Here is a 288,358-nt window from a genome sequence, read left to right as displayed (position 1 = left end):
TGTTCCTGGTCTGCACCGTGACCTTAACAAATCACAGACCTCTCCATGCCTCAGTTGCTTTAACTATAAAATCAAAACCTTTTCCTCACATGAACACTGCAAACCTCAAACTGATCAGTGTCAGAAAGTTCCTGGAGACCTCCATGCATGATGCTATACAAATTAAAAGACTGAATTTATTTCTAATGATTCTGAGTTTAAGATTCTTAAGTACATATGCTGTGTACACATCAACAATCAGCAGCATGCTGACTGGTGACAACATTTAAGAAAGATGAGAAGATTAAAAAAATGCATAACATGAAATTATTATTATACACAAGAAAAGTCACACAGAAAACATTCCATTTGCATCCTGAAAGAAATGATCCCTCATACATTCTTTGATCCAGAACATCCCTTGACTTACCTGTTCTCCGAGTCCAATGAAGGTTTACAAGCTTGGCTCTCTTTAAAGAACCAAAGGCATGAAATGATCTCTGAAATGTTCATTATCACTCTTAACTCAATATCTTCAAACACATCGACTTCCACATTTTTAGTTGGTGCATAGATGTTCTCTGTTCCTTGAGAATTCAAATAGCACCCGAGATCTTCCAAAATATTAGAAATCTGCAATGTGAGAGAACAGATTGTTATGTATTTGGTAGCAATTAGCTTTATTTGCTTTTTCATATTCAAATATTTTAAAAGGGTGTTCTTCTGGAAAAAGCTTTCATAAATTAATAATGCCTCCTAATTGCCAAATATGAATAGAAATTACACAAAAGTAACACCTTCAACATACTTTCATTTTCTTTTCTAGTGTCAAACATCCATAAATATGTTAAATTCTACTGCACAAGGGAACATGATAGGATCCCTGTTGCTTTAGTTAATTCTGCTCTCTAGACAGACATCACAGAACAACTTCAGCCAGAAACATGATAATTTCCCTTAGTGGTTATTCTTTACTCTCATTTTTGCTTCCTTTCATGTAGAACCATAGGAAGACAGAGAAGAACTATAATAACATCTTTCTGTTTGAGACCTCAGTGCAAAGGCAGGACTAGATAAATATATATTTTTTTTCTTTAGCATTCCACTGCTTGTCATCACAGCATCTGACTAGACTGCTCCTCAGCTCCTTGTGGGCTTTAGTGGGCAGAGAAGGTTTGGGCTGGGTACCTTCACACCTTCCATTTCCTCACCATTGTCTACATCCAAAGGAGAGCTGCAGCCAGAAGGAAAATGTTCTACAGGCATGCAGCAAACTGATGGTGGATTAATGAGTCCCTAAGCTTAGCTGCAGCAAAAGGTGGCAATTAAATAGCTCCACATGAACAGTAGCCCTAAAATGTCTCCATTACTGTGTCAGGTGAAGTTTATCCAATGAAGACAGGGTTTGCTGCCTCCTCTGCCACATGCTGTGCTTGGCCAGGCACCCTGGGCAGTGAGTGGGAGGTGGAAATGATGTGGTTATGCTCATTCCTTGCTCCTTCTTTTTCCCTTTTCTTGATCTGAGAGGTATCTAGAGATAACAGCCATATTCTGCCTCCTCAGATACAAGGACAGCACAGCTTTGGCTGGTGTACTAAATAGAAATGACACATTAGGAATTTCATGGTGGGAAAGTGGGAAAGTACTTTATATGATCAAGATCATGAAAGCTGATGAAATACTGCATGAAGCACCATACCTGTAATAGAAGGGATTTCATCTAAAATGACTGAAATATTATTGAGACCAGAGAAAGCCAGAAGATGTTCACTTATCTGTCTGTGATAAGAGAGACTACATCAGACTCTTACATTTAAAAGACAACCACTACAGTTTGGGGGACAGATGTTGGCACCTTTCACTTGTTAGTCTGCTTCTCACCTATCTGAATTATTGATTTATTTTTCCAGGAATAAAAAAGATTTCACAAACCTGTCTTGAAACAAGAATCCTCAGGAAATACTTTAATCGTAGCTCTCAGCTTCTTTATAACTTAGTAGCACACCATCTCTTACTGACCTCCTGCCATTTAGAAACTTGGAGGCAGAAAACTTGGAGGCAGGAAAGAAGGAAAAGATTCCATATTTGATTCCCTACCTAGCTTTGGGCTCTCAGGCAAGGATTAGACCAGATAAGGATTTATGGGCTTTGGTGGTGGGAGAGGGTTCAGCTTCCACACCAGTCCTAGCAGCTGAGGCACACGTGTTGGTGTTCAGCTATGGCTGTGTGTGATCATTGCTTCACATCATGGCCTTGCCAATCCCCACAGACCATTTATCCCATGAGGGCATGTAGCTTTTTAAATTGATTTCCAGCAGTATTCAGGCAAGCTGATGAGAGATAGCTTCAAGGCAGCAGTTAACGACTTGGTTTTAGAGAAAAATTATACTTACCTATTTACAGTTTCAAAGAATGAATTGTGATATGTATTTCCCTTTAACTTTCTGTAGCATTTTTTTTCCTAACTCTCTTTATTTTGACTGTGACATCCCCACAGGCTAAAGGGTTAGGGTGTTGTAAGCTTCTGGGAAGGTATTTCTGGAATGGACAGGAATATTTTATAAGCAACTTGTTCTCTGTTAGATTACCTTAGAAGATACTGATGACTTTGGTGTTCTTGAACCTTCATCCTTCTGGCTGATAAATACACATGTAATCTCAGATATATTTTGATTCATTGCAGAAGTGAAAGTTATTGCTGTCATAACAAGAACTGTAAAACAAAAATAGGAAACAAATGTAATCCTGTCTATCTTTCTGCCAGGGATAACCATTTTAATAAAAATAAAATGCAGCAAAACTGTAGAAAGATTGCATCTTTTTATTAAAAGGCAGAAGAAATACACAGATACATCATGTATTTGCAAACTCTGCCTTTGTGCATCAAAACTGAGTGAAAAAGTGATTCAGAAAACCTTTCAAAAGTACTGATACATCGCACTTTAGAAGTATGTCTCCAAATATTGTAGAATATTTTCTCCCTCCTGCCCATTGGGAAGGTCAGGTCAGAGACATTCTCCAAACACTCCTTGTGCCTGCCCAGGGCAATGGCAAAATGAAGCTCTCTATCTGCTTTTAGAGCCTGCCCTCAGCTCACCCAAGGACCCAAGTTCTGGTCTTTCCTTTTTCCTTCTCTTCAGGACTGTATTTCATCTGTCAAACTCGCTGGAGACCCTCCTGAGCCTTCCTGGTTTAGTTCTGCATCCCAGAAACTTGTGAGGGAGGGACAGGGTCGATGCATCTTCCCTTGAGTCACACTTGCCTCTCCAGGAAGCAAACAAGCCTAGAATTCACACTTTTGAGGAAAGAAGATGCAGAAATTGAAGGCAGGGGGAGAAGGAAGGACCACGGTTTTTTCCTGCCTTATCCCAATGGCTCTGTATCAACTCAGGAGCCTGCAGACCCTGGGCAGCTCCCAGCTGGGGCAGCATGGAAAAGTTTCTAGTGCCTCAACAGCATGATGTGTCTGGAATGCTTCATATGAGCCTTTCTCCTGGGTCTGCAGCTTGAAATCTCACTATTTGGCCTTAAAGGAGTGATAGAGTAATGACAGCCCCATTGCTGCACAAAACAAAAGAAAAGATAAACAGAAGTAGGACTGCTGGGTGAAATGTGTCTGATTCCCACCAGTCCCTAAAGCCAGCCCTTAACAGTACAAATAAGCAGTGAATCACAAAATAACATCTCTCTGCTGATGACTTGGGAGATTTATGTCCTCGGGTCTTGGTTTTGTTTTGTTTTTTTTCTCATTTTATTTTATTTTGTTTGTTTCCTCAGCTCCTGAGATGGTTGGGCTTAGAGCAAGGTGCAGGGCTGAAAGGAAGATAAAAATAAACAAATCACAAAGCTCTTGAACATATCTACACCAAGCATACTGATTCCCCACCATACACACACCTCTGCAAGCCAGGTTTCCAGCCCTCCCACTGGAGGATGATGGAAAGCAGCCTATGCCCGGCAGAAAACTGCACTCCCTGTCCTGTTAACTGCTAGAGCTTGTTGCTTCTATCCTCTACCTTTATCCTGTGTGAATCCAGGAAAGTTTTTAGGCTGAGAAAGGATATTTTGGACTGAGATGATTCCAACTGCTGTATAGTAAGAAGAAAAAAAAAAAAAAAAAAAAAAAGGGTGATATGCTAGAAGTATTTATATGAGATAAGAAAGGGTGGCTTAAACTTGTGCAGGTCTTAGAGAAATATATTACTTTGACATAACAGAAAATAAAAGCATGAATGAGCCTTCCAGCAGAAGCAGAATCAAGAAAATAAATACTGGGAAAATGGCAACACTCCCATTTTCCATCTTGGTTTGCCAGCTGCTAGCTGGCCTGTGCAGAGATCGGTGCCATGGACTGCAAGGCAGTCACCCTCCCCAAAGTCCAAAGCAAGAGCTGCAGAGACTGAGAGCACTGGGTAAGGAGTATCAAATATGCAGTATGCACAATCATGCCTTGCATTGCCAAACTGTACTGAAACTGGAATGGAAAAAAAATTGCTGCTCTGAACAATGTTTGTTTATGCCTGCTTTCCATCTTCATTTTCTTTTTATGGGTTATACGAAAATAAATGCAGTAGAAGAAATCTTGCTCTCACTGAGTCAGACAAACCTCTAGTTGTCATAAACTGAGTCAGGATTTCATCAAGTTATGTAGGCACATACACGGGGAAATGCCAGTACAAGTGATTGTCCCCTTGTACGTGGCACTGGTGAGACCACACTTGAATGTTGTGTTCAGTTCTGGGTCTCTCACTTCAAGAAGGACATCGAGATGCTTGAGTGCGTGCAGAGAAGAGCAATGAAGCTGGTGAAGGGACCAGAAAGCAAGACATAAGAGGAGATAATGAGGGAATTGGGGTTGTTTAGTCTGGAGAAGAGGTTTAGGTTGGGCATCAAGAAGAATTTCTTCACAGAGGTGGCCAAGCCGTGGAACGGGCTGCCCAGGAGGTGGTGGTGTCCCCACCCCTGGAGGTGTTTAAGAGATGTGTGGACGTGGCACCAAGGGACATGGTTTAGTGGTGGGACTTTGTGGGTCAGGTTAATGATTGGATTTGTTAATCCTGAAGGTCTTTTCCCACCTAGATGACTATGATTTTACAATTCTAAGCCAAAAAGCAGGCTCCCATGGAAAGTTTCTGAGAATAAAGGTTTGACTCTACTGGCCAGATATCAACCAAAGACGCAGTGTCCAGATGGTTGACCTAACAGAACTACTTCGGAGATTTATGCTTGGATGGGGGATGACTAAAGCTGCCTGCCAAAAACTGGGGAAGCCAGCCACACTCTGGCTCAACCTTCCCAAATGTTCTTCCTGACCAGGGAAGGCATCAAGCTGAAGCCTTTCGTCTTAAACAGCTACCAGGTGCAGCAGAGATGTGTTCAGCTTGGGGCCCCTCACTACGAGGAGGACATCGAGGTCCTCGAGTGTGTGCAGAGAAGAGCAAAGAAGTTGGTTTAAAGGGGCTAAAACGCCAGACAGAAGAGGAGCAGCTGAGGGAATTGGGGGCTGCATGACCGCGAGGGGGAGCCCTCGAAGCAGCGCTCCGAGAACCAAAAAAAAAACCTCTCGACATCCGAAGAAGAAAAAAGAAATTTGCTCAGGCTGCCTCAGGAGCATCGCCGCCAAGCCAAGCTGACTCCACTGGTGTTTGCCGAGTGCAGCAAGTGAGATTTTGTCCAAAAATTAATTTTCCACCTTAACTTTTCTCAGCCCCCCATTTTCAGGTCCCAGATGAAAACAGCTGCAATGAAGACAAAATTACTCTTCCCCATTCTTTTATACCTAATCACTTCTCTCTCTGCCCCATAATTTCCAAGAATTTGTTCTCTGCCTTGTTATGACTTAACACATTTTTGGTACTGATTTGAGCAAACTTCCCCTTTGGGATAAAACTCTGCCTTTTAATGCTGCCACCTTTCTCCTTAGAGGAGGACAGGTAGCAGCTCTGTATATGGCTTATTGCAGCCATCTTATAAATTATGCAGAAATTTTAATAAAGAATAATTCAGATAGCTGAAGATTTCGAGTCAGATATCACACCAGTGATGTATTTTACACCTCTTTGTCAGGAAAACAGAAAAAAACTTTTCTAACAGACCAGGCAGCTGGAGTCAGCAGAGCCAATCCCACTTTTTTACTGATTACTTACAAATCTGTTTGCTTTGGTGCCTTATGTAGTAAAAATAAGCAAATGATGACATGAAGCAGGGTTATATTTTTCACAACATGATTACACATCCAACTTTATTGACTACTTCTGCCATTAACTTTATTGCAGACAAATCATGCTCGGTGATTTGTCTTTTCATCATTCATTTATGCCAGAATGAATCACAATCCAGTTTGATATATATTTCTATCAGGTTTCAGATTTTCTAATCATATACTTGCCCTCCTGAGTATGTGAAACCTTCTGTTCCTCTGGGAATAAGTTGCTTTCATTGTGGGATTGTGCACATTTATGAACAGCCCAACCCCTATAGCTGTTGCAGTGATCTTTCATGATTACTAGCTGGTACTAGCATCATCTACCTCCTTAATTTACAGATTTGCTTTGAAATCACTTTTTTGAGTCCTTGGTCTATGTCAGTAAATTGTGGTTTGTGTCTGAAAATAGTTATCTCCTTAGCATGAAACAAATGCTGGAGACTGAATCTAGCACGACATCTGCCTCCCTTTTACCTCTCTGTCCTGCCTCTTCTGTTTTGTGGTTACCTCAGCTTGGGCAAGGAAGAAGAACTGCAGGGTTGTATTCAAACCCTTATTTGCCTTCCATTTCACTAAGATAACTTTCCGTCTACCTTCCCTGAGAGTTGGAGATAAACTCCCTGCTCCAACAGCTGGGCTGTTATTTTGCTTGCTGTTATTCATTTTGCCTGCTTTGCATGGGACTAGCTGAGTGAATGACAGCCCCTCCACCCTGAAGGACAGTAACAGGTCCCCGGGACCCATTGAAATCTCCGCTGTCCTACCCACAGTTTGTGCCATTCTGCCACTTCTGGTCCAGTTTACAAAGAATAACTGGGACTGCTGAGGATACCCCTTTGGGGAAGTGGCTGGAAAGTGGCCGAAAAGGCAGCAAACCTCAGCTACCATGGCAACCTCACTCTCTGAGGAAAAGCCCATATTGCGGCTGGTTCTTTTCTGCTTCTCACACACATCCCTCATCCCCTCAAGGGAGCTTCTTCTTGGCTCCCACGTCACCCAGAACTTTCTGCCCCACTAGGCACAGTGAACAATGATATTCAGGACTGTATAAGGGGTGTTGCCAGCAGGCCAAGGTCCTTCTCCTCTGCCCAGCCCTGGAGCAGAGGCCTCATCTGGAGTGCTGCATCCAGTTCTGGGACCCCAGTACAAGAGACACCTGCACATCCTGCAGCTGGGAGAGCTGGGGCTGCTCAGCCTGGAGAAGAGGAGGCTCAGGAGGATCTCATCCATGTCCCTAAACCCCTGAAGGCAGGGTGCAGAGAGGCCGGAGCCAGGCTCTGCTCAGTGGTGCCCAGTGCCAGGACAGGAGGCCATGGGCACAGCCGGGCACCCAGGAGGCTCCCTCTGAGCACCAGGCAGCACTGCTGTGCTGGGCGGGTGACGGAGCCCTGGCACAGGCTGCCCAGAGAGGCTGTGGGGTCTCCTCCTTGAGGAGCTCCAAAAGCCGCCTGGACGTGGGCCTGGGCAGCCTGCTCTGGGTGTCCCTGCTTGGGCAGGGGGGCACCAGGGGCCTCCAGGGGCCCTGCCAGCCTCAGCCTTTCTGTGGTTCTGTGAATAAAGGGAAAATTCTGCAGGTAAAGATGAACCAGATTAATGCCACCACAGAAGCCCTCCATTAATCAGAAAGTAGCATTGGGCTGTCCTTGCTCTTGAATATCCTCTACAGGATGTTTGTTCATGGGGATGGCACATATTTATGCCATTAAAAAGCTGGATAGACAGCCCTGAAGCAAAGCAAACAGACATATCTCATCTAATGGCATAAGTAAGCTTGCTTTGTTTAACTCTTTTTAACCTACTCTGTTTAAGCACTCCAGACTCATTACCTGACACACTACAGCACTTCAACTGACATTAATGGAATTATTAACCTCCTGCAAGCAAGAGCTGCTTTAGTTAAGTACCCAAAGGTAGAGGCATGAGATTCCCGGCACCTCATCAACAAGGAGAAAAGGATCTGCCCAAAAGAGAAGTGAAAACAAGACTGTAAATAGTGAAATTACACTACTTGTCATCCTAGTATTGTAAAACTTCCCTTTTTGAATGAAAACAACAGCTTCTACAACTGACTATAGTATGTCATCCTCTTTCTGGATGGGGGTGAGGGAGGGAACAGAGCTTAGACTGAGGATGGGAGAAGGAAGGACAGCAAGAGAAAGAGCTGGAGAGAAGGGCTCTGCTACAAAACCTGAAAAGATAAAAATGAAGCAAAGGAATTTGGTTTAAGTGGTCATTCATATTCGGTAGCAAATTTGGCAAAAATGAACAAAACAGATACCAGTTGGTGTTATTTATATCACCAACCGGTGATACGTTACTTATGATGTTAGGGTTAAAAGACAATTGCAGTTCCCCAGTGGTTGTACAGATGTAAAATCAAACATACTGCTGGTAACAATAATGGGCTTTTCAAACCAGCTTTTGCACCTCACCCACTGGAAATCTTACCTACACAATCAAGCCTAGACTATAGAAAAGGGAATACCACTTGCTTTTACAACAGTAATGGAGCTAAATATCCATGCCACAAGCTAGCCTTTCTGTACGTTTAAACTGCTCAGTTTTTCAGCAGTTTTTAAGGAAATATCCTAGAAAAATGAGGGAGCTGTTTCATCCTGAGTGGGAAATGCACACAACATTTATCCAGATGTCAGTCTAGCTTTTTATCTTACTTCTCATAGAAGACAGAGAAAAAAAGAAGAGTCTACTCTTCAGTCACACCAGCAAATTTTAGGGTATTGTCTGCGTTTCAACGTTTACAGATTCCTTAAGGAAGCATTTGGCATCATACTTCTGTTCAGATTCCTAAAGCATCTTCTTAAATGTATTTCTCTCAACAAGAATAGGGTTAATCCATATGGGAAATATGGTATTTCCCCTCTCCTCCCCTCCATTTGAGAAATGCTGTTCTTTGTTGGTTATGAACTGATTTTCTGGTCCCTACTTTCCTTTTAAAAGTCTACGATCATTGGGTTTAAACAATCTTTGTGCTTTTTGAGTGCTGCTATATAAAACTGAAATTGCTTTCTGTCTTCATCGGTCATCTGTTCCTGTTCTTCTTCTTTTTTTGCTCTGTAAATGTTTTACTCTCCAGTCTCATTTCCACTGATGTTTGCTGTAGTTCTTCACCCATGCCTTTTGCAATGAATGTCTCTATGAAAAATTTCAGGAAAGCTAACTCAGCTCGATGACCCCAAATAGCTTCTCAGTTTAACAGCACAGAAACCTACATGTGAAGGAGTTTATGCCATGAAGCTTTTGAAAGCTGCATTTTCAGAAGCTTGAGAACAAGAGGACGAGGGGGAGTTTGGATTCAGCTCTGTGCTGTACTATGTTGGGGCCCTGATGGGAAGGAGTGCAGAAGGGGATGCTGCAGAAGGACATGATGCCTGCAGCTCTGCTCCATTGAGCACAATCACACAGCACCCACCAATGCACTGATGGGTAGAAACTGACTGCTGGATAGCTGGAAAGTTGGGTAAGCTGAGAAATTTTCCGGGGAAGAGAGGGAAAAAGCAAATGGGGCCAAACCTCAAAAGAAATAAAACACCAATAGTTTTGAGTTGCATTTTCTGGAAAATAACCCTCCCCCCGAGCAATCCCTTCACCTTCAGGAATCATCTCTTTGAAGAGATGCCTCCTCTGATCCATGAAATCCATGGTGAGAGATGACAATGAAAATACGTTCTGCTGGGCATGACTGTGTTTTCCTGAGTAAGAAGACCACGCACTGGCCTTATCCAGCATTCACAGCTGGCTTGCACCAAGGTTTCTGCAAGCTTCGTGAAAGAGATTGCAGTCAGGATTAAACTTGATTCCCCCTGGGGTACTCATTGATTTCACCTTTCTGCTGGTGGCGGGGCTCGGTGCCTGGACATGCTTTGCAGTGCTCATCAGCTGGGGTGCTGGAAAGCAATGGGTGTATTGCTGGGAGGTGGACACATCCTGACAGCTGCTGGGTCCCAGCCTCTTCTGGCCCATCTTGTGTTTTTCTGGTTCTCTGCCATAGGGATGTAACAGACACCTGTGTGTCCTGCGAGGGGTTTTTCAACATATAAAACTCCCAGAGTTTTTGTGCAATTGGACCCAGCATAAAGTAATCCAGAGCTTGTTAGGGCCTGAGTTTGCAGCCCTTGCTCGTATAAAATTTCCCCTCATTTGTCAGCCACGCTGAGATCTTAGTCAGCAGCTCTGAGCTTCGTTTCTCTCAGGTGCCCTGGAACTGCAAAAGCAATCCCATGAACAGCTCTCAGCAGGAGCGGGCACAACATGAATAAAAGGAACGAGAGCAGTTAAAGGAAAGCTTGCTCCAATGAGAAAGGTCACCCAAAGTCTCTGTTTGTCACACAATTCTCCAACTCGTGAAACATGAAACTGTATTACTGCCTCAGTTGCCAGTCCTCATCCACCTTCCCACCTCATTCGCTAATGCCAGGCTAATTGCATGCTAGATCATGCTATCATTAACCACAAGCTCTTGCTTAGGATGACCAGAAAACGTTAAGAAGGTGAGAAACTGAAGTAATGATTTTAATGCGCGTAACTGTATTTACATACATATTGTGTTGTATATATTGTTTTCTAAAATTATCGGGATTACATTCCTTGCTGCTGGGTATCATTTATTCCAGCAAATAACACTGACAAGATGCTTTTTCTTTCCTGCAGCTTTTGCAGTTCTGAGCCTGTAATTTAAAGACAGACCTGGTGCCTTAATTCTGCACGTACCGGTGAGATTTTCCTCTAGCAGTTACTACAGACTGGCTTTCCTTTCTCTGCCTAAGTGTCACAATTTCTGATGATTCTGGTTCATCATACAGATACAGGCTGTGAGTCTGCCCAATTTATTACTGGGTCTTACCTTGAGACAATACGTGGAGTTTTATGGGGAACACACCCGTCTTTAAGAAATGACATATTAAACACTTAACAGTTTTCCATCAACATTGCTTTTAAAGAGTCATCTGCTAGAGAGAGAGTCATGGAGCTGGCAATTCTCAGGATTTCTGCTGTCAGCTACATCTCAGAACTTTCAGCTCCTACTCAGCTTGTATGTCCCAAAGCATTTGCTTTTTTTTTTTCCCCTGTATCTGCTGGCCTTACAAGATGTATTACTGCCTCCCTACATACCTTGCCTTGACTAAGTAGTATCTCAACCCAACGAGCAGCAGTCCTCATGGACGATAATCGCACCTCATGCTCCTCTGGATCTTGCTCCCTCCTCAGAGCCATCTCTCAGCCGTGCTGAGGTCTGTTCTTCACAGCCGCCTTCGGGCACTATCACATCCCAGATGCTAATCGCTTTTGTTTACCCTGTTATGCAGCCTGCAAGACTAGCAGAGCTCAGTCGAGAAGAAAACACAGAAATCCGTCTTCAACAGGGTTTGCTTAGTAGTAGTATCTTCAATCATGCAAAGCAGGAGATCATGAAATACTCATTTTCATTTTTACTCCACCTTGCCTTCTATCTCGGGTAGACTTTCAAACATGAATGAATAATACCTAAACAATTGCTCTTTGAAGTAAATATTATTGTTCCCATATATGGAGCTGAAAACGAACCCCAGGTTGTAAAATGACTTTCCCAGGCACGCATCAGAACTGAGTTGATCAGAAAAACAACAACAACAACAACAACAAAAAAAGCCCACTCTCTTGTTGTTTGGGTCCTGGATTTTGAATCAGCAAGATCATCTCTGATAGGAGCAAGCCACAGAGCCAGAGAAAAATAGTTGCAGGCATCTGAGATGGAAGAAAACATTTTTTTTTTCTTTTAACAGTTAAAATGTTGGCATGACTTCACTCTGACAAAACAGATAAACTTTCTAGATATTATTATTGTGCTTTCTTCTGTTTAGGTTGTTCAACAACAACAAAACCTGGTAAGATACAGATGCACTGCTAAATTTCGTTCTATCAACACAGCTCATTTGCAGATTATTTACTTAGGAAAATACAGATGTATTGTTTAAGGTGATCAGGTGAATCTGGTATTAATGCATTTATGTCAGGAAAAATAAGAAAAAATAAGTATTTTTAGGTACTTTTTGCCTTGTGCATGAAACGTGTCAGGTGCGCTAGAGCAACAGCCTGGCTGGGACACCAGGGTGATGGGACAGAAAAAGGGACACCCAGAAAAGAGAAGAAAAACAGGATGGAAAATAAAAGATGCAGGAGAAAACGAACAGATAAGAAGCCAGAGGTGAAAGAAAGTAAAGATGTGAAGGGATGCGGAGAGATAATGGGAAACAGGGAGCAAAGTGTCCGAGGAGCAGGTGGAGGAGGCCTTACCTGGTAGCCAAAGCGGGGTCCCCGAGGGGTGGGCAGCGGGTGGGCACAGTGCCATGGCTGGCGATGCCCTGCTGTCCTCAGCCCAAGTGCGTGAAACCCGGCTGTGCAGGTGGCTGTCTTCAGGGCGCACGTCACTGCCCGCAATGAAACCACTTCTTCAAAAGCCCGGGCCCCAGACCTGAGCCTGAAGGAAACGGCTGAGTGCGGGCGAGCAGAGGGGCCTCTCTTGGGCTGAGGGATATTTCCAGCGGCGGGTGAGAAGCCAGAACCTGGTGGCAGTGGAGCTGTTGTGTGCCTCTGCCAGGCAGGGGAAGCAGCTGCCCAGCGCGGGGACCATGCCCGGTGGGGCAGCGCGGCTGCGGCGTGGGTCTGTGTTTAGCCCCAGAAGGAATAGGGAACTAGCGCTGCCCGCAGGAGGGTGCAGACAGAGCTACAGCTGCTCTGAGGCCATTTCACAGATGACTTGTCAAAGGGATAAAAATAAAGGCCTCTGGGGTCACCCACAGAGGCAACCCTCTGGGGACACTGCGGCCTTGCCCAGTGTGCAGCACTCCAGCATCTGCCTTCTTGCTTCTTGCTTATGGGGTACAGAGGGTCCAAGTAGCCCAACTAGCCCAGATTTACTCGCCCCTGCTTTATAGCAGGACCAGGTGCTTCAGAAGGGCAAGCAGAAGTTCCTGGCTGCTGCAGCCATGCATTGTGTCCCCCTGACAGAAAGCGGCTCCATTTCTGTGGGCTAAGCTTGTGCATCACCCCCAGCTTCATCCCTGCTATTCCCTCAATTGTTATACATATTTTTTTATTGTTAGAGACTAAGAACCCATTCTGCAACAGAGCTAAACAATCTCTGTCCAAAGAGCTCGCATGTAAGCAAATAAACTCAGTGTCAGTAAGATGTTCTTAGCAATGTGCCAGAGATTATATCTTGAATGGATTTGTTTTTTGGTACTGATACATAGTAAATAATTTCTTTGGCATTAGGGGAGATTAAATAAAAATGTAGATGGAGCAGAGCTAGACAGGTATATTGCACATAAAAGCCATAGAAGATGTCCCAAAGATAACTATAGGAGAAACGGAGAAACAGCATTGAGGCCAGCATTGTTAGAGGAGGTGAGCACTTGGTCTCTCACAAGACTGCCTCAGAAATACAGACTGAAGCAATAACACTGTACTCAGGTGCTGAAGACAAGTTTGAGTTTGATGCAGTGCATAGGAAGGAGCTGAAGTGATTTGCAAACTAGGGAGGGACATATTTGCATGAACTCAAAAGCTGGGAAAGGAAGCACAGGATTCCATAGGCCTTAAAGAAATCATTGCAAACTGGAAAATACCATGCTGGGAACAAGCTTTCAGAGGTCTTACTATGTCTTTGGCTTGCAGGTGGCCTTTTCTTTGTACACAGACACAGCACAGATGAGGTTGGAAGACACCTCTAGAGATCATCTAGCCCAATCCCTGCCCAAAACAGGGTCAGCTAGAACAGGCTGCCCCAGGCCACATCCAGCTGAGTTTTAAACATCTCCAAGGAGGAAGTCTTCACAACTCCAGGCAATCTATTCCAGTGTTCAGCCACCCGCATAGCACAGAAGCACTTCCTTATATTCAGAGGGAGCCTCCTGTCTTCCAGTTTGTGCCCATTGCCTCTTGTCCTGGCACTGGGCTCCACAGAATTTGGCTCCATCCTCATTATTCTTCCCCATCAGGTATTTATACATGTTGATAAAATCCCCCCTGAGCCCTCTCTTCTCCAGGCTGTGATTCCGGCCCTTTCACCCCTTTCTCATCTGTCAGATGCCCCAAACCTTTAATCATCTTCATGGTTCTTCATTGGTCCCGCTCCAGGAAGCCCACAACTTTCTTGTATGTTCTTGCACATCCCCTTCAATGGCACACCTACCCAGAGGTTTTGCCCTCAGAAACCAGGGTGCAGACAGTTTGTGCTTCTGCTCTGAAACTACCAGACATCTGCCCCAGTCACTGACTTCTTGTGGGGTGAGGTGACACAGCAGTGACCTGTCTGAACACCTACACGTGTACCAAAACAGTGTTTGCCTGCCCTTTGTTTTAAAATTTGCAAGTGTGCAAAGTGCTTTGTTTTCTCTTCCACCTGATGCATCGCTGGAAACTATGGGGATTTTATTAAAGACATTGTGAGAAAAATCTGACAAAAAAAATTGCCTTTTCATTATTTCAACGGGTATAACATGACATTAACTTTCTTAATCAGAACTTATTAGAACCCGCATTTAAGTAACAGAACCTGTCACTGGTGATGCAGCTGTTCTGGTATCAGAAGTCTCGATATACGTCTTGTTTTCACTTGAAAAGCTTCTGCAAAAGATGTCAGTAGCTAAAAGAGTTGATATCTACTGAATGTAGACAAAATAAATATATAATATCCAGTATATTTAGTCCTGAAGATACTGGCAGAGGAGGTTCAAAAATGCCATACATGTGTAAATGACCATTAAGTACTCTTTTGAGTTTGCAAGTTTCTGTTTTTCCCCTCATGGGACAGTGGCTTCTGTTACCAAGGATTTTATCCAAGATATGTCACATTATGGCATGGCCTTCACTGCAACGGTTAGATAAAGCCAGCTCTGGTGGGAGTAGCCACATGGTAAAAAAACTCCCTAGCTAAACCATGTGAATGGGTTACCAGCAGCGTGAAACTAGGCTAACGTTTTATTGCTTGTACTAATATGAACTCTAGCCCAAGGCTAGACCTCCCCCCATACATTATTAACTTAGGTGTTGGCATACATTATTAACGTAGGTGTTAGCAGGAGCACTTCAGGGTCAGCTCCTGACTTGTTGCTTGATTTGAATTCAAAACTTCACTGAGTTGGCATGAATTTGGTTTTGCATGTGAATGGGAATCTGGCTAGCAGCAACATTTGGTTTCTTCCTTCTACTGCTAGCAAAGGCAACTCCCTTGTCAAGGACCCGTAGGAACTGTCACAGCAGGTTGGCCCACTCATTACTCAGTCTAACATCCTGGCTGCCCTATTATTTAGTCTCAAACACTTTAAAGGGAGATTTTAAAAAAATATAATTTTGTGGAATAATTGCAAGAGTGGCAGTTTCCCCTAGAATTCAGACACCAGTTGGTTTATATCCTGAGCTATCAGGCTTCATTGCTCTTCCTTCAAAAAATAAATCAACAAATGCTAAATTCTTGTCTAATATTACTGTGGACTCTGATCATGCTTGTATGTTTGTAAATCTTGCTAACAATTTTTTCCTATTTATATACTATGTTAGACTATAAAGGTTAAAGTTGGATTATGTAAAAACATTAAAAAAAATATTTCTCTTGATCTGTTTCAATAACATTAAGGAAAGACAGTTTTTTAAGTAGAGATAATATCTCCTAATATACCAACTGGTACTGCTGAAAAGAAAACAGTGCTTTTCTCAACTACTTGGTGGTTTAACAAGCTTCCTACCTACAAAACTTGTCTTGCCTATGCTGTAAAAAAAAAAAAAAAAAAAAAAAAAAGAAAGAACTACTATAACACCATCACTCAAAAAGTATTGTTATTCATTTGTATTATTTGATGCTAGCATGAACTTCAGGATCTGTTTCCACATGATTTACTGAACATGTCAATTTTTGGTCAACACAAAGAGAAACTGTCACTCTCAATAGCAGACGCAGCATTCTCAACACTGAATCTAATGTTAGGGGAGAGCTATTTGGCACTTGCAACCTGATTTGGCTGGGGAAAAGATCTCTTGGCAAGGCTTTCCTTCTCAAGGATTCCCTCCCCCCCTTTTTTGTTAATCTCATGTTTTGTTCTCTCACAATAGCTCTGTCACTTGGCTATGCCTATACGCATGCATACAGGAGTATTTCCCCCTTTCTGGGTCAAAAAGCACACCTCTTTATGACTTGACTACAAACTGGGACAAGACCCAGGGGCATCTATCTGTTCATCCTTTTCTTTCTCCCTGGATCTTGCGCAAGGTAAATCTGGGTATGTGCCCAAGAGAGGGGCTGCAGTGTTCCCTGGAGAGGTGCCGGCTTCAATAAACAAGGGACTTCTTTTGCAAAAAAAAAAATAAAAGTTAACATCATCAGTCACTGGTCTGCAGGAATGCCCAGTAAATCTCTGTGGACTGCACATGGCAGTGGAGCAGGTTCAAAGACACCGAATGGCTGATGGGACACCGTTGGCATTCTGGCTGGCCAGCATGAACAGGCAATGGAAATAAAACTCTGGAGGGGGACACGAAGTTACAATTAATGAGAAAGTGTCAGGGTCCCACGTGGACACTCAATAGTTGCAGGTCAGCCTTCAGGTCAAGGCCTTACCAGAATGAAGGGACAGAAGAGGTGAGAGCTTGCCAGGGCCAGAAAAAGAGGTTCATGCCATCTTCAGCCTCTTCCTGTCATTGGCACTGCTCTGCTGGCCAAGAAAAGACAAAGGACGCTTCCAAGCTGATTTAATGTTTGGTAGGGATTTGATGCTCACTTCCACCGATGGGGGGGGGGGGGGGGGGGGGGGGAGGGAAGAAGAACTCAGACACTCATTGCTCCGTACCACATATCTCATTGCTACCTGTGCACCCTTGCTGGCAGAATCACGTGCCACTGCCCAGTCCACTGCTTCAACTCTTTTTGCATCCAGGGTGAACGTTTCCAGCCTGAACCACAGCATGCAGACAGAAAAATGTGGGTCTTGTATACAGTAACCTCACTGTGTATGTGCAGTATTAGACATATGCATGGATCAGCAAAAGAGCTGTGGGAAAAGCAGATTCACAAGGTTGAAAACACAGGTTAGAATACACTTCAGTGGTGGGAGCGGCTACACAATTGAAGTCTTTGCTTGGAAGTATTTATTTCATGCTCAACCAGTTTACCCAGAAAAGGCATTTCCCTATGTGTATCATGAAATCTCTTGTAAGATAACTTGATACCATTAAATCCACAGTACTAAAGCCCTGGATAAAAGATCCACAGGTCTTGGAAAAGCTCTGGGTGAAAGCTGAAATTTTTCTTCTCCCTTTATTAACATCTTTCTGGTACCCCTTCCAGACTCCTCACTCACATCTATAACTTGGCCTCTCAGTCTGATCTTTCTGGAGGGAAGGAGCTTTTTTCAGGGGATGTCATTCTTGGAATGAGGTGTGATAAAGAAACTGCTGACAATAGGACTTCAGCTGCAGGTGATATTGGGTTCCTCTTGCTCCCCACACCTGGCGCTACCTCAGCACAGCACCTTCTGCTTCCCATTCCCCTCTGCAAAACCCCAAACTTGCAAAAGCCTCAACTGCCTGAGAATTCTGCCATTCTCTAGTACCTTCCCAGGGCATGGATGATCAGGATAAAGGAAGAGAAAGCAATGCGCTAAAGCACTTCCAGCCCTCCCTTTAGCCACAGCAAGAGCTGAGGGACGTGTCACCCATACCTGTGCCTCCTCGTGCAACCAAGTCCTTAGCTTCACCCCTCAGAGGCATAATGCTAATGACAGCGGTCTGAGTGATACGCAGCTAAGCACTGCTGTGAGCACTCAGCAAAGCTGCTGGGACTGCCTCCGATTTGTGTACTAAAGCAAACTGCTTTTGGTTATCTAAGAAGGAACAAGTTCTGACTGAAACATTTCTCATAGTTGAGGCCTTTACGAGGGCTCTCTTCGCTTTGGAACCTGCTGTGGTTTGTATCTGAGCTCCTTCTGAGACATTTTAATGGAGAAACTAACAGGACCTTCCCTCCCTTTTGCCTACTTTTCTAAACTTGTAGGAACATAGTACCTGTGGCACCATTGCCATATACAGTTGAAGGAAGCAAAAGGCTGAAAATTGTTAGGGAACAAAAGAGAGATGACGCCTTTCATATTATTTTCTTGGGATGCCAGGCTAGCATCGGAGGTTAACTCTGATCACCTTGCTCTGCTCCAGTTTTCTGTCAAATCTTCTTTCTGCAAAGAAACAGCTTTTTTCCTCAGTTGGTTTGTAAGGTTGGAGAAGCCAGTTTGTAAGCAGGAGAAGCCATCCTCCTGACTGCAAAAAATTTATGGTTTTGAGATTTCAGCTTAAGGCACCACTACTTCTCGAAGACTTTGAGGAAGAAAGCTTCCAGCGCGACATTTCAGAGCTCACTTATTACTTTTATTCTCACGCAGACTTTGGAGGCAGATTGATTTTTTTATTTCGAGAGAGGACGCAACGAAAGGGCAACAAGGCGCTCTCAACCCCCACACCGAACAACTTTATTTCCCAAACTTGACAGCTACTCCCCCCCAGTGTGCACACAACACTCGGACGACGGCACTTTGAAGGAAAAAACAAACAGAAGTTGGAGCCGCTGAGGGCAACCCCTGCGTGCTCCCCGCGTCCCTCCCCGCTTCTCCCCTCACGCCCCCAGCCCCGGCCCGGCCGGGCGCTACCCGGCATGCCCCGCTCCGGCGCAGGCGCGCCCGGGCGGCCGCTGAAGGAAGAGGAAAATGGCATAAACAACCCGCGGCCGCCCAGGAGCCGCCGCCGCCCCCGGCCGCGCTGAGAGGAGCGGAGCGGAGCGCGGAGGCTCCCCCCGCCCCCCCCTTCTCCTCCTCCTCCTCCTCCTCCTCCTCCTCCTCCCCCCTTTTCCTCCTCCTTCTCCTCCTCCGAGCCGCAGCCCGGGGTGCCGGCGGTTCCCCGCGCCCCTTTTTTTTTTTTTTTTTTTTTTTTTTTTCCTCTCCCCGCCCCTCTCCCCTCGCCCCTTTCCCCTCCCTCCTTCCCCATGGTGCCGACCCCGGCGGCGGGGCGGGTGCCATGAACAGCAGCGGCCTGCCCTGCTCCTCGCCCTCGCCGGTGGTGGGGCCGGTGGCGGCGGGGACCGGCGGCGGTGGCGGTGTGAACAGCAGCAGCAGCAGCAGCGGCGGGGCCGTGAAGCTCAAGTTCTGCCGCTACTACGCCAAGGACAAGACCTGCTTCTACGGCGAGGAGTGCCAGTTCCTGCATGAGGAGCCCGGCGCCGCCGCCGCTGCTCCTCCTCCTCCTCCTCCCCTCAGCGGGCTCCCCCTCGGCATCCCCCCGGCGGCCAGCGCCGGGCCCGGGTACTCGCCTCACGGGGCCAGCCCGGGCCCGGCGGCGGCGGCGGTGGTGGCGGTGGTGGGGCCTAAGAAAGCCGAGCTGGGGGCGGGAGGAGGAGGAGGAGGAGGTGGAGGAAGCAGCAACGGTGGAGGAGGAGGAGGAGGAGGAGGCGGCGGGGGGCTGGACGGCCCGCGGCTGGCGAGTGAGTGGGGCCGGGGTTGCGTGGGGAGTGGAGGTTTGGGGGTGGGGGGGGAGCCCCGGTCCCGCCTTGGGAAGCGGCTCCCGAGCGTGCTGTGGTGCTACCGGAAACAAATAACAGCCATGGTGGCGGCGGGGCCGCTCCCTGCCCTCCCCCGGGCCTCCCCGCCCGCCTGGCGGCATCCCCAAGGGTGGTTTTTTGGGGTTCCCCCCCCCCCCCTTTTCCTGGGTGAGGTGCCTCCATCTTAGCCCCGTCCGCCAGGGGCAGGCGAAAGGGAGAGGGGACGGGTGTGGGGAAGAAGGGAAGGAGACCCCCCTGGAAAGGGGATGCTGGAGGGGGGTGCCCTCCTGTCCCCCTTCTGGAGGGCTCCTGGGCAGTGGTTGCCCCGGTGCTGGGTTTGGGGTGTCTTTTGGGGGCCCCCCCCCCCCCCCCCCCCCAGCTGGGGAACAGCTCTTGCAAGGGTGCAGCTGCTGCCTGGTGTGCTCCTCCTGGCAGCCCCAGTTGGGTCTCAGCTGTTGGAAGTTTTGAGCCTTCAGCCTTGAAATATTACTACATTGCAGGCGCGTGTCACTTTGTAAATCCTGAAGCTGTAACAGTTTAGATGTATGCAAACTATCCGCTGCTACAAGGAGAAATGGCTTCTGATTTTTTTTTTTTCTGACTTTCTACAACCTTTATTCCCTCCCCGGTAGGAGTTTGGGGTGCTTGCGTGCCTTGCAGGACAGTTGCTGGTCGGTTTTGTGGTGGCTGAATAGATGCTGATTGTAGCAAGCTGGTTTCAAGAACAGTTCGGTTTGTAGCAAAAGCAGCAGCAGCACTTGGAACAACAAAGTCCAGCAAGCTTATAAAGCTTCTTCAGAAACGTCATGCTCTAAATGAATACATTAAGCTTGGTTGCATTATTGATTTCTGTCATAAACCTGGTATTTGTTTACATGAAGTGACTCAACTGCTAAATGGTCACAGCCATGCTTTTGCTGAAATTAAGGTGCAACCACGTCGAACATCCTGTGTATAGCTCTCAGCACTCGATATGTTTCAGGAACCTGTAACTGCTTTTTCACCAGGTGTAATGAGCTTGTGCCATTGAGCGATATTGTCTGTGGAGCTGGTAGCTGGACAGTGCCTTGTATTAGTACAGCACTGTCATGTCTGCTCTTCCAGGACGACCCTAAAACATAGAATTGCTTAATGCTTTCTATTAAAAGACAGAATTTTTGATTGTTTTATCAAACTTCAGTTGTTCAAAGTGAAGTCTATGCTGCCTTTTTTTTTTTTTTTTTTTTTTTTTTTTTTTTTTACAGGTAGATGGGAAAGATCTAGCAGTGATCATTTGATCTCTGCTTGTTTTCCTTTTGAACAGAATTAGCTGTGAGATGTATAGGTGAATAAAAATGTAAAAATAAATAGTTAAAATCTGCTAAGCTAGTGTATCCAGGCTTGTGGAGAGGGTTAATAAGCTGATTTGGGGATAAAAGCTTTTATATGAAGGATTTTCTTTCTTTCTTCTCCTAAGAATGAAGTCTAAAAGTTGCTCAAGTCCTAAACCTAAGAAAAAAAATTAAGAATTTGTGTGCTCAGTGGTTGATATTGCTGAGCAGTTAAACTATTTGGAAACCATGTGTCTGAGTATGTATCAGCCTGTCAGAGGTTTAAAACTGCATGGGGCTCCCAGCGGTTGCCCCTGTTGTGAGGGCACCGAGAATGGGCAAACTCCCTGCAGAGTTATCAGTGATTGCCTGCAGGGAAAGACACCCTGCTTGAAGTTACAGGAGGCAAAGGCCTGGACTAGTAGAGGAGGGTCCTTATATCAAGGAGTCTAGCTGGGAAAGAAGAGTAAGGAAAGGAAGGAGAGACAAATTAAGTGAAGAGCCTTAGAGTGAGCCCAGTTTTGCTTCCTGGCTTCAGTATGCAGTTGTGAAAGAAATAAGGAAGATATTTGTTCAAAATCTGGAGGTGATCAGTATAGCTACTGACAAGTTCATCTCTATAATTCTCATTTTGCTGATGGCTCACGGTGTTACCAGGACGATTTCCAAGTGGATGGAATGAAAGCTTTATTTTTTATGGATGTAGGAAGCTATACGCCAACTTTTATTGAACAGTGAAGTTCAGAAGTAAAGAATGTGGAATTAGGAAGTGCCAAAAGGTAGCCTGCCTGTGCAGTCTCACTGCCAGTCTTCCCTAATGCAGAAGTATCGGGGTGGTCTCCAGTTAGGCACCTGCGTGTGCTGCCTTCTCTCCCTTCTTCCTCACTGGACCCCAGCATCATTCAGTGCACGGAGCAGATAATGCTCATTGAGTAATTAACTGTGCAGCCCTATTTATTGTTAAAAGTGGGTCAGCGCCTCATTCTAACATGCGTGTTACTCTAATCCTGCTCTGAGTACAGGATTATTAATTTACTTATAGGTTTTTCTGTAGTAATCACAAAGACTCCCCAAATACTGACTTCTTTTCAGAGCACAGATGATGGGAACATTGAATGATAAGGAGAAGGACAGTGAAAATGCAAGAAATATTCCAGGGAAGAAGTATTCCAGTACAAGGGTATTAAGTGAAACAAGCAGGTGACATGTCCAGAGCTAACCAACAGAGATTTCTTCACGTGACGTGTGGTTAAACTGTTCTGTGACAGAGATGGTTTAGATACTAACATCTGACAGGGGTTCAAAAAGTCATCCGATATTATTGGGAAAAAACTCTGCCTTAGACAATGAAATGTGAAAAAAAATCATTTCTGAGTCAAACTCATTTTCTACTATGCATAGCTGAGAGCCTCCAGGGAACCCCTGCCTCATCCTCACCTTGAGCTTATGTTTTTGTCTACATGCCCACTGTGGTCCAGCCTCGGAGGTGATGCAGAAGGCTAAATTTGTCTTTGGCTTGACTGCTGTGGCTTTTTATGTTCTTGGGGAACGAGACTGACTATGCTGATGAACTTCATTCACTTTCAGAAGGTAGCACCCCTGCCCCTAAAGCACTTGACGTTTGAAGCATGCATTTTCAAAGCACTGTTCCTGCTCTTTTGGTGCTGCGAGTGCTCAGCCTTCTGGGCGCAAAGTGTCCAGCTGCCCGTCTGCAAAATAAGAAGCGCAGCTGCGAACTGCCTCACCAACATTTGATTTTAGAAAGAAGTCCTTTTCACATAACAAAAAAGGAAGGAGAAAATATCAGAAAAAGTTTCCTTGAGTTTTGTTAGTGGCCAAAATCTGTGCACGGTGGTCTTCTGCTAGCCACAAGTCCTGACTGTCAGCTCAGGTACTGGGCAGAGTAGCAGAGGTACCTAGCCTGAGAGGAGTGGAGATGGGGAAAATTACCATTCCTTGGCATTTAGGGGGGAGGATATGACCGGCAGGGTTTTAAGGAGCAGCTCAGGAAAGGATAGGTGAGAGGCATGAGCAATTTCTCCTCGTGTGTCTGCCCTCTGTTCCGTTTGAACCTTTACAACTTGAGTAACAAGCAGATTGGCAGCCTGTGCTACTGCCTGCTGATGGCTCATTCCCGGAGCACTTGGTGCCATGCGAGGGAGGGTCTGAAGAAAATTGTCACTGTTACTGAAATCTGTCACATCTGTGTGTAAGCTGGACAAGTTAAAGCTGTACAGACAACTGCAGCTGTTAAATTACTCGAAAGTTAATGAATACAAATGTGATACTCCTCAGCACATGGGCCTCACAAACACTGTATTACACCAATAGAAGTGTTTACTGCTTGCTACAGTGCTTTTTTCTTTTCTTTTTTTTTTGCTGTGAAGCACACGATACACAGCAGTTACTGTCAGTGCTCGCTCTTTAGCCTGGTGCCTGACTTGTCTGAGCGCAGCCCCGGAGGAGGGCCGATGGGCTGAGCGCTGCACTCAGCTCTGCCGCAGCGGGCTCCGGTGCTGCTGTCCACCGAGGAGCACGCAGGAGCTGGCCACGGGCACGGTGCTGCTGCTGCCTCTCCTTTCCAGCTTTCCGAGTCTTGTTCTCTCCCCAAAAAGCCTTCCTCTAGGAAAACTGTGCTTAAACCAGGCCCCTATTTCCACAGCGTGCCCGCAGTGCTGCTCTGTTTCTCCACAGCTGCTGAGGAAACCTGCCTAGGTAGGCTTTGTCCGTGAGGGGGTGGAAAGGAGGACGACGAAGGCTTGGTTTGCGTTGGGTTAGCCTCATAAAAGCGTGATTGCTGTTTTCACAGCCCACAAGCTGTGTGTTAGAAGGCCAGTCATAGCTGCAGTGGGTATTGACGGCCGCTGTAGCAGCTCTGTGTGCAATCACTTGGCACTTAGCTTAGCGAGAATTAGGGCTTAGGTTTTGGTAAATCCATAAACAGGCTGGGCTTGGGGTGGGAAGACCCATACATTTGTATGCTTTTTTTTTTTTTTTTAAGGTGTTTAAGTCTCTTCCAGCCCATTCTTCTTCAAACTAAATGAAATAGCGGATATAGAGAAAATGGGAAGATAAGCCATTCAGCAAAATAGATATTAAAGGTAATCTGTTGGATTACGCTTCTTAACACAATGAAACAATGGTCAGGATTATTCTAAGTATGGATTTTTTTTTTTTTTTATCATCTCTGGTAGTATTTGAGTATTTACAGCTCAAAATATTTAGAAACAGGTATCAAACTTTTAATGTAAATATATTTGTGGTGTGCCATATGCTAGTTGCTTTTTCCCTGGGTTTGTTTCTTCTTTGCCTTGATGCAGAAAACAGGTATTGTAGTCAGGAGAAAGGGTTGAGAATTCCTTCTCCAGACCTGTTTGTGCTTTTTGCAAGTGATGCTGTATTAGTTGTCATATACCTGTGCTCTCTTATTAGAGAGGTGCCTCAAGTTTTAATATTTCTGATGCCTTTTCCAGGAGCTGATAGAGGATACAATTTTTATCTTTTCCTCTATTTTTTTAAAGACATTGGAGACAAGTCTGAGAATTGACGAGACATTTGGGACAGCTGGAGACTGTTAAACAATTGAGAATCGAAGACTAAAAACAATAACTTAGGAGATGCATGGGAGTAATCGAAAATGACTGAATTCACTTAATCGCCTCTTGTTTCGTACATCAACAGCAGAAATTGGGAAATGATAGGCATGGATTTTTCTCTCACTTTTGTGTTTCATGTGGAAATGGGGAAGAAACAGAAAACTTATTGGAGGGGTTAATGAGGAGAAGAGGAAAAACTTTTACATCTGCAAAGTTATTTGGGATATATAAGGGGCAGTTCTAGCATGTAAAACTTCCAGGAAAAAATACAACATGCCATGGTGCTTGAAACTGATTTTCCTGTATTTATGTACTTTGAGGGGGTTTCTTTATTGGGTGAGAAAACATTCAAGCCCAAATATTGCACAGAAATCACAGATCCCTTGGGAGTATGGGTACTTATTTGTTTCTGGTAGTACCTACCACGTGTTGGGTATCAAAATACATGACAATGGCATTATTACTGTTCTGATGGTTTTATCTTTGTCTTTGAAAGAGGAAAACAGTGTGTTTGGGGTGGGGGGATAGTTATAGACATCTTATGAGCAAACTCAAAGGTGATATTTGCTATAATAATTTGAAGTTTTGATGATGTTTTTTTAAGATACTGAGCATCCCCATTTAGTTTCTGTCTAGCAGTTATTAGATAACTGATTTTTTGTAGGTATCACTGTAGGAGTGGGCCTGCAGGAAGGATTTGAATGCACAGAAAATAGTGACCTTGGGGACCAGCTCAGAAAGAGTTCCCTGTGTAAGGAACCACCTAGAAGCAAATTTAGACTGCTGCGGGAAAAATGGACGAATGGTAAGTGAGGGTGGGGTGAGAAACGCAGGGAGGAGCAGTTCTGTAGGACCTTGGAAGCTGAAAAAACTCTTGGTCTCGAGGCAGCTGATGGAAAGGGGGTCAGTGGAGGGATTTAGATAGCAAGCTGATGGGGCTGATGTTTTCCTTATCTGTTGTTTTCTGGTAATGATGTAATACATTACACTGCCTTCACAAATGGTACAGTGAATCGCTGTGTGTTGAAGATGAGTCGGTGCCGATCACGCTCCGTGCATGTCCGTGTTCCATCCGTCTCTTGGGAGTTAAGTTGTGGTGGTGTGATTGTTTTGTCTGGTCTTCAAAGACATTTTGTGTTTAGATCTTATTTGTATTATTTTATTTGCTTCCTTATGGCCTTTTATTCCTTTTTTTTTTTTTTTTTTCCCTTCTGAGAATTGAGATTCAGAAACAAAATCCTTGAATTCTAAAGTGGTGGTAGAAACATGCGTTGTAGATGTTGCAGTGAGGTGGAATAAGAGATAAGAAATCCCCGTAGCCCATGGGTAGACTCCCTCTGTGTCAATTGTTCTAATGCTGGTGAAACTAATGGGAAGATCTTCCCTTTATTTTGTTTTCTCCCTCCCACTCCCGTAAGAAATAACCTGGATAGGTCATTGGGACATCTTCATCCTTTTCGTACAACTATTCTTATTTAAGAAGTTGAGGTTTATGTACAGGGAGGAGGCTGTTAAGAAACAAATGTGTGTTTTGAAAAAAATGAATGTGGTATATTGAAAAACTTGATGCGATACATCAGGAATTGTGAAGTGTTTTGGAGAAGGATTATTCTGAAAGCTTTGTTATTAAGTGATTTCCATAGTTGGAATTGCTGTCTCTGATAAGGAGTACTTCTGATGGCTCTTTTGAAAAAGTATCATTTTTAATTCGTTTTATCACTGTGCTTTTGGACTCAGTCCATGAAGAGGAGTCCTGCTGCTCTGGATGCCATACAAAGATTTTTACAGAGCAAAAGGACGGCAGCTGTACTTTTTGGGGGGGCTTTATCGGATGCTTGTATAATATGAGAGATAAAATTAAAAAAAAAAAAGAAAAAAAAGCAGCCCAGGCACTTAATATTATGGTAAGGATTGCTGTTTTCCTTTGCTTGCCCATGAATATCTCATCACTTAGTGGGAGTGTTTGTAAATAAGGCAGCGTTTCCCAAACTGTTTTGCTTCCTGTCTGCCTTTCAGCCAACTTGGTTCGTTTGTGCTGTCTGCCCTCCAACTGCACTTCCATTCTCAGCATCCTAGCGCAGCGGTGTGCTCCTGCTCCTCGTGCCTGGGGGATTAGCTCAGGTTCTCTGTCAGCTGCCCCTGTTTCAGTGATTCCTAGGCTGGTTTTGGGAAATGCTGCATTAAATGAGAGAGGTAAAATAAGACCAGAGAATTTACTTTCCCTAGCAAACTGTAAAAATAGTAGTGATGCAGTAGGGAAAGCAACACCAAAATGCACCTGGTAGTATGTGTAGTGCTCATGAGGTACACAGCAGGGCTAACACCTCAAGCACCTGTTTCCTGACACAAACCTATCAGTACAAAGCGAAATAGGACAAGCATAAGTTCCTCTGACACCGCAGTGCTTCTAGAGCACTAAAGCCATTTTTCTAAGTCTTAAGTGACTTGCCAAACGTGGGCTTTGTATAAAAGTTTTATTGTTTTAGTCTCAGTGTTAGGGTGGCTATCTCAGTGTAAAATTCCACTGGAGATATAAAGCAGTAAAAACTCCAGTGCCATATCTAGTTGAGATAACACCTTGTTCTTTGTGTGCACGTGTACAGCGAACATATGATTAAGTTTACCAAGCTGTGTCGAGGTGAAAAGTGCCTGTATTTGTGGCTGCTCTGGGAGCTGAAATCAAGATTACCTCTATAAATATAAGCTTTTTTTTCCCCCCAGCATAAAATAATTATAGTACAGCTTGGTAGGCAGTGATAGTAGCAAAATGGATTATTTCAATCTGTTTGATTATATTGCCAGAAATCTTTAAATAGCTGTTTTGAAGACTGTCAACAAAAATCTATTGTGATCTTACTTCAGCCCACTCGTTTTTGGGCCAGTATATTCTGTTACTGTAAAAGATCCTTTTTTAATATTAAGAATGGTTTCCTAGATGACCAGTGCTAATGCCAAGTTCATAAAGAAGCCATTTAAGAGAGTGCAGTATTAGTTTGCTGTCCAGAGTGAAAATACTAGAAATGCCACCTTTTCAGATACTGTTAGTATTTAGTGCTACTATGACAAGACGAGCATTAAACCGAAACCAACCGAAAACCCACTGAAACATCTGTTGCAACATTTGTGTCGAGTTCATCACAGCAGTACTCAAGCACCTAAGCTGTGATGAGATCCTTTGTACCTGAAAAAATTCTTTGAAAAAAAGTAAGGCAAAAATAACCATCTGTTTCTTTTCCCCTCCTCTTTGGTGCCTGCATCTGAAGGGAAGCCTACTTTCTGCTAAATTTCTGTGGGTGATGAATTATATAAGACGATATTTATTTTTAATTGCAGTTGTCACATTAAGCTGCAGTGTTACTCATCAAGCAAAAAATTATTAGATAATGTGGAGGTAAAATGTAGAAAGCACCTTCTGAATTTCTCAAGATGTTTGAATTTCTTTCCAGAATTGCAGGGATGTAACTTCTGGCTTTAATATCGATGTTGTTTAGAAGTTTCTTGTTCTGATGTGTGTGCTTACCTAATGTGTCAGCATGTATTTTACCACTGGATTCTCAGTTTGCATAATCATTTGCATAATGTGATGCCTCCTGAAAAAGGAGACAACGCTTTCTGTTCCTTCATACATCCTTTTTTTTTTTTTTTTTTCTCACATCTGCCTAGTCAAGCCTTCTATTTTTATAAGAAAGCTGTTACTTCTCTCCTGAGAGGAGTCCATTGAAAATTTATCGGACTTTGACAGGTGGATAGTAGTGTTACAAAACAAAGGCATGTTCCTTTGGCAAGAACTGCCAATTCCAGATTTTCTTTAAATCATTGTCTGAACTTACTTTCCCGCAGTTATAGTGGATTTTTAAAGACGAAAAAAAAAATACGAGCCTTGGTGTTGCATTTGTCATTCTAACAGCATTATGTGAAACATGTTTGGAAAGGTGTTCTTATGGTAAGAGAAATATGGACAGAGAAATCAAATGCAGGTTCTAATATAAAAGAATCAAATGAATAAATGCATGAGAACAAAAACTTCTCAAGGACTAAAATCTTTCCAGTTTGGACTTTTTCTCTGTTTTGTTCTTAATACCACACCGTGTGTGTGGTGAAGTTTACGCTTCCTTGAAGATCTCCTGTAGGTTACTAACGATAAATTGCTTTTTGCCTATGCTCTCAACTGCCTTGGTCTTCCAGAAGCAAGTGAGAATTTATGATTTGCCAAATCATAAGATAAGTGCTTTCTATTTCTCCCAGAGAAGGCCAGGTGCCAAGTACAGTACAGCTGCCTGTGCTGTTTAGGTATTTGCTGAACTTTCATCACTGTAACTGCTGAACGGCCCTCCTTTGAGCAGAGGTGGAGTACGTGGTCTTGTTTGTTCTTACAGGCAATGCAGGGATTGCTTATTCCTTTCTACCTATATAAGTTTTATCTTTTCTGTTAGCCTTAATTTTCTTTCTTTTTGCTATAGGGAAATTAAATTTAAGGAAGCTAGAGCTGAGTTTTCCTTCGAAGACAATCGTTACACGCATCACTTCTGGAGAACTCTGTTCTAAATACAAGTTATTGCTAAGAAAACTGGCCTCTGCTCTAGTGAGCTTTACTTTTTGATGTTTTTCTGGTGGAATGTATTCTTGAAGTCTTGGTCCTTTAGCTAGAGGTGTTCCAGATTATTGGGAAGTTTATTCACTTCATTAGGTTAGTACAGCAGGTGGACCATCAGCAGAGTTCGGCGGTACAAAGATGGATCAGCGCTCAAGCACAGTGATTTGTGGTAACCCTGCAAGGAGGCCATCAGCACAGCCAAAGCACCGGACTTGAGAGTTTTCACCCAGCTGGATAACAGAAAATGCTCTGGAGTAGCTTTTCCCGTCTGAAGAGCCCAGTTATAAATCAGTGCATCAACAAGAAGCCTAAAGCATAGTTCAGAGCAGCTTTGAGTGGCGTGAATTGGCTCATGAAGAAAATGCTGCTGCTTTCCTACTGCTGGCACTTGAGCAGTGTTGAGGATCGCTGTTGTGCTGCATGGCAGCATCCTCTGCAGTGCTCAGCCCTGGGAGTGCTGCGGGAAGCCTGCTGGTCCTCTCAGCCTGAGCTGCGTGGCACTGCGGGTGCCTCCTCTTGACAAGAAGAGCATCTGGTCCTGCTGGCCTGTTTTTGCCCTAGTGAAGCTACCTGCGCTGGCTCCAGTGATTTATTTGGATGCAATAGGGTAATTGCAGATGTACCAGCTGTCCTGGCTTACTGGAGCTGAGCTGGGGGGTTTATTTCATGCAACTGAGCTCTCGCTTTGCTGCACGTGGCGAAATAACCACTTGAAAGTTTTCTACTTTCCTTTTTCCAATTTTGATGATTTTGCATATTAGTTGTATTTGTCCAAGGGAAATCAAGCTAAATGGATTCTTGCATTGACTCCAGTGTAGTGAGGAGCAGTGGGAGAAGTTGAAACAATTGGCTGTTGTTAATTGTTCATCAGACTGAAGCATTTGAGGACTGGTCGTGTAATCTGTAAGTCCCTATAGTTTGTGTAAAGATTGGATGTAATCTGAGGTTTGACAGAATGATGAAATGGCAGATAATACTGCGGAACTGATACAGTGTACCTTGAAATGATGTTTTTTCCTGAAAATTAAAGCTTTTCATAGTCTTTTACAGTCAAGAATGTAGTATCAAAACTGTAGCAGCTCCTGATAATGGCTGAAATGCAGTCAGGGAAAGCTAGATAGGAAACACATTTAAAAAAAAAAAAAAAAGTATTAAAAAAAATGCAGTGTGGACTCTAAATTTCTGGGCAGACTAGGCTGCAGCTACTCATTACACATGGATCTGCTATTTTTCAGTTTTCTCCGGAGAGAAATCTTAGCACTTTTTCATGATGCTAGAAAATGATTGTGTTGAAATGCCAACCTTCACATGATGAGTTAGGGCCTGAAAGCAGCAGATAGAAGACAGTAACTGGTGTTACTACAGGCATTATTAATTTTCCTGATACAACAGTTCAATCACAGACTACTTTTTTTTTTTCTAGTCTTCAGCTTCATTTCAGGAATTTAAGTTCAACAAGTGATGCCTTAACCTGAAGAACAGCTTTGTCTTTTTTAGGGCTAAAGTGAGAGGACTTCTGGAATTTCTATATGGCTGCTGCTTTGAAATTCTGAAGGAGTATCCAGTGCATGGATGGTGGAGACAGTTTTATTGTCTGATTCTCTCAGCTGTTTTAAAACTTTTTTGAAAATCTTCATGTTGTACTTCATTAGTAATGAAGCATCTTTAAAGTCCCTTAGGTGTCTCTCTCAAACCTGCAGAGTACACAAACAACGTTCTGGATTTGGCAGTGCTACTTCAAGAATTTTTTCAACCTCAAAGCCGATCTGCCTGCAGTACGGATGCTGCTAGTGATCCTGGCTTCCAGTCCTTCCTATGACTGCATGTGGCTGTAGTTCTTTTGCTGTCTTCTGCATATACAGCATAGAAACAGCTTCCCAGGTTACATAGTCTCTTTTTTGGAGTGGAAGTTCCCATTCTGGTGAGACCTTCGGGGTTACAATTTGCATGCCATTAGCTCTGCTACAGAGTTCCACTTTATTTCCCTTGAGGATTTGGGACAGGAAGCTGTTTCAGTGTGTCACCAGCTGGCTGGAAGTCCATGCAGAAGTTCAAGTTGGATAGTTTGGTACAGGATGTTCTTCTGAGTTGGATGTGTGCCTTCCTACCTTAGAGCTACCAATTACTCATGTCTGTTGGCTTGCAGTGGCCTGGCCATACCGATTAGTGTCTTTATAATTTGCTGTGGGTGTTTTTGCGGAAGCTTAATTTGAATTGCAACGTGTGTACAGCTGTAAAGTCTTTTTTGTTATCTAAGTAATACCTGCTTGAATGTTTCGTGTTAATTATGACTGCTGCTGGTTGTTCTCTGTAGTCTCATAGAAGTGAATTCATTTATTTGTGCTTGTATGTTGAGGCCATTACTCCCAGGCACGCAATTTCGTGGGATTAATTTCTTCAGTTACATCCTTCACACTTGCTTTCATTCCAAAGGAGGTTTTGGCCACTCTTCATAAAACTGTTGCCACTTCGTGTAGTACAAGATAATGAAAATAGCAGTAGGCTCTTAAGGAAGCTTTTAAAGTATTTCTGCATTGTATGGGAGGACTTGAGATATTTTTAAATGTATGTTTTGTGTGTTACCCTTTAAAATAACAAGCATATCCCCATAGAAACTTTACTTGACACATATATTTCTAAGATATAGGCTTTCTATGTTTGCCTTTTATTTTTTTTTTAGTTGGTTGGTTATTTGTTTCGATATCATTACCTGTCTTGTTACCCTTTGTAAAGTTCAAACTCATCATCATTTCCCTCAAAACCTTTCACTTTTCTGCCACTTTGTGCATTTGTGTTGTAAATCCATGCTCCATATGCTGTCATTAAGCAACCTCGTTCATGATATTTATGCATTTATGGTTTTAGCTGCTTTGATGAGAAGTTAGTCTTGAAGAGTAGGACTACCAAACTTCTTCTATTTCACACTGTCCCCACCCCCCAGCCAAAAAATTATAGATGTCAGCAAATGAATCCATGGTGAACTACATTTGTCTGAAATGTTTTTCTTTTTTTTTTCCTTTTAGTTCCCGGAATAGATGGCGGTGGTTTAGCTGATGCTAGTCTCACAGATTCCTACTTTAGCACCAGCTTCATTGGCGTTAATGGATTTGGAAGTCCCGCTGAAACCAAGTATCCCATGATGCAGGTAATGGCAGTGAATTGTGTGGTGTTCCATTAATTTTTGGCTGGCGTTACACCAAGAAGGGAAAAACTGTCCAAGGGTCAGGGAAAATGCAGCTCTCTGGTATGTGGCATCTCGCAGGGTATCCTGAGCCTACACGCTTTAATCTTACTAATGGAAATGAAACAATATCATTACTTTACAATTAGCCTGGTTTTGCTGGCACTTATTTCAGCTGCTGGATTAGGCATTGCTGCGTCCATTAACTCTGTGCTTCTAGATATCTTTTTATGTTCATATCTAGTTTTGATAGCCTTCTACTAAGTATATAAATATTAGATTTTGAAATGTTTTGCAGACCAAAAGTCACTAAAGCAAAAAGTGAACTGTTAAACCAGTAAATTAACAGGGGAAAAAAATAATCAGAATTTATAAGCTCAGTCTCTGGTAGCATTCAGTGATGTAGGTTACATATTTAAGTCCTATTTTTTTCTATTTATACTGCTCTGTGGATGTAGGCATCAGTTTCCATGAGGTGGAATTATGGTGTAGGTAGTAGTATGCAAAGATTTACAGCAAAAGGCTGTTATTTAAAACCTAAATGAGTTTCTGTTGAAGCAGCGCACGCGATACTATAATAATTCCCTCAAAATTACGCTGCTTAAAAGCAGAGATGGTCTCTCCCTGTACTCAAAGGTTTAACAAACCAGTGTCTGGTAAATGAAAGAGAGTGCAAGTCAAATAGCTCCCACTGAGTCCTGACAACAGCTCTCTTTTATATCAAGGAAACTCTCCTTATGAGCTTACTTTGATCTCAATTGTGGCTGTATTATGGATTGAAAAATAACTCTGCAAAAGGTGGGAAATAATTAAGGGTGTTCTGTTTTTGTTTCTTAATGCATGTTTTCAATAAGGCTGCATTTTTTTTTCTCATTCAGCAGAATCGTAAAACTATGGAAATGTTTACTACTGATAGTGATGCATGTTTTAAAAGGAACTTTTTAACCTCTGATCCCACAGAGGGTACTGTTGAAGCTGGAAGTTAGGTTATGATATTGTTTGTACAGTTACAGATTTTGATATCACAGAGATCATGTTGTATCCTTTTAGTGCAAAGTTGTTATGTTTTGTATCTTTAAAGCGTGTTCTGCAGCAGCACTGGTGTCTTTCTAAACACAACATTTTAATTATAACTTTATTTTTTTTGTAGTAATGTTATAAGGAATGCATCTAGCATGAATGTTCAAGGGATTTAAAAATACTGATGCCTGTGAATCACAGTCAAAGCACTGTTTCTTTTTGAGAAAACAGAAGGAATTGATGTGCTGCTTACCCACTGGAGGCTAAAGAAAAGAACTTGTGGTGATGGGTTTCATTATTTTTGGAAAGCGCTTAGGGGCATTGAACTGCAGTTTAAAAACCATTCTTTTTTTTTTTTTTTCTTTATTTGAATCATGTAATTCAGGTTCTTATTTACATAGGTAAAGCTGGTAACAGTGTTTTGAGTGTCAGTCAGTTTCTTAATTCACACCCTAGTGATACATTTTATCCACTTGTAGCATGGCTTTCCATGTCATGTAGCTCTTTGGAGAACAAGGTGAGGGAAGAATCTTGGTGACTTTTGTTTAAATAATAGCAAAGCTTTCTAGTTTGGAACAAAAGCTTGAAGTGTGATAGATGGGTGGTTGTGTCACGGATATACATCCTGCTGTCTTCTGACAAATTTGCCGAGATTTGGTCACTTAACTTTGCAGAACTGGTTTATATAGACCCACTGGAGACTTACTCGGTGCTAGATTATTTCCCAAAGATGTAACCTGCACTGGCATGTTCCAGCTTGAGCACATTCCTGCTGCTACAGTGTTGCCCTAATCTAGGCCTGGCCTGAACACTGAGCAGGAATGCTGATCTGATTTCTTTATTTTTTTCCCTTACACTTAAGACTGAAGCAGTATGGAAGTGGATCTGTATTTAGTGGAGGGGAAAAAAGACCTGCATCTCTATTAACTATAGCAGAGGGATGTGTAAGGGCACAAAGACTTATGCTGTGGGCTTAGAGAAACTGAGCTGAAGATGAATGAATGAAGAGCTGGGAGGACAACTGGAAAGGAAAGAGCAGGAGGACCGGAGACACTTACAGAATGGAGCCTAGAATTGCATGAGCTAAATGTATACTATTTGGGACAAAGAAACAAGCTGGCATAATGCAAACTTGGGCCAAAGCAGAGTGAACAGAACACATCTGTGCACATACTTCTTTCCATGTGCTTGAGTCTTAAGATACTGCAAGTTTAGCTTTCTGCTATTAATGAAATATCAGAAATCTGCTGCAAAATGTCTGATAAGCCTCTGCTTTGCTTGTGCAGATGAAAACATCTATTCCATCTATGAGTTACTTAGTCATCTCTGCTAGATCTGTGCAGTTCACAAATAGATGCATCAGCAGTGTAATATGAGGAAACTTTTTCAGCTTTTTTTTTTTTAAGGCTGGGGAAGTTGCATAGACAGCAAAATAAACACACAGCTAGAAGAAACGCTAGTTAAGATACAGTTAGATTTTAAGAAACGTTAAGTTTAGGCTACTGATGCAGCCTTGGGGTGGTTACATTGAGGTGTATTCTCCATAACATTGTGTCTTTTCAGTAGAAGAATTATAATTGGGACTTACTCGGGACACAGACTGCATGGTGCATACGTAATGAGCATCCATTTGATAGTTGATTAAGTGTTTATTTCATTGTCCCCTGCATGCTGCTCAAATCCTTCTTTTAAAGACAGTTGGCAGCATGCATGTTGCTGTTATGGTATCTGATATTTACATTTCCTTTCAAAAGTGAAGGAATGCTTTCCTTATTAAAGAAGAAAGCTGCCTACATTTTATAGAGGAATGGGAACAGAAAGGTTACAATAAAAACAAACAAAAACCGGTGCTGCTGTCCAAACCAGACTGCAGAGTTTCTGAATTTAACCTATACAGCTTGAAAATAAGGAATGGAAATAGTGACCCCATGTAGAAAGCTTAGTTCAAGTGACGTAGCTGCCTTAGTCTGGTGAGGATAGAAACAGCCTATTGTGAGTAATGTTCATTTTCTTCCACTATGCAGTATTGTACAGTCCAAGCCTTGTTCACTAGGTGCCTTCCAACATTATCAGCAGGGATTCAGTACACGAGTCTTCCTGACTAGTCCTAATTAAACTTCAGAATGCATTTGTCATGTGTAGGAAACAAGCCAGGTTTGTTGAAAAAGACTGGCTGTGTGTATTTGGGTTATCATAGCACATATGTAAAGGAGGCAAATTGCCTCAAGCAAGGTTACTATCCAAATTTTTGCAGTCACCATGCTCTTGTGTGCAATACATTGTCTGTGTTAGTTGTAAGTATGCAGCATAAGGAAGGAAAATAAAAGCAAATTGTATCATGATGAATTAAGGAGGAAATATGCATCTTTGAACATATGTAATGTGAGGTAGGTAGTGATCAGCATCTCTGCAGAATTATCTTTCTGACTGAGATCTCATTTGTATGTGCTGAAGAGTATTTTAAGAGGTCTAGAACTTCTCGTTGGGTTTAGACTAGTGGTGAAGGTGCAGCTAGTTGTAATGTTCAATTTGCATTGGAAAAAAGATGGGAGTGAAAATCCTCAGTGCTGTTCAGAAGAGGCAGGGTTTTCAGAGTGGCCGTTTTAATTCTTCTTTTTAGTTCCTTTCTAAAAATAGTAACTCTTTGCCTCATCCTACCACTCCTCCTACCTCAAAATTCTTCGCTGTTAGCCAACCTTTTGTTGCCTCCCGTTGGTCTCTTCTGTTGTTACTGGCTAGCTTCCTCTTGATTAATCGTCTCCTGTTGTCATCAGTTTGCATTTCCCTGTAATATGGTTTTGTTTCATACGTCTTTTCTTCCCTGAATCTGCACGTTCCTTCATATGCTACATTTGCAGCGTTGGCTTCCCGCTTATCAAAGCGTCTGTTTCCCCTTTTCTCCATAACTAATAACAGAGCAGGCCTGCACAACACACGGCTCCCAGGCTGCATGCTGTCCCTGAAGCTGTTCTTTTTCTTTTTCTTTTTTTTTTTTTTTTTGGCTTCGCAGCAGCCAAGAGACAGGCTGAGGTGTGGTTCAAGGAGCAGCTCGTTTCACTTGGCTTTCCCAGCAGTGAGGAGGCAGGAGCTGGCTGGCCGGGATGCCTCTAATGCTTGGCTGTTTGCTCAGGCACTCTGCGTGTACCACTCGGCGAGCTGGTATGCGTGTTCCTCTGGACCAGTCACGTTAGCACTGCCTCTTTACTAGCTCGTGGGCTGATCAAAGCTACAGGCGGTGTGGGAAGGAGTTTCAGTAGTATTACGCTGGGATCATAAGAGGGCATGTGAATAATCTGGGAGAATGCAGAGCAGGATGAGGCAGAGGAGCACCTTGATGTCAAAACTGCTAATGTAACAGGGTTGAGCAACCTGCTTGTAAGAGCATAAAACAGTAGAAAGTACCTTTGTGTATATTGCTTTACAGATATGTTTCTATATATTTAGACACGATGAGTTTTGTAACTACACACCTTCCATTGGTCTGCGGGTTATGTAGAAAGTAAAAGCACTTTTTTTTTTTAAATTGCTGTAAACAAAATAAAAATAGAGAGAAGTCATCAGCATTAAAGTTGGCAAGGCCAAGCAACGGAGAAGAATGACTCTTGCTTTTGCCATGCTAGTATTGGCATACTAAGAGTTCTTGAAAAGCCTGAGAAGTAGAGATCCTCCTCGCTTCAAAGCCTTGCAGCTGAGTAAACACAAAGGCCTTTGTTCCCATTGTTGCATCTGCCAGGAGCTGAGTAATAAAACTCTCCTTAACACGAGCATGCAGGCTTGTTAATGTCTTCAATTTTTAACTGTTGAGAGCCTGGTGGAGCTATAGACATGCTATTTTAAATATGAAATTATGCGACTGTTTACATAATGCTTTTTGAAGAAATCCAGTTGTTTTAATTCAAACATTTGAGTGGGACGTGCTGTGAGTCAAATATGCTAGGCACCCAAGACGAGTTTTGGATCGTTCAGAAACAAAAGCGAAAGGTGTCACCATTAGTAGGTCACAGAATGTGACAGCTGAACAATGGCTTGTTTGCTTGTGACAATCTTACTCTTTTGCAGTATGACTTCTTTTATTGTTCAATTAACATTGTTCCAAAAATTAGAGAAATAACTGAAATATAATTCTGGTAGAAGAGTATTAAGGTAAAGAGAACTTGTGACATGCTACAAAGTATTTTGAGATAATATACTTAACACAGGAATGAATTTGAAGAAAGATTATTCAAATAGCAACATGATATGGAAATTGTTACAGTTGATCTACTGTCAGTGTTGTCCTAGTCTGTGTCAAAATAATACTTTTTTATAAGACAGTAACTTGAAACAGTTCTGAACAGGAAAATTTTGGAACCAACAGTCTATCTTATGTCTAGGAGAGGAGATGATGATTGACTTTGACAAAAGTTTTGTTTTTGACACTGTACCTTTTCATACAACATACAACATTTTCCTGAGAGGAGATTTGTTATTTCGATTATTCCTCAAACACTGGGATTAAACATGTCCGAATGAGTTTATTCCTGCTCTGGTATTGCTTGAATATTCAGGAATTAAAAAAGTATTCTGAAACTTTTTATCACCTTTTTTTTTTTTTTTTTTGTGAAATTAAAGAGGCTGTATTTTGTCACTGATCAGAGCTTCAGCTGTGGAGAAAGCTCTAAGCTGAAGCCTTAGGTTAAATCCTTGGACTGAATGAATGTGATGGTTTGATTTTGTAGTAGCTTTCTTTTGAGATGTGAACAGAAACAACTTTTTAGTTGCCTTAAAGGGAGAGGGACAGGATGCGTGCCAGGCAGCCTAGTTGAATTTTAACTACTGCTTAAAGAACCTCAATAAATCATAGCAATAGGCAGGCAAGGAATTTATATGGACCTGAGTGACATTGGTGTGGCATTTGGTTGTGCCAAAGTTCTTTCAGTGTTAGCTTCCATATGGTGAAAGTCATGATGCATTAAAGCAAGTTAAAAACTTGGTGTTTGCTTGCCTTGCCTTGCAGGCTTATTAAGAATGAATAGTTCATTTTCGTCTCTTAATGGCTTCTCTTACCTTTCTGGAGCTTTGATCTTTTGGGCTAGAGGTTCTTGTGCTTAGATTCTTCTTGAAATTGAATTTGTATAAAAAATAGCTCAACGCTACTAAGAGATTGATAAATAATATTTAGAAAGCAAAACCTGTTATCAAGAAAACAGAAATAGCAAATAGCGCTTGGTATATTTTTTATATTATTTTTTTGTTGAAGACATTTTCCTGTTGACTTTGTAAAAATGAGGTAGAGAAATAGCCCTACTGAAGACTAAATGTTTTAGAGCGTGGTGGAAGTCTTAAATATTAAAACACCTTAAAAATCCTTTGCTCACTACATGCGGGACTTTCATGACTAATGGTAAGGTAAGAAGCTTGTGCATGCGTAATAAATGTTGAGCAAGATGAAAAATTCATGAAAGCGAGTGGTTAAGTGGCATTTTTCAACTTCATGCAAGCTACAGCTTTCAAGCAGTTGTTAGAGCAAGAGCTGCCCAGGATCAGTAAGTTTTATTTTTCCAGAATCGTGGCTCGTGTGAAATATGTTTACACCTCAAACAAGCCTTGTCTTTGCAACAGGACATTTTGATGTTCGTAGACTTAGGAAGTTCTTTGCACTGTGTTGTTAGAATACTGAACAGTGTGTTCTGCTGCAATCTGTCTCCAGCGTGCACGCTATATATCTTTTTATTGATTGTATCAGCACAGATTTTCATTATTGCAGTCACATTTTCACATTTCAGGTCTGATTGAATGTTTAACTGCACTACTTGAATAGGAAAAATACTGTTGACAGAAGAGTGCTTGGTTCCCGGTTTTAGCCCTAATCTTAACCATCTTTGATACCAGCCCAGATGTCAGTTGCATCTATCCCTGTTCTGACAGACCTCTACGTTTTGCATTAAAATTGTTACAAATACCTGTATGTCAGAAATAGACATTAACACTATCAATTTTTGTGCAGATCTGGAAGATTTTCTTCATGTTCCTAAACCACTTCCTCTTATAAGGGTCAGTGCGGATGTAGCAAATACTAGGAAAAGAGGCACAGTAGGGACGCTGTTTTGTGAAAGTTTTAACACCTTTCTCGTTGCTTGACCAGGAAAAGAACATGTTGTATGAACAGCTGAGCTACTATAATCCAGGAATTACTTACTATGTATTCAGTAGAAAATTTCTTGCACAATAGTTTTTATATACTGGTATTTTACAGTTAGATTTCTACTTACATTTTGGAGTGGAGAGAATAGAAGCAGTAATTTTACTATCAAAAGGACATACTGAATCAGGTCTGTGACCCCAGTGAGTTAGGAAACTTTGATTCAATCTCAGAACACGCTGTCTGGTACTGATCAGCCAGAGACTCGCTGTGACCACTTGGGTGCAGACTGGCTGATAATTACTTTAAGATCACCGTGCTTTTTGTACAAGACATCTATACTGCGAAAAATAACAAAATGCCACAACTAACTTGTTATCTGAATACCAGAAACTGGTTGTTCTCACCAAAAAATACCAGCTACCAGACGACAACATGTAACTCTCCAGCTCGCTGTATATAATTTTTGCAGTTATCATAATTGGGGATGAAAAAAGTCTTATCTGTCTTCCAGCGTCTGGTAAACTTACCAATATTACAGAATGTTTGCACCAGACAAGGCAGAAGCTAAACTCATCTTTTGTCTCTAAATACTGATTTGTTTGCTAAATACCTTGCTGAAAACAGCTTGCAATGAGAAGTTTAAAATTTGCTAGGCTATTTCTTTGACTTGAGCTGTAAGTTTGTTCTTGTGGAGACAGTGGGATGAGCCTCTCTGAACTTGATCAAAATTGTTAATATAGTGGGGTTTCATGAAATGCTACTGTTTTGCAGAAATCAGTAAACTGTTTCATTAGGGGCATCTTTTTTGTGGAAAGACTTGCTTGATGATCACTAATTGTTTAATGTGAGTTAAGAACAGGAGATAAGTGGCATTAAAATAGTGAAAGCATATAACAAATAGTGTTCCTCAGTTTATTCTTGAAAAAGCTGGAGGTTAACACCGTATATACATATGTATATTACGCGTACATCTGCAAGTAGTCTACTACTGCTTTGTATAGTACTACATACTCATACTGAATGAAGAGTTGTGTCAGAAGGTCTTACAAGGCTTGCTGTAGCGAAGGAGCACAGATACTGAAATAAAGAAGTTGCATGTCAGTTGACAATAGGACATTGATTGAGCCTGCTGTTGAGAGGATAACAATAAGGTACCTGATTCGGTACCTACATTTTGCAAAAACTTTCTTGAAGTTACTTTCCTAACAGTGCATGATGATTTTTTTTAACAACCTGCTTTCCACATAAATGTACATCACATAATCTAATATTTTTTCTAGATACAAGTGAAAGCTGCAGCTTCTGGTGAAGTCAGTTTGCAAGCTGCAATTTTCAGTTTTGTGCAGGATGCTGAGAAACTTTTTAAGTAAACCTAATGCACTTCTTGCCACGCGAGATGACACTAGCTTGCATTGGTTCTCCTCTGTTCTTACCAAATTTACTTCAGAATATTGATCCTTCTGGTCAAGAACTAGATGAAATGGCACTAAAGTATTATGTAGTAGGCTTCTTGCCATCTGCCACTAGTGCTCAGATTGGCAGTGGAAAAATGAAAGTGTAAAGTGCAACTCCAGTGACCAGTTCTGATTCTTAGTCTGTGTCTTGACTACTGAATTAGGCATGTCTGGAAACCGTCCTAGAGACACTTGGGGCCAGCTGGCATGAAGTGGCCTGTTTGTGCTGGTGTATACTCACCCACGACAGCAGCTGCTGCATGCAAACTATCTACTTGAAGGGATCTCAAAGCTTTTTGCTGTTGAATAGTGCCCAGAAATTGGCTGGGAGACTCCTAGTTGATGGGGGCCAAAAGAATGCCTAGGAAGAGGTTTAAAAAAAAAAAAAAAGTTACTCGTACTATCACTTGGTGATGGAGAGGACACTTCCTAGCATTGCTGTGCTTTTCTTCTTGTACTTTTCCATCTAGCTGGGAGACCAGAGGAGTAGAGGGACACTGTCTCTTACATGAAAGCAGTGGTAGCTCTTCGAGCAGTGCTGCTTTCTGTAGTCCAGCTGATTGCTAGCTGGTATCTGTGGAGGAGTGCAGGAGAAGCAGGTGGGGCGAAGGAGGAATACTAAGAAGCTTTCAAGTGTCCTGCTGGTTTACAAGAATTGCATGATTTTGCTGAAAGGTACTGTTAATGTTTTTTAAAAAACAGACAAAAAACAATGAACTGTCAAATATACTTATTTGAATATTTTTGCTTAGAAAAGCTTCATATGGTGATTACAGTGTATAATACAGGGAAGAGTTACAGTAATATAATAAAGGACTGGCTTACCTAATGCTGGCGATGTACAGGAAGAAAACCAAAGGTTTGGCAGAACCTCCCAAAGTAGAAGTAATTCATGAGGATAGAGTTTCATTTTAGTACACAGTTGGTTTTGGCTTTCATTGTTCTCATGTGAAATGCTGTATTTTACTAAACATTTTTGTCAACTACAAACAGTTTCTGAACTTTCTACATACCGTCTCAATTATCAATTCGTCCTAATATTTTGTAGTTTTATATGTACAATTTTTTTGTTTTTGCAGAGGATGACAAATAGCAGCAGCTCCCCTAGCCTTCTCAATGACAGTGCCAAGCAGTACGCAGGCCATGGTAAGCACTTTTAAAGTAATACATACAAAAGTATACTTGGAAATTTGAGAGATTCCCTTTGGTAAAATTGAGACTGAAGATAGGTTTTTTCCTCTGATATGATTTAAGATGCAGGAGAACTTCTTGTCCGCTATAGGGTATTATATGATTACTTTTTGTAGTCCAAAGCTGAAGTGCTACAGAACTCAAAATTTTCAGCCGCCTTTTTGCTGCAGTGGGGAAAAACTAAAACAACAACAGCAACAAGAAAACATACTGCTACTACAAAAAAATGCAATCTATTGGTCTTGTCGTTTCACATGAGATGCTAGCTTGGATATCCTCCATAAAGCACTGATAGCTTAAGTGCTTTTGTTGCTCCATGGTGATGTCCTTTTTTATTGTGTTTTTCAAGGAGGCTGCTGTGTGGAATGAATATACAGGTTTTTAATCTTGAATTCAAGGGTATACAATTCTTGTGAAATATATCACATAAATGACAAATCTTAATAGATACCAAGTTTTGTCCTTTAAGCAGTACTTCAACTCTTACAATGTTTTTCTTATTATTGGGAACATGTTTTTTCAACCAAACGGTGTCTCTATAGTGCTGGCCTGCATATTCACTAGATGACTGTGAAGGGTATATTGAACTTGTATAATGTGCTTTTCAGAATTCCTTTCCAAATTATAACAGGCACTGCAGATTATTTCAGCTGTAGCTGTCAAGCCAGCTTCTTTCAAGAAGAGCACTATTCCCTTATGGCATTTAAAATGTTGCTGTGCTGAAAATTGGTGTATTAATAATGTTCTAGAACTTCATTTGCATGTCTGAAACTATAGCTAGGCTACTTACACTTATTTATTTTTTTTTTGGTAAAGCATGGTAGTATATAGTTCTAGAAAATTAATTTGAAAGCCAAGTTTGTTTTTGTTTTTCTTCCTCCTAGTTCATTTCCAGTAGGTTTTGTGCTTTTGTCCCACTGCACAATTAGCTATTCAAGGCAGCGGAGTTCTACAGTTTTAAATGCAGTCAGTTTGACTGTGTGACAAGCCAAATAGTGATGGTGATGCATGCGAAGGAGAGAAACCAGACTGACTTTTGGAAACCACTTTAAATTCTGTTGTGTCTCTGGTCCTGCTAATTTTTTCCCCTCCTAAGCTGTGCCTCACTTGTAGTATTAGCTTATAAAGGAGTACTGATGAATGCTAAAGAGTGTTTCATTAAAACATAAATTAATGCTACCTGCAAACAATAAATTTGATAATTATATAAATTCAGTTTGGACTTTCCTGTTTAAGTTGCATCTGTGATTGTTCAATTTTTGGTGCTTCAATTTTTGAGGGGATACACAGGGAGAAAGAAAATCAATAAAAAGCTTCTAGTAGAGTATGGACTTCTGCTACATTTAGATCAGATTTAAATTTGTGTGTGACATAACATCTGCACCATTATTTGTAATGCTATGTTGTGCTGAAGGTGACTAAGTTCAGGTAACTGGAGATGGAGGCTTTAAAATCTTAGTGGACTTTAAATAGTGTCAACAGCAATTAAATGTACTGCATTTATGCTAATGAGCACTGTTTCATTTATGCTGTTGCATGGAATCTAACAAATGCTGTAGTTTTCAACAGTGTTGCTAAACGTAGTTTTGCCTGAGGGATTTTTTTCCATTCAAACAAATTAAAAATTGTAAGCTTTTTTTTGTATATATGTAGGTGTATAACATGTTTTACACTCTTTTTACAGATCCACTAACTTCACCAAATTCATCCTTGTTTAATGACTTTGCTGCCCTCACCGTGTCTCAAAGGAGAAAGGTAGGCAACAGCTAAATTTTAAGTGGTGTAATCGTGCATGAGTTGACAGGGAAGAAGATCTGGAACAACTTGAAATGCTAGGTGAAATAAGGATGATTCTTCTAGTGTTACTAGTTTTATTTTACTAATTCACTGCCAATATAAATGAGATCCCTTTCATTTGTGTTGCACCAGATCAGACTGTTGCTATTAGGAAATATTCCAAGCATTTGTAAATTGAAGATGATAAGAATGCTTTGAATATGAAAATTCAGGCATGGTCCATTGCATTTAAAAACAAATTATTTTTATTGCACTGAGGCTTGCAGGTGGTTGGATTATCTTGTACCTTCATGGTAATAAGTTCTGAATACAAGAAGAATCATTCCTCCCATTTATTTGTCCGTGCTGTCAAAATAATTCTTTGTTTGAAATGCCTTCAGTTTGAAAGATACTCTAATAATATTATGGGGAAGATAAGGTGTGGTATTTTTCCCCTCTAATCTTTATTGACAAGTCTTCTGCTGAAAGCTAAAGAGCATCTTTGAACACCTTTGACCTGTGCCAACTCAGGCTGTGCTGATTCCTAATTACCCATTTAAAAGCACAGTGGCTGGAATAAGAGTAAGTTTGGTTTACCCCAGAATTACTTCTTATTTTTCCAAACTGTCTCTTATCAAAAAAGACATTATCTTGTCCCAGCCAGTTATCAGATTTTGCTTTCAGTGATGACTTTCATGTTTTGCATCTTATTTGCCACATGATTCTGAACTTTCCTGTAGTCAATAATACCTTTTTTTGAAAGCATGCTGTATCAGCATGCTTGTGACTTTTCATAGAGCTTTATTTGCGTGTTGGCAATTAAGCTCTGTATCGTTCCTGCAGGTGAAGATTGAGCATGAAGATAATTACCATAGTTGGTCCATCAGACTATTTTTCTTGAACTAAAATGAAGCTATAGAATGATAACTTCCCAATATTATGCATCCAAACTAGATGGAATCTCTCAATTGCCTTTTTCCTTAATGCCAGCTGTATTGTACTGGAAGTTTGATGTAAACAACTGTGTGTTTACCCAGTTAATGAGGACAGTAAGAAAGAAAATTGTATTCTATTTATGTGTATGCATATTAAACCATATGCTCAAAAGAAAATGACATACAAAAGCATACTAAAACACTGCTTCTAATACTGACTGTTAATTCAAAGTTAATGAAACAGTACAAAATGGAAGCAAACCAGATAATGTTTGAATATAAAGCTCAAGAAACTTAAAGCTCAGTTAGTAATGGAAAGTCTGTTCTGACTTGGTCTCTTTTTTCCCCAAGAAAGAATCAGCAATTAAACCACTTACTGCAAAAATAGTATCAGGAGAGGCATTTATCTGTGAAACTGATTTACTTATTTTTTTTTTCCCTCCATTAATATTTCAGACATAACTGGCATTAATTGAAAGGGGTGTCGTTATGCTTTTCCTATTAAACTTTTATTGTTTATTATGGCTTCCATTTTGTGACCTATATTTGTGTAAAAGATTGTTAAATAATACTAGTAAGGGGGAAGTTTTCATCTAATATGATTGGAACTGTCTTAAAATCTAGGCGTCAAGGCTCCCTCTATAGTCAGTAGAGAGAGACGAGCAGTTTAAGTGAACACTTGGCTGACATTAAGAAAAGCAAGGTAGATGAGGCTAATGTCAATGAGTGGTGAAGTGGATAATACTTGATGTATAGAGCTACTAGAAATGAATCTCTAGCAGAAATGAATTTCTGCTGTGGCTGTTTGACTCGACAACCAGACAATACACTGCAAATAGTCTTGGATGTTGTTTCTTACCATTTTTAGTTTTTTTTTTTTTTTTGAGTACAGTATTCAAGTATAGTCATACATTTCCTTGAACTAAATGCTTGAGTGCTGGGTATTTTAAAAAAAATTCTGTGATTTGCACCCTACTCCAGTAACTGAGTTTTATTCAGAGCTTGAGCAACATGACTTGAATAGCCAGTGTTCAATAGCTGCTGTAACACAAGCTAGATAACCTTCCAGAAGTGCACGTTTCTGTTCAATGACTCTAAAGGGAGCCTTGGTGGCTAGCTCAAATGTAGGTGTTTACAACATCTACTATTTGAAAAAACCTTTCAATTTTCTTGCTAAGAGCCCGGGGCTAAGGTTTTGTTTGTTCTGAACTAGCTGGCAAAACCAGCATTTCCTTCGTTTATCACTGACTTGGAGGACAGATATAATACAGTCTTGGTAAGTGAATAAAGAGTGATTGTTTTGCTTTAGAAATTAGAAATGTGTTATTTTAAATATTTGGAATTAAGTTACTTGCAAGTATGTAAAAACTGGTTGTTTGTATAAAACCATGAATAGTTTCTAAAAAAAAAAAAATAAAAATTGTAATATGTAGATGTCTTAAGTTTATTAATATTGTATCTGAATATTACTGATTGTGTTATTCTGGCAGCCCTTTAAAAGCGGGCAAGCCATGTGAGCTTAAATATTTGATAATAAAATATTAAAACTAAGACATGATCAGAATTCTTAATATCCTTGCTTTTTTAGTAGTGACTAGGCTACTGAAGTTGCTTATGATTATTTTCATGTTTTAAAACGTTGGTTACAGCTTTTTAAAAATTTGATCAATTTTACCTTTTGTTTGAAAAGTAAACGTAGTCCTTTAACCTCAAGAATGTTCATAAACCTTATTTTCTCTGTCTAGAAATTATTAAATTGCATTTCAATTTTAGATTCCAGGAAAGCTAAGATTACTATTTAAAGACATTTTATAGGATACTTAAAATGAAATCAAAGGAGCTAAGTATTTCTATAGATGGAGCCTTGATGGAGGTTCTGTCAACTGTAAACCCTGCTGGATTTACTGTCCGGTTGTTGTAACTCTACATGCAGTAAGACAAGCAACCTTAAAGTGAATTTCCTATAAGAGATTTTCAGGTAAGTATTAATTTACAATGCACAAATAGGATTTGTGAAGCATGGAACGAAAGCTAGAGTTAGACTAACCCTCTTCCCTGAGTATAATGATGTCACTTTTTTTTTTGTTTTTCTTCAAATACATGTTACGCTTGCTAAAAATAGGGTAACATTCTGAATCTGAAGTTCTTGGGTGTTTTTTCCTAAATTGGCTTTGATCTTTATCTAGAAAAAAGTTCCTCTGTAAACTTGGAAATAATCTGTCTGGAAAACTCATTTGTTTGCATTCATTTTGGTGGTTCTGGTAAACAGTTCATAAAAATATGTGCAACATAACTGATGAGAATCTGATGCCAAGTGAATGACAGCTTAATGTATTAGAAAAACAAAGTGATGAAGCTTTTGTTTAAATTTGTTCTGAGGCTGTTACCACCAATCTGGACTAAACGGTTCCACCACTATTCAGTAGTCAGCCTTAAAGGATAGTGGAAAACATTGTTATTTTTTAAAGTTTTGTTTTATTTTTTTTATACCTTCAATCCTCATGGAAACTGAACTCTTCTGAAAAGCTCCTGACACTGGTTTAATTTTTTAATGTTTCGGTCACACTTAGAGGAGGGTCGTTAAAGTGAGGATTGCTGTTAGTCCTCAGGTTGCAAAGACTGAACAGATTTGCTGTAGTGAACAGAACTTCAATATAACTTTAAAGCTGTTTTATGTGTTTTACAAAATTCTGTTTAGAACTCCTTCCACTGATTTTAGGTGACTAAAAGCCAGGACAGCATACTCTAATTAGAATTGAAATTATGGCAGAGATTATTTGGACTGAATTTTACCGAGAATGGGATTCTGCTATTCTTGGTGTTTTGTGTAGAGATATATTGCAAGTGGGAGTGGACAGCAGCCTTCTTTAATTCATATACTTTGATCAGCAGTACTAAATATGCAGACAACATTATTTTGAAACAAAAGATTGCCGGTAAGCCTAGTTCAAAAAACTGCAGGCTTTTTTAATGAGGACAAGGAGAGTTTTCCTCTTAAAAGAAAATAATAAAGCTAACTCTAGGTTGTATAGAAAACAAGTTATTAAGATCTAAACCATTTCCAGCCTATTTTTCAGTGTCCTGTCCTCCATCTAGTTTTGTTACCTGTTGGGAAGCTGTATTTTTCTCCAGCTCTGTCCTGACACCTCTGGTACATCATCGTTATAGTTTTCAGTGGTGTTCATTGAAGAGCCGTGCATGCTGTTTGGTCTTGATGTATTTACCTTTAATGAAAAATGTTCCATGGTCCCTGGAATACCACCTCAAAAGCATGCAGCATGTTCTGAGTAGCTGAGAGGTCATTGCCAAACATCACCTCACATCACTGTGTTTTAAACTGCAAAATTTTGGCTGCACACACTTTATAATGCACCTGGGGGGCTAAACTTAACTTTCAAAACCTGAAACTTTCCTCCTGGGGTTATACATCTCTATTGCAATAATAAAACATCACAGTTGGTAAGTGATGCCAAAAAATTGTTGAAGGAAAAAGGAAAAAAACAGATTATGCTTCTAAAGAAAACTAGTAAATATTTGCAGGTAGTATGAAGTCTACCTCTGTCTAAAATGTGTTTTAAGGATATGATAGTTGACCTGGTGTACAATTTTCTTTGGAATTGTTTTTTTGTTGTGTACTGTTGCTATCTTAGTAAATACTACATAGTATGGTATGTGTATGACACGAGTGATTTTTTTTTTATTCTCATTGAGTTTTGTGTATGGATTAGTGATTATTATGTAAGAAATCATGTTATTAAAGCACCTTCTTTTAGAAATGTTGAACACTTATATTGATGAGTCATTATATTTTTGTTGCCTCCCCTATTTGTGTATTTGAAGGAAAAGAGCAGAATAAGATGGATTGACAGCATAGCACTTACCATAGAACTGCATAAAAAAAAGATCTGGTTTTGTGTGTAAGCAGGTCAGATGTATTGTATGAACTACAGACATCTAAAACTTCAAAAGCTACCATCACTCCCCATTTTTAAGTCTATTTTTTGTAGTTAGCCACCTAGACCTCTGTCAGGCAATTTGAATGTGCAAGATGTTTTTGGTTATATTTACAAGCTTTTTTTGACTCTTTCCATGGTAATATTTAAGTAGTCTTCAAGTAAGTTATTTGCAGTACATTAATTGGAGGATTTCTTAAGCTTGTGTTCACAGTAATTGAAAATTCTATGCAAATACTTAAAACAGCTAGAAAAGTACACCAGTTTTGAGAAATCATATGCTGAATAGAGTAGAAGTTGCATCAAAATCTTTAGTCCTTTTCCCTATACTTTTGGTTCTTAACTGTGTCTTGGGATGGTGGTCCTCTGGTAAGTCTTCACTACATAGAGCTATCTGCTATAGTAATGGAAAAAGCCTGCTTTTCTGCTAGCTTGTTTCAATTTAGCAGGTGATAGTAATTCCTTAGCAAAGAACTTCATCAGTGACTGTGGTAGCTCTTTGTGATTCATACGCAGACCTAGCTTGGCTGCAAAATTTGAGTCAAGACTTCGATGTCAACTTAGCTCCATCTGAATGTTTTAGGATTTTCACGTCTTCAACTTCCATGCTCCTGAAATACTTTTTTGTATTCACACCTGAGAAGTTTTCCTTAGCTGTAAGATGTAATGCCTGATCTGTTGGAGCTTTCACTCAAATTTGGCTGACGCAATTTTTGTTGCAATGATTACATATGTTGCGGGGTGAAAGCTATTTCCATGCCACATGGACATTTTAGCTTTCTTTGAATATAAAATATAAATTTTATTTTAAATGAATATAAAATATAAATTTTATATTTATAATATAATAAATATATTATAAATATATATAAATATAAAATATTGTATATAAACATTATATATACAAAATATTGTATATATTTATATACAAATATAAAATATTATATTATATATATTAAATATATATATAAAAATATAAAATATTCAAAGAATAATCAAAAATATTCAGAAGAATATTTCTTGCTGTCTCTACATGATACTTTTCAACTAGAGAAAACTTTATTCCCAGAGAAAACAAAGGTTTTATGAACAATAAAAAGAAGAAAAAAGGGTGCATGGAATTTCAATGTATAGCACTATAAACAGTAAAATTATTAAGTATATAAACATTGTAAATGTTGGCATACTTTCCTTTTTTTCTTAAACAACACTTTTTTTTTTTTTGGAAACTTTTAGACCAAAAGTTAGGCTACTATTCCATTTTCTGTGGATTTTCGAAGTCAAGCAGGTTCCAAAGGTTCTAACATTCAGAAGCCGAGATAAACGAGTGTTGGCTGCCTGTGTACCAAAGAGAGGTTGCAATGAAATAGGAAGTGGAGAGAGTACTTTGGCTAACCAAATCCTAAACCATGCGAGGGGTTTGTAGCAATGTTAGCTCCAAGGCTTAAAAAGCAATGACAAGACAGCTGCCTTTTTTCATATTACCAGCTTAAAAAATCTACAAGGGTATTCCTAGCGACCCCACCTAGTGTTAAGGTAGGTGTTAAGGTAATACTTGATGAATCCATTTGTTCAGTTGTACTTTTAATTAAGAATGCTACTCAGCTGATTGTGCCTGTTTATGGATTCTGGCCCTGACTTGTTCTTTCCCCCTATACCCATGTTGAAGTTCATAACGATAGCTGGTTGTTTCCCTGTCTTACTCCAGCTGATCTGCTATGGCTGTTGGGTGAAACTTCCACCGATGATAGCTGCTTGAAACAAGGAAGGAAGGAGGAGAGTTCTGATCTAACAGGAGTCATTTGCAAGCTCTGCCAGGGGAGTTCTTGGCTTGTAGTCAGCTTTTAGTTTTTAAGAAAGAAAATAAAAATGTTGGCTGAGTAGAGTAGCACAGTAGCTGAGCATTTAATCTTTTTCTAATGGTCTACTTGATACTAACTTCTGTTTAAAAAGCAAAACAAAACTGAAATACTACGAGGCAAGTCAACATTTGAGACTAAAAGCACATTTCTTAATTTTGTAGCAGTGCAAGGAAAATAAAACATGGTATACCCAGTTTTTCCTGTCTGACGATATAATGCTAGTATATGTTTGTACATGATACAGTCAACTCACTGTACAAGAGATGAGTCCTAGGTAATGCTGCTGTGGTATCTTTTATTTTTGCTATGGTAATTTAAGGTAATGCTGCTTAAGTCAGCCTGTGATAGAGAACCATGAAGTATTTGCTTCAGTATATGCATGTAGCCTTAGATTATTATTAGGGCTCAGGTTATTCACAATATTTTAAAAACACTATGGCCAGCTCATGTGTTTGTATGCTAAACTTTGTTGTGCGTGTTTTGGTATAGAAATTGTCTTGGAAATCTAAATATTCAAAGCCCATCAAAGTGTAAGTACATTTTGGGGAGCAGAAATATAATTTGGGGCATGTGTGATCCCAAATAATCCAACTACGGATCTTCAGTGGAACAAAATTTTGGAATAGTCTGTCTTGGTTTTCTGCCTTATCCAGACTTAAATATTACATGGAGGTTATTAGACAGGAGGAGTCTTTATGGTTTGAATCTTCATAAACCTTTTTTTAGATTTTATTTTTTCCCCTCTAGGATAGCCTTATAACATTGGTGTGTCCAGCCCCTGAACTGGAAAGATGGAGTGGGGCAATGCCTAATGTATGTTAGTTGCATTTTCTTGTCCATGAAACAGGAGAAACTAGGGGTGAGGCATAACCTTGTTACAGCAGATAGTAGGAAGAAAATAGACTTGCTAAACATGTTCCCAAGCTTCCTTTTGAATGAATGGGAGGCAAGTAATTAAGCTGACTTGAGAAAAATTTTCTAGCGTGGGCTAATTAAGTTACTCATCTGTAGTAGTATTCTGATATGAAGATGCTACTCAGGTCCTCGTTGTTTTTAGAGTGGATTTCTTGTTTAAGTGTAATGTTTCTGAGACTTTGGGGGGTTGATCTTTCCTAATATATAACACCTTGCCTCTAATCATGCCAACCAATAGCTTCCTACCATTAATTGCTGGCAGCAGCTTGGTTTCACAGGGCAAGGGTTATAATTACTATCTATGGTTGAAAATGCTTACCCTTCTCACCCTGGGGAGCCAAGCTGTTGCTAGCAATTAAACATAGTTAGCTGTTCCCTGCTTCATGTAAACATTTGCAACCAGTAATTACTATTGCTTCTTACTTCTTTGCCCTGGAGGAACTCAACTGTTCCAGTAATGCCTTGTAGTAATTTGGCTTTGTTTTTTTTTTTCCTCTTAAACTATAATAATTAATATGAAATCTAACCTTTATTTTTAATTTTAAAATTGGTATTTTTGACCTTTCACAACTCATTTGGAACATGTAACCATCTTGGGAGTTGCAGCGTAGTTTGGAAATGCTTGCTTAGGGATTATGAAGTATGTAAATGCTTTAGCCACTTCCCTAAAAAAAATACATATAACTCAGCACACTGATTTTTATTTTTATATATATATATATATCCCTTCATCTGTATGGTTGAGCAGGGTTTTTGTACCTTACAGAAAAGCATTGTGGAAAGCAAACATGCAATTGCTTTTGTAACCATCTAAAAAAGTTGACCCATGCCAAGAAATTGGGTTTGTCTAGATGATCACGTTTCCTTTTCTTAGGTAGACACCTCAGTTCAGAAATGATCAGTAGATGCTAAGTTCTTGCTCTTTTTCCAAGGTGCGCTCTTCTGTCTCTGCTTTATTTGCTGTTCTGTGTAGGAGGCAGGAGTGTAGACAACTTGATTGTCTTTTTCAAACTGCTCAGTCTATTTGTTCTTTCCTTTCTATAGAATTTCTGCTCCTGGCAGATACTTTGTTTTCTAGTCTCATGTAAACTCTAATTGGATTTCTGATTCAGATGCAATTTTGCTCATTGAAAATCAGTGTAATTTAGAATGGTTTAAATGCAAAAAGACTTTTCTCCCCCAAATGTTAATGTTGTATTGTTTTACCAATGGAGTGCTGGGCTTGTAATCTGCTGATGTTTTGTAATATGTAATAAAAGTGAAATTTTAATTTTGTCTTTCCCACTCACCCTCTGGCTTTTTAGTTTGACTTCTTTATTTTCAGTAAGACTGTGAACTACTGGTTTAAGAGCTTATATTTGCTCAAAGTTGATTTATGGCATAGAATTAACCTTTATTTCTGCCAGCCCCCTAACGTGGTCCCTCAAAGCCTATTCTGCTGCCTGGAACCTGAATCACATTGAAAAGGAAATAGTCTCCCTCCACAAAAGCTCAGCTCTTTTGTTTTGGCTCTCCTTCTTCAAATATTTATATATCACCTTTTTGTTATGAAGTATTCAAAACCCCTTTATGAATCAAAACATGACTGAAAGCTGGATTGTAGTCCCATAGCCTGAGGCAGATAGTGCCCTGCGCCTGGAAGAACATCGAGAGTTGAGGAAGATGCCAAGCGAGCTGCAGTAGATATCTTCATGATGCTATTATTTCCCATAACCAAGCTAAGAAAATAGCATACTGTATTCAAACCTTGCCCTTAACTTCTGTGTTATTTATATATTTGGTTTCTCAGACCTTACAGCTTTGCCATTTATGATAGTAGTAGTTTAAGATGGGAAGTGGTCCAACAGTAGAGTGGTTCTTCCCATAAACAACCTGTATTTAGCTCTACTGGGATCAGCTTGAGACATGGAAGGACTTTTTACCTGTCCACCACAGTTCACGAAATTTGTAATTGTAACTGAAATTCAGTCTTGCTAATTGTTATGAAAGATGGTTAACTTGATCTTTATGCAGTTTCTTGCCTTTGTAGTTCATATTCAGTGTTGGGCTTCTTGTTCTTTTATAGGCAAATGAGCTACGAGTGATCTGTCTCAATGTTAACTTTTTCCAAAACTTTCAGCCTAAAAGACTTCAGGGAATGAGATCAGGGAATTTGTTTAAGCTATGACTTTGCAGCTGGTTTATTATAGTCTCAACATGTATTTTACCATTTCTTTGTGTATGGGCGGGAAGTATTTAATTATATTGTCACCTTGTTTATTGAGGAACCATTTTTAAAATGCATATCAAGGTACATCTTGCTAAGATTTCTTACCAGAAGAAGTAGATAACTGACTACAGGTAAGTTAAACTTTGATTAATAAAAAGTGGTCTTATGACCAGACAGTGCTAATTTACACTTGCACATCAAAAACACAGCAAAAGAAAAACACACAAGCCCCTAGGTTTTGCTGTAATTGGTATAAAAAAGATCTCGGTCTAAATGAACCTGCATGCTGAAATATTTCTTGTGGTTGTGTTTACTATCTGAGAAAGTACATGTTGGTTTGAAAGTGTAGAGCAATTTGGAGAACTTCTGAACCTCACCTGTGTGAAAGTCTTTAACATTTTTTTTCCAGTGTCTTTTTTAATTTAATGTTCATATCATGTTTTTTAAACAGTTTTATTTGTAGAGATCATTAGCAATGTAATAGAAATTTAACTCCTATTAAGGCTTAAACATCTCCTGCATGTTTCCTACTTAAAGCATGTTTTATTTTCTTAAGTTTGTTTGTTTCCTATGCATTTATCATGGTAATTTGTTTGCCTTCACCTAAGACAGTACCTGAAGTTACTCTTTTGAATATTAACTTGAGCAGAAATGTTTTTGTTACTGAGTTCTATAATTGGCTACTCAGCTTTACCTTTTATTAATTAATAAATAAACTGTTAATCTTCAGGAGATGAGTCTTGGGAAATCTGAACTTAAAAAGAAGCATATGAAAGTCAATGTGGGCTTCTTCTTCAGTAAAAATCTTAAGGGAATTATTGGAGTTCAGTATTATGATGTGGTTGAAGGTATCTGTTAGAGAAATATGGATTTTTTAAAACTAATTCTTACTAAATTCCTGAAAATGCATACTCATTTCAGTGGCTGACTTGTGATGGAAAAGTTTGCTTACAAATAATTAGCAGTCCCTAAAGTTTTTTTTAGTTGCAATAAACGTTGCTTATTGCAACTAAATAATAATGATTGAAAGGAAACAGTCTCAGATAAATTTTACTTGCAAATTGTTTCCTATTCCACCAATCCAGAAATGAAATCAGTGTGACGCCTGTTGTAGTGTAGCTTTAGATGAGGGTTGTTAGGAGTGGCCTGGTTTCTCTCCTTCTTTTTCGTAGCCCAGGAAGTATCGACTGGGGATGCTGGATGAGAGGATAGTTCCGGTGGGATCAAAAGCAAGAAAATCAAAGAACCCTATCGGCTGTCTGGCTGACAGGTGTAAAACAGGAGAACCCATCAATATGGTTTGGTGGAACAGAGTCACAGAAAACAATTTACAGGTAAAATTATTTTTTTATTAGTCAAATTTTCAGTACTTTGGATGCTTGATTTTAAATTCTGGAGAATGTTAGAAGGGGTTACTCCAAATATGCTTTGAGATAGGATAAAATATTTTGCAAAACAGGCATAGTGGCCCCCGGAGGAGAATGACTCAGATGTTTTATTCTCTTTACCCATCCCTGTATCATATACTCTGTTTGATTGTTATATTCTATGGAGGAGAAGCAAAAACAATCGTGTGTTTTAAAAGCAAGCAAACACAATCTCATATTTTAATTTTCACGTGAGCAAAGTGTTTACTGTGAAAATTAGTAAGCTTTGTTAAAATGATTGACAAAATGCAAAAAAAAAAAAAAAAATCCTGCAGTGTGGAATGTAACCATTATGAACAGAAAGTGTAAGTTCTTAAGTTTCATGTTGGGATAGCTTACATTTCTCAACTTGTGCTGAAAACCTTTGTGTTACTTTCTTTATTCCTGACTTTCTCTTCAAGAGCTGGACTTGAGCATATCTGATTCTGAAGTAGCAGGCTGTCCTTAGCATGATAATGGAGGGTGATTCTTGTCTGGGAAGAATCTGCTCAATGTCAGGGTTTAGAAAGGGTTTAGATGAAAATTATCATAGTTGTCATAACTACAACACTGCTGCTATTACTATTTTGCACTTAAGTGGTGCTTTTGATTCTTCAGAAAAAGAAGTTAAGTTCTTCAAAGACTTTAGTCATTGCAAGGATTTTCTTTTTTGTGTTTAAGTGATGGAAATGGGTAAATCAACAATAGACTTGTTTACAGCTAGAGTCTGTGGCCCCTTAAATTTCTTTAGTGTCACTAAACTTTCAACGTGACAGAAGGGCAGACATGAAGTGGATATTAGAACTCTGCAATACCAACACAAATTTTGCTTTACTTAATGTTTGGACAGCTTTGCATTGCTGAAATTCGGAGTCATGGGCAGCACGTTGCATGCAAAGTGATAATATACTGCATAGTTGCTTGGGCGTAAGTCTTGGTTGTTTTGCTGGTGGGGAAGCAGAGAAGCCACTAGCAGAAAAAGACGAAGCCTTAAGGAAACATCAGTAGACGGACCAGGCAAGGTTGCAGAAGAGTGGTTGGAGCCAGTGAAGCACTGCTTTTCTCAAGTGAGAGAAGATTGACAGATTGAATTAACCACATTTATCTAATGGGGAGTGCAAGCCCTAATTAGTAGGCAGCTGCTCTGAAAGAGAGAGAGAGAAATCAGTCTTTAAATTTCAAGTGGGCTTCTAAGGAGCAGGAAGAGCCCCATTTTTTTCTCCATTGTTTTCTCTTGCTGTTCTGTGTAATGTCAAGGGTTGTCATTGATCTACTCTGCATAACAATAAAGTGGAACTGCTTAGTGTTGTTTTTTTCTGGAGGCCAGAGAACCAGTAGTCAGAGATTTGGAGCTTCTGGCCAGGAACAATTGTCTTCAGTATCTATGTCTTAAAAAGCTGAAGGTCCCTAAGCTTTCTTTGGTTAGTGGCATTGGTGCAATTCCAAGCTCCCTTATTGTGCCAGTCACTACTACATAAATGAGTTAACCTATGTACAACATAGGATTTTGTATTATAAAATGCAATTACGTAGTTTACTATGGAGGTGTGGGACTTGAACAAGTATGTATATGCGTATCTGGTAGAAATAAGAGGAGAAGGAAGTTCCAGGCATAGGAAAAAGGAAGGGACAGCACAGTAATAGTGAAATTAGGCAAGAGTGAATGGAGAAGGGTATGAAAACAGACTGTACATGAGGTTCAGGGTATATAAAGCTCTATCTACATAGATAAGAGGCTGAATTTTGTCTTGATGTTACTCTGATCCTTCTAAGTCTTTGTATTCATGTGAACAGTTTTGAACTCACTGCTAAAACAAAGCTTAAGAACTTTTAAAAATTGGAAATGTTAATTGTAAAAGCACAAAAAATGGCTGTGGCTATTGGAGAAGTTTGGTACATGAAACTACACTTAAAAAAAAAAAAGAGGTAGTTTCATATTGAGATTTGAGATTCACTTTGTTTTTTTCTACTTCTGAACATGAACCCACAGATAGCATAGGTCTCCAGTGTTTTGAAAGACAGGCTGTTTTTGCAGGTGTGAATATAAGTGGTACAAACTAAATCCAGGCTGATGATGAGTGCTAAGCAATGATAAGTAAAAAGGTTAAATTGTGATGAAGGCACATCTGCTTGAGGGCATCTTTTTCTCATTTGTTTGAAGGTGAGAAGCAGACATATCTCAGAATTGCTGAAAGCTTCTAATGCTGTGCAGATGTTGAAGCTCTTGTGCCTATTTGAACGTCCACTCTTCCAAATGTGCGATTTAGGGTGTGGGAAGACCCTATTTCATGGCATGCTGTTAAGTGCTGTTTTGAAAGGTGTAGAGATTTTTGTCAGAAAAATGGCTGTTCTACTAAACAAGGTAGTTTGCAAGATGCATTGTAAAAAGTTAGAGCTGTTTCTCATGCGTGGCTATGGATTTATAATCCAGACCTATTTATTTTAGTCATGTAAGCATGACCCAGTCTTTAAAACTGGGGTCCACACAGTGGATGCACAGCATTCTGGGTTGTGCCATAAAAAGCAAAAGCACAAAGCCATGTTTATTCTTCAGTGGTATGTCCTGCCCTGTGTTAGGAAATGTTCTGAGCTACTACCATGCCATGAGATACATACATGTATTATAATATCAAAGCATATATAAGGAAGTAGGATATGATTTTTTTGTTATACAGATCAGTTTATAAGCACAATGAATAGCATTTTGTCTTCCTGAATTAAATAAAATCTTAGAAATGATTTTTTTCAAATATTTGGCATCAAAAACATGGACTTTATAGTTTTAACAATACTTTCAGGTATTTTGTTAAAATAAAAAAGTGGAGCAAACACCGTTTGTCTGCACTTAAGCCAACGCATTTTACTGAGTTTAAATGAAATTCTAACTTTTCTGAAAGAGTAATGTTGGATTATAGCTAGTCATGTTAGTGAGATTAAATTTTTTATAGGATCACAGAACAGTTTGGGTTGGCAAGGACCTTAAATCCCACCCAGTTCCAACCTCCTGCCATGGGCAGGGACACCTCCCACCAGGTTGCCCAAAGCCCCATCTAGCCTGGCCTTGAACTGCTAGAGCTTATTGTGTGGGTAATGTAATGACTTGTGACAGTAACTACAATAAGGAAGCATGTTGCACAAATTCAGTAGTGGGAGGGAAAGAGATTTGTGTTGGAGTCCTTGGTAACCTCCAGTGTCTGATGGGCTGCTCTGACATCCCAGAATGTGTCCTTCTCTGATGTCACAGTCATCAAGGAATCCTTCTGGAGACGGAGGGATTGCCGCGATGCTCTCTATGTGAAGTGAAGCTCCTTCTATGGCACCTCTATCCATTTGAAAAACAAAACAACAACAAAAAAAACAAAAGCTCTTGCATGTTTTTGAATGAATAAGACATTCTGAAAGCTATGCCAAATAGTAGGCTGGCAGAGAACTGCCCTGCTCGTAGCTTGGGTACAGTTTAGTGGTGGCTTTCTGTAACCATTACAGGACTATGCAATTCGGGATGTCAGAACAGATCAGCATGAATTTGGAGGTGAAGGACAACATAAAAAGAGGACAAAAAGGCTTGTTTCCAGTTTTTAGTATGGTAAGTACATTAGCACGTTCTTCTGAAATACAAATGAAATTTGCCTACTCTTTGCTTTAGGTAGCTGGCCTTTGGTAGTGTGTAACTGGAAATAACTGAGTAGTGTTACAGCCACAGAAATGGAGGCTGCGGCTCTGCCACTGCTGTACAGCTCTGTTGTGAGGCACTCAACTGGAAATGAGAGAGAAGGGCAGTTTCCAGTACTTCTGTGTGCTCCCTGCATGACCTTTAAAAGGCTGCGTAGTCTTTGTCTTGGTTTCCTCCTGCGTTACAGGGTACCTCTGTACTTCAAGGCAATTTGCAGATTAATTTGTGAATTCATGCAGTAGAGCCTTAGGAGTTTATCACTGAGGTAGGTATAGAAAAACTGCATTGAAATTAGTTGATGAAATGGGAATTGTCATCCTCTAGACTACAGAAAGCTGTTCATGTATACAACTGCAACATCCAGTGCAGGTGCATGCTGCTGTGCAGTTTTGTCAGCAATGGCACGCAGCTGAGATACCTCATCCTCTACCCTCAGCTTTCATTGCCATCTTTATTTTCATTTGTAATTTCCTTTAAGGAATCTTGCATTTTTGTTCTGTAGTACTGACAGAAGGTGTATTTCTTTCCCCCCCCACCATATTTCAGTTGTCTTAAGTGTTTAAAACATACTAGCCACAAGACAGACTAAACTCTGTGCTGAATGGTGATGGAAACAATTTGTTTTAGAGTCTTTCCCATCTTACTCCTCTTGTGGTTCCATCTTTACTAATTGCATCATGACTAAATTCAGACTTAATTTGGACTTTTTATGTGTTTTATAACATTTTGTGCTCTCTTGCATACTGAAGTATAGACCTTTTTTTTTTTTTTTTTTTATACGGGGTTGGATGGACTCTATTTTGTGGTCTCTTTGAAAGTTTCTTCACAAAGCTGACTAAAAGGAGGCTCTTATCTTTTTGGAATAACACATTCATGAAGAATTTGAAAGTAGTATACGTTTTTAGTGAAATCTTCTCACAGAATCATTTTGGTAAGAATGCGTGATGCAGGTATTAATTCAGATAATGTCTATGGAAGACATGCCCCTGCTTTAGTTTGACAATATTTTTTATACATTTACTAGAGAAACAGGATGAGATATAAACTGGCCAAGCTGAAAGAAAAAATGAATGCTGGCACCTTTAGTGGATATATGAGTTGTTAGTTAGTTTATTTTGGTATTTTTTGGAAAAAAAATAAAGTAGCTAACAGAGCTGTGCTTGTTTCTGTTTTATCTCATTTACAGAAACATTAATTGGAGTTTGTTTTGAAATAATTTATGTGCCTCTCTGTAGACACTTGAAACTGGAAGATATGGTCTTGTCGCATAGTGCAGACAGCACTAGCTGCTTTTTTGTTTGTTTGGGTTTCGGGAAGTACATTCACTTTTGTTTTTAATGTCACCTTATTACTAAATTCATTACATGATTTCTTTCTTGAATCTACTTTCTTTTAATTACTAACAGCATTTAAGTCTTTAATGCCTTTTTTCTCTCTTTTTTTTTTTTTTTTTTTTTTTACCAATCCTGATTTACTCAGACTTAAACCTTTAAGCCCGGTCTAGCATGAAGATCAGGAAATAAAGACTAATTAAGTTGAATCTGTCATAAAACCGGGCATGTAGGAAATTTAAGTATAATACAGAATGGAGAAAATGTTTTTCACTAATTAGATTCTTTTCATTATTGTTAAAATGTAAGAATTTTTTGCTTACCCTCCAAGTAAACTTCCCCCTCCAGGGAAGTTTACTAAGATTTTATCAAGAAAACTGTAAAAATAGCCTCTATCATCGAAAGCATACTCCACTTTTAGAATGAGATCTTCAAGCTTATTGCTGATCCAAATGTAAAACTAACACTTGAACTTTTTATTGCCAGAGTGAAGGTAGGATGCTTTTCAGTACCAAGAACATAATTGTGGGAATCACATTGGCCATTAAGAATGTGGCTTCCTCTTTTTTTTTTTTTTTTTTTGCATGTTAGCTCACTCACTGGTATGGAATGTTGTCTACAGTTTTTGAAAAATAATAAAAAGATAAAGCATTAAAGAACTCATTCATATTCCATTCCCTCACTTATTTTGGATATGAAGAATCAATTGGGCTATGTTTGGGCTATCTTTGTTGGAAACAAAGTGCAGAAAAAGTGGCTTAGTTCAGATGAAAACTTTTATGCTTTTGGAAACGTAAGAGCTGCAGCTTCAAATACATGTAACATGTATTTAAACATGGCCTGGAGCTTAAACTTCAAATCTTCTGACAAAGTATTAACTATTTTTCATCATAAATTCTTAAAATTTTGTTGTATTTAGCTTGATAAGTGTAGTTTGGATGGTGACTCTGAAGCTTAGATATTTTTTCTGTACCTAGAAAACAGCTTGAATGTGGAAAGTTCTGTTATTTAAGATTGGTTCCAATTGTAATTTTTTGAGCAATGAGGAAAGTCTTGGGTTACAACTCCAATTTTGTAACCTCAGGAGTAAAACAGGCCTTTATACTAAAGGATCTAGCTTCACAATTCAAACCTGTTTTCAGTGAGGACATTTTATGTAAGTAGTTTTATAGGAACATCCCAGTCTTAGCAGGATTTGGTTCTTACCCTGAATTGTGACACCTAAACGTTGAATGAAAACTGAGTTTCCATCAGGCTTTTGAGCCACTCTGTTTAATTCTGCAGTATAATCTGGCCTGCCCTAGCAGATTTCTAGGTTTCTCTTCCACTTGGCTAAACCAAACCATCTACCAGTTAGAGTTCTTAAGTAGTTTCATTGTAAAATGATAATGAATATGTAAGTAACTGTTTTAGAGAGCAAAACTGCAAGTGTCTATGAGCACTTGTTGAATGCACTTAAAACAAAAAAGCCCTATTTTGTAGGCATGAATTAAATCAATTGGTGAAAGTAATAAAAGTTTAACCAGAATGGTATGGGATATCTTCTAGAAGGTTTCTTCTCTCCGTTTATGTAATCTGAATTTTTTTCTATCTCCTGTCTTTGTTGCCTATTGACAAAATTTTTAGATGTGGTAGGTCTGTGGATGTGCCAGGACTAGTATTAACAGTAAATAACTAAATAAACAGTCTTGAGTTCCATAGTCATTTGAAATGCCTTTTTAGTAAGGTGCTACAAATTCTGTCCCTTGCTGTCCCAGTTTTGTCAGAATTTTCAGCTGTCACTACCTGGACAAATTCTGCTCAGCTCTCTACCACTTCTGTCAACTCCAGTGCAGAATTGGTTAACTTGTTGCATGCCAAATTTTATCTAGAGGAACATCATTCTTTTAGTTATTCCTGTACCTAACATTCAGATAAATCCAGAATATTACCTTCTGAGATTAGAAATCAGTTACAAATTTAGTCTGTATAATGCAACTTACCATTTGTTTTGTTGCATTAGTGTATACTTAGCAAACTTCACTTAACTAAGTGGGATTAAAGAATTGTAAGATTTCTATGAACTTCTTACCCATGTAAGTCCTAAGTGTTTTTAATTCAATAGTCTGAATAATTGGTTATGGCTGTTCTTTAATATTCAGACACGTGCACATATGGAATAACTGATGTGTGACATAAGGTGGTTAGTGGTCATGTGATTGAAGGTGGAATATTCTTACTATTTGTTTTTAAACATGAGCATCCTCTTTGTTTACAGCTTTTAGAATCCTTTTTCTTTTCCAGTGCTTTGAAATAAATCGATCATATGATATTTGGCTGACCTGTCCAAATAAAGGTGTTTCAAAAAAAAAACAAAAAACAAAACCACACCAAAAAACACCACTTTTCAAATACTCTTCTGCACTAATGCACTAATTTAGCATTTCATAATCACACTTCTTTTCTAACCTGACACTAACTTCTCTGTCACTTTGTTCACGTTGGTAAAAATGTAAATTAACTAACCATTGAAATATTTAGTTGGTTTAAACCTGCCTAAACCCAAAGTGATCCAATATGATTTGCTTTGGAAAACCATTATGGATTATCTTCGCAGTATCCTTTATCTACTGCAAGTTGTTACTATCTTCTCATTTTATTCTTTTTGTTTAGACATCATATACCAAACTTTTGACAATTAATACGTAATAATCTTCAAACACTTCAGTGTGTTCATATAATAATTGGTTTTGTTTTTGTCTTAATTTCTTTGCTTCCAATAATGTCTTGTGAAACTCCTATTCCCCTTATTCCCCCCACCCCCCAAAAAGCACAGATTTTAAGAGAAATCGAAAGTTGGTTATACGTTTTATGTATCAGTAAATTTTAGATGTTTGCCAGTCACTTTAATGCTATTTCTTTCTGTTATACCAAATTTAAAGTCATTATTAACGGATAAAATGGAATATATCATTAAAACAAGTTAATTTCATAGAAAAGGAACATAATTGTTATTGCTTTAATTTGAAACTGCTCCTTAGTTTGCGATGAATTCTCTGAAGTCACATAAGAACAGTCTGTGCAGCAGTGGCAAGGCTTTCTTACTGTCAAGTCTGTTCTCCAACTTCTATAATATAATGCTTATGGAAGGCCTTTTGCAAAGTGTTTATATGAACTCATACCTCAGCCCTTCATATGGAAAGCTTGCTAACACTACTTCACGTCTAAGGCAGAAAACTATTTAAGATTGTTCATGCAGACTAGCTTCCTGTATCTTCTGTTCTTGTCAGCAAGCTGTATGTAACTTAAATATCCCTTGCTCTTGGTAGGCTTGCCTAGAACGTATTTTCTACCAAATAGGCATTGTCCATCTCTTTGCATTTAAAATAAACATTTAATTTACATTTGTTTTTAAACAGACACCAAACCCTACTGCAAGTGAGTTTATTCCTAAAGGAGGATCAACCTCCAGGCTGAGTAATGTATCCCAGTCAAGTATGTCTGCCTTCTCTCAAGCCTTGTTCTCTCACCCCTCCATGGGAAGTCCTGCTACCGCTGGGCTAGCACCAGGTAAGTTGAGAGTAACGATTTGTGGTACAGTTGCTTCTTCTAATTTATAATTATGCCAAACATAATCCTGGACAGCTTATAATCAGGTTTAATGTGTATAAATCTAGTCACCTCCTACTTCAGCTCTTAATTTTGAGGAAATCTTCCAGCATATAAACTCCAAGTTGCATCACTTCTATCTCTTAGTAGAACGGAAGTCACACTGCAGGCTGGGAAAACTGTTCAGCCACAGCAGCCCTGAAATTAACTAATTTACTCTGCTTTTTTGGAGAGAAAGAGGTGCTGAATTACTGCATACTGTGCTCTGCACTGTCCTTGCTAGAGCAGTACCTGGATTAGTTTTAAACTGGCTCTAGACTAGAAATACACTGAGGTGTACAATGAATGTGTACTATGTATTGTTTGCTCTCTTGATTTGTTTCTAGAGGATGTAATCTAGATGCTACTATTTTCAATGTTTATAGTGTATATACTATAGAGCTTACATTTTTGATCAGTAACATAACTATCAGAGAACATAAGCTTATCCTAATGGCAAGGCAAATGATTTGAACTGTTAGTGTATTTGTCATATCATGTAGTTTCACTTTTAAGATCAACTTCAGGTTATTTCCCATGTTTAAAGCTCTTATTTAAAGGTGTTCTATGCAGTCAGAGAATTCACACTGACAAGGTTTTTTTTAAAACTTCAACCTGTTCATATATCTTTTGAACTTCTGATCCTTAAACAGTTAATTCTAATACTTGCTTTGTAGAAAAATGGAATAGTTTCAAGCTAAAAGATGAGCAGGTCTGGATGTTACCCATCCCAGATTCTTTAGCAAATTTCTGTATGTACTTAAACCTGTGGCAATCTGTCTCAGGAACAAGCAGCATTAGGTAGCTGCCAGAAGACAAAAGGGCAAATAATGAAAATGTTTAGTGTTTTTAAAAGCAGTAATAGCAATTACTGTCTGTTCAACAGAACTTCAGGCTTTCCTGATAGCAGCACTAAAAATCAGTGTCAATACGAAAGGATTAGCTAGTGGGATGGTGTCGGAACAGGCTGGGAAAGCGATTGGTGCTTCTGCTGGCCAACTGAGCATAACACAGTACTGTGTCTGATTCATCCTATATTGTGCTGTACAGTCTTATTGGAAAACTGTTGTGTTTACATGCCTCTCAGCCTTCTCATCTGGATTGAAAATTTTATAAAGGATTAAATAGAATACAGTAAAATGATCTACTTTTGGAAAGTGCCCAGGGGGATCTCAGAAGGATCCTTCACAGTCCAATTTCTTTACTATCTGTAAGTAATACTTGAAAGGATGAATAACACTGTTGATGAAAGAACTTCTTACAACAACTAGAAGTCTGAACAATACAGATGCCATTGCTGAAACCTAACTAGGTTCAAATACTATTGTTTGTTTAGGAGAAGAAGGTTTGGGAGTCTTCATAAGTGCTAACTTCAGGCAAGACTAGCTTGTTTTCTTGCTCTTTCTGTGTAGTTATAGAGAATATCAGTTCAAAGCAGGAGTCTGAGTTGGGTGCTTTGAATTGCTCTAGAAGCTTCTTTCTCTACACTGTGTGTGGAGTTTTCTGAACCAAGTATGCAGTGTAAATAATACCCACAGATACTTGTTTTTAAGTGGCTTAGCTGCCAGTGGTATACAAGCACAAAAACCTTCTGCTACCTCAAGGTGAGTTAGGAGCTGCTCTTTGTAGAGGACTAGACTCTTAAGCACAAAATCAGTATTTTTGTGGGGAAACTTTGCCATCTGGGTTATACTGGATATCAGAATAAAGAATTAGATGTATTCAGAAATTGTCTTTAAAATGGTTGTTGGAGGCCTGTTTTTGGTTTCATTTGAATTTGCTTTTGCTTATCGATGTAAAGAGTCTACAAGAGTTTTCCTTTAAATAAAGGTATGCACTGTTTAACTGGAAGGAGACGTTCTCCAGTAGAACAGCTTTCAGGAAAATGTTAAGGATTTAAATGTTAGCATAAGATTAAGATTACTTACATTCGTTTACAGAATACTGGAAATTAATATTTCCTTTTAAATAAGGAAATGTAGGAGGAATTCTTTAAAAGATCCATACTTCAATTCAACCATTGCAAAGTAGAGAACAATCCTTTGATTTCCCTCTTGAAGATGGAACAAATTAAGTTCTCACAAATTAGATATGTAAGAGATCTGCCTCAAGGAAGGTGTAAATCAAAAACATTTTTGACATCTAGTATTTCATGAGTAACTGGTCACAAAATTGAGTGTCCCTGGAAAATATTTTTTGCATCCGTCTTGTCAACAATAATGCAGAAATACTGGAAGAAACTGAAACATAATCTGTTGTGATGGGTAACTTGTATCCATACCTGACATATCCATTAGGACACAGCATTGAAAAAAGCTACTCCTGCTTTTTCACGTATCTACTTAGATAAGTGCTTTCTACCGTAATCTCTATACAGAGTCAATCTTCATCTCCATGGCTTTAAATAAAATATTAAAACAGTGAGATAAAACACCATTTAAGAAGTTGGAGAAAACTAGTATCAGAGTTTTGAGCAGATCTCCTTCATCCTTTCCAAGCAGTCTTTTCTCAGGCTCCCCTGGATACTGCCCTGTTCCCGCTCCTTCTGTTCCCGTGCTAGTAAGTGCTTTCAATTTGGCATTTGCGTGGGAAATTTAGTCTTCAAATAGTCTGTTGAAGACTTATCCTACCCAGTTCTCTTTAGCAGATCCATAATAGTAGCACCATTAAAGCATGGCGACAATGCATATCAAAGAAATTAATGGACGTCATCAAAGTGGTAAGACATCGCTGCCAAGTTAACCTTGAAAGAGAATCTCTTTATAGCCCCTGAAAGAGAAAGTGTTTGTCTTATTTGGTTTTCTTGAAGCTAGCTTATAGCTAAAGGGTGATGGCTTTGTCATTGGTGTAAATTACAGCAAATTGCTGATTCCAGAGCTTCTGTATTTAGTTGAAGACAGAATCTGAGCCTATACAGAATGCATAGATCCCAATAGATGTTAATAATGTGCATGTGCCTAGATCTTGATTCTAGTCTTGATTCTAGCAATGTGAATCTGCAGGATTAGCAGCCAGGAGGCACAGAGCCTTCTGTGGCCTCCCATACCAAGTACAGCACAGCCATGCTGCTGAGAAGGTTCCACAGTCCTAGCAAAATAATAAAAGGAAGGCAAAGATACTATAAAATTATATTTATCTTTAATAAATTGAGGAGGAGGAATTTATGACTATAATTTTTTTTGTGGAATTAAGCAGATTTAATTATCTTGAAAATACACAGCTACAATGCTAATGATCTGATAGAAAATGTAATTTTTACTGAATTTAAACGTACTGCTTTCAACAGATCCTTGAAATAGCCTTGAACTATTATTAAGCTCAATTTGTCATTTCTCAATGTACCTAGTAGTGTGGAGTATCGCTAAAGTACAGAACATAATCATGGTAATATTAGACATTTGATTTTTGACCTCTGACTTTTAACATCTGTTGTTGTACAGGGATTAACATCCTTAGTTGTATAGTGATAATGGTTGTAGTTAAGTGAATTTCACAGAATCACAGGATTGTAAGGGTTGAAAGTGACCTCAAGAGACCATCAGGTCCAACCCCCTGCCAAAGCGGGTTCTCTACAGCAGGCTGCCCAGGTAGGCGTCCAGACAAGCCTTAAATATCTCCAGAGAAGGAGACTCTACAACCTCCCTGGGCAGCCTGTCCCAGTGCTCCATCACCCTCACCAAGAAGTTCTTTCACATGTTGGTGTGGAACTTCCTGGGCTCCGTCTTCTGGCCACTGCCCCTTGTCCTGTCCCCACAAACCACTGAAGAGAGGTTGGCCAAATCCCTCTGTCTCCCACACTTAAGACATTTGTAAACATTGATAAGATCCTCTCTCAGTAGGGAGAAATTTGTAGACAAAGGTTTAAAAATATACATATTTAAAAGGTTATAAAGGTTTGAAATATATACATTCTGGATTACTCTTTTTTGAAATGCTAGTTGTAGGGTAGTTGATTTCCATACACATGAGCTGAATGAAATCCTGCTTCACGGTAAACTTTCAGTGACTCTAAAAACTGTAGACTCTGAGTCCTCAATGAGAATTCAAGCTTAATGAGCTTAATGTCTTTTCTTTCATGCTGCTCACCCATAGAATTCTTAAATTCAAAATATAACTTGGCATTTAACTTAAGGCTTTGTAGTATGCAATGTATTTATTAAAAATGTACACCTTGTAAAATCTTTGAGCAGTGTCTCAAATGAATTTCAAAGTCTACTGCTTCTCTTTTGTCAGTCTCAATGGAACTTCAAAAATAAACTTTAAAAAAAAAAAAAAACACCACAACAATGCAAGAAGAGAAAATGTAACAATAGAGAGGTATAATATGATATGATCTTTCTCTGTGTAAAATGAGTATAGCAGCAAGGGCTCCAGGTATGTGTAGGTAACCTGCACTGTCACACTGAATATTGCAAAAAAGCTTGAAAGCCTGCAACCATTTACATGTTGGTATGATTACTTTTTTTTTGTGTGTGTGTGTGAATAACCATGAAGCAAAAAAAGCTTTCTCTTGCAACTTAACTTTCAAGGTAGTATTTGAATTATTCGTTAGAATTCACCAATACAAGGAACTGAGTGTCATCTACTAGAAAAGAGTGCTCTTGAGAAGGACAATTTGAAGCACCTTACAATTGTGTGTTATATTGTGTTTTATGTAACTGCACCAGTGTGTAAGTAGAAATATATTTGTATCTAGATTCAATCCCCATTTTTTCTTATGCCCTCATGTGAATAAACGTTTACATAAAATCGCAGTGTTGAAAATGGTCTAATGCTGTGAGCTGTGTTCCATGTTCACCACATGGTTACCATCTATGCTCATTACTCTTATTTTCCTACCTGTGAGTCAGTAGGAATATCACGTTCACCTTTTAAAGCAGCCACTTTCAATCATTTTTTTCTTGAAGTAACTTCCACTTGCTGCCTGTTGCAGGTGTTTGGCCTGAGTTCTGCCATTTCATCCTATTTTATTGTGGTTAAATACTAATATTAGTAAGATTTTAACTGATTAAAATCCTAATGAAGTTGGTGAGATCTGTTTGAGTTTGTGCATCTGAGTTATTATTTACTTACATAGTTATGTAATGGAACTGACGTAGAGCTTAGCTTTTTTTCTTTTCCATGTGACTTTAAGTATTAATTATTAAAAGTCCAGACTCTGTAGAGTTTAATGCAGATCTCAAAAGGATCTATCACCTTGGGTATTTGCTGCCTGTCTGCCAGAACCCACCGCAGTGCTTGCAGCAAATTTCTTGTAATGCATCGTGTAGTGTTCTAGCAGTATGAAAATAAACTCTAGTCAAATTTCTTTCATATCTTGAACTGATTATGTATATTGGCAAATGAGAAGCCCATATGTTTTGCCTGACAGATGATTTTCATTGAACTCTCAAGGTCCTTTCAAAATCAGACTTGAATGAAGCTAGAAGGGCATTGAAAAGGACTTGTGTAACTGATCATCTTTCTTTTATTTCACTCCCACGTTAATACTCAAAGACATTAAAGATTTAGATATGTAACTATTATTTGGCAGGAATAAATTTTTAAACTGTCTTGCAGTGGAAAATGTTTGAAATGATAGCTGTAAGAGCTGCTATTTAATAGTTTTATATTTTCTAAAAACAATAAAATGACTAAGGAGACCCAACTAAGGAGAAAGATCTCAGATTTTCATATGATTTATATGAAAAATCTTATTTCATCACAAGTGCATAATCAAAGAAGTAATTGTTCTGGTTTTTGAGATACTAATGAAATGATTGGAGTTAAATTTCACAAATATTCTGCTAATATCTTGAGAAATAACATGGCTTCAGATTATTTTCCTCAAGTACTGATTGAATTATTAATACCAAAATTGTTATTTGCCTTCATAGTTTGTGTTTAAAAATCAAAAAAAGTAAATGCTGGGGACAGATCTCTGTTGTAGAGGTGAGACACGAATATGAGAACTCCTACACGTTACTGATGATGAGTATGTGTCAACTTTTCAAGTTCTATATCAACTTAAGTTGTATATCTGCTTAAAAAGACAAAGCAGAGCTAATAAAGAGAAGTAATTTAAGCAAATATCTGAGAAATTACTGACTTTTTTAGTTAGAGGAGAATTCTCTGTACATAGAGATTAAATATACAAGTTATGTATCTTCGATCTTTTCAAAAGAATTTAATATGACTAATATATTTCTGTCTCTTAAGGTAGAGAAAGTACCTTCTAATTTGAACTGAGCAACATCAGATTTCAAAAGTCCTGTATTTGTTTTGATGGGAACACCTAGATATAACTAGTATCTTCTACCAGAAATACTACAAGTTTTCTGAAGGGTTATCTCTTCCTCAGCAGCACCCTGAAATGCGTTTTGATACCTAAAATTTTATAAATAGGCGTGTCTGAGTATTTTGCATACAATAAGTCTTGAATAAAATAACTAAATCAGTTTTTGGTAACTAAAGAGCATGTGTGTGGTACAAGTTCCCCTTGTTTTTTTCCCTTGCTAATGCACTATGTTTAGAAGGTAAGCTTCTAAAGTTTGATTGCCAGTATTCTGTTAAGCCTAGTGTAAACAGTGATCAGTAAAATCACTTTAAACAAATTTGTATGCATACCCAGCAGATCTCATATTCTGAGAAGCTATCTATCCTTACTTAACAAATAGGTCTTCTGGAGGGTATTTTTTTTTTTTTTTTTATAATGACAGGAAAATAGGTGATTTCTCCCCTGAAATTGTTAGAAGTAGTGTATTGCTTATTTATATGCTGTACTAACTCCATTAATAGTCATTCATAGTTGTGGAGTTACTTCTAGTAAAATGAACACGTGTAAGGTTAAGTGAATTAGAGCTTGGCAAACTTCATGACTGTTCCTGTAACTGTTACATAAACATTCATTTGTCAGGCAGTTGTTAATATTTGTGCGGTTTAATAAACTCTCTTCTTCCAGACAAAGCATTATTTTGGTTCATCTCCCCCCCTTCTACTGTCTTTACGGTTCTTTGTGTGTAGGTCCCAAGTCCTTACCCCTTTTCTCTCTGAACGTAAAGTTTTGTGTTTCTGTTATTTTTTTCAGGAAAATGTATCTGCTCCAGTCTTGCTCTTACGGTTTTACACTTAATTCTTCATAAAGATATACGAATCCTTAAACTTCTCACCTGCTCAGAGTAATATTTAATTCTGAACTGACTGTAATGAAGTTTGTAGCAATGACAGAGATTTGATCAACAGTATCTCCTTTTGTTTCTCTAAGGAATGTCGCTGTCAGCAGGATCTTCTCCTCTTCATTCCCCCAAAATAACTCCTCACACATCTCCTGCTCCTCGACGAAGAAGTCATACTCCTAACCCAGCAAACTATATGGTGCCTACTAGTGCCTCTGCTTCTGTTGCTAATGCTGTCTCCCAGCCTCCATCTACTGGCCAGGTGATCCAGAAGGAAACAGTGGGTGGAACGACATACTTCTACACTGATACAACTCCAGCACCTCTCACGGGAATGGTATGTTTGCTTTTAATGCAAAAGTGTATGTAGCTTCCAAAGACTGAACTGATTAATACGATACAGGTTATTTATAATATCCTGGAACCCTTATTCTCTGAAGATTTGGCCTTTTAAATGTTGAAATTGTTCTCAGATCACTGAAATGTAAAGACCAGTGAACTTTGTGTATTCTTCATTTACCTTGTATAGAGTCTTGTTTTTGTAACGTAGTAGAGAAAGCAATTTAATGCATCTTAGTGGATACGTACATAGAAAATATCAATTATTTCAAATTGCTTTCATGTCTGATAGATTAAAGAAATCATACGTTCATAGTGGAGGGGAAAAGGCATTTACAAAAATGTTGTGGTTGCACACGCATCATTTAAATCATCAGTAGTGAACATCACTAGAAGAAACTAATGCATCTGGCAGTGCATTTGTAACATGCACTGTGCCTGAAAATTTTATAGTTCAGTAGCTTAAACTAATAGGATGACAAAACTATTTTCCCTGTGCTTAAGGATTTAAAACTGCTTTTTTTTTTTTCTTTCAGGTATTTCCAAATTATCACATTTACCATCCAGCTGCACCTCACGTTGCTTACATGCAGCCAAAAGCAAATGCACCTTCCTTCTTCATGGCGGATGAGCTCAGACAGGTAAGATAGAGAATTTAAAGGAAAATCGCATATTGTGGAGAAAAGTAGAAAATCAGCAGCAGCAGAAGAGAAATAACCACTAAAAATAGGTGTAGTCACTTTTCCCAAAGAAGAATTTAAAAAATATATTTCTGTGAAGGATTGGGGTAGGTTTCAGCACACGTGACTGCAATCTAACCTGCGTGCCATGATTTCCTATTTAGGTATTCTTACTTGTTGCATATTATGTATTAGTATGCATGAATTATCTATGTAGCATTCTTTTAAGCTGTGATCCTATCCAGTTGTAAAGTCTTTCACTGAAATGAAAGGTGTTAGTTAATGAGCCCTTCTCTGAGGGTTGGCTATGTCTATACTTAATTTCAGCTTTACTGTAGTAGATGCCTCTTCAATGACAGAGCTAATTTCTTGAAGGGAGGAGGTACAAAAGACTTCCCATATTGTCATTAACTTCTTCAAGCTAGTATTTTTTTTCCCCACCCTGGGACATTTGCATCAACTTGCTATTCTAGTACAAGTACCTGGTACTTCAAAGACAGTGTACTGTTAATTTACCTGTGATGGTGAAATGAGTTATAAGGTTCAAAACTTGACATAATTTATTCTTCAGGAACTGATCAACAGACACTTAATAACTATGGCCCAGATTGATCAGGCTGATATTCCTGGTAAGAACTTCTTATTAATTTCTTATTAAGTTAAAATGTGATCACTTTGTTCTGCAACTGTGTGTATTCAGCAATGCTAACAGTGTCTTGAAACAAAACAATAACAAAAGAAAACCACAAACCCAACACACCTGTTCTTAATCTTTCATGAAGCTTGAGCTGTAGATAACAAGATACAAAGTATTTCAGAAATAGGAAATTTGTTTCTTGTTTCTATTCATTTTTTTATTTCTGTAACTTTCTTCTGGTTTGAGACTCTGAAATGATGGGGACTGCTTAAAATAAGTGGAAAAAAAATAAACATCAAGGCAATAGAAAGCAGTATTGCATTACTCTGTTCATGCATCCTCCCTCTAAAGGAATGCCTACTATGTGTTTTCAAATACTATAGTAGCAAACTTGGTTGTTTTAAAACAAATTGGCTGGCTTATCCGAGAGGCTTTGTACTACTTGTTGGCAGGCAAGAGGAACATAGTATTCATTGTATATTTTTTTTTTGAGGACTTAAAATTGATTCTGTTCAATTTATATTTAAACAGACTGTTTTGCTTGCAGTATCCTTTCTTTTCAACTGTGTGTTTAATGTGGTCATGCTACAGTATAAAATACAGTTTGGTGTACTAACCCAGCTAAGGTACAAGTGTATCTCTTCTTGCAATCTCTTAATCTGATTTGTAAATCTTCAGTGCCTCTCTGTTTTTGAAACCAGTATGTTACAATGCAATATTCAGATTTGTTTTTTTGTGTGGATAGGGTTCTTACAATGATATGAAGTCTGTATGGAAATTGGTGCTTATCCATGAATCTTTGCAGGGAAAAAAACACAACACATGTCATTCAGAATGGTGAATTTTTAAGGCAAGTGAGAAAACTTCAGATGAAACTCTGCATCTATTGTTGATTTTTACTTGGTGTAACTATTTTTATGAGGACGGTTACCAGTGTGGAGTCCCTTTCAGGAACATAGATTGATATTAAAGCAGAAATAGTGAACTTTAACTTTACATGCACATAAAAGATACTATGAACTTCTGTATTAGTGACATAGCCAATTTAATCTCTACTCTTGTAATATTTTTTCCAAAGATAACTGATACCCAATATGTTTCTGTATCTACGCTTATTTAGCAGTTCCAGCGGAAGTGGACAGCTACCACAGTCTCTTTCCTTTAGAACCACTGCCACCACCTAATCGGATACAGAAAACAAGCAACTTTGGGTACATTACGTCATGCTATAAAGCTGTAAATAGTAAAGATGATCTGCCATATTGCCTTCGGAGGATACATGGTGAGAAAAATTGAGTTGACATTTTTTTTAAATGCCAGTGCTATTTTTGTTTAAATATTTTGAGCTACTTGTAAAGCTCAGAACAGCTTTGATAGAATTATTCTGTGGGGTTTAAGAGAGCAAGAAGATCCCATAGGACTAGTGCTGCTAGGTATGCTAGTCTTATTTTAATGTTTAATTGCTTTTCAGTAATTTCAGAAGAAAAAAAAAATCCCTTTCCCCCCAAACATTACATTTTAAACCGTGTTTTTGGTCTTTTCTAGGTTTTCGTCTTGTTAACACAAAATGCATGGTATTGGTTGACATGTGGAAAAAAATTCAGCACTCAAATATAGTAACCTTGCGTGAAGTGTTTACCACTAAAGCATTTGGAGAACATTGTAAGTTTTTGTTTTTTTTTTCCCCAACTGATGTGTTTAGACTTTCTTCTAGATATGCTTGAGTTAGTAATTGTCACATGTTTCTATTTTTAAGCTCTTGTGTTTGCATATGATTTTCATGCTGGAGGAGAGACTATGATGAGCAGACACTTCAATGACCCTAGTGCTGATGCCTATTTCACGAAAAGAAAATGGGGTAAGAAAACACATTATCATACAATATTTCTGTAAACTATTTCCACTGCTTGATTAGTAAATAAATGATCAAAAGTAGTTGTTGTCTTAATTTTTCAAGTTTCAAGTAGTAGTTGTCTTAATTTTTTAGCTAATCAGTTTTGTCATATCACATAAGCTGGTTGGGATCAGAATTTTTTTCATTTTCCATTTCTGAATGAAATTTTTGAATATTTTTTAAAAACTTTTTGCTTGAGTTAAACTTTTCACCTAAGGTAAATGAACAGCTTTTTCTCCTGGTCACGTTTGACATCAATTCATTTGCAAAATTAAAGTCAGTTTGGAAAGAAATTTACAATTCTTTGTCTGCAGGGTAACAGGTTTGCACAGGGGATTGGGAAACAAGCTCTGGGTCCTAATTGCAGGTCTGTCACAGGGTGACACCCGACCCTGGAGATCTTTTGTAAGAGATGTATGCTTTGTCAGTGTGATGCTTGTTGAGGTGTTCTCCAATTATAAAATACCTTTTTTGTAAAGCATTCTGAGGACTAATTTTAGGCAGCGCTTTGTTTAATGTTTTGAAATATGAAGTACTAGTTGAAGACAAGAAATGGACAGAGAAAGTCTCTTAATGTATTATTTTCTGACAGAAACTCCGTATCATAGGTCTGATTTTTTTCTCTTTCAGATGTATGCTCTGACTTCAAAGGAGTCGTTCAGGCTACATCTACATTAATAAGCAAAACCTGTCACCACCTATTATGTGGCCCAGTGGAGTTCATATCCATGTGGCTAAACTCTTCCCCCCCCGCAAAATAGTATGCTGTCAATCATGCTATTAGAACCAGTTCTTGACCCATACAGTCCCACAGAGTGAATTCAGGTGTTGTCAGGAATGCAGCAGGCCAAAACTGTTACAGGCCATTACCATGCTGAGAACAAAGCATGCTAACAGTTGAAAAGTATCACAGAATAATTTTGGGTTGGAGAGTACCCTTGGAGCTTGCATGGCCCAATGTCCTCTCACCTGGACCAACCTTGAAATCAGATCTAGCACATGGATGAAGAGGGGACACTAATGATGCCTGTGACCTGACCTTGTTTATTAGTGTAGATGTTGCCTTAATTGTCTTTAGGTGGCCAGTTGTTAAAGATAACCAAAACTAAGGTTTCTACTTTATTGTGGCTTTTGAAATTAGAGCCTTTACTTGTGAATTCAATCTCTTTCAAAGGTTGGGAAACCTCATTTGGCTATCTGGTAGATCAAAGTATAATGGATTATTAGCATGTGAATATACATTCAAAGGCTTGTTAGGTCCCTTGTACATTGAATAGTTCACACTGGCTTTGCACTGAACTAATATAAGTTGGAACTTGAGTTCCACCATTGGTTTTGGTGGTAATGTCTCAAGACAGAAGAAACACTAGATTAGCTTGTCATATCTTGTGGCAAGTCAAAGAATGTAATTACAAATACAGTGATCTTGATGTGAAACTCATTTGGTAGGATAAACATGGAACGCCCACTGCTAGATTAATAGTGGTTATGTGCAGGACTAGACTTCTGAGTGTCTCCCACCTGTGGTTTTCAATTTCCATGTAAATCAGTCCTTGTTATGTTTTTACACCTCTCTAGAGTATTACATAGAGAAGATTGATGTCTGCCTTAGATAAATTAATAAATGTATAATAAAATTATTTTGGACACATTCATTTGTCACACTGGAAGAGAATAAGTTTTGCTGTTATAAAAGGCAGTCATGCCTCATTAATATATTGAAGATCTTTGAAGGTAGATCCAGTAGATATCATCTTGCATTTTTAATGACATCTCTTAAAAAACAAACAAACAAAACAAACACAAAAACAACCACAAACACCACCACCAAAAAAAAAAAAAAAAAAAAAAAAAAAAAAAAAACAAACACAAAACACCCCAAAACTAAGTGGTAATAAGAGGAGTCCTCAGTTAGGTTAATCACTGGTTGGAAGGTAAGAAACAGAGTGAACAGTTGACTTTCACAGTGAAGGGAGGTCACTGATGGAGTCTCACAAGAATGTGCTGGGAGCTCTATTTCTTAACACATTCACTTATCCATATTGAAGATAAATAATGCTCTGTCAGTGTTTGCTGACAAAACCTAGTTATTTAGATTGATTAAAAACAAAGGCCAATTGTGATAGATTGCAGAAGGATTTTACAGGACTGGAACTCTTGGCAAAAAATCTAGGGGATGAAGTTCAGTGTAATAAATGTAAAGTGAAGAGACTGAGGGAAAATAATCCTAATTTTAAGTATAAATTGATGGCCACTGTCATGGCTGTTACAACTGAAAAATAGATCTAGGGTTATAGTTAAATGAATCAAGGGAAATACTGTCCTCTTGAATATGGATTTGGAATTGTTGCAGATTAAGAAAAGAGTAAACAATGAAGTAAAAGATGCTGTAATTAAGATGTGGTTGTATCACAAATCTAATACCTGTAGTTGTGGTCAACTTTAGCCACTTTGACTAACATAAAGGAACATAAAAAGCTCAAAGGTGACAGGGGTAATCAAAGACATGGAATAGCATCAATACAAAGAACAGCAAAATGGGATAGTACTTCTGCTCTTGAAGATGGGAGAGGAAGATTGGGTTGAAAATGACTGGAATATGGTAGGTCTCTGGAAATCATCAGGGAAAATAAAAAAGCAGCAACTCTTTTCTGTTTCTTTTCTTTTTTTACAAAAACTAGGGATTGGCAAATGCCTAGCCAGGCAGCAAATTCAAAACCAGGGTAAAAATAATTAAGTCATATAAATTTGTCACAAGTTATTGTGGATGTTTGCCTGTGTTCGAGGGGAAAGTATTCTTACTCACACAAGAGGAATAATTTGAATTGTTAACTGCAAAGACCATCAGGAGGTCTCAGAGCTGCAAAACACTGGAAGATAGCAAAATACTGTGTTCATGATCTGTTATTTATTGTGAGCTACTATTTTGATTTTTAGCGTACATCATTGAAGCAGGCTACCTATTTGACCCAGTGCAAATTTCTTCTTTAGGTAAGGGTAGTCTTTGAAACCGAAAATAAGGCATCAATTTTTGTTCAGCCAGGAGAAAGTCTGATTTCATTAAAACATACTATTGCATCCTCCTTTAATATCTCAAAGTTCTGATAACTCACTCCTGCCTGTGGCTCTTCCAGTCTTTTTTTTTTTTTTTAATTTAGAAAAAAATCCCCTGCAGTTCACCAGTTTTGCCAAATCTTTCTGCACATCTTTGCTCTGGCTTTTCTTTTTTGGTAACTTGTGCTTTCTAGTCTGATCCTCAGTAGAAGGAGCAATTTAAGAGAGAAAAATAAGATTGCATACTTGATTTCTCGGAATTGCCTGCCTTCATGGATCCTTTCTCCATCCCCTCACAGAATTTCTTGGCCGTCTGCCTGCCTAGAGGAGACATCCAAGAGAAGCAGGGGAATGGATGGAAGTTGGGTACTCTGCAGCATGAGGCCCAGATTAGTGCAATTGCTTTTAAGGTTTTAGGAGGCACAACTCTGCCAACCTGATCAGTGAACTCAGAGAATTTGATTTCAGGTATGCAACCTTATTTATGTTGAACACTCCAGTTGGCAACAATAGACTTTGATGGTTAAAGGCTGAGGATTATGTTTGTTTGTTTGTTGTTTTTCTTTTCTTTTCTTTTTTTTTTTTTTACATGGCTGTCTTGCATGTCACTTTTGGTGTCAGTGTGATCAGTCTTGGGTTTTTCTTTTTGCCATGCTATTTGCAGATCCTGTTACAGTACTTCTTTGGAAGGAATTTTGTGTGGAAAAAAATTAGCAGCAGCTTACATTTATTTTTATTCTAAACACCTCTAAGCAAATGTCTTAATTTCTGAAATCTATACAATTTATTTTTTGTGTTGTTCTTTTTGCAATGAAATATTCCTTCTCCAGGTGATAGAGTGATAATCTGATGCTGTTCTGTAATATTCAACTAAATGTTCACAAGTTTTCAAATCAGCAATCTTCTTTTCAGCTAATTTGGAATAATTTATTTGAATAATTCCCTTTTTATTCTCATTCCTCATATTTCTTCAAGGCACTTTCATTTTTATCAAGAGTCTAAACTTAACATTAAATCTGTTGTTCCAAAACTTCCATTTTCTCCACCTTTCTGGTATCAATGTTTCAGATTATAGTACACGTTAATACATTTATATCTGCAGAAATGCTATTCCCTTTAATTTAGCAAATTAACACAAAAGTCCTGGAACCTTTTTTTCTTAACCTTCCAATAACTAAACCACATTTTGAATGCATGTATTTTAAAGCTAATAGCTAGAAAATCGTGACAAATAAATAGTGACTCGATATTGCTGCCAGTTAGGTATTTTCTTTGTCCTGATGAGTTTTTTGAGGTATCGGCATCAGAGGTGAGCATGCCCCTGTATGTCCTTTGGTCTGTGTATGAAAAATACCGAGTTATTAAGTACGGTGTGCATGCACTTAGCAGTAGTTTTCAGCACCACAGATTCTGCTTTATGGCAGTTGAATACTTTCTGATGAATGTAGGCAAGCTTCCTGGACCTTGAGTTCCTTTGGATACATTATTAATAATAGTGTTTGATGCAGAAACGTGGACTTTATTGGCTCTGTAGCTTTTGCATCTTCAGTCACTGAGTATTTTTTCAGAAGATATCTCTTCATTTTAGAATAAGTTAAGTTGTGTAGTTGGACTATGATAAGCAGGAAGCATATATGAATATTTAAAAGCAACGTGATGTCTCTATCTACAGACATTCTAAAAACAAAGAAGATGAAAATATCTTGTATCCTATTGAAAACACAAAGCTAACCAAAATCTAGAAGTACTACTTTTAGATACTGTAAACACTGTTTTGCTCAGTTTTCAGCTTTTCTGATGAAAAATATGGAACAATTATCCTAAAATACCTCTGCCAAAAGCTGCAACTCTTTCCAAGTCAAATCAAGTTTTTGCTATCTTTTTTTTTTTCCTATGATTTGTAGTGCTGCATTAGTATTTCAGAACCTTTCTGTATATAGAAAATTGGGAAATGTAAAACTGAAGCCCAGGTCCCTTCTGGAGAAGGGGGGCAGAAAGGAAAGCTACTGCATGTGTCTTACTTCCAGTATTATAGCCAAGGAACACTAAAACCTAAATTCACAGTTCTAAATGTAAAAGACTGATTTATAGGCCTGACAGGTTCAATTTAGTGATCAGCTAAATCTTTCATTAGACTTCTGATTTTTTCATAAATGTCAGATGAGAACAGGGTGTGTTAGCATGCTCTGTGACCATGTTCCTGACTGAATACGTAAAACAGGTCCTGCTGCTGGGGTCCCAGCTCTTTCGTCCTGTCCCAGGGCTATCCCTAGGTTCATCCTCATAATGGGTAACTGCACTTCATTTTAATGTCTTTTTTCTTCAAAAAAAGACAACCACCAGTGCTAAGCGTATGCTGCACATTTTGCTCAGCTGAGAACATTATAACACTGAATTTTAAATAAATAAAAATAAGGCAGTGAGTTCATTTTAATGTAGGAAGGAAGGTAATGGACTACCCGTGTTTTTGGAATGGCAGTTCTTACATTTTTAATCTTCCCCATTAGCATTTATGTACTGCATCCAGAGGTGAAAGCTCCGACAGAAGCAAGTCTGTCCTGCACCAGAGGAAAGAGATAATCTGAAACTTATCAAGTTTGTGGCTGTGGGTTCAACCTGAGGTGGGAAGCCTCCTTAAAATCAACCATGAACCTCTAAAATACCATTTCTTGGGCTAAGAATTTTAATCATGTTTGTAACTTTTTCTTAATGGTTTTGTAACATTTTTTTCAACTTGTTTAGCACTTTTTTGGTAAGCTTTTAGCTGTGTGCTTTACTTGCACAGTGAGCTTTTGAGTCTAATATCCTTGGGTCATTGCTCAGGTGCCATCTGTAGCAGGCCTGGTAGGCCTTAATGGACATAATTCATAACCAGCATTACTGCTAACTGGACTGCCTTCAATGTTGGTTGTTTTGAGCAGATAGATACGTAAGAGGGCATTTCAAAGTGATTTTTCAAGTGTTTTAGCTAGTACCTTTAGCGTAGGGGAATGAAGGCTGCAGCCAACCAGCCTGAAAGCAGCAGCCTAGATTTAGCTGTAGCCACAAGCAACTCTTTCCAGTAGTAAAATAATCCTAGAATCATTAAGGTTGGAAAAGCCCTCCAAGATCACCTGGTCCAACCATCCCCTACCACCCCTGTCACCCACTGAGCCATGTCCCCAAGCACCACGTCCAACCTCTCCTTGAACACCCCCAGGGACGGTGACGCCACCACCTCCCTGGGCAACCTGTCCCAGTGCCTGACTGCTCTTTCTGAGCAGAAATGTCTCCTCATTGCCAACCTGAACCTCCCCTGGCACAACTTGAGGCCATTTGCTCTAGTGCTATTGCTAGTTATCTATGAGAAGAGGTCAACCCACACCTTCCTTTCAGGTAGCTGCAGAGAGCAATAAGGCCTCCCCTGAGCCTCCTCTTTTCCAGACTAAACACCCCCAGTTCCCTCAGCTGCTCCTCACAGGACTTGTGCTCCAGGCCCTTCACCAGCTTTGGAGCCTTTCCCTGGACACTCTCCAGGGCCTCAGTGTCCTTCTTGTACTTAACTGAGATTTTCTCATTGACAGAAAGGTGTGATCTCCCAGCTCTTTTTTTTTTTTTTTTTTGAATGTACTCTTGGTTACATTGCCTTTAATCTGGAAATCAAAGGGCAAGTGTTCTTAAACACATGCAGAAAACTAACCCTCAAGTTCTGGCTTTTTTCTTTTCAGAATATTATAGCAACACTTCTGTTCTGCACGTATTTATTTTATACATAAAGGTTCGTAAGACAGTTACATATTTATTCCTGCTAAACATATGACATGTTGCTGTTTACCAGAAGTAAAGTATACTCTATAATAGCAACTAATGGTTAGAAAAAAAAGACTTGATTAATACAGGAACTTATGTCTCACATCTTATAATTTTTCTCATGCTGAAGAGGGAATCATGGGGGCTGGTGGGGAGTTTGCTACGTGAGACTTCTGGTATGCTGGTTTGTGGGAAGTGATTTGCATAATGATTCATCAGGAGGCCAAAAAAAAAGACACAAAGAATATCTCATTATATTCAGCCTTCAGTAGACATGCCAGGCTTGATGCTATTTAAAGGAGACAGTGTCTTGACCTTCATAATCTAAACCAAAACACCTTAAACCTGCAAAATGACCTAGTGTTTTTTTTTTTTTTTTAAACTGGGAATATCTTCAGCCCATCACCCCAAACTAGTCAAATTTTTAAGTAAAGCTTTCTGTAATATTTCATTTTTTGGCGTGTGTGTACCCATGCAGGGGCACATAAACATGCACCCAAACTTATTTTAAGCAAATGCATGGATAGGGAAACGCTGTGGTGGGGCGGAAAAAAACACAAAACAACAAGGAACATGTTTGGAGAGGAATTTTGGTTTTGATATATTTTATTTGAGATTTGTGCAATGCAAACTGTAACAACTTTGTATTAAAGGCATCTTAGGGAAAATAACATCTATTAACTATCTTTTTTCATCTATGGCTTAGTGTTACTGGGAAACAATTTTGCAGTATGGAATTTGTGTGTTTGCAAATGATTAGTTTACTTCAGAAAGGAGGACTATGAATCCATTTAGAAATTAGGGGATGCGTTGCTTTCAGGTGGCCCATTAAATGCACTGTAGAGTGATGACTTGTCAGCGAGTTGTGTCAGAGCTGGTGGACAAAGTTGTGTTCAATGATGTTTAGCCACAGAATCTTCCACTCTGCTCATATAGTTTGAAACTAGTTTGTTGTATTTCCCTCAGTTTTATCAGATGTAGAATGTTTGACTTCCTTACCTTCCTACAGTAAAGGAGATGAAACAGGATCTGTTGCAATTGCTGTGATATTTGCTTGTTTTTTCACAACGCTAGTATTTTTACTTCTCAAATATGTACGATTCCAGTTCAGCAATTCCAGGAATTTTTAACTGGTGCTCTTATTGTAATGAATATTCATCCTAAACTTAAAAATCAGCATAGTTTTCCTGAATATGAGTGAAAATAGTAATGTCCAGTGAGTTTGCAGTGTTTTAAAGTTTATTGCCCTTCCAAAAATTAAACAAAAATCATTATAGCACAATAGGTGGTATCTGTCTTTTTGAGTACTGTTGATTAAAAGCTCAATGAAAAGAGTATGTGAATTAACTGTATAATTCAATACGTTCTAAGTGTAATTATATGTAGTAGCTATCTGTTGATGCTTAGTCTTTTTCCTCCAGGTCAGCATGATGGACCTCTACCACGGCAGCATGCGGGATTGCTTCCAGAGTCGTTGATATGGGCATATATTGTGCAGCTCAGCTCTGCCTTACGGACCATTCATACAGCAGGACTAGCATGCCGAGTTATGGATCCAACAAAGATTCTTGTAACTGGCAAAACAAGGCAAGAAAGTATTCATTTTCACTGTATACTGTGGTCTGTGTTCATGATATCTGTTAACCACGCAGCTTTTTAGCAAAATAGCAAAGGCTTGATTAAGAAGTTCTATTAATATCTCATGTCAATTGAAAATGTGCTAGAACTTGTAAAGTTCTATTTAAACACATTTCAGGAAGATTTATGCACTATCCTCAAGGTACAGTTGAGATCCACCAGTGCCAGCTTAGAAACTTATTGATTTATTTGTAATACAAGGCTGTCTGTTGCACTATATCAAACAGTAAAATCAGTATTTTCTGCTTCATAATAGTTTGTGAAATACTAAGATAACTTTTTGTCATATTAAAGCATGTGAATATTAGGGGAAAGGTATGAATATTTTGGGGAAAAATGGAGTAAACAGCAAAACTTACTGACACTTTCTTTTTTCTCGTTCCCAAAGGTTACGAGTTAATTGTGTTGGAATCTTTGATGTTTTAACATTTGACAACAGTCAAAATAATCCACTGGCATTAATGGCTCAGTTTCAGGTAAGACAACAGTGCTCTATTGAGGTTGGTGTCTTGGCACAGAGAGTACAGAAAACCAATGTGATTCCTTTTGGCAGATGAATATTTTAGTTGAATCGTAGTCTGGTGTAACTATCTCTAAATAACTATTTTTTTATTCCTGATTTGATCTTTGTTTGAATTTGTTTGTAACTTAGAAATGTGAAAGCTCATTTTGCTATCTTCTGCTTCTGAAACTTCAGCAAACTCACAGAACAGGTCAAACTGTTAGTATTTAACAAACTGAAGTCAGAAATGGTTGGAATCACAGATCTCTAAAGAAAGAAGAAGAAAAATCTTGTATTTAGTGATAGAGATCAGAAAAAGTTTCAGTAGCAGTTTTTGCTCTTTCTCCTTTGTTTTAACAAATAATTAAGTGATGAATGACTGTAAACAGAGGAGGAAAAGATCTTTTAAAATATCTGCATTTAGGCCTTCTCCTCACTCCTAAAAGATTCGAGTGTATCTTTATTTTAGGCTCCTAGTTTTTCCGTGCTCTCCTGGCGTTCTCTGAAGTGTGGACTCTGCATAATTCGTGAATTAAGAAGAATCCCTTTAGACTTAACAAAAACTGTTCCACAGTCATCTGGAGCATCACTGTGTACAGGAGTGCCTCTTTCCCTAACTTCCCCTCAGGGTAAAGTACATTGCTTCAGCAGTCATCACGTACCCTGTCCATACTGGGAGAGAAAGACTACAGTAGGGAGTTGGATTTAATTTATTTTCATTAATTGAGCTTATTCACTGTGAGAAAATTGCTCATTCAGAGTCTTCCAGTAATAAATGAGATGTTTGAACTTTGGCCAGGCAGAAACTAGCTTATTGGAGACCTTGTCCTAGAACATATCAACTTTTTTAAATAATACACTAAAGCAATTTTTAGTGTACTTCTGGTAGGACATCAAAGGATCCTTCCTGTGCCCCACCAGATACACGTCAATGGGCTTGTGGTAATAATTTAATAGAAACCAACTGAGAGGATACAGGGATGCAAGTAAGTGAGGGATTCCATTCATAAAACTGTGGCGAGATTATGATCTAAATAATTCCTTAAATTTACTTTAATAGCAACAAGAGAAGAGATCCTTCTGAGATATTATGGCATTCAAGTAATTTTAAAGCAAAATATTTAACGTACTTGGAGGTACAAATCTGAAAATACTTGCGGGTATGCCAAACTGTCAGAAGCATTTAGTACCATAGCAGCCCAACATTTGGCAACTAACTTTCTTAACACCTAGTTTTGCTTAGATACACATCTTGTTTGCATGCTTTATTCATTCTTATTATCCAGATTATTCAAGTATCACCACTAAACCAGTAGAGAAGTACTCTTCTGTGTGGAAGACGTACGCTGGAGATAGAAAACATTGCATTACCTCCTTTTTGTTGCTTCCTCTAGAAAGGCTAGATTTTCATAACCCATTTTGTTCCTTCAGAGATTCTGGACTGAGTTAATTCCTTGAAATTCAGAAGTCGTTTATCACACTCTACCTTTGTTTGCCCTAGCCAGATAACACTACAAAATAACAGCTGCAGCTTGTCCTTTTTCCTCTCGATCCATGACCCAGTTCCTGAATTCCTCAGGGACTGTAAAAAATGTAGGTTATCTGTTGGTTTACTGCCCAGCTAATATGCATTTCCTTGTTGCTGTCTTCAGTGGAGGAAGGTATTTTTGTTAGCATTTGTCACTTTCTGGCTATTTCCCATTGTTAATATAGATAGGAAAGAGTTAGGCCACAACAGAGAAGGGCTATGCAAAAGGATTGCAATTGTTCTTCACAGGCTGTTTTTCAGAGCCTGTGTTAAATATGTTAGCTTACATGATCATTTAAGATTTAAAGGAAACTAAAAATACATAAATGAAATATGAATGGTCACTTACATTAAAAACAAGATGCTTAGACCTGTAGAAATTGCTTCCCCATCCTGCCTCCCTCCCCTGAATCTTTAAGTCATGTGTCAGTTACTAGATTCAGGTGGTAAAACTGTAAATGGTGATACAGGAAACAATAGGTTTAATAAATACTGCTGTATTGGAATAAAAATGAAACAGTTCTCTCTGTATGAAATGAAGAGAAAACATAGGTTCTATTGATATAACAAGGGCTGTAAGGTTACATTTGCTCAAAGTAAATATTTTTAATGTAGTAAACGAAAATAATTTTCACATACACCTCCCCAGATTTAAATAAACTAGCAGAAGAGGCATCTAAAGTCTTGATGTTGACTTCAAAATTAATAAATAATCTCGGAACTTGGAGGGACTTAAGTACAATTCCAGTACTTAAAAGGACAAGCAAATCTACAGAATTAGTGATTGAGCTGATACTGATCCAAGCACAGCACTGGAACAGGATAAACGAAGTGTCAGTTTCAAAGAACTTATGGAAGATGGATCTTGTCAAAAAATGTGATTTATTTGACTAGCTTACATGTCTCGCTGATGCAGCCAACTGTATAAAATGCTCATATATCTTGAGGGCTTTTGGCACAGGAGCGTATATCTTTTTAACATTAACATGCAGAAAGAATACCTATTAAATTAACTTTTAAATTGCTCACTGACATATTTAAAATTCATTTGATAACAGGGAAACCGTTAATGAAGAAGGCTGTTTCTGAGGGTATCTCCTTGAGGCTATTTTTTAGTCTAATGCTACTTTATATTTCCATCAATGACCCTAGATGATGGTGATACAATCTTTACCTGCAAAGTTTTTCAAGAGATAAAAAAGAAAGGTTGTTACAGGTTACAGTTATTACTAATTGAATTGCTACTTAAATGGTCATTAGTTGCATGCAAGATATGTTTTTGAACAAAAGGCAACCTGTACTTAAAAAATGTAGTAGTTTTCTTTGAAGTTGTGAATTGACTTAGTATGATTTTAATAGTCACTGTTGATAGTTACCATAGCAAAAGTCTTCTGGCAAGCTAATGGCTCGTGACCCTTAAATATGTGAAAAGCATGACACGGAACATAAGCAGAGAAATGATCGTATCTGATGTGTACCTTTAACCGGTAAAGCTACTGCAGGAGTACTCCTTACTTCTAGTGTCCCTGCTTCAAAAAAAGTCTAGCAGTTTGTTTGCATCCTTTAAACTTCCTCTGCCTTGAAGCAGCAAGATCTGAATTAGTTTTTTTTCAGAGAGGAGGGTAAGACTTAATGGGAATATATGGCTTTCTTTTCCTTGCAGAAAGATGGTGTGCTTTTGGGATGTTTTTACCTTGTCTGCATGGATAGAGTTTGTCAGTGGATGGCAGTTTGATCCCTTCTGAAATAGGAATCTGAAATCCATAAATCCAGATGTCCATTCCATTATCTAATCAGACACAAGAAAAAAATAATAATCTGTGTACTTCTGTGCTCTTGTAAGAATTCGTACACTGGACATTGTAATAACACTTTATTTCAGGGTTTTAGCTGTCAGTGAATAGCGAGGCATCTTCAGGGAGTGATTCAGCTTGCTTAAAATCTGAATTGTCCTGTGGAATACAGAGATCTTCAATTGATCAGACTCTTAACTGAGTAACTTCAAGTTTAAATCCCTAAAATTAACGGGATGAATCCAAACCGTTTTTCGACCAAAACACAAGTTAAGCATTGGTTGTAACTGGAACTGTGTGCTTGAGGCTGCATTGGTGTGTTGTATTATCTCTGCCCATTTTTCTGTTAGGTGTACTTAGCAAAATAAAGAAAACTCTTTGAAAATAAAGAAAAGTCTGAATTTAGAATTTCCTAGCTGAAGCTAACATAGACCTCTTTCTCAACCATTTTTAAAAATCTAATGCAATCTGTATTATGAAAGCAACTATGTAAAGAGACTATTTCTCTATAGGGTCTTTCCTTAAGTTTTATGCTTTGGGTATATTTGTCAGGGTTGGGTGAAAAGCATTTATATAAGATACCTCCTTAACAATTATTAGAAGTTGGAAGCTTCTAAGTAGGAGACTGCAGAAAGAAGATAACGTTAATACAAATACTTCCATATTTCTCTCAAGTCTTTTGGAAACAAACAAGCAAAATAACAAAAATACCATTGCACGGGGTAAAGATGTCTCAGTGCAGATACCTTATCAGCAAGGTTCTTCTGTTTCGTACAACAGCAGTATCATCTGCTGCTCAAACTGTTTGTGCTTAGTAGTGGCAGCAAGTAGGTTCCCACCTTGTTGGTCTTTTTCATTTCTCTTTGCCAAAGTACAAAGCAATACTGATGCTCAGGAATTCCTGGTTCCTTAGGAAGTCAAGTCTAACAAATGCCAATCACATCTTCTCCACTCATTGTCTTTATTGCTGTCCTGTTTTCCGCGTCCTGTTTCTGTCTTCATTAATGACTGCCCTGTTCCATGCTTTTAAACTTATGTCACATTGCTTATCCATGTTTAAGTTGTGCTGCTTAATCATACGTTAGCAGTTGATACAGAAACAGCAGAGACATTCAGAGACCTGGAAACATGTTCTTTACTTGGTGCCTCAACATCTGGAAGATGTGCCCGAAGGGAAAGAAAGCTCTGTTCAGCTGCTGCAGCCAAAGGAAGCAGCAAACACAGCTATCTACCCCTCTGGGTGGAACAGCTGTGAGGGGCCGTGGCAAATCCACCATCTCGGGAGTTTCCTAAAGTTTTAGCAGCCAAATTCTAAACAGAACTTTCAATGTTTCTGTACTGCCAAATTGCTGACCTTCCTAACAGAAATGACAGCAGGTATACTCCCTGTGTGACAATGTTCTTTGCAAAACATTTTTGCTCCAGAATATAGAGTTGACATTCACAACAAATAGTAGCATTCACCTCTTAGCTTTTGCAAAAATATCTTTTCTAAGAGGAAAGTCAGGAAATCTGACTCTTAAATTCAGTCTGAAGCAGGCATCCAATATGGAAAGCTGCAAATGTTTCAAGTTTGGCCAAGTTACGTGCACCTGAAAGAGTTTCTGTAGAGAAAATCAGGCAGCTTTTGCTATGAAGAGTACTGTCTGCTACTAAATTAGGCTTCTGCTTTCAGAGGTGACTTCAAGTCTGGTGTAGCTTTTTGCAGTAACTTCTTGTGGCTGTCCTTCTACCTGTAAAATCAAAATGGGTAGAATTTTCTGTTGTGACAAAGTCTATGCAGCTGCTTTTTCTTTTTTTTTTTTGAGAAGCTTTACTCTAAGGAAAGGGGTTTGTAATGCTAAGGATTTCTTCACAAAATGGGATGCCGCTCCAGTTGTTAGCCTTACAGGTCTGTTCCTGTCTAGTTACTTCAGGCAGTTCGTATCTTTTCACACGGGCCATTAGAGATGAAAATCTATGATCTGTTTGTTAAAACAAAAACATGAGCTGCTAGGTTCCGGTAGGACATGTTTCTGTTTTAATGAATAAGCCTTGATACTTATTTCTGTGTCTTGTGCCGAGAAGGCTTGTGCAATTTGCTACCAAATATTTGATTCCTCAGCAGGCAGTGCATGAGTGGTTAGGAAAACCTCTTTGTGTAGAGCTTCTGCTCACTACAGAAGATTTTGCTCTGGTACTATCATTAAGCTAAAAAAAGTGGATTTTAAGCATTCAAGGGTAAATATACTATCTTGAAACTCTTAGGTATCAAACAGGAGATCAGGACAAATTCTCCTCTGTATGTTTTAACCACTTGGACAGCTGTATTGAACTATAGCACTTCAGTTGCTCAAGTCCTTCAAAGGTTACTGAAGAATGATCTCTTTAAATGCCATCTAGTTCTGTAGGTAATATTTATCTATACTATGAATCTTATCTGTGCATGTTTTCCCTGTTAGCAAGCAGATCTGATCTCCTTGGGGAAAGTTGTGTTGGCTTTGGCGTGCAATTCTTTATCAGGAATTCAGAGAGAGAATTTGCAGAAAGCAATGGAACTGGTGACAATCAACTATTCCTCTGATCTGAAGAATCTGATTTTGTAAGTTTGCTACTACGTTTATTTGCCAATGTCTTAAACAAAATAATAATAAAAATACATCTTTTAAAGGAAATTACCTTAACATACAGATGAAAAAGTCAAAATAATATTTTCAGTTGCAAATAAGGTAGAACTGTCATTGAATGTCTGCATAGCCAGTGCATTATTAAGCATTATCATTTAAAGTTAATTTATATAATGCGTATTTTTATGGTATAGCTAATAAAAATCAGTCCCCTTGCTTTATTAGAGTGTTGTTAAAGCTCCTAATAAGAAGTTACTATTCAACTTTAAAGAACTATACAAAGCAAACACACACACCCCAAATGAAAAACAACAACAACAAAAAAAGAAACACACCACCACGCAAGCCTTATAAGTAATCTTCAGTACTGGGTTTCTTGCCTGTTATCTACCATAGCAATATCCTGGTCTTATCTCACATTTTCACAGTTTCAGAAGATATTAAAGAATAGGCACATTTCCTTTTTGACCAAAGACTTGAACACTAGCTTTTCTTAGTCGTGTATCATTTTGTGGTGTTCTTTAGTACAGTCATTATTTCTGCTCTTGCAGCCTAAGAGGGGAAAGTAGAGAAATCTGTCCCCTCTCTCATTTGAAACACAATTGCATGACAATCTGAATCTTTGCATCCTTCCCTCTTTTCAGGTATGCTCTTAATGTTTGAGTGGAGTGAACTAAGAAGTTCCATGAAGGCACAATCCTAGCTAATACAAATAACTGTCTGGAAATGTAGAAGTAAATTAACACAAATATTTTCTTCGTTAATATCTTTTTAATTAAACACAAATTGTCAACTCATATTAAATAGACATCAGGGTCAATAGTTGTAAAGTCATAATAGGACGAACTCTCTGGCACTTGCAGCATGTTTAAGTAATCTTTTGGGGGTGGGGATATTTTGGCAGGTATTTGCTGACTGACCAAAACAGGCTTCGCAGTGTAAATGATATCATGCCTATGATTGGTGCGCGATTCTATACTCAGTTGGATGCTGCTCAAATGAGAAATGATGTTATAGAGGAAGACCTTGCAAAGGTAAATAATTTGGTAATTCGTACAGGAAGACGTATAGTTGGTAATCCTACAGCTCTACTTTAAGGGGGAATGTTTTCTAGGTACTTTTTCTTTTGTTTGTTTAGCAACCCAAGTAAGCTGCTTGCAGACTTAACTCTGAGTGCAAGGTACTGAAAATCCAAAAGTTCTAAAAACCACTAGTTTTAGAAAGTGCTTGGCTGGCCTTTAACTCTAGGTAGCATCTTTATATTCAACCAACAGTCCTAGGAAAAGATTTTCTTTACTGAATGGTTAAAAAGTAGTATTCTGAGTTCATAATGCTTATACGTCATCTCACACTAGATCATCTAGCTTGTGTTAGAGGTTATAGAGCAACAAATGCTTTCTTCAAATTCTTAGATTTAGATTTCAGTGCCACTTTACTTATCTCATTCCTTTCCCAATGAATGGTTGTGGAAGTAAAGGTTGTGATCCTCGGTTTCCCTGAAATGTGCACCTTTTGCTGTGTGGGTCTGGTTAGTCTACCAAGTTCAGTCATTGTATTGAGTGCTAGCTACAAAGAAAATATGTACTTTGTCCTATGTTAGTGTGTATTTGTTCAGTAGGAAAGTGTTTGAGCTTCATCTTGTCTACTTATCAGAAGCCACTGATCATAGGATTTTCTAACATGACTGAGATAACATTGCAGAAAGCTTTCATATTGCTGAAGATTTGGGTAGTCTAGCGTATTCCGTTTCTAAGGATTTAAGTCTTGCAACTCCTTTCCCTTACATGCCCCAGATAAGCATATTTGAAAAGCAATAGATAGGATTCTGGTGAACTGGTGCTGTTAACTTTTCCATGATAGACTTGTTGGAAACCTGCTTTTCTGTCCTTAGTGAAAGATACGGAAATCTTTCAGAAGCAAAGAGATATAGAGCAGGTTGGTGTCTACTTTGGATGCCTGACAGGTGCTCACTCTTCCTATTAATAGTCAACTGCTCCTACTCTGAAGATGTTTAGGATCACTTCTTGTCCTGGTGGCCCAAGATGCCTGCACAAATTTGGGTAGCTGGACCTCTTCCAGTAACAAAAATGGAGATTGTCCTGTAATCAGCATTAAGGAGTGTACATTTTCAGTCAGGTTGTTTACAGCAGTTGCTTTTCACTGGTAGGTGAGCACAGCCACCACAAATCCAAGTTATTGTGTAGCCCCTAGTTTGGCAGTAGCCGCTTATCTAGCAGCGGTAAATAGCAGTTGTTAATTAACTATCATACTATAACTTGGTTGCACTGTCACATATTCCATTACCATCAGACCTACAGTACTTAGGTCTAGCCATATACCCTCTCTTCATCATTGCTGCAAAGAATGTTAGAACAATGTTTGTATGTATGTTCTTTCATCATATTCTCCAAGCATGCAGTCATCTGCAGCTTAGGGGCTTCTAATTCCTGAAGTGGTTTGTATGTAGTTAATAACTTTACTACACTTGAAGCCATGAATATTGTTATTTGCATTTCACATGGCAGTGACCCCATTACTCTGTCCTTTCCCTTCTTCACCTGAATATTCCTATCACCTACATGTCACAGCACTCAAGTATGCAAAGCCTCAGTTTTTAAGTCCTCTAATACAGTCTGTAGAAGAATTCCCTGCCCTACAGGCTACTCAGCCTGCAGAGAGGCAACCTGGAGCCTTAGAGTCAGTGTTGGTGTTCAATTTTGTCACCATTGACTTGGAATCTGCAAGGCTGTAGCATTCACATACATGCATTTCTGGCTTTTGTGTATTTGGGCACATGCCAAAAAATTATTTGGAGGTTGTGTAAACCTCTGCTAGCTGGACAAGGTAAGTCTTTTCTGTCAACTTCTAAGTGCAGCTTCAAGTGACGTACAAGCTGTTCTGCTGTGTGTTTTTAGACTGGTAATAAAAATCTTGCAAACCCATAGGCTGTCTGAGGTCAAGCTATTATCACCTTGACCTATTTTATTTACCCAGCTGTGCACAGTAATCTACTCCAGACTGAACTCATTTGAAATCAATATGATCATGCATGAAGTGAGATGCAGTTTAGCATGAATAACACCGGAGAGCTGGGCCACTGGAGAATATGAAAAATATCAAGAGAGAATCTTTTTCCCTGCCAGCTTTGAGGAGCTTAAACGGAAACTTTGAGGAAACTTAAACGGAAGATTAATCCATAGTATAATGCAAGCTAGATTAAGATGCAACACTTTACAGTAACCTAAATGATGATGAAAAACGTATGAAATAATTTTTAATTGCATGTATTATGAGCATTTTAAATTCTATTGTTCTGTCTTTTGTATGAGCTTGTTTTGACTGCTTTGCCTCTGATATTGAAGGACTTGGAATTAATACTGCATTAAGTAAAAATTAAATTTATAGCTTTTTGAAAAAACTTGTTTCAAAATACTGTATTAGACTGCTATTCCAATTGGTCTGATATTGTTGTTGCTAAACAATATTAACTAACACTGGCCTACAGAACATTTTCCAAGAACACATCTAGTAGAGTATTTCTTATTTACCTGAAATTAGCTATTATACTGTTCACTTCTACAGTCTTGATAAGTGCCTGTGTATGTATAGACATGCACGTATGCTTGTGTGTGTGTGTATATATATATACATACACACATGCACGTGTGTATTAACATTGTTTAATGTACAGTATTTTGACATGCTTTTAAGTGTAGGCTGGCAAGAGAGTCTAGACTTGTTTCTGCATAGGGCTAGGTTGCCTGATCCAGCTTCTGCTGGAGCAGCAAGATGTCACTGATTGTTAAACCTCCACATTATAACTTGGCTATGAACTGCCAAGATTAGATTTGGGACTACCAATACACAATATAATGTATTGGATCTCTTTCTGAAAAACTTAGTCTTAGAATAAATCCATCTCTGTAGTACATAGTGCTTTGTTGCCGCTACTACTATATATCTTTGCCAAAAAAGTGTCTTACATTTCAGATACTTTAATAATCTTTCTTGTTTTCTAGGAGGTGCAAAATGGAAGGTTGTTTAGGCTTCTAGCAAAATTGGGAACAATCAATGAGAGGCCAGAGTAAGAAATTCTTGTTTTTGTGGTGTAAAGTATGCAAAATCCAGATTGCAATGCAAGGCTTCTTCCTTTGTAAACTTAAGCTAAACGTTTTCCCCATATTTGCCTCTTAAGGATTTAGTTGTTTAAGAAACCTTGAAACAATAAGATAAGCAACTTTGACCAAAATAGTAAAGGAAAAGAGAAGGCTACGAATAGGTATGCCAAAGTTGCTTCCTCTTTTAGTATGGATTCTCTTGTTGGTCTGTTGTGAGTGACAATAGTTTTTGAGGAAATGCATAGCTTCCTTGATCTGTAGCATATGGCATAGCTACCAGCTTTAAGCCTGTTAATTATCAGCTTGTTTTTTATCAACTGCCTTATAAAAATTAAATGTTCATGGTCTGTTTTCTATCCATTATTGTTTTCCCCATTACTGAATAGACTTGGGTAAAAGCTGTTTATAAAGCTAGTTTCTAATATTCTCATAGTATACTCGTTGTAGATGGCCACTGCTTTCTTTCATTCCTTTTATTGGCCCTCTGTATGCATTAGCTTCAGATACTTCAGCTGAGTTGCTTTGATTGTTATCTTCTATCTGTATAGCAGGAGGGAAAGTGATTTAATTGCAGATTATAACAGGAAGCTTAGCAGAGCAATATGATTACTAGATTCAGATCAGTCATGTATATTTGTGGGTTTTGCTTTATATTTAACTTTCCGAGGTTTAATCTGAGCCTTTGTTTTACACCAGGTTTCAGAAAGACCCAACATGGTCAGAAACTGGAGACAGGTATTTACTAAAGCTCTTTCGAGATCACCTTTTCCATCAGGTGACAGAAGCGGGTACTCCTTGGATTGACCTCAGTCACATTATCTCATGTCTTAACAAGGTACACTGTACTTGGGTTAGCTTTTAAAAATTGCTTGGGTTAATTTGCTTTGGTGGGGAATATTGTTTTAAAGAAAGATGTCATTGACAGATTAATTCGGATTTACCTTATGCTTATTTCTCCCCTATTTTGGATGAAAATGTATTCCCTAAGCTAATATTCAAACATTTATGGACGTTTTAAATAAACTTAGTAGCATATTTATTATTAAAGCTTGAAATTCACTAATAGAGCATGAAATACAGTATTGACTTGTTCATCCTAGAATGCATTGAATACTGTGAATAAGCAATGCTGGTCCCTTTATGCTACTCTGGTCTTTCAATACAGCATAAAGGATCCATAAAACCCCTTTAACTGGGAGGTTTCTGCTGATATAGTTATTGCAGAAGATGGTCATAAAGCAAGAGGATCCATTCCTTAAACTGTTTTGACCAGAGCAGAAGACAGAAGTGTGTATCAGGAGGGGAAGTGTAATAGAAATTAGTGCAAAATCCAGCAACCTTCCTAGACAGCAAGGAAAACTTCTGTGACACAAATGTTAAGTATGTTTCTGGTAACTCAGGGTGCCTTGCAGTTTCTAAGTTGCACCACTACCAAAACTCTAGCTGAGTGCTTTTGTGGTTAATAGTGGGGGTTGCATGAGAGACCACAAGATCTTCAGTAGTTGTAGAACTTCTTGTCTTGCTCCATAAATTAAGAAGTACATGAGCTGATTCTTTTTGTCAGATCAGCTTTTGACTTATCTTACATTGTTTTATCAAATTTGAATAACTTGTAGGAGAATAAGATGTTACTTCCTTTCTTCATAGCTACTTGGTCATTCTGGTCATTCCACTCACTACATAGTGACAATATGCAATTTGTGGATAGTGTTGTTTTCTAGGATTAGGATAGCCAACTTTCTCTTCCAGGAAGATTTGAATATATTTGGATCCTTTGGCACATGACAGCAGGGTAACTACAGCTATATCTATTTCTAAATTGTCACAGCTTTTTGTCTCCTATTAGACCACTGCTGTGCTTTTTTTAACCTCCTTTTTATCTTTCTGGTTGGTGTTTGTAATCACTTTAAAAGTGATATTAAAGGGATGCTAAATCAAAAAGCGTGTTGATATCCAAATAGACAGTGAAATGTCATCATGATTTGAAAGCAGTGACCAGTACAGTTCTGTAGCAAGTGGGGAACAGTCCTGAATTTGTAGGTAAGAGCTTCCAAAGAATGCCTTTTTCTGTAAATGCTTGTAGTTACCTTTTCAAACAGAGGCTCTTCTCTTCTGTGGTTGTGGGCTCAGTACATGAAAAATGTAAGGCTTAGAGAACTCCACTTCGGAAATGCACTCTAAAAAGCACTTCTGAAATTGTGTGCTAGTAGAAGTGGTTATTTGGGCTTCCCTGCTGTGCTCCAAAAACATTCCTTTTGAGCGAAACTTTGTTCAAAAAAAGTCTTTTCTTCAGTGTTTCCCAGTGTGTTTTTGGGATCTTTTCTGCTGAGATGCTGACTTCTGTATCCACAGGAGAAGAGAAAGAAAGCCATATTGTTGTTTCTAGTCAGCTGTGTGGCTTTCTTTAATACAGATCTTCCAGATACTAAATTCATAAGAGCTTTCACTGAATTTGTGAATGATAATGTGAATAGTAAATGATTTCTCACCAGTATTTTGTAATGGGTATTAGAAAAGATACGTGATTTTATCCTACTCTACGAAAACTAAAAGTTAATTGGCTTTCTTTGTCCTTCTGAAACTACTCACAAAGCAAAGCAGAAGCTTTAAATCTGGGAGCTTCCAGCTTTTAAGGTTTTGACAGTGTTATTTTTAGAAGACAAATGCAAGCAGTTTCGAACTTGCTATGTTGCTCCAGACAGCAACCCACATCTCTGTGCCAAATCTAATTGCTGTTCTGCTATTCAGTACAACATTACAATGCATTTATTTTATCCTGCTGGGACTGTATTTCCAAAGATTGTCTCAACAGTATCATATTCCATTTGCCTCTGTCCTATCTTCTGTATGGGAACACGAAAGTTTATAGTGTAAAGTATTTGGAAATATCAACCAAAACAGCCACGCGAATTTCTCATTGTAAGATTCAGACAGTTCTCCACTGAACATTTCTTGAAAAGTGAGGTCATAAGATAGCATTGGAAGGGACTTTGGCACATAGCATATTATACTGTTCCAAATTAAGACTTTGTAGTACATCTCTAATGTATGTAGTGTAACATACATGCTTGTCTCTCAAATCACTGCTTTTCTATCCTGTTCCTGAATCTTTCTATTAAAAGGAATTCAGCAGCTTCCCTGAGGAAGACAATGCCATTTGTGGAGCTTCGTGTTTTCAAAATTTCATGACAAAAGCACTTCTGCATCTGTTGCAGGCAATTGTCACCAAACGTTAGTGAGAGCAGTTGCATGGCAGTCTCTTGAAAGATTGTGCAACTCAGTTCTTCAATTATGTTATTACCAAATTTGATAAATCAGAACAAAACCTGAAAATAGATGTGGAATAAATTTTAATCTTTACGTCTGAATTGTTCATTATGGACTGTAACTAGGCAATCTTTTTCATAGAATAAGGGAAGAAATACACTGTACGGAAGGCTTAAAATCTAGTTTGTTTCCAGTACTGCCAAAAAATTTAGGTTTGGGTTTTTACCATTGTTCAGAGTATTTGGGGCTGGTCCATCCGTTAATTCATTTTCAGAGTGGACAAGAAGTAAACTACCTACCCTACTAGGAGGCTTGTGGATCTTACATGCAAATGTGGTGGACTATGTGCAAATGTAATGTCAAAAGTGTTTTTGTTCATCAGGAGCTATCTGGAAATTATGCTAAGTTTCTATACAGGGTGAGATAAGATGGTATTGCAGGATTATTAGCATTATGGAGAAAAACGATTAATGTAGTCCACAGGTGGGGGATGTATATCAGGTTAAGACCAAATGTCTGGATTTTTTGCCAGGTATGTGTTGTTTTGGTGCAACTCGAATCCTTTCTTTGTGTGTTAACAGATCTGTGCTGCACCAAAACAGTACACTTGCCAAAAAATTGATTGTTTTTGTTATCGGGGAAATGTTTTGCCATTTCTTTCACACGTCTTTTATTTTATCTTTTGCATTCTTGTTACAGTTAGATGCTGGTGTGCCAGAAAAAATAAGCCTCATTTCCAGAGATGAGAAGAGTGTACTTGTGGTAACTTACAGCGATTTAAAACGCTGCTTTGAAAATACTTTTCAAGAACTGATTGCAGCCGCAAATGGTCAGTTGTAGTATTTGCTGAAAGCATGCAGGACATTGCTGAGGAACTTAACAAATAGCAAATTGCACTACAGCTGAATTGTTGTTGTCATCTCATTTCACATTTGGGAAACAAACAGGAGATGAGCAAAGCTGCTTGCACTTCAGTCAGGTACACTGTTACTTGAAGGGAAGAATGTTTCACTTATCCTAGAGCTAAGGCTGCCATTGGAGGCTTTATCTGTGAAGAATTTATTTTAGATTAAGGAACACATCAGGTGCATGATGTTCCTGCTTTTATTTTTTCCACTTGTATATGCACTAATTTTAATTTTTTAAGACTTTTCTGATCTCTGAAGTTTTGCCACATTATATACTTAAGGGAAACTCTTTGCAAGGACATTTCTGGGATACATTTTTGTCACTGAGGATAAAGCAGAATTTATTCATTTTTGATATTATTTGCACCCAGAATAGCATAAAGGACCAGGTAAATAATTTAATAGAAATTGTGTTCTATTAATTACTGTTTAGTTCGTAACCTCTGTAAAAGTGTGTTGTATGCAAGCTCTGTATGCCACCCACTGTTAGCTCAAAAAAAAAGAAGATGAAATGAAATCGATCAAGTTGAAGTATCAATGAATTGACCCCCTCCCTCCTTTAAAAAAAAAAAAAAAAAAAAAAAAAGGAAAGTCCCATCATTTGATTTAAACTTTGTCTAAGCGAAGTGACGAAAATAGCATCATGGGAAACATCTATAATTTAAGGAGCATATCAAATTTGCTCTAAACACAACCAGCGCCTTTTAAAAAAACTGTTTGTATGTTTTCCTGCTAGTCAGAAGCATTTACATTTATGCAATTTTTTTAATAGATTTTTTTTTAAAAAGAAATTGTGTTTAAATGCCTGAGGTTTCAGGAGTGTATTACTTAGGTTATTTACAGTATAATTTTTGTATAAAGTTCTGTTCTTTGAACCACAGCTTTATTATGGTACGCTACACTGGATACAGATACAAAGACACTGTTAAAAGAAGATTAACTAAACACAGCAGTTGTCTGGCATCAAGAGCTTTTCAAGTTTTACAGCCTGAATCTGGAGGGATAATGATCTGCTGTGCCTTTGCAGTCACTGCTTAGCCCAAAGTAATATTACTTTTGATAATACTCAACACATGAATATTCCTGAAGTAATTCAGTCTCAAAAGTCTGGAATTTTCCTCCTCAATTACCTTTCTAATATTTGGACATGCAGTTCTCTCCAAACTTGGGTATTCATGGGATTTCTAGTTAAACACCTACACTTTGATACTGAAGACTGCCAAATATGTAGGAATTTTCTTTCTTAAAGCAGTAGTGAAGACTGTATCTATTCTTTCCCAGCACTGAATGTTTTAATAGCACTGGGTGCTCACCATGAAGAAAATGTGGAAACTCAAAAGGTCAGGACAGACTCTTAAGCACTTGCAACTGATGTTACTGGCATCAATTTTAATAATTCTCAATATTTGTAGTTTTCAGAGAAGTTTTTAATATTTCTCTGTCCACTTTTATAAGCTTTAAAATGATTCTCCGCCTTGAGACTTGCAGCAAGAAAAGCAACTCTCTTCACTTCGAAAGCTTTGAAGACTAGGGACATGCTTTACACATTTTAGAAAATGTGGTTGAATCCACATTAGGTAGCATCAGTTGTTGAGTTTAAAGATCGATTATTGTTGCATTTGATCGAATGAATTTTAAAAGGAACATAATGTTTAATATTCAAACGATAACAGTTGCCAGAATGTTCTTTTTAATGTAAAAGGAACAGGAACTTTGAAAAGTGAACATGCAAAACAGTCTTTTATCATTAGCTCATGTATTTGAGGAAGAGCAGCTGTCTTTTATATGTTTTTTGACAAATCATATTGTAATTCTTTTGTACAAAAAAGAAGTACTTGTATTCTAGAAGAAATATGAAATGCTTAATTTATAAGCGGGCTGAGGTTTTTTCCAGTATTGTTTTCTTTGAAAATGAAAGGGGATCATCTGTTCAGTTGTGGGGTTCGGGAACCTTTGAAAATTTAATTTGTGGACCAATATTTTGTGAAAGTGTAAGGCAGGGGTAAAATAGGGCTTGAATTCTCATCCTTTTTAGACCAGCAAACCACCCTCTGCAAGACATGTCTAAATTGCAAACCTGTGTGTATTTGCATAATGTCAGTTTGCTTCAGCCCCTAATAACCTCAGGACTTGGTTTAAAAATAAAAAGGTAGACAGCTAATAAGTTTTCATACATAAATAATGTCAGCCAGAAAATATTTGGTGTCAGGTGATGCATAAAATAAAAAAGTTGAGCTTTGTTTTCTATTTATTTCATTTGGTCTGTATTTGGGAATGATTTGAACAGTCTGAAGTTCAGCTTGGGTGTTTTTTGGGGGAGAGCCCTTCTACCCCATTTTAATTCCATTTGGAAGGTTGTCCTAAAGATGTAGTTTGATCTATTCATAGGAAGAATTGTGTATATGTATTTATAAAGAAGAGCCACCAGGATGTGCCGTCCCAGATGGGAAATTTCATTCTGACCTTCCTATTTTTACAGCTAAAAGCACAGAAGGGACAACCTTTGAAATCATGTGATGTTGGTCATTTTAATTTTTTGTACCTGTTTTAAATTTTGTTGCTGTATTTACTATATTGTAAATATTTTGTTGAGGGTACCTATGTATTTTTGATTTGCCCTTGTTTCAGTAATTCAGGTGTCAACTGCTTCCCCTAAAAAGCACCGGTATGTTAAGTTCTAATGCCATGATCCCAATATGTGTTACTCATCTTTAATCCTGTTTTCATTCTTCATGTGTACAGCAGTATTTTTAATAAAGAATACCAGAAATAATGTAGCCTTATTTTAACAACATGAAGCATTGAAGTTGGATACGGAGTTTTTCAACTTTAATGCTGGAATTGTATTTTATTCAATTGTATTTCTTGTGTTTGGTGTCTCCAATGCAAAGTTTAAAAAAATCATGCTTCACGAAGAATGTTTAGTGCTTGCCACTTAGAGTATACATCAGATATATATACCAGATACCCTAAAACTTACAGGTGCTGTTTACTTGAATCATACTACTATACACTTCCTTAACTCCCAGATAAAGTCTGTCTGATTCTATCAGATCAGTGTTACTAGACAAGCCTTAATTTAGAAAACTCCATTAGAAAGTATTTTAATTTCATGTCTGTTGACCTTTTTTGCTTCATAGCAGAAAATGTTAATTTCTCTTGAGAATTTGCATGTGGAGTAATCAACAACTTCAGTGCCCAGAATTATTTCTTTATAGTTGACCTGCATAGGTAAGATCTTCTATACCCATTCAATCCTGACTATGCATGTATAACACAAAACACTGTGCAATATATGTGAAATAGTCGATACTTTTTGTATTATTTTAATATGGAGTCATTATACCTTAAATTGCAGTTTCTAGAGGTTTTATTACATGGAGACTAAAGCTGTGGTAAGTTCGATTGGTGCTCTTACCTATTCTACAGTCTGTCTTTGGTAATGTGCATCAATGGATGCAGAATATCCTACAGCAGTAGGTAATGCCGTTAGGTTCTGTGTACAAAGGAAAATTCACCTCTGCTTCCTTCCAGCACTTCTGTATTGTTATATCTACGGTGTGGCTTAGAGTTACCCTCAGGTCCTAAAATGATATATGGCAGAGAGTCCTTGATGGAACATCTCAGTGGAGGCAGCTTCTCCATGTTGTGCCATCTTGGCTGGGGATTTGGGTCTCAGGTGGGTCTGTGAAGAAGAGAACATCTACCAGGTCTGAGTTGCTAGCTTGTGTCATAGTTGGTTTGGAACAGGTTTTATTCATGAAACCTGGCTTCGCTTGCTGTCCTTCCATCTGTACCAGATCTAGCTGCAGGACTGACCACAAGGTGAGTAGTTGAGTGGATATTTGGGAATGGCAATCTTTAATTACCCTACCATGAAACCTTGGCTCTCCTAGAGGCAGAGTTGATTTTTTTTTATTTTTTTATTTTTTGCCTCCAGACAGCAGTAAACATTTCTTAAATATTCTGGATTTAGTGGATTTCACTCTCACAAGGAGCAGCACTACTGTCCATCACTGTATCCCCTTTGTTCAAGAAGTGTGCCTTCAGTGCAATTATTCCACATTCCTGTTTGCTCACAAAACTGGTATGTTTGATGCATGAGTGCTGTCCAGAGATGAATTGTCTGTTGCAGTAACCTTCGATACTGGATTAACTAACTGGTCAGAACTGTGCACATTCTTTGAAAAAGCAAACTTTATTGTATGAGTTTAGTAGTCAAATGCATTATATGAAGACAGAAAATGCAAGATAAAAGGAGTTATTCACATCCAAAGAAACTTAGGGGATTCATATAAAAGTAATCTTTGTAGTCCAGTTTTCTTAAATATTATGCACAAAAAGCATATTTATATATTTACATTGTGCAAACACTTCCTTTCAGAGATGCATTATCCCATAATGACTATTGCTGAAATGGAACTAGGAAACAGTTCTCTCCAATTCCATTTGTTTTGATCAAAATCAAATATACTTTACCAGCAAGAGACAGTGCAATATGGTGTATTTAAAACTGGTGATCTCTTGGGAAGGAAGATCTAGAATTGATATTTAGCTTAGAAGTGGCAGTACATATTTCTTTTACTTGCATATACAAGATCATTTTTCTTTGTAAATATGCAAAAGCTCATTTCCCTCTGTCTGTTAGTGGGTTAAATTCACAGTTTCTAAACTGAGTTTTAAGAGGTCAATCCATATATGTAGCATTTTAATATATATATTTAAAAGGGACCACAAAAAACATTGGGCAGTAGTTGATTCAGAAGACATCAGAGCTATTGTGTTAAATGGCCAAAGCCTCCTTAATATTGTATTTAAAGATGAAAGGGGATAATGCATCCCCCCCACATCTTGAACTGAGAGCATTCATGTCCTTTCTGAGATGCTACACAGAAGTCTGTTGCAAATCAATGATGCATTTTTATTCCTGTACATACATACTGTTAACTAACCTAGAAGTTCAACTGTCTTCATAGAAAAGCTGCCCAAACTTTCCAAAGAGATTGCCATGCTATTTCTAAGTATTCCCTTCACGCTCTCTATTAATCAATACTTTGTTGAAAATATATGCAGCTTAATAGCCGTACTGTCCTTTCGGACAGATTCCCATAAATAGAATATAATCAGTGCAGTGTTAGAAAGTCCACTAAGTTTCATGGACGGAGCTTGGCTTTAACATATCTAGCTTGTTTGTTTCCAGTGTGTGTATGTTGGTGTATTGACAAAGTGCAAATCTTCAAGACTGTTGACCTGATTGCAGCAGCCTTGACCAAAGGGAATTGATCTGCATTCCCTGTTCTGGCAGCACCGACTCTGACCTGAGTTCTTTTGTATTCTTGCAAGCTGTGTTTTGCAAGATGTGCTTGAAACTCTTGCCTCACAGAACTCCCTGTGTCTTTTGTCATCCAAAGCAGTAAGACACGTGTAGTGCCTCATCCCTCACTAGCCTTCCACCAAGTTTCTCAAGGTGGAGTTTTCACTTAAAACTGTATAGTGTGGTCTGTTCTGTTGTTTTTCCTCTTCTCAGAACCTCCTTCATTTTTCAGCACTATGCAGGTAGCCTCACCGTAGGCCCAAGCAATACAGCACCCATTCCAAGGTGCCTTACGCTGTGGGCTCATCCCCGCTGCCTCTCCTGACCAGGACCCCAGTGCTGTGGGCCAGAGTCTGGGTTAGTGCAGCATCATCTACCATCCTGCTGCCAGGGACCGAATGGTGAACTGTTTTTTTTTTTTTTTCGGTAATGATGACAATTATGGTTTTTAGAAGCGCTGGGCAATTTTACTGACAGCTTCTGGAGTTCAGCATTGGGAAAGTCAAGGCCTAAGCATTAGTATTCTGCTATGTTTTGTATATGCTTGTTGCAGTCTGTAGAAACGCAGATCATTGAGATTAAGCCAACGATAACTTCTTAAACTTCAGGATAACTTTTTAAACTGACATTGTTTTTAGAAAAACCTGTTTGCATTAAATGCATATTAAATCCTGGCCCAGATGACTTAAACAGGCGGCTGAGAGTAATGGACCACTGAGTTGTAGTCAGGAGGGGGAGAGTGGCACGCTTTCATTTTCTCCAGCACTGCATTGCCGTAAGTGTATCTTCGCTTGGGGTCGCTGAGTTGGTCACAACTGAAACTGCAGAAGCTTCTCGGCTTTGTCATTCCAGAAAGCACCGACTCCTTGCTCCTGCTGGCACCTTTCACACTGAAATAGAGCAGCATCACTGTTAGCATATTTAACATGTGCTGATGTTTTGTTTTCATGACTTGAGCAAACCACATCACAAGTCGCAGCTTTGTTTATTCTCAGATGAGGGAAAGAAACAGCATTGATGCAGATGGGATTGCTCAATGGAAGAGCAGAACGGAGCACTGAAAGAGCCCTGTGTCCCCCCTGAGTCTCCCTCTGAGCAGAAATGCTGTGACTGAACATCCTTAATAAAGTGATTGTGGTCATTGTATTACAGACTTGGTGCTCACGGGGGAATATCTGAGCACTCAGCCTAACCTTTAGTGTTCATTTGTGGCTGGTGCTGGGGGGTGAAGCTTCACTGCAGGGCTGAGTAGCGTGGAGTGTCCGACATCTGCCCTGCTGCTGGGCTGTGGGTCCCGAAGGGGTCTCCGTACTTAAATGTTCTCTGTAAGGGAACTGGGGGTGTTTGACCAGGAGGAGCGAAGTAATGCAATGTCTGAAGCCATGGGGTAAAACCAGAAAGCTATTAGCATAGGGTTATCAAGAGCGTAATGCTGCAATGAATTTTTGAGACAAGTGACCAGTGCTTCTGAGAAGGGCAAAAGCTCTGGGTATCCCCTATCTTAGCCTGCTCTCGGCAGCAGCCATTAGCTGCTGTTTTTAATTAGTGCTCCTGTCCCGCAAAGGACCAGTTATCCTGTAAGCTGTCTTTTATAAAACGCCTTTTTTTTTTTTTTTTTTTTTTTTTTTTTAACAGTGGTGTTGGTGTTAAATGTCTTCTCAGCTTAGCCACTCCTTAAGACACTGTTTGTTTTGCAACGCGTTCTCACCCATGTTCTAAGAGTGCAGTGCTTAAAAGGGCTCTTTCAAATAATGAAGACGGGTAAGGCACAGACAATTCTCACACCATTGGACTTAGACACTGAAGCCTTAGCTGCAGACATATGATAAGATGGGACAGTTTCCATCATTGGTTAAATGTGAAATCCCTAATCCCAAATTAAACCTATGTTGGACTACAGTACCTAAAATAAGGTTCCCTTCATGTTTATAAGTTCCTGGACACTCTGGTCCTCTCCCTTTATAAGGTCAGGAACATTGGCAGTCTTGAATTCCAGAGAACACAGTCAGAACATCTGGTGAGACTTTGCAAGCCCAGGATTTTGCTTTTAATTTTAATTTGCGCTGTTTGATCTTTAAATGAAGTACAGAGCTAGTAGCTCAGCACAGATTAGGAAATGGAGAAGTAGCACTTTCTCTTAGATTTCATGCTTTCTTGAATCTTGAACTCACAAGCCTTTGTACTTTGTAAGCAATGAGGTCTCTGCCTACTGTAGGAAACTGGAGGGCCCTCCCAAGCAGACCACCCCATTACATTTGTCTGTAGATGGATGGGGTTCACGAGGAGGAGTCCTCATGATGAGGGTTGCGGATGCATCCCATATTTCTGTATTTAATCTGTTGGCAGATGGCAAGTAGTTGCCTTGGGATAAATTCCATAACTGCGTGACAAGGTTAGTCACAGCCTCAATGGACATTTTAAAATGGTTTTATAAAGAAATGCTTCCATGATTTACATTGCAGTTGTCGAGTCTTAGGGAGCGGTGGGCTGGCAGAAGTGCAATGTGCATGCTAAGTTATGAGCCTTAAAATCATCAAGCTTTGATCCTTTTATTTCTCACCAGGCTTTTGCACCATGAGAATATGAGTCTTCTTGCAGCCACGGACCATAACATTTTGTCATCGTAGACCTAGTATATTTGGAAATACTAATGCTTTAATAAACAATACCTCATATCTCAAGGCCAGCTAAAAGGCCTGAGGCAGTATCATGTTATGGAGCTAGAGTAAAGCTTCAGTACTAGACTTGGCTTCTCCTCAGGCTAATTAACAAACCTTTATGCCAGTAGAGCTGCAGCCACTCATTTCACCATGAGTGCACTGGTGTACCTGGGCACACGCTCCCACAGGCAGTGCTCAGAGAGCCTGCAGGGTTTGGCATCTGTGGCCTGGCTTCTTCAGCTGTGGACTATTTTATTTCCACTCTGTACATTGGAAGGTGTCTACTTGGGTTTTAATTGGGATTATTTGCTGGAGGGAGTTGCTGCTGCTTCCCTGACAGTCTGCATTTAGAAATTTGCTGAGGAGGGAGGTTGGCTGTGGTTTTTGAGATGCGTGTTCTAGCCCAAGGATTTTGGCTTAACAGGGGTTGGGCTTTTTCTACAATACTGGAAAGCTAAATAAGAGGTGCCACTGGGATCCCGATCACTTGCAAAGTCAAAGAGCAATCTTATGAGCTCTTTCTTTGCCCTCAAATCTTTCCATTGAGATCACATCACTTGAGTCCTTACAAGTAGGAAAGACTTCTCTCTTAATGCTGTTCCCATTAATACCTTTTTTCATCTCAATGGCAATAACAAGTCCAAGGCATGCCACCATGTCATTAGTTGTTCTGTCTGCCACTTGGGCCTGGGGGACTCACCAGGGCTCAGGGAGATGCTTGTTTCCTGTAGGGGGATGGGGTAAAACCAAGGGGGAGCTTTGCATGCTGATACCTTCCCCTACACAGTGTTAGAAGCGGGAAGAAGGGGACTGGCCTGGGTCAGCTGGGTACCTCTGTGTTGTCCCCTTGCCTCTGGTTGCTCACACTGAGGTCATGCTTTGAGAGTCAAGAGCATAGAGACAACTGATGAGTTTCCTGTGAAACAAGCCCTGTGTGCACTTCAGGGGACAGCTCAGTCCTGTGCCTGTGTCCACGAAGAAGCACAGGGAAGACGCAACAGCTCTGGCTCCCTTCACCCTACTCAGTACTTCAGTGCTGTCAGGATTGGCCCTGCCACTTGGTCCTCTGACACTGCACTCCAGGCCGTGCAAACACACTTGGGCTGTTATCAAAACACCACCCTATCTGCCTGGCTTGCATGCTATTTCAGGCACCTCAAACTGAGAAAAAAAACAACATGCAGATCCTAATTGCTCTGTCCTGGGAAGCACAGCAACCAACAGGGAAATTCCAGCTTCGTGCTTACCCCCCTGTGAGCCTGGACAACCTGCTCCCAGCTCACCTGCTCTGGGGCAGCAAGGGCACAGCTGCTCCTGAGCACTCCTGGGAGTGCATTTGTCTGCATCTGTGTCCTAAAACACAAGTGCTGAGGTTGATGGAGTGTGACGGTGAGCGCTTTGAAGTGGCCAGGCATTGCAGTGAATGTGTTAGCTGGTGCTAAGAAGGCTGACCCCTTCCTCATCCTGGCACTGTCTGCTCTGACCATGAGCCACTACTGCTCGCTCAGACTCTATTTTAGCGTTATTCTTCTAATAATCCAGTGACCTGAGCTGGAGAGAGGACAGGACCACAGCGTGGGATGCTTGGGATGCAAGGGAAGAGGTAGGACTGTGCAGTGGGTTAGATAAGCTTACATATGTAAAACCCCTCTAGGTTCTACCTTGTCTAGTGTTCAGGGGGTGTTTATTTGCTGCTCCAGCTTAGCCTAATTAAAGGATGCTTAGCTAGGAAGCTGAAACTTTTAGGAATGTGTGCACACCAGAGGGTCACTGATATGTGAATGCTTTTTGGCTGTAACACTACAGCAATGCTTGTTTAGCTTGCAGGCCCGCTGACCTTGTGTGTTCTCAGCCAACTGCTCTGTTTCCCTGAGGATTTACATTCTAGCAGCCACTGCTGAGTTCATTTTTTTTTCCCCCCACCCAAGCATTCCTTTTCCTTATGCAGCTGAAAAATCTCCTGAAAGCCCTTCCAGGGTGATGCTGGGGGCATGCTTCATGCCTTCTGTGCCACACAAAGAAAAAGGCGTTTTGCGTGTTTCACAGGGGGAGGTCACTGCGTTGTCCCTGCGGCTGACAGCAGCCTTCACCCTTACATTTACATCGCAGTTACAGAGAGAAAAAAAGTGGGTTAAACCACTTCAGGACAACATTGCAACCTCTGGAGGCTTGTAACACCTGTGTGTGTGTTCCTAGCTTGGGAATACTCAGCTCCTCCAAGGAATGTATGGAGAATAGCTCAAAAAAAAAAAAAAAAAATCAAAGCACGAGGCATTCTCCTGTGCTTTGTTGGGGGGGCTCGTGTTGTCCTGGCCTTGCCCTGCACCAGCAGTGCTGCCAGCAGCACAAGTCCCTGCCACACTGTGTATTTTGGCCATGTGAGCAGGCCTCTATGCAAGTTCTCACACGTGTGGCTCTCTGTGTGTAACCAACACCCTCTTAGTCACCAGAATTTTTCTCGAAGCGAGGCCTCCCCGCCTTGACAGCACGTTTCAGCCGTCCACAATTGTTCACTGAGACAATACTGAGACAATAGAGTGCTGCCCGGCCGGTGACAGGCTTGGAACAGCAAAGATGGCCTTGACCTAATGCCAGCCTGAGAGGAGCGGTGGGATGGAGCTGGGCTGCCCCTGGCCTGGCCATGAGCTCAATCAGGCCCTGGTGCTGCTGGCTTCGTGAGGCCTGTGAGCTGAGACACCACCAGCACCAAGAAAATAAACATTTCCCACTTGCAGAGATCCTGCAGCACATTTCTTAGCGCAGTCCTAGCTCCCTGCGTGGGTAGCTGTCAGGAATTAGGTGGAGGAAGGTGGCCGATATATTCAAGTGCTTAAAGGCAGGAAGAGAAATGAGGCCCTCACATCCATCTATTGTAAAGTTGCCACTTCAGCATCCTGAGCCCATGGGTGTTAAATGGGCCGTGCTCAGCTGAGTCATGGAAAAGGAGGGCAACAACAAGCACAGGGAGCCTTGTTCCAGTTGGGGTGCCCTTGGGGACACACAGGAATGACCGTAGAGCCTCTGCAGCCACACATGCCTCCTCCTCCTCGCCAAGGGCTGCTTTCCTGCAGCCTCCTGCCTCTGTCTTGGCTCCCTGGCACTCGCCTGCCTGGCCTGGCATGAAGGTGATCAACAGAGCCCTAATAAACCCTAGAGACGATGGGCATCGAAGAGGCTGAGGGTTATTTCTTTTCTCTGAGGCATATGGAGGGTGGTAGGAGCTGCTTGACTCCTGACTCACTGGGCACAGGAGTCTCACATCAAACTCAACTGCTTGAGCAGGGGTTGGACCAGATGACCTCCAGAGGTCCCTTCCAACCTCAACCATCCTGTGATGAAGACATCTCAGCAAGAGCCTCTAAAGGCCTGGGGGCACCTCTGCTGCTTTCGTTAGGCCCAATTCAGTACAAGGACCCCAAGTCCTCCTTTGCCTTCTAACGTGGAGGAGGAGAAGGGAACATAAAATACAGACCCAAAGAGCGTCCGCTTCTGCTTGCTGCCTGTCCAGGTGAAGCGTTTCAGCTCTTCTGAGGGCAACACCATCCCGCTGTCTGCTTGGTAGTCCTTGGAAAAAACAGAAACGCAGCCCTGTTAGGTGCTGGTTGTATGCAGATACTTTTACAGACTTGATTCCTATTCAGGAGGTTTTCCTGCTGGTTTTCCAAGTTGTCCTTGTTTTGGATTGCAGCAAACACATGCCAATAGTGCAGATAACAAGTGTTAATAGAAAGGTGCTTATAAGCAAGGGGAGGGCCTGGCCAGCCACCAGGTCAGCCTTGAGACCACCGCCGTGCCTTTCTCACCTCCCACCTTGCAGTGTGTATAACTGCTTGTCTGGAGTGCTGCAAACACAGCTGATCTTGCACCTCACATCAGGAGAGGCTGCAAGGCAGTAAAACCCCTCCTTGATTCTCTTTGTGTAAATCTGTCACGCAAAAATAAATAAACAAACAAATAATCAATGGCCTATCACTTGGCCAAGAGTCACTTACATTGAATGCAAGTGTTTCCTTGATGGGAAGCTCTTCAAATGTCTTTATACGCTGGGGTGGTTTTATTTTGAAGGTGTTTATATATCTGTTGAACAAAAAGAGGAAGACAACCTTTGGCGAGAGCATGAAGTGCATGACCAGGAAGTGCTGGTTATTTCTGTATTTCTTTCAGTTTTTGCTTAACAGCCACCGAGGTATTTTTGTCAATGGGTCTTGTTGGCCAGAGCCCACCCCAACCTCCCTCCCCAAGCCCAGGACCACAACGGCTGGCCCTGATAGCAGCACTGCTGGGAAGCTCAGTTGCTGTGCCTGGGGGTTTTCTTCCACCCAAACGCAAAACAGGCTCTGGAGCATGCTGCAACACCCACCAAACCAACCCAAACAAACCTAATCCTGCTTATCTCACCTGACGTTTTCAGTGCTTCTGCAATTTGGGCTCGTTACAGGAAACTTCTCATTGCACAAAGGGTCAGTTGCAGGGGGAAACCCACTGTTGGTCGTAAATATGGCATCGAGGGGTATATAGTCCTTGCCCTCCTAAAAGCAGGGAGGAAATCACAGTGTTACTCCCAAGATCAGAGGATGGCTGGCAGCTCACAGTCCTTCCAGTCGTACCTGTTGCACGTTTGCCTGCAGCAGGTCGCCCAGCCTCTTCACCAGCTCGGAGAACCTCGGCCTCTCGTTGGGGTTGCTCCTCCAGCAGTCCATCATGATTTGGTAGCTGTGAAGACGAGGGCAAAATGAGCACGTGGGGGGTTAGGGTTCAATTTGATCCAAGGCAGCACAAATTCTGATGGCTTTTCATTGACAGAGTTAACTCCTGAACCCGTATGATTTTACAAACATGCTCTCCATGACTAAAAGAGCAAGCTTTCCACGGACAAAGCAAAGGATTTTTTCTCACAAGACACCAGGAAGACCACATCAAAAGAATAATTTAGCCAACTAGTCATACTTTCTTTTTTTATTCCTAATTAAGCATTAAACCTTTGTATTAAACACCTATTAACGGGCAATGTTTAAGTTAAGGCATCCTAAGATGACTTATATGAATGTGTCACTTCCTCGTATTGGTTGAGTTGAGCTTTCCTTCCTGCAATAAAATATGTGGAAGAGAAAAAAAAAAAAAAAAAAAGAAACAAAAACCCAACAAACTCTTATCTACTGTCATTGGGATAATAAACTTAGCCAATGGGTAATAATCCCAGATAGATGTGGCTGGCTTGCTTCCTTTTGCTTCTTCCAGAACTATTTTTTGGCATGTGTTGCTATTTCGAGCCATGAGGCAGCACCCAAAAAGGCACTGAAGACATACACGTGCTTTGCCTGCAGGGGTAAAATCCAATGGATACGTTCATACTCCTGAGTGATTTGCCCCACAGGGTGTGAGTTTGGTGTGCTGAAATTCATCATCCCTGTGGGAACAGCTGAGGCCAGGAAAATCCCATCTTTTGGGGGTGCTGCAGACTCAGAATCTCACTTGGCTGGTCACAGGGGGTTCCTGCAGGGCTGTCTGCGTCGCCGCTGTGACGTTAAGGCAGACTGCAGACCAAGCAGGCTGGGAGGCTGCGGGTCCCCGCCACCTTCCTCCAGACAGTGGCTCCAGGAAAGGGTGGGCCCTCGCCACCAGCGTGTTTGCAAGGAAGCCTCTGCTGCCGCTTCCGAAGTTCAGAAAACGTTCCTAATGTCACATTCCTCCAGCACTTATCTGTGCGCGTGCCGGTAAATGCTAAACCTGGAAAGGAACGGATGACCTCCTTCCTTCTTCTGCGGCTGGAGCAGCCCTTGCCCAGCCCAGCCAAAGCTGCACGCGGGTCCTGGTCATGCAGGGTGGACATCATGGCACTGACCCTGCCTTTGCAGGATTACCTGCAGATCCCCAAGCACCTGGGCTCAGGTTCACATCCCACTGGTGAGAGGTTCTGCCAGGGTCATGGTGCTCCTCACCCTCTCTGACCCCATGGGAGGACCAAGAAGGTGCCCGTGGCAGCAAGAAGATGAGGCTGTCTTGGGTTATTCTCCTGTATGTTTTTGTGGAGTGTTTTTTGCAGAGGTTCATACATTATGAGGGTGGAGGGATACAGGACAAGTAGAGAAAGGCATCTTACATCTCTTCGGTGGCTTGCTCTGGGGCCTTCATCCTTGTGCCTTCCTTTAGTCTGCTGCAGAAGTCCTCATCTATTTGGACTCCGGGGTACGGAGAGGCACCTGGGGGCAACATGGGGAGAAGAGGATTATCCGTCCGTCCGTCCATCCATCCATCCATCCATCCATCCACCCATTCATCCTTCCACCCAGCCTTCCATCCCCTGAGCCAGAGCCAGGTGGTGAATTGTTTCTGCACACGAGGACACGTCTCTCTTAGCATATGACACACCAGCAGCTGTCCCCATCCCTGCACCATGCTCAGCACCATGCTCCCTGTGCAATCGGTGGAGGAAAACAGGGTGGTCTCCCCACGTGGACCTCCACCTGGGGACAGGTGAGCTGCTCTCAGCAGGTCTCTTCTCCCAGCACTGACTGCAAAGGGAGCCTGGCTTTGTACCTGTGACCTGGCCTCAGACCCTCACATCCCTCCCACTGTCCCCAGGCTCCCCCCTGTTGTCCCCAAGCACTTGGGTGTGCAGCATCTGCCTGCAGGGTTCAGGGCATGGAGACCACAGGCAGGGAAGTGCTGATGATGATGCTCTAAGCCCTGCTCTTCACAGGAGAGCAGGATTAAATGCTAGTGGTTCACCTGACCTCAATACAAGAAAAAAAAACATGACTTTGACTTGAAAGGAATCCTCAAGGAAAAGCCAAGTATGATCTCTCTGTGGTTTGGACCACTCCAAATGCTAGTTAGCTAAGCAGTCCCAAATGCTCAAACCCACCTCGAGAGTACTAAAATCATGGTTTAAAATCAGATCGTGGCACATCTGCATTATTTCTCAAGTTTCCGTAGTTGTAAAGTACAGCCTGACCGTGCTATTTTTGTTTATTTGTTTGTTTGTTTGTTTCCTTGAGATGAGAAAGCATCAGGAAAAGGAAAAATGGAAAAAACAAAACCCCCCAAAAAACCCTCTCTGAGAGTCAGTCACCAGGGGCTGGGACTTTAAGAAAAAAATAACAGGTACTATGAAGCTGACCATAAAATCACATGAGTTGGCAGGCTGACCAGAAACGTGTATTTAAACTAATAAATGATTGATTGTCCTGCAAATTGTATGGTATTGTTTCCTCTGCTGTTCTCCTCTTTTGTCAGTCTCTGTGTTGGATCCAGTTAAGATTCTTCTGTTATGATGGTCATTGTTCCCTCGCAGTGGACATTTTATATCCTATATTTTTAATGTAGGAAAGAGAAAAGAAGAAAGGGAATGGAAGGGAAGGGAAGGGAGGGGAAGGGAAGAGGAAGAGGAAGAGGAAGAGGAAGAGGAAGAGGAAGAGGAAGAGGAAGAGGAAGAGGAAGAGGAAGAGGAAGAGGAAGAGGAAGAGGAAGAGGAAGAGGAAGAGGAAGAGGAAGAGGAAGAGGAAGAGGAAGAGGAAGAGGAAGAGGAAGAGGAAGAGAAGAGGAGAAGAAAAAAAAGAAAAGAAAAGAAAAGAAAAGAAAAGAAAAGAAAAGAAAAGAAAAGAAAAGAAAAGAAAAGAAAAGAAAAGAAAAGAAAAGAAAAGAAAAGAAAAGAAAAGAAAAGAAAAGAAAAGAAAAGAAAAAAAGAGCTTCCTTGGGTGTTAATGTCAGGTTGCATGCTCCAGTTCATCCTGTGGCATCTTTGTGGATCCTTGTTCATGGGGAGGCAGCTGTGCAGGGCTGAGGTGGTGGGGGCAGAGCTGCCACAGAGCTCAGATGGCTCCAGCACAGCCAGGGACATGCAGAGACCTCCTTGAGGTTTGGGACCCCTTTACTCCCATGGCGGAATTAAAAGCCCTTGGAAGAAGCTCCAAGTGCATGGCACAGGGCATCTTGAACACTGTTGCACACAAGGTGATGCTTCAACCCATCTCAGGTGGCATGAAGCCACTGACAGAAGCTCACAGGTTCCTTGCTATATTGCAGGGTTCCACTTTCAATAAAAACACTTCAAAATTTGCCCCATTTTTCTGGTTTGCTTCATTGGTCAATAAAACTAAAGAACTAAAACAAAGAACTAAAATTTCCATTTCTCAGAGGTGTGATACAGACAATTCCCCCCTCTGACCCTACTCTCCACCTGTGCTTGATTTAGGTGTTTCCTTATTAAAGACACAGCAAAATCTCATTGAAGTCAACGGCTGAGTTAATGGCAGCCACCTTGGCCAATCCCAGCTCCAGATTTAACATACCCAAGGAAAATATCTCCCACAGCAAGACCCCATAGGACCACACGTCGCTTTTGGTGTTGTAGATTTTATCAAATATGGATTCTGGAGCCATCCACTTGAGAGGAAGTCGAGCCTGGAATGAAGCGGACAAACCTGTCTGTTATTTCCAGAGACTGAAAGAATTTAATCATAAATGAATCAACTATATATTGTTATGTAAATAATTACTATTCAAACAGGAGCCTGTGGGATTTCCTTACAGGCAGTCAAGATAAACCCACGCTCATTCAGACACTTTCTTAACAGATTGTCCGAGTAAGAGGTTGTTTTTAAAAAATATGTGTGGCACAAAAAGCCAGGCACTGGAAATCTGTGACCAAGGTGACCAGGCCTTCTCCTCACAGGGATGTGGAGATGTGCCAGAACAGAGGTCTCTTGCCAGTGTTTTAGAGAGAGGGAACAAAACCCTATGGCCAGTCAGAAATCATTTTGTGATGGTTTTGGAGATGTTCTTGGGAAAATTTGGGGGCACTGTGCCAGCAACCCTTGAAGACCCCTCAGCACAGCCTATTATTGTATCCTGAGCAGTACTCAAGTCACGTAAGTAATGTTTCACAGCTAATATGTAGTGTTAAAAGTCTTCAGAGTTTTTGTTTTGTTTTTGTGGATGAGGGCATAGCTGGCAGGTGGCTGAGTGAGACATCCAGGAGGAGAACCTTGTTTTGAAGGGGTTTCCTTGAAGGCAGGTTATTGAGCAAAGGGGGTCACATTGCAGAGCCAGCCAAGAGACAAATGCCAAAAGAATTTCTAAAGGATCAACAGACCAGAGCTGTGGACCAGTTACAACGTCTAAGCCTTTTGCTTGAGGACAGACATACTTTCTGGGTATATGACGCATCTTTTTCACATAAAACTGTGATAGCTTTCAAGCTGTTTTAAGCTCAGGAAATGTGAACATCTTCAGAACATTCTGGTGGACAGTTTGAAATGATGTTATAAACATTTGGGTAAATAAACAGCATCTTGACTTACATCTCCTTTTCTCACATAATCAGGATTCTTATAAATATCTCTTGCGAGGCCAAAATCACAGATCTTCACTACATTGTTCTCAGATAAAAGGATGTTTCTGGCTGCCAGGTCACGATGAATGCACTATAATAAAACAGTTTCACAATCAAGCTGCATTTCCTTAATCCTACCCACAAATTTCCTGACCGTCTCCCATATCCTTTTTTAAATTATTATTATTTGAGAGATCAATTTAATAATTTTTTTTTAGGGAAGTCAACTATAGTTTACACGACATTGCAGTAAACAGTGGCAGTTCTTTCCAGAAAAGAAATTTGCAATCCAGAAAGTCATAAATTTTTAAACACGTTGATGTTTCAAGGGAAAGTGCAGATTTTTCTAGGGCTTCCTACATTACATGTGTTGAAATTGAGGGTAAAGAAAAAAAAAAAAAAAAAAAAAAAAAAAAAAAAAGCAACACCACACACACAAAAGATCATCTCTGAATGAATGAGCTTGACCCAGTGCCTTCGACCATGATCCCATGTTTATGGACTAGGGAGACTTGGATAAACACACCATTATATTTATAACTCCAAGAGGAAAACGGCTCTTCCTTTGGGAGCTCTCCCAAGGAAGGTGTCACAGAAACGTAGACATGATTTCACCTCTGCATCCCATCCTTCTGCGGGGAAAAGTCCCCATGGCAAAGCTCACCTTTCTGGAGGAGAGGAACTCCATGCCCCTCGCCACCTGGAAGCTGTACGAGATCAAGTCCTCCATAGTGAGGGGCAACTTGTAGAGCTCGTCAGCATCTGCACGGGTGGAACATGTGGTTGGTTACAGAGATTGCTCACAAGGCAGTTATTTTCCCCCCTCTCTTACTCATATTATTACTTCCATAATTTCAGTCTTCATAGAGTAACATTTGAAGGTCAACCCACTGTCACTGCAAACAAAAATAGTGTTTGCTTTATACCCCATGCTCTGGACACTGCTGTGTTTTCCCCAAAGATAAGGAGCAGTCAGAAGAAACAATCACACATTTTCCTGTCAGATTTAGTAACCCTGGAAATAATCTTTTTTTAAATCTTCTACCCTCTGGACATGACCCTGTGAGCATCTCCCACGGATGTTTATTAGGGTGATAAATGAGGAAAAAAATTTCAGGGATGCACAGTATGTTGTAAAAATATCACAGACCGTGTAGGGACAGGAAGGAATTAATACCTACCCTCCTCGTCCTCCTCCACATCACTCAGACTTTTATCTTCCTGAAACCCCGAGCTTGCGAAGCTCTCGCTGCTGGTCACACTGGCCAGCCTTTGTTTTTTGCTTTCCACTGGCTCCATATCCTTTTTTTCCTTCATCAGCTCTCCTTGCAGAGAGGAGTCCTTCAAACAGAGAAGTGCAACATCAGAGCAGTGGAGGGGGTGAGGGAGGAACCGAGTCGTGCTTCTCTCTCATTTCCACTAGGAGATATTCACTTGTGGCATCTCCCCTTGCTGTGGGTGCCCAACGCCACAGCAGCAGGTGGGGGCTGCTGCCTATTTGGGCAGAAATTATGGAATCTCCAGCTTGGGAGCTCCAGCACATCATTTTGGGGAACCCCAGGTGGACTAGCTCTGATGAGACGAGGATTTGCAAGGTCCATGGATGGACATGCCCTCTGGGCAGAAGCTCGTGTCAGCCTCAGGACATCTTGAAAAGGGTTTTTTTCTCCACTTGCCAGACAAGGAGCTTTGGGGATGAGTTGAGAGATGTGCCAACAGTGCAGGCATCCCAGCCCAACCAAATTAAAGTGTGAGCTTTCCATCCCAGGTTACAGAAGGCACCTGCCTCTGCATCCCTGTGCAGTGCTTGGCGAGGACTAAGGGCACTTTGAATACAGCTGCTGAAGGATCTGACCATCTCTCTTCTGCAATGCTTTCACCCAGTGCTTTCACGCAACATTCAAGGACAGTTTAATGCAACACATACAACACTGCATGGAAAATGCTTTTCTTTACAACCTGGAGAGCTGCCTAGCTGTTTGGCCATGCTCTTCCACAGCCATCCCTCTCCCTTGCCATGCTCCATCCCCCTCGGGATCATAGACTTTTGGAGGGCGTTCCTCCTGAGCATGCCCTACTGCAGCCTTCACAGGACCTTTGTGAAAAAGTCCTGAGATGCCTCTGAGCTTTTGGCACAGCTGAGAAGGGGTTTTGAGGACTGCAGCTCTGCATCCAGGCTCCTAAATCCCACCTCAGATCCCTTAATCCTTTGGGGGATTTTGCTGAACGTGCAAAAGCAGGGATATAGTTGGCACATTTAGGTTCAGGTTTGTAATGAGAAACAGGCAGTAGATTTAATTCAGAGGGCTGTGGGATGTGAGGACAAGAATTTAATCTTTTTTTCCCCTGGATAGCCCCATTCCTCACACAATGAGATAATTGGCAGATCTCTCACTATTAAGGTGTCTTGAAACATGGCTTTAAATGGCATTATCTCATTTGTTTTCCCAGCAGCGCTGAAATCAGTGGGCAAAACCACTTCCTTCGGCCTGACTGACACGAGCCTCTGAAGTGACCCCATGCTCAGAAGGAATGGGCTTGTCAGCAGAGGGGCGAGGGCACGTGGGGACACCGCAGATAAAATTCACTTCCTCTCGCTGTAGATGACTCTGTCCAAGTTAGTCACAGCAGGCTCCTTGCACAGTCAGGGGGAGCAATGAGCCCTTTCTTGGCATGACATGTCCCACACCAAACATTTGAAGCAGATCAGGTGTATTGTATCACCCCAAAGCAATTCTCTCCTTTGCAGAGGTTGAGGAGAGTAGCACAGAGGCAGACATCTCCATCCCTGACATGCCAGGGGTGATGAGCCCTACCTGGGGCACCTGCCTCCTCACCTTGCTGGCGCAGAAAAAATTCCTCTTGCTCTTCAGATAGTTTGATAAATTCCCATACTTGCAGTATTCAACAATCACCATCAGAGGCCCTGGGGAAAAAAATAAAATAAATAAAAAAATAAAAAGCGCATTTTGAGCAGAATAAAGCAATGAATGGGGGGTTAAGCTTTGAGAAGACAAATAGTCTTCTACGCATGTCAGCATAGCTTGAGCCCAGGACGACTAAAGACATGTCCTAATGAAAGCTGCTTGAAGGACACTGGCCATGCTAGCAAAAACTAGCACTGCTTCTGAAAACGAAGGACGGGCCTAGTTTTGAAAGCTGGGTCATGACCCTGGGCCCTGAGGGACCCTCCATTTCCTCTTCGGTCGGTCGGAGTTCAGACTGGAGTCCCGCAGCCCACACACGCTCATTGAGCTAAAATAGGTGACATATCTAAAACAAATGACTACTCTCACTGGCCCTTTGATTTTCTTAGAGGAATCATGAAGGATTTTACAATAGTTGCCTTGTGACTCATCATTCAGGGCCAGCAGCTGATATCCCTTGCTCCCAGCCTTCCCAGATCACGTTTAACCTGAGCTTGAGCTTTGAAGTGAGTGAGATGAAAGCCAACAAGTGGCTCCTTATTCAGCATGGCTCTATATTCACACTTCACGTGTTAACACCAAGAGAAAGTTTAAGTAGGGAAAATGTTTAATCATGTCATTAAATGAACATAAATCTTTATTTCTCTTCTTTTTTTTTCTTTTTTTTTTTTCACTAATCACAAGATGAGTTTGAATGTTTCAAGTTAATAACTTGACCTCTAGATGAAAAGCAACAGGGTTAGCTGACTGGTACTGGGAGGTAATTCAAAACCATTTTCAATGCAGTGCAGATTTTTTACCTCCATTTTTTGTGCATGCTCCCAACAAATTCACAATATTGAGATGATGGCCAATGTGGATCAGGATTTTCAGCTCAGTCATCAGTGCCTTGTATTCACTTGCTGTGGCCCCTTCTGTAAATGCAAAATAAAATCAATGTGAAAAGGCAAAGAATTGGTCTTGGTGAGCTTTACCACTTTTTGTCACTTTCCACTTCCATTGTTGGGGGTACTTCGTGTGCTAATGTTCCTTTTCTATTCCTCCCTTCCCAGCATCCTCATACTTGCAATAAAACCCATAAAAAGAGTCAGGCAGTCAACTTCCTCCCAGTAGACTCTGTTATATTTAGAACAAGAGAAATTTTTCACATGAATAGTTTTGTACTTTAAGCCAAAAAATGAAAGAAAAAATAAAAAGGGATTTCAAGACTATAATTAACTCCATCCGAAGTAGGTTTCAGCTGACCTGACTTCAGCTATCTAATAGTTATGTACTAGCTTGAATTAATTAACCTCTCAAGGAGTCAGTGGTAAGAGCAAAATATTTCCAGGATCTGATGCAGCCCTCAACATTAGCCATTTATGTAAAGGGAAGAGATAAACCACCCTTTGGTAATAATTCTCTGATTCTGTTCATTGTGCAGGAAGCCTGAAATTAGACCAGGCACACAAATTCTACATGGTTGAAGTTAGGGGACTACATCTCACCCTTACCGGTAAAGATTAATATTAATTATAACAATAACAATGTAAGAAATTCCACAACTAAACATGAAAATTTCTACTTAGTCTCAAGCATAACTTTTCATTCCCTCCAAGCAGTTTTTTTTTTTTTTTGGTTGTTTTTTTGTTTGTTTGTTTGTTTGTTTTGTTTTTGTTTTCCTGCATAATTTCATTTTGGCAAGAAAACAAGAAAAATAAATAGTCCTTTGTGTAGACCCAAAAGGACTGAAAACTTCAGTGACACCAAGAGTTAAGAATGGTCCAGTGCAAAGAGCCTGGAGTTAGGTCTTAGAGGGCTTGGTTTCAACATCTGATTGGAAACAGATTTTCTTGGTGGCCCCCCCACAAAACTTGTCATCTAACCAGTAACCCACTATTTATCTGTATAGGCGGTGACACTTTTCCTCCACCTCATGGGAATTCTGTGAAAACAAAGCTCATGAATGCCCCCAAAGTTCCTGGATAACCTAGTGAGGACAGAAGGAATGGGACAGGTCTTTCCTAACTTCAGGTGCCTGTTGTGAAGGTGCCTACAGAGGACCTAGTCACCACAAGCTCTCTTTGTAGCCAGCAGAACAAAACATGTGCAGGTGTCCCCACATGGAGTGATCTGCCTTAGGATGGGATGGCATGTTGTTTCTTGCCACTGACAATAAAGGGAGTTTGGGTGACTAGCTTGGATGCAAGCCTCTACCCTGAATGCACACACACATGAATCCCACCATGAAGGTTTCCTGCAGCTGCCATCTGCTCCCATCTATTCCAGGAGCAGCCCTGCTGCCTTTGTGGTGCTGGCACAAAAAGCCTGCTGATGTAAATAAAGAAATGTTGAATTTGACAGACCACTCTGCCAGCTCATCTGTCTGCGTGTTGGCAAAACAGCTGTCACGCTGGGCCAGGCGATGACCCAGGTGACAGGCCATCCTCTGAAACCAGTGACACAGATAGCTATTGGCCCATTGCTGCAGAATGACCAAAGATTTGTTTTGTTTTGTTTTGTTTTGTTTTGTTTTGTTTTATTTTATTTTATTTTATTTTATTTTATTTTATTTTATTTTATTTTATTTTATTTTATTTTATTTTATTTTATTTTATTTTATTTTATTTTATTTTATTATTTTTTCTAGACTTGCTTACTGCAGGATATTTGTTCATTTTGCATCGGCCAACAAGGTTTTTCTTAGCTTTTTAAACATGATTGAGGAGACAGGTTTGCAACCCTGTCAGCTGAAAATTCCCTCCTTGGGGTGCTACCCTCTGCTAAAGCATTTGATGTAATACTACAGAACAAGCCTGTTGAGAGCAGTACCAAGAGGGCAAAACCAACAGGGCATATAACTGTCAGGTCACTGCCAGCAAGAAATGATCTGATGAAGCTATTTCAGGTAGAGCATTGCAGGGACAGGCTGTAGGTCTGGAAGTACCCCTTCAAGGGCTGGAAGTAATAGGTGCAGATCTGCTAACTCTGATAGACAAGTGGGCAGCTGTGAAACTGGGAGCCCCTGGTTAGGAAGGTTGTATTCAAACCATGTCTCAGCTGAACCATCTGAGAGCATCGGGGATCCAGCAGAACAGAGGGGATGTGTGCTGGCAGAGAGCAACACTGAAAAGGATTCAGAGATTAAGGGGGATGAAGCAATGCAGCATAAGATCCCAGAGCAATGAAAGAAAAAAAAAAAAGTAACAAAAATAATAAAGCAACCTGATGTGATCCTTAGCTATATAAAGAAGGGAAAGCTGTATGCACAGGAAGGGATGTCACCAGGGCTCTGGGTTAGGGAATTCAGCCATGGCTGCTGCAGGCTGCTACTGAATATCATCCTGCTTGCTAACTTCCCAAATGCCCCCCTTAAATCGATTAGGGTCTTCGTCCTTCCTGCTCCAGTGATAAAATCACAGGGAATAGCTGGAAGATGATTTCACTTTGGGAAGAGCGCTGGTGTGTGAAGAGCGCTGGTAATTCACTTCCCAGCCTGTGTGTCAGCATCCTATACACCATGAAACGAGCCTGCAGACGGGTCGGAGAGGATGCACCTGCACTGCAACTCAGAGATTTAAACTACTCAATCTGTTTAGCTTAACAGAAGGGGCCTTCAAGTAGAAAAATTACTGTGTTTTAGGTAATCTAATGGAGAATGTTAGAACGAGAAGCTAAAGCCAGACGGATGTAAATTAGGCACAAGGCACCTGTTTTTAACAATGAGATGATTAATCGTTGGAACTAATGACCAAGGAAACTATGAGAGCTTCTATACGAGCCTCTTCACATCAAGGTGGATGCTTCATGCTTCAGCTGAGGTTCATTTACTGTGATCATTACAGGGTGAATATAGCATAGTGGTTCAACATAGGATACAGAGGAAATCTAATTCCCAATTCTGATCAGGCAAAAATGGCTTTTTCATTCTTTGTGACATATGGAATAGAGGAACCAAAATTTCAAAAAATAAATTAAAATCAGGCTATCAATTCTCTAAGGGCATCTGAAACTTTCTCATATATTGTGTGGCAATTTTTTGCATTTTTTACTGTGAGTGTAATTTCAGAACAATTTCATTGTTCTGCCACTTCTGGAAAACTTTGGTGCACCTGAAAGTTGGAGTACACATTCTGGAAGCTTCAGAGAGTTAGTGGTGGTAGGATAACATCACACACTCTTGCTTTAGATAGAATCATATTAAAAGCGAGACACGATATAGTGCATCATTTTTTTCCAGCCCAGCTTTGCAGCAAGATACCTTTCAGCATTTTCACAGCAACTATTCTGCACGTTGGTGATTTCTTAATTCCAAAAGCAGATGCTTGTACCACCTTTCCAAAGGCTCCGTGTCCAAGTGACTTTCCTGTAAAGAAAATAAATTATAGAGACATTCTGCTAAAAAAGAAATCTTGTTGGTTAATTAATTAATAAATAATGAATTGAAGAAAGGTCCTTACAATGAGTCATATATACACTACACGTATATTCCTAACATAAAGGTATTTGGAGTTGTTTTTTTGTTTGTTTTTGAAGCATAAGCAGATGTTGGAAGACACGGTCATTGAAAGGAATAGGTGATGTGATTGAAAATAATGCTAAATGAACACAACCATTCAGTGGATGTACGCTGGCTTCTGACCCTATTTTTCCAGTCTAGTTCTGCCATCAGGAAGGTTTGCTCCTCCATTCTCTGAGCACACTGTACCATACGGAAGGCTGTGACACTGTTAATTATGTCCCCGACAAGTTAGGGCCACAGCCTAAACTCACACATACACAGAGATGCAGATTGATGAGACCTTCCCATTTGCAAAATGAGGCCTGGAGGGATTCAGTGAGAGAGGACCAGGAGTGACAAATGGTGGGCTGGTTGCTCCATGGTGGGTACGATGATTCCAAGTGCCCAAAAGCAGACATTTGTCCTATGGTATCATCACAATGCTGCCATCAGACTGCAGGAGAAGTACCCAGAAGCCCTTGAAAGAAATCAGCGGGCATGAACAATATTTTCCGGCAGTAGAAGCTGAGTGTCCTTTTCCTTCATGTTCAGAAGCAGTAAACTTTTATTTATTTATTTATTTATTTTTGGTGGGCATTTTAAGCCAATCTTATGATCTCCACAGCTTCATTCATGACTTGTTAATGTTTGAAGCAGACATGGGTGACTTCCTCTTTGACTCCATGCTCACATGGACAGGACTGGACACTTTTGCCCTTCCTGCGTAGGTGGTGGAGTTTTGATCAGAGAGATGCTATCCTGTCAGTGAGTAAAGAACTTCATATCCAAGCAACTCATTTCAGGCTGTACTTGTGCTCCAGTTTCAGCAGAATTCAGGCAACTCGGAGTCTAACAAGAGTGTAGCAGCTGAATTTGCAGTGTAGAGGAGAAGAGCAGAAAATAAAGGGCAGCTTTTCATACAAAACCAAAGGACAAGATATGCCACTGAGGTCACATTCATTTCTCAGATATGTGCATATAACACAGCCATCTTCACAGGACAATTTCCTTTTTCTATGATGGAAATCTAAACCAGAAGAGATGAATCACTTCAAAAGTCACTTCAAAAGGGCTCAGTTTGACTGGCTCTGACTTGAATGCCTACCTTCTCAATGTCTATAGCTGCGAGAGATGAATCACACCCAGACACCCAGAAGCAGAGAAAAAGAACTGCTGCCAGATCTAAACTAAACTAAATAGATACTACCTTTTATATTTGTATCATTTCTAAACTGCAATTCCCAGTATGTCTGTCAGTAGAAGACAAGTAGCATATGTTACTAAAGCAGGGGAATACACATTGTGGGGGATGAAAAGAGACCACAAAACAAAACAAAAAAATGGATTTTGTTTTCTCCCAGAATTGCAGAAATATTTTTTTTTTTTTAACAGCAAACAAAAACCATAAAGAACTTAATCTTCATGGCTGAAAAGCACCCACAGACTCAGCCTTGGTTTGTGAAAGGCTTTGAGTTTTACACTCAAATACATGTGGATCAGTGTGTGTCTTTGAAGATCTCCAGTCATTGTCTTTTTCAGTTATTGCATATCGCTTCTTCATTCAGCAGATTTATCAGGGAAGCAATATTAACACAAAGGACTCAGTTTTCTGGGTGCACTGATGTTCTTCATCCTTAGTGTGTTGACTGTTCATGGTTTGTACAAGGTGAAGCTGTGATCTGAAGTTCTATAAAACTCACCATACCTTTGTTCAAACCATAGCTTTAATCAGTTTCCATCACTGCTAACTCACTTCCCACATCAAGATAACCTACTTAGTCACCACTTGGAAAACATACCAGTTAGCTCATAAAGCTACACAAAGCTGCTAACCTTTCATAAAGGAGAATGAGCGCTGGAAACAACACTTCCTTCTCCAAACAACGACTGTGATTTACTGGGGAGCTGTAATAACACTTGATGTATTGCTCTTTGTTGCTCTGCTATTGTTTAGTACTACGCTAAATTTGAGAGCAGAATAGGGCTGCTCTAAATTTTCAGTGCTCTAAATTTTCAAACTAGGTTTAATATAGAGATTGCATTAAGGACTAATCCTAACAGCTTGTCCTTGGAAAAACCCCTTATGTGGACAATTAAAGTAATTAAAAATTATTAAACAGAGCAATTAAACAGAGCTATTAAGATGGCCAACCACCTAAGCAGCCAGCTTGTCGCAGTCCCCAAGCAACTACACTTTCCAGGTTCAGAGTAACTCTCAGGTATGAAATGCAGCATTTTCATCCAGACCAAGGAAATGAAATGCTCTACTTAAGCTTTCTCCAGTTGACTTTGGTTTCCTGGGGGCAATTCAGAACTCATTGATGTGAACAGCCCCTTCAAAGGGTTTTGGATCAGGATGTTTCTATTTCCATCCCATTTTAACTGGGTTCTTCAGCAGCTTTTTTTTTTTTTTTTTTTTTCCTTGTTTTACATCCAACACGCTGCCCCGTGCCAGCAGCCTGGGTTTGAGGTGGCAGGCACAGGGAGTCATTTACCCCTGGTGTGCCTACCAGTCACACCAGAGCCATGGGGCAATACTCCTTCGGGTCCTGCCCACAGCATCAGTAGCTTGTGACCTCTCATGGATTAGGATGGTTGAGCCCAAGAGCAAGGTGAGAAATACAAAATAGGTCAACACTGATGTTGGACTACAGCATTGTCACCAACCACACTGAAAATGACTTGTAGCACCAGCATTTTTCTATCTAACAAAAAAGATAACATTTTGATCTCAGTTGGGCTAATCTACACTGAATGTTAATTATCCAGCCTTCTGTGGTGCCCTTACGATGTTCTCTGTAACATCTGTTGCTCTTATGGTTGGAGGGAGAGTACTGTTGTGTAAGCACTGCATCACACCCGTGAGCTGTACGTGTGTGCTGAAGGAACACGTAGCAAGGGAGATGGGCTAAAAGTAGAGGCTTACTTTACAAAAGTTACAATAAATATGTATATTTGAGGATAAGTAGGTGGAAAGAGACAGACAGACATATCTGACGCTGGAAGGGGTTTCATTTCTAAGTTAAAAATATCTATTAAAAAAAACATAGAAGCACGTTCAGTGTTTGTGAGACTCTAATGCTTGGAGACTGCCAAGGTTATTCAAAGTCCGAGTATTCAAAGTGCCGTGTAAGCAGGACTTGCACTGAGCTAATCTAGCATACTGCACATACCCAGCTTCTCCGAATCTGGTTCTCATTCATTGTCAGCATTCTTTGTTTGTTTACACCAGTTCTTCCACTTTTAACTCATTCTCTGGTCATCATTCCTCACCTCCAGACTCTACATACCAGCCCTGTGAGATGTGGCTTTTCCTCGGTGTTTACATTCCTTCTCTGCTTGATTCTTTCCATGGGATTTGCACAGAAATGTAGCATCGCATAAAGCAGAGATCACGATGTCTGCACATCGAGCTCTTGGTCCATCGTTGTAAGAAAACTATTTGAAGATTGAAGACACTCCAAGACAAGGTTATGTCTCAGCATTCCCAGAATTGCGTCCGACAATTATAAATGACTAGAGGTATATTTCAGCTGTGCTTATCCACATCTGGTCACCTTGTGACTTCTAGCAGGAGAATTAAGTGTGATGGTAACCGTACTCATGTTTTAATTACCCATAGCCCCTGATCCCTGAAGGGCAAGAGGAATCTGTTGTGGCTCCTAGCTGAAGTGCAGGGATTTTCTATCCCCAGCTGTAGGACCAGTCTGATGCTTGTCTGAAGGAACAAACAGCACTATAGCAACAGCCTGTGTTTATCACTGATTTTTTAAATGTTGACCCTTTTGCTGAAGTTTGTGTGGTTTCTGGAAGAACTCCTTAGCTCGAAAACCTGATCCCTACCCTCCTGCTTTCCTCGTCAGGCCCAGGCTGGGCTAAGCAAGCCAGGAATGCTCCCAAGCCCATGCCTTTCAGTGGGGCATCCATAGGCGAGCTAGCCTGCAGGTTCAGAGTTTCCATGGATATTTATTTATGCAGGGACTCGTATGTCACATTCTTGCACTTTATGGTGCACTGACAAGAATGTCTATAAATCTGCAGCACAGAGGGAAAACAGAGAGAGTGGGCTGGAGGGAGGAGGAAAGGAGGAAACTGGGAGGGGCAGACTATAATGACCCATTTCTGCATTTTTATTTTTTTTTCTCAGATGAGCATATACCAGGTTACAAGGGAAGAAATTTCCAGTAAATGTCAAAGGTATGGAAAGTTAGTCACAGTTGGCAAGTCCTAAATGTTCTGATTCAGTCAGGGAACAGGACACTTGCATGAAACCTTGCTGGACATGGTGCCCCATGTCCAAAATACACCCAGCTCCTTCACGCCTATAGGTACACCAACACCTCACTCAGAAGCCACATACAGAACGTGAATCATGTCAACATTACCTAGTTTCAGCCTTTCCCGTGCAATCTCCCACTTGCTGGCATCATAAGGCAGACGTTCACATTGCTCATCCAAGGGCACTTCGTCCGGATCCATGATGATGGACAGGTAATGGTTGGTCTTCGTCTCGGAAGAATAAGGCTAAGGAACAAAGAGTATTTCAAAATGACAAGGAGGATGGCAGTATCTGTCAGTACCTTCCTCTTTGGATCAAGGCTTCTGAGTTAATTCTGCCTGCAGGGCTGCATTTCACAGCCCAGTGGAGGGTTTAGTTAAGCTCCCTTTGGCTTATTTCAATGTTACAAGCTTCTTTTTTATGTAAAAGAAAATCCTTCCTCTCTCTTTTCCTATGTAACTTATCAGTTTCCTCAGTGAAATCTATGTGTATCTGTATTGACATATGGCTTTATGATACAGGCCCTCTGCACAGACAAGAGAATTATTTTCTTCAAATGACTAAACATTGCTGTTAAAAATAACTTTCCTTCATGATTGTGCAAAGCCAGAAGTGGCCATATGCAACAGATGGAGCTCAACTGCCAGTGTTTATTTTTTCTATATACCCAGCAGAGATAGGTCATATGTGGTTAGAAGTTTTGCAAGAACAGTCACCAGGAGACTAGATGTTACACATCTCAGAAACTGTTTATAAATTTTTAGAATTTTTCATTACTTTGATATCATTTCTTACAAATTTACTGAAATGACGGGAAATTGGTGGAATTCATAAATACCTAGATATGAACACGTAACTTAAAATTAATTTTCCAGGCATTCAGTTTCTAGCGAACAAATGGATTATCCACTTCACATGAGAAATTTTGGACTCGATGAGCCTTCTGGGTCCCTTCCAACTCAGGATATTCTATGATATTCTAAATATAAGGAAAAATGAATCTAATCTCAAAGTTTTCTGCAGCCCATCCTTTTCCACTTTGAAGTGTATTTTTCTTTAAAGAGCACTGAGATTGTTACTCTAATCCATTAGACTTCTCTTGATGCAGGAAGTGCTGATATTTCTAGAGAAAAAAAAAAAAAAAAAAAAAAAAAAAAAAAAAAAGCCTAATGTTTGCTCTAATTTCCAGGCTATTAGCTCAAAGTTATGGAAAATCTGTTGACCGAGATTATTCACACTACTTTCCCTAAACTCACAGAAACAGCATATGAGCATATAAACGAACACACAGGTATGTCTACATGGATTTTTATTGTTGCTCTGACTGTCCTCTGTGACTTTCAGCTTTCCTCCTCTACAGCCTGGAAATATGTCCCTACTACATGCATTTCCAGGCATTTATTTGAAAAGGATGTTGCTGGCTTTGTATGCTTTGGTTACAAACATAACTAGATTAAAATGGCAGTAGCTAACAGCTCCTGCTTTGGTTGCTTTTCACAATCCCAAGAACCCAGAAAGTCAGTCCCAGGAAGGATTACAGTGATGCCTGGAGAAAAGTCAGGAGGCACAAAGCCTGGCTCCAAACCCTCCACTGTCCCTGGATGGGACATGGATAAGTGGGATATGGATGGAAACAGAGGCTTATGAGGTGCTCCAAAAAGTAGCATTTTTTACAGAGATGTGTGCCAGACTGCTTCTAGCAGTCACTTTAGAAGAGATTTTAGGTGGACCCACCTCAAAGAGCAGTAGGAGAGTGGGAAGGTGCAGACAACTTCCTATGTTTCTCCATTCAGACTTACTGAATAACAAACTTTTGGCACAATCAGAGCTTGGAAACAACATTTTGAGTGGCAATGAACTATTAAGCATATCATTTGACCCTGTATGCGTAACAGTCAGGCTTTAAGAAAATGCTCTGTTTTTCAAAGAGCACTGAAGATTATTTTTTTTTTTTCATCATTTGTATATGCAATTTAATTCAGAGCTAATTCTAGAAGTAAATCCTTGAGACTAAGAGTTGGTAACAGAAACACAGAGAAGACCATAAACACAGACTGATGCTAGTTGGAAAGGCTTGTCTGGAAGAAAGCCTTCACTTGTCATCTAGTTTAAATCCCTTGCTCTGTAGCAAGAAGGATTATTTTTGTTCTCAGTCAAGAATCTAACAAACAAATAACAACAACGAAAAAATCTGCAACTCCTTGCTACTTTTAAAACTTGCATTTTTCCAATGGCTGAACCCACAGCTTTGCAGTCCTGTTATGAATTACTTTACCATTACTGATGAGAAATCAGAACTGGTCCCAAATGCTTTGTTGTCTCTGTACAGGTATAAAGTTTCTCCACAGCTTTAACCTTTACTTTTCTCTCCCCCCAAGCAGTCTCCCATGCATTTCTTCTTATAAAAGCTTGCAGCAGTGGGGAGGCAGGAAGGACAACTGCTGTCCTACAGCCCTGGTCCTGCACTCCCATCAGTCCACAGAAGTTCTCCATCTAAAACCTAAAATGCAGGCAGGCTGAGATGAAATGGTTTTGCAGGCTGAAGTCAGCTTTTCACACTCAGCCAGCTGGAGCACATCCAGCTGTGGGGGCTGAGAAAGGACACCCAGTGCCTGCCCAGCCAGGCGATGGGTGCAGCCAGGGCTCAGTGCTGCTGGGTGGTGGGAAGGGGGGAAAGGGGCTTGTGTGGCCCTTCCAGGTCTCTTATCCTGCATTAAACCCCATTGTCCCAGCAACTCCTTTCCCTCAAATTCTTCTGTGCCCATGAGATGCTCCAAGGTCCTTCTGCACTGCAGCAATGTTGGATTTTTGGCACTGACCTGTGGGTTTAGGGGTGGCACGGTGGGCTGTCAGCAGAAAGGAGAGCTAAAACATCCTGGGCACTCTTGGATGAGAAGAAGGGCAGCTAACGTTATCACGCTGATACAGGAGTATCTGTATGAGAGAATGCCCTGCCAAAACAACCTCGCTACAACATCATCTCACCAGTGATGTAACTGTACCAGACACTGTGCACACACCAGACCTCACCGGGTCTGTGAGTTTCTGTCATTCCTCCTCACTCCCATCTTCAAAGATGCTGACGTGCCAAACTCCCACAGCTTTTAAAGGAATGGGGATGCCTTTGGTGGGAGGCAGGCACCCAAATACTTGCAAGCCTGAGAGTCTTGCCCCCTGCCCAGCTTTGCTTACTCACACCCAGCCCCATGAGTCATTCCCTGGGCATCCGTCTGCAGCCTGGTGGTGATTGCACAGGGAGTCACAGTGAGTGAATCCCAGTTTTTGTATTCCTAGTGACCTCAGTAGCCTGGGAATAAATTTTTAAGATGATGGAGAGTCAGACACAGCTGGGATCTCCCCCCCATCGCAGCCTTACCCTCTTCAGCTTGCGTATGAAGAGGGTCAGCAGGAGCCAAAAGAGCGTCGCAGCCACACAGGTACAGGTCAGGGTTATCAGCTCCAGGTTCGACCTCTCTGGTGTGCCTGAGAAAATCAAGCAGCAAGCATTTTAGAAAAGGACCCGCAAAGCCAGGTGTGGTTTGTGGTTCTCTGCCATGAAAATAAAATACCAGGAAGGACCAGCTTTTATTCAATGGAGCATTAATCGCTGTTTGGACTGGAAAAATAAGGTCTCCTCAGCACAGCCGTTGTACTGAATGCAGCAAAAAGGCATAAGATCCATCAGGAAACTTTTTGGTAAAAAGTCAGCCCTTCTTAAGGGTGCAGGAGATGCAGCTGACCAGGTGAGGGATGGCCTGTTAGATGATCATTTCCTTTTGAGTTGGAAATACAGCTGTGGGGTATTTTTAGCCATTTTTTTTTTTTTTCTCTGTGTGAGAATGTGTGTGGGCCTGCTCATGCAGTTATATGATACAACAGCGAAACCCATCTGGCCAAGTCTGCATCAGAGAGAGGAGCAGAGGGCAGGGAAACACTCGGTCCTGAGCTGTGCCAGGAGCTTGTGCTGCTGCATGCACCCGTGGCTCCAGTCCTGCTGCCTGGGTTTTGTTGCCCAGGGGGTTTTCTGCCTCTCCCTGGGCACTGTGCCTGCTCCAGCACAGCCAGGGGAGCCCCTTCATGCTGATTGCTGAGCCCTGCTGCACAGCCCTCACTCAAAACCTCACTGGGGATGCTCAAAGGGTCATGGCATGGCTGGCAGGAGTCCACGAGCCTTCCTGAGCAGGAGTCCACAAATCTTCATATGGTCTGGATGGATCAGGAGGAGCAGGAGCTCGGGGCTCAGCCCAAACCTCCATCCCATGGTGACCCAGCAGGATCCGTGCCCTTGGGTCTCCTGCGGTCACAGCCGTGGCTCCCCAGGGGAACACGAGGCCCGTGCCATGCCCAGCGGAGCTGGCAGAGCCTGGCTGGCAGGGAGCACAGAGGGCTCTCCAAACCCCAGAACAAATCAAACACAGGAAGGGAAAACCAAAAAACAACAGCAACAGAAAAGGAAGCAGTGAGAAAACATGAGCATTAGAAATCTGGAGAGTATTAGAGCTGACTGACAGATTAAAAAAAAAAAAATCCAAAATAAAATTCACTTCAGACTGCCACTTAGGGACTCATAAAATGTTTTTGGAGCAGTCTGTTTTGCAAATCCTGTGATCGTGTCAAAATACCATGCTTCCCACAATATGTTTGCCATCCGACTGGTAGCAAATGCAAGAAGAAATCATGCTCTGCCTCTTATTCTGATACACCCTCTGGAGAGAGAAAACGAGAGGACAAGAAGGAGTAATTCTGAACAGGATTTCACAGCAGTTTTGTCAACTCCACTGGCAGCACTTTCAGGCCCCAGGCGGCTTGGTGTTGCTCCTGACAAACGAAGAAGGGAGGAGTAACATCGCGCTGGTGGGCTCACCAGGGAACAGAGAGGGAGGTGTGACCTGGTTTGGGGCAAGCCTGCTGAGTTTTGTGCAGAGTTTAAATGGCTTCCTTTAGCTGTGGCTTGACTAGCACAACACCTAAGTATTTAATCTCTAAAGGTGATGCATCTGGCCCTGTGTCTGAAATTCTGCAGGCACATCCATTCTGGAGTTTTGAGGATAAAGCTTTTTGAAGGAAAACACAACTGAAAGTGGATGTACCTATTTCAACAAAATAACATGAGTGTTTTCAAAAGCATGAGCATTTTTAAAGGACTTAATTTAAATACGGGCTGTAATGATGGCAAAGATGACACAGCCTGAGACAGCTTGCCTATCTGCTATCATCCGGCTTCCCTTTTACACGGGGATCTGCTCCTCCTGCCTCTGAGTAGCACCCGTGCAGATGGCAAGTAACAGCCTCTAACGCTTGCTCAGCAGATCCTGGAGGGGCTGATGGTTCATTTCTTGCCACTGTTCCATATGGCAGGGCTCATGAAACCTGTGAGACACAACACAGCCGCCCCTGGGTGGGAGGCAGCAGCTTCCCCACGGCTCCTCTATGTGGGAGTTGGTGAAGAGATGCAAAGGCCCTGTCTGTGACATGCCCCAGTGGCTTTAGGAAACCAGAACAAACTTCTCCAGTTTGGGCTTGGGTTGGGTTATAAACATTAGGTTCCTGATCTTGTTAAAGCCTGGCAGCCAGAGCTGGCTGAACGCCTTGCAGCGGGGTAGGAAAGGGCTTGATCTGACACAAAACAGGTAGGGTAGGGCACTCAGGTGTCAAGCAGGGAAAAAGCAATGGCTGAGACACCAATAGGTCTCTGCTGCACCTGAAGTGCCCCGTAACCCTACACTAATGGGTCCTGCCCTGCTTGACCCGCATGATCTTGTGGTCACAGCCCTGCAGAACCAGGAAAGGTGCTCAGAGATGCTGAAGGATTTCCAACCTTGTTGTTTTTTGCAATTTGGCCCATCCATCTCTGACTAGAGGTAGAGTTGATGATGATCATGGTTTGAGCTGGGGACTAGACTAGACACCTTCAGGGCTCTCTTCCAACCCACTTTGGAGATCCCCTGAAGTATCAGGAGTCTTAAGTGTCCCCTGATGTTTCTCTTATGGTCATCCACATAACCCAGGCTGAACCACGTTCAGTAAACAAGGGAATTCCAGATAAACTTCATGGAAACATTCCTGATGACTTCAGAATCAGAGTGGCCCAGAAAGCACAACAACTTTATGAGATACAAAGTCAGAAAGGTGGGTACATACAGAAATAGATGGTTAAATGAGAAGCAAACACCCTTTCCACAGTGTCAGAGCAGTTCAATGGATGCTTCACAAGTGTGACACTTTCCTTTCCCATCAGCAGGGATCACGTGAAGTTATGAAGCAATAGCTCTAATCCAGGGCATTTTGCTGGATTTGTTTGCTTGTTACAGGCCTGGATTTCGGTGAGTGTGATGGTCCTTCTTTCACCAGCACCCTTACACAGGTGGTTGCACTTCTGCCACCAGCTCTCTCACTGGCTCCCACTAGGAGCAGTGTGCCAGGGTCCCCAGAAGAAGTAAGGAGATGGCTTCAGCAGCAACTGAGAGCAGTGCAGCAAAGCTGCCCGAGACAGCCTATGTCCCTTCTGTGTCCAGCAGCTTGTGCTACCATGGTCTGAGGGACACAGTCCCCTCCGCCTGCTGGCTGCTCGTGCAGCCATTTCTTGTCCTTGTTCTTTCAGATTCGCTGCCTCTTCAGCTCCTCAGCCAAGAACAAATGGACAGCTCGCTCTGACATATCCACAAACACAGCCCCTCGTCTCCTCAGACAGCCCTACAAGCACAGCTTCCAAACCAAACAAGGGCTGCGATTATTTAAAGACAGCCCTTGGATTCCACCATCCATTCATCCATGGCTGGTACAAAAATAACACATTGTTTTATCTGTGAGCATAAGAATGTTTTTTCAGAGGAAATAAAAAGAGCAGACAGCTTCCTTCCTGGCTCATTTGCAAACGGCCCTTCCAATCTGCTCAGCACAGCCACCGACGTGGGGCGTTGCTCTGCTGCCTTTGATCTGGAGAGCCTGGGGATGGGGGACAGCTTTGTGGCAGTGGCACAGTGTGTGTGCTGAGAAAGGCAAGGAAAGGGTAAAACCTAGAGAGGGACCCATGTTAAAACCCTGATTTTGTCCCTTCAGGCTGATGGGAGGCTGGTGTTCCCCAAGAGGAGGACAGGGACTCCACTTTGGAGAAGACTGCCGGCTCTGGAGTGAGCAAAAACTCCTCCAGTGACATCCCTTCGTGCAGTCGGAAGAGAGGTGGTGGAAAGGCATTTTCCCTGATGATAACAGATAAGAAAATCTCTCTCTCTCTTGCATCTAGTCTCAGACTATAAATTTTAATACGGTAGACTTCATCTCCTGCTCGTCTAAGAGCTCCCATAGGAGTCACGCAAGCACATCGTCAGCGGTCCCCGCAGGGCATGTAACCAGAGAAGAAGCCTTCCTGGCTTCTGTCTTCATTTTCTCTGGTTCATGTGCAAGGAGATATGACTTCCTAGAAGCCATCTGACAGAACGAGTGTGGCTGAAATAAATAGCTGAGATACAATGATACAAAAATCAATACCATAATGAATTACATTGTCCAGAGCTATCAATTAGCCTTGGATGCATTGGACAGCTAGCACTTAAGGACAAGTCATTCTTTAAGTGATTACAATAGCTATTAAAACCCTAGCATTATTCAGAAAGAGATGGGGGGTTTTAACTCCTTGATTATACCCGTTAGGCTAGCCCACATGTACATATTCTTATCCCTGACCTTTTAAAAGAGCTTCATTTTATCGTCAATGATACCCATTAACTGGGGCTGCTGACAAACACGTGGCAGAAAATCAATACTGGTTTACCAGCTGTAATAGTCTTTTGCTGTAGGGCACTATCCAAATACTCAGCAGCATTCAGATACATTTAGCAATTCTATGAGAACAGCTACAAAGACATAATCCCTGCCTGAGAGACCAGGTGGTAATCAAACTGTCCTCTAAAAAGAGAAACTAAATGCACTTAGGACTATTTACTTAAAAATGAGATCAATAAGACAGGTTATGTAAAATTCTTACACGGCACTGACTTACATGGAGAGTGTCAACCGGCTTCTCCCATCTCATAACAAAGATATTCAACGAAACTGAAAAGTCACTGAATTAACCTTATTTTAATGCAATGTACAATTACTTAGTGGAAGTCACTGAGGTGACTCAGGTCTGAGTCAAGCTTGGCAGAAGGCAGAACAATGCTGGATGTTTAAAGGAATAGCAAAATAACTCAAGTAATGGCTACAGAAATCACTAGATCATACCTACTTCTTACAGTATGTACCTTTAGAATGCATTTGTAACTATTGCTAGGCTAAAATCTTCTGGTCTGATTTGGCAGTTCACTTTATATTGAAAATAAGCAAATGAAAATATCCCAGACCTCTACTTTTTGTGGAATTAACCTGAAATGGGAAAATGAGGGGGTGTTCCTTATTTTGTTTTTTGTTTGTTTTGATGATGCTAAATTTACATTTGTCTTCTACCCTGACCTGATCTTTGTTGGGTTGAAGCAATTCTTCTTTTTAGGTCAGTGTAAACACTCTCTGAGTTAGCATTTCCTGTTAGGCTTCCTTTCCAACCTGGTACGTTTCCCTCGCTAGGACTTCCTTCAGATTGCTGCTTTCAGAGCTCACCACATGCTCCCCAAGTCATACCCCCACCTTTCCAGCCAGAGCAAGAACATCACTCGGGCAAGCTTGCTCTTCCCATGTAATGCACCTTTACCTTGTACTGTGACATATGCTGAGCTCTCCACAGACCCTCTTAGGTTGGTGGCTATGCACTGGTAAAGTCCTTCATCCTCCTCTTTTACTCTTTCAATAAACAACATTCGGCTTCCGGGCCCTAAAATTATTCCTGTGAAATGAAATATTTTGCAATGAGCGGTAGCCAGGGGATAAACAAAAACAGACACTTGTGTAATAATATCTGCTTCAAGTTTTTCCCAAAAGAAATCTGAGCCGCAGACTGCACAGCGCAGTGTTCTCTGCAAGAGAGCCAAATATGCTTGGAAGCTTTGGGAACCTTTTGGAAATTAGAGTTTACAAAACACTTGTGTGAGTGAAAAAGCTCAGCCTAAGGGAATTAACCTGGGAGCAGTTGGTATCTTGTGTACTGATTAGCACTGTGGTTGGACACTCGTCCAAGCGAGCTCCTCAACATGTCTCCAAGTTTTAGAAAATGGGTGGTCTGTTCGCTTACCACTGCACTCACAAGAGCAGTTCCTTTGCAGAAGCAGTTCCAGCTTTGAGCAATCCCAAGCCCCAACTCACTTGCTCGTGTGGCAGGGGACATTGGGCCCCTTCTCAGAAGGAGCACAGCCAATGCAAGGAAAGGTCCCATGAGGTGTACCCTAAATCACAGGAGTTACCTGAAGTTTTCAACACCTCTCTTATTCCAGCTGAGTTGACCCTTAAGCCAGCCTGGGTGATATTCCAGCAAGCAAGGAAGGGGCAGGCAGCAGATTTGGCCTTAGCCTGCCTTTCAAGAGTGATACAGGCAGGAAATGTGCAGTCAAGTACACACTTGTGCGTTTGGCTCCATCCGAACCACAGTCCCATTGAAGTGTACTCCCACCAGCTATTCCAGGCAGCTCACTAAAGTGCTCTGACCTACCCTGTAGAAATGTCTTCCTGGATCCTAACCTCATGTGTTGCATTACGCCCAAGTTAAGCACATAACATCCATTCTCGACAACAGTGTGAATAATGCACACTACAACTATGCGGCCGTGGTAAAACTTCACAGAATCTGGCTGTATATAAAGTTCAGTGACTGTGTTGGAAATCTGTGCATGCTTGCAATTCACTTTGACAAATACGCAGTTTTTTCTGTTGCCTTTACTCATGCCATAGCAATTTCCAATAAGACAAGACAGAACATCAAATACAAACTTTCTAAAATGCTGGTATTTAAGACTACACAGGGTTCAAGTTTCTACAGACCAAACCTCCTGAACCATTTTTGCTGAGCCCATAACATGACCTCATTGTGTGCTCCTGATTTGAATGTGCATGAATTTGCATGAGAAAGGTTTTCCTTTTTCCCCCCATCATTCATTTCCACCTGAAATCTCCAAGGATTGCTTCCATATCAGAGCTGGACGTGTAGCCTAAACTGATATTTGAAGCTAATTTGGACACAGCAGAAAACATCTCCCGATTTTTTTCCTGCAGTAGCAGCATGCCACCTGGGAGGCTGTTCCTTTCTGCTGCATGAAACATGGATTCCCCTGGTTCAGGCAGACACATTTCAATTTTAGGGACCACAGAGATGGAATTAGCCTGGCAATTGGGCTGTGAATCTAGAACAAACTTTGCATGTCTGGCCAGAGACTTCCCCTGGTACTCATACACACCTCACTCAAGCCTGGTTTTCTCCTGCCTATCTGTACTCTGGCCAAAACACCTGGTCTTTAGGCTCCCTCTATAGTAAATGAAGAGAAATAAAACAAGTCATCTGGAGGTGACTTCTAAAATGCAAAATGAGATATTTATATCTATATTTTTCCCTCTGACTTCACAGTGGCCTGATGTGTCTACAACTACAGCTTGGTTGACATTTTGGAGTGCAAATGGTCACTGAAAGCACACAGGGCACAACAAAAAGTCTGTACAAGGTGGGGAGACATACAGAGCTCTCACCTGATTCTTGGTGTATTTCCTCATGGTTTTTAAGCCAGGTTATCTGGGGCTCAGGGATGCCACGAACCTGGCACTCCAACATTGCAGAATTACTGGTGTTCACCGTCTGATCCATGAGCTGCCGCAGCAAGGCTGGTGCCTCTTGAGCTACGAGACAAAATAACACCTCTGTTTTACATTCCTGTAACCTTGGAGGCTTAATTATCCTCCCTGCCAGCCCTTTACTGATGTTAGAGACTGCTATGGCTGTTCTATCAAGTCATTTGTTCATAGATCTAATTTACTGCTCCAGTTTGTGTTCGATGAGTGCTGAATACTCCTGTTACTCAGCAGGGGAAGTTTGTGATGGCCAACAAATACCCAACGTTGAACTTAACAGATTTACTCAGTTCCATTATCAACCACACTGGTTTATCAAAAGCACCACCTTCCTATGAAAGCATCAGAAGAAGCAAACCATGAGACCAAAGTTGTCAACAATCAGCAGGACACCCTTGTAGCAGAGCATCACCGATGGGACTGCACAGTACACTGTGATACCCATGAATGTGAATTTTATCATTTACTTACTTTAAAGAACACAATTATGAACTGCATTCAGTAAGCCCACACAGCCAAAAATGAGAAACGATGAGCACAAAAGCATTGTTATGTGTCCCAATGTCTTCACAAATTCTTCCACTTCTGCGTCTCACATATTTGGCTGAGCACACCAAGGCTTGGCCAAACCACACCACTGCTCGCCTGCCAAAGCTGCTCTGGTGAGGAATGTACTCATGTCCTCTGGCAGCCCACGGACGCTGGAAACCCCCATGGCAGGGGCCGAAGCTGAATGCTAGCACGCCAAGCATCATAGCGACACCGCTCCTGTTTCACTTTAATCTACCAAAATCCAGGCAAACACAATGCAATAAAACACGTCCATGACATTTAGTGACAGTGACTATTGGGAGCGCAGCTCATCTGTACTGCTTCTGCTCGAGGGCTGAGCAGAAGGGCATTTCAAAAACACTCTGTAGGCATCATGTCAAAGTCATCCCGGAAAGAAGCAAAACAACAAATCCCTCTTATCCTCTTTTCAGCACTTTACCACTCCTTCCCCCATTTCATATGGCGCTGAAAGGCGTTCTGACAAAGACCAGGGTACTTGCAGTTTTTATGTGCATTATATGGTAACACGTCTCTGTCACACTGGCAACATTCACACGATCCTTTCTGGTATTTTGTTTCCTTAAAAGCAGTGGTGGAGAATCCAGAGAGCTCCTGAGAAATCTCACAGATGCACTGCAGATTCCCTTGAATTCCCCAGTCTCACAAGAACTGAATTATTTGCAAGTTTTCCTTTCAAGGATGTTGCCAGGATTAGTAGTCACTAACATGGTGAGACACACATTGTAAAATACAAAATAAAACAAAATAAAATAATAAAAAAAACTCCCCTTGCAGATATTGTGGACTGCAGTAGATATCAATACACCACGTTCAAGTATAATACTGGCTGAATTTCTGACACTGTGTTTGGAAGATTACACTCTATCCTTTCACAAAAATTGACTGTCTGTAAGATATTTCCATCTTCACAATCATTATGTTACCAGCTGTGAATAAAAGCTCTCCTGAAATGTTAAGCACCTACGCACCACCAGCTTACACAGTGTTCATGAACCCCGCCGAACTAAAAGCTTTGTCACAATTTAATGTGGGCTACCTTTGCTATGCTCTTATCCCTTGAAATTAATCCAGCATAGTCATGAACCTGCAGTCTGGGGCTTTTCTGAGCCTTAAGTCTGTGATTTCCACGGGTAATGCTATTATTTGTTTACTTCACAGCAGACAATCTGTTCTCACTTCACAACATGCAGTGCTCATGAGAGAGGCTGGACAGCAAATTCTTCACCAAATACCTACACAATGACGTGATCAACAAGCATTGCCTCACAGACAAGAAGACTTCCCCCTTCTCATTGACACCCTCCATGGTTTTTGCACATTCCCATTTTTTGCAACAGCCTATCTATGAGCAGGCAACTTTTGACACACGTACACAAGCTGAGAAGATCCCCATGTTTTGCATTTATCAGCAATAAATGATGGACACCCCAGCCCAGACATCCAAAATGAAGGCGGACAAGATGACACAAACAAAGGCAAGCCACACATTCCATGGGTTATTTGTGATTAATTTTAATTTGTTTATAGCCATACACTAAAGTTGGGTTTTCATATTAAAAACTTTCTTTCTTAGAACTCAAATCCAGTCACCATTCACATACTTCCAATAATTTCTCTGCTGCAATCAGCTGATTTTTCAAGGATTCTGTCAACCTGAGGGTCAGGTTTGCAAGCCACCTGCTTTCTCCTCTCAGTTTTGCAGCGTAGCCATGGGGTGGGAGTTTCAAATGCAGGCTGTGTCTCCCTGCTCTGCTTGCCCCAAAGCTTCAGGGCTGGGTGCCAAGGGTCAGACTCTGCTCTCAGTTGCCCCAAGGAACTTCATGGTAGGCAGAGTTTGGCCCAGGGCAGTGACAAGGGGTCACAGCAGGGAGAAGGGGACGCTGGCGTCACAACACACAGCAGACCCAGGGTGGTATGGGAAGGATTTCCATTTCCAAAAGCAAACAATGGCAAGAGGGGAGAACACATTAAAGTTTGTTCATTTTGGGGTATACTTCCCGTTCTGTCCATTTTTTGCCCTTTGTTACTGTTAATGTTGTTTTTTCGCTTATTTTTATTAACCAGTACAAAAATATAAATACAAGCTTTAATTTTAACACTTAAAAAAAAAAAAAAAAAAGAAAGAAAGAAATATAATTCACACCTTTCTCCCTAAATAATATATTACATAACAAAAGGCAGAGAAACTCCCCAAACCACTGAGGTTCCCCCATCCTCTGAGGACATCAAAAGTGACAGTAGTCTTTATCTGGCCACTGAGAACTGCTTTCCAGAGAGTAGTTTCTCTGTGCCTCCCAACAGAGGAGGCCCCACAGAGATTTCACAACGTCCTTGCACAGCGTGGCCTTCCGAGCACCAGTCAAAACCAGGCTGGCAGGATGTCCACCCAGCAGTAATGCACATCATTGCAATTCACAACCATTTCATGGAGGAGCAGGCTAATGACCTTTTTTTTTTTTTTTTTTTTGATCCACACTCATATTGCCTGGCAACTGGCTGCTACAAGTCATCACACTCCGGCTCCCAAGGCCATGGAAAATTCAGAACGTCCTGTCATCACCGCCCACCTTGCCATCAAACGTCTTCTCACAAAATAGCCTCATCAAAAAGGGGATTCTGTATTGTGATCCTTCTGAAGACTTGCAAATGCTAAAGAGCACATTTGCCCCGTTTTTAAGCCATCACCAATGATTTCACTTGCTTTTTAGGCGTATTTTAGGAAAAAAAAGAGACCCAGGTCCCTTTGCAAGAACACATTGTTTCTGGAAGCCATCACACTAATAATGAACAAAAGAGCTACTGTATACAAGCAGGCTATAGGTGACATTTCAAGATATAAATGATTATTCTTTTCTTTACTCTGACAACTTCCAGGTTATCAATTGTTTTCTAAGCATTTTAGGCTCCATGAAGCTGGCATTATGGGGAAATGCTATTGTTTACCCTTTCACACTTGACAAAAGCAATTCCCACGTGAAAGACAAGTTTAGCCGTGGGACACAGTCTCGATACCTAAAGGAGGAAATAGTCTGGTGAGTTCCCAAGCACAAGAAACTGTCATGTTGTCACCCTCTATTTTAAAAGCACAGCCACTTTGTTCCTTCGCTGTAGCTATTTTGGTCACTACGGTCTGTTTTGTTATGGCTTATGTAAATGCTATATGAATGATCAATCATAAATGTAACCAAAAATAATAAAAGCTATGCATTGTAAAAAAATAAAGTTATCAGATCTATTAAAAATAGTAACTTCTTCCTTATACAGAATTTATAATACACAGAAACATCTCATAGCAAAATTGTGACGAAGGAATTGAAAAGGGAAACAATCACAAGGAAGTTTAAGGTTGCCCTTAATTCTCCTTCAGCAGTTTAGTTGGTTCTTAATCCCCATAATAAATCCAATTGTCATTTGATACCAAAAGCAATGAATATTTTTAATGGCTTCAGTTTTGAACCTCTATTTTTAAAAAACATATTAAACATCTCACTGTGCTGGCTGCAACCTTGTCAGTCATGTTAGTGGGATATTTCTCTTTTAATAAAATAATTACAACATTACAAATTCCTGTATGTTCAGGCCAGGAACAATACTCATGCTTTTTATCATTAGCTTTTTACATTAGTGCAGAACTGACTTTAAAAATTGACCAACACAGCAACTGGAAATCTACCTGGATTTATTTGGAGAAACACAGTTCACGTCTGTCAGTTTTTAAATCATCATTATTATAAATGATATTATAGGTCTGTGCATTATATCAACATTTTTATTTCTTCCCTGCATACTTCCTTTAGAAGATACTTTTTAAGATTAATGTACTTTAGTGTAGAAAATAATTTCAAATAAATAAGCATTAGAACTTGCTCAGCAGGTAATATTTATAAGTCCATCAAGATCAGATTAAAATAAAAAATATATAGTCCAGTCAATCTCAAACTGAGTTGTGCTCATTCTGCACATTAAAGTTAACTTATTAAATGTCCGTTGTTGACTGAAAACAGCAGTTTTTAAAGTTAATCAGTTTATTCAGCTTTGACACTTTTGACGAGGCCGATATCAAAGTGGAAGAAAAGATTGATCCAAAGTTTTCCTGATCGCTCAGTAGGAGACACAGCAAGAGAAAAAAAAACAACATGCAAAATGTAGCACAGGGGATCTTCCAAACCCCAGCTTCCACGTGCTTTGTCAAAGCAGAAAACACCCGTCTGAACTCAACTGGAAGCTCATGCGATATGATTTTGTTTGCTATTCCTCCTATGTCCAACCCATGGGGGAATGTGCACCACCTCAGGGCCTGAAAGGTAGCAACAGCAATAAAAAATCAAGATGATATGAGACACCTGTTACTGTTTAATGAGTCCTTTAATGTTTTACATTGCTTTGTGTTGTACAATCATTCCTTGTGCTCTTATATTTGAGGATCCGAGAGTAAACAGCCTTTTTGTTGCAGTGCTCACCTCTGATTGTAACGTCTTTCTTTTGAAGCACTTCTTTCCCCGTGTATATGTTCCTTGCTCGGCAGATATAGGTGCCTGAGTGTGCCAGGGAAACGTTCTTGATGGTCAGAGTGAGGGTGATGGAGTACTCCTTGTTGAGGGCCCTTCTTGATTTCGTTTGGTTGTTGACTGTCCTTGGTAAAATCCAAGCAATGTCTTTGTACAGGAATTTGTTGGCCGAACAGGACAATACCAAATTCTCTCCTTCAATGGGCATTTTTTCCAAATTAATGTGGAATCCACTCGGTACATCTGTCAAAAATCAAGAACGCCCTTTAGTTTATGTGAAATGAATGAGCCAAAATTAACACGAAATATATTTTCCCCTTTATCAGGAAGCCTTTGAACTAATCAATGTCGTTGTCTTCCTGCTGAAGTCTCTAATCTTTCCTTTCATATGCTAGGCTCTAGCTATTCTTATAATTTGTCTTAGAGCTATGAGACACTTGGGCTTGGACATCAGCTCATGTAAACTGAAGCTGCTCTTGGAAGTATCGAGCTTGTATAAATGTTATGCCAAGTTAAGAAAGACTGGGGCAAGGTACCAAATTATAGACAGCATGCTGGGACTGTGAAAAAAGACAGAAATTCTTGTCTCAGCTGCAGCCTGTGAACTGTGTGAGAGAAGATGAATATCTAGAAGGCGAGAGAAAAATTCTGCAGTTCATCACGCTTGGATATATTTCCTTTTTATTTGTGAGTGGTCAGATAAGTTATGTCTTTTTTTTTTTTTTTTTTTAGTATGCTTAAGATCCAGAAAAAATATGGAATATGTGGTTACGTGCCTGAATTTCCCTCAGAACAGAGGTATTTATTCCATGCACGTAAAGCGTATCAGCCACCCAAGAGGAAAGCAGAATCCATACACTCTGGCCTGGTGCCAACTGGGTGCAGGCAGTATCAAGGCAAAGATCACTCTATTCAGACTGCTTAGCATTAAACTTAGGTGAGTAACATCACCTGAGAGAAATCAAGGACTACTGCACCAAAGCATTTCCTCAGCATAAATACGACTTGAGTTTTAACGAGGATTTTGCATAGCAGATAGTTCAGGCAGGAACTGATTTAGCCAACAGGGTAAAAAGCCTGACTTGCAAAGACACACGGGTGGTTGGATGTAATGTTACAGCAGCCTCCAATGCCTTGAGAAGGGCCTGGAACCACGGCCTTCCTGGCCACCTCCTGGCCCTCTCCACTGGGGCTCAGCCATGCCGCCAGCCTAAGTGAAAGTAGAAGCAAGTTCCCGAGAGAAAACACTTCCAAGTTTTTCTCCTAGAATGCAACCTCTCTTGGTTTATTTGTAGCCAATATTCTGATAAAGTCATTTCCTTCTCCCTCCAGTGAAATCGGCTTTGGCCATTTTCAATTGTTCTCTCACTGCTAATTGCTACGGCACTTGGCTGTGAAGTTGCCTCAAGACCGTAAGATCGGTTTCATCTTACATAAGGGAGAATTATGCCTCCTTTTCTTGTCTCTTAAAGCATGAACAGCTCAACACAGACTTTCATTCAGCTTCACATTTGCCAGTGTCACTTCAGTCCTAACGTCACTGCGGCAGGGTGAAGAATATGTCCCCAGAGAACAACATCCCACACCCTCTTTCAGTAACCTCTTTCATTGATTGACCAATCCACCAGAAAGCTTCTTCTGACTCCCTAAATCCCAAATAATAACATTTTATACTGGATTTGTAATGAATTGTTCCTTTTATATTTTATTGTGGTCCTCTTTTTTTCCTCTTTCTGGCAAAGAAAACTATAAAAACCTTTAATGAATTTATTTATGACTACCATCATCACATTCTTTGATATGGAAGAGCATGTGGAAACAGATTCTGGTTTCAGTTCAGTATGTATCAATTGGAAGTGCCACTAAATTGAAAGAAACCTTTCCCTACAGGAGGTACAGCATATTTAAAGTAAAACTTCAAAATGCAGACATCTACTAGTTTTGTGTATGGGCAAAAGTTTATAGTCATGGAATGACACAAGTACCTCCAGAAAGCAATGTAGCCTATTGTCTTCAGATGAGTCAAATTCCAGAGATCCCAGTCTTTCATGATTAATTATGAAGTGTTCTTGCATGACCAGTTTAGGTTTAGATACCCAACTTAATGCTTAAGTTAGATTAAGTGAATCCTGTGCTTGAATTGGTTGAAAAACATTGAATTCTGGAACATTTAAGTCCAACCAAGGTCCAAAGTTTTGATCTAAGAAATTGCTGCATCTTACTCACAGCATATCTGAAATTGTTCTGATATGTATTAGGAAAGCCAGGGCACTGGCCTAGAATACTGATAATTTTTGGCTTTCACAGGTGCCAGTGCTCAGTAAAAGCTAGGAAGAGCCAAGTAAAACTCTGAAGATGGAACTAAAAATCCCCTGGGACTGAGGCAAGTGATCTATTTTTAACGTAGAAGGATAGCGTGCCAACAGAATAATATAGTTGTAACTACTTCCATGTTGTCAGGTCTGGAGCTCTTCCTAGATGTGTCTTCTGTGAAGAAAGACTATTTTCTGAATAAATCTACGGACAAAAGTAAAATGCACAGGATTCCAAAAGAATCGTTTGTTTAAAGGCTACAAGCCCCCTAATATATGACACCTCTCACCAATTGTTACCGTCTCAGGCTAGCTAAATAACATAGCTGGGAATAATGTAAAAGGGTTTTATTTACTTTAGTGATTTGAAGCTTCCTGTGGAAATAGCTCCCAGGTTTCCTGATGGAAGATTTTGTTTATCTTTGCCAAGCGCCATCAGGAATCTCAAAATAAAATGCGCTTAGTGACATTGGGAAACCAGGGAGATAAGGCAGAGCTGTTCCTGTTTCACCCTCTGTAATTGCAAACACACCCATGGGCCTGCTGTGTGCCAGCAAAACAGCCCAAAATGTAGGGAAAGGGGCAGGATGGAGCGAGTGGGGCTATCATAGTTAAATTTGGTATAAAGGTGTTGCAGAGACTGTTTCAGTATCAGCGAACAGGAATGCTCAGAAATCACCTTTCCATGTCACTTGTACATAAGGCTCACAGCTACTTTTGTCCCTAGAATGAAGATTTGGCTTTAGAAATAGGTCAGTGTGTCAATACCCCCAGAATTGCTTTCATTTGACAAAGGCAATAAGAAAAAGTTACTTCAGAGCCCATGGATTTCACATCCTACACACTCAGGCACAAGGTACAAAACTCTACCATCCTCACACCTCCCTTGAACCCACATGAAACTTGCACTTCGAACCTAGAAAAATTATGAGAGATTTACAATAATTTAAAAATGAGGGGTTGTTGTTACAGGGTCAACTCTACTACACTTTCTTGTTCGTATTTCCTCACAACTGCTTTCCCATGAAGGGGCTGACCGCAAAACTAGGTTTGCTGGGATGGGTTTTACCTCCCCATCACCTTCCCAGTGGTTTCTGCCTATAGAAAAGAGACTCCTCACACCAGCACAGTTTCTCCAGTGGAGCAAGCACTTTTCTTCATCCTCAAGGCATGACCAAGATAGACTCCAAGGAGAGGGATGTCTCCATCTGCTCTCTGGGATCCTTTATGTCCTGTCCCTCTTAAAAAGGGCAGCAGCTCCTCTTCCTACAAGGGATCACCATCTCTGTTTAGACACTTTCTGCTCTTACACTAGGTTTTGTGTGGTTCAGGCTGACTTCATGTGGCACCAAGAAACCCCTATAACGTAACTTAAACTAACCCCAGGCTGTCGCCCAAGATCAGTCGCCAAGAAAGTATTGGTTTTGAACTCATCAGAACAAAATGCTCTGCAGTATCCTGCTCATTTCGTTCACATCCATCATCATTAGGGTCTCTTGTTTTTTAATTCTTTAGCATGTTATTTAGTGAATGAATGCTGGAGAAATGACGCATTTGTTTCACTGACGTGAAACACAGGCTGTTATCCAGCCACAGCAGTTTGGTCTCAGCCTGACAGAGGAAAATTATGATTACGCCATGCAATCAACTGAAGCGTTATGTGCACGACACAGAAAAATGAATCTAGCTTGATTTTTTTGGAAGAACAAAACAACAGCATTGTTTAAACAAGCTGCCTTCAATCAGTGCAACTGAGCGTCAGCGGATGAACAGGACTTTCCATGTCACACAATTGAAGTGCTCAGCTCCAGGAACTAAAAGGACAAATGCATTTCAACATCACCACCCTATATAGAAAGTTTGCCACCAGTGAAGATGTTAAGAATTTCCAAGCCATAATAAAGCAGCCACTCCTCTTTCTGAACACCAGCCAATACCAAAGTCTTCAAAGGAAAGTCATAATATTCTGCATGTTCTCATGCAAGCTCTGGTATCAAGGAGAAGGATTTCCTTCTATCCCTGGTCAAGATCTGAGACTGTGAGATCTAAGAAGGGAAACTAACTCCCTCATGTCACAACACTAAAACATCCAAAACTTTGAAGGGGAGATTTGCGTACTGCAAATCAAAGTTCAGCTTCATGTGGTTTCTTCCATGTGATGTTTCGAAGACTGAGGAGGAAGAGTTAGAGAAGGTCATATTCAAAGAGCAACAACCTCAATGAGTGTGTCTCAGTGACTGCTCAAAGCTATGTGGGAAGTCCTCACATGAATATACGAATACGGCCCAACTGGCACATTAATTTATGTAGAATTATGTGTCATTGTTAACCTTTCTGTTCAAACAGAAACGATGTAAGGGCAGGGAACAAAGCAAAACTGTGAGTTGAGAGCTGGGGCAGCAGTCATCTTTGAGCTGGCAAATGTTCTTGTCACATCCATTAACAGAACATGGAGATATTTGTCTTGTTTCCATGTTCTAACAAACAACCTGCTTATGCATCACTTATCTGTCTACATTTCAAGGACTACTTCTCCTGCTTAGTACTGAATTTATGTATTTATAGATAATTGGCTCTTTCTAAATGTGGAAGTGTACTATTACAGCCAGAACACTTCAAAAATATAATTTTCGGTCCACAAAATGGTGTGTGTTTGTGTGTGTGTGTGTATGTTCAGATAGGTCTTCTTCCTTTTTTTTTTTTTTTAAACAAGTCTGGTGTTTGTCTATTCTCCCTTGGTAGTTTTCTGTAGTTAACAGTATGAGTTTCACTAACATTGTTCATCAGAATGATAAGCAGGAGATTGACAAGAAAAACAGATAAGAGAACCAGCAAAAATTAAAACATATACATTGAAATTACTTTTCCTTTTAGCTTCAAGATTATGATTTGTGGAATTAGGTATCAGAATATTTTAACCTTTCATCTTTTGTCATATTTCTGAATGGTTTTCATTTCTTTAATGACCTATTCTGAAAACTGTCATTAGCCTAAGTGCTCCATGAACTACTGCTTTGTAAACAAAACTAAAAATAAATCTTTCACGAGAAAACAAATCCTTTGTTTTGGCATCTGCAGACATTATGCTTCTAAATATTGCAGTAGTTATTATCTTAAACTTGTGTTTTGTTTTTTTTTTTCCTTCTTTTTTTTTTTTTTTTTTTTTTTTTTCAGTAATTCCTAAAGTTAAACTATTTAATTGTTTGTTTTTGAACCTGCAAATGCTTACATAGTTATGGATAAATAACTGGAAACATGCTCGTATACACAGCTAGCACGATGAGTCTTCTCAGTGTCATAGCCCAAATCCTATCCAAGGGCATACTTCTCAGAAGTGGGAGCAAAACTCTTCAGCTTGCACCCTGCCACTTTTCTACCTACAAATAGTCCCTGAGAGCTGTAAGAGGCCACCCAGGTACTCCTGGCCTCCCTCCCCTGGTACCTGTAGATGCTGGCACTGCTCTGGGCAGTGAACTGTGACACCTCCTGGTTGGGAGCAGGATGAGGCTGTAGACACAGTCGGTGTCACACATGATGCTGGTGTGTGAGAACACAGTACCACTGCACATACGGCATGACTGCAGAGTCCAGGTGATTTAAAAGGAGGAAGTACAGGTTGCTATATTTGGGAGCAATTTGTGTCACTCTGGGGTATTTGATGAAGGCATGAGTCATTCACCAAACCTGGTGACCTTAGAAATACAGACCAGCTGCTGTGAGAAACAGGAGCACCAATAGGCATGGAATAAGTTTATAAGTGCACATATTGAAACAAGTCTCAAACTTTGGGATATGAAAATTCCATCACAGCCTGACAACTATAATCATAGGACTAAGAAGCATGTTTTGATCTAGTGGGGAATAGATCTTACCTGTTACAATAAAGCTGACATTTCTTTCAGCTTTTCCCACTTTGTTGGATGCCACGCAGCTGTAGATTCCAGAAGATTTGGCGTCAGCTACAACAAGAGTGCTGGCAGTCTGCGAAAGAAAGAAGAGATTCAGCTCTTGTTGGATCACGAGCTCAGTTAATGCTTCCCTTCTCTTTTTTCTGAGTTGATAGTCCTATGATTCAGTCTCTCCATTCATTCAGTGGCAGGCACCACTGAAGCTATTTAAAGGAGGTATCACCACATAAAGTTTTGGAAAGGGTGGAAGAATAACAGGAAAAAAGCTCCTTGAGAGACCATTATATTATCAGAGCTGTCATAGCCAAAAATCTTTGAATGTATCTCTCAGGTTGATTTATCTCTTGGTGCTGATGTGATGATAAGCTACAAAACATTAAACATGACACAACGTGGTCTGCCTGAGGAAACAACCAGCCTGTAGGGCAGCCATGACTGCAAAGGGAATGGATGAGGAATGCCTCAGGCAGTTGGATAACACTGGGAAAAAGAGGTTTGGCACTACGTGCATTTGATTTCTCTTTCATTTTCTCCTGTAAGTGTTAGGTGAGAAATGACAGAGGCAAAGGAGAGGTTTACTCATCCTCTTTTGGACTATCTCCTCTTCTTGGATTTACTACTTCTTTTATTAAGTAATAATATGTTGAGTTTCTTTACATTGCACTCTAGCACCATCTTAAGAGGTTCACACATATTTTCACAAAGTAATATAACTTGCAAGATGAGACTTTGGAAGGCCAGAGGACAAAAGAAAGAACAAAACAAAACATTGTAATAGTAAGAGTTATACCTTCATGGTGATGGAAAGCCATGGTCTAATGTCTTGGGCACTAAGTGAGAGAAGAAAGTTATGCACAGGCAGCTGAGGTGTCATTCTGATATGGAACTGAGACATGGGGCATGCATAGGGGGCTCAGCATTAGGACTTGCTCTGAGATACAACAGTAGCTCAATTTTCTGTCTTTCTGTCCCCATTTTAGTTCTTTGGTAAAACGTGTTCTGACTGGAGTTATGGGCAGAACTGGGACAATGATGAAAGGAAATTGTGTGGCCATGGAATCCTGTTGCTTGGAACTGTTTGGCTTTTCTAAAAATCTTTGAAATAATTTCTCTGTAATTAATACATTCTTTTAGGTCTGATTGCTGCAGCTCAGAGAAAACCACAAGAGTGTGAGTCAGTACTAAATAAGGACCAGTTATCTACACTTTTACATAAGCTCTGGCTGAGAATTTGGGCTGCTTCTGCCGCTTACTCAGAGACTTCATGGCAGTCCCCAAACTACTTGCTGTACCCCTAAATAATACAGACCTTCTGTTTTCCCAAAAACATTATTTATTTGAAAACGTCTAATACTTTTCCTCCTATGCAAGCAAACACGGTGAAGTCAAGTCATTTAATTTTGGCCAAGGTATTTGTTTTAGAAAGCTGCCTTATGGCCACATCAAAACAACAAATGATGCTAATAGCACCTCTACCCTGTTAAGCCGTGCCAATGGCCAGCTACCTTTCTGCTAGTAAATTGCATCTCATTTTCAGCTAGAATTTTTCTAATCTACGTTTTTGGCTCTTCTGAAGGAGGGTTAGTAATACCAGATAGGTAATTACAGCCCTTAGAAGAATTCATACAATTTGGCTAAATTCAGTAGGCTGACCTCTATGAATTCCTAATTATAAAGCATGGGTCCAGCCCTGCCTGTATTTCGTCATTCTCTTTGAATTCCTTCCAGTTTTTAAATAAAGTGTGGACACAGGGTCCAGAGGCAGGATTCCTGCAGCTGTTTCATCCACACTAACTTGGGATGGAAGGAAGTCCCACAACATCTGTATGAGGGCCAACGTGGGTGGCTAAGAACTGCTTCTGCCATTCCCAGACTTTCCACAACAAAACCATTCTTTCTTATGTCACTCAACATTACCTCATGGCCCCTTTGCCCAGGTAGCAATGACCTGTGACCCAAAATGCACACTGAAGGAGAATGAGAGTCTTCCTCTCTGACTCCAGGACATTATTGTTATTACTACTACTACTACTACTATTATTATCATTAATAATAATAATAATAATAATAATAATTATTATTATTAATAATAATTATTATTAATGATAATAATAGTAGTAGTAATAATAATAATTATTACTACTACTAGATAATAATAATATTATTATTATCATTAATAATAATAATTATTAATATAATTATTATTAATAATAATTATTATTAATAATAATATTAATAATAATAATTATTATTATTATCATTAGTGGTGGTGGTATCAAAGTTTATTTTGTCCTGACATTGTCAGATATTAGTTTTTAATGAAAAAAATAATCTGAATTTTACTGTTCCAACCCACTACAATGTGATTATTACTTTTATTACATTGAGAATATCTCTTACAATCATACTCTAGCAGATAGACTATAATTACTGGCTTGAGTGCTAATAGATTATACTTTTACTTGTATATTAAATGATGATAGGTGATGTTGCCTGGGCACTGAAACCCAGAGATTTATACTTCTACCTTGTTCCCAGCATTGCTTTGGTTTTGAACAACTTGCATTGTCCCAAATAATCCTCGAGCACAGGCTAAGGAACATTCCCAACTAGCAACTTGCATGTAACCACCACCTTTGGAGGGTAAGGGAGATAAATGTAATGAACACAGGCCCTATTATTGACTAATACAGAGATAGCCATAGTGTCTAGAAAAAGCAAGGCTGACTTTGCAACATAACAGAGTATTTTAGAGACAAATTGTCTCTGTGTAAATCTTTGAGCTCATAAATTAGTCATAAAGATAAGATAACATCTCTTTGAGCAGGTCGTGAGCCCTCCAGTGGTGCAATCTGCGTTCTGCACTGTGGATGCCAGCCAAAACCCACCAGAGAAGCGGTGTATACAAAACGAAGCGTGGCATGATTCTGTTTATTGAGTAATTATAGCTGTTGAGATCAGTCTGTTCTGTGTGGTTTCCCTATACAGCTATTGCTGCAAAAGGAACAAGAGAAAAAGTCTTCACAGCCTTGTGTTGTCTCTCTTTGCAACAGAGAGTTTCAGGCCATGGATTTGCAACCAGATAATGCACAAAAAGTCTGAATCCAGTTGCCATGATCAGAGAGAGAGGAAAAAATCCTTCCTGGCATGCCTGACATGTTGAGCCTTCTTCTCTGTCCACAAACTCCATTTGCCACCAAAGCTTCGATCCTTTCTGCCTCCTCCCTGCACCCATCCCAGCTGAAGCACTTTGCTACAGGCCCATTTCAGAGCCTGGGGAAGTGAATCACTCACTGCTGCTGCTTCTGCCAGCAAATAAAAGAGGCATAAAGCAGACACCCTGAGATGAAAGAGGAAGTTACAGATTTTCTCATGGTGGAAAGTGATGAGGAAAAGACTTGGGGGGTGTACACAAAGTGCAAAGCAGTGTGCGTGGTCTTTGTGGTTGGAGGCAGGGCAGTCTGATGGTTCTCCTGGAGTGTCTGCTTGAATTTCTCTCATCCCATAGTAGCTTAGATAGAGGATTGCCACTGCTTCAGCTGATGGCAGTGAAGCAAGTGGAGGTTTCAGTTGGTAGCATGACTCTTAGAAAGCCTCTGTGCATATATATGCTCCATTCAGAGACTGTTGTACTAACTAGGAAATAAATGAAAATATGATCTCCTCACCCTCTTGGATTTATCTTTGGCTAAAGGAACATTATTTAGGAAGACAAATGTTGAAATATTGGCAGTACACCATCAGATTATTCTGTTTATGCCAAAGACACATGATCTGTATGCCTCACGCTGGGAAGGACCACCAGTGCAAAACATCTGGACAACATGGTTCATCTTCAGGACCACCAATATGGCCACAGAATAAACACTAAAATATCTTCAGTAGCAGGACATGAATATGTGCAGAATAACACTTCTTTCCCCAGGTCAGACAAGCAAGCAGAGCTTCAGTTTCCCTCTGTAGAGCTTCAGTTTCCTTCTTGAGCAGGCCGTGGGACTGAACGCATCCCTCTGACTCACAAGGAGGTTGCCCTACAGACAACTACACACCACCACAGACACCTCCTGTTCCCCTTCTCAGGCCGTACATAGAGTAAAGCAAGATTAGATTCACGCCTCCCCCACAGACCCAGGAAGGGAATGGGTTTCAGGAGTTGCAGCTCAGCAGAGGCAAGTGCCAAGTTCTCCTGGTTTTAATCTCACCAAGTGCTAGGCTCTGCTGGCACCTCCAAGTCATCTATTTAAATGTGTTGACAGAATTTCTAGTAGCACTCAGGAGGGCCTCAAGAGAAGTTACAATGTGCTGAAAGAGAGGCAGGCTACACTCCCAGTGCTATCTTTAGCCTGGCTTCCTAGGAAGATCACACTGTCTGCCCATCCATCTGTCTGCCACTCCTCTGTCCTCGGTAATTTTTTAACCCATTGCCTGCGTTCAACCAAAATTGACAGATAATCTCAAAGTTCAAAAGTTCTCCTATGTTTTATGGGAACTATATGTTGGGTAGAGGAGAAAGACTAAAACAACTGCTGCTGTAATGAACTAAACTGCTCTTTCTTTTATTTTGGGTACCAGCTGGCCAATCAGCATGGGTGTACGGGCTAGTCAGAGGGCACATACGGGGACTCAGGACAAGCAGAACATGTACTTCCTCATCTCATCAGTAAGGAGGGGACATCGGAGAGAGCTAGAAGCTTAGGGCTTGGCATAGAAGACACAGAAGAGATGGAGTTGTCCTATATTCCAAGGCTACACCTTATAGGTCGTGTCCAAGAGGGACTGACTCTCCACCTTGATGTTGTGACAGTTTCTAACATTACCCACAGATAGCATGTGTTAGAAGGACCCATTATTGCCAGCCAAACCAGAGATGGACAAGTGCGAGCCTGGCTTTGGTCTTGTAGAACCTTCTTACAGGGTCATTACTTTCCACTTGTGCTAAAATCAGGTGGCTTTATCACTTGCAAAGGATGGGACCACTAAAAATTTGTGTCAGTAAGGTATTAGGTATTTATGCATAGGAAAAAAAAAAAAAAAGGCCATACGTATATATATATATGAATAAGCACAACTTCATGTATTAGTATTCTTTATACCCATCTGCCCTTCTGTCTACTATCTCCTTCCCTGGATTTTCTCATCCTTTCTTCTTGGCCAACACCTACTCTCATACATCTGAATCCACCTTCTTAGCCATCTTCTGTGCATTCTCCACCCCCAGGATCTTTGTCCAGTCTCTCCTGCAACTCCCTGTCCCTGATATACCTGTACAAGGAGTACTACCTCCTTCTTTCAAAGCTGTTGATTATCCAATGTGTGGTTTATCTAATGAATGCACACACAGGAGGGAATATGCATATACTGCAGTGGTACCAATGAACACCTGAGCTCTTTGCATCTCATTATGGCAGGTCATTCACAAGTCAACATTTTAAGAAACCACTGATCAGGCTAGTAGTAATCATAATCATAATCAATATTAGCCCTGAGCTATAGTTAGGAGATAGCTTTGGGTAGGAACACTGAGAAGTGATGGTTTTTAGCAGTTGAATGACAAGAGAGTGCCTGAGATCTGTTCACATGATAAGCCTAAGAATAGGTCAGTTTTGTAGGAAGTCACCAAAAACGTCCAAAAATAAAGAGAATGAAAATTTGGGTGGGGAAATCAAATCACTTCAGGAGTTGTTTTATGATCAAGTATTATGACTTCTGTTACAAACTTCTTCCATTATGCTACTTGTGTTTCTCAATGTCTGTTTAGAGAGGCTTCAGCGGAAATGTTACTAAAACACTGTTGTCACGGTTTCTCTGTCACCAGAAGAATAATGCAGAACAGGCTTCCTGCGTTACTTTAACCATACAGACACGAGGTTTGAAGTATTTCTAACTTTAAATATATACTTGTGGCTACCTGGATAACCACAGACAAACAAACATCCAATCAACCTACCGCAGAGAAAGGCCAACTTTTGGAAGGATTCATATACTGCACATACAGGAAACTAAGGAACTGGCATGAGGTCTCTAACCAAGGTGAAAGTGGCTACCTTTATTGATAAAAGAAACCTTTTGACCTTTCCTTGTTCATCTCTTTCCTTGATTACAATAATCTCATCCGGTGGTCACCCCCATTTCTGCTTTCATGCTAACCCAAAAGTGTAACTTTTTGAGACTCTTCATCCATTTCCTACTGCTTTGTCTCCTACTACTTTGTTGTTCCCATTGAGCTTTGAGATTGTTTGTACCATGCTTGCTATGCTCGGATGTGGAAGTGGGGTAGACACTCTGTTTAGATAGCAGGACTCCATTGATGTGGAAGTGCCTCGGCGAGCTGTTCTTAACTGTGTGCAGTAGCAGAACTGCTCACAGTAGCAGTTCATCAGAGCCAGACGCTTGTGATGACGTGCTGCATTCAGTGAGCTCAGTGCTATTAACAGTTTTACAATACCCCCAGCACATGAGGAAGGGTTTTGTCTGAACTCTGTCCCTTGGAGTTTGCTCCAGGAGACCAAGAATGACTCTTGGACTGCAAAGAGTGAAAAGCTATAGACTCCCACAGAAAAAAAAATAAATAAATAAAAAAATTCCTGGATGCTCTAGAGCAGCTGTGTGCACACAAATCATGCAACTCACTGTTTGGCCAGGAACCCAGGCTTAGAGAGCATTTTCTACTTACAATAGCATTCCAGCTGTGCTTGAAAAGCTACGGAAGAGCAGCAGAAATGAAGAAACCTTTGAAAAGCATTTCTCAGAAGCAGAGAGAATTCACTTCAAGCTAAGAACTTGAAAACTATAGATGACATGCATATTTCCAGCACGGATGGCATGCAAAGCAGAAGCCAGGCAGAAGTATCTATCTTCAAGCTGCATTCTTCCTAACAGCACCACAACCAGGTACACTTAAAAAAGATGGGCAAACAGATTGTTTCACTCGCCTGCCCTTCCCCATAGGAAGAAAAAAGGATAAAGCAGTACAAGACAGACCTTTCTTAGCTGAACTAAACAGCATGAAGACAAGTAATAACAGGAGAGCTGCTACATTTCACTGTAAAAATTTCCATGTAACACATTCAGAGATCATCCCTTGGTTCATTTCTGGGCATCCTTTTTTAAAAGAGGGGCAGCTTGCCAAAGACTTCAAACAAAATCTGCAGTTCTGCTGCAAGGACCCATTATTAGCATCTTCCTCTGGGGAGGAATTTTTTCACTGCTGACTGGAAGTCGGTCTGACATTTCAGTCACTCCTCTTCTGCTATCTCCAAAATACACAACACACAAGGAGAATGAGGTCTGGCCATTAGGCAGCTCCTTCTGTACCCTGTGAGCAGGTAGGGCTTCACCCACAGCATACCTAGATGTCTTCTGGAAAATTACCGGGTTCTCATGGGCTTTTGTTCATAATTCCCCCTTTGGAATAGGCTTTGTCTTCCTGTGCCTGAAATGATTTCCCTTTCCTCCTGCAAATCCCTCTTTTTTTCACTTTTTTTTTTTTTTTTTTTTTTTTTTTTTTTTTCATGTGCTTTCCTACGATAGTATCCCCTAGGAAGCTGTTTTCTCCCATCTTTGCCTTGATCTCTAAGCATGTGGAGGTGGCCGGCTAAATAGAGCAAACGTCTCACTGGGATCCAGCCTGTTCCCGTACGCTGGACCTGTGCCATGAACACCTGTGGTACTTTCTAAATAATACAACAGCAGGAGAAAATGCAGTTCCAGGCCTGAATCTTGGCTTCATGCACAGCCCTATTTATTCCACGGTGTGTGAAAGGGCCCTAACGTAAGAGTAGTTACAGTTTATATCCATTTTCACATGCAAAAAAAAAAAACCTGAAGGAAGACATCAGGGAAAGTACACCTACATCCCTGGTGTCCTTAGAATTACAAGAAGATTTTCAGCATCCTTAGAAATGACAGGCCTAGAATAAGGTAGGGGAAAAATATCTTGATTGAAAGGTTGGATGGATAGCTCTCCATGACACGGCAAGGTCATCTCACTGGCTTTCCTTCCCATGTTGGACAATGACATGACTGGCCTTATCACCCTTCAAAAGTGCCTACATCTCCCCATGGCCCATGAAAGGATGTTTGACCTGGACTAGACACTTAACTTTTAGACAGTTGATGCAGACGAGATGAATCCCACCATGCAGAGGTGACTGAAATCTCTGAATGAGATGTCTCTTAAACTTTGCTTCTTAAATCTGGATTCATTTGGCCCTTTAAATTTTTTATTGCAAGAAAAGACTTGGTCATCTAATAATCTAGGACCACATCTGTGAATAAACTTTCAAATGAGAGTAAATTGTTTTACTCTCATAGGAAAAACAACAGGAAATTGTGCAATGGCACAAAATGAAGTAAAGATGGTCTGGAACCCTGCCCTTGTCCTCCTGAGGTGCCCCAAGATACAGCAGGCCAGCTCTGAGAAAGCCAAACATACTGAATCCCTGGCATATCACTTACCTTAATATGACAGCATGCCGAAAAAAGTACATCTCTACATCTCAGCAGGTTAATACCAAATCTCCATCACTGCTGGTGTGGAAGTTACTTACATTTATGTAGGTCTTCATATAAAAATACTGGCTTACTCACTGTTACATCAATAGCATCTTAAAGCACCTTTACAGCTGATGCTGTCATACAGAAAGGTTATTTGTGCCTAGGACTCATACCTTATTTTTGCCCTCTATTATAGCTGTTCGTTCAGTGATGCTCTGGATCCTGTTTCCTATGTGGCTGCCAGCTTTCACGTTGAAAGATCCTTCAGTATAAGAGCAAAAACCATGCCTGAAGACAAAAAAGTGAAGTGAGTTTTTATTGATTTGGTGATAGACTGAAGCATACAACACATAAACCAAAAGAATTTTTCTGGAAAGAGTGATCATCTGGGGAATCTGCAGGTGTTGTGATCACCATGCAAGAATGGAATGGCTACACTTCAAAAAATCTTGAGGTTTGAACCCTGATGGTTGGATTCATTTCCACAGCTGCCCGCAGTATATTACATTTCTAGAGTCTGTGTCAACATTTAACCAACTATAGACTGGGAGGTCAGAATTTACAATCCAAGCCTAGATATAAGACTGTGTGAGAACAGTGTGCCATTTCCAATCCTCTTAAGTTTTCAGCCATTGTAGTGGTCCAGTTTTGGCTTCAAAGATGAGTTTATATTATTTTGAGTCCTAAAATCAAGACAACATATATTTGTTTCAAGATCTATTCCTTAAAGAATTGGGTGCCATTTAAATATGTGCAGGTCCTTTTTGTTATGAAAAAAATAATGCAACCTTTCATTTCTGATTTGTTTTTAGCTCTGCTTACAAAATGGCAAAATATCAATACTGTGATTCAATGATTACAAAATAAACAATAAAAAAATGACCATAATCCTGCAAATTAGTGAAACAAGACAAAACAAAACCATATCTAACAATAGAAAGGATTTAAATGTTCATTTTATCTGAAAAAAAATATCAAAGACATGTTAATGAATGGAAATATCAGGAAAAATGTTTTTGCCTTACACAACAAGTTGGCTTATAATCAGAACATTCAGGTGTGGTCATGGTAGAGCTAATTTGTTTCCCAAAGCCTAATTTGGTACACATGGAAATAAACACATTGGAATGCTTCTTAAATTCTGTCCATCCCTTTTCTTTGAGTATATCAAGTTTTGCTTTTCATCCAACATTGAGTTGTTGCTTGTTCAATTCCAGCTTCAACAGTAGAGCTTAACCCTTCAACGGGGTCAAGCTCTTTCTGATACAATATGTTCCTTTGATCTTCCACGTATTTGAAAGACAAGAGCTGTTGTATCCATAATCAAGTTGTCCTGACATGTATATCAGTTGTTTGGAGAAATGACCCTTGAGGGCTGCTGACTGGATAACAGCATCTGATGCAATACCGACCAAAGAATGAGGTTCATTTCCCTTCAGCTAAATGTGCAGTTTGGTTAAACTTTGTGTTGTTTACAGTATCAATGGTACACTAACTTTACATGCTAGTTTTTAATTGTGCAGCATTGCATCAAAACAAACAGTGTCTTAGCAGACACTGCAGCTTAGAGAAAAGACGACAAGTAAACTAACTAGAGCTGTAATCATTAGCACAAACTACATGAATCTGCATCCAAATTCTTAACATGCATTGAGAGTCTCAGGGAGATGAAAAAGCCAAAAATCAGGAGCGGGTCATGGTCATTGGTGCATGGAGAGAGAACAGGGAGAAATATCATGGCAAGGAAGCCCTACACACACAACCACTTACTCTAGACTGGTTTAAAAGCCACCTTCTAACACATGATTGTTGAGGTCAGGATGGATGAAAGACAGCAAATACATGATTGTTGAGTCCAGGGTGCATGAAAGACAGCAGCATTAAGAGAGTTGATGCATTCAGAAGGGAAAAAATGTTTTAAAAGTCACTCAGAAAGGTAGATGCCATTTATTTATCACATTTAATGCTTGAAAAAGTCTGTTTTTGTAACAGGACTTGAACACAGAAGACATGATAATGTTGGTAAACCATTAACATTTCCACACCATAGCAGATATCAGAAGTTATTTCAGCATGCCGGTGCCACAGACACACAAATAGGCAGTATCAAAGGTGTATCCTTGTGCCTAGATATTTGGACAATCTCTGTACAGGAAGACAGACACCCCACTATCTCATTTCATTCATACTAAGTCATTTAAAAAATGTTCATCCTTTCAAACAGATGGAACTGGTATTTTTCTGCACAGAATGAATTTGTGTTTCTTGCAACGTTGAAGATCTGCGCTTTTTACAATAAAAGTCTTTACTGAGACACATTTTCATAAAGGACAGAAAGAAGGTATAATGCATATTCAGAAACAGCCTATGTATGTCTGAAAGACATCTCCAATCTCATTTCTTGCAGCTCTGCAGCCTTAGGCTTAGTTATTGTTATATTTTTTTTCATAATTCCTTGAAAAGGACTGTATATATTTAGGTTGCAGTGTCATAGGGATGAGGACAGTGCTATGTCTTTGTCGATGCCTAGCACAATGGGGTGCTGATTACTCATTAATACCATAATACAAGCCACCATCATAATTACAATAACATCACAATAACAAGAAAAACACATGTAAACCACTAGATGAAATATTAGCCCTGCAGGCACATACGTGAGCTCCACTGCCTTCACATACCGTATTAACTCCAAACTGCTGATTACGATGTTAATGCAATTGTAGGAGAAAATCGAATACACTTAATAGCTGTTGTCCATGGTTTTAATAATAATAATAAAAAAAAAGGAGTCCAAATCAAGCTGTGACTACATTATCTAACAGCCCACAGTGCACAGTGGGAGATGGGACTGCTCTCGTCCCATGCCACTTCACCTGCACGGTCTGCTGGCTCAGCAAGTGTTTGCAAATCAGTTTCAGAGTGGCTGCCAGGCAAAGTTTAGGACAAGGCTCAGACTCATCCCTTTGGATGCCGAACCAGATGCTTTCCCTCCCCAGCTGCCAAGCGCTCTCACTTTAACCTCAAAACACACCAGCAGACTTCCAGGCTCCTGAGCGGGTTGCTGGGGTTATTACTCAGCCATCCTTCCTCTACTTGCTGCCAGTGGTGCCACACAAAGTCACCACTCCAGGCAGCAGCAGCAGGTAGAGTCGAGCAAGTGACAAACGGGAAGGATTAAGAGCCCTGTCTCCTGACCTGCCTTCAGCTCTTAACAACAGGCATTTTGTGACTGAAAGGGAAAAGGCTCTGCGGCACTTAGATGTAGTCATCAAATCAGATGTTTGTGTTAAGTACAGATGCTTGGAAAAAAGTAGAGAAGAAGAAAAAAAAAAAAAAAAAAGTACCCTGGCTGGAATCAAAATACGTAATTATCTTCCAGCTCATATAATTGATTTGTGTGTCCTCACACAACATCAGATAGGTATTTCTATGTCTTAAAAGTAACTCAAAGCTATCAACTCAGTAAAAGAGCAAGGTCATCCTACTTGTAGCAAGAACTGCCAGTGTTTGCAATGAAATTCCACTGAATTTTGGATATCTGAATCTCGCTCCAGACATCTCCCAAGTGCCTGTGTTCCTGAAATGGTTTGTTGATGGGATGAGCCTCATTGCTTTGCATATTCAGGAAAGTTTGCGGCAGGGTTACCGCCAGGTTAATGAAAAAGCACACAGTGTGCACAGCGGCTGATAAACAAGCTAGTATCTGCCAGCACATTTATAAGCAGCTCTTACACCTGTTTTCCAGCTACACGTTCCTACTTCGTGCTTGCAACCCTGCACATGCAGAGAGCCTGTATAGTAAAAGCAAAGGCTGTGTGCGTGCAAAGGTGTGTTTATAAATATTGTGTAATCTCAGATCGCAGTAATCCAGCTCTGATGCTCTGCTTGAGTGCCAGGAGGCTCTGAGCGATCGAGTGTCCCCCCCCCACCTCCTCTAAGTGTTTTTTTACATGTGCCTGTGTGCGTGCTCGCTTGTGCGTTCGCCAGTGTGCACGGGTGCACAAACACACCCACCCGCACAGGCACGCTCGGGTCCTTTGTGTCAACAGCTTGAGAAGCAGGCTATTCATCTGTGAAAAAACAGGAGCCATTAATCCTCCTGCGGATTTCGGAAGAAGCCCAGCGCGGGGGCCAGGGGAGGGGTCAGCGCTGCTCGGCAGGGGATGCTCCTGGCGCTCCAAAAGGGATGCCCTGAGGCCCTCGTGGACCCTTCCAGCTTTGGGAGTTTACCCTTTTCTGGGAGGGCAAAGGGTGGTTATGCAGCCAGAAGTAATCTGGGCTTTAAAAAAGGTCTGCGGTGTGCGACGCTGGCACCCAGAGGGGCCCTGGAGAAGCGGCCGGGGGGAGGGGAGCCAGCCTGCTTCTCAAGAATACATCAAGCCCTTGAGGAAGCAGAGTGTGCCATGTTTGAAGATGCAAAGATAATCACAGTGCTGGGAACCGTCTTGTGTAGCGGAGGAAGCCAAACAACAAGAGGAAAGCAGCATATGCTCCTGATTTCGCACAGGAAGCTAACAGCACCTCCTGCCAAAGTGAGATAAGAAAACTCCCATGGCCTATTCTGGACAAGGCCATGGTTATCAACCTCAGCTTCACGCTGTCCTCGCTCTGCTCCGCAGCCCATTCCCTTTCCTAATGAGTTTCAGAGCCCTCACCTCTATTAGCATACAGCATGCCAAGCACAATAGTGTGGTATATTTATAACCATTGATGGGGAAAAGTTTCCAGGGTAAGAGTGTACTTCATGTCATCTTGATATATTTCACGGGAGTGAAACTACAAACCAGCTTCAAGCTGAAGTGCTGTCTGTGAAACTGCTGGTCTCCAAATAAAAGTCGTGTTCTTGTCACCCCAGCAATCTGCAGCAGAGCCTGGGAGCTGGGGAAAAGGGCTTCTTTGATGATTCACAGGACAGATTTGAATTTCCATATTTGCAGAGTCCTAAATGAGAGCCCTACACCCAGCTTGTGTCCAGACACATCTTCTTCCCCACTCTGGAAACAGTGCTAAAAGAGTGACAAATACCAGCATAACAACCCTGACCCCCATTTCAGCTGGAAAAATAATGACTTCAGTCTTCTCATCATTTCAGCTCCTCCCCTCAAGTCCTCCTACATGATGCCTTTGCAATCCTTCCCTCACGTGCAATGCCATCCAATTCCCTAATGTTCATTTTGGCAATGCTACCACAGCCTCAGTCAAGCTCTTACTTATTGAGTAGTATTTGGCAATCATGCCTGTGCTAGGAGCAAGAGGAAGCCCTACTGTCACCGACCGTGGCTATTTTCAAGAATGATTAACACCAGGAATATTTATTTTCTCATCACCTATTCCTTTTTAGGGCAGCGATCAATTCCTAGCAGCAGCAGGGAGGCGTTATTACGAATTCAGGTTGAGCTGACGCACGTCTCTCAAGACACGGTGATGACGACACTAACTACAAGACAGGAACTCTGGAAATTCCTGGAATTGTAAAGAATATATAGGAACTGCTTCCCACTTGGAGGTTATCAAAAAAAATCTGAATGACCCAGGCCTCGCCTGCCCCGTGCCTCGGTGCTCGGTGCTGTGCGATTGGTAGCACCGGGCTGGTGTAGCCACGTGTCCCTGGGAGCACTGAATCACGGTGAGGCCGGAAACAAGAGAGGGAAAATAGTAACAGGGAGCATGAACGGGCTGTGAAACGTGCTTTCTGGGGGAGGGGGGAACATGTGCTGGCTCCCCGCCAGCGCACTCCCTCTTGCTTTGGCTGCAACGTGATAACATGCTTGTTGATTCAGGAGCCATGGTACAAACATCCCCTCCCTCTTTCAGCCAAAAATAACCAGTTCCAGGTTGAAACACCAGCCCCACTGCTTTCGGTGGAAAAGCTCCAGTTAGCTCCAAACAGATTGAGAATTCATCCCTAGCACCTTCCCTGGTATGCACACATACACCGAGTATCACAGAATCACAGAACGGCTTGGGTTGGAAGGGATCTTAAGGATCATCTAATTCTAACCCCACTGCCATGGGCAGGGACACCTGTATGTAGGGGTTTTGAGGAGACCTACAAAGGATAGGAATTGGATAGTATTTATATCACATACTGTATGTTGATTTATATTTATTTAGGAGCTTAACAAGGAATACCAAACAAGAAGCTGTGTTGATAGTGGCACAGGTTCCTTCTTTGCATATCTCATTCTTTACACTTTTGCCTCTCTGCTCTCACTGTCCCAGGCCCTTGCTTATGCCCACTGCAGAGTCAACACTTGCCCACCAAGAACAGAAGGGACATCACCAGCCCATTTCATGTCAGACACTCTCATGACCCTGAGAAAGCAGTAACGGTCCATCGCCACGCCTCATCCTCGGTCAGCAGAAGAGGAGGAGACTTGTGGCCGAGGATATTATTAGCTGTGCTGAGATTTTCACTGATGAGATGCAGGGTGACTGGAGGATTTCTCAATAGCCTCTATGCATAAGGCCATACTGAGATTCTTGTGTACTGCACAGTTGCCAGAGCAAGGACTGAGTTATTTTCTGTTTTATAGGATGTTCTGCATCCCCACTGAGGGGGACACATAGAGGGAAAGCTCATTCTCTTGGGAAGATCCCAGATGTCCTGAATGCCCACTCCTTCTGGTGAGCCTCTTTCATACTACATCATTAGAAATAGTCGGGTATATGACATGCATGACCTTGTTGCATACCACCGTGACTATGGAAAAAGAAAGTTTGCTGTCTGCACACTGCCTTTTCTGTTGTAATCTACATGTAACCAGATTAATGCATGGTGCTTCCCTTTCACACTCATCCTTTCCAAACATTACAGCTTGTCCTGAACTACTTCAGTGTGCTGCCACAGAAAGCCAATTGATCTGACTTTTCTCAAAGGAAGCAGGAAGATCAGCAGCAGTCTTACCTGTCCCACCTTTCAGCCCTTCATCAGCCCATGCATGCATTCCCACAGGGGACAACAAAACAAAACAAAAAAATAAAACCAGACCATACAAACAAACAAACAAACAAAAAAAAAACAAAACACACAAAGACCCAACACTTCTACATCTGCAGAGCTGAGCAACCTGAACACCAGCCATTGACAACAAAAAAATAGAAAACACATTTTACTTTCAACTCCTTTGCCAATACTTGAGACCTCTGAACATTAGGGAACATGACAGCATTTGGATGTAGTTTTTCAGGATTTTTGCATATCCCGAGGTAACCTGAAATTTTCTCACCTTGAGTTTGTTATCAGATAATTATATTTTGCTTCTTGACCCTGTGTTTCCTGCTTCACACTGTTTAGCAGTCTTCGTGGACACAGAGTATGATCAAAATTTCAGCCAAGCCTTCCTTCCTTCCTTCTTGTCCACCTCCTTTCCCTCCATTGCTAGGCTGAAATCACTCTCGTCTCCCATATGGTCACCATGACTCAGCCTCCACTTTCTCTCACCAGCTATTTTCTCCATGGAGGAGCTGAATGCTGACTGGACTACAGAGTTATTAAAGCATGAAGTTTTCACAAGCACCTAGGACTTCTTGCTGGGAAAAATGGTTTGAGTTTAATAGTCTGTGGTAGTACTGAAGGGAAGAGGGCTTCTCCAGTTTGGATGAGCAGTCAGAAACCTAAAGGGAAAGACCACAAAGCCTCTACATACAAAGTCTACTCTGCTTCTATTTCCAGAAAAAGATCATTATATATAAAGTCTGGGATTTTGTTAAGACCCTTCTGGCATAAGTTATTTCCCATACACAGGTCACTCCTCACAGCTCACTCAAATTTGAGACGTGACCTCACATCTACACCCACTCAAGATCCAGGTCTCCCCAGCACCTTATCATAATGCTGAAATTCCCTTCCTTTTCTTTGCTGTCCTGACTGGATCCTTTTGGCTCTATTAAAGGGTAATTCTTTACTATTCAGTTTACACAGTCCTTAATATTCCCTGTCTTTCTGACAAGCTGGAAGCACAATGAACACCCTTTCCATTTCCCAGTGATCAACAGAAGAGATGAAAGGGCTGTTGCTGCACAGAGGTTGTGCTTTTAAAGATGGATTGTTTTCAGCTTCACTGCAAGTAAGGGTCTGAGAGCAACTCTGGGCTGACTGGAGCCAGGGACTGGAAGTGCAGGCAGAAAACAAGGAAGGGATGAGAAAGAATGGAGGGAAACATTTTTAAGGAGAGAGGGGAGTTGATTAGAGGGAAAACAGGAAGAGAAAATACTGACAGACGTGGACATAAGACCAAGGATCCATCTACCCCATATCCTGTCTCAACAATGACCATAAGCAGATGGTTGGGGATGAGTAAGAACAGGACTAACTTCAGATACTTCCTCCCAATACTCCCCCAGTCACCAATTCTTATCAGCCTAAGAACTTCCTGCGTCGGAGGCCATTTCTACTCTTAAGCAACTCCCAGTGGATTTCTCTTCTAGGACTTCATGCAACCTCCCTTTGAAACCAGTCAAACTTTCAGAACCCACAAAATCCTCTGGCAAGGAGTTTCACAGATCAACCACCCACTGCACGAACAACCATCTCCTTTCTACATTTTGAATCGCAGTCCTCTTGGTTTCATTTCATGGCCCCTACTTCTTAAACTGGAAAAGCATATACAACTGATCCTCAGACCTACATGTCCTTCACTAGTCTGTAGATATCTCCTGTGTAGCAAACAAGTCAACTATTTGTTATGCTACACAGTGCCAGCCTTATAATTCCTAACACTCAATTTGTTTTTTTTTGAGCTGCTCCTTACTGCCATTGCTTTCACAAACCTGCATACCACAATGCTCATATTTTTCTTTGTGTTATTAATGATCAGACAATGGTTTATCATTTTACGTGTGAAAGTCAGACTGCTTTTTCCTCTGTACATCATGCCCTTTTATCTTCAGCGGACTTCATCTGCCACTTTATCACTCACATACTCAGATTCATAGAGTTCTGCGTTTCTTCGCAATCAGCCCTCATCCTTACAAATCTGAATGACTTAGTATCATCAGCAAACTCTGTCACCTCCTTACCACCTTTTCCAGGTTATTTCTGAACATGTTGACAAGTACAGACCCCAGCACCAGCTCCTGAAAAACTTCACTGGTCACCTCCCTGCACTGCAAGAACTGACTGTTCCCTCCTAACCCCTGTTTTCTATTTTTTAACTGAATATTTTTCTTTCTGACTATGATCTTACCTCATACACCATGCCTGTTCAAAGCCTTCTGCAAAGGGTTTTTGAAAGGAATAGACATAAAAGGAAAAAGGATGCTAGCTAAAGTTTGTATATTTTTGTAAAAGGTGTACTCAGTCCAATAATAGCACTCCATTTATAATCATTCCTAAGCACACACAGCTTGACCCTGTGCCTTCCTCGGCCAAGAGCCCCTGCTAGCACAGGAGGAGGTTTAAGGCCACAGGCTGGGACGTTCCCATGGCTCAGACACTGCTGCCGCCCCACGTTGAGTAAAAGACCAAGCAATAATGATCAACCACCTGCACGGACCCACATCTTCTCCCTTAAGAACGGGTGTCAGACTGTCCACAGTAAAGCCAAGAGAACACCCTGTGAAGGGAACCACAGAAAAAGAAACTGGAAAAAATAAATGAGTGAAAAAAAAAGATAGGGGAACCAGGTTTTAAAACATGATACTAAGCAGAGACACTTGTCACTATCTGGATGTTACTGTAGTCCTTATATTTTAAGTTTGATCAATAACCAGTTAAAAAAAAAAAAATAAGAAAAAGTTTACTTGAGCAATATAATACATTTTTGGCTAAACTATTTTCTATTGGACTTGGAAAAAAATGATTTAAAGTGACTTGAAAATTATCAATACCAAAAATGGAAAGCTTAATCTTCTGGTTCAGCTAAGACCCATAATGAAACCTTTGATAAAATTTACAGCCTGCACGGTGAATTCATCAGTGCATTCACTACATTACCCTGGGGACAGACTGTGGCAAACTGTACCTAGTGTACAGTGTATATTTACTGGGTTTATTTATCCACATACATATGCCTGATCTGATTCACATGGCATTTTGTAAGTAAAATATTAAAAAAAGATCTTTTCCAAAATATTGACTGAGGACAGGGATGCTGTCCTTTTAGATGTTTTCGGAGAACAGGAGGTGTTCACAAACAAGCAGTGACTTCTGGCTCATCGTGGAAGTAAAGAATGAGATGCTGCAATAAACTCCTTGGCTGGTCTGAAGCAGATCAGACACTTTCACTTCTCTCTTTCTTTAGGCTTCAGATTCTCTGCAAGTCCGTGTTGCCACAATGTACACTCCTGTCTGGTCCTCTGCATTTTTGGAAAAGTATGGGAAAAACACAGAGCCTGATTTTCATTTACACTAACCCATTTCCACAACTGCAGCAGAATAAGGAAATAGCTAGCATTTTTTCTTTCATGTACCCATTTCAAGTACCTTTACATTATCAGATCTCTGCAAGAGGATTTTCTTGTAGTAGGGAATGGAAGGCACAAAGGCCACCAGCCAGATCCTCAGTCAGTGTGAATTTAGAGCTGAGGATCTGGCCACATGTCAAATTAAACAAAGGCATTTTTGAACTACCTGTTTATTAATGGCATCTGACCTACTTTTACCAGTTCTAAGGACTCAGACTTCCCCTTCCCGAAAATAGAAGGTGGCATGGGGAACAAAAACAGTCACTGTGGACAAACTAATGGGCATCAATGTTTGCAGACATCCACAATTAAATTTGGGTGGTTCAGTACATTTCTAATTAAGTACAATTAACATTTGTTCTTTACTTGTTCATTTTACATACCTCAGTGATGTTCCAAATCTAGTTTCCCCTGATAATCTATCCAAGCACATCCTAACGATTCTGCCTTTCAATCCTTTATTAATACCCTGACATAAACAATGCAGAAATGCAATTAGACTGCTATGCACACATGCCCTGCTTCCTCTTTCACCGAAGCTGGTGGGAGTCTGGCCATGCACTTTCGTGATGGTAGTTCAAGGCTTTTTCTCTCTCTGCAGAAGTTTTGAGAAAAAGTTCTCATTTTTGCCTCACTGAGATCCACAACAAGCTTCTTCCTCACTCTGTAGTGCTAGAGAGCTGTTTCTGTAGAAAATAATTCATGTGACCCTATCTTTGCACCACGGCCAAGCCCCAATGGGAGGCAATATTCCCTTCTTATCTCTCTGTGTTAAATCAGCAGCAACTCCACTGTGATACATGCATCCATCCATCCACCTCAGAGCGTTAGGAACATTGTGCTGTCCTGAGATGTCTCCATGGTAGTGGTACCAGCTTGTGGCAATGCTGCATGGCCCCTGGTTCCTGCTGCCCACTCCTCAGCTTCAGGCATGCAATCCATTCATCCCCAATCCCATCCACCTCACAGTCTTGCTGGGATGATGAAGGGGTTGGGAAGTGGGGGCAGAAATAGTTATGGGTTATTTTGGGTTATTTTCAGTTCATATCCTGACACTACAGCTCAGGGGACAGAATTAAGGTCTTTCCAGGGACCTTCTTTTAGCAGGTTCCTCCACAATACCTTTGTGATTCTCTCTCCTTCATGCATGCACACAGAAAAAAATCTAAATAAATAAATAAATAACAAACTGACATGATGGCAGGGTTGAAAATTAATAATCTGACACTTGGTTTGAGGCTAACCATAACTGATAACTCAAGGTGAGAGGGAGGCAGAAAGGTGACAGGAGAGCTGGAACACCCGAGAAAAAATTTCATTGCTTTTTCTGTCTGCAGTTTTTGGAGGGCTGATCAGTCAAGCCCTGGGCAGAGCACAAAGAAGGTCTCTCTGGAACTGCCTACATGGAAATGTCCAGAGAGGAAAACTGCCCTCAAATGACACCGCACCATAGCTGAGGAAACCAGTGCTTACACTAAGCAACATCAATATCCCACATGCCTTTCTTGGCAATCTCTGCCAGACCAGCCTAAGATAAACACAAATCTGCTGAAGAGATTCGGGTCAAGAGCCATGAGCATCAAGCACATCCCTGGCGTGGGGATGCTCATGCTGCAGCCTCGGAGCTGATGAGCTGTAGGTGGAGACCAGCCTTGGTGGCTCCAGGGAACATCAGCAAGCCCTGCCGTGGCTGCCCCTCCACAAGACTCAGCTGATAACCCAGCCTGAGCAAAAGTGAGGCCAGGAAGAGCAACAGCAGGGTGGTAGGGAAGAGGCCGAGGAGACTGCTCAAGCAACAATTTAATGATGGGAGGTCATCAATCTTCTGCTATATCCACTGAGCAATGAATATATGTATCTGCTGCTTTGTCTGCAGTAAGCTGACACTGGATAAGAAGCTTCTCAGGAAAAAACAATAGTAATTTAAGCAAGACTAATCTTTTGTTTTGTTAATTTCATTTTATTTTATCTCATTCCATTCTCCAGTGACATTTCTCTGCCATATCTGAATTGCTATATCTGAATAAACTTGAAAAACACAAACAAAACAACAACAAATAACTACTTTTTTTTTTTTTTTTTTCTTCCCCAGGCAGTTTTTCTTAACTCTTTTATGTTTCCTCATTGGGATGAAAATCAGAAGTTATTTTTTCCACCTATCCATCTAGTTACGTATCTGCTGGTTAGCAAAAGGCTACTTAATGGTAATAGAGTTGGTTAAGCAAACTTATTTTAATGGAAAATAAAGCACAGGGAATTTTAATGACATTCTTGGTCTCTCTGCTTTCCAAAAAGTTAAATCTGTTGAGCAATTTTGCAGCTTTTTATTATTATTATTATTATTTATTTATTTTATTTGCTACCAGGAAACTATGGAACCTGTTTAATTTGGCTGGCTTCCTGTTGCTGTCTTGAACAATATACAGAGGAGGGTTATGCAGATTGATTGTATTAATTACAAAGCACTGAAGAATATTTGAACTTTTTTTTTTTTTTTTTTTTTTTTTTTTTTTTTTTTTAAAGCGGTGGAATCCACTGAGATATTTTTAGGATTTTTGAAACAGAAATACTGTCTGAAACTGCAATTGAAAGAAGCAGCCAGAGAACCTAGTGGTTTCTATTACGGAGACTATAGGCAACAGTCCTTCAAATAATAATAATAATAATAAATCTCATTTATTCACTGTAAGTCATTCCCCAGCTTTCAGTGATAGTACTCAAATGATGTAAAATTAAGCATATATATAAATCTGGAAGCAAAAGATCTGTGTGCTGCAAGGTTTTGCAGCAACAAAAGATTTGTAATTAGAGTGTTTCCTGCATCCTCTGGCATGGGACCCAGAAACTCAATGAGTCTTACTGCAGTGTGGTGAATAACGGTAACCTGTGTTGGTTTATCAACTTGAGGTACAATTTTTTCACCTGTGCATTAAAATAGACATTATCTAGTGCTGAATACAAACAGAACAACATTTTAGCCTTGGAAACTTAATGATGGGCAGGTAAATCCAAAGCAATAGCTGTAATGGGAGAACAAGATAGATTTCTGATCTGCATCATTAGTCTGTTACTTAAGCAAGCGTCACCTCACACAAGGAAGGAAGAATGGTGAAAAGGATGGGATTAAGGGGTCTTCCAGTGCTTTGGGGAGAACACCTACACCGGTACACACGTCAGCTCTGCAGCTGGCACAGCTAGTATTTTCTGCTCCCTTCCTGGAGCAGGAGACAAAATGCAATTATTCAGGGATTCCTGCCATTCTGTTGTACTTAATTGTTGCCATATTTTTCACAGGGAGCCACTCCAGTCATCTTATGCAAAGCATTAAAAATGGTGTTCTCCAAACTACTTCTTCAATGAGTGTTTGAAGGAGAAGGAAGGGGAGGGGGGCAAAAAGAATTGTCACGGAACAATTATGAAGGCAATTTGGAAGCAAGTCTGGAAACAACCTTGTAACAGAGCCAATAACTGATGTTTAAATTGCTACATTTCTCCTTTGATCACCTGTTCAAACACACTTCCATTTAGCATTTAATTGAGTCTACAGTTTAGCACATTATTAAACACCTGCTTGTGGATATTAATTTTTATTGCTTGTTAACAGAAGGATATATTTGACTGTGTAAGAATCCTACTCCTACTCCCAAAGACAATCCAACTGTTTTACTAACAAACCAGTGTTTTCAATCCAGAGAATGCATAAATGTATAAACACTTAAAAGAGACTAAAAGGTTGAAATTTTTTCATATACGCCTTTCATGGGGGCTGTCTACTTAAAAGACATTGCATTTTCTTTTATCATACACTTTACATTACTACGTAGAATTCTACGACCCATGCTTCAAAAATAACATAAAAGAGAGAGGAAATGGTAACCTTACCTGTCCTCGAAATGGAGAATTTCAGATTTTACCTATTCTAGCAAAAGGAGAGATTGCTAGTGCCACCTCTTGGTGAAAAGGGCACAGAAAGCCATTTATTTGCATAATCTCAAAGCAAGGTGTAATGGGAAAAGCAACATGTGCTTCCAAGAAATGCTGCCTAGAATTTACAAGCACCCTTAATTTGAAATAAGATGATTGTCCTATTTAATTGAACAGGGTGTCTTGTATCCCCGAAATTAAGCACATACAGAAATGTTTGTCTGGATTGGTATTAAAACCCAGTTCTGTGAAAGTGTTAAAGTTAAATCCTATGTAAAGTGAATAACTTCAGCTGAGACTTGGAAAATATTGGTTCCTTAGCTTTTGTTAGGTTCTTAAACATCTTTGTTGTGCTATGCTCCAAATATGTTGGATGTTTGAACTCTTCAATAGTAGCTTAATGCTAATGCCATTGTGGATGTAGAGCGTTAATCATTAAGATTGTGTCAGATTTTGAGATCCAGGAAGAGCTTTGGATAAATGAGTCAACATGCACAAACTTGTCATCATCAGTCACAAAAAGCTCAAAAGAAATCTTAAATATAAAAGAGGATTAGTTAAGTGCCACATCAGCATCAAGTAGGCTTGCACATAGCCATTTATGTTTTGCCCTGTCGAAATATTATCTGGAGAATGCTGGTCACATTTGTCTTGCTGATCTAAACCTATGAGTCATTGTATTGTAAGAAAGATTTGATCATCATAATAGAAAAAATCTCTAAGATTATTTCTGTTGAATTTCAAAATAAACCTCAGAGTAGAATCACAGTGTTGTGACAAAAGCATGGAGGTAAGCAAGGAAATCTCCTCCTTGAGAAAGTATGAGCACTTTGCAAGACATTGCCTGCAAGTCTTCCCTCATAAAAATCAAAAAGCAATTATGGCCTCCGAGCACTGCATGCATGAATAGTAATGAACTGTAAATAAAAGTAAGCAACAGTACAAAACAATGACTCTACACCCTATTTTTAAATAATGATGCAGAAAACAAAAAGTCAATTTTTTCTGCATGCTTACTTAAAAATAAAGTAACACATACTCTACTAACTACAAATGTTCATGGTAAGCTTTTTTCTTAAGTTAATATCCAAATATAAGGGAAGGGAAGACAAGCTAAGTGTAAGTAACGAAGCTGTCCTACCTTGTTTTGGAATGGTTTTGTCTGCAGGGGTACCACATCCATGTAATTTTTGGCTGAGGAACACCATACACAGTGCATGTCAGCACTTGTTTGCTGCCCAGTGGATACAGATTGGGATCAGGGAATGATGATACAGCATTTTCGTATATCTGGGGTTTCACTGTAAAGGGTAAAAATTGGAAAGCTATTAAAAGCAACTCATTTCCAATGTGTTACAAGATCATGAAAATCCTACATTCCTGCAGGGTGAGTAATAAAAAAAATAAAAATCCCCAGGAGGACAAAGAAAAACAGCAGGAATAAGTTGAGTCAGATGAGTGGTTACTAACACATTTAAGTCATCAGGAACAAGTATGTGACTGTGAAAGACAGAAACCCTTATAATGAAAACCAGTGTCTGTCTGCTGATTTCAAGAAGGGTCCATCACCCCACACATGAGGCTTGGATTTGTGTCCATGAAAGTCAGTAAGAAAGTGCACAATGTCCTGGGCCATGCAAGATCAACTGTTCAACGAAAATTTGATGTTTATGTTCAGAAAAAGTGTGGGAACATGCTGTAAACTTACCATTTACTTTAAGAGTGACTGTAAGATTCTTAGACAAGTTCCACTGTCGTATGCTCAATATTATAGTGTAGTTTCCAGCATCTTCCTCAGCAACATCTTTGATGATTAATGAATAGTCTTTAACCATGTACCGGGCACACTTTTCAGCAGCAGGTAGCCCATCTTTTAACCTGTTTAAAAGAAGTCCAGAAATGAAAAAAAAATTGAAAAATAGTGCTGCTTTAACAGCCTGTGTTTCTTCATTTCACAACATTTCTTGATCTTTGAGCAAGGATTGAATTTACTGTCCAAGATTCTGCTTACCAGAGGATTATCCTTTCCTTACAGATTGTTGATATTTATGGACAACTCTGAAGAATACCTTTCTATACATGAAAATTTATATGACAGGATTCTATAACATCTGAGAGCTGCTAAAAATCACAACTCTATCTCTAAAGATCCCAGCCTTCCATACTTCTGCTGCCATTTAGTCAAGAAGACGACCATTTTGGCCAAAAGTCATTCACACAAATAAAGGTTGCGTCATCCAGCACTGATCATTTCTTATGACCTCAGAATACATCCCAGGACAAAGTATTACTGTAGCCTAAGCACAGCTGTGATTTTAGGAAGAGGAAGAGTAAGTAGATTAGATAAGAACTTAAGAATCAGATATCCTGCTATCAAGTGAATGTTTTTAAAGATAACAGAAAATCAACACAGAAAGTACGAAGTGTTGCTCACAAACAGATTCCTGAATAAGCAGAACATTTCTTTTTTTTAAAGAAGGTAAATTACGGCATAAACCACATTTTTGTAGGTTGCTGTATGAAGCTCAATGTGAGTGCAACCAAAATTCACCGCGGTGATGGACTTAATTACATTGATTCCTGTGTTTTAGTAAATATTTACAGAAAACTTTTTCAGTCATTGAAGGAGCATTAAAAGTTCATAGAATCATAGAATCATAGAATATCCTGAGTTGGAAGGGACCCTTAAGGATCATCTAGTCCAACTCTTGACACCGCACAGGTCTACCCAAAAGTTCAGACCATGTGACTAAGTGCACAGTCCAATCTCTTCTTAAATTCAGACAGGCTCGGTGCAGTGACCACTTCCCTGGGGAGCCTGTTCCAGTGTGCAACCACCCTCTCTGTGAAGAACCCCCTCCTGACGTCAAGCCTAAATTTCCCCTGCCTCAGCTTAACCCCGTTCCCGCGGGTCCTGTCACTGGTGTTAATGGAGAAAAGGTCTCCTGCCTCTCGACACCCCCTTACGAGGAAGTTGTAGACTGTGATGAGGTCTCCCGTCAGCCTCCTCTTCTCCAAGTTGTGTCTAAGGACCATAGATTTAGACATTTCACTGCACACATATTTCACAGAACCACTGAATATTTGAGGCTGGATGGGCCTCTGGAGATCGCCTGGTCCAGCCCCCTGCTCAAAGCAAGGTCAGCAAGTTAGTTGCCCAGGACCATGTCCAGTCAGATTTCAAACATCTCACAGGATGGAGAAACCACAGCCTTTTTGGGCAACTTGTTCCAGTGACTGACAAACCTCACAGCAATAAATATGTATTCTTATTATCAAATGGATTTTTTTTTTTTTTTTTGTATTCAGAAGTTTTGGGTCTAAATGTATAGTCAACAAGCTCAATCATTAAAAAGACAAAAATACCATGTAAATGGCTAGTATCAGCTGCACTTTTGTCCCTTAATTTTCCATGTGGAGCTGCAAATGCAGAATAGAAAGTTAAATAAAACAAAACATTTGGAGCAAAAATAATTTCTGGCTCTGAGAAGCATGAACACTTACTGTTTGTGTATATATGGTTTGTTTTCTTAATCATTCTTGTCATAGACTGCTTGTTAAAGGGTAATGAATTGAACCAGAACTATTACTATTTAAAATTATATAAAAACAAACAACAACACGCACACAAAACACACCTTGAGATTATGAATAGATAACATTGTTTTCTAGAAAGGTGGTTGAGTTAATAGAAAAAAAAAAAAAAAAAGTTTAAAAGATTTGTTATCTCAGTATACTTTAGCCAAAGTGAAAACTCTGGTCACTAAAGCAGATCTAAAACCTACAGATCTCCATATAGTAAAGCCATCTTCCACAGCTTTTCTAGTAGTGCATGGTTGTATGAATGAACTCAGACAAACTAATTTCTCATATTTGGGTCTGCATGAAGTTAGGTAAAACAGAAAATATTGGTAGAGGGATTTAGCTGTAGAGTGTCCATTGATTTCAACAGGAGGCATATCTAATATGTTTGAGGGTCTGAACTTTAAAGTTTCCAGGCATCCTATTTTACACTTCCAAACTGAAGATAATGTTCTCTTAAATTTTTAAAACTCAGCCAGACCCCGAAAAGTCCAATAAAAATCAAAAACTGTATTGTTCCCAGTTTGTTGCCATTTTAAAGGGTCTAAAAATGAATATTTTTCATTTAAGCAAAGGTCCAGAGTACATATGTGGAAATAACTTGTCCTACCATATAACCTCTGGAGAAGGAAATGCCTTCACTTTCATTGACAGACGATAGGACTTTCTTCCTGCTACAGCCTCCAGCGCAGTTTTTCTTCGACGTTTCAAATTAATGAACATTTTATCTTAAAGAAATAAAAGAAAAAAGTGTTCTCATGATTTTCAGCCTGCAAAAAGAGTCACTCTTCTAAAGAGAACAGGAATTCAAATAAAAATGATCTTTAATAATTTTGGTGTTCCCACACGATAACAGCAAGAATAAAACCTACCACAAACATACAAAAAAATGAGATACAGTTCCCAGGCCATGAGTCTGCCTAAACAAGGTATGCTCTAGCCAAATTCACATTGTGCTTCAGTCAAAAAACAAAGCACAAGAAAGAAGGTGGTTTGTGGTACGTGGGAAGCTGAACTAGATGAGCAGGTGACCCCACCACCCCTGAAAGGCCGAGAATCAGTGGATGTTCCAAATGAAAATATTTGGCTGGGGATGGTTTAAGTGAACTTCAGAGAAACAGCAAAGGAAAAGACAGAAACTTTCTGTGTCATCGGTAAACAGCTGTTTCATCAAACAAACAAATCTTTATCACTTCATTGGAACAGTCTCAACCTGCTGGAATTCATTCTTTTCCAGTTGTACTGCCCAATATTTCAAACTCTGACAAATCGATGGGTTTTACCAGAAGCAATAAAACCACAATATTTATAGAGTATATTGGAAAAACACTTTTTTTTTTTTCTTCCCAAAATGCAATTAAACAAATCAAAACATTTAAAACATGAAAAAAAAAAAAAGGTTCAGTGTCCTTTGACAGTACCCACAGTGCAATATTTACTCACATTATGAATTGTATATAGATACTGTATATCTATTAAATGAGTGCAGTATTTAGTTATATTAGTGATATTTGCAGCATACTTTGAAATTAACATGGGCAAGATAACTCAATAGTTACATTACATGAATTAGGTTATACTTGAACTCTGATTGTGCAAACCATTATTCAGTCTGTCTCTTTCTAATGAGCATCCCATAGATGAGACTGCTTATGTGAATATGAGTTTATAGGCTTGCTTCAAGAGCTTCAGCTTCTCTGAATTCAGTTTTAATTTAAAACTTAGTTTTTGATAGCTTCAGGCTTATTTATTTAAGAACATAAGAAGTTAAAATAATGATTCATCCAACGTTCCCAGCATCTTAGTCCAAGGGTTAAATAGAGAAAAAGTACTTGAAATACTCCCTGAAAATACCACCATCTGGTGCTTAGACCACAATTACAGATGAGAGAGAAAAAGTAGACCACCTAAACTGTGGAACAAATCAATACTGTGACCACAAATTGTCTGCCATCAAGGAGCCACCATTTGGATATTAATACCAACAGTGCTCTGAATATCCTACATAATCATAATTGTAACAGGATGCCACAAAGAAGGTAGCTTCTCATGCAGTCTCAGTGCACAAAAGTCCTAATTCACATAAGCTTGAAACAACACAGGGAATTTCCAGATCTCACAGGAAGCCTGGTCAGACCACAGAGAACTTATTTAAGGCTCCCACTGTAAAACCACATTAGTGAGTTGCAGTATGTTATGCTTGTTTCGGTTTTGTGAATGGTTTACCAGCGATCTTCTCCACATAGAGCTAGCTTATCTGTTTTTTTTTTGTTGTTGTTGTTGTTTTTTTGTTTTGTTTTGTTTTGGGTTTTTTTGTTTGTTTTTTTTTTGTCTTTTTCCTTCTTTTGCTTCATAGTAAGCAGTAGATAAGTATTGTAGAAGAGGAACTGGAACTGTCAGAACTGAAGACAGGATCATCGCAGGACTTATAAAACAAGGGTGATCAAACTGAACATTAATGTGTCCATTGCCAAACAGGCAAAACAGTCATGGAAGAAAAGGTACATGTTCTCTCTTATCTTCCTCCATTTTCTATCCACGATAACCATACTAGAAATTCATTCACACTTTGTGTCAAGGTACAAAAATACCGTATGACTGAACTTGGTAAGTGAACACTCAGTATTCTACAAATTCAAGGTATTTCTTACCATAAACGATGACTGTTGTGTTAACTGATTTGATTGAGGGCCCACTCTTCACGTGGCAGGCATACTGGCCTTTATCAATATCACGCACTCTGTCAACAACTAGAATACTGTAAAAAATATTGGCTTCTGTATTCTTCCGGTCAATGCGCTGTGTTATGGACCCTCTCTTCTTTGTCTATAAAAGAAAAAATGAACAAGAAAGAGCTTAATCAAATGTTTATGAATGATTTTAATTTTACTGTTCTGCCACCAAACCTCCAAAAAATGTATCCAGATCCCTTTGCACAGGACAAACCTGATAAAAACTAATACTTCCAGACAGTCAAAAATAAAAATGAGAAGTAACTTTATCTGGCAATTCATTCCTATCTCCATTCAAGTTGCAGAAGCATCCAAACTAGTTCTTTCCAGAGGAAGGTCACCAATTCTGCATGACCTACCATTGAAACATGCCCAGCTCCCCATTGCTCCTTGTCCAGCATTGATCATAAAAGTCCTTGGACTGCCAGCACATGAAGGGCACATGAAGGGCAGCACATAATTCGGTGCCTTGGTTCTGAGTCCATAGGCAGCAGATGTATAGACGATGAGGGCATTAACATCAAAAGGGGAGAATTCTGGAAAGGCTATAGACGGAAAAGTGACTAGATTTGGCAAAGGAGTAGCAGGGTGGAACTGAAGATAATGTGAGCCTGAGGAGTTATTTCCTGCAACTCCCCCTCAGCCTTTGGCCTCAAAGTTTATTTAACCCAGGACATTGTTGTTGTCTTACAAACACTGAGCACCCTTCAGTTACCGTCCAAATAAAACCCAAGCAGAATTTCACAAGTTTGGTGCTTAGCTAGGGCTTGGTAATGTAACAGTGACCAAATGTAAGATATTTGGGGCGTTTCTTGTTGCTAGGTTGTTTACTTCTGCAATGAAAAAATGCCAAGGAAAATGGCTACAGTATGCAAAAAACAATTGCATTAATCTTCCTTATATAATGTAATCATAATTTCAGCTTGTGATTAGACACAATGAGTGACATAATAAATGATCTTGACTTGAATCACCAGCATAAATCAAACTGACATGAAAGGAATGGGAGTTGTAAACCTTAAGCTAATGTCAAATTTCTTATCAGCTTTACACGGGCTCCCTGGCAGTTATTTTGTAAGTGACAAATATTTATGAGGATGCTCCCAATGTTGGGGGAGGAGAAGCACATTCAAGATCATTCCTGTAGTTGTCAAAACAAGCGGATTGTTCATGTGACACTTAACAAATGAGATTTTGGCTAGCTAAATCAAAATATCTTTTCTAAACATGCTTGAGTCGGGTGCCTGACTGTCTGCCAGTCTTTTAAATGAATGTGTTAAGAAAGAAAACCTCGATGAAAACTTTTTTGTCACGAGAGAGCCCCTGCCTGGGACAGGGTGATAAATTTCTATCATTTCCCCAGGTCAAAAAGAAGCTCCCAGGGATGAAACGTTTCTAGCGCTCGCTTGTGGTTATGCAATATAGCAGAGTGCATTGTGTAAACTTGTTTACCTATTCAATTAAGCACCATAAGAAAAAACAAAACAAAAAAAAAACCAACCAAACACACTTAAAAGCCATGTCAGCAAGGTTCACAATGATGAAATGAGAAACATAGCAAACATTTTGAGGAAGAATTCCTCCCAGGATGCTAGATGTAATACGATCTATGGGAACCCTCACCCGATTTCCTCCTTTCATTCCCAGCACTCACCTGTCCGGGGTAAGTCCACGTCATCTGCACACGGGTGTTCCAGGCTGCCGTGACAGTGCAGTTCATTGCCAGGCTGTCACCCTTCAGCAACTTGACGAGGCGAGGGGTGCTCAACTGAACATCAAAAATTGTATTGGCTGTATGTCATAAAGAGAAGGAAAAGTGAGTAACATCACCAGGGCAGATGGCTTTCCAAAAGACAGGGGGTGTAGAAGGCTACTTACTTTCTCGGTGCGTTAGGTACTTCGTGCTATACTTATGCCCAGCAATGGTTGTCTCACAGCTCAGGAGCCCTATGAATCTGTAGGTTGCCTTGGGTATTCTGAAGCCTTTTGTGCTGTCCCAGATGATCGTCTTGCCATCAGGAATTAGGGCTTCTCCAGGAATCTGGAAGTGGCAAACACACATCATAAAAACAACTTATCCTCATGCCATACTCTAATCAAAACAGCCTCATAAAAACAAGTGGGAAAAGAAAAAAAAAAAAAAAAACTTGAAAAAATGCCAATCAAAATAGAAAGGATGACATTTAATTATGCAGATTTTTCAAGTCACGTTTTCATCACAAAATAGAGGAAAAACCTGGGTGAAGAATGTGAATGTTTTATTTGTTTCCAAGATTTCATTATTTATAACAGGATGTAATTTATGACACAATAGATTGACACTATCATTAGCCTCAGTGCTTGGGCTGCTATTCTGTTGGATTCCAGTTGGCAGCTAAAGTGCTCGTTTTGGAGAACCTTTGCAATTAAGTGTCCCGGTGTTACCACAGAGATACAAATACACATTTTTCAATGGAGGTGACAAATGGACTTGATATGCTGTCATTTGGTGGCTTTAACAAATTTCTGCCAGGATTCAATCTGATGCTTCTCATGTTTATTTTGTCTAAAGGACTAGACTTTAAAAAAAAAAAAAAAAAAAAAGTGAAGCACATGGATGCTTATTCCAGAGCCGACAGATCACAGAGCACAGGTCTCTAAGTCATTACATACAACATAAAGCACAAATTTTAAATCCGCAAGGCTACCGTGGGCACTTTTATTGAGAACTACAGATCATACTGAATGAAGAAAGTCATATTGACTACAGATTTTGAAAGGATGCCTTGAAACAAAGTATGTCAAATTTCCAGAGGAAAAGAATTCATCACATTTAAAAAAAATAGCACTTCTAGGTCCCTCAGAAGTTGAGGACCCAATAAGTAATTAGTGTAAAACCATCAGATGTTTTATAAAATTATGACTTGAAATTAATTATTATTTTTTTTTCAGACTAAAATTTTGCCAAGTGGGATCAAGTGTCCACTTTGTCAGCAGAACAAGTGATACTTTATGTTAGCATCCTTTGAGTTTTAAGCCCCATTTTATAAGATTAAAAAACAAAAAAAAGAAAAACAAAAACAAAACAAAACAACAACAGAAAACAAAACAAAACAAAACAAAAACAAACAAAAAAAAAACCACTGAAATGGCAAAGCATGACAAAAGCACTGAGGCCCAGGAACACCTCTTTTATTTCACATCAATTCTCTGGTTGTTATGCAGCTTTATTGATGGAATAAATGCCACCATTTGGATACCACACAGATCAACCATCATTACAAAGCCTGGCAGTGACTCTACTTTAATAAATCCCACTATTATTTTGAAAATAAGATAAATATTTTTAAGACACCATATAGCAGAGCTTGAGTGAATCAGTGCCCTAAGCAAAGAGCATTTCTATGCACCTCCATCCCTGGGTCCACCTAAATATCTTCCAGACTATCACCTCTCTCCATGCTCCCAGACCCATTGCATCCCTTTTATCTCCTCCTTCCCCTTTATTTGAGCAGAGGGCTGGTGTACTGGCCAGCCCTCTCTCTTCCTACAGCCAAAGCCACTGCAGGCAGCTGCCAGTGGCAGGGAGAGGCACAGCTGCCTGGCACCTTCCTGCATGGCTCAGCTTCTCTGAAGCACGGCACCCTCCATGCTGCCTACTCAGCGCACACCACGAGCTGCCCTTGGGATCACCTCCTCTCATCTCACACCATTTCCTCCGACAGAAACGCATGGTGAATCAAATGGACAACAATTACAGCCAGCGTGAAAGTGCTGCAGTAGAATTCCTCATCTTTACAACAGCTGATAAGATTTTATAATAAGCATGCAAAGCACAAGCAAAGCCCACTATGTTATAGTGTGTTGGCTACCATTCAACGATGTCTTGGACTCTAAGAGCTTTGTTGCCATTCCTGTGTCTAAACAAAAAAAAAAAAATATCCAAGCTTTGGCTTAACTAGTTCATAGTTATGCTTTCAAGAGCTTCAGCTGTATTTATCCTCTGCTGCTTTGTTAGAAACCAAACTGCTTCACAGCATACTCCTCTATAGGTTTTCATATAAACCAGGAAAAAAGAGTTGAGTCAGAACCTCAGAGCCTAAACTGATGTTACCCAGGGAATAAATTAACTCCACATTAATAAGTTAATTGATGGATTACTGAATTTGTATTAGTCTTGCTTCAGGAAAGTAAAAGTAGCCAGAATACCCAGAAAGTGTCTGTATCTTAGAAATAAAGTGCTTATAAATATGGTCTTGATTTGCAACATAGAAAGCTGTGAGTTGTGCAGCAGGCTCACCTGCCCTGGAGGCAGACCCTTACCTGCACAGTTTACTCTCCTTAATCCCAAAACCAGATAGAAGTACACTTGTGGCTATGAGAATAAAAAGTTGCCTATGTAAAAGTGCAAAGTGACACATTTCTGTTGCTGTAAGGAGAATTTTAGAAAACTGAAGTCCATAGACTAGCAAAAGACCCCTATGGCACAGCTGTTCTCTGGATAAGATACTAAAGATATCAAGATACTAAAACCAAGATATTGCCACAAGTCCATGTCAGGAGGTAGAAATGCCAGGATTTTGTCTCAGGGCAAAGGCTGGATGCTCACCCTCATGCCTATTCATAGCTCAACCTTTCCCCTTTATGTCTGCTTCTTACCCAGCTCTCCTCCATGCTGCTCTCTTCTGCCACCCCCCGGGTTTCATATGTCCTATTTCCTGCTCTTGCAGAAATATTTAGGGCTTTATTCTACCCGAAGCAGAGACATCAGCTTGTAGGCCACCACCTAGTGATATGGCATCATCACTGTCATGATTATTGCATGGATGGTACAAGACAAGGATCCCAGAACCACACAGTAACTGAGGTTGAAAGAGACCTCTGGAGGTCACCTGGTCCACCCCAATGACAAGACAAGGACAAGTAGCTCAAGGCCTTGTCAAAGAACTTGGGCATTTGATCATCATAGGCAGAAGCAGAAAATCCATGAAGTAACTTCGTGCTGGAACAGCACCGTCTCCATTGAAGCAGCAGGGGATAAAATCAGCTGAAATAATAGGTTACAGATGGGTACCAGCAGATAGTGAGAGGTGTTCAGAGAAGCAGTTCATTGTAATGGCTGCAGTAAACTGGAATTTACTGTCTACATACTTATCTGCATAAGCCAAGACACTGTACAGTCTTGACCTTTGTCTCTTTGAAACCTTCTTTGTTTCAAACTAGACTTCAGTTTCTCTTGGCACAGCCTGTGCCTCCTTCTTTGCTCAGCACTGGCCACTGAACCTTTTTGGTTCCAAGTGGTATTAACATAGTACTACCACAAGGTTTGGGGTATATATATATGGTCAAGAGTACATAGTCATGTTTTGGTTCCCCACATCTCCAAAGACAGATTGTATTAGAAAGAGCCAGATGAAAGTATAGCAAAAAACATACATTAGGCACTGGAATATTAGGCACTGGAACAGGCTTCCCAGAGAAGCTGTGGATGCCCCATCCCTGGAGGTGCTCAAGGCCAGGCTGGATGGGGCTTTGGGCAACCTGGCCTGGTGGGAGGTGTCCCTGCCCATGGCAGGGGGGTGGGACTGGGTGGGTTTTAAGGTCCCTTCCAACCCAAACCATCCTGTGATTCTGTGATTCTGTAATTAGTCTTGAACGCCTGCTTTTTTTTTTTTTCTTCATGTTTCCCCTTCCACCAGTGTGGGAAGGAGGAATTGGCATTATTAAGAATCAGACTGCCCAAATATCTGGCTCTCAGCATCCTTGGGGTTCCTTTTTTATAAAGGGTGTTGCTGATTTTATGACAGAAATTCCAAAAGGGGAGTGAATAGAGGGATCAAATCATTGTACCAAAGGAAGACATTTTCTCTTTTTAGTAAGACAAGAGCAAAGGAAGAAGCAAGGGAAGTCCATTCCTTAGCTGCAACAAATTTTATCATATTTTAGGGATCTTGAATGAGGCTGCCAGAATCATATTGATAGGGATGATGGTTTCAAAGATTCTGGATATATTTCTATTAAATATAGCAAAATAATTAATTGATTTTACAGGTCATCATATGGTGAGGAATAGAAAGGGCCACCAGCTGTTGCAGATATAGATTGTAATAGGACCTGAAGGCTGGATTTAAAATAGGAATGAAAAGTTTCATTCTCTTTTCCTTCCTGACTTTTAAGACTTTTTAGATGTTGCATATGATTACCATGCTATACCATACAATTTGTAGAGATGTTCAGCCTGGAAGTTAGAACAGCACAGTATCTCAAAAGGGTCAAGCAATGTAAAGATGCAGTTTTAGTAATAAAACCATGTGTAATGTTGAAAACGAATAATAAAACTTTCCCATACTGGTCCACAACTGCTAAGAACTAGCGTTTCACAAGAACAAAATGCTGGAGGCAGTATTCATGTGACTTTACCAATGAGTTCTTTCAGAAGAGAGATATTACAAAATATATTCCATATTCTAATGGCTCTAATGCTCAGTCTTTCTTTCCAGCTCCAGGGGATTGCATTATGGGGACACTGACTTCTTCCTTTATTGCTAAATGGAAAACACAGAATAGCTTTTGCCAGCTCTACAGGAGCAGTATGCCTGCAGCTGGGAAATGCATTTAACACATCCCTTAATTACTATGAGAGCAAAAACTTGATGGAATCTTCATACATGGGTGTCACAGATGATAAATAAAGTAAGATATGATGTAATGCATTGTAGCTTACATACTTCAGGAAATTCTGGGATGAATTAGGGAACACATTTCTTTTTCCTGGAATGCAAAACATGTAAGCAACCAATCCTTTCTTTCAAGACTTGGCTCCACCTCCTCTTTCTCCTTCCCAGACTACTACATCTGGTTTTGATGGTGTGAAGATGTATCATACACTGCAACCCCAAGCTAAAAGCAAGCCGACAGTGAGAAAAGACAGTAGGTATGCCTCAATCTCCTCCAAATAAAGTTTGCTTTTATATTATTTCATAAGAGAGAATGCTGATGGGAATTTTCTCAGTTAGGAATTGAATATGTTGAGATTTCCGATGCAACACTACAATGTCCAGATAAGTTCTCGCTTTACATCCTGCACCTTATAGAAGGCCAAGCCTCATTTACTTTTGATTCTATAGCCACAGAATCTTGTGCATCATCCATGCACATCTCTGATACAGTTCTTGCTAGAAAATTGTGTGTGTGTTTGCGTATATAACTGCAGATACATTTCTTAGGTCAGATTACTTTCCTTTCTCTGTATTTAGCTTGCTTCCATGTGGTTTAGCAGCTGGAAACTGAGGTATAATCAGTATCAATTTTAGCAAAGCACAATGTTAACAAAGGCTGGGTAAAATTTTTAAACCTCCATGTCAAGTTCAAACACAGCACCAAATCTATGGCTGGTGTAAACCTCTGTAGTCAAAGTATGGTCAAAGACTTGTATTGATCTGGATAAGCATTGCAAAATGGTATTGTTTGGCAATTGCATGCTATTCTATAGAAATGAAAAAAAAAAAAGAAAACAAAAAAGGAAAAAGAAGAGAAAAATCTCTTCCTTATATCAAGGCTGAATATTTATGTTACTATGCACAGATTTCTGTTTGTTTCTGTTAGAAACAAAACATCACTGGCACCTCTGCCTAATTTTTAAGCCAAACAAAGCAACTTTAAAAAAGAGGCACCTCTCTGTCTTGGCACAAGGTACTTTACTACATATATGAAGATCAGTTAGCTCTCCAAGTAACTCTCAAGCAACTTAGGAAAGAAATGAAAACATGAAAAATGTTCCCCAAACATGAAAAATATCTAGATTTTCTGTAACTGCTCACGCCATCTCAAACTCTGCACATGTTGCCCTACAAAGAGAAGCCATCCCTTGTCTGATAAGTACATTTGTATGTAAAAGTAGATAGCAAAGTTGCTGGAGTGGGAGGGGGGAGAGGAGGTGAATGGCAAAGTCTTGAAGAAATGCCTTGTGCAGCCTCAGCACATCTCCAGGCTATTCCAGAGGACAGGGAGAGAGGAAAGGGGAGGAAGGGCAGGGGAAGAAGTGGGAGGAAATCTCATCTCCTAACAAGAAATTCCCTCCTGGGTTTCAGAAACCTTTCTCTTGAGAAGTTAAACTTTAATAAAGATGAAACTTTAATGAAATGGTATATAAAGCTTAAGTTTCTTCAGAAAATTTCCATCCAGTGTAAGACATCAAGCTTCCAAGGTTGAAATATTTCTAAACACGCTGACACCTAGGAACCTCATTTAAAAACAACTAAATGGTTTAAATGTTCCAAAATCACCACAATAGTTGTAAATAAAACCAAGCAAAACCAAAAAAAGCAGAATCCATAGCAGCAATAACACCTTCAGAGTATTCTCAGATAGCAGTACCTTTTTTAAAGTGACAGCAGTGTTTGGTGCTGTGACCCTGCATGGAATGATCATCTCTCTTCCCACAGTCATGTGTATTATTTTAGGTATATCACTGTTCATCTCTACAAATGGATTGCCTGTATCTGCAAGAAAAGAAAAAGAAAAGGTTAATTTCTGAAATTTTGCAGGAGTATATGGAAATTGTAATGATGCATACAGCTTAACTGATCAAGCCTATTTATAATGAAAGCTAGACATCGTCCTCAAATTATTCCTGTGTTTACTTTTATCTAAACAACTTCAGTAGAATACCAAAAGTAGGAGCTCAATACCTCCTTTAAAATCCAGGGCAGTTCAAGTACCTTTTTCTCATTACAGCATCATCTCTACTGCTGGTACGTCTGTTTTTATTTTCAGGGCATTTCAGGAGAAGTAGTTATGGGATGTGAGCTGAAATTCTCTTATCAGGAAACCCTTACACAAGACATGTTCCTGCTTTCAACAAGGAAATCGATGGGAAAAAAAATACATGTTGACTTCACTAGGAGGACTCTACTACGATTATTCAACCATATTTTCAACCACATTCTCTCAGAAAAGGGACTAGCAAGAGTTAACTATTCTTCTCCTTCCTACTATCACAATACCTATATGTCTCTTTTGTAAGTGACAAGGTAAATGAAAATGCCAGGAAAACATTCATTCTGTTCAACTCAATAACTAAAGCTTGGCAGAGTAATTTACCGTCCCTTGAACAATCTCTTTAACAAAGGGCATTGTCATAAATAGCTTGCGCTGGGAACAAGGAACATTGCTGCTGCTATTGTTTGAACCAGTTAACAAAGAGGGGCTCAAGCCACTGACTCTGACTCCAAATCTTCTTTGCAGGTGTTGAGATCTGGAGGTTTGGTTTGACTCACAGTTCAGATAGACTACCTCCAAATTCACATAAGGTCTGGCTTTTAACTCTTGAAAAAGTGGAACATTTAGATCTCAATTCCATGCTTATCTACAGCTCCAATGTTTTTTCAGGCAAATCCTATTATTTTCACTGAGTCAAAAATCTTACAAGTAACAATGGAAATCTTTCTTGGAAAAGAAAGAAGTAAAGCTAGCAAAAATTGACCCTTTACAAAACCTTAAATTGTAAAGTTTTGCTAAAGTTCTGGTCCCAGAATTCTGCACATTGACCTATGTTCACTCAAGTGGTTCTTTAAATACATTGCTTTTGTTTCTCCTTCAGAAGTATGACCTGCACTTCCCAGTGACATAAAACTGGTCTGCCCTTAAGATCTTCTTTTTTATTATATGCAAAAATATTTTTGTTTGAGACATAAAACAGGAAGAGAAGCAAATTCCACCTTGATTTATACTGGGGAGAATCATAAGGACAAATATCTTAAATATACAAAAATGTACTGAATTTTTTTCCCTAAGAGACTTAATGAATTTGTTATACAAATTTTCTGAAATGAAAGATTATCACAACGTTTTACTTAATAATAGGTTTTAAATGTCCACCAAGATCACAAAAGGAACTTATGAGTAATAGAGGATGCGCATGTAATAAAAAATACCCTAAGGACTTGTTAGGCTAACATTTCCTTTGCAATATGATTCAAGGAAAGACCAAGAATGAACCTGTTTGTAGCATGGTGAAAAGAACCTTTTTTGTTTTTCAGGGGCTGCAGCCGTGGAAGAGGTGACCTGCCCCTTAACATCACCAGACAAATGGATTTACAACTCCCTGAAGACTTGTTCGTCTTTGTCACAAAATTAAGAGCTCCTGCCCAAAACCAGCAAGCTTTGCAAAGTAGTTTCCTGTATCATAATCTCCAGATCATTACAAGTGCGAGGAAGAGCTGCTCTGGAGATTACCGGTGCTGTCTGCAGACAGAGTGTCACCACTGACTGATGCCAACATCGAGGCCACGGGGGCTGTGCAGCTCAGACCTTGCAGGATTCCTGTCCATCCAAAGGCAGGGACAGGAAACGAGCACAAAATACCACACTTAGGCTTTTTTTTTTTTTTTTTTTTCCTTCTTCTTCAATGGAAATTAACATTTGCGCCTGGAGAAGTCAATGAAGCGCTGCATTAAAAGTCGACAAAATGCCCCAGCTTCTCTTGGTAGGCTTCAAATCTCAGCGACAGCCTTCCTTGCTATGTTCCCTGCTGTGGCATGCCAAGGCATCAGGACACCAAGGGCTGACTCTGTGCCCCCAAGATTCGCGTGCAGAGCTCCCATTGACATCACCGGGGACTTCCGCCACGGACCGGAGGGCAATCGATGGCCCCAAGTGCTCCAAATGTCTTCCTGCTTTTGATTAAAAGGAATACGCATCATGTTTCCTAGCACAGTTTTGTTTTTATAATGAGTGTGGAGGCTTTTCCTGATTCCCTTTGATTTTATTCTCCTTCTGCCTTAATGGCTTTAAGGAGATATTTTCGGTGCTTTGAGACCAGGATCTGTGCAAGCTGAACCCAGAACAACACCAGGGTATGCCAATGAAGTGAAATCCTTCTGCCCCTCAAATAACAACACTGCTTGCTTCTTTTTTCTTCTTTCCCGCCCATCATAGCCACTGGCAGTGGCTGCTGCTATATTTCCTCCCAATTCCTTCCTGAGGGGAGGTAAATGCCAACCTTCCTTGACCAGCTGGCTGGGAGCACATCTTGGATGACCTAACCTCCCACCCCAGCAGTCTCCGAGCCAGCTTCAGACACATTTGCGTTCAGAAAGCTCTACCCATAAAAGGAACATGGTGCGTTGACCAGTCTTGAAGACCACATCCAAGTCACACATTCAGCGTCATTAGGATTGGGAATACAAGGTCTAAGTGAGCTGAACTTCCTTTTTGAGGTTTTGTTCGTTTATTTGTTTTGCTTTAGAGTTGCTTGCAAGGGTAAGGAGGTGAAAGAGGGATTGCCAAAATGTTTGCATATGCCAAAGGTTGCTTTAAAAGTCACTTCAGAATATTTTTAAGTGTGCCTGGAATTAATGACTGTGTTCTGGTTTGACTGTGTTCCTTACAATATGTCTCACTTACAATCAACATGAAACCACAAAGAGCAGTCAAGAAATCAGAAAATCCGAAGGTCACTTGCTATATTGTTAAAGAACGTAAATAGCAGTTTTTTATTAAGCTGGTTGGCAGCCAGATACAAACTTGATAAGAGACTTAACACAAGCCATATTATGTCTGGTATCAGTAACCTGTCTAGGCTATTTATGGGTTTTGCACAAACAACTAAATTAGCCAACACTGAAATGTCAGATTCAGAAAAGATGGGGAGCCTTGTGCTTTTTTTCTTCATGCTTCAGCTACTGTTCTTGCCTTTTTTTTTTTTTTTTTTTTTTTTTTTTAATAACTTGAGCTATGTAAGTCAGAGTACTTACACATCTGCAGGAAGAAACATATCTGCAGGGAAGTGTGAGCTTCTTGAAATCTCTGCAAATTTGTCCTATAAAGCTCTTCCAAAATATCTATACTTACACCCAGCTCGTCATTAATTAATATATATATATATATATATATTTATTTTTTTTTTCAGGCTAAAAGAGCCAAAACAGCCTTTTCCCCCCATGCACATGCACTAAAGTGCAGACATGAACTTTGCTAAACCTAATGGGCCAATTGCCAAATTCCCCTTCCCTTTCCAGGGATTCACCCTGACTAATTGCAGTTATGCTGGCTAAATTAATAGGCTTATTCAAAAATTACTAAAGGAGAGCTTTGCATACTGAGAGTGGATCTCACCTCACACATCTAAAACACATTCATCCTTCTCTGAGTTATGTGGCCAAACTATTAGTGTAGGCACTTGAGAGCAGTGGGTCTCTGGCATGAGATTCATCTGACCTGTTTTAGACTTCTCTTTGATGGTAAGACGAATCATGCCCTAGGAAAAGCACATATTCAACCTGCTCACATGTAGATGTCTATGTTCCTTAAGAAAAAAAAAAAAAAGTCCCATTTTGTATGCATGGAAGCACAACACCTTTATAAAACAAGGGCTTTTCCACTCTTGCCTCTTCTTAGCCTGTGAAATAATAATACTCTTTGAATACAAATGATTTCTAAATCTTGAAGGAAAAGAAGAGCTATAAATTAATAATACAGAAGCCAGGGAAAAAAAAATAAAAAGGAGCAGAATATTTTTTAACTGGAGCACATCCAGAGACAAAGCATTGCTAGCATTAATTGTACAATGATTTCTAGGCAGGGTTTGTTTGTTTTCCTTTGAGGCTAGTTATACTATGCTATCATCGACGTAGGTCCACCACACGTTTAAAAAGTGGTTAAAGCTCTTAAGAAAAAATACTTTAACCAGGAAGTTCACAGTGCAGTAATTACTGTGTTCAGTAAGTTATCTCTAGAAAGGCTAACAGTCATTAGAAACACTTTTTTTGGCTGTATCCCTTCTTAAGGATGGGTCATCTTGGAAATGTATTTCCATTACAGTGGCAGCTATAAGGCTTGGTGAGGAAACAGGACCTCAGAGAGCTGAGTGTGCAGCCTTTGATGTTGCCAAAGCTTCCATGCATACTCTGCTCAACACAGTGAAGTGCGATGTGAAGTCCATGTACACACAATGACACTACTCAAAAGTACAGCAATTATAGGTGATTTACGTCAGCAACTCTTAGAGGGCTCTGTTTTTTAACAGGAACCTCATTAGACAATAAAAATGTGTCCACATACTTGATACAGCTGTAACATAGTTTAATTCCAACTAGTTTCCTTTTCATAATAGAAGTGCTATCATACCAATGACTTTGTGAGTGTAAGCCAAAAAAGCACTGCTCATAGGTTAAAACTGTGCTAAAAGCAAAGACGGAGATTTAAAAGGCACAAGAGAAAGAGTTTCCTAGGCTTTGTCAGGTTCATCTATTGGTACATCACATCTGAAGAAGAAGAAAATCTCCTTTACCATTAGCTTTCAGCATATTTTGTCTTCCTACTGTTTTAATCAGATTTCTTTTGACTTTGAAGCGTCTTAGATCTTAGAGACCCTTTCAGGTAACTCTTTTAATGCCCTCCCTATTCTGCAACATAGTACCTTTGATGTTTCAGGAGTCAGTTTATTCAAGCTAGACATTAAACCCATGTCAGTTCTGGGGCTGGATACAGCTAGCTGTCAACAACTGGACCTCCCAAGGAGACATCATACTTCTAGCACTTGCAGGATACAACTCCAGAGTTTGAAAGTGCACTTGAATCCCCGGATGTTTTGGCATTTCAAAAGCTTACATTTTGAAACATTCAGTGATGCTAAAGCCCTTCATTTTGGACTGTCATTTTGGAGAAATGACATTTGGAGACATTTTCGTTTTGGAGAAAAAAAGGTACTTTTTCTTTCTGTTAAGTATAGAAAGAGAACAGACAACTGACTTAGCACAGAGGTCTGTTTTTAAACCAGAATGTTTTAAATGGTGCTCATTTGAAGTACCAGTAAATGCGTCACTTTGTAACGAAAAGCGTGTGGTCAGAAGATATGCACCATGGGAGTGTGAGGAGAGAAGAACTGCAGAAGAACTGCAGCTAAGCAATGGGCTAATACCTTACATCAAGTACAACTTCACTTGGAGAAAAATTCTCTGCTGCAGAAGAACTAAAACATTGTTTTTGTATAATAGTAGCTGAAAGCTATCTTCATCACAGGAAATAGCAACATTTAAACTTGAATCAAAGTTTGTTTAAATTCCCAAAAAATCTAAGCTTGTTATATTAATGTAATTGAACTTATTGGCTTTTTTCTATTGTACCATGGGAACAGGTGATCAAAGGCAAAGGAAGAAAGAGATGAGAGTAGAGAATGAAGAGGACTGCACATTCTTGAAGAAAGAAAATGAATGAGCTCCAGCAACTGGAAAAGGGTGTCTTGGAGCTACCGGAACAAAGGCAGACAGAAAGAAAAGCCTTAGGACTGTCCCTGGGGAAGTCTGTGTAGGTTTCAAAATACCCTGCTGATAATCTGGTGTTTCTTAAATGTCTTTATTCCATAATGATCTCTCTCCAAGCAGAAAATTCCCCATGTCTTACTCCAATGTATGCAGTCACTATTCATTACAAATCTGTCCATTTAACTTCCAGGCTGCAATTGTGTAACAAAACAGTTCTGGGTCTGCGACAGTGGAGAAATTGGCAAAGAGGCATATGCTTCATCTCAGATTTTTCCCATGGCTCATGGTGGAAGTCAGGACATCAGTTTTCTTACAGCAAAGTCCAAGGCTCTTGAGAGAATTCATTTCCCTCGCTTGATGTCTCAATTCCTGAGCTGTGTGTGGTCAAGAGTTGCTGCAGCACACTCTGCACACTCACTCCCCTGTGCAACTCAGTAGTGACCTCTCCAGCTGAAAGAAGGGTGGTGTCAGGACTAGCTCCTGAAAGAAAAGTTACCAGCCTGAAAGTTCTTGATCACCCAAACTCCACACTTCAGAAATGCTTTAAGTCATCCATAGGACCTTGGGATTTGCAGGCCCCTTCTCATCATCTTGCATCTTATTTTTGTCTGTAGAAGCTCACCTTCTAAATGCATGCTGTTATTTCTAAACCAAAGGACTTACTGGGTTTATTATTTCTTTCTTTATTTAATTAATTTTATCCAGTTCATTTTCAGTATCACTCTAATTACGGAAATGAATATCATTTTTGAAACAATAAGTGATGACTTCCTGTACAAACAATATCAACTTTCCTGATTTGGATTCTGTGTTTGTAAATAGCAACTATTTGTTCTCATCTGCAGCATACTAAGACATGGGAAACAGGCACCTTGGTGATCCACATGGAGCTAATATGGGAAATGGACTGACACAACGTCCTGCCACAGGAAACAATACATAACTAGGAGGGACTCAAATTTTACAAATGTTTATTTCCTAAGCACCCAACAAATCCCTTTAAGATAAAACTAAACTCAAGAAAGTTAGTCTTGACAGAGCATTTTCTTATCCCCTTTTCACCCTGCTCAAACCTGGTAATCAAGTTTCCTGTGTTCACAGAAACATTGATCTATATTAAGAGATTGCTTATGTATTTTCTTTCTGATGTTAGTGCTACACAGATCAGAAAGGATGAGTTTCAGTATTCTGAATCTTGTTTCTTTCCAATCTACTCCACATTTCTTCCTGAAGTTGTAAAGTTTTGAAGGACCAATACACTTTTCTTCATCTTGGGACAGAGTGACAATTTGAACTGTCATTACATGAGCAGCTACATCACAGCCTCCCTTGTCATCATAAATAGTCTAACATAAGACTAGATTGCCAAATTTGTATGTGTACTTAGTAAGACACAATCAACATTAAGTGTTAAGAAATTGGCTTTCAATAAAAATGATTGTCAAATTGTGAAAATTAAGATTCTGAAGATGTCTAAGCTTGATACGGGATTATCCCTTTTTGGCAAGTAAGGTAGGATGAAAAACACAGTCTAAGCCTATTTCAACACCAACACTTATTACATTTAGTAACTGTCCTCAAAAAATCAACATAACTAAGGCAGTCAGGCACTTTACCTTATCTTTAACTGATTTGGGGGAAGGTAGGGGTTGACCAAAAACTGTTCTATAATGACTTGTTTCTCTTCTGACGTGTGAATTGGTCAGATCAGCCGATTCACATATATCTTATTACGGCTATCTTTCAGGTGCAAAGAAGCCACACACAGCTCAGGAAGCAGTGAATAGTTAGGAGGACGAGTTGTGTCTTCCATTTGTAATAATTTGGGATCCAGAAAAATTAACACTTCAAACAGAAAGGAGACCAAGGGAACATGAAGGAATCTCATATGATATATCCTAAAGTAGGTTTAGCAAAGAGGTCAAGGTCACTATCATCCTTGCTCTTCTCATGTGGCGAACAGAGAGGACTGTGGGTAGATCTCAGCTAAAGATGTGGTCCAAGATGATAGTTTCAAGAATGTCCCAGGATGGGAAACTCAAAAAAAAAGTCATCCAAGCACATTGTATTTTTTCCTAGGCAGTGGTAAATGTTGATTGCTAAATTAATGACCTTCTACTTTCCTCACATTTCCTTGGATGCACCTGTAGTTGGATATCCAGAGGATTACAGGTAAATAATTGGGTGAGGAAAATACTCTGTGGCATATTCCAGATGAAGCAAAGCTGGATGAACAGCATAAATTGTTCAATAATTCTCAGTAAGGCAACACAAATTATGGGGAGAGCTATCTTATTTTCTGTCACCGCAGTGAAAGGTCCACTTCATTCTGTTTTTCCATAGCACCAGTCCCACTCTTTGTGTCACAGAATGAAAACAAAGGCTAATTCACTCTGATGAGAACTTGTTAGAAGCACCAGACACATCATTTGGAAAAGTTCCAGTTGCACATTCTCTCTAAGACAGGCTTCAAAAATCTGTGAATCCTGATACCTCACAGTAACCTATTAACTTTCTGCTGTAAAAATCAAGAAAAGCTATAATACAAGATTGAATGAAAAACCTAAAGGGTTTATAATATCTTCCTTTATTATTGTTTCTATTGAGCTGTTTTGAGAAGAATCTGATTGATATCTTGGAAGAAAACAGTATCAGAAAGTAATTTCTGTTATAGCCTAACTGACCTAATTCCAGCATTTCCCATATATTGCACAATACTTGTTTGCTGAACACTATTTTGTATTTGGTTTGAATCCAATTATTCTAGATTTTTACAATTGGTGTAACATGAACTGCAGAGAACTTTTATGAATGTGACTTGCATGCAAATATTAATTTTCTACAGCACAAGAAAATTCAGTGATGTAGCAAGACAACTTTGGTGTCCGTCAGCTGTCTAGAAATGTGCAGTCTTACATGGACAGGTTAAAGTGGACATTGCACCAGAAAAATGGGTTTCATCAGTCATCACTGGATTAAGTTATGATTTCTATAATACTTATTTCATAAACTCACTTCTAGTCTACTTCCATGTGGAGTTTGAGTTACTCCAGGGGACTGGTTGGTCTTTTTTTTTTTTTTTTTTTTTTTTTTTTTTTTTGTAACAGAAAAAACAGTAGCATTTGCATCTGGAAGCTCTGAGAAAGCAGGTTTTATGCATAAATTGGCAAATTATCACGACATTTTCCAAGGATGAAAATATCATTCAAAACCCTGTATCTAACCACGGCTGATTTTCATTTTTATCCATTTTGCTGTACTGAAATTAAAGTACCAAGAAGTGTTAAAAAACACAATCTTACCATTAATAAATACGTAGACTGTAGATTCCTTCTTCTTTTTCGCTGCACTCGTTGGGTATTTGCAGCTATAGTTTCCAGTGTCACTTGCTTGAGTTCTGCTCAAGGTCAGGCTGCTGCAGGACAGCTTCCCATTCCTTCCACAGGCATACTTAATTACTTTCAGCCTTTTGCTGTCCTTACTTAGAGTTTCAGGCAAAGACCATGAATGAACCATTTCCCCCCTGCAAATACAGATAAGGAAGCAGAAACAATTATGTTGGGCTGCAATTATATAGCTCCAGTTCCCAAGCTTTCTTTTTTATTATATCAGGCTATTTCTGGGGCTCTCTTTTATCTTGTTTTCCAAAAACAACAACAGAAACAACAAAGAACTATTAAACAATTGCCATTGAAGTTCACTCCCCACCTTTCCCCACAACATAAGGTTTCATTTTTTTCTAATTTCAGTTACAAAAAAAAAAAAAAAAAGAGAGAGAAAGAAAAAATAAAGTATCAGGTGTATGAATTCCCAGCCAAATTATCAGAAGCCAGCTCAGCTGGTTACCTGCATGTGAGATTTAAAGTCTGGCCTGCTTGAACAACATGCTGTGTGCCATTTATGCTCAGCTCAGGAACTTTTAATTTTGATCCTGAACTAGATCCTAGAAAAACAAAGAAGAAAGTCGTTAACAATGACGAATCATCCAGCTCCCAATCCGCACACATTTATGATGTTCTAATGGAAGAAGAAAGCAAAGCAAAGGCGTTCCCCCGCCCCCACCACCACCACACATACACCTTTCCTCTAGGCAAAATCCTGCTGTCCTGACTCAGGACTCACATCCTTTCTAATGAGAATTACTCAGGAAAGAAAGAAGAAATGACAGCTATGCAGGTTTTGGTCAACAACATTACTCTCAAGTTGTTCGCTGAGTGTACCGTGAAGCTCAGAACCTTGTGGCTGCACGCCTAGGCAGGGAAGTGTGTCTGCAGCACCGCTGCTGCATTTCCTTAGGAAGCACCACCATGGCAGCTGATTGAATTGGAAGGGCAAAAGTCAGACACAATCACAGCAAGAGCCACATATTGACCTCTGAGATACAGAACTCTCACTCAGAAAACTCACTGAAAAACTGGAACTGCTTTGGAAGAAGTCAGAGGATTCATGACTTTCCCTTCCTGACTGAAGCACTGTTAGCTACAGTCCCTTACTAGCTTCAGGCTTCCCTACGGTAAAGTGGTGTCAAAAGGCAATTGGACAGCTCTGCAGTAAATTTTAAGTAAAAGTTCAAGGCACCCTCCAGACCAGACCCATTGCTTATTGAGGCCAACAAGGCCCCAGTTATGGCCAGATCATTCTGGTGTGATGGATGACACCCTGGGCACCCAGGAGTCAGTATAATGCGGGGTGACTTAGAACATTTAAAACATCAGGGCAGGTTTCTCACAATGATGTGAATGCATTTTTTAGGATGTCTACGAAAAAGCATCACGGTCAGAAGACTGGAGGACCACAGGACCTTTCCATGCATTAAGCCAGCAAGTGCTAGAAAGGCATAACGTTTTATCTTTGCACCATTACAGGCTACTGCCAGAAAAGGTTTTGGGTCAAGCAGACAGAAAGGCATGCCTTAGAACAGAAACAGTCCTTGATCCCACTGCCCTCACACCAACAGCAAAGTGTTCCAGAAGCGAGGAACATAACAAGCAAATATTTTGAAACATCGAAAACCAGCTTAAGTCTAAAACTGCACCCCAAATGCAATTTGTGAAGATTTGAGTATTGTGAGAGAAGATCAGGGAGTGCCCCAGATCACTTTACTCCAAGAGAAAATATTTCATAGTCAACATATGAGAGAAGCAGCATCGTGTAAACAAGGGTACTGCAGATTTTCCCCTAGAACGCAGTCAAGCACAGTTTGAGCTTAGCTATTTTAAGCACTTCTAAGAGATCCCTACCACAGCTGAATATGAACAGCTGTATGTACCAAACACAGTAGAAATCACTAATCCTGTGTGGCTGCTATGAATCACCTCTGGAAAGTCCTCTCTCTTTCATTGACCGTAGAAGAAACTTTGAGACACCACCTCTGGCTGAGGTGAGCAACTAAATTTTGAGTGTATAAACTTTCCCAAGTCAATTAGTTACTCCAAATTCAGCAGCTTTCACCCAGCAGTATATGCATTTAAGGACGTATCTGAAGATACATCTACTGCTGAATGTCAAAACTTTGTTCTGAGATGTGAGCTTGTTCAGTCCAAGAAAGGCCTAGAAGCCAAGTCTACATTTTTGTAGAAAGATGCTAAAACTATGAAGACTTGGTACAAAAGGTAAGGAAGCACGGCCCTCATCTGCTCTTACTTAACTTTTTTGGAAGCATCAGCTGTGCTCCATTTGTCAGTAAGTATTTCCTACTGTGTCTGTGGCTGTCATGCTGCTCCTCTATGTACTAACATCCATGCTTGTACAATAGAAGATTTAAAGCGTACACTTAAACATAGGCATAAACTAAGTTATAGCTCACTTGAACAGGCCTCAAGGAAGAGCAAAACAAGTTCTCAGAACAAAGCGATTCTTTGAACTTCACCACAAATATTGCCAGAAACTGAATGGTGATACTGTACAAATAGACAGACTTCCTCTGTGATTTGTCTAGACAATCATACTTTTAACTAGAAATTATATATTCTTCCCGCTGCTAACAGGGGAGAAAAAAGGACACAGCAAATCTTTGAAGAACAATTTGTTATGTGATATATCCCAAGCATATGTTCTTCTCACCTACCATTTGAGGATCTCAGCTCTGAAGTGTTGGGTCTCCCAAACAGCGCATTGTGCTTTTATGGGATGGCCTCTTGTAGATGCATATGGTCTATGAGCCTATTGAATTTCAGTTCTGTAATAATGTCCCTAAAGGTAAATACTGGGAACTTGAGATAAGACATTACAAGAGCTCAGACAGCTTCGGGCTCTTTGGTTGACAGGATTTGTCAGTGCCCTCCAACTAAGCTACCCAACATGAAACTAGCACATTCCTTCATTTTCTTTATACTTCTCTTGTCATCCTAGCATCAGAAGCTAAACTCTGAGCTGAGTGCTCGGTTTTGCTCAGCACCACCAGCAGCACCCTGCCCAGGAGAAAGCCAGCCAGGCACCAGCATGACCATGCCTGACCCATGCAAGGAGCAGAAAACCAGCCCTGGGAACGTGGGCTGCTGTTGTGTCCAAAGTCTGCCAAAGGTGAAGGGCAAGAAAACATTATAAAGGTTACAGACTTCTCTCTTAGTAACTCTACGTTGATATAAGATGTTCACATGAAAATCTCAAGATCTGTCTTAAATTAAGCATACTGAACAAGAGAGCCTGGTAGTGTGCATGTCAGAAGACCTGCCTTAGAATTATTAAAATTGAATGAAAAGGAAAAAAAAAAAAAAAAAAAAGACCTTTTCACCCCCGTCCTACAGGCAAAAAAGAAAGTCAGATATGCTGGATAAATATTGAAGCTTTTGCCCTTTTACACGTATTACGTGTATCTAAAAGACACCACAGTATTTGTAAATATTATGGGTGGGATTTTAAGGAGTGCTTAGTGTTTGTCTAACTTTGCTCCCATTGATATAAGCCGGAATTTCACCATGGATTTCGAGAACATTTTAGACACAACTCCGGTATTTAATCATAATATTCAAGACCTCGCATCAGTGTTTTTGGCATGACATATCAGATTTGTTATACGTTCATTAATTTAGCTTTCCACTGACAAAAATCTGAAGTAAAAGATCTTATTTCTGGCCAATATTGGTGCTTTTGCAAGTATGCTAGACAGTATTTTTACCAGCAAAGATGCGAAGTCTGAAGTAAAATAGCTTTATTTGACATCCTATCTATTCATGGGTCATTAGCTTCCTTACATTTTTAAATGCTACAAAACCGATGCAGAGTACAAATGTGATGGAGTTTGACATGTTTACCGGAAAAGAAAAAGAAAGGAAAATAGCAAGGAAATTCCTACTGTCAATATTTAGAAGTGGGTTATACCTTCTCTGAACCTTCTCCAGGCATTTTACTTGATACTGTCGTTTCCGAAGGGTCATGGCTCAACAGGACATGTTCACTTATCATTATGCCTGTCACTAGGCGACCATCAGCAACCTACCCTCACACTGACCTACATTGGGGGGTGCAACTTCTTTTCGTGTGACAGCAAGAGAACTAATTAATCCTGATAACTGAGGAATCTCCTCCCATAGGGAAAAGCGTGATTTTTTTTTTTGCGTATTCTATTTGTTTTGGAAGGCTTATTAGATACATGTGAAAGTCAGAAAATAGGGTTGCTTATTTAATGAGCAAAATCATTTTAGACTGCAGAAGTTATTCTATTTAAAATGAGTGAAGGACAATTTTTTTTTTTTTTTTTAAGAAAGCAGAAGGAATAACCTGTAATTTGCAAAGGAACAAAAGAACAAACTTTCTTTAATTATTTTCTGCCTTGCAATAAAAGGCGATGCTTTTGCTGAATTAAGTAAACAAATTTGAATTATTTGTTAACCAAAACTGCTGATTACAAGTAATTAAAAATAAAATAAAATAAAAAGATAAAACAAATGAACCTGCATATATTTTCCCAGTATGATGTGTGAGTTCATTTCTGCAGATAAACAAGTAACCATGCATATTTGATGTACCTTCCACTAAACCTTGGTTTCTCTTAAAAGGATAGATCTGCTGAACTCAAAATCAGGCCCATGTTCTGAATTATTACCTCCGTTCTGATTTTTCTAGCTTCTACTTTTGAATTTCCTTTCAAAACCTTAAATTTCTGTCATCCTTGGCTAAGAAACGTAAGCCCAAAATCTAGCTCTATGTCTTAAAGAAAGATACTATAATAGAAGTTATTAGAAACTTCCTTGAGGTTAACACATTTGGTGGTCTTTAAATTCTTTTTCATAATTTGAGGCTAAGTGATTTTCCAGCCACTCCAGATATCCTGAACATGTTGACTAATCTTTTTTCACCTGCACCACGAGAGGTTAAGGAGAATGTTCAGTTTATCTTTGCAACTTCAGTGTATACAAGGAGTCTGACCTTCTGGGTTTAAAGTGCCATCTGTGGGCAATAAAGTTATCCATCAAGAAGTAATTGTTTTGGTCATTGTTGGGGTTGCACGTGTGTTGAAGCTTGTTAAACATAACTGATCCTTTGTAATTTTTACCAACAAATATAATTTCCTCCTTTCAAGCACATTCAGCAAAAATGTCTTTTGTATAGGACAGTCTCAAAGTAGAAAGGGAATGCACATGATTTCTTAATAGGGTCTTCACCTCTCTGTGCTCCTTAAAATGTGGGTCATTCAGTTCAAATGCAGCCCAGGACTTTACTCTTGCTTCTGAGCACTTCCTTGTGAGTCATCTCATTGAAGGGAATAGTGACACCCACACGTGTGCAACTAATAAGCAACCGCAGGGTCTGGCCAAAACGGTTAGGAGCATGGTAGTCACCCAGAGGGTTGACCTTCATTGTGCCCCAGTGAAAACGAGCTGACCGATCTGAAGCACCTTAGGCAGAATACGGCCACCAGCTATCCTCATATGCAGAGAATAGGTTCACTCCATTTTGTAACATTAGAGATAGTGGTAGTTTTCTTTATTTCAGGGTTCTTCATGAGATATTGTATTACCATCTCTTCTAAAGATACTTAGTCCATTCTATGGTTAAATACAACTTTTTTTTTTTTCTTTTTTTTTTCAGCATTATGCCATATCACTCTATAAAAAAAAAAAAAAAAAGAAAGGGAGAAAAAGGAACTTGTGGTGAACTTTGAGGAGCTATTTAAAGTTGTAATTTACATCTGACCATAAGGAAAAGTATTGACCAACACTTCCTCCTAGTTTAATCAACATTGAAATTCCCATCAGCTTCAATAGTTGCATTTAGAAAGAAATAATTACAAGAAAGTTTCCAGGAAGAATTCTATCAAAGTTTCAGTAGTGACTGGAAAAAAAAAATATTTTCTTGCCCCAAAATGTGCAAGTCCAGCCTGCTCCTTCCACAGGATGAGAGAGAGAAGACATTGCCCTGGATAATGAAGCTTTCTACTTCTGTGATTGCTGGTAGCTGGGAAGAAGCTACTTGTCCCTCCCCATGGCAGCCATAGCCCCCACCTCGTCTTCATTGCCTGGGTCTGGCTCCTGCACACAGAGGTAGAAGCATGGTATCCACTGCATATACTGAGAAGCAGCCTCCAAGAAAGACCTATGGTGCCAAACCATGAGCCACCCTAAAATTCACAGCAGCATCCCCATGTCTTTCAGGTGCCATCGAGGCCCCATTCTGAAGGAAGCCTCACAGCCCTTCATACACCTAATTTCACACCACGTCTCTGAAGCAAATCCAAATGCCACACCTACAGCTGGCAGAGAAGAAACCAGGACAGCTTATCTGCAAGGGAGCATGGAGGTATGCTTGTGACACAAGCTTCAAACAGAACTTTGCAGGCCATGGGGACTGGGAAGGGTTAAGAGACACGGGTCCATGGGCCATACGGTGGCTTTGTCCCTGTTTCCTGTTTGCTGTGTTGCAAAGAGAGGCTCAGCGTGTGCTGGCAAACAGAAACACGCTGCGGGCAGAAGAAATAGTTCAAGCTGTCTCACTTCTCAACAGATCCATCACTTGCACATGCCTTCGCTGTGACTGAAATGTGTTTTCAGTGCTTTCAAGATCAAGAAAGTTGTTAAAAGCTGTTTACTAACGAAATATGCATTGATTCATAAAAATCATCAATCTGTTGATTCATCCCTTTCAGGACCAGAAGGGACATTCTGATTATCCAGTCTGATGTTTTGCACAACACACACCCAGTGATTTCTGAATTGAATACTTCAGAGTGATGAATCTCAACTATAATTTAGGAATTTAAAGTACCACTTGGTTGTAACATCCAGGCAAGAAAATGTATAGGTTAATGGATGAAAGAACTGGGATACTTTATGATACTGCATTGTAACAGAGTCTGAAAAGCATAAGGTTTATCACTGTAGACTTGTGCAGGCTAAAATGCCCTGACCCTGACTCCATACCCTGGAATTAAAAGAGACAGCAGGGCAAAAGGACACGTTACTGACCAAGAAATGTCTTCACAGGTACAGAAAGTTGTGTGTGTCTAGTTTTTCAGACAGTGTCCTTCCCCGCTCAGTTCTGGATCTCAGAGCAAGTGATAAGAGTTTATTTACTGCATGTATACACTTACTGTGCACAAATGTGTAAACATGCTGATACAGGATTAGATGTTATAGAGGCAAAGCAAAACACTGGGTACCTAAAAATAGAGTGCGTACAATTCTGATAGCACTTTATCAGAGCATCTGAGCAGCAAACCCTACTGTGCCAGTGTTGCCAATAGCTGTAAATATAAACAAGCATATTCCCCCAATATTTGCCACTCATTTGCCAAATATTTTGCCAGTATCTTGCCTAAGTAAACGTGACAAAGGTGTTTGTTTCATTGGCTACATAAGGAGAAAGTCATTAACAAAGAAGTTAAACCAGCCATGGTCACAAACATTTTCCCCCACTGAGCATATGAAATTGGAAGTGGGGATCTGAATGAATAACCTAATGCCTCCAGTATAACCCCCAATGGGACCATTACTGGAAAACCAGCAGGTCATTGTGGAAGAGAAGCAGTTGCCACTCCACCAGAAATGATGCTGTGTGGTTGGCCACTGGAATTCACCCGGGAGAATGTTTTCACAACTCCACGCACAACTAAGCCTGTGCTGCACACAGGATCCTGCATGGCCCTATTCACAATAGGTGTGGTGGGCCACCAGGTCTGTCTGTCATGTGCGGACACTTGTCCATGCTTGCTGCCCCTCTGCTCCAATTCCACCTTGAGAGGTCCCAGCATATAACTATCAGTTCAATGCTTTCATTTTGAGGAAAATTTACTCCATTAACTAGTGCGGTAGGAAAGTACTGATTCGGCATAAAGGCAAAGCGAGCATATTAAAAATACACACAGAAATCATTATAAATTCCTACATATAGGAATTAAGGGGATAAATTTTTTGACCAGATTCAACTTCTTTACCAACTTGATACTTCGGATTTGTTACAGATTCCCTGGCAAGACAAATTCAGCAATAAAATAGGATTGAATGGGAAGATTGATTCATACAGAAGTCTGAGCAGACGAACTGCCTGGCTGCCAGTAATCTGCTGGCTCAGCCAGCAGCACAGGCCTACCAAATCCATTTGGGACTGTACTGTTCATTAAGCTGTGCGCACAGGAATATATTCAGAACTAAATTAAATAAAACTTAGAGCAAACTGCAGGATTTCCACTTTGCTCAAGGCTGCCAATTATTATTTCCGATGCTCCATCATTACAGCTGAACTGTCCTATAACACTCCAAGAAAAAATAAAATGAGACAGAGCTGAAACTGACTTTCCATCCACCCTACTTTAACCTATAAAGCAGAGTTACAGAGCTCAAAATAAGAGAAAATAACTAATGCAGAGGCCATCCTCCATCTTTCTTCATTACAGAAGTCATCCCTCTTGCCACGGGCTGCCCTAAGGACCAGCCTGAGAGCTTTTGTGAAACAGGTCACTGCTCCATTTGGCCTTGGTGGGCTTTTGGACTTTAAACCAGGCAAGGTGAGGACAGCACTAATGAAGCAAATTGGACCATGTTTGGTTTTTCTGGCATGCAAAAATTGCGTCCTGATGAATGGGTTAAGAGGCTAAACCCATATTACATTTAAATGGGATCTAAAATACAAAGTTTATGGTAGGTACACATGCAGAAAGTTTCTGGTAAGCATGTATATGGCTCAATTTACATTGAGAAATTATAACCATTAGTACTTATAGATTAGGACAAAAGTGAATTACAGTGCTGCATAGAACAAAGAAAAGTAGGTTTCCACTCCAAACGCTACCATCACGAGAAAAGAAGAAAATTATCGATATTACATAGCATAATGCAATATAATTCCACCATGGTATATCCATTTGCCATAAACATAGGCAACACCTAAATTTTGCCACACTCTAACTTATTACCTTGACCATGAGACCTATGGTCTCTTAGTAAGTCATAGTGTGTTTTAGAGATCACACTTCCAAAAAAAATTGTCTCTGGAGAATGTTATGAGGTAACTACTTTTCTTGCAAGGTTTGTTGAATCTCCCCTGAAGACTAGATGTTGGACACCACCAGAGACACAACGCGGAGCTACAGAGAGTCCTTGTCTGTTCTTGGATGGCAGCTCTCATGCCTCTGTTAACATTAGTCCGCAGTGACCCTGATGAGAGGTTTTTCCATGAAGGAACGACAATGGGAACAAAGGGAACAAATTCCTTCATCCCGTGGCAGAGAAGAATCCCACAGGAAGGACGCTTAAGCGAGCTATGTGAAATTGTGGAATTCCTCTCATGAAGCGCCCTCGTGCTCATCCCTCGCCTCTCCCCACGCACTGAGCGGGGGGTCCTGTTCCCAGGGCACGGGCTTCCCAAGGGAACTTCCGAGGAGCAGACATCTGCTCATGGGTCCCCAGCTCTGTTTTGCCACAGCATCTTCAACCCATTGAAATCCTGGACACAGTTTCTTCCTAAGCACTTCCTTGTCCTCCAGCTGCTAGAGTGGTAAAGAACACCTTGTTTCAAGGCAATAGCTCCAAGGGTGAGAATAAAACTTAAAAGGGATTTTAACAAGAGGGCTTAAGGTCACAGATCAGTGGATGTTAGAAGAGTATCTCTATCATCTAGAGAAATATTGGAGTCACATAAACATAAAAATGAGTCTATCTTATCATGCTGGACTGTCTTTGGGTGACTTAACACCGTGGGTACGGACCAAACAATTTTGCTATTTGATGGATTTGATTTGATGGAAAAACAGCAGTGACAGTAAAACCATGTCATCTGAGCGTGAACAACTTTCTTCTCCATTAAAGGAAACCAAACCGAATTCTGGGAAAGATGATGAATATATCGGTTAACCGTTGTGCAAGAATCAATCACCATCTTGAGCAATACAGATGTGTCATGAGCAAGATCCTCTTCCTTGTCTTCATTAGTGGCACATCAAAAACTGGTACATCTCTACCCAACACGCCACCAAAAAAAAAAGCCAACAACCACCAAACATCACCAAACATGGCATAAAACAGAAGAAGTAGTCATCTACAGTTCCAGTCCAAGTTCTCCGTACATCCTGATGGTTCAGGGCTTAAGTTCCAGGCAATAGTGCCTCTGACATATAGTTTCTAATCTTTTCTCCCACACTTTTGTATTTCTCAATCTGTTACAACTTTGCTTAGCTGCAGCATGAATTCATTCTGCCAGTCACAATAGGCATGATATAACCACAGGGATTTTTGCAGTGCTGACCTCTAGCCTCAGGGGAATGAAACTGAACTGCATCTTGATACAACTGTGGACACCTTCCTGCCCATCCCTGAACCAATTCTAGGATAAGCAGTTCCCACATGGTGGAATAAGAAGTCAGACTATTCCTAGCCAGGAGTACTTGAGGAAGGTTTTTTTCCCAGTTGAAGGACTATGTGTAGTAAGTATGCATTGCAAGGACCAAGGGAAAAGAGGCTGGTGCTGTCCACGGATGGAATTCATGCTCAAATATGCACTGAAACATTTCTACATGCTCTTACAAATATCAATTGAGAAAAAAAAAAGACTGCTGGGGGGGAGAAGTGGGACAAGAAGTTGAAGCACACCTGAAGGGAGCAGTTTGCTGCTTGAAGGTGTCCCACCAAGGGGAGAGGCTTCCCTCCAAGAGCAGAGGTGGCTGTGGTGGCTGAGCATCCCAGGCTTCGCAGCAAAGCTACTCTTGCAGCAGTCTGGCTTTCCATGCCTTCTGGGGCTGCAACAGGAAGCCTCAGTCCCTAATTTTAGGGGATTCAAAGGAGGAGTTTTGCTGATAAAGCCCCACTGCAGCCCCACTGGATACGTATTTTTGAGACACCAAACCTTAACCTTCATCTGCTGAGCCTCTTCCTTTCCCAATCTCAGTTGGACACAAAAACTAGCAACTTGATAAACATTTCTGCTTGAAGTTTCCAAACCACATTAAAGTGTAAGGACTCAGCAACTGCCCTGAAAATCTGGACAATTTCCTCTTCTCCTATACACCCACACAGTGTGAAGGGCTACTGGTTTGAGTCTTTGAAGCATCTGACAAAAATAGGCTCAGCTCATTTGCTATTGTTCACATGTAAAAAAACAAAACACAAACAAAACCCCCCAAAAATCAAAAAAGCACCATCAATCATCAAAAGCACAATCAAATCCCCAAATCTCCCCAGTAATGATTTATTTATTTATTTATTTATTTAGGTTTTAGATGTATTGGGTGCTTCTAGATGTGAAGATCACAGTTGAAGGCACATGCCAAGTCCTGATTTCCTCATGCATGAGCCATAAAGCTGGAACATGCTAGCTTAGCCCAAAGGAATTGCTTCAGATTACACCACCTATAAGAGGAAGAAATCTACATTTCTGTAGAGTATGTGAGCAAAGCACCTGTTTGGTAAAGCATTCATAAGTGATGCAAGTGACTTTCTTTAGTAATGCCAAAAAGCATGCCAGTACATGCATTGTTTTTAAATCTGTGTTATACAACAGTGTCTAACTCTGCCTAACACAAATGTAGTATGAAATTTTTAAGGCAGCCCAATTTCCATGAAGATCCAGAAGTGTGATAACCATTTTTTCAGCACTCTGTTGAGATTTCTAGCCTTACTCCTAGGTCAGATCACTGTAGCTGCAAGGCTGCACAGCTGTTTCAGCTGAGTAGTCAAATCAGATAGAAACCTTAACATATGAACTTCAATCTGAACAGCACTTCCAGGGAAGTCAGGTTAGTTATTGTAAGAAATTAACCTCAACGCTGTTTAGATTTGACCTGGAATTTCTTCCTTCATTTTTTCCAGCTGACCATGAAATTGAAAAGTCCATCATTTGCTGGAGATTTTGATGATCTAGTTCCAACTGAAATAACTCAGGCTTGTATAGCACTGTCCACAGATAAGATTGTAATAGATTCTATTTATCTTCTAGCCACTAATTGTGAGGTATTGCAGGTGTGTTGGCAGCTGGAAATAAAGCTGATTTATCTGTCTCATGTTTCTGGAGAAGGAGGACACAGAATCCTTGATCCAACCTGCAGAATCTGATCTTTTTGAGGTTTAAATCCAGTCCTTCAGATTCCTAAGCACTAGTGATAAAACCTGTTGTGATATAAAGTCTGCAATTGGGAGATCAAACCTAAATAAGGCACCAAAGTTTTTATGTTGACCGTTACATATCCAGTCTTTAGCATAAAAGTGTGCAATATAATTTGTGGAATACATATATACAAACTATACAGGAAATATATGAAAGAGCTATGAAAAACAGAGACAAAAAATATTGTTCTTTCCCTGATAGTTAAAATGCAAATGTGCATAGAAATATCAGGGGGCTGAAGTGCCCAACACTCCCATGTTAAAGCATATGTCATTTCTCAAATGGGAACTCTTACGGCTTGTAATTTGCATGTTGCTTTGGGGAAATTTGAATTACTAAATAGCCATAAACAAGCTAGAAGATCTCTTTCTGTCTCTTCCTTATGAAACTCTCTGTGGTAACTCCTGAACCACTGACTCATTTGTCAATCTTCTCTGGTACCTATCAGTAAATGGAAGCCCAGCAGACACCCGCAGACTGAAGTACAAGAGTAGTCCATCAAGAACACTTAAAAAGGGAAGTGCTGAACAGCCTCAGTAAGAGTTTCGGGTAAGCAGTGAAGGAACACGAGATGTGAAGAAGCACATAGAAAGTCGCATAGCATAGAACATCCCACCACTTCACCGATGGCTTTGAAATGCTCCATGCAAATGCAAGTGTAGAGAGTTTTACTACTGGCTTAGAAGAAACATGATCAACCAATATGGGATGTCCAACTAAACCTGTGCAAGGATTATTTTCAAAAAAAAAAAAAAAAAAAAAAAAAAAGGAAAGAAAGAAAGGAAGAAAAAAAAATCAAAGAGGTTGGAAAAGTCTGAATTCTGACTTGGAGCTCAATTTCTCATAGTTTTAAGGGAGGAAAGAAATATAAGTTTCCAGCAAACCAGTTGCAAAGGCACTCAGCCGAACAGCAGAGAAGCTCCTCTCCAGTGCCTACTGGCCCTGAGCTGACCCCAGGACGTGCGTCCCCACAGCCCAGAATCCAGAACACCAAGGTTTTCCCATTGGGTTTTTCCCATTGGAGTTGGTGTAGGGTGCACATGCCCGACAGTCCCTGGAACAGGAAGGTGAACTAGGGTCTCGTACAGCACAGATCACGGAGTCCACCTTCTCCCAGGGCAGTGGGTTTGCCACAGCTTTCACAATGGGAAACCTTTCCGACAGGAAAGAGGAAGCCGGTGCCCCAGCGTGGCTCGGCACCGCGGGAGCCCTTGTGGGAGAGGGACACCGAAGTTCAAGCTCAAGCTGTGAAGGAAGCCTGGCAAGGATTTGAACCCACATTTCCTGTAGCCAGGGTGGGTGTCCCATGCCTGTGTCTATTTCAGTGTTACTCCAAGGAAGGCAGAGGAGCCTCCTTGGCAGAGAAAAATAATGTGGGGAAGTCGGCACTTTCCTGAGGAAAAAAAAAAAATAAAGAAGACGACGAAGGAGAAGAAGAATACCTATATATCTATACCAAAGTTGATGAATCAGCACTTCCCGAGCCGGAAAACGTCCCGGCGGCGCGGCCCCGCCAGCTTCCACCCCCGGGCAGCACCGGCAGCGCCCGGGGAGCGCTCCGTACCGGGGGGGGCGCGTCTGGCCCCGCACGGCCCCGGGTGGCTCCCACGGGCTCAGCGGGGCTCAGCAGCCCCAGCCCACGGCCACCCGCTTGGGTCTTTGCCTTCTCGCCCCCTCCCGGGATTTGCTCGCATCGCCGAGCGCGGAGATGCTGCGCGCAGCCCGCGCGGAAGAGCCGGGAGCACCTGGAGACCCCATGCGGGGAAAGGTTGTGGGGACAGGGATCTGGTCCCGGAGGGCTGCCCCGAAGTGCCGAGGGACCATCCTAACTCCACCTTGCTCCCAGGTGACCGGCGAGGCAAGGCAAGGGGACACGGTTCCCATCGCGGAGCTCCGACCCTGTGGGGTCGGCTCCTCTCTCAGGAAAAGAAAAAAGAAAAAAAAAAAAAGAGAGAGAGAGAGGAAAAAAAGGAAAATAAAACAACTCGGGGAGAAGAAAAGAAAAAATATATATATATATTAAAAAAAAAAAAAAAACAGCTCGGGGAGGAAAAGCAAAGCTTTGCGCCGACCCATCCCGGCACACGCAGCCCTGCGGGATGCAGGCGCGGCGAGCGGCTCCATCCTGCCCGCGGTACGGCGGCTCCGGGAGATGCCCCCGGGGCTGGGAGGCAGCGGTCCGTGGGGTTTTTGGCAGAGGAAACGGGCACCTTTTCCTCCTAACGGGCAGGGCTGGGAGAGGCTGACCCTCGGAAACAAAGCGGGCTGGAAAGGAGCCTGCCCTGCAGCCGAGTCTTGTTTGCTTGTCGCGATGCACCGGCTCGGACACGGCTCGGGTGGGAGGCTGCTCCTCGGGTTGCCTTAGGATTTTGGGGGGAGGCTCTCCAAACAGCCAGCATCTTCTCCCGAGACCCTTCCCCGGGGTGGGGGGACAGGGACAGGGGCAGGTGCCCTCGGACCCCCGCGGAGGACACGTCGCGGCGAGCCGGTGGCTGTCCGGAGAGGGATGAGGGGGGGACAACGGGGGTCGTCGGAGCCTTACCTGCGAGCAGGAGGGCGGCTGCCAGCAGCACGGTCCCTGAGAGCGGCTGGCGGGGCATGGTCCTGCCCGCGGCCACGCAGGGCTCTTCCCTTGCCCGCGGCGGCGAGGCGGCGGCGGAGGAGCCGGTTGGGCTCCGACGGGCTCTCCTCGGTGCCGGGCTCCTCCCGCGGTGGCGGAGATAACGGCGAGGCGAGGGATCAGCATCCAGCGGCCCCACAGCCCTCCCCGCCCGCCCCGGCCCGCGGAAAGGGAGTGTCCGCCCTGCTGCCAGCTTCACCTCCCGCGGACATCAATCCCCGGCCAGCCCCGGCCCCGCTGATTTATAACTTCTCCACCCCTCGCCGCGCACCCCCATCCCGCCCCTTCTCACCCCCCCTCGCCCCCGCCCCACATCCTCCGCCGGCAGCACGCCCTCTCCCCGCCCGACGGCAGCCGCCGGGGGAGCTCCCCCAGGGTCTCCCCGAACCCCGATGGGGGGGCACGAACCCCCCCCGGGACCTGGGGTTGACTTCCCCGTGAGCAAACGTAGCTGAGGATGTGCCAGGAGCCCGCCCTGCCAGCTCCAGTGCTGGCTTTCTCTGCCCCTGGGACGTGCAGGTCTGAGCTGGGAAGGGAATTCTCCTCCCTGAGCTCTCACCTCGTGTGGTCCGTATGGAATTTTTTTTTTTTCTTTTTTCTTTTTGGGAAAGGCCAAGGGGAGCCTGGCAGCAAAACTCAAGCCCCATCTTCCCATTCATCCCCAGAGAAAGGCTATGGGGTGAAAGGCAGGTTTTTGGCCTGACCAATTTCATCCCTTCCTATATTTTTACAATATGAAGTAAGCCTCAAGAGCATCTGCAGGAGGCAGGTAGATGTGATCACCCCCAGTTTAAGGAGAAGGAAATGGAGGCACAAGCAGCCAGTCCAAGGTCATAGGAAGCTGGTGACAAGAGCCAGAAATAGAGCTCAGATCTCCTGTGTCCCACCAGACCATCCTGTGCAACAAAAAAGATGAGAAGTTGGTGTTGTTTTTAACTCGAGAGCTGTTTAACTTTCAAGTTTAAAGTCGGTGAGAATGCTTCCTGCATGCTTCTGCCCGACTCCCATTCACAAGTGACACCCTACGCTAAGAATTTAAGGCTGCGTTTTCCAATCTTCCTGCTCCCAGCTGAGACCTTGAAAACAAAACAGCAATGGATACCTTCCCCCTCATCTGCTCGCACCGTGGGGGAAAGAACCCAGAAGCTTCTTTCCCGAAGAGGATGACTCACGAGACATCACCTCCTCCAGAGGAGAGGACAGCAGCTGGGAAAACAGCCGAGCAGAGAGGACAGACCAGGCAGAACTAGGACACTGGGCATCCTGACAGCTCAGACCCCCTAGGAGCAAGGGCTCCCTGTGGAAGGAGCTGAGGGAACTGGATGTCCCTGCCTTTGACCTACGTGGTGCTGAGTACGTGCTGAGTCTGAGATGATGCAGGCCCCATCGTGAGCCCGGCAGCCATGCCACACCAGCTCCCCACCCTCTTCACACCTCCTACATCACAGCTGCGTTCAGTCACGGCCCTCCAAAGACCACAGCACTCTGGCAAGGCGTACCTCCTTCCTTCTCCAGGGGATGTCATCAGCTCCTGACCCACCCAAGGAGCCGAGGAACAGGGAGGGCAAACCTGGAGATCTACTCATAAATCCTTATCATGCTTCTTATGCTAAAGCCAGGGAGAGAAGAGTCATGCAGGAAGGTTGGGAAGACCCCAATAATGAGACGCAGGGATGAAAGAGGATGCAGGCATTCCCATGAAGCAAAATGAAAATGCAGAGGGAAACCTGTGCCTGGATGAAGGGCATCTCTAAATATGCAGACTGAAGCAGCTGGATAGTGCAGGTGTGAAGGCGAGGGCAGTGTGGAAGCTGTTTGCCCTTATTTTTGTGTACCACGGCATAATGGCAACACCTAGTAGGGTAAGAACATATTCCGTACAGCAGTTTAGGTGCTATGGCCATACAGATCCCAGCCAGCCACAGACCCCTCCCAGGCAAATGTTCATCCTGCAGGCAGTATGAGCTCTTCACACCCAGGACCTTAGGCCTAGGTGTGATGCTAGGAATCGGGTGGCTTATGTGTAGGACAATTTTTATCCTTTGGTGTTTTAGGGGCAATTACGTTTCCCTCAGCTGTGAAATGGCGTACATTTCCTTTTCCTAGCATATGTTAGAAAGACTATCACTAAAAACTCAAAAGGAAACCAGCCAAATTCAGCAGCTGAGAGTGAGCCCTCTTTGAAATGTATCAGGCAAACATCTTTTCTGTTCATCTGCTCAGCCTCCAGCACTCCAGAAGCTGTGACAGACAGGGAAGGAGCAGCCTTCACAGCAGACAACATCAGCTTGTCATGTTTCCTTGCAGCCCTTGTATTGTGGATGAATTTTGCCCTGCTCGGGGGGGAAGATGGCTTCTGCCAAGCCTTTTGCTTGAACAACCCCTACATCTGGCACTGAGGTGGTTGAGTTGTCAAGCACCAGCTCCCTGGCACGCACCCCTTGCCCCTCCCTGACTAGCAAGACTCACTGGCACAGCACAGAAAGTGAGCAATGGGAAATCTGATTGAAAAGACGAGTAATTGGGGCATTCAGCTGGAAAAGGGTCAAACCCTTCTCCTAGGGCAGGCTGCGAAGGAAGACAGGCACCACCCGGAGAACACAGGACCTCTCATAGATGAATGTTTAACCAGCACATTCCCTCTCCCCTGCTCTCTGCCAGTCTTTATGACTCTTGTGTGTCTGGTTTCAAGAGCTAGGTGGGGTGGGGAGTCCTCTCAACCCGGATATGACTTAGCCAAGTCACTGGGACACATCCTGAGGCTGTGGATTCTGCTCCCCGTTGGAAGCAGGACACTTGGAACATCCTGAGTTGAGGCTTTAGCCAAGTCCCTTGGGAGGAATCGTGTGGACAGTTCCCGCGGACCTGGCAAAAATAAAGAGCCTGGAAAATCCCACTCACACCAGTAACTGATACCCTCCCAACCCGACCTGACTCTTTCCAGTTGTAGAAGCGATTTTTTATTTGCATTGGTGCTCGGAGTATCTCCCAGTGGCACCAGTTGCAATGTTCAGAGCATTACACAGAAGGTTACCCCAGCACCTGTGCAGCAGGTGCCTGCCCTCAGAAGACTTCATGGGCTGGAGATGGAGCTGGGGGACCTAATCATTTCTGCTTGATCTCTATACTCATAGCAGAGAGGTAGAGACCTCGTAGGAGCAGACTAGATTGTCTCAGAGATGTTCCCCAGCTCCAGCTGTTGGAAGAGAGGGAAGGATGTCAAAGCAGAGCAGATTGGATCTCCCTCTGCAGGTCTTCCACGGAATCTGCAGCTGCCAAATAACTTGTAAGAGACAGTGTGCTGCCGGGACTGAAAATTTAAGCAAAGCAATATTTCAGTGAATCACCTAAAAACAGTAGAGCCAGCAGGCGAGGGCCCAAAGCTCCCTGCCCACCAGTGGGATCCCCGTCCTTCCCTGTGCTGTAGTGCCCTGGCCCTCAGTTGCACTGGCACAACAGTTTCTGTGGCTCAGTGGAAAAAGAGTTTGGTGAAATAATCCAGAATATAACTTGGATTATAACATCGAGGGCCATTTATAACCCAGGTCATTTCATGAACATGGCTTACAGCATACCCACACAAAGGGACACAGTGAACTGCAGCAGTTGGAAGAATATAGGAGATTTTTACAGTCTCTCTACTGGGAGACTTCCAGCTGGAGCAAGATCCTGAGTCAAAAGGACTGGGCATACTCTACCCAGCACATTTTTCTGTCTCTCTTTTCCTCTCTCTTTTCAATTAGATGTTTTCAGTTTGCAGTATTTTAATGTCCTCTAGCTCCATCTCCCTATGACAGGCACAGCTGAAGCGACACGTTATCAAGTCAGTCATTGCCATCATCATCGTAAGTCTAGCTGCTGTTATCCAGATTAACCATGGATGAAGAAGAGGTGCCCACTATATTCAAAGCTGTATTTAAACCAAAGTAAGGTTCCTTAATTTTCTTCAGTACTGTGGGAAGAGAAAGCTGAAAGCCCTTTTCCCTGCATCACAGTTTTGATGTAACAGCTACTTGCTTAACAGGCATGTGCTTGGTAGGTGTAGGCATAGATACGAACTGCAGCTGTGGATGGGCTTTCCCGGCCTCTTTGCTCTGTATCTGGTCAGGGTGTATGGCCAGGTCAGCTGAAATCTTCAGTAAAGGCTTAGTGCTTTCAGGACAAGCTCGCAGCACCGCTGCCCAGTGGGGTATGACAGCTCAGAGCATGGGTTGTGTCACCTCTTCATCCACGCTTCCCGCCCACATCAAAGTCAGGTCTAATTTTGAGGGTGGGCAAAACAGGCAGCTGTCTAACCACAGTGAGAAAGGAGAGGTAACAGAAGCTCATAATACATCGCTGCTTTTTTTTTTTTAGTTATTATAATCAGTCAACTGGCACAAGCAATTAATCAGAGGTGTTACTGGGAGGTTAGAAAGCTAATTAGTAAGACCTCTGGCAATCCCCCAGGACATCTCATCATGGCCCAGAGGGTACCCACATCGAGGTTTTTTGGCTGAGTTGAGGAATTTTGCTGGCAAAGTCGGACCTGTTGCTGATAATAGCTGTTGTGGGGACAGCTAGAGTCAAGGGGTTGCCCCTCTGGTCCTTGGGGATGTTTTCTGCTGGAGTCTGTGCCACCAGTCCCTGCTCATGCTGTGTGGCTGCCATGCAGCAGCAGCAGCTGAGCCTGGTCACGTACCTACGTGATTTTGACTCTGCCCATTCCCCTGCCTCTCGGGTCCATGCGGCAGGATGCCAGTGATTTCGCCCCCCTCACTGAAAGCAAACTCCATTACAATACACGTTTTCTTTCAAAATACTACACAATTGATTTTATATGTGTATTCAGCAATATTTTGCTAAACAGGAAAAAAAAAAAAAAAGAGTGGAATGAGATTTTTTGTCCCTGAAAAAAACAGAAAGCAAGCACAATAGAAGAATGCCAGTAAGCATTTCCACTACATGCACACGTACGCGTGCCGGACCCCCCTCGCAGGCAGGCACACCTGCATCAATACGGGGGTGACCTACTTTGGGACTGGCTGGGACAGTGGTAGGGATGCAGTGCTGTCAGCTGCACCCCCCAGGGTCCTCAAATCCAGTCTCTAACCATCACTTCTTCCCTTTATCTGGGAGGATATATATATATATGCCTTTCCTGAAGCCATCACTACGTGAACGTACCAGGCAAAGTGTTTAAAAAGAGGCAAGACCACATGAAAGGAGCAATTGCATCTCATCCATGTGGAACCAGGCCAAGGTCACTGCATTTCAGTGGGAAAGACAACCAGAAGGTCAGCAAAAGAACCACAAAACCAAACCAAAACATGTCAAAAAGGGTAAACTACCCAAGAAAATATTGGGCCATGAAAAGAAAACCAGGCTTACAATGAAGAGCTCTTTTCCTCTTACCACCCCAAACACTCGCCCCTAGAGGCTGTGTTTCCCTCCCCATAATATAAACCAGGCCTCTGAACCAGGAGCCTGTGCAGCTGCTGCTTGCAGAGGAGCTGGTGACTCAGGGATGTGCATGAATGTCGATGTCCTGATTATTTTGGAACAAGTCGGATACAAAATGTGAACAAAAGCAAACAGCTCTCCAACCGCAGAACCGATGTTCACAGGAGCATCCTGGGAGCCGTACTGGGAAATGTGGGATACAGGCAGGGCTGTCAAGGTCCTGCAGCATTGGCACAAAGCGTGTGGTTGTCCCACATGTCCCAAACAGCAGGGCTGGTGGGATCCTTGCTCCACATGCTCGTTCACTTACACACCTGCAAAGAGAGCAGTTGCAGGAGGGATGATTCAGGATGCAAGTTTGGAGCTCTGGTAACATCCGACTAAGTTAAATCAGCAGTGATGTGAGCCCATCAGACAGGTAGGAAGAGAGAAAGAGAGGAAGAAAGAGAGAAAGAGAGAGAGAGAGAGAGAGAGAGAGGGAGAGAAAGAGAGAAAGAGAGAGAAAGAGAGAAAGAGAAAGAAAAAGAGAGAAAGAAAGAGAGAGAGAGAGAAGGAGAGGGAAGGAAGGAAGGAAGGAAGGAAGGAAGGAAGGAAGGAAGGAAGGAAGGAAGGAAGGAAGGAAGGAAGGAAGGAAGGAAGGAAGGAAGGAAGGAAGGAAGGAAGGAAGGAAGGAAGGAAGGAAGGGAGGGAAAAAAAGGAAGGGTCTGCTGCAGTGTTTGCCCAGAGTTGTGCTGGCTCCAATTGCAAGCAGGATGATGCTTTGCAGGGGAAGGCTAACAGGAGCTGCATCACCTGGGGGAATTAAAGAAGCTTCCCCTGTCATGCACAGAGATTTGTCTTTTCCTTCATTCTCCAGACATAACTGAGATTTTTAGGACAATTGTTTCAAGATAGGTCTTTTCCATGATGGTTTCCTTGCAAGTAATTTTAAAATGTAGAGGGTAAAACAAACAAAACAACAAAAAAGTAAAGAAATGAAACCGGCTAATAGGAAAAGTTAAAAGGCTGCTTAACTTTCAGTTCCACAAGATACTTGTGGTGACGAGGGAGGTTATTACCTGGGTGATGCACGCTATGAAATTAGCATCTTTGCCTCCTTTGGTGCAGGAAAACCATAACTGGCAGGTCAGCACAACGTGGGGGCAGAAAAGGGCTGCCTGCTGACTCTGCAAGCCTCAGGGCTGCCCATCTGGAGCTGTGAATCCCCGCCTGGGAATGCTCCCTTGTCACCAGGTCCGGCGGGCAGGACCCAGTGTGGGTCTAGTGGGGAAAATGGTGTGTGCCTAAGCTCAGCTCACAAGTACGGGGATACTGGGAGCTGCTTGTACAGTTTATGTGTGTCTACCTCACCTGAATCTGAAGTTTAGGTCTGTGCAAGAACTAAGGCCAGAGGAGAGGACCAGAAGCCTTCAGTGGCAGGACCACTCCTGAGATCCCCAGAGCCTGCACTGATTTCTCACTAGCCCCAGTTAGGGGCAGCCAGGGAAGGCTGAGAAGCCAGCAGCCAGCTGCACTCACCAAACCCACCCCCAAACATCGCATGGTAATGAAGAGCCCATCACTTGAAGGGCGGGCGCGCCATGGGATGCTCATAACACCATGGGATGCTCATACCACATCACACACACGGAGCCGAAACTCCCCCTAAATTCTGCACCTCCAGAGGCCTTACTATACCTCCTTCCCACCTGCAAACCCTGACAGCCCCTGCCGGCTCGGAAAAAGCCCTTTCCAAGCCCCATTACCACGCGTGGCCGGGGCGGAGAGGGGCGGAGCGGGGCGGAGCGGGCAGCGGAGCCGGGCTCGGGTCTTCCCCTGCTCCGGGAGGATGCGGAGAGGAGGCAGTGCCTCTCCCCTTCCCGAGAGCCTGCGAGCCCAATTTCCCGGGGTGTGGACGATTCAGCAATAAAAAGAGAAACGCACGATCCAAGTTAATTTTCCACCCCCGAAAGGAAATGCTGCTTCCTGTATTATGCAAGGCCGGTGCCAACAGCACTGACACAGGAGTCTATTGTCCTGTTCACAAAGCCGTGGTGGGGAAGGACGCCTGAGAAAATAGTCCTTGTGCAACAGCAAGGAGCTTTTGATCTTTGGGGGAGGAACATTTTTTTTTTTTTTTTAAAAAAAAAAGGAAAAGAAAAAAAAATAGAGAGAGAGAGAGCTGGGGGCCGGGAGGGATGCTGCGGGCGGGCAGCGGGTACCGGCCCCTCTCGGCCCTCGGGGATGCACCGAAATGCCTGCAGATGCCTCTCCTTTTCCACAAAAAAAAAAAAAAAAAAAAAAAAAAAAAAAGCCATCGCACGGCTTCAACCCCGCTTCCGACGTGTGCGAGCCGGAACAAAACCACCGGGGATGGGGAGTCTCTTCCTGCCTGCCCCCCAAGGCTAAGTGCGAGGACCCGCAGCCCCTCCAGCACCGGGAAGAAGCTCACGGGGTCCCCCCGCTGCTGTCCGGGGTGTCCCGGTCCCCCCACAGCCAGCCCCGGCCCGGGAACACCGTGGCCCCCTTCCTCCCGGGGGGAACCTCGGTGCCAGGGCCAGCTGCAAGCCCCAGCAGCTTCTTAGCAGGAAAAGATCAGTCACATCTGAAGAGGAGCCGCGTTGTTTGCAAAGGCACTTTGGGAGGCATGCTTTCCTGCCAGAGGCTTTAAAAATATAATGTCTTTCTTTCTCTTAAATAAGTAATAATGGCTGAAAGACTTTAGTCCTGCTCTCCAAGGATCCATCAGTCCAAAGGAGGATATTTGGATCCTTGGGTACTTGGGTTCATTCAGTGCTGCTGATGCTATCCCTTGCTGCTGATTCATTGTTAAATAAATCCTGAAAAGTTAATTTTTCCTTGAAAGAGCTCTCAGAAGAAGAATTTGCATTCTTAAAATAGTTCTTATAAATTTTCTTATTAATTCTTATTAAGGGCGAGTTCCTGCCGTTCCTAATAGGATAAAGAACCTATTTCCAAGGAAAGTCTATGCCCAGCAGGAGCAGCAGGGTCAGGCTCCTGCTCTGACCGTTTTCTGGCAGCTCTGTCTGAGGGATGGAGTTGCTCTGCCCGACTCATTACCAGAAAATGCAAATCGTTTTCTTTAAATGTGTCTGTTTGTCATAAAAAAGAAAGCCTAATGTCCCTCTTCACACATGTAGATGGGCTGATTTAATGACATTTTGGGGAAAGAGGGTACAGGAACCCTTAAGGGTAATTATATAAAATAGAATGGGATTTCTAGGGTCCAGCGGCAGGGTTCATTTAAAAAAAATGCTAAATCTGACTAATTTTTTTTGTGTGTCTGTTTTGCTGTGAAAACAAAACAGAACAAAAACCCCAAGGCAGAGCAGGTCACCTGGGTTTGTAGCAGCTTGCAAGGTGCTGACTGCTGAACACAGCTGGTTGGGGATGATGGTGAACATCATCCTACATCCTACATCCTACATCCTACATCTGACACTACAGCTGTCTTTGCCTCCCTCCACCGAGACCCAGGTTTGGGTCTGCTCTTTCTAACACCGTGCCCTACTCTTGCCTATGATGGCCCTTAGCCCCCACATAATCCCAGCTCCAGCAGTTTTTAAGGCTGTCAGCACACCAGCTGCCGGAGAGCAGGCAGGAAAAGCCGTGCTCCTCCTGCCTGTGGTGCTGCCTCCCTTCCCCCAGCCCTCAGATGTGGGCAATTCGAGTTTATCTCCCACAGACTCCACCATAGACTTCTGTTATCTAGGACGAGCCCCAGAGGCACAAATCCTTAAAGGCATTGAAGTGCCTAACTCCCATCAGAATGAGGGATGGAGTTGTCTAAAGACCTCTGATAATCGACAGAGCTGCTCACGATTTTTGGAACAGAGAGCACGTAAGTGCCTACGGGCTGCCATGGGCTGCTACGGGCAGGGTTTCTCTGGTTATTGCTGCTGCTGTTGCTGCTGCCATCGTTCAGCATCTGTGCCGTGATGTACTCAAGCTGATCACTGGGTATCAGACGATCCGTACTGAAACTGCTAACACCAAGCCAGGGAAAAAACACCCAGCCCAGCTCAGATCCCAGTTGGGAACTGGTTGGAAATGGGAGAGATGCCCTCCTTGCGCCCGGCTGTGTCTTACGTGCCTGAACTCTTCGTGGCAAAATACGAAGTGTTCTTTCGAATTTAGAAACGTGGGAACCAGCTAGCCTCTGCTAGTCATCTCCGGCTTTACCCTGGATTCAGCCAGCAACGAAGTTAAGATGTCCATCATTTTGGTGAGATGGATGAGGCTTATTAAGAGAGGAAATAGGCACAGCCCTAAGGGATAGGATATACCAAATGAGCACCTAAAAATAAACTCTTTGTTTTTCCTGTTCCATGAAAGCTATTGTTGAAGTTGCCACAGAAATATTTCATAACCATGAAACAAAAAAACACACCCAGGAGGTAATATCTCCTCTACCTGTGATTTCTTTGTACAGTACAAACTATATAAAAAATTCAGTGTGTTTGAAATGATCAATATGTCTGGATGGGGAAAGATTTGTAACTGTTCACAATCAATATGATCCCCCCAAAAACATCACCATCGTTAACAGATCTAATGCAAACACTGTAGAACATGATCTGGCTGTAGTTGTCAGCTGTCTGCTTTGTGAGAGGTAAATTTGTGCTAACATTGTAATTTTAGAGGTCCCATACAGACGAAATGATGTGCCCAGTTACACATGGCATGAGTGACGGTGTCAGAAAACAAATTCTCTCGGTCAAGTCGTCAAAAGTACTCCTCCTGCAGACAGACACGTTATTCAATCCCCTTCAGTATATATCAGGCTCCAGCATTAGAAATGCAGTGCTGTGACCACAGGAATGACGGAAACCTGGTTTCCTATGTAGCTTGAGGTTTCGGTGTTTGAGAAAGTGTGAGCTCTGTTCGATGCTTTTCCCATGGGCGAGCGTTCATACGGCATTTAAATGCCCAGGGACTCGCTGATGACTAACAGGGTATGAGTTCACACCAAAGCCTTTCCCTCGGTTGTTTCCCTTATGGGTTGTTGTCTTTACTTTACCTGGCCCCCATTTTGATGAAATCTGCAGAAATATAATTAGCTTTAAAACCCATTCCTTTATATCAGCTTTAATTATACTGGAACACATATTCCAAAGTGCTTTTTTGGTGAGGTAGGAACCGTGTGGGTACACACAGGTGCTCACACAACTCTCATTTCTTTAGAAAACAGTGCTATATGCTTACATTTTCTGCTGTCCCCATTCTTTCTATACTGTATGAGAACCTTATTGCCCCACATTAGAGAAATTACTCTTATTTCCAGCCTAAGCGAATTAATTCCAAGTTTACAATTTTCTGTTTTTATGCTGACATTGTCTTTCTAACTTAAATACCATCTATTTACTGGTATTTACTCCTTGATAATTATTTATTTCAGAGGTAATCAGCTTTATTTTTATTATAATTGCCTCCTTTCATAGGACAGGGTTGCTCTAGCAAATGCTCCCTTCATCTATCCCAGTTTTAACTCATATTTATTGAGAATAAAAAAACCACCACAGCTTTTCATGGAAATTTCATACTGATGCATTGTGACCATTCTGAGACACTGACTACATCCAGATTTTTTTGCTCGGTCATCGCCAAAGTATGATTGCCAAACTGACAGCAGATATACTTGAGGAGTCAAAGCAGAACTCACTGAACCATCCTGCTTTCCGGTCTCATGGGGCTGTGACCATAGCTTGGCTCAGAGATTTTGGTGAGTTATTTTTAGTGTTATGTACAGAAATATTTCACTTTGAAATGTGGTTTTATTGGAGATCTACTCTCTCCTACATATTTACACAGCAATTTGTAATGCTAGAAAAGGATCAAAAAGTTTTGTTTCACCTTGCTAAAGAAAGAGATGGGCACTTGGCAGAAAAGAAGAGCAGGATATTTTAAGGTTAAATAAAATAAAACACACTGTTGTATTAGGAGATAACACTCTGGAAATGTAGCTGATAGTTTCCAACCATCAAAACTGCATACTGTTTCAGAAGACTGCTGCACAATTGAAACAAAAAGCAAGGTGTCTGTGAAACCCCAGTCTATTCAAAACCAAATACGTGGATCTAAAAGTGAATGCTTAGTTTTGTGACTCACAGGAAATGTACCTGCTTGTTTTTCTGTTTCTCCTCCCACTGGAAGATCCTGAAGCTCTTTCAAAGAATCAACAGATGAAAATGTGCAACATTTCTGTAAGGAACATGCTTTGTTCTGAAACAGCCTGCTTTTCAGTGACTACATCCTGCTGAGGGCATTAAAAGGCTTCCCCAGCCTCTCTGTCCAGGATGGAGAGTTCCCTCAAGCTGAAAATGTGTTATGAAATATTTTTTTCCCCTCAACTCTGTTGAGAGGAATACTTTGTGTTCCTTTGATAACCCTCACCAATCTGGCGGACACACAGGGCTCAGTTTGGTGCCAAACATAGGTGTCTAACCCCACCTCTAATAACCTGGGGCATAGGAGTCATTCACCAAGGGATGGTGTGGGTCAAGAATGACCAGGTTCCTCAGGAGCAATGTCTAGATTTCATGAGAGATCCAACGCCTAGAGTTCACTGGGGCCTCCACAACTCCACTACATCTCCAGATGCCAGTGTTTGGACAAGTGAATTGTCCCTCAGGCTTTCTTATCGACATATCTCAGAAAGTTCCATCTTCTGTTCTGGCTCATGTTACAGATAAGGCACTGCTGAGTTCTTTTGAAATTTGTTGTAATTTAATACCACTTAATACCTGATACTTTCCAAGGAATTTACTTTCAAAGGCATTTAGGCCTAGATTTAGACTAAGTCCTTGCAACTGATGTTTTCTACTGTCTGCACACCTTTGAGGGCCCAGAGGGAAACAGCAGGAAACACAAGGCTCAGAGACCAAAGGAGGCTTTGGCTTGCCTGGCTCAAGGACATGATCATACCAGTGGGTGCAGACAGACCCAGACTCACAGAGGTAGTATCATTAACCTTAGAACTGGAAATACCAAGGAGATGAATGAGTTCAGGTGACCAAAGAAAGCCAGCTTGGATCTGGAAACAACACATATATGTTTGGTTGAGGCTGTTCCTGAGCTACGTGTAAGGCACCCTACTGCAAACTGTTGCATGGACTGTGCCTGGCCTCAAGGAGGATCTGCCTTCCAGGCTCTGGTGTTTGGTGGAGATATGTTTTTTTGTGTTTTCTCAGTAGTTTTCCCTAAGCACAGGTGGGACAACACTTAAATTGGAAGGACTTTAGGTTGCATTTCAGCAACCAAGTCATGTCAAAGGTGGTGAATGTAGCTGCTTCATTGTCAACTAGTGGCATTCTTCCTGGAAGGTATGAAAACAGAAATTCTTCCTGAACTTTTTTCCTTCCTGAGAAAATGAGTTTAAAAGCTCTGACATTGGCTCTCCCATCTCTTTTGCAGTGATGAAGAACCTTCTTTTGTGAGTTTACTACACCATTTTGCCAGCACCACTAAGATCTTCCAGCAATGTCAATTCAGTAGAATAGACTTTAACTCTTAGTGAAGTCAGCATCAATACAAAACAGGAAGGGAAAGTAATTGATATTGATTTTTATTCCTGCTGAAATCTAAATTGGATGTAACTTTTAATCCATGAATCTTGACATAAACCACTGACAAAGTTCATCAATATAATGGCATACCACAACTCCTAAGATATTCCCGAGTGTATTGGTATGGTTGTTGTCTAAACATCATCTTTTCACCTATAAACTGAATGAGGAGTGTCTGCTATTTTCTTTTTCTTTCCCATTTAACACTCTGTTTAAGGGTTGTCAATCTTTTGTTAATGCAAAGAATACCCATCCTTTTTAGAAAAAAGAAAATCTAAAGAGAATTTCTTGGAGGGTTGTTACGTTTTTTTTCCACTTCAATGAAAAGTAGGCTGAGATGCTTTTATGTTTATTTTCCTCTGATTCTCTTGGCTTCCCTGCCTGAGAGGAGAATGTGTGTGTGTGTGTTCTGGCTGAAATATGGAAATTAAAATTATTCTGTGGTTTACTTTTTCCAGAATCAAAATTAACTCACAGGCAGTAGCTTGAGGAATTGCGGTTGAAGAACTGATCTTCCTTATTTTTAAATTCAGCCTGTGCTTCCCTTATTTATCGTAAGTTGTTTCCTTTATTCTGCTTTGGATAATATTGCAGAAAGCTCCTCTGTCTCTGAACAAAACATAGCACACAGTCAGATGCCACCGTCACTTTGTTCACCTTTCTTTGCCATTGTGTTTACAACTTCCTTTTATTTAACAGAAGAGACTTCATGATGTTTCCTCATCACTGCCATACAAACTTTTAAGTGTTTCCCCATAAGTTAATCTTCACCTGCACCATTCCTGTGAAAAAAATAAAAATAAAAATAAAATATTGGCATCTTTCACTTCAATTGTGATGGGAAATATTACAGCATCTGGTACGGTGTTTCATTTTCGGTTGGCATTCTTTAAGAGTGTTCTTCCCTCAGTCTCTCTCTGTCTCCTGTTTCCAAGGACTTGTCTTGTTTGGTAAGGCTTTGAAAGCCAGGAGCCTGCAGATATGACAGAGCATTTCCTTTTTCTCTCTTTCACAAGTGACTTCTTTGGTTACATTTTCATTATATTACTTCATTTTTTATTTTTATTTTTTTGTAGTGCTTTGTTATTGTTTTTTGTTGTTGTTGTTGCTGCTGTTATTTATTTATTTTATTTCATTAATTGCTTCTTTACCTTAAAGAGATTATGCTTCCTTTCTTAGGTTTCCCTTAGTTTGCACTGTTCTTAGTTGTCTAGACTTCAGTTGTACTTACCTAGAAACTACACATGGTTATTGTGGGGTCAAACCTATCATTGTCAGCTGAAAGAGACCTAGCCTTTTTTTTTTTTTTTTCTTCTTCTTTTAAGGAAATAGAAGGACAAGAAAAATAAATGTCCATGTAATAAAAAAATGTCTGTCATATACAAGAACATAGAGCCTGTACCATCTGGATAAAGTATCATAAGTACACATTTACCTTTTCCTCAGTCTCTCTTTCAAATTGCTACAATTACAGAAGAAAAATGTCCAGGTTGTAAATCACTTCACCCTTTTAAATGTAATGATTTAAATCTTTAAAACTTTTAAATAGCTTTACAAACTACTTCCTCGAAGCTATGCCACAGCCACTGCTCCAGAGCATAGCAATACATCATTTTATGCTTTTCTGCGTGGTGTTTTCAGCTACTAATTAAAAAAGAAAACATGAAGTATGCTGGCAAACAGCAGTAGCCCTGGGCACAGAGACATAAAACAATAGTAAGATGATTGCTATGGAAATGGAAGTAGTCATTAAATAATCACAGGGAGAGAAAGATAAGACTAGAATCAGAGTCAAAGAACATGAGAGAAACTAATGCTGCAGAAACAGGAAAGAAAGAAAAAAATAGTTCCATAAAAATCAACTGAAAATACTCTTTAAATGATTTGATGGTTAATAGCAGGCAGATGAACCAATCAGTATACTTTTTTTCTTGAGAACTATGGAAAATATACATTAAAATCTACTTCTTCTGGTCAGATAGCTGGAAATTCCTAGAGACAACTAAGCAAGAATTCATATTTTCCTCTTCCAAATCCCAGAATTTCATTTAGCCAACAGCAGTTAATAATGTACTTCTGAGCACTGTGAGCAGAATGTAGAGAACAGACGTTACAAACATCTTTTATTTAAATATCTGCTTGCCCACATTCATTTGTACTTATCTTTCTCCTTTTTTGAAGAAAAAGGCCAAGAACAAAAACTATTTATCCTTTTCTAGCCAAGAAAGACTGGAGATACCCACAGACCCATGCTGCTGTTGAACCACTTCCCCTAACCTAGCACAAGCTTCTTGTTCAACACAATTTTATTCAACTGGCCAGATTCTTGAAAAACATTACCCACCTCTTGTGCCTTGTAACTAAAACAATTTATAGCAAACCCAAATTTTGGTACATACAGAAACTGGTAATAAAAAATCAGAAACTCACATGCCCCTCCTGTTCTGCTGGCAGTGTATCACTGCTAAAGGACCCATAAAGACTAGAACAGAGCCTGACAATTTAAAATGGGTTTAAAACCTGGAAGAAAATTGACTTCTTTTGGGTTAATTTCAACAATAGTAGTATTTATCTGAGGTTCCTTTAGCTTTAAGTTCACTTTAGCTTAATTTCTGGATTATAATACTGAAGAACTTAACAATACAGAATTTCAAATAATGCAGTGTTTTTTTCCAAGTAATACCAAGTAAGTTATATTACCATTGTCAAAGATGCTTCCACAATTTTTTAGAGTAATTTCATACTTGTCTGTATTTCAGCCTCACAGGGCCCTCTTCCAGCTCTGTGCATTCTGCCAAATGCAAGTAATACATCAGAAAAAATACTAAACATATCCTAATTCAGACACAACTAACATAGATTTAGATTAAGGACGTGTCCATGTCTCCCTAATTAGTATTACAGTGCTGGAAATGCATTCTACATCATCCCCTTGCCAAGATCTCCACTGAGCCAACTCTCATCCTTGAGTGGATCCAGCTCATGCCGCCAACAGGAACACCCAGGTGGCTGTGTGAGTCCGCCTGATGTTCTTCCACAAGGTCCTCCATGATGTGGGAGTAGCAGAAGGTCAGCATCAATTTTGATGACTCTGTGCTCTGTAATCAACAGCTGCACTGCCTTTCCTTTTCTCTGTTGCATGCTTATATGTTTTAATAACCTAACTGACTGATGTTTGCTTTAGCTGTGTTTTTTTCTTCTTTCTTTTTTAATCTGGTTTATCTGCCCTTCTCCCTCCTCCCTCTCCCTAATTAATCAAATATTATCTAGAGCAATGGATCACCAGTGGATTTCCCCTTGGGCCCATGAAATTCAGTGGAGGAGCTGTAAGAACCTGCAAACAATAGAAGTGCCTTTATAGAGATGGGAACAATCAACAAATGATGGGCTTCTGGGTTCTTGCAGGATCTTGGCAATGATAAAGCTGTTCTATGTCAAATTCTCTGTCAAGAAAAAAAACAAACACAAATACCCTAAACCTTTGTGTCAGAAATGCTACAGAAATAGATCTGAAAACATCTTCTAAAGGAGATCAATGTCATTATTGAGCTTCCTATGCTGCAAAAGTATAGAAGACAGAAAGAAGGCTGAACTGAAGTCATCATGAGGCTTGATTCCTGTATGAGAGAGAGAAAACACCACTAATGCAGTGATTATGGTCAGTATAATAAATGTATTTGGACCATAAGAAAAATAAGATCCCAAAGCCAAGCCTCAGCTTGGATACTGTGAGAACACCGATAAAAGTGACACCTTGGCACACAGTGTTAATGTGGTGAGGGAATGGATGCACCCATTAGAGCCAGAACTTCCACAAGTGAAGTAGTGGTGTTGGGTGCTCCTAACTGTAAGTGTCCAACTAGAAGTATATTAAGTGGACCGGATCTTCAGAAAGTACCAGGTTCTGAAATTCAAGATTTTTGGAGACTGTCATGTAAGCTGCCTACAAAATTAGGCAATAAAACCATCTCTGACAATCTGTAAACACTGTACTTACTTCATAACTTGTGGAGGAGCAGCAGCAGGGGAATCAGAGATGACAGTAATGTCGGGAGATAAGACTGCAATAGTGGAAAAGGGTAGTCCCTGACTGTAAAACAGATATTGGTGTCAGCCAGGAAACTGTTGAGCTAATGAGGAAGAAACTTAAGCAGAAGCATAAAACCTCCTCTGTGGCAGCCCACACAGTGACTGTAGAATCGCCCTTTCCATTCCTGCCAGCAAAAGCAGTAGGCTCTTCACCTTAGAGTTTCCGGCAATTAACAAAATAAAACAAATCAAACCAAAATAAAAGTAGAATGGAATGGAAAGAAATGGAGTGCATAGGTTTATCAGGGGACCCCAGAAGGTTTTGTTTCCCTGGCTAGCACTGTCTGGTACACTGTAAGCACACTGTAAATGTGATATTTTATCCTGTAACATGGCTGCAAAATCTTGACATCCTTCCAAGCCTCCTGAAACCCTCTTGTCATTTTGATAACTCCTTTTCTCCTGTATTGTTAGTCTAAAGGGATAGCAGAAACATTTCCATTAGATGTAAAATGCAAGTTTGGGACAGAAATTTGTAAAAATATTCTTAAAAAGTTCCAGTATATCCTGCTTACCATTTTTGCTGTCAGAGTGACTATATTATTTATTATTCAGTATGTCTTCACTCCCTATTCCCCTTCCTTTAGATAGCATAACTTACTGTACATGGTCTATCTGACTATTTTTATTTTACCTTTCTGTATGCTCTCTAATATATATAAAATTGTGTGACATCTCTGTAAACACTTTGAAAGACCTTTAGTGAGCCTCTCTTTGCATTCCTTGTCTCATCCAAATCCACCCAAGTGAAGCCTACTGGAGCAGCACTGCAACAGGTAGGTAGCAATACAAGACTTCCATTGAACTTCTTATTTTCTAAAATAATACAAAACTCTACTTTGTAGCCTATTCTAAAGGATTAATAGAGTTCTATATAACTTCTTCTGCTTGTACACCCTTATCTTGTGGCAAAGACTTGTAAGAAGAGACACAGGCTAAGAAGTTCATACTGAGGTTCTTGTCTTATCATGAAAACATTTCCTTAATTCTAAAGGTGCTAAGAATTGGCATTGTTAAATTAAGTTAATGGGAGGTGCAAATGTTCTGCATCCTTTGGAATAACAGGACACAGTTATCCCCCTGGTTGTCTGGTTTTAGATATCTACGGCTGAAGCAGTTTTAGACAGTATATCTTGCAGGGTCAGAACTCAAAGAAGGTAAGCCAAAAGGAAGTGGCAGCTGAAGTAAGAGGTAGGATATAGCCTCAGAATAAAAGGGATCAGTGCAGCATATTTTTAGATGCTTGGGAATGAGGCCCAAAAAGAATAAAACTGTGCAATCAAGGACACTGCTTCCCCTTCCAATCACACACACACTCTCTATATTGTATCTAATCACTCGCAGTTATGGAGTCATTTCCTTAGGAGTTCTAAGGGAACCACATTAGGATTCCAAAATGTGTAAGCAACGCATTAATCTTACTCTATAGAAACCCACATCGGAAGTCCCCGATCAAAATGTTCAGCAGTTAGAGTATGGTATCATTCTTCCAGTCCCTTCACAGTTTTTCACCTGGTACATTTTCCAAGGACAGACATTAGCCTAGAAAATAAAGAGAATTTATATTAAGTTGGCCCTAAACTGACAATGAATCCTTGCATGAATTCATAGTCACATTAAGGAATATATTTAGAGACAAGTAGAAGGAATTTTGACTAATTTGTTGTTTCTGAGAAAAGGATTGTAGAAGGAAGAGTGGGTGGCTGAATAAGATCCCACAAAACATTCAGAATTTATGACATAAAGGCAAATGAGTTGAAAAGTGAAGTGAAAACTCAGTGTGTTATCACTGAGTCACACATTGAGAAGTATTTCTGTTGACACATAACATACAAAATATCAAAATAATAGAGTATAATGCCAAGAAATCCCTTACAGAAGCAGCAGAATGTAAGAGGCTTTAAAGTCATTATGCATAAAGAGTAAAATCATGTAACAACCACACAATCTGGTACTTATGCTGTCATAAGGACAGTCAGAACCAAAAATACAAAACCATTTAGAAGCAATTGCTTGTGGACAGAAGCAAAGCAACCATATCTTTGTATTTTTTATTAGTATTAATACCCAAAATTCCACAAATCAGTACAATTTTAAATGGCTGCCCTCTGAATGTCTGATAATACCAGCAAGACATATGCTACAACACAGGCATTTAAATGTGTATATTATATATATGTACATATATATATAGGGAGACTATACAGGGAGACATAATGATTGTTATTTCACTTTTAAAAGTCACTGCACCCTAGGGCACAATTAACAGGCAATAAATTCTTACATGCTACTGAAGTTTAGAGATTAGTGTTTGCCAGTCAGAGCATGGAAAAACATTTACACCTAATAAAATAAGGCTGATTAGCTGTTTAAATAATAGGAAATGTCAACCAGGGACCACAAAAGGCTACGAACAATAACTCAACCCATCACCAGAAAATTAACTCGTGTTTAAAGAAAAGTCAAATACTAAACATCTGAAAGAGCCTTAGGGGTCTGCCAAGTCATCCAAAAGAGAGGGATCTGTACATAAACGATGAAAACAGTGCAAGAAAGTTTCTGGAACACGTGACACTCAAGCCTATGTAGTTCTCTTCCATTTGTTTTAAGAAAATATTTTACACACTAGACAGGAATTTGATGAGCGTTTGGAGCACATTCCAGCTAATTAGGACATGTTTTTGCCTTGCCTGGTTGTAGGACTGCAGGTGACATCAAAGGCTATGTCTGAACCACAGGGCAGACACTCTTGGTGGTGTGCCCTCTACTTCCCTCTCCCAGCTACCCGCAGATACCAGGACCCATACACCTCCCCACCACATGCAGTCCTGCACGTCCTCCCTAGGGAAATGAAGTCACAGAAGGAAGGTTAGATGGCTGTGAAGTCTTGCTCGAACATGAAGTCAGGATGCATGAATTCTGAGATGCAAAAATTGGAGAAGTCCAAGCCCCTCATTTAGATATACTCATAGGAAAATATGATTTAGGGGTGAATGTGCTCACCTGGAAGACAGGTAATGCAATGGTGGACGATAGCACTGGTGCGATATGCCACTCAAGTGGACACTTGATTTCTCTTTAATTTTGTGTTTTGAATCTCTGCCTCTTCCTGAGGAGACACAGAGGGGACAGATGCAGGTCTTCCCTCCAGTGAACAGCCTGTTTGGTAGCAGTTCAGGATCAAAACCCACATCCTAGCTGCTGCTAACACTGGAATTTGTCCACTCAGGTATCTGCTTAGGTCTAAAAAATACTTTCAATACTTTTCTGTTTTTTTTTTTTTTTTTTTTTTTTTAACATCTGGCACCATTCTTATTCTGTTTTCTCCTCTTTTTTTCTCCTCTAGCTTTGAATTTCAGAGGGGATGAAGCAATTGCCCAGCACCTACAAAGAGACTAGAAAGATATTAATAGCAAAGTTTCTGATTGATTTCACAGTTTGGTCTTCTACTGAGCATCTTCAATCTGACAAGCTTAGCCTTTATCACTCAAAATAGAAACTATTGCATGAAAACATGTTTGTTTGTTTGTTTGTTTGTTTGTTTGTTTTTCCGGCATGAAAACCCAAATGTAAAATATGGTACAACAATAGTTACTTTTTGCCTGGTGTATTTAAGTTTGCCATAGTTTCACTGAGTACAACCCTCACCCAAAAGCAGTCAGCTCCTATAAAGGATGCTATTACCTTACAAGAGCAAGACAGTTTTGCATGGAGAACATTTCACTGTTCAGCTGAGAGATATGCATTAAAATAGTACATTGCATTAAGTATAGACAAAACAGAATAAATCACCTAATATGGTTTTGAAACCAAACAGGGTTTGGAACTGAAGTCCAAAGGCAGGTAGCGTGTGCTGAATTTGTGGAATTTTCTCATACTAATTTCTTCTTGCCCATGGCAGAAATACAGCCTTTCGGCAACAAATAGGAGTGTTTTCGCATGGTTATGAATAAAAGCAGGACCTGCATAATGCTTGTGATATTAGTGCCATATTGTCCACTCTGCAGCAGTGAATAACAACCATGTGCTGCATTAGTAAGAGCATAGCCCACAGACTGAATTTTGTGTTTTTTCCCTCTGCTCAGCACTTATGAGATAAATCTGAATTATGGTGACCAGTTCAGGGATCTTCAGCACTAACACGCAGACAAGCTAGAGACCAGTACAAGAGGGAACAGAATTTTTAAGGCACTGGAGAACATGACATACAAGGAGAGCGTGAGAGAACTGGATTCACTCAGTTTGGACTACAGAAGGCTAAGAATGGATCTGATCTCTCTCTACAGCTAATTAATGGGTGGTTACAGAAAACAGATTCTTCTTGGAGAGGCAAGTTGCAGCAACCATAGAAGCTCCTATTAGATATAAGAAAAAAAATCTTTCCAATGAAGTGCTCAGGTAGAACAGGCTCCCCATCTTCAGAGATACTCAAGGCCATAGGCAACATGGTGCAATTGCAAAGTTGACTCCATTTTGAGTGGGGCAAGGGGTTTAGACCAGATGAGGTTCTTAAGACCCCTTCCAAGCTAAATTATTGTCTTATTTACGACATTGTGACAAGGGCAAAATTCAGGGAAGAACCTAAGCCAGATGATGAAATCCAGTTTAGTTTCAGTGGTATTTAACCATGCGTTTGAATCAGAATTAAGAAGTAAATACAGCTGCATGACATACAGAGATACATACAGAGATAAAGTTCCTATATATAGCTTCAAAAAATCAGGAAGAGGGGAAGGATGTTCTGTCTAGTCTGCAAGGTTGAAGCCAAGATAATTTTTCATTTCCAAAATTTCTTAAAATATCTTTTGTGATTTGGGGTAAATGACTTAATCTCACAATAAATCAGTTGCCAATCTACTACGTAACAGGATAAATCACTTAATACTTAGATACTTGTGGATCCCACAAGTAATACTAAAATGATGTTTACAAGTGGAATCCAACAGAGCAAAGGATAGGATGCATTTCCTTAAGTTTTGAGTCATCCGTCTTAGTGTAAGACAAAATGTTCCATAAGAGTGCCATTGACAGCAAAGGTAGGGGGATTAGCTCCGGGGTCATGCATCACGTAGACATCTTCATTTGGTTAGAAGGATCTCACCCAGGAAGATATAATGTAAAACTACTTCCTCATGCCAGAAGCCTTCAGATGCAGCATTAATCAGAATGGAGTTGGAATCGGGATGAATATATTACACTGATAAAAACACATGATAATCTCTGCATTAATATATATATATTGCAATCACAAAATTATCTCAGTGATTATCAATAAATTAACTTGGGCTAAATCTGAATGATGGTTGGGAAAAATACCTTTGGAATTGTCTTTAGACAAATACATTGACTGCTACATATATCAAGGAGATCTTTGCTAGTTCTTTAAACAGCACAAATTCCTTGCACTCTTAAATTTGCACTGCACTCTTATAATGTCAGGATCACCACAAAAATGAGATGACTTCTTCCATATGTTTAGTAGAGACTGCATCCTTTCTTTACACCTGGTGGTCTGTCTGCCTGCAATTTCCATCATCCTACCTTGATTATTACTTCTCCAGGTGTGGGGCAGTAAGCTAAACAACATACATATGAAGCAAGAGTGCACCTCTACTACAAGCTTGAGTTCAATAAAAGAAAAACAAAACAAAAAAATTGTCCAGTTACTTTATCACTGATACAAAGCTATTGAGTTCTCTCAAAAGCAAACTGAGTTCACCAACTTGTTATCTCCTGCCAAGTCTGTTTTCCTAACCATGTTTCTAGAAAGTCCCAGCTCAACTCTCTTTTCTTATGTCTTCCATTTGACATTCTTCCTGGAATCCCAGTTCCTATTAGCCCAACTTAATTTAATCAGCATGAAGATGATGCATACACATTCTACTGCAGTATTGCTTACATTCTTATAAACATGTATCTCTGCCCCTAAATGCATCTTAATCTACACCTAGGGCATTTTAAATCCATGTCACTTACTCAGCTATAACACAAAAAGATTAAAGGTGGTAGGGCTGGTCTACAAACTTCACCTCTTGACATTTTGCTTATGCTTTGACTGTAAACATGTTACAGTAGAACAGATCTCTTTCATTCTGTCTATGTACACTACCTTACACAAGGCAATCATTGTCCAATATCTGATTGCCTGAATATTTTACACTAATACAAGTAATTAATATCGATAAACAAAATATTTGTTGTGGGTCTGTTTAACAGGAAAAACCTGCACAGGAAGAAAATGGCTTTCAATTTAAGAAACCAACAAAATCAACACATATAAGGATAAGTAAAATCTAGAAGACAAAATGAACAACATTTGTTGTCATTGTTGGCAGATCTTAACGACAGGATGCAATTTAAAATAATTAAAACCACAACTGATTGGGTCTCAGGGAAGTCATAAAGTAGATCCGAGCAAATAAGAGCAGCGAATATATCACATTTTGGGCTGGTACAAGGCCTTGGGCAATCCCCTTGGAGTCTGACAGAGCCCACCGAGCGCACGTTTGAAGCGTGCGAGCTTCCTCACGCCGCTGCCTGGTTTCCTCCTTCGGGTGTCTGAGAACAATGAGGCGAAGGGGGCAGAGGCGGCAGGGCAGCCTTCAGCCTGGAGGACAGCTCGAGCCAGAGGCCTGTCAGCATTTCCACTCTTTCACACGCGCCCGAACTTCAGACGGGGATTACATCATTTTGACCACTTTTCTCACATTTAAAAAAAAAAAAGTCAAAATTAGTCAAAACAAAAACAGCAACCATGTGTGCTCAGGGATGTGAGCGGAGAAATAAGGATAAACAAATCTGCTGTCTTGCATATCCTACCAGCAGTTCGTCTCAGCATGATCCTTAAAAACAGCAGGGTGCCCAGCCTCAGCTTTTATCAAATAACATTTATAGGGCACCCCACATTCCCTACCAGTGGACCACAAAGAATCAACAGGGAACTAATGGGCCGTCCTTTATTTTTGAAATGTTAGGGTCCAGCTTACTCAAAAAATACGATGATGCATTTTGTTTTGTTTTGTTTTATAGCATGGGAAAGAAGGAATGAGAAGCGACCCATACAGGCTTACATATTAAAAAATTAGGTTTGTATTACATGCATAGTTATGAAGAAAATTGTGTGACAGCAAAGAGAAAAATGCCATTCAAAATCACAGTTCTGCACCATACTTCTTGGATACATGAGGTTTTCTATAAAGCCAGTCTTAAAGAAATGTCCATTTTTGAGTATAGGAAGAGGGAGGCAGGCTCTAGTATGTCTAGACAGATGTGTCCAGGGTTGTTGTCCCTAGACAGCAGAGGATATATGGCCTTTAAAGAGGACAAAGATTGGCTTTGCTATAAAAGAACAAGCCACTTCCTGGAGAGGAAGATGCACTGATTTTTTAGGAAAATGCAGACACATTGTGAGCTCCAAGGAACAGTGATCTGGTGAGGAAGGAAGAGGCTGCGATGTGAGGACTAAACATCACCTACCTATAAACTTTGTAATTAAGGCTCACAGCCTGTTATAAATGAGTCTTTCTACAATCTTCACCTAGATGACAAGAAGCAAATGCTTTATTTTATGTCTTTATTGTTTTCCTCTTCTGCTTCTCTCCTGCTTGATAAAAAAAGTCTTGTAAAACACACCTGTAATATGGATTTCACCGCTGGTAAGGATTTCCTCCTTACCATATTCAGCCAAGGCTGAATATGGATTCCAAGAGAAGCAAAGGGCTCTGCACTCAGGAAAAGAAAAAGAAAGTAAAAGACTATAAGACTGATAATGAAGTGGGATTTCCCAGCAAAGTGCCATGAGTCCATGCTCAGACACTGATTCCCTCAGTGTTTCAAGGAAAAACTGGCAGTTACACTCACATAAGTTTTACAGAAAACAGGAAATGTTTTCCAAAATTTTAACAACATATTTTGCAAAGTCAGCGTCTTACATTTCACTACAGGAAAATTCTCAGAAAAACAAAAATACGTGAGATGGAGACAGTGGAAAACTGTTCTCTAGCTTTTGTATTTTAGTAAGTGAACACATAACATCCTCCCCTTGGCTAGAAGATAGTTAAATTCTGTAATGTCTTATTGTGAATAAGCACAGATACAGGTTCAAGGAGTTCTCTTCTGCAATTCCTGCTGTGGCTTTTCACTTCTCAGTAAGCTTACTGAGCTGAGTTTCTTTCTCCATCATTTTCCAACTGATGAAAATATTTTAGGAATAGTATGAAGATTGATTCTGTGATATTTTACCTATCATCGTTTCATAGCTTGTAGTTTTAAAATGCTAGGAAAGGTGTGGGAAGAGGGAGTGAGTAGGGGTAAAACAGGCACAAAATCCTTTGAACAGAGAAATAATCCTGAAATCCACTCTTCTCTTTCTTATCTCCTACCATTCACCTCTTATTACATTCATACACACCAGACAGTAGTTAATAATAGATAAGTGTATCTAAGAATGAAGGACAAACACATAATTTCATGCTCCTTATCTCTGTAATCTTCATTCAGAGGAATTCTCTTCTTCTTCTGGAATCTGGGGCAACTTCTCTGGAAACCACAGCGATAACAAACTGCAGGGAACTCGGCAAGTTTATCAGTCCCCACAACATATGTGAGTTGTAGCTGAAAGCAGTGCAGATGAAGATATCAACCAACAACAGATTTTTCCATAATATATGTCAGTAGACTAAAGAAAGCATAAGCTCGCAGCACATTGGGCATGAAACTAAGGATGAATAACTTCACAAGTCTTTAAGGAAAACTGCCAGAAAAAGGCATGTGGAAATGTGGCATCAAAACAGAATATTAATGTATTGGCTTCTCACTTTCAGACTAGCAAGAAGCTATCTGGGGTTATTAATTAAATGAACCGGTGATCTCCTCATAGTGGACGTTTGGGTGTATATCTTGAAGATGCATTGTGATTTTCAGTCTGTCTTCAACAACCACCTAATGAAAACACAGGGGCACATGTTTTAGGCTGGATCTGAGGACTGCTTCAAGGAACAAAGTATTTGGCAGGCATAGCTAAATGCGGGTGATGTAAAATGCTGAAGTACACCTGATGTCTGTAATCTTTATTTAAAGGGCAGGCAAATGCTGCTCCATAGAGCTTTAGAAATGTAATGGATATATTTTAAGAATTGTGTGACTAAGGCTGGAATAGCACAGTTATTGCCTCTGTATGGTATCTGCATGTGAGGCCTGGTCTTTAGTCTTGCATTTATAAAAATGGGTGTGAAATGACAAAAAACATAAGTGTACTCAGAAATATCTCCTATGCTGAGGGAGAGAGAAGTTGAAACATTTTGCCACCCAATCTCAATGCTACTTCTCAGCATATAATGAAAATTAAGCTGTTTCTCTTGGACACAGAGCAGATCTCCATGTCACCTCATGACTTTAAAAAGAATATTTTGATCTCCCACAGCAAATCAGTATTGCACTGAGAAGCTACAATACTGCACACCTTCTAGGGTAGAGACCTTATTTATGCTCTTTAGACAGATGAATCCCAGAGGAGAAGGCTCCAGACACTCTTCCTTCCTTTCTTTTTCAAAGGATTTTTTTTTCATCTTTTCAGGATGGTCAGCATGATATTCTCAAACAGAAGCCAAAACCTGTAGCTCTTACTACAATTAGATTTAGTAGGAAACTAGAGGGAAAATTAAATTTGGAAAAAAAATAATAAATCATAGTTTTAATGTAAATATAGTTGTTCACAAGATCTGGTAAAAATCCAACTTCTGTCTAAAGTGGAGCCCCAAAAATGAGTATTCTGACTCAGTTTTCAAGCAGAATAAGAAGGTAGAACATAATAGTAGGGCTGAATGGTAAATTTGAAGAAAACATAGAACTGGAAATGTCTAATTTCTAAGATGGCAGAAAAAAAATAAAAGCTGAATGGGCAACATTTAATCACCTAGGTAATCATCCTCAAATACTCAAGGAACAAGCAATGCAATCACAAATCTTACAATAAGGATATTCAATAAATTGTATAAATCTGTTGACTACTGGTACACCTAGGAGCAATATTTAAGAAAGAGAGGGAAAGGGTATTCTAGATAACAATAGAGTCAATAATCTGAACTGCCTTTAAATGGGATGAATCATGATATATTGGAGTTCCTCAGAGAATGGTTTTACGGCCACTCTTCTATATTATATTTCCATAACTGATGGTGCCACAAGAAGTAGAATCTGTTAATTATAGTTAATGGTTGCCCAGAGAGTCAGGAGATCTCAGGCCAGAGGGAAGAACATCAGACTAATCACACACAGATAACATTAGAATAATAGCAATGTAACAGAATAAAACAAGGTCATTGACAAGTTCTCATGTGATGAGAAAGTTTGTCACTAGACTATGAAACACCAGTCTGATGCAACTGTGAAGAAAAAGCAAATGTCATCCTAAACTGTATAAAGAGAATTGCATTAATGAAGCTGAGTAGGCACTGATGTGGCCTGATTTGAGGTACTGTACAAAATTCTGATTACTCATTTTCAAGATATGTAGAACTGGAGCATGTTCTGGGAAGGGTTACTGGGATTAGTAGGGGGACAGACAGCCTAGAGGCTTCATGTCCCCTTCGTGGAGGAAGAACCATGCAAGCTAAAAGTCAGCGTAGCCACAAGAGCAAATAGGTACAAACTGGCTGTAGAGGATTTCTGCCCAGATGTAAAATTTTTGTAACCAGAGCAATGAGGTTCCAGCACAACTTCCCAGAATAAGAACAGTAAGGGAAGTAGGAAGAGGAACGGGATCAAGTTAACTTAATATGGAAGTTTATTAACATGTTATGAAAATAATTATATAACAAGGCTCTTTGTAACAGCAGTGGACAGGACTCAACGAGCCAAGAGGAGCCCTTGAATCCAAATGTGATCCTATGTCAACCTCCCTTCCCCCTCCCCGTCTCCCTTGAGCCTGTATATTACTTTGATCTGCCCACTCAGATCCTCCACCACAAAGGTATTCACACAAATTTACTCTCAGAGGAGGATATGACAGTCTCTCATGAAATGTCCACTGTATATATTTCCCAAACCCTTTCAGGACTGTTTGCCTCTTTGAATAAACGACTTGGGGTTTGTTTTTCCGGTAATCTTTTAAAACTTAAAAAAGTCCTTCCGAAGAAGAAACCACACAAGTTTTCTCAGTTCATTTGCATCTTCTTTGTTCCAGCAATCTAATTCTTCAAAATATTTGCTTTAATATTTTATTTTATTTTATTTTATTTTATTTACCCAGAAGGTCCCTCTGAACCCAGTTCACAGTCCTTCTTTAAAAAACAATGCTCCAGACTTCTTTTGGAACTCAAATGGAGAATTTTCCAGGTGGTACTATCTTAATTTGGTCCAATTCCTTTTAGTTTTAGTTCAATATGTTAACTAAAAATACCTTTACAACACTGCAGCGATGTGCTTAAATACCTTAGTGTAAATAAACTTATATTGGCTATCTGCTGCAACATTCCCCATTCAGTAAGTATAGGGCTGCCACTGCTTAAATCCATTGACAGTTTCTGTCACAAGCACTTCCTAATGATGCTATATAAACCGAATGGGAAATCTCATTGTAAAGCAAAGTTTTGGCACCATATATTTAGCATCTTTCAGCCATAAATCTGAACATAGGAACACGACTTAAGCTGTTAATATAACAAATACAACAACAACAACAAAAAAGGTAACTCATTTCATAAAACAGGTAGCTGTAGAGACTCGGAATGAAGAGATGCAATACAAAGAGCAAAAAAATGTTAAGCCCATTGTGTGGAAAACCTACAGTAAGGAAGTATGAATAAAATCACCCATGGAAAATGTTTAATCATAGTTTCCAGAAAAAATGAACAAAAATAAAATTCACAGTACATATTTGTCTCCTTAGAAACAACTTATTAACCACCGATACCCTTCAAAATATAAAAGCTTTGAATTTACTAAAAGCTGTTCCTGAGGAAGCACGATAATAATTCCTCTGTACAAAACCAGCCTTGCTGTTTTGCTCCCATCTGGACTCAGTGAATCAGTGGGATCACTGCATCTGTGTGAAACCCTTGGAAATTCAAGAAAGCTCCCTGCAAGTGCCAGTCTAGGCACACACGCTGCTTACTGTAAGCTACTACTTCTGTTTATGTACATGCAATCTAATCATAGCTTTTGCTCTGAAATGAGTCATCAGACTTAAGCCTGGCCAAAATTTAGGAGGCTCTAGACCCACTTCTGCTTTTGCTGGCTAAAAGTAGGCACTGTTGGCTCACATCCTGGGGAGTTCAGCACATAATTACCCTTCACGATTACCCTTAACTATTTCTAAGCTGGCCATCATCTATGTGGCTAATTATAACATTCTTAAGAAGAATGTGGTTGGATCAGAAACTTTCGTCACTCTGTCATTTTATTTTTAAAGTGACAGAAGAAGAAGATTGAGAAAATTTTCAGTTTGGTGAAAATAAATTTTCAGCATGGTGAAAATAAATATTATTTTGAGTGATACATGTCTGTTTGCTGAAAAATGTCTGTTTTCTGGCAAAATATTGGCTTTTCACTTTGGCGGTCGCTGGCTCACGTACTGCTTTCAGCTGTAAGAGGAAATTAGGGTGACTTCTGATTATCTTGATGCTTAATGGATATGGTTATGACTCAGAGTAGTCTCAGACTTCTCTCTTGCAGCTAGGCATTTTGGCAAACTCTTGGGGGATTTTTTTTTTTTTTTCCTGCACAGCAGCAGGAATGGGAAGTAATGTTCCATTCAATTCTTTCAGCTGTGACTACTATTAATTATTTTCAAGGTTTCCCTTAGGAAGACACTCTCACAGGAAACGTGCTCTTAGTCTCACCTATATGTGCAGGGCAGTAAGGTTTCTGGATGGTATATCACGCCGGGCTGAGGGGACAGACAAACATGTCTTTCTGTGAGGTCTCAGGAGACACTTGGTTTTGGTTCCAAAAAAAAAAAAAAAAAAAAAGTTTACAGAGCAGTGAGGTCCTGGCTACGTGAACACTGGATAGGTTAAACACTGCACTCAGGCTGAAGGCTTAATTTAAGGTTAACAGTATCACAATTTGGTAGCAGAGCTCACTGAAAGTAGTTCATTCAGCCATTAGTAGAGGCATTTCCCCTGGTACTGCCCTCGCAGCTTCAGCTGTTTCATACCTTGCTTTTCCCCTTTTGACCCTATTTTTTCATAATTCTCATAGCATTGCGAATAAAGGGGAAAATCTACTTAAAATGTACCACAAGCACCTAGCTGCCGGCTAGATTGAGCTGGCAAGCAAGGAGAGGGAAGGCAGGGCCAGGGACTTCGGCTCCGGAGCATCCTCTAGCGACTGGCTCTGCCCCTTGCAGCCTCCTCCTGCTTTTTTGGCTCCGCATCAGCAGCACAGAAAAAGAGACGCCTGGATTTCTCCGAGTCTCAACAAGGGATTACTCCAAGTAAAGGAGTATAGATGCCAAGCCTGGACTTAAAGGAGCATCGACGAGCTACAAAATAAGCTGACACTTCAAGACAACGAGGACCTCTTCCCAAGAACCTAACTTGGATTAAAAACAGGCAGCCCCTGACTGATCGACCAAAATGGAAACTAAAGACACTTCTAAAGATACACTTTATCTTTTCATTTAAAATTAATTATGACTTATACATCAAATAAGGAAACAGAGGTTGTTGGCATACTTTTCCCACTAGATCCCAGGGCACATTAACAAAGTTAACTTTTCATTGGGAGATAACAATGAACTTTTTTTTGTCATATATTGGACTGCTTGCTGCATGTGAGTGATGAGGATGGGTAAGTTTTGACTCAAGAAAATCCCGCAAGCTGTAGAGTTTGCTGGTAAACAAACAGGAAAAAATCATCTGCTTTGGCAATATGTGAGATTCCTTTTATTTTTTTCCCCCTGCAACAGTAACTTTTTTTTTTCTAAATACTTTCACCAGCTTCAGGAAAGGGTGGGTTAGAGTCAGGGGTTTCCTGAGCCTTTTCAGAACATGGTTTTAACGTAGCCGTGTGTTCAGAAGAGCCCCTAGAGAGTCTTGTTTTGGAACACTCTGACGCCTACACATTATTATCTTTGCTACGTTTTGCAGTTTTGTGTGAAATTTATTTTTAATCTTTAACAAAACATGCCCCTGTTTATCTTAATTCAGAAAAGGTTTAATAATTTAAAACAAAATAATTTTTTAAATAATTAGATTTACAATGAATGACAAAACATAAAAGTATAAAGCAAGTTAACAAGAATGGACTTCTTAAAGATCAAAGAAAAAGTGTTTATTTGATTTGATTAAAAACAAATAAAAAGTACTTTCACTTTAACAGGTTATAGCTGGCTGTTGACAGAAACCAGGGAAAGAGTTTCCCAGAACCACAGGATAAAGGTTTTCTGCTGGTAGAGGTTCACGTACTCAGAACAGCTTGCCCACTGATACGTCAAAAGAATTATATTTTGAAAAGAGACAAAGCTGCATCAATATTAAAGGTTATGGATAAAAGGCACGTTTCCTTGGACAACATACTCCTTTTGTTTTCAATAAGTAGGACTGATGCTGTACATAAATGGGTATTTCTGTATCTTCCATCCTTTCACAAAAAATAAAATAGAATAAAATAAAAAAAATCTCTGGGAATGGGAGAAGTAAAAATTACCACTTATTTTACCGGAGGGGCAGGATATATTGGCTTAAAAACTGCTGTAACATAGCAGTAGAGTTCCAAGGTAGGAGCTGGCTTCCACGGGTCTGGGCAGAAGTTTGGATATTCCAGCCTTTGTCCAGCTGGCCCTGATGTACCTCTGTCATCCCCTGTGCTTCGATGTGACCTTATAGACCTCGTGTGAAATGATGCCATGCTGGGATCCAGGCAGGAAATAGCTAAGTGATTGAAACAGGAATTTACCTTAAGTCAGACTGTCTAAAACCCAGCTTAATGAGGTTTTTTGTTTGTTAATACCAATTTAACCGCTAAAAGAGCATTTGAAGCAAAGTATGTTTTTTTTTTGTTTGTTTGTTTTTTGTTTGTTTGTTTGTTTGTTTTTGCTTTTTTTTTTTTTTTTTTTTAAGAGTAGGTACTTTCCCCATTTTCCCCATTTCTAAAAGATAAAACAATTCATGGTCTATATATCTCTTGAAACCTTAGGGAAGTTCCCCAGCTAAATCAAAGAGACCATATTTGACATTCCAAAAATGTTGAGGTAAAAAACATGCAGAAAAGAATTTAAAACATTCACACATTTCAGACCTTCCTATGAAAAACATTGGAAAAAAAAAATTGTTCTTAAAAAAAATAATAATAATTTTCAGGTTATCTTTAAGAGCAACATGTGGAGTTCACCACCTCAACTTTGCAAAAATAGTAATTTTCGAGGAGCGGTAGTTATTTCCACACTAATTTTAGAGTGTCCACAAACACTAAAAGAACGGCCTCTTGAGCAGCATCCCACTTTCCACGCCGTTACCATCAGCCTGGAAGATGCCTTCCAACAGACAGACAGACAGACAGACAGAGCTGCAGGCCAGCGACTTGCTTCTGCAGCCCAGCTTCATGCCTGGGGCCATGCCTGCGGGCTGCCGTCTGTGCTGCGGTGAGCCTGGCTTTGGGGCAGCCTTGAAAACATCTGCAGCACTGAGGACAGCCATACGCATTGCTTCTGAGTAGCTGAAGCACTCATCATTCACCACATGCTCTTTTTTTTTTTCATCAAAGGCTTGGTCAGCCTGACAATCGCTCACGTAACTCGTGTTAAGTTGCAGCAGAGCCACAGATAGGAATGAGATACTACTACAGCCATCCACCGTTGAGATGCTCGCTGTAAGATTCATTAAAAGAAGCCTTCCTCAAATCTGAAATACTTGATAATTTGATGAGAAAATATGTGCATGATTTGTGTTTATGTCTGGAAGTTTTCCCTAGCGTGAAAGCCTGTCTTTAAAGGAAAACCAGATCTTTCTTGCAATGTACGCTCTTTTATGTTATGCAGCCTTGACTGGATTGCAGTGATGTCAAAAATGTACATGGAGTGACTGTATCCTGTCTGTGTCCTGCAAGAATGACTTTGAAAGTTAAATGTTTCATCTCTAGTCATATCCTGATCAACAAACTCAGTCAATAAATAAATACATTTAGTGACAAACCTAGCTTTTCTGTACGCTGCAGTTAAACAGGAACTTGACTTGTTTTTCTGTATTCACTTCTGTTCTATAATAATGAATCCAGCACCACAATATCTGAGTACCCATTATAAGATCAGAGAAACCTTTGTGGTACCCATTTTCCTAAAATTGATTTAAAAAAGCCCAAACCTCCATTCCCATTCTTTTGAAGTCTGTGCTTTCAGCCTCAGACCTTAACACAAAGGGCCAGAACTTTGATCGTGTTTTTTTTCTAAGTGGTGATCTGATTTTGCTCAAGAGGAAAATAGAGTTTAAAGGGTATGCATATCCGAGTAACTATTATGCAAAGCTGCGTGCCATGGAAACATATATAATGTTCTCTTGTTGATATCATTCTTTTGTGTGTACACGATGTAATGTTTAATTGTCACGTATGAAATTTATAGTGCCATGTCAATTTGGGGTAAAACTGTAAAGGGCTTCAGTGAACTACAAGTCCCAGAAGAAACAGGTAAAATAGATAGGCCAGGTGTACATCTGGAGCCTTGCAGCAAAACCTGTGGCAACCTTTATGGCTTCCAGGAAGCCTTTTAGACTTCTTTAAGTAGAAGTTAACATTAAGGGAGTTACCATATTGTTATTATGGCTATTAACGCCCACTAACACAGCAGCCTTTATTGAAGTTCTCAAAACCCTTTTGGTGCAGCGGTCAACTGAGGGCTGCCCGGGGTGGGCAGCACACCCTGACACCCCACATTCATCTTGTGCTGCCCCCCAGGGGTCTCCCCTGAGGCCATATTTCCCCATCAGCATCACATCAAGCATCGTCGCCTTGGTGTGATCTCATGGCAGCAGGGCTGGAGGGACCCAGGAATGGCCATAGAGGGGAGAAACAGGGAGCACTTGCCCCTTGCAGCACCTAATGGCCTGGCATGGCCACACATCTAATGGCCATACATCTAATGGCCACCCCAATGCCTCCCCTATAATGGCAGCCCCCATCATGGCGGCCCCTCCACCGGCCGCCATCAGCAGCCCCGCCCCACCTCCAAGCCCCGCCCCCATCCACGAGGCCCCGCCCCCCGGTCACGAGGCCCCGCCCCCAGCCCTCCCCGCGCGCGTGACGGGGCGGGGCGGAAGTGGCGGGGGGGAGGAGGCGGAAGTGGCCGGGAGCGGGGAGCCAAGATGGTGAGCGCGGCGGGCGGGCGGGGCGGCGGCACCGGGAGCCGGGGGAAGGGGCTGGGGGTGGTGCCGCCGCCTCAGTTCCTTTCCATGAGGGGATGGAGGGTGCCTCAAGGCCTGCCCCGGCCCTCGGGCTGCCCCGCTGGGGGGTGGTGGGGCTGTGCTGAGTCACGGGGGCGGCGCGGCCTTGGTGGGGCCTCGGGGATGGCTCTTAGGGGGGTCCCAGCCCTCGGGGGGGGCCTCGCAGGGGGACAGGCCTCTCTTTCACCCACCTGGCCATGCTGCTGTTGGTGCAGCACAGGGTGTGGGTGGGTTTCTGGGCTGTAATTACATATTGGTGGCTCGTGTCGAGCTTCTCGTCAACCCGCACCCCAAGTCCATGTGTATTTATGCATATTATAACCGCTGTTTAGGGGTTTTCTAATAACTATTAGGTTATTGGCTGTTATTCGTTGCTCTCTTGCTGAGGCACGTTGTGTGAACAATCGGAAAATCACCTCAGTAAAAGCAGACAGGCTGTCTTTAAGTTTGCAGTGTAGGTTAAGATGGCCTTACGTTGTATATCTGTGGTGTGGTGTTCTCATCTTCTGCTACAAGTTACTCTTTCATCTTTGTTCTTTCGATGAACTAACATACCGGAATGATTGAGCACACCTTCCTCTTTATGTGAGCCTTAAACTATTTGTCCGTACTCAGATCTTACACGATTGTGTCCATACTGAAGTAAATGAATGCTCAGAGCTCTGCTCCATCAGCTGAGCGTGACCTTCCGTCTTCCTTTTCATCCTCACAGCCCACGGTGGGAACAAACAAGGGGTAGTTGCGAAATTCTGTTTTAACCAGAACCCCCAAACTTTTCGTCATTACCTTCAGCTGTCATTAGACTCTCTGAAAGAACTTATTGGAAGTTTTTTGTAAAGGGACTGAAGTCTAAGGCTTGTGTGTGAGTAGTTTGGGAAGCCTTTTAGCAATTTGTTTCCTTTACCTGGTCTTAAGAGCATATGCAAAAGGAGGCTAGTTCTATTAAAGTAATCCTCACTTTGTGTTCCAGGATTCCAGAGGAGCTGCTTCTCTGTTGAAGGACAGTATCCCAATTACTGATTTTTCAGCTTCTGGGTCATTTGAAGGTCATGATCTTCTGCGCAGAGGGTATGCTTTGCTTATTGTTGTTAAATTGTGCTATAGCTGATGTTGAACTTCAGATAAAGGAAGAAAGCGTGTACTAAACTTCTGTTTTTCAGAGAAGGTTCTTGGCAGGTGTATTTCATATGCCATAGCCTGAAGCCTGTGTGTTTAGTTAGATGGTCCTTCAATCTTAAAATTTCTGTTAAACATCACTTTGACATCTAGATAGTATTAATGGATTTCCACCCGTTTGCTCCTTTTTAGAAAAGTGATGTCCAAATGTTAATCAGTATGAAATACTGATGAAATATAGTTGTAATATACATGTATAAAAGTGCCCTGTAGCAGTGCATGAAGTGGTTAATTTCAGCGCTGATATAAAAATTAATCTAAGTATGCCTAAAACACACCATGTATTTCAGCTGCAAAAGCTTGGAGATTTCTAAAATCAGATATGTAGCTGGGACATAACTAAACCTATACAGTTGTCATTTATTAATGGCTTTCCCTTTCTGAAGGGAGACAAGAACAACTGTTGCTCTATTTTGTTGAACTTAAAACCTAAGGAAAAAATATGTCTGAAATTTAACATTTTTTTTGGTCTTCTGGTAGTGCTGTAAATAGCTCTTATTTGCTTTTTCACCATCAAGCATTAATTCTTTTTAATAGTTCAAACGGTACCAGTCCCGTGTCTTGTGTCTCTGAGGATTGATACTTGTATCTGGGGTTACTTTGGAATGCAACTTAAATTGGTATCCTGATTAAGTTTTTGAAGTTCAAATCTTCCTTGCATTTCTAGCTTTACAAGTGTGAGAAGTGAGTTGTTGCCCAGCCACCCCCTGGAGTTGTCGGAAAAAAATGTAAGTACAGTGTTACATGGAGTCTCCTTCACCCTTAACTACTTAGGGATTTTAAATTAGCAATGTGGTTGATGGGGCTGCTTGATGCAGCAGCAAGTGAAGAGCAAAGCCTGGCTTTTAACAAAATGAAGGTGGTTAGCAATAGTAACACTTTATGTATGGAAGTAACATTGTTGGCAACTTAAATGAAGTTTTAACCTCCCACTTGTGACTCTTCAAGTTTGTAGGCGGGCTTCCAAGTTGTGGTTTACCCAGTAAGGTGTAGCCTTTTAAAGGCTGTGTTTGCTGCCTCTGTAGTTAGGTAGTTAGGCACTCCTTTCACATCTGGAAAGCTGATCCTCCTGTTTTGTCTTTAGGTTTGCCACATACCTTCATTTCTAGGCTTTCAGACCGTGAACCCATAAATACTTTTCACGAAATTACTAGATTCTATGCTTGTAATATTGTAGCAAAGTAATGCTCAACTCCACCACTTGGTGGAGTTACATGTCCTGATACTTAAAAATAACAAAAATAAAATTGCCACTTCTGATTTATAATCAAATCTAGCAAAACTCAATTTTAGCTTTATAAAACAGATGTTAGTGCATTGCTACCTTCCATGTGCATTTCAGTTGTATATGATGGTATCCCTGATTTTTACATGTAAATGTTATAAGCATGTTCATTTAAGAAGGATGTCACAAATCTGTTCTATAATTGTACTTGAAAGTAGTTATTTCTAAAAAATGTTGTTTGTGATAGTTCCAGTTAAATCAAGATAAAACAAACTTTGCCACGCTGAGAAATATTCAAGGACTCCATGCACCTTTAAAGCTGCAGATGGAACTCAGAGCAGTGAAACAGGTAGGCTTTTTTATCTAACTGATATAACTTAAAAATATTGGAGGAGTTTTTATCTGGGAAGATGTCTTTGTGTCTTGAAATACAACCACTTTGTTTCCAAAAGAGGTTTTAATGTAACTGCTTTTGTTTAAAAGCAACTTTTGCAATTCATAATGTCCAGATCAGTCAAGATGCTAAAGGCTTTCAGCTGCTGTTCTTTTTTTGTGTGGTTAAGTGTTTAGCACTCTGGGTTTTCTGTGGATGAGCTTCCTTGTAAGCCTTCAGAGAAAAGCAGGAGGAATTGAGTATTAATTCTAAAATTAGTACTCCCCTGTGTGGAGCATGAGACCTTCATAAGAAGCAATTTCTGCATCTGTAGAGAAAGGAGACCTTAAGGGTCTGAAGCAGGTAGTGATGTAGGAATGGATATAGAGGTTATGTGAAAACTGAAGCAGAAAATTTGTCATTATTATTCTGCAGCTGTTCTTGTAAGATCAGGGAAGGTCTACAGAGAGATAAGTTCACTGGTTTTAACTTTTAATTGGGAAGCTGGGGCTGCCTCCTCTTCCTTCTTATTTCCTAGGTTGGAGAGTAAGTGGATGGTAGCTGACTTTGTCCCTTAGGATACGCAGAGATCTCAGTGATCCTAGTGAACTTTTTTGGGGCTTGTTGGAGGTAGTCAAGCTATTATGAATTGTTTCTCTAAGTGACTAGGACTAATTTTGTACTTCCTTCCTGCGGATCAGTTGCTGCTGAATCGCAGTGAGTGACGTGAAACTTGGTAGAAACTTCTTGTCCTGAAGATGCAAAAGGCAAACAGAATGTAAGAAAATGTCTCTTGATCTCAATGTTGCTCTCTTGTGAGAACATTATTTTTCTAATTGATGTTAGCACATGGTAGAAAGCGAGACAGGTGAGGACAAGGATATTGAAAGTGTCTCCAGGGGCGTTTCTGGGGATGATGGGGGGCAATATGGTGGTTAGAACATTGTTCACTGCTGGCTTTTATGTATCATGTTAGATATATATAAGCTCCCTTTTGGTATAAATTCACCTTTCACCTAAAATTTAAGGGAATACATAGTATGTGTATTTGAACTTCTGACAATTGTACTACAGGGTATTATGGAAATCTTAGTATTTTGTGTATAAAGAGATAGTTATGTGATACATCTGTTTGTAAAATGCATTCCTGGTATAACCGAGGTCTCATTATTAGTTGTTATTTTTATTATTATTAGTCTCATTATTACTAGTTATCACTAGTAATGAATGCAGATGTTCCATTCTCTGAATACTTAGTCTGAATGTTTTATGTAACCACTTGTTTTTGTTGTAATACTGTAGGTGAAGGGCACATAAAATAGGCTTGAAAGTAACGGGGTGTGGACTTAGACTTAATTGTTGGAAATCTGAGAAACAGATTTAGTTTAATTGTAAGGAGGATTATGATTATGTATGAAAATTGGTATAGCTCTTTCATTATATTTCTGACTTGTCAGATGCAGGAAACTTAGAATGTGGTTTCCAAACATTGCAAGGTCAGTCTCCAGAACTGACTCAAGGCTGTAGATGTGTTGCAGAGACTCTTGCCAGCTATGTGGGAACAGATCAAGGAAGGGGACAGAACCAACTTTTTTGACTACTAGTAGCTGCACTGCAGTGAAATCTATAAATCAAGTAAAAGGCTGTTTTCAAAATAGTGATAAAAACACAAGACGGTGATGATGGATAGGTTTTGATATTGATGTGTGCTAGTAGTTCTTATTTCATCATTGTGGTCAGACAAAGAGGTGACTGTCTCTTTTCTCAGTCACTTCAGGCAGAAATCCAAAAATCTCAATTTCAGTTTTGCAAAAACTTTAACTCTTGTTGTCTTTCTACAGGCCCAGCGTCTCCCCTTTCTTCACAGCTCAAACATGGCAGTGGATACTCTAAGGGGAAATGATGAATGCATTGGTTTCGAGGATATTCTTAATGGTAAATACTTTGCTTTAATGTTATAGAAACATTTAAAGGCAAAATTTGGGAACTGTGAAGTTCTTTGCCTCTAGGGTATAAGAACTTTTAAACATGCAAAATGCAAATAAAAATTGAATTCCCAGAGGTAAAGAAGCACCAGGGGAAGGAGGAATAGATGTAGTTCAGCTGCTACCTGTGTGGAAATTATTCTGAAATACTAAATAAATCTGTTTGCTTTTGGGCTGGCTTTATTAAGGAGTAGAAGACTATGTATTTTAATGTGTAGCTTACATTTTATGCCTGTTTCCCCAGAAATTTTTGAACTACTTATGCAAATTTTGGCAGGCAGAGGTTACGAAGATACAAAGCTTTTATAAGTTCTATTATTAGAAAGAAAGGCATAAGAAGAGATACTGAACTAATGGAACTCCCACCACTGCATACTAATTCAACAGCTAACAGCTGTATGATGTGCTACTGACTGACAGTACGTGTGAAATAGAATAAGCCAGGGAAAATAGTTTAAAGGGAAAAAAAGTGACTTTGACTTCTGTCTAGTCAGCACTTAAGGACATAAGAGGAAGCAGAGGGTGTTTTGAGGTGGTGGGATTGGAGAATGGAAAAAGACAGGGATATAGGAAATGGAATAATGAAGGAGCAAGTGGGAATCTAGAGACAGGGTAAATGTGTTGTTATTTTCTGGAATGGATTTACAGGGAGCAGGGGAAGGAATCTCAGGTGATCGTGGTTCAGGGGGTGGAGCGATGACCAAGCTCCTATAAATTGTTTGGTATTTGCCATAGCTTGTAACAAGCTGTCGCATGTTTATAGAGTGCTGCGGAGTGAGTGGTTAGTTAAAATTGTTTACAGTAAGGCTATATTTATCACAGGGAGCTATATTAGGTAATTTTGGTGTCCCTGGATGAACATCAGAAAGGTATTAAGATACCTTAGTTATGGGGGAATAAAAATAGTTAAGTACACCTGCAAAGAAAGGTACTTTTCTTTCAAGATTTGCTTGCAACCTTTTTTTTTTATTTTTGGCCTTGGCTTTCATATGGAAATGAAGTTCATACTGTCAGTAATTGGCATGTCTCGTGTCATCTGCATGTTGCCTGCTAACCTTTGAATATACTGGCTAATATGAACCATAGAGAGGAGATCTCAAAGATACTTAAGGACATTGCCTTTTTTCACAAAAATCCTTTTGACAGGAGAAGAGAAACCACAAGTATGTCCCAACTTGCAGAAGGGCTGCAGTGTGAGCTCCTACTGTGCTAGACCTCAGATTAAGTTGCATTGAAAAAATGTATGGCACTTGAGGAAGAGCTTTGGCCAGAGTTGCTTTTTATTAGACACAAAACTCAGCCTGGAGGTTCAGGCTATAGGAGGTTGTGCTTATGTAATAATGTTTGGTTTTACTTGAATTGTTCTCTCCCCTACCCCTTCACAAAATACTCTTACCCGTGTTCCACTGAAGGTGCGTTGGTTATCTGATTATTGCTTTGCACAGAGGCATATGAGTTAGACAGACCTGCACTACACAGCACTGTCAAGAATCAGTCAAATGATTTTTGCACTAACCATTACAATGAAAAAAAATTCCAAAATTGAATATGGTTTATCTTTTGTAGTTCCTGTTGGTCTTTGTGGCAAAGTAAAAGCCTAATGTTGTTTACTTTTTTTTTTTCAGATCCTTCACAGAGTGAGGTTATGGGAGAGCCACACATGATGATGGAATACAAGCTTGGTTTATTGTAACAAAATCTACTCCTCAAACGTTTTGTGCATGTCTTTATACTGCAGATCTAAATATACGATTACTAAATTGACACTCAGTGTTAAGCAGTCATACAGGTATCACTTGCCTTCCTTGATGAAGAGGCACATTAAATGTTTAAAGTCTATAAATTGTTCTGTGCTTGTTGTCAATTATATAAATGTCCTGTAACTAAATAGTTTAAATGATGTCTCTTCATACACTGCTCAGGACAATAGCTTAACTATGGAAATCCTATCTGTGTATACAAGAAATCCAGAAATACCCGTGCATTTTAAAACTGGTTATTGTAGGTAAATGCATTTAATGGATGTTCTTGCAGAAGAACTTTTTAAGGGGAAAAAAGGTGTTTTCCATTGAGTAACTCTTTGTTCATGAAAACTTCCATACACTTTTTTTAAAGTATTGAATAAAGGTTTGCTATAAACTGTTGTGTTCCAAAATATAATTACTTGTAAATCAAAAATCTCTTGTCCGCAACACAGTGTTGTTCGTTTTTCTTGCCGCTACTTTAAAGGTCTTTAACTTCTGCTCTGCCGGTGGAATCCTGCTACATACATCTTCTCCCTCCTGTTAAGGTGGCAGTTGATGAGTGAGTCATTGAAGTGTTGTGCAGAATTGGAAGTATTGCTGTATGAAGGGAGTTAAAGGTCTGGATTGTTTTTAACCCGTTTCTGAGAGGATATTCTGGTTTCTGAAACTAGAAGTAAATTCCACTTCGAGTTTAAAAAAGTGTTTTAAAATCCATTTGGGGACATAATCAAAAAGAGCAGCTATATCTGGTATGTCAGTGTTCAGAAATAAAGAATGCTGCTTCACTGTGACAGTACCTAACAAAGCTGCTGCAGCGAGAATGTGAAGATACAGGGGTACTAGATGAGAAAATGTTGAGGGTTTACCAAGATTAGGCCTTAGTAAAGGGGGAAGGAAAGACCTGTACTTAAACTTTTTAACAAGGAGTGGGCCATTGGAAAGTGTGTGTGTGCTTGTGCGGGTGTTGTTCTTAAGGTTGTAACAATTAATTCTGATGTCATATATTCACACACATGCATCATAAATCTGTAAGGCAGTTTATAGGATTTTACAGATTAGGATTTTAAATATTACTTCATCTTTTCCAGATTTTCCTATATTATTTCAGGTGTTATCTGATACTATGCACTGGTGATCCCTTTTTTTTAATGGGGAAAAAAAGTCTGTGGTTCAAAAGGACTAGTCTCTTGTCATCTACAGGGAGCCTGAAACAACGTGTTTATCCAGCAGATTTTGATTATTCTTAGGAAGAGTGGTAAGTGTACTTAGTGTCCTGTTGTAGATCATTTTAGCAGAGATGTTGCTGTAAACCTCCTTTCACAATCCCAAAATCTCAAACATCTCTTGTGCTTTTTGGTATGCTTAAAGCTGCCACAAGCTCCCTACCCATGTGCACCAAAGCTTCTAGCTTTCCCCCACTGTAAATTTTGCAGTGCTTTTTTGCGTATTTATTGCAAAACATTTCAAGTTAAAAACTGAGATGACACAAGGTACTTTACTGGATGTTTTATTTGCTTTATATATATTCATTTAAGAGTGAAAATTGCCTATTGAGAGTTGGAGAGATTAGAGGTTTTTGCTATGAGATACAAATTAAGACTTGTATTTTTGGCCTCAGTGAAGTTGAACAATGGGATGAATAAATTTAACATGAAAGGACAAACCTACTCCCTATCTTATGTTGCTGTTCTTTCAGTGAGCTTGTATACTTCATTGGCTAGTGGGATTGGCTGCTAATTTATAAGTGGCTTAAGTTTCTTGGCAATTATGTATAAAGCAAGAGTAAGCTGTTGTAAAGCAAACTGGGTCAGGCCAGAAAGGGAGATGACCTAGGCAGGTCTGGGATGATTTAAGATACCGTAGGAGGATTTTCAGGTCTGCCTTCCTACTGGCAGTGTTCCAGGAATGGGTGTGCAGAAAACAGTTGGCCCAGTTGTTCAAGGACTGCTACATTCTAAACTCCCTGCCTCTGCATATGTAGCTGGTCAACCTTTCCCGATGCAGGTTGAAAGCTGGATGCCGTTGCACCTGAGCAAAACTACATTAAGACAAGTAATTTAGTAGAAATTCTTATTAGTGAAAGCAGAGTGGACATATTAGGAAGCCTGCCTTAATTTCTAGGTGGTTTTGTTCAAGGTTTAGTGTACTTCATCTTCAGTGAGATCGAGCCATATTCAGAGCAAGGAAACTTCATTGTTCATCCTGCCTGAAGGAAGCTGCCTTTAAGGGTTAGCCAGGCTGGAAAGCAAATGGTCTATTTAAGAGGCACATTAAGAATTTATGTGGTATGCTGTTAAAGTAATGGGAGTCAAACAGGGCTGAGGCCAAGTGTTTTTCAGTATGCTTAAAGCTGTCACCAGCTTCCTACCCATGTCCTGGACCTGACTTCTGGCAGGCAGCAACATTGCCCCTGCTCTGCAGTTCCCCACCTCCTATCGGTGCTGATGTTCCAGGCAGCAGCCTTGCTTCTCCCCCAGCACTGAAGGAAAGCAGAAACACGTCTTCCTGCACCACTGTTTGTTTGTTATCACTGCAAAAATAGACGATGCCATAGTGCTGCTGCTTCTGTTTACATAACATTACTCCACCTGTCCTCCTGTTGGGCATTTGTCAAAAGCCATATCAAGAACTACATACAACACAGTTCAAAAGACTGAATTTTGCTATTAATTTGTCAAAATAATTGCATTTGTATAGAAATAAAACAACTACAACAAACTTGGAGGATTTTGATTTAATAATATGAAGCACATTAGTACCTAATTTCCTCAGCTTGTACCATGCACTTTAATAACACAATTTGTATTGATGTGCTTTGATCTGAACTCACATTCTGTGTCCACCAGAAATACTCTGCAAACAGCCAATACTTCATACAGCAAAATCAAACCTTATCAAAGCCATTCCCAAAGTGCACGTGCACCTTCTCATCCTCAAACTGAATGCTGCTGTGGAACTGGCTTGCTTTGTTGCTACCTGTAGAGAGCTGGCAGAGGTCTGCATTGAAGAAGTGAGGGCATATACCCTTTCACTTGTTTTTACTTTTTCCAGGCATTTTGTGCAAAATAGTTAATTTCATGAAGTCTTACAAAACTGCATAATGAAGAGGAAAGGATGACAATGTAGTCTTCCTGCTGAAATCCCTTACATCAGTATATTCTTAAACTCTTTACAATTACTTGCTATGTTTTGGACCCAGTGATTATTCTAAAACTCAGCTCATTTCAGCAACTTATCAGCAACTCGGACACCTCAGAAGAGAGTTCAGCAGTTTTATTTACTGGCTAGTATATAAACTAGCTAGAAAAAGCTAATGAACTTAAATTGGCAACGTCAGCCTTGGTCCGTAAGGACAGAAACATAAGGGCAGGCTATGTTTAATAGCATTCTCCTGGATTCAGGTGGTGAGGCCCTGGCACAGGCTGCCCAGAGAAGCTGTGGATGCCCCATCCCTGGAGGTGCTCAAGGCCAGGCTGGATGGGGCTTTGGGCAACCTGGTGTGGTGGGAGGTGTCCCTGCCCCTGGCAGGGGGGTGGAACTGGGTGGGCTTTAAGGCTCCTTCCAACCTAAGCCATTCTACAATTTCATGGATAATATAAACTCTCATTTACCTTATTTGACCCCTCTTGCAAACATCTCAGTGACCAGGATGTGCAGTATGGAAACAATATTGTTCAAACAGAAAGGATCTGCAATAGCATCATCATGATGAGGTGCTAATATTTGTTGGTAGAGTACCTCTGAGAAGTATTCTTTGATGGGACAAGTATTAATGGCTGTAAGTAGATCTTTGATAACACAGCATATGCTATGTCCTCATGGCTGTCCTCATTTTTATCACACACTGTGCAAGCGAAGTCAGTTCCCATATCACAGTTGTTTTCCTAGAATTTTCCACCTGTAAGTGTCAACCACTTACTGTTCTTTTGATTTTTCTACCTAGTCGTTTGTAGGAGTAGAAAGTCACATACTACCTACCTGTACTTTCAGGGATGAGGACAATATTGGCTGTAAAACTCAGTCTGAAAACAATACATGGCTGTGGTCTTCAACATGGTGTTTACATTCACACTTCTGCTGTGCTGTGTATTCCAGAAGCTAATGCTCCGTCTAGTTTCTACATATAGAACTCAAACAAAAAGCTGAAGAATCAACACAGAGATTGATTTCTAGGGTTAGCACTCTCACCGATTTGCACTGTGGCCCTCTCTGTTGATTTCTCTGTCTCTGAAACAGGGAGGATAGTATCTATTGTGGAGGGAGGTTCACAATAGCATTTGTAAAGCGATTGGGAGATAAGAAATGCTATTCAAATGCTAATAAATTATTGCATTCATTGCAAATGCTTAGATATGTGGTTCAGATTTTTTTTTAATTAATAAAAAAATAATAAAAGATCTTCTGAAAATAATTCCATTACAGCCTTTCACTAAAAACAAAAAAAAAAAACAAAAAAAAAACTTCATTAAAGCCAGCTTAGCTGGAAGACATCTATGGGACAAAAAATAGACTTGTCTGTATGTAGTCCCTAATATATAAAAAACAATGAGAAATTTATAATGTAAAAATAAATGTGCAATATGGCCTCTGTAAAATGTAGGCATAGGCCTAACTTCACACTCTGCAAGCTGGAAATTTTCTAAGTATGGCAGTTCTGCATGAAAATCTATTTTAAGAACTAAGTCACAGGCGAGGTCCACACATCATACATTAAACTTGCACAAACATTCTTTGCTAACTGCAGAGCAGTCTCCTTACAGCAGGTACAAGTATTGCTTCCAGTTTTTCAGAAAGAAAACAAAAAGTACCTTTAGGTTTAGTAATTTTAGACAGTTTTGTGGACTTCCCCAGTTAAGACAGACCTTTTCAGATGTACACAGTGGGCTGCACGCACAGCTGGCATGAGCTCCAGCGGCTTCAGGAGAATTGCCAACACCCTCTGGGTAACGGGCTGATAAACTTATCTCTGTCACCCCACTTAGAACGATAGAAGATGTATCACAATCCCCAGCTGACGTTTTCAAACTTGAGAATGGGTAAGTGGCGGAAGAGTGTCATCCTACCTTACTTTTTCTCCATGCTGAAAGCAGCATGAAAATCTCCATTGCCAGCCTACTTGCATAGTTAGGTACAGGAGATTGTTTTATCTAAGTGCTAAAAAGAGACTGGATATAGAGTGCTACCAATTCAGTGCTAGTTGTAGATCTCATCTGCAACTTGTGTGTTATCTCTGTGGTCTCGATAAGACGTGGTCTCTGCCACTGCATGTCAGATAAAAATCAGGTAGCTGAATCCTTTGTTCAACTATCAACACTGTCTATGCTGGATACTTCGTCAGGTACAAGCAGAGCCAAGTCCTCCCCATTCCAGCTTGTGCACAGAAGCCAGCTGCAAGACACAGATAAGACAGATATCTTTAGCTGAGATACTTCAGTATAGCGTGCTGATTCAGCAACAAACACACCCGATAGTTCTGTTACAGCCATCTTCTGCAGCACAAAGCAGTTGACATATCTTAGTAAACAAAAACAATGACATTTCTTCCCCTTATTACTCAAAGTAGGTGAAATCATTTCTGCTGTCTGTGAAAAGCACTAAACTACCAGGCCTTATTTATTACAGACTGGAACTAATACCCTTCCTGCTCTCAAACAGTAAGATTACCTGACACACTCAGAAGAAAGGTTTTAGAGAGAGGTTATTGAAAGGGTGGGATATTTGAGACAATAATGATGGAAGAAAAAGATAAATAGCTTTCCTAAATTTATGATGATGATGGACTAGTTTTCATTGCAGGATGATGTGATTTCATAGTAAGTAGTTGTTAACTTTTGCTCAGGACATTCTCAGGAGAGAATACTGATGTAACAGAAACTTTTTTATACCATGCAGCACTGAACTAAACTAATATTTCATAAAACAAAAACACTTACAGCCATAAAACTGAACTTCTCTACTTTTATTACCTTACTAAAAAGTATTCTCCACGTGCAGCCCAAGGCCCCTTTCCTTCAGTTCCATAAGGTCTGAGATCCACCACTATCTTAGTCTTCTTCTGAGATGCCATTTGTGCAACTTCTCTGAATAAACTGAGTAAAATACTGTGGTCGTGCAGGAACAGGTTTGAAAGTATGTGAATTGTGCCAGATTTACAGCACAATCACTGCCTGTGTAAAACTGAAAATGCAGCTGATGTAGAGATAAAAGGTGACTGAGGCAAAGGCTATGTAAGGTGTTTCTGCAAGGTAAACGCTTCTGCTGCAGATACAATTCTCCTGCAGAAGTACTATCCTCTTAAGATAAAAACCTTTTTTCTTTTTCTGAATATAAATCTATTTAATGAAGTGATCCTTTTGCCATTTAGATCTATGTTCCAGCATCCTAAAAAGACATAATTTATACTCAAATAACGTAAAGTGAACTCAGCTTTTGTGAATACTCATGAAAAATGATCTTTCACTGACTAGATGGTCATTAAATATGATTATATGCAAGTACTATAGAATAGTATTTTTAAACACGTCTAGAGGTTTATTCACATGGGGCTTAAAGTTAGTGCAGACCTTTTACAGGTTTCAATGGCTCTGAGTCACAATGTATCCATGACCAATGACATGGAAAGATAGCTTTCCATTGAATTTACTGGGTGTTTGGTCATATTTATAAACCCCACTAGCACCTACAAGGGCTGCAAACCTACGCTCGTGGCCTTACAGCGATCTGTTACTTCAGTTCTGTGTGGAAGGCATGTGTAAGTCTCAAACCAAAGGAAGGCACACACATGCAGTCAAGGGTACAGCATATCCATCTCGTAGTGAATTCAGGACAGATTTCAGTTTGGGGGAATTAGGAGACAAATTCACAGCATGAATTTGTGAGGAGCTAGCTGGATCAGGGCTCGAACTGGACTGACTGTGGGAAATCTCCAGCAAGGTGTTGGAGGGAAGGTGTTGAAGAGAGAAGCAGCAGGAACTACAGCAACTGGCAGCAGCTCTTGGAGAAGCGATCACAAGCTTCATGAGACAAAACAGCTCTCCACAGCTGGGGCTCCCTCCCTCCTGTCCTGTCCTGTCCTGTCCCCCAGTAGAAGACATCTTACCCTAGTCTCAGCTCTGCCCCACTCCAAGCAGCTCCCTGCACACAAGTCTCAGAGCACCTTTCATAGGCCTGATGTATATAAGCTATATATAATTGTGTGGAAACCAAAGGGAAGGCTACACAAATTACATTCAGTACATTAGAAAATAGTGAAGTTTGAGAATGGATTAAGCCATTCAGCTTCAACTCACGTCAAAACAGAAATCACTAGTAAAAGCAGCCAGAAGGACCCTCCTGCCATGTACTCACCACAGTGCACCCAGTGGAATTAGACAAAAGCCTGCTGAGAAGAGGAAGCTAAAGCCTGAAAACCATGCAACGGTAGCTGCATAGAGAACATTAAAAACTGAAAGGGAAATAGTGCCGGTCACAACTTCTAAACAGGCAATACAAGCAAACACAGCACCTGCCAAAAACAAATGAATGGGTTACAAACAGACCAAATTAAAACAGAAAACCTTTCAAAGTACTACAGTTTTAAAACTTGTTTCAAAAGATCTCTCTAGCTGCAATGTTTTAGCAAGTTTGCAAGTAACAAGCACCTATATAATATGATATATTATGTATAACATGTCTTTGCTGTGGAAGTGTCTTCCATGGGGACTCCTAAAAAAGACTTTTTAAATGAAAATAAAAAAGTTTTGCTAGTGAAAACTATTCTTCTTTGCTGCTACCCTGTCACCATACCTATGCTACAGAATCTACTTACATGAAACACAAGCTGTTCACCCTCACTCAACATCCTCCCCACAGCTCCAAGCTTTACCTGTTCCAGTATGCCTCTCTGTTCTCACTCTCCCCTTTCTTCTTTCCTCCTTCCCTAATTTTTGTCCTTATATGTGGAAGAGGCTCTTTGGAATGAAAAGTAACAAAGACTGCTGGTTCAGCACGTAACTATATCCCTCTCGTTTTTGAAAGAAGCAATCTGTTTTTTTGTGCTGAACTACCCACTGGGATGTCAGTCTAACTCATCAGTGTACTTTTAAACACATTTTCCCAAGCTGCGTTCATGTTCATGGGACTGTAACAAAAATCACAACAGGTAAGCAGAAAAGGGTGGCAAGAGGCAACCTGACCCCTGCATCAAACTACTCAAGAATCCTAAGCTCTGAAGAATGCCAAGAAACTGCAAAACCAAGTGTATGTTAGCATTGTTCAGTACAATGAGATCTTTGTTTCAGCATCTAAAGAAATGCTTTTTCAAAAATAAAACCAAACAGCTCACAAGAATGCTTCTAGACGGTCTGTGTGCCTCAAAATCTGGTCACAGCAAAATATGAGACATGAGAGCCACATTTTGAGGCCTCACGTGCTTTTTTTTTTGTGTGTTTGTGTTCCACTACAGAAAGTACTTCTGGAAGTAATATGTTATATCCCTTGGGACAAGTACAAGTAGCCAAAGGCCCTTGTTTGTACCCACCTAATGCCTATCTTTCTAAATTACAAAGTGTGACATTGATAAAATAACAAAAGCATTATCTTTCTCTACCAAAAATATTGTATACCTGTTCTACATGTCACATTTACAATGAATATCTGTATTAATCTTGAACATTTTTCTGCTTTGTGTTCTCTATAATCTTTATTTCCAGATCAGTTAACTCCTTTCAAGGTTGAAACTTGCAGTAGTTTTAAACACAACTTTTTAATATTAACTTCAAAATCAAAAGCCATTAGTATCATGATGTAGGGCCATATTATATGAACTTAAAGGAAAAAAAAAACAGTCTTGAAATACCAATTTTGTATTAATTTAATTAATCTTTTTGTTTAAAAGTAACCTTGATGCATCTCTGTTCTGAAATACCATTTTATTATATATATATATATATTTTTAAAACAAATCCCACTCACCCTGTTCGCTGGGGAGAACCACTTTTGACAGCATGGATCGGAGAACAGGAACAGGCATAAGGCAGAGTAAAGATGGCACTCTTACTGTAAAGAAATGAATTAGTAGTGAGACATTAAAGTAGTAAAAATCCAGGATTTTACAGACACATGGTAAATGAATTGTAAATTCCTAAATCCAATATGTCTATATGGCACTAAACCCAAAGTAATTTGCTCTCCACACTATTCATTTTTTAATTAAATCCTAAATCGGCATGACCCAACCTTGTATATTTTACCTCATTATGATCCTTTCAAGGTGGTACATCCAATATCTACCAACAGTTGCTAAAGATAACATAGTACTATTTTCTTTTATGTTTTTGAGCATGGACTGAATGATTCTGAACTCACCTAGAAACATGAGCAGTGTTGTTTTGGCAAAGGCAGCCATGACTATTCCTCCAACGTAAGAAAATATCCCAATAAATACAATATAAATGTCTTTGAGACATTTTGAAAAAAAGTAAACTCCTAAAAAACTGGTCAGAGAGACAGAAGTGAATGCAGCTGCTCCGTATCCGATGTATACTTCATTCCAGCAGAGTGGCTCATTCAGTTCGTACAGTGTAAAAAGCGAACTCCCACCAAACACGGTAAACAAGTAAGTCATAAATGTAAAAAGTAACACAATTATTAAAATTCTCTTTTTAGAAGGGGCAGTTTTAAAAAGCATGTACACTCCAGAAAATGTTTCTTTTAGAAGTTCTTTAAAAGATACTTGTGCTTGTTGCTGGGATTCAGATATGCTTATTGTGTCTTCCAGAAAAAATATAATATAGATAATATTGACAACATGAAGCAGAGATGCTGTCCCAAATGTCCACGTAAAACCTATTTCTCTTAAAATGTAGCCAGAAGACAGTCCTGCCAACCCGGATACAACTCCAAAAATCAAGTCAACCACAGCTATTCGCGTTGTTTTCTGCTTCTCATCGTGACACAGATCCGCTATATAAGCAAAGCCTCCTCCAAGAAAAGTTGCCATACTCCCAAACAGTCCAGAAATAAACGTAGCCGCAAATAGGATAGAGAGTGGCAAGGAAAAATATGATATTAAAGTCTGGAAAATATCTGCAATCAAAGCTCCCACTGATGGTAAAACTAAAGATCTTTTTCGTCCCTGGCGATCTCCGTTAGCTACAATGATAAAGGCAACTACAAGGCTGGGAACTGCCGCAGTTAAGTCCAGCTGCATATTAAATAGAGAAGTCTTTTCTTGAACTCCCTGCAAAGAGAAAACAAAAAAATAACAGTTAACAGTGTAATACATTGTAAACATATATATATATATTTATATATATAATGCTACACTTAAACAATTACAAGCATGCAAGGATTCAGATCATGCTTTTAATATATTCATGCAGGCTAGACAAACAGCAGTCCCAACAGCCCCTTCAAAGAGAACAAGCAGACCAGAATAAAGAGCAGCAGCAGAGAAGGCTGTAACTTCATTCACACAAACCCTTCCTACCGAATCATCCCACAAAATAAAACCTTCAGATGCAGGGAGCAAAGTCACTCTCTGACATTTCTCTGAGGCGTCACATGGAGCTGGGCAGGGGGCTGCACTCTCCAAGAATCAGGAGAAAGTATAGGCATGAAAGTCTTTCCTGCTTTCTAAGCCTGTCTTTAAGCCATCTGTTTTACAAGTTTCTGGTGTTTCCTCTGTAGCCAACACAATCCCCACCAAGAAGCATCCAAATGATGAAAAAAAAAGCACCAGAATTTTCAGGAAAGTACTTAGGGCAACTTTTAAGGCTGCCAAAGGCCTTATGAATACTTATTTATATTTACAGGCAAAGACCATCAGTTTCTAGCTCAACATCTTCCTTTGTTTACAAGATATAAGGTTTTATTGCAAGAGGAAAATTAAGCTCATGCTGAGGCACTCAGGGAAAGCCTGCAAGTCCCTTAACACTTTAGAGTAATTTATGTTCTTCTCTGATGGTATCTGACTACCTTAGGATTCATGATGTCTGCTGGCCAGCACTGTAGCCGCCCTGGAACAGTCAAAAACATTTAGACTGAACAAACTGAGATGGAAAATGATATTCTGATCTTCAACTCCCTCCCTGCTGACAGATTTTGGGACAAGTACCGGATGTTGGGGGGGAAGCAGGGAACTTTATTCTGCATTCCTGCTGGCTGTGCTTGAGAACAAGGAATAAAATGTGGCCTACATGCAGTGGGTAAGGAAGCCATTGGAACATAGGATCACAGGATGGTTTGGGTTGGAAGGGACTTTAAAGCCCACCCAGTTCCACCCCCCTGCCATGGGCAGGGACACCTCCCACCACACCAGGTTGCCCAAAGCCCCATCCAGCCTGGCCTTGAGCACCTCCAGGGATGGGGCAGCCACAGCTTCTCTGGGCAGGCTGTGCCAGGGCCTCACCACCCTCTGAGGGAAGAATTTCCTCCTAAAGTCTAGTTGTCTAGTTTAATTCTATCTTCTTTTAGTTTAAGACCATTCCCCCTTGTCCTAACATCATCTACCCAAGTAAAGAGTCCTTCTCCATCTTTTTTTTTTTTTTTTTTTTGTAAGACCCCTGTAAGTGCTGAAAGGTTGCAATGAGATCTCCCAGGAGCTGCCTTCTTCTTTACGTTGAACAGCCCCAGCTCTTTCAGCCTTTCTTCATAGAAGAGGTGCTCCAGCTCTCTGATAATCTTTGTGGCCCTCCTCTGGACTCACTCTAACAGGTCCCTGTCCTTCTTGTGCTGGGGGCCTCTGTCTACAGAATATAGCAGTGCAGTGGGAAGCCCGACAGCCCAGAGAAGAAAGCTGTAGGAAAGGAAGCAATTTAAACTACTAAACTCAGAGGAGAAAGGCAGCAGGACTAGCACGGGAAGGGACATTATTTGCTCTGAAAAGATAGTGTCAATGCGAAGGGAAGCAACTCAGCAAATGGGGCGTAGCAAACAAAGCACAGGCAACTCCAGGGCAATGAGTAAAGGCATATATAAAGCCTGAAAAAACAAAACAAAACAAAAAAACACAAACAACAAAACACATTCTTTAACAGGCTGTGCTTTTTGTACAGTTTATCAGGCAAAGAGAACTCTTGCATTGTTGCAGGCATTGCTTCTTTACTAGTATCAGGTTCTAAGACAAGACCATCATAGAAATGCTAGTATACTGGAAATAAAACTAAATCTAGCTAAATCGAACTAAATCTATTCTAAACGATGTTAACCGTACAAGACAAATATCACTAAAACATAAATAAGTATGAAATGGGAGGAAGAAAACAACAAAGACTTGGGTCTTATAGTTTAGGAAGTAGGAGTGCAACATAAAGAAGGTGGCTACAAATCCAGATACCCCAAATGACCATAACCCTGCTGACATAAATGACTCGCTGCCTACTGACAAGATGACTAAGAGACAGGAGTAAAGAAAAATTCCTGTTAAGAGTGTAAGGAACTTGACTGCACCTCTTCAAGTTTTTACAAAGCCAACAGAAATTAATACAGAAAATGACTGCTCAAACCCTCAGCTCCTTTACAATCCTGTAACTATTAAAGTCAATGTAACTAAAAAACTAAATAAAAGGTCTAGTCATCCTAACCTGTAAATTCACTCTACTCTGAAAAAAAACATTCACGCTGCATAGAATTAATTCTGAAAAATACAGATTTCCAAATTAAAAGCAAGAAAATGAAGAAATGATTCACTTATATAAGAATTAAATTACGGGAGAAGTGTTTTGCCTGAAGCTACAATGTACAGGATAAGATAAATAGACAGGCTCATTAAATTAAAAAATATTAGTGAGTGACAACAGAAAACATGTGTTCTAAGTGATAAACAATGTTTAATTAATAGTACAGCTCTTCCTGAGCTAGAAAAAAAAATGATTATTCAAGCCAGTGATTAGAATGTTCCAGCTTGTATTTTAATTACTTTTCATTTATTATAAAAATTACTATGGTTCCTTCAGATCCAAAAAAATAATCAATCTAAAACCTGCCAAGACTATCCATTCTGAACTAGAGTCTGCTTTCTTTGCAGACTTCAAGTGATTTTGACTTCAATTTCTTTTTACGTTCTGTTTTGAAACAGATGAGATTAGTAAAAAGCTTCTCCATTCTCAAAACTGAAGGACTTAAACTAAACCAACTGATAAAAGAGTTGTCCCTCTAAAAGTTAACACCAAACATTCCCAACAGTAAAATTTATAGTGTGTTTATATATAATTCAGTTAGGAGGGTCTTGGAAAATCCAAAACACCTACTTATATCATCAGCAAAGTGCATGGGACTGCATTACTGGAGCTACCCTTTTCACCATACACGGGATTATTGCTCAGCACAGACACCAGGTTCTGCTGAAATTAATGGCTGTTTTGAGAGTTTTATATTTGCATACTGTGCTAACAAGTATGGTACAAAAATACAGGCTAGTCATCCAGACAAGAGCGTGACTGTTCAATAATTCATGGCCTGTGGACAATCACATAAATGAAGGGAATGGAAATTTGTCAGGAAAGGGAAACAAAGAAGTTCTATTGGCCATTACTCAACTACCATCCTGAAGGACTTTTATTTTCAAGTATCGTTTCCTTTGTTTATAGAAAACACACTTTGTTTCCTTTATGCCCCAAATACTGTAATTTGTAAATTCACTGTCATAATAATCAGAGACGCCATCTAAAATTCAGGTGAAACTAAGCATTCTGCTTCAGTGTTTTGCCAAAACAGAAATCAAGTTTTATATCCTGAAACATCTGTCATCACAATTGGAAGATCAGGCTGAATCTAGGGTGTACTAGCAAATGCAAAGTGCAGAAATGTCTGTGAAATGTAGGTTTCTTGATGGGATCTGTGACTGCAATTGCAAGCACCACGTATAATTCTTATAGTTGCCCTTTGCACTGACACAACACCATATGACAAAATGCCCACATACAGCACCAAATGAGGAGACGACACTAAAGAAAAACACTTTGGGGGAGGAACATACAAGCATTATGGAGCCAATCATTGGTTATTATCTCCAAATCAGTTCTAATGAGTGGCATATATAACCTCCCTTGGCTGATCAGGCAGCCCAGAATGCATGCTGGACTGGAATTCTATTCACCTTTTTATTTTTAAATTCTTTCTACTTGTGTCACCTGAGGAAGAACCAACTCCGTGCTACAAATTCTGAACTATTTCTTTAACTACCTTCAATGGAAGCCACGTACCATTTGAAATTTTCTTTTATATATGACAAATGAGGTTGATAAGCTCAGGTGTTCAGTCCTGTGCATACACATCACATCAGATTAAAATCTCAGATGTGACTAAAATTTTCTAGTGCCACCTGTGACACTGCAGCAAACCCTTTCAGCAGCATAGAATACTGGCTGATAGCTTCCATAAACTTCATTTTCTGTGTAATTTAACTCCATATTCTGTGTAATTTACAGTCCAAGCCACCTACTTTTCTGACTCTACTATGTAGTTTCATGTTCCACTTAATCCAGTCTAAGTCCCAGCTGTTGTTGCCAAGGACAATTCTGCTGTATCCTTCTGTAAATACATTCCCTCTGTCATCCCCGTGCTAGATTCTGCAATCATGTGGCTACAGAGTGTGTCAGCGCAATTCGCTGCTTCAGAAAAACAAACATGAACTCGAAAAATGATGAGCCTTCTGTTGAGCCAGCACTCTGATCCAACCCAAGCTGTAACCTCTAACTGTAATAATTACTAGATACAACATGTATCTAGTGAAGAAGATCTCTAGAAGGTATCTAGTGAAGAAGGGAGAACAACAGGAAAGAAAGGAAAGGAAAAGTGCAGTATGATCACCTCTTCTGTTGACAGCCCACAGACCTTACATTTAGCATTAAAACTGCACTGAATTACCACAGCAGAGATCCCAATCAACATCTGGTTATCCAGCATGCTAGACCATGAAAACGTGCTAAAAATGTAATTGACCATAAGATGCTGTCATTGTGCCATCTTAGTATTTCAACAAGGCAGACAAGTGATTTTCTGACTGGTTAAACATCAACTGTATTTGTTTGTGCAAAGATTAGCGGAGTCATTTTTCACATTTTAAAATTAGAAAAAAAAATATTTTGACCCCTATCCTTTCATTCTTTGAATTCTTCTGATATACATACATTGTAAACTGGACCTTATTCCTGAAAATTATGAGATGATTGGTAAACTAGATATTTATCTAGAAGACTAGAAGTTGCAGTCACTACCAGTGGTGCATAAACACTTGTACAACTGTTACTGGAGTTACTGGAAGGGGAGCCTTCAGTTGTGTACTTTGACAAGCAAGGCCAGTGCCAGCTTGGGCCTGATCCTCTGAGATGTTTTTAAACCATTAAGAGATGAATTTATCTGTGTCTTCCTGGCCATAATTCATAGTCTTTAAAGCATGACAACTATGTACAGTGCAACACAAGAGCAAGGAGACAGTAAAACGATAGCAGTTTGCAAATCTATGGCTTTTCTACACATACAAGGTTAAATAAGGTTATAGACACAGAGGTTATGTTGAGGCAGCGCCTATTGGCTGAAAGTTTCATTTCGTATACTTACAGCTGTATTTTTTCCTCACTCTTACCTTCTGCTTGATATAAGCCGGGCTACTTTTGTTTTGCTCGCAGGAACTGGTATTGCTGCTGCTAATGAAAGTGGAGTTGTACTCCTCCTCCCACAGCCGCCGGTAAATAAACTGCTGCACCACCGGGCTGGTCAAGTAGGAAGCAAACATGTAGACGAAAATGACCGGCTCCACGAAGAAAACCTTCCTCATTTCGGGATTCGGCTTTTAAATCTGTGCACCAGAGAAAAAAAAAAAAAAAAGGAAAAAATAAAATAAAAAAGGTCATGAGCATTCACTGAAAGAAAGCAAAACGACTGTTGTACTCAGCTCCAGCGTGTGCCAGCCACCCCGAAAGGGCACAAGTCCGAGCTTCACCCCATAAAACACCCACAAAACACCCACCTCGAGCAGCACGCGGTAATTTTAATTAATCTCCCTTCAGGAACCCCTCAGCCTGCCGCCGCTGCACCTGCCTGCCCCGGCTGCCTCCCGGCTCGGCGGCTCCCCTCAGCCGGCCGCCCCCTGCCCTCCGCCGCTGCCCCCCGGCCCCTCGGCCCGCTGTGCCGGCCCTGCCCGACACCGAGAGGCGGGCCGGGAGGGGAGGACTCGTCCCTCCGCCGGAGGAGTGTCCTCGGTGGGGACGCCAGCCCCGCTCCCGCCCCTGTCGCCGGGAGGAGGAAGGCGGGCGGCGGCGGCGCCGCCATTTCGGGGGCGGCTGAGGCGGCCCCGCTGCAGGCGGTGGTGGCTGAGGGGGCTCCAGCGCTGCCCCCCGCTCGCAGCCTCCTCTGGTGGGCTGAGCCCAAACTGCTTGGGCTACTACCCTGTCACGCTTTTGTCTTGTTATGGTGTGAGCCAGCAGTGTTTGGTGGCCACTGGTCCGTCTCTGGTGCATACACCGCGTTTTCCCAGTTGTTGGGTGTCGGGGGTGCTGTCTGCAGAGCTGTGGTGCTGCTGGGTAGATGGGAACTATTTGCACCTTCCAAGTCTGGAGCACGCTGGTGTGGACAAGGACAGGAGACGTAGTTGCAAAACTGAAGCCCAAAGGGCCTCCTTTCAGCCTTAAATACTTTGGGGGGTCGGTCCTGATGATCTCTTGAGGTCCCTTCCAACCCTTACAATTCTGTGATTATCGATGACAAATGTTGCAGAAAGACATATTTGCTAAAAACATATCAAAACTTGGAAGGTTCCCTGATGCAGCTTTTCTCTTAAAACAAGAAGCATCTCTTAAAACATAAACATTACCTCATGAGTTTTCAGTTCCTTCATAAACCTATTTGAAAACAGCGACATGGGTCATAAGACCTCAAAGCCTGAATGTGTTTCACTGGCATGTGACATGCCAGTCAGCCCCAAATTTTGGGGCAGCGGTGGGCTGTCACATCTCTTGGTGCAGGATCACCCCAAAGTATGAGCTCAGTGCCTCGATCATTTATTTCGGATGGTTTGGTCTCACATGTAGGCTTGCTCACAGACACAGCAATTCTAAAGAAGTAGGGCTGTGGCCTGAGATCAACTCCAGCAAGCGTTGTCCTCCTCTGCCCATCCAGGTCCAAAGTCCTATCGGTCCTGTGACAATATTTTGTTTGTCATGAGATAAAGCAAAAGTGATCACTTAAGGGTTATATGCAAATAAGCTGCAAGGTGAGCAGGGCTGATCAGGTCACTCAGGCAGTGGTTAACATTTCTTTGGATGGGGTGAAGAAGGGATTTTAAGTCCACAGAAGCTTTGTGTTGTTTACACAGAAGGATGCCAGAGCCCCATTAGGTTTCTTGCTAGGTCCAGCAAGTCGTTTGTAAATGCAGCAGGTGTGATTTTAAACCTTTACGGTCACACTTGGTTGGGTGGTGTTTATCCTCTGAAGACAGGCATTTTCAAACAGCACAATACATGGCAAAGCAGCTGCTGCTCTTCCCAGTCACCTGCAGTCAAAATTTGGCCCAAATTTGAGTGATATGCAGGTGAACAGTCTTCCCGAAGGTCACAGGCATGTGGTATCTGTTGCTCTGAAGTGTACATCATTTGTTTACTGACATCCTCAGTGCATGAAGAATTGAAGAAGTGTGTGTGTGCATTCATTGCGGAGGTCACCTCTCTGGGGGCACTTGCTAAGCTTTCAGTCAAACAACCTTAAAAAAGAAACAGATTACTGATCTTTAAAGGTGGTACCTCGCTTGTCAGGGCACAGAAAAAAACTGCTAGAAGGTTTTGAACCATTCTTGCAGGCAGAAATATGTTACAGGGGAGGTATGTAATGAAATTCAAAGTTCAGAACATTAGGAGCCTTTTAAGAGATCACACCAGCACTGGTCAAAGGGCAAACACAGTCAGCATTAGAAATCTTAAAAGAAAGCGTCCTGCACTTCAAAAAATTGTGCATGATTAATGTGGCAAGATCTTGGCATTCAGCAATTGCTATGATTACATTCCCAGATAGTTTTGTTTATGAAAAAAATCTGTATATTTACAAAAATCAATAATTCTGTAAATGCATTTTTTTTTCTCTAGTGAGTTCTTCCAATGAAAATTAATTTGGAGGTATTTGGGTTGTTTCATTTGTTAAACTTTTTTTTTTCTCAAAGAATTAGTAGTGATTTAATAAATAGTACTGCCATGTAAAATGTGACTTTAATTGCCTTCTAAGATATTAAGTATTTCTTCAAATTGAGGTGACTTTAATTTCCCATGTTAACAGTCACCTGAGTTCACGGAGAACCTTAACCTTCTACATATCATTAGTGGATTACACAATGACAGTAAAAAGTACTCTATCTGGTAGTATTCAGCTCATGTTTTCAAGACTGTCTTGATAACAATGTTTAGCACAAATTAAAAAAAAAAATCAAAGAGGGAAGAAATAAAAACACACTTTCTGCACAGTCAGTTTTACAGAAGCCCAGCTCTGCAGAAACCTTGCATACCTTGCATCTTGCTCTCTAGCATGGCAAATGGAGATACATGACAGTTCTCCAAATACTACAGCTGCAAAAAAAAGGAGAAGGGAATAAGCTGTGAATTCTGCAGAGGCAGGGTTTTAGGTGCAACTGTTCATTTTGTGTTTATTATAGCATAGGTGACCGATGAAGCTTGAATGCAAGCCCTGACAACAAAGAGTAGTAATGAAGATTTAAATATGAGGCTGAAAGAAAACATGCTAGGGAAAAATTGTGAAAAATAAAAATAAAATAAAAAAAATCCACACATTTTTGAAGTAACTTTATTTTGTAAGAAGTGATAATGAGAGCCTACTAATTGCCATCATCCAACCCAGAGTTTCAACCTGTGCCAGTTTCATGTCGCTAATTTGCTAATTTTCATTCGGTGCAAATCATCACTAATTTTCAGGGCTTAAAGCCAAAAAAAGGCATCTCTGGTCTCTGACTGTTTACTAATGGCATCTCCCCCAGCATGTGGTCCCAGGGTATAACTAAATGTATATAATTACAAATAATAACATTTTTATCTTTTTGGAGTCCAGAATATCTGAAACAACATGACTGAGTTCATCTGGTGTGGAAGTAGATGCTGGAAAGGTAATACCTACAAACACAGGCATCCCACCAACCCAGGTGCTGTTCTGAACTCCTCTGTCACAGGTTGAGCACTGTAGTTTCCCTGTCACAAGGCACTTGTTGCTGTTCTTAAGTACTGTGTTGAAAATTTGTACCTGTTTGAGTCCTCAGACATTGAAAGGCCTCAGGATATATCTATTGTCTCTGAATTAGATGATCTTAACAAAACAATTTTTCTCACTGGCCTCACATTCATGTACACCAAATAACAGCAGTCATCTCCAAAAAATATTCAGTATTTTTGCTTTTTAATTACTTTTCCTCTCATGCTTAGGTATTTACAAGTCCTCAGTTCTTATCTCTCATTGTGTCATATCTTGATTTCAGGTTTTTGCCTTCAAAGCCCTTCACTCTGGTGGATTTTTTGTTTAAATGACTTGGGGCAGTAGAGTTCTTCAAACTGGGTTCAGGTGTGGCCTGCATAGATGGCCCTTTGTAGTTGCATCCAGTCTGAAACGAAGCTTCATGGAGCCTTGAAACCTGCTGTGGATGACTTTCAGGCACCTCGATGATCTGAAATTTGTTTTATGCAGCTGCTTGGTTCTGCTTGTGGTTTGTATGTTTTCCTTCCTATGTTGCCTCTGGTCACACTGAAGTAGTAGACATATAGTTTTGTTTTTTTTTTTTTTTTCCACTGTATATACATGAGGTAGGTTGCACAAGTCAGGCTGCATCTCTTAATTTCTCCATTCCAGCATCATCTTATTGTGCAAAACCGCTTTTAAAAATAAACATTGGTATTGCTGCCTTGCCTGTCACTCTCTGCCCCCTCCCTGCTAAGCTGCTTGTTGGGTGGGGATGATCAGCAGTGGCTGCTGGCATTCCTGCTCGACGTGAATCAGCAAAGTGCTTTCTCTTTGCGACTTATTCACCCCTTTGCAGAAGTGGACAAAGGCATAATGCTTGCACAAAAATTTTGAACTGAAATGGTGGGTTTCTTTATTTTGTTTTATTTTTAATTTAATGTAAACAACACCTTGAAATGAGGAACTGAAAACAGGCAGCTGAGGCAGGGCTGGAGTGGCTGCCACTGAGTCACCCGCTGTGCTGCTGCAGAAAGCCATTAAATTTTATCTGCTCTTTTTCAGACATCTCACGAGTTGCTTCTGAGTTGGTGTTTCTTGTTACCTGATACAAGCAGAGACCCAATTAAGGACTCTGTCTCAGGGCACTTCATCTCTTATACTCCACAAATATTGCAGTTTGCTAGAGAAAAGTGCTCTTCACTCCTAGCAAACTTGGTGGGACTGGCTGGCTGAACTCCCTCTTCAGAGATAAGGACTTACTATCTCCCGTCACCCTCAAGAGAGGCACATGGATCCAGCTTCAGGCATCATAAGAACTGAATTTCTTTTACAATAGTACTGAGAGCTATTTACTGGCCCCACAGGGAAAGTAAATAATAGATAGTGCAGCTCCATTCCTGGGGAAAGGTTGCTGCTTATTACTGGGAGGTCCTCAGCTCACCTGGTTTAATAACAAGTGTGACAGCCAAGTTTAAGCACCTGGTAACACATTCCTCTGGGGACACACTCGCCACGGCAGCCTAACCGGGACAGATGCGGCTCCTGGATCAAACTGTTCCTGAGCTGCTGATTCCTAGAAGCAGAGAAGGCACATCGAGAACAGCCAGCACAACATTTGCTTGGGTTTCATTCTGTTTCCTAAGCAGCTGTCATTAGTCAGAGAGGGGAATTTGAACTACATGGGCTTCTGGCTACTCAGTATGCGATGGGAGAGGGTCACCAAGTTGCAGCACACAGCTGAGGTGGGCGATAACACAGGCTGGAAATATCTCCATTAAGGTGCACACACATCCTGCTCAGAAAACCATCTTGTTATTTCATGCCCTTTCTTTTTATTCCATGCTAGAGGCTGCCTTATTATCAGATACAGGCTCTCTCCCATTTCCAGAGAGCGAGTAGAGATTGTCTTCTATGACTTTTTATGCCCCTGGGAAAGGCCAAAAGGCCCATGCAGTTCAGTGGTTTAACTGTGAATGTGATAGTATATGAATGGGATATCTCCCATTTTATATTCAATTTTACATATTAACTTGACACTGATGAAATTGGAGAATTTGCTGCAGTAAGAGCCAGTGTACTTTTTGAATATGGTCTTTTTTTCTTCTTTTGTTCCAGAAAGCTGGTGAGAAGTTGGCTGACAACACTGGAGAAACTCTTAGCTTTCCGCAAAAACTCTTAGCCTGTTCGTGCTGCTTTTTTTTTTTTTTTCTACAAGAAGGCACAAGTATGTTCCAGATAGCTTTGCAAGTGGCTCTCTGAGCTTGATCAGAACTTGCTGAGCATGAGGTTTGCCTCACTGTGGGCAGCAGGTTTTGCCTTCTGTCTATTTTTAAGGTAAGGTTTGTGGTGGGGAAGCTAACAAGGGTTTTTGCAAAACAGACTTGACAGTCACCTCCTGTTCATCACTGTGCTGTCTGCTCCCCCGACTGTGTTTGAACACCATGACTTAACTGCTTAATGCGAAAAAGGATTGCTAGCAAAGCACTTTGGGACTTGATTGCAAAATTTATCCAGCCTTCTTGAAAAACAACCACAAAAAACATCGTCTGACTCTTGCAGCTCTTTGTTCCTTTTCTTTCCAAGCAGCTGTTGTCTGCTGCTTACTTTCCCATTCTTGTTGACAATGTCATGAGGGTTTTCTTCATGACTACTTCAAGATCCCTGCTATCCTGTGCCCTCCTTTGGTGCATCTTCTGCCCAGCTTCACACATCCTTCTGCTCTCACCACTTCTCTTTGGCTGAGCTCTTGCAATGGCCTTGGCAGCTCCTCTCCCTTTGGCATGCCTGTGACCTGGGAATAACTCCTGGTTTTCCCATGACTGGTTCCCCAGCACTGACACCTCATGGAAGCAGGGGTGGAAGAATACAAAAAGGATCTGGAAAGTAAAAAGTCAAGCTGTCACCAGCAGGTCCAGCTGCTCTCCACCCCCTCTAGGTGAAAGCAGTAAGATTTAGTTACCTTCACTTTCGTTTTGCACCAGTTTCACTTTCTGTCTGTCCTGCTCCATCCGCATGCACTATTTCAGCACTGGTGATTCAGCCTCAGTATTAAAGTGGTTATACCTTCTTGTACCTTTTCTTTTTAGAATTGACAGAGTTTATTCAAGTTTATGTTGAGAACAAAATCCTTTAGAAGAAGAATTTTTTGAGCACAAACACAGGAAAAGTTTCTCTTACAAAACTGAACATTTCTGCTATTTTAAAACAGAAAGACAGTAATGAAGACACTACTAAATGTCTTCAGTAATTCAAAGAAAAGCATAAAATTGATTTATAATATCACATAGTGTATTTGAGTAAAAATAATGTGTATCTCAGAAAAATCTGGACACATGAGACAGTGAATACTTGAATTATCTTCTTTTTTTTTTTTTTTTTTTTTTTACCTCTTCTGTGGTTTTAAGCTTTTGGATGACTTGACTATAACACCATTAGGTACGTTACTATTTTTTTGTCAAAAATACATAAATAAATGAAAACACTTTGTGAGCTAAATGGAGACATGCTCATTCAGAAATATCACAGCTTGAAGTCTGTCTTTTCTATTGCATATTTCCTGGCTGGGAATTTTATTTAGTCTTTAAATGACTGTGGAGGAATTGCCAGAGAGGCACCAGCTCCGTGCCCAGCTCTGCCTCCTTGAGGGCTTGGAGCTCCTCTGGGATGCTCCAGGAGCTGTAGCAGCCCCTGACCACATGTACAGCTCGGGTGTAAGCTGCTTGTGCCAGACTGGCAGGCTGTCTGGCCTGACTTTTTGGCATGTGCACAAAGTATCACTGATAATTATAATTATTTATAAGATCTTAATGGATTTACTGTGAGAATCAAGCAGAAACATTATCTTAAATTTTGTCATCTCCTCTCCACTCTTAGCTATTTCTTTTTAATCTCTAGTCGGGAATAACATTTCCAACTGGCGCTGGTTTTGTCCTTAGGCCTTGGGCTAACAAAACAGGAAATCCAATTTCAAGTGCGTCATCCAGGATCCAAACCACCAATGCTACTTTGTGCTGATAAGATTTATTGCAGGTCAGATGGTGCCTGACCACACCGCTGTCGTGTTATGCCTACACGACAGCCACAGGCTATCTCCCTTTGCCATGCAGAGCCAGTATAAAAACATGACTTTAGGAGAAAGTCTATTTAAGTTGATTTAAGTGTGATTATAATGCCTGCAGCTAATCTGGATCACATTTCTCCTGCAACACAATCTGGCAGTCAGTGGCAGAGCTGTGAAGGAGAAGCCCTGCCTGCTGTGCATCAGGATGCACCTCTGCTGCTTTCCCCTGCTTCTGCCGTCACTTGTCCTCTACAATTATTTTTCGGTCCCTTAATAAACTAAAGTAGGAATTCAATTTGTCTAAACATTACTATTTTTCATGCTGTGGGACATGCAAGCAACAGGATTGTGGTCAAAGGTAATGGGATATCATGGAGTTCAGCCCCATGAGGTGGGGCTGAATTGTTTTCCAGAGGTTTCAGAAACTGGTGCACACTTTTTTATAGTGGTTACAATACAGGTCCAACCTGAAATATTTAAAATACTTTTATTTACCATGAGAATGAGAAGATTCTTTTACTTATCAAGACCATGGGCACACAGAGATTGGCCAGAAAAGACAGCTGACAAATACTAGTTTTCCTGAGCCGACTTCTTAAGAAATACAGGGCATTTGGACCTGGTAGCCATAAATCAAATTTGTCAGTGCATGCATGCCCATTAGGCTGACATTATTAATTGCAGCTGTAATCAGAACATCAGGATTCTGCATTTGCTGATGAAAATTTGGTATTCTAACTGTTCTGCACTACACGAGTCTTCCTGCGTAGTAAGATTGGCATTATTTACATGTCTTTGAAGAGCTGCTAAAATGAACATAGCCTCAAGACTACTTTAATTGAGAGGAGCAAAATACATTTTTAAAAAAGTAAGTATCCCCAAAATTAGCACTCAAAGACCTATTTAATTTTTCATCGTAGTGCAATTCTTCAGCCTAAGCCCAATACAATTTCACAGTTCATTGCTGATGAGTTCAGTTTAAAACACTTTACACTTTTTTGGTGAAATCACCTCAGACTTTTACAAACCCATTATACTAATTACCTTTATAGCAAGAACAACTGAAGGAAATGGGTGTACTTTCAGGGTTCAGAGAACACTACATGAAAGAGAGCAGGCTATTATTCACAGCATTTCAAGAGCAAGTGGATTTTGTTCCCAAGCTAGTAGGAAATTCAGCTCAATTTTGGGATCACATAGCATGAAATCTGCTATGAAATGGTAGAAATTTAGGGTGAAATTTTAAGATCAATGAATCACACTGCCTACCATAAAGAAAAGCAGGGCATATTTTCCAGAAAGTGCCATTTGATTACATCCATTTCAGTGGTGAGGTTTGTTAAAAGAAACAGCTTTTGTGAGGATGTTGGGAGGTCAGAATGGTGAAGGCAACTCCAGGGAGAAATGTCAGAGACAGAAGTTGCTCTGCTGGTGTTTCTCTCAAGCTATATGCTTTACATTAGCAATAAAGATTTTCTGATGGGGTAATCTCAGGGTCATAAAGCTAAGGCCACCTGCATTTTGTTGGTTCTTGTTCAACTGAAAGACCTCAGTGGGCACTAACCATGACAAAAAGCCATATAACTTTGGGAAAAATGGAGGGAAGGCGCAGCCCCAGTGTTGCTGCTCACCATCTTTCGAGGCTACTGCAGTGTCCTCTCCTCTCCTCTCCTCTCCTCTCCTCTCCTCTCCTCTCCTCTCCTCTCCTCTCCTCTCCTCTCCTCTCCTCTCCTCTCCTCTCCTCTCCTCTCCTCTCCTCTCCTCTCCTCTCCTCTCCTCTCCTCTCCTCTCCTCTCCTCTCCTCTCCTCTCCTCTCCTCTCCTCTCCTCTCCTCTCCTCTCCTCTCCTCTCCTCATGATGAAAAATCACCAGGCTGTTGAACAGTAATATTGTTCTTGAGCAGCACGTGGGAAACTGTTAAAAATGCAACAAAAATTCTCTTCAAAGATGACTTTGCAATGGAAAAAACATGAACAAGGTGGGATTTATAGGACCACTGATATTATACCTCCTCCCAAAAGTGCTTTGTGATGTTTCATGGCTGTTAACACTGATACCTGTGCAACGACCATATCAGCACAGCCCATAACGGAACAAACACTGTGGGTGCAGATTAGGACATGAGTGTAGCTATTATAATAAATTAATGTGTTCTGTAGTGATAAAGGAATTTAGGAAGACAAAGCAAGTGGCTGCTTGCTTGTTATGACACCTTATTCATTCCCCCTCAATACTGGATGTGCTGTAGAAATACAAGCTCTCAGCAGGACGGCAAGCTTGCAGGTAGAAAACGGTTGCAGTTCCTTCAGGAAGGTGAAAAGCAATGGATGCTCTAACATCCCTTGGGAATCTGCTCCATGCAGCTGCAGCAAAGTATGAAGGGCTTCGGTTTCCTCATCACTGGCTCTTGTGAGATGGTATGAGTTCGTCCTCTGTATCTCAAGCAGTCATGAGAAAATAAGCTGTCAGCCTCAGAGCGTTGTGACACTGCTGGCATTATCAGAGCAAGCCTGTCGCAGTTGCTGAGTCCCACCAGACAGCACATCTGAAATGGAAACAATAATTACCCCCAAAAGCCATTTTTTCACAACATTTTCTTCAGCTAGTAAAAACTGACAGGTGATGTTTATTTTCTGATTGCATTTTGAGTTTTTATTTTCCAAATTACTGCCTATAGATTTTTTTCCCCCTGCTGATGAAAATATGTAAAGTGTTGGATGCAATCAATTTTACTCCAACAGTTTGCATAAAAGCAATTGCGACGCATGTCTTTCAGCCACGACAAAGCTGTAAATTTCTGTGTAATAAATCTCCCTGCCTCCCACCCTGTTTTTCATGCTGATCATCTTTCTGAATGCTGCGCGATATCACAGGAAAGTTGCTATTAGGGAGCGGTGGTTATCATTTCAGCCATGCCTTACGTGGGACTGCGGTGGCATAGCTGGCAGTGTTTGATTTCATGCCTCTCATAATATCTTGCCTATCCCCTCGAGGCTATTATTATTGTTGGGAGTGATCTGCATGCAGACGGATATTTCTTGCAAGTAGACGGCTCTGAGAATGTTTTGCCTTTTCATGCTTTGAAGCTTTGCTTGCCAAAGCTCTGCTTTTATCCCTTCTTTTCCTTAGAGCTGTTGTCAGCTATCGTTTGCAGTTCCTCAATTTGATGGGAGAGTGCCAAGCAATGCCCCAGCCTTATCTTCCCGTGGTGACTGCAGTCCTAACGAGCTGGAGACCTGTCCTCTTGGCGATATATTTATTCCCATTAGCATCTCATTGCCTCCTTTTCCTCCTGGCCTTCCCGTAGCTTAGCCACTGAGGCTAAATGTCTACATGCAAGAAGAGTAGTTTCTTCACCCTTTAGGTGCATACATCTTTTGTACCCTCTGTGCATCTTCTGAGTCCAGCTGTGGACTCTGCACTGGGGATGGCTGACACAAAAGTAAGGAAACACCAAATTTAGCCATGCAGGACACACAAAAAGTGGGCACAATGACAGCATCATGGGCACAGTGATAATCATAGTAAAATCAGCACCTGGTTGTTGGGTATTTGGCCATCACTGCCCTGCATCGCTCTGTGATTTACAGGAGCTACTGGCCCGTGGTTGTAGGTATAACAGGGAACATCTGGCAGCTCTCTGGATGCAACAAAATGCACAGCTCACTAATGCCCCTAACTGCTTCACGAAAAATCACTACCTGCTTTCAGAAGGAAAAATCTAGGTATAAACCAGAGCTGGCGTCACTGTATTACCTGAGATTTACTCTCATCTTTGCCTTTTTTTTTTTTTTTTTTGCTATTTATTAGTGGGGAAAACAGGTATAACAATACTTTACATTTAAATTCTAATATTAACTTATATTTATATCAACATTTTTTTCTGGTGTAGATGCTAGAAACCAGCTCCATCAGAAAGTGATTGGTATATATAGATCCCTTTGATTTGATAGTTGGTATCCATCAATGCTGGGGATAGAGAGGGTCTTATAATTTTTAGTGTAGTCATCACAAGTTGTTTTCTATCACTTGACCTACAGCCTTATTGAAATCCTTTCAATTTCCCTACTTGAGTATTATGAACGTGGTGATATTCTTCTGGTACAAGCACTGTAATGTAAGTTCAATGAGGCCAACTGCTGTTCTAGAGTAAGAACTCAAAATTATCACCAAACCAAGGAAAATGATGCAGGAGAATCACCTTTAATTCTTGTCAATTGATGGGAGATATTCAGCTGTCAAGTCATACAGAGCACAGTATAGTCCCTCTTAGTCCCTCTTCCTCTTTTATTTTTAGAGAATAATTTTCCACACTTTCCAATTTCAGTTTTATGAGTAATTGTTTTATTTCTGCCTACCAAATCACTTACTATGGGTTTTACCTTCTTGTAAAGCATAGCTTGCAGCCACAGCCTAAAAGTTTCCTTTTAAAGGAAACTATAATGTCCCAATCTGCCTTTTTGGCTTCATATCATTTATAGACAAAATTAACAGGATCAAACCACAGCTTGAAGAATCGTGGCATTTTTAGCTAAGGAAATGTTCTTGATGAAAACCCAGATTTTATTAGTGATACTACAATTAAATAAGCCATTATCAACTTCCTACAGATCTCGTAAGAGCAGCTCTCTTTCATTCTGGAGCCCAAATTACGGAAGCAATCTTCATAAAGGCCACTTCCCCAGCTATAGCGCCTGCTGTGATATGATTCATGCCTTTTGTCTTCTGCTTAGAATTTGGGGATGTTTATGAAGGGCTGTTATAAATACTGCATCTAATTCCTCTTTTCACAAGATGCTTTATTCACAAGAAAAAAAAAAAAAAAGAAAATCGCATCACGTACGTACATCATATCATTTCCATTCCCATTGCCATCTGGTGCTATTCTTGTTGCCTTTATACATCTCGAAAGGATGTGAGAGCAGTGTCAGGCAGACACTCTGGAGCACACGTTGCAGTGCTAGAATTGGTTGTTGAATGGCACACAGGCAGTTCTCTTACAGTGAATCTGTTAAAATGCACGTATGAAGGCAGGAAGTGGAATAATAAACGTTCAGGAGCAGGAGGAGAAATGCTGCCTCAGAATCCTACTTGCACACTGTGCCCAACATGTGATCTTATAAAGAAGGTGAGCAATATAAATATCTCAGCACTTTTTTTTTACTTTCAGATTTTTATTTCTAATGGAGAAACAGCAATACCACCTACACTGGCTGTTGATTTATCTTAAACTCTTACCTAAAAACACGGGTAGGATCTTTTGGCCATGGCAACATCTTTGGGACAACACAGTATATCAGGACACTGCTGCTTACAGTAAGGTCCCTTCTCAAAACCAAAATAAAATAAAATAAAATAAAATAAAATAAAATAAAATAAAATAAAATAAAATAAAATAAAATAAAATAAAATAAAATAAAAGGTTTTGCAAAGTCTGAGCAAAAGAAGATGAACAATCACTAACAGACCCACTGCGTTCGTCATGCCTGCTGCAGGTGAAGAGTGGCAGCAATGGTTGCATTCATATTCAAGCAGTCTATTTATGTGAACCATTATGCTAATACGTGACAAAATTATCAGTTAGGAAATTCAGATGGGTTTCCAGGTTACAAAGCAGCTGTGGCCATGAGACAGGAGAAAGCGATGAATTTAGGAATCAGGGATTTATATTTTTTCTGTGCAAAACACTTCTTTGAAAAGCAAGAGAACTGGCCAGAGATTCAAACACGTTGATCCTTTTAGAAATTATAACCAGATGCAGGTTGCACAACCAAAGGTGCCTCCACAATCTCATTTCTCTGTCCACCCTCAAGTCAATGATACCTTGACTTCTAGCAGCTACGGCAGAGCTGGACACGGGTGACACAGGCATGCAGTGAGCAGAAAGATCGATGGTTTGTGTTTGCTGCTTTCCACACCTGATTTGGGGCTCTGCATCATCAATTTGGAAAGGCAGTTCAGCAGTACTAGCCCACGTAGCCTAACAGCTCTGAGGAGTGGGTCTGGGTGGCCATAGAAGGGGAGGAGGTGCGTGGAAAAACACTCAGCAGGTCCCATGTCCCATGTCCCACCACTCTGTGGTGGGAATAGTCACAAGAACAGCATTTGATTTGCCTTCTCCCAAGGAGTGAAGCTTGTTTAAACAGGAATGTTGAAACTTCAGGGCCTGCAGGTAAACAAGCCTCAGCAAAGAGCATCATGGTGTTTTTTTGGTTTAATGTGATTTTTTTCCCCCTCCAGGTGAATAAAGGATTAGATGGATTATTACACATCCTGTTTTGTGGTCTGGCATTAAGTCATTGATGGGATTTATTTTTGCGAAGGGTGATTTTTAATTAGCTGAGTACAAATTAACCAAACTGCAAGAAACAAAACAAAATTTCTTATTCATAGTTTGTGAGCCAAAGGCTGGGTTCTCATCTCAGTATCTCAGTTTTCTTCCCTGAGACCTTGAAGAAGAACATGAAGTGCAACAACGCCCAGCTCTGCGGTTCCTCTATCTGCTGTGTCAGTCCTGATACACACATGTTCTCCAAGAGAAACAAAGGCTGAATAATTCCAGGAAAACAAAAAGTAGCAAATGTGTCACAGGGAGCTGCACGACCTCTGATATCCTTAAAGCATCATTTGGTATTATCAACTACAAAGGTATTACAAACTACAAATGAAAAATTCGTGTGATCAGCCAAACTTCAGGAAGTACTTCTGGAGAGCCCTCAGAGTTTGGATTCTTCATTTGCAGACTCCTGTGATGAATGATTCAAGATTTGGAGTGCCATTCATACAGCAGCAGCGCGTGCATCTTAGGGCAGAGTCTGCTACAGCAGTGAATGAAACACTTTCTGACAGCACTTGTTGCTCACCACAGCTCATCAGGGGAGCACTGGCAACAGATTTACAGCGGAGTCCTGTTTCTAGAGTGCTAGAGTTAGATTAATTGGTTTCCCAACTGCAAAACAAACTTTCCATTCATTAACACTAATGTGATTAGGAGCAGGAGCAATAAAGTCTGTCTAATCCACAGCAAACACATTTCCGTCCCTGAAGCTGTCAGTAACAATTCCCCGTCAACTGGATAACATAATCTACGTGCAAAAAAACAACAACAACAACAACCAACCAACCAAACAAACAAAAAAACCCACAACCCTGTTCCCAAATTCTCTTTATTCTGCAGGAGTTTCAGGGCTCGATACACACATTCTCTTTTTCCAAATGACTTTGAAGTATTACCCAGCACATTGTTCCAAATTGGGCAGGAAAACACAAAGCTCCCACTGGTAAAACAAAGAAGGTTGAATAAAGACTCTTGCCCTGAATCAGTTCTAAGAGTGACTTGAGTTATGAGGGGAAACGGAGAGGATTTCAGCTCGGGCAATGCAACACCGCCTCCCTGTGCTGCGACCACAGAGGATGCGCGGCTCAGGATGCGTAGCTCCTCTGAAGCCCTGGCTGCCCTTTGGCGAGCACAAGCCCACCAGCACACTCAGTAAAAAGGGAACGGGACACTCTAGGTGACTGATGGAACCTTCCTAATGTGATTTATTATTTTTGCCGTTTTCCCATGCTGTTCTAAATATTCACACAGGTATTTCTAGGTCCTTGTGCTGGGCATAAGCTGGCAAACATCAGAGCGCTGAAATACCATCTCCCCTGGTGAAGAGGGGATTTCAGGGAGGGAAGAAATCCAAATTAAAAATCTCCCAGGGACAGTACAGGAGGGGGGTTCTTATTTTTTTCTAAACAAAGGACCATGAGGTCTGCTGGGAGATCACATACACACACCAGCCTCCATGGTGCTGACACAGTTTTTGCATACAAACAAAATGCTAGGCCACACAGGTTATTTCTTTTTCGCCTTAAATAGCCGGTGTTATGTGTACTTTCATGCAACAGAATACAAATCTGCATTTTAAATGTATCTGTGCCTCCTCAATGCCCAAGCTGGGGGGCTGATGAGGACTCTCCTACACCAGCAGATTGCTGGAAGGGATTTTCATGCTCTGCAGCAGTGCAGTGGCTCCCCATGGGAGTTAGCTGCTTTGGGGAATTCGGGGCTTTCCTGGCCTCATGGCAGGCTGCCTAACTAACCACAATGATGTGTAACCACATGCCCTCATCTCCCAGGACAGCCCTGTCTTTCCCCACAGATCTTCCCAGAGATGAGAAAACACTGAACATACTTTTGAGCCCAGCACTCACTGAAGTCCCTTTTTTAACAGGGTTTTCCATCCTCTTGTATTGTTTTGATGGGGCAAATTGGAAGATACCCCATTCCAATATTCCAAATTTTACTTTTGACCTACCTAGGCTGTAACAAGCAAATCCCAAGGTGTTCTTCCAAATCATGTTTTCCAGGTTCAGCCCCAGCAGAAGGATTTCTCCTCCTCTGACCACCACCACCCAGCCTGTGGGCGGCTGGCAGGCATCACTAAGCTTCACCCTGGTTTGCCAACTCGTTATTCACTCAAACAGGTCCAACTTGTTTTGTAAGATAAGGATTATTCTTGTTGTTGTGATTTAATAAAAAAGCATTTACATTACTTTAACTATTTCCTATCTCTTCTATGACAAAATCGGTGCTCTCTAGTCGAGCAGATGCTTACCAACTGAAGGTTTTTCTCTTTCACTGAGATGAGTGCTAGCCTAGTGCTAGAGGGCATCACTTTTACACATTTTGGATTGGAGCCTGATATTTTGACCCTGGAATTTTGAGTCAATGTCCCCTGACAGCCTCCAGTTTTCTTCTGATTTCACAGGCAGCTCTGCAGTGACATGCAAGAGGCAGTCCACTGTGTCTGGTTTTCCTTTGCTGAGGCTGCTGGTTCGTTTGACCCAGTGGGATGCTACATTTTCCCTGGCAGCCAACAACGTAGCAGTCACGAATCACTTTTGAAACCCTCCAGCATCAATTCAGAGATTGGGCTCAGTAAGCAGCAAAGGGTGCCATGGTGTTTGCAGAAATGCTTTCAGTGGCAGTGAGCAGCCTGGTAGCAAGCAAAGCTACAGATTGCATTTATGCGTTTTCCCTTTCCAAAAATGGAAATTTCTGTTCAAAAATCTTTAGTAGCTCATCACGCTTCATAAAGAAAAGAAGAAAAAAATAAAAGCGATGGGCGGTTGTTTGGTCAGAAGCCATATGGAAAATGAGAATTGGGTCATCAAGACCTGAAGAGGCACCAGCAGCTGCCTCTGGTGTGCCAGATGCTGGAGACACTTCCAAGCCCTGGCCATTGAGAAGCATGCTGCTAAACGAGCAAGAGCCTTTCACAGCAATAGGGAAGCTGAATTCCATAGCAACCACATTATATCTGATATGCTGGCATGGCACTATTCGGAGGAGAGCAGAAAAAGCTGTGCATGGCTTGGAAACTTGGAACTGCTGCTCCCACTACGGGAATGGGATGCGAACAGATGCTATTGCAGTAAGATGCAGGATGCTGTGTCGCAGAATGGGAAAGAAGGCATTCGCTTGTGAGGTTTTTCCTCTCCAGGATGGGGAATAGAGAAGGAATGATAAAGGTCTCCAAGAGTTTAGAGTCACCAGAGGAATCAATGAAGGGCGGGTGAATACTACCCATCATTCAGGCAGTCCCTGATGTCAAATCTTGTACTAGGAACTGAAAGGGGATAGAAATTTAGGGATGGGATGGTTGTTTTCACCTGAATATCTAGGCTGGAGACTGACAGAGAACATACATGGCTTCAGGATATTCTGGGCAGTATCTCTACAGGCATTTCCTTGCTTTAAGCATTTATCTAGGTGTCTACTTCTGGTCATTGTCAGAAAAACATAAATGGGTACTTGATCCAAGCTGATACGGTTTTTACATTCTCTAAGACTTGGCGTACAGACAGCAGCTATTTTTATATATACATGTATATATATATAAAAAAGCCCAGAAATCTCCCATGGATGACTCTCTCCTGCCACGTTTCCTATCTGCCATTTCCTCCTGTTTCCGCTGAGCATCCTCACCGCAGACGTGCCTGCCCTCACCTGAACCCCAACCCGACGCGAGCTCTGTGGATCCAGGAGAGGAGCATCCCAGAGTTGTACCATTGCCATCAGTCATGAAAATTGCTTTCTTACAATTTCTTGTCAACCTCACACCAGAATTTCCATTCGTTTGTTTCTCCAGCTTAGTATCTGCCCCATTTTCATGTGGTGAACTCATCCTTTAAAGTGCATGCAGCCGGCTCGCAGTTTTTGCCGTAGCCTGCTGCTGGTTGGTTATTACAGGCAGAAAGTCTGTTATAGTTTACTGGGAGCTTGATAACTGTATGCAGTTTGTTTATGTCGTGTTCTTTCATCCGTTTATCAGCTGGAGGAACGAGTTTTTACTGGTACAAAAAGTTTCATTTTCTGCGGTAGATTGAAGCCTCATCCTTACTCAGGTTAGCAGAGGAACGTGTGAGCTGCAATTGTTCATTCCCTGCGAAGTTTTCGCATGTTTTTTTGGGATTGTGTTGCCCCCTGCTGACCGGGGACAGCCTGGAGGAACAGCAGGGTCCCTGTGGGGTTCCTGTGGTGCCTGCAGGCTGCAGCTTTCATCAGGGACTGCTGCTGTGGCAGCAGCTGCAATCCTGTCCTGAAGCCAGGTTTGTTCCTCGGAATTCCCCAATATATCGGCAAATGGAAGAGCATCCCCTCTGCACTGACGTCTGCACTTTAGTCGACATTTTATTGAAGTTTGGGTTTTAATTAGCAAGTTGAATGCCATTGGAAAGGCTTTAAAACAAGCTCCTTGTCATCTGGTGCCTCTCATCAGTCGGTGTAAGAAAAGCACAATATGACATGCTGTGTGAAGGGAGGCTAGAATTTGACATTATTTCATACAAGAGCCAGTTTTCAAGGACAGAAGAATGAAATTACAATTATTTGAGAATAGATGCAAGTCTGTGCAAAGAGAGAAAACCAGAAGGAAATGTGAAGCCAGAGGCGATTATGTACTCAGTGCATGAAGCACTCCAAACTCATTTTCAGAACTGAAAAAAAAAAACTCCAATACTGGGTTAAAATATGCTTTCTCCATCACTTCCCAAAAGTAGCAGTCCTGAACCCACATCCTTTCTCAGGAGGTGACCAAGAGGTGGCATTTATTAAAACACTATCAGGAGATTTGTGTCAGAAGCAGAAACATAAGCTTGCTCCTTGGCATGACAGGTTCCTATCTTAAACACGGGAGCTCACAGGAAAATTGCTTTGAATAGCCCTACCTAGATTTCAGCAAAATCTTGTTAGCAATGCTTATCTCCTATTTGTTGCCAGCTTTGAGACCTGCAATTGAAAAAACACAGTTTAAGCTCGAGGCAGTATTTACTGTATTTATAAGAACTGAATGCAGAAAGCACGGGGATTGAATGGCGCTGGCGGACAATGCAACTTCCAGTAACAATACAGCAGGCACAGATGCCCTAGATCTGGCTTGCAATTTCAGCCTGGATCATAATCCTTTTTAAATCATCCAGACTCAGGACAGGCTGAGCTGAGCATATATGACCAATTTAGCGAGAGATCCAGCATCTCAGCCATACTGAGAGAAAGAAAATCCCTGCAGAAACAACTATTAGCTCAGAGGGTATTATTCTCTCTTTCAGTTTAATAAAGCAATACAGAAAAGCCCAACTTTTACAGATTTAGGTGTTTGGTTTTGTGCTCCAGTTAGGCTATGAAACAGTTTTTTGGTAATAAGTGCCATCTAAAAACTAAAGGCAAGTGCAGCTGCTCAGCCATTTGATACCGGGATGGCTATGAAATACCAGCTTAATAGCAACATTATCTTTTCATACAAGATTTCACCTTTCGGTATATAATTTCATACCTGACTTCAAAAATGGAGAAACAAAGCTAAACGTACTGCTGCAGGCAATGCTGAATCATACTCGGACAGGCAATAGCTGATTGATGCAGGGCAAGACCCTACTGCCACCAGGCTCAGTAGCTTTTTCAAGGGTGTTTTTTTTCCCTGTGAGCATCTGAAACAAGGGGGTGAAGCCTCCTATAATGAGTTTTATCATAGCAGCAGCTTGCAAAACAATCAAACTGTGTTCAATGCTACAGGCTTTTAATACATTTAATACAGAAAGAGGGGCTTCAGAGAACTGTTTTGGCTGGGGTAGCAGAGTAAGAGATGTGCTTGCGGAAAGATGAACTAACATCAGCATCACTTTAGTTAAATAAAATTATTTAAATATGACACAAGGATTCTCACTCTCTAGATGAATATTAACTCCTGTGTTAGTTGGTATTTGAAATGTGATTATCACTAATTGCCTGCACATTTTGGAATGACTTCTGGTTATGTCAATACAATGCATATTTTAGAGGGGAAGAGACATTTTCAGTTATCACTCATTAAGGACAAAGCAGATGTCAGTGCAGTTGGCATCTATACATACTGCTCATTTTTAAGAACAGGATGGGCTTGCTCAAATTTGTGTAATTTCTAGCTCCAAGACCACTCAGGGTAAGAACTGATGCCAGCTCCTCTTATCTCCTGCTCCTGATTCGTATGTATATTTTAAAAAATGAATGCTCTCCTTACAGGAGACATTTCTCACCCTTTCTGGACTTTTCCATAACTTCCCCACCACCACATGCACACCCTGCTCCTGTGCTCAGTGCACTGTCCAGGTGCAGATCTCCTCCAGCTCCTTCCTGCCCCAGTCAAGCTGCCTAGAGCTCCTCCAGGCCCCATGACCTTTTGTGGACACCTGGGCATCATCAGGGGTAGGTGGGCAGCAGCCTGGGCTGGAGATGTGGTAGGTGGGAGAGTCCTGGTCCCCCAGAACCCCCACTGTTCCCCTGGCCCAAATGTGTCCCCCCTGAGCTGCTGGGGCAGGGGGGCAGAGAGACAGTAATCCTAGTTTTTGAGGAGCTTAGAGCTCACTTTGGTTAAATGCAGTACCCAGAATAAGAGGTCAAGTGCCAGGAATGAGAATGTGTCCACCTCTGAGGTTGGTTCAGCAAAGCTTTGCAAAACCCAGGTGTGCTTAGTAACCAAGGAGGTAAAGAGATGAAGAGGGGGAGAAAAATCCATTTCAGACCTCTGAGCCTATCAGACTTATAGATATACATTATTTACAGAACAGCAAGTGCATTATAGTTCTTTAAATATGGATCTTTTCTTTTTTCTTTTTTCTTTTTTCTTTTTTCTTTTTTCTTTTTTCTTTTTTCTTTTTTCTTTTTTCTTTTTTCTTTTTTCTTTTTTCTTTTTTCTTTTTTCTTTTTTCTTTTTTCTTTTTTCTTTCCATTGCTTCATTGCTTCAGTGTTCACTTAGCCTTGTTACAAAGCAAGGTCAAGTACAAAAGGTGATATCCTAAGGGAATGTCCATTGGGAAGGAGGTACCAGGTGGGCTCCCTGGGGAGATGCTCTGTAAGATGGGCTTGTCCCTTGAGCAGTTTTTCCCCTTCCCCTGGGACTGTCCCTCTTCTCTGCTGTGGAGGCTGATGGTGCCCCAGGACTGGGATAATCCCTGACAAATTCCAAAGAGGCTGAGAGAGTTGGGGCTGTTCAGCCTGGAGAAGAGAAGACTCCAGGGAGACCTCACAGCAACCTTCTAGTACCTAAAGGGGCCTACAAGAAAGCTGGGGAGGGACTCTTTGTCAGGGAGTGCAGTGATAGGACACAAGTAAACAGTTTTAAACTAAAAGAGGGAAGATTTAGGTTAGATATCCAGAGGAAATTCTTTACTATGAGGATGGTGAGGCCCTGGCACAGGTTGCCCAGAGAAGCTGTGGGTGCCCCATCCCTGGAGGTGTTCAAAGCTGGGTTGGATGGGGCTTTGGGCAACCTCATCTAGTGAGAAGTGTCC

At 40.7% G+C, this 288,358-nt stretch overlaps 5 protein-coding genes across 9 annotated transcripts in view; 2 read left to right on the top strand and 3 right to left on the bottom strand.

The window, feature by feature from the left end:
• Positions 1–7,144, bottom strand: part of FLT3 (fms related receptor tyrosine kinase 3) — a 33,667-nt gene extending 26,523 nt beyond the window's left edge. The window contains 4 exon segments of the mRNA XM_032207203.1: positions 410–612; positions 2,568–2,692; positions 6,075–6,113; positions 7,084–7,144. Coding sequence (XP_032063094.1) covers positions 410–612; positions 2,568–2,692; positions 6,075–6,113; positions 7,084–7,144 — 428 coding nt within the window.
• A 12,065-nt stretch (positions 7,145–19,209) lies between these two features.
• On the top strand, positions 19,210–98,382 carry PAN3 (poly(A) specific ribonuclease subunit PAN3). 4 transcript variants are annotated; one of them, XM_032181671.1, is made up of 21 exons: positions 19,210–19,700; positions 25,328–25,468; positions 32,281–32,402; positions 42,116–42,182; positions 43,912–43,982; positions 46,152–46,214; positions 55,050–55,211; positions 63,686–63,836; positions 71,158–71,405; positions 71,944–72,048; positions 72,659–72,716; positions 73,845–74,006; positions 74,270–74,386; positions 74,481–74,582; positions 82,883–83,048; positions 83,488–83,575; positions 89,364–89,503; positions 90,433–90,562; positions 93,548–93,612; positions 94,343–94,481; positions 97,613–98,382. In XM_032181671.1, the coding sequence occupies exons 1-21, from the start codon at positions 19,238–19,240 to the stop codon at positions 97,751–97,753; spliced, it is 2,901 nt and encodes a 966-aa protein (XP_032037562.1). In that variant the 5' UTR covers positions 19,210–19,237; the 3' UTR covers positions 97,754–98,382. The 4 variants fall into 4 exon arrangements, with proteins under 4 accessions (XP_032037562.1, XP_032037571.1, XP_032037580.1 ...); XM_032181680.1 differs by lacking the exon at positions 25,328–25,468; XM_032181689.1 differs by lacking the exon at positions 55,050–55,211.
• Positions 98,383–103,588: 5,206 nt separating this feature from the next.
• FLT1 (fms related receptor tyrosine kinase 1) lies at positions 103,589–210,536 on the bottom strand. Of its 2 annotated transcripts, XM_032192426.1 has the most exons (30): positions 210,281–210,536; positions 196,054–196,150; positions 195,510–195,730; positions 186,320–186,444; positions 179,843–180,005; positions 179,619–179,755; positions 177,884–178,058; positions 175,843–175,960; positions 173,359–173,528; positions 172,792–172,951; positions 157,490–157,604; positions 148,785–148,893; positions 142,553–142,843; positions 137,421–137,567; positions 135,502–135,633; positions 130,192–130,298; positions 126,922–127,060; positions 122,297–122,401; positions 118,857–118,970; positions 117,967–118,055; positions 116,311–116,470; positions 115,794–115,891; positions 115,098–115,220; positions 114,087–114,198; positions 111,896–111,995; positions 110,403–110,508; positions 110,194–110,324; positions 109,788–109,872; positions 109,268–109,359; positions 103,589–104,025 (listed from the first exon to the last, which is right to left on the bottom strand). In XM_032192426.1, the coding sequence occupies exons 1-30, from the start codon at positions 210,336–210,338 to the stop codon at positions 103,821–103,823; spliced, it is 3,984 nt and encodes a 1,327-aa protein (XP_032048317.1). In that variant the 5' UTR covers positions 210,339–210,536; the 3' UTR covers positions 103,589–103,820. The 2 variants fall into 2 exon arrangements, with proteins under 2 accessions (XP_032048317.1, XP_032048325.1); XM_032192434.1 differs by lacking the exons at positions 103,589–104,025; positions 109,268–109,359; positions 109,788–109,872; ... (12 more) ...; positions 135,502–135,633; positions 137,421–137,567 and adding an exon at positions 141,755–142,389 and having other exon boundaries at positions 210,281–210,526.
• A 34,178-nt stretch (positions 210,537–244,714) lies between these two features.
• Positions 244,715–251,782, top strand: POMP (proteasome maturation protein). The gene is made up of 6 exons (XM_032206854.1): positions 244,715–244,754; positions 245,800–245,897; positions 246,673–246,733; positions 247,478–247,579; positions 249,445–249,538; positions 251,214–251,782. The coding sequence occupies exons 1-6, from the start codon at positions 244,752–244,754 to the stop codon at positions 251,279–251,281; spliced, it is 426 nt and encodes a 141-aa protein (XP_032062745.1). The 5' UTR covers positions 244,715–244,751; the 3' UTR covers positions 251,282–251,782.
• Positions 251,783–255,818: 4,036 nt separating this feature from the next.
• On the bottom strand, positions 255,819–267,375 carry SLC46A3 (solute carrier family 46 member 3). Its single transcript, XM_032208183.1, has 6 exons — positions 267,283–267,375; positions 266,899–267,111; positions 260,679–261,552; positions 260,286–260,369; positions 258,681–258,837; positions 255,819–256,721 (listed from the first exon to the last, which is right to left on the bottom strand). Exons 2-6 carry the CDS (start codon positions 267,088–267,090, stop codon positions 256,634–256,636), a joined length of 1,395 nt encoding a protein of 464 aa, XP_032064074.1. The 5' UTR covers positions 267,091–267,111; positions 267,283–267,375; the 3' UTR covers positions 255,819–256,633.
• Between the last annotated feature and the right edge of the window lie 20,983 nt (positions 267,376–288,358).

The sequence above is a fragment of the Aythya fuligula genome, chromosome 1 (assembly GCF_009819795.1).
Source record: "Aythya fuligula isolate bAytFul2 chromosome 1, bAytFul2.pri, whole genome shotgun sequence".
In the NCBI taxonomy this organism is placed as follows: domain Eukaryota; kingdom Metazoa; phylum Chordata; class Aves; order Anseriformes; family Anatidae; genus Aythya; species Aythya fuligula.
This window is presented reverse-complemented; position numbering and strand designations above follow the sequence as displayed.

Excerpts from the sequence above, each read along its gene's own strand:
- PAN3 (XM_032181671.1), top strand. The coding sequence starts at position 19,238 with ATGAACAGCAGCGGCCTGCCCTGCTCCTCGCCCTCGCCGGTGGTGGGG. Across the intron at positions 71,406-71,943 it reads CAGCACCTCTCACGGGAATG|GTATTTCCAAATTATCACAT; the intron begins GTATGTTTGCTT and ends TTTTTCTTTCAG. Across the intron at positions 74,583-82,882 it reads TTTCACGAAAAGAAAATGGG|GTCAGCATGATGGACCTCTA; the intron begins GTAAGAAAACAC and ends TTTTTCCTCCAG.
- FLT1 (XM_032192426.1), bottom strand. The coding sequence starts at position 210,338 with ATGCCCCGCCAGCCGCTCTCAGGGACCGTGCTGCTGGCAGCCGCCCTC. Across the intron at positions 180,006-186,319 it reads CTGCTGTCACTTTAAAAAAG|ATTCCTGGAGAAGCCCTAAT; the intron begins GTACTGCTATCT and ends TGCCACTTCCAG. Across the intron at positions 135,634-137,420 it reads GGAAATACACCAAGAATCAG|GAATAATTTTAGGGCCCGGA; the intron begins GTGAGAGCTCTG and ends TTCATTTCACAG.
- POMP (XM_032206854.1), top strand. Across the intron at positions 245,898-246,672 it reads CATGATCTTCTGCGCAGAGG|CTTTACAAGTGTGAGAAGTG; the intron begins GTATGCTTTGCT and ends TTGCATTTCTAG. Across the intron at positions 247,580-249,444 it reads AACTCAGAGCAGTGAAACAG|GCCCAGCGTCTCCCCTTTCT; the intron begins GTAGGCTTTTTT and ends GTCTTTCTACAG.
- SLC46A3 (XM_032208183.1), bottom strand. The coding sequence starts at position 267,090 with ATGAGGAAGGTTTTCTTCGTGGAGCCGGTCATTTTCGTCTACATGTTT. Across the intron at positions 261,553-266,898 it reads CGGCTTATATCAAGCAGAAG|GGAGTTCAAGAAAAGACTTC; the intron begins GTAAGAGTGAGG and ends TTCTCTTTGCAG. Across the intron at positions 258,838-260,285 it reads GGTTCTCCCCAGCGAACAGG|GTGCTGTGTTTGCTTGTATT; the intron begins GTGAGTGGGATT and ends TGTTTTTGGCAG.